This window comes from Giraffa tippelskirchi, chromosome 12, assembly GCF_054371585.1.
Source record: "Giraffa tippelskirchi isolate mGirTip1 chromosome 12, T2T-mGirTip1v1.2.pri, whole genome shotgun sequence".
Classification (NCBI taxonomy): domain Eukaryota; kingdom Metazoa; phylum Chordata; class Mammalia; order Artiodactyla; family Giraffidae; genus Giraffa; species Giraffa tippelskirchi.
Window position 1 is genome coordinate 86271840 of NC_137286.1, and position 288358 is coordinate 86560197.

The window sequence follows — 288358 nt, forward strand, 5'->3', positions numbered from 1 at the left end:
TAGGATCGCAGAATTGGACGCGACTGAGCACACACACACGCAGTCTGCACAGGAAATGTAACTTAAACCAGCTGCGGAGAAGAAAGCAACCTCTTGGGATATAGACTTGTCTTCAGATCTAGTTGAACGCAGGGTTCAAATGAGGTCCCAAAGATTCACATGTTGGCCCAGCGCTCTTTAAGCTGCCTCTCATCTGGATCTGTATAGTGGCTCCTGCCGGTGTCCAGAGCTTTCCACTCAGGGCTGTGGCACTTTTGAGCGTTTCATTTTCAAATGGCCAATCCCAGCAGAGAGAGGCCAGGGCAAGATTCTGAGTCCTTTGAGGGCTAAAGTCCACTCTGACTTACTAGATTAGATCACGGTGACCAGGGGAAGGCGGATGTGGAGTGGAGGGGGCAGATGTCAAACAAGACCATTTCTGTGACCACCTTGGGGCTTCCCAAAGGAAGGATGAAGAATGAAATGCTGTGGGCAGCCAACAGCAGACAGTATTCCAACACCTCTTCCCAAAACAAGCATGGAGTGAGACCAAAATATCCTCTGCAAACTTGTGTCTCTTCCCTCCCTCACTCACCTCCCAGACAAAATTTGTTCTCCCCACAGATTTGTTCCACAAGGCTTCTGAATACATCGGTATTGAAGGAGATAGTCTTTCGTGTTATAATAATTCTTAATATGATCTGTCTTTGTCACCGGACTGAAGCATCTCCAAAGCAGAAGTGTTTTCATTGTTGTACCCACAGGACGGGGAACATTGGCACATTGTGGGTGCTTAATAAATGGGGTGGGTTTTAGGAGTGAATGAATAGTAGCATCCTCTATAGGATCATTTCATTGTCCAGTGATGGCTTTTCTGGGTCAAGAGGTGGTGACGTTGGTGTGGGAAAGGTAGCTGTCTCATCTATGCTGTGGATCGTCTGGTGCCATGCTGGACAGGAGGAAGGGGCATCTACCTTCTTTTGTACTGTACATGCAGCTGTGTGTGTGTGTGTGTGTGCTAAGTCACTTCAGTTGCGACCAGTGACCAACTCTCTGTGATCCTACGGACTGTAGCCTGCCAGGCTCCTCTGTCCATGGGGATTCTCCAGGCAAGAATCCTGAAGTGGGTTGCCGTGCCCTCCTCCAAGGGATCTCCCGACCCAGGGATCGAACCAGGTCTCTTAATGGTCTCCTGCATTGGCAGGTGGGTTCTTCATCACTAGTGCCACCTGGGAAGCCCACATTCACCTATGAATCCTCAATTCATACCTGCTCTTCCCTTTGCAGCATAAAATTCCCTTCCAAGGACACAGAATTCCACTGGACCTTACTAGCCAAGCAGCTTGTCAGGGTGGGAAGTTTGGGGCAGTGTGTTGTGTATGATTGTTTTCTGGAGGAAACAGGATTCATAGGCCAGCCCTGATTGTGCCACCGGCACACTCCTCTTTGGGGTACACACTGAGGGAAGGACAGACTGCTAGCACTGGGGCACTCAGGGGGCCCAGACATGCTCAACAGGAGGGGGCTGCCCATCTTTGGAAGCAGCCAACATGGCGGCCAAGAGCACTGACCTTAGGATCAGACCGCCCCTGGTTTGCCTGACGCTTATCGCCTCTTTTACACTTGGCCATTTATTTCTGCTCTCTTCTGTAATGTGGGATGATACCTTCCTCACAGAGCTGGCACAACGAAAAAATGAGATACCATATTTCAAGTGCTGAGCACACAGTTGGCTCAATACCATGTAGTAATAATAATAACAAATGGGTTCCATTTTCCTTTCCCCAAAAGGAGGCTGAAGGCTTTCATGCTGTGGCCCAGTTCAATCATTTCACATCTGTAAAGGAAGAAGCTCTGCTCCTTTCCGACAGCTTGGATTTCTATGAAGCAAAATAAAATCCAAGAGAGAATAGAACAAGTTCTATTTCTTTTCTTCTTTAAGAGTTAACATGATATGAAGTTTAAAAACAGGGTTAAGTAAATGGGCTTCCCTGGTGGCTCAGACGGTAAAGAATCCACCTGCAATGCAGGAGACTCAGGTTTGATCCCTGGGTCAGAAGATCCCCTAGAGAAGGGAATGGCTACCCATTCTAGTATTCTTGCCTGGAGAATTCCATGGACGGGGGACCCTGGAGGATTACAGTCCATGGGGTTGCAAAGAGCTGGACACGACGGAGCGACTGAACCCTTTGACTTTGACGTTCCCAATTTCTGTACCTTTTCTTCCCTTTCCTTTTTATTGAAAACTGGACTCATTCTTTCCTGAGCCCATCTTTTTCTTGAAAGCCTTCATCAAACATAGCAAAGAACCACAGGTTACTAACTTTCTGACCCTTCAGAAATACAGGCTCCCTGGGCACCTGGGTGGCTATGGGCACCAATTTTACAAAACACGTTGCCACTTCCAGTATGGGTCTCAACCTCTCAAACCTCCAATGGTTTTATCACCAGCCACCGTCAATGCCACAGTCAACATTTCTGTTCTGATGGCAACACCCCAGTTCAGCGTCATTTCTATGTTAGCCTTGGGTCAGCCCCTGAGACAAGCAGATTCTCAGATGTCTGAAGGCTGACACTCTCCAGCTTATGGAACTGTGCTGGCTGGCTCCAGATTAGTGGGAGAGGACACTCGGTCTTTCACACACCCAGGCTGACAGAGGCTCTGTCACACCCAAGGGCCCCAGGTCTTCCCCACTGGGTCAGTGGAATAAGCATGGCAGATTGTGTGTGTGTCTGTGTGTTTGATTTTATTTTATGGCGAATCGCGCAGGATCTTAGCGCCCCGACCAGGGATCGGACCTGTACTCCCTGCTGTGGAAGTGCTGAATCTTAACCACTGGACCACCAGGGAAGTCCTCAGATTGGTTTTCTTGTGGCCGAGTGTTCATCACTTCAGCTCTCAATCCGTTGGCTAAAACTGAGTTCCAGGTTGCACCGAATTTCAGAGGGCTGGGAGGTATAATTCAGCTGTGTGTCCAAGTAGAAGAGGAAATGGTTTCTAGGGAGACCAACTTCTCCCAGCTTGCCTGGGACTTTCCTGGTTGTAGCACTGAAAGTCCCACTTCCAGGAATCGCCTTCAATTCCCCAGCAAACCAGGACAGTGGGTCAGTCTGTCTCCATCTCTCTCTCCCCTTAAGGAGAGAAATTCAGACTTCTGTGTTCTTGGTCCCCTAGCCTGCACTGACTACAGACCACTATCCGGACATGCTTGAGTATACCTGACACAATAGGGCAGATTGTTTTATTGAAATACAAGTTATTCCTGGAACTTTGAAGCCTGTGTGATATAACCCTGTAGTACACACATCCGCAAACACCTTTGTCCCTAAATGAGTCAGTTGTAAACTGTAGTGTGTGTGTGTGTGTGGGGGGGGGGGGTCATACTCCCCTGAGGAATCGCTACCGATTTAACAGCAGTTCCTAAAAGAACTCCCAGAAATATTTTTGCTGAAGGATTCATCTGAAAAGGAACAGAGAAGGAATGATTCAGATATTATGTCACATAAGGTAAATTTCGCCAGAAAACAAAGTACCTCATTTCTCTAACAGGCAATACTTGGGCTGCCCTTTAGGGCTGAGACTCTGCACTCCTTTCTAGTATAAAGAACAAGCCACGGGGGACTTCCCTGGCAGTACAGCGGCTGAGACTTAATCCCTTAATGCAGGGGGTGAGGGTTTGATCCCTGGTCAGGGAGCTAAGACCCCACATGTCTCATGGCCAAAACACCAGAACATAAAACAGAAGCGATATTAACAAATTCAATAAAGACGTTCAAAAATGGTCCACATTGAAAAAAAAAAAACAAACGCCATGGAGGGTACTCAGGAAAGGATCTTTGAAGAAATTCACACATAGCTTCCCAGACAGCCTGTGCCCATTTTCTCTACTCAAAAGAGACGTTTTCTGTTTTGTTCTGTGCTGAAGGGATGAGCTGCCATTTAGGGTAGGAGTCTGGTTCTTGCAGATCTAGAAAGTAGGGAGCAGAAACTCACAGCCTGTGGGCCACATCAGCAGAGTAGCTGTGCTTTTGTTTGGTCTGCACGATGTCTAAAATCAGGAGTTTTTAGACAGAGCCTAGGTTTCTAGATCTTGAAAAATGTGAAGATCTGGCAACACAGAGCTTGAGTTCCCACACAGCAACGATCGCACGGGAGTTAAGGCGCACAGGCTCCATGCGTGTGTGGATGGAGCTTACTCTTGAGGCCATGGTCATCACCACTTCCTATTGTCTGGCCTCACTTCACTCAAGAGACTTCTCTGTCATATCCTACAGACATCTGGGTCCAAAACACCTGGATTAAAGCACAGATTTATGTTGTAATAGTGCAGTAATTTTTGCACACTTTAAAATGGCCACTAAACTTTTAAAATAGCTGTTGATAAAGCCGGATTACCGACCCCACTGACTCTGGCCTGCCTGGCCATCCATAGCACTGTTTTACCTAGAAATTCATTCCATAAAGAAATCAATCATGTAAGATAAACATTCCACCTGTAATTGTGTATTTATTTCTACCAATATGACTTTCAAACAATTCCTGATAAATTCTTTCTAATCAAATAGCTGCCTTAAGTATAATTTCTTAGATATAGAAGGAATGGTATATTTCTGTCCATATTCCAAGAAAAGGCATTTTTTAGTGCATTTTTGTAATAAAATTTTAACAGCCACCACTACTATCCCAATGCTAAATAACAGCTATTAGAAAATAAAGTGGAAGTCACTCAGTCGTGTCCAACTCTTTGTGACCTCATGGACTAGACAGTCCATGGAATTCTCCAGACCAGAATACTGGAGTAGGTAGCCTTTCCCTTCTCCAGCCCTTCTCTTCTTCCCAACCCAGGAATCAAACCGGGTTCTCCTGCCTTGCAGGCAGATTCTTTACCAACTGAGCTATCAGGGAAGCTCAGAAAATAAAACTGCCACATCTTTATTCCTGCAAAAAAATACAAAATTAAATATACAAATAAACATAAACAAGAGGATGAATGACTCAAAAATAAGAGAGAAGCTAATATTTCTTGAACCGTTGCTTTGAACCAATCTGTTTACAGCGTTCCCTTACCAAAAAAAAAAACCTATGGAGATAGCACGTCCCCATTTTAGCATGAGGAAACAGACCAGTATGTAAAGGAACCTGCCCGACATCACCTTGCTAATAACTGGCAAAGTTAGGATTAACACCAAGTTAATTTAGCCCATGAAGTTAAACAAATAAAAAAAACAGCACACTCTCCTCCCAAAAGTTTCAATGAAATAAAGTCACTGGAATAAGCAGAGGACTGTAGCATCTTGCGGCAGGACAGCATTTTCATAATCTGATCCAGCTCCATATTTTACTGATGAGAAAGTGGGTCAAAGGTTCCATTCAAAAGGTCGAAGAGCTAGTTTCTGCAGGGCCAGGACTGGCAGGCGCAACTCTTTATCTCTGCTCCGTGGCAGGCGCTCTTATCTAAGAGGGAGGAAACTTCATTTTCTCGGCCTCTATTTCTAATCTTTGGGCCATGATTACTGTTGGAATGGTTGTGAAGTTGATGGGTAAAGGCTGCGAGGCCCCTGGTAGCTTCAGCTACTCATTTTACATAAAAGTAAGGGCAGAGCAGTGTTTGTGGAAATTAAGTTTTCATTTCTAATCTGTTATGTGCGTGTTAGTCGCTCAGTCGTTGTCTGACTCTCTGCAATCCCAAAGACTGCAGCTTGCCAGGGTTCCTCTGTGCACAGAATTCTCCAGGCAAGAATACTGGATTGGGTAGTCAGTCCCTTCTCCAGGGATCTTCCCAAACCAGGGATCAAACCCAGGTCTCCTGCATTGCAGGCAAATTCTTTACCCATTTCGGTTATAATGAATATTTATACATTTCTTGCATCAATTTAAAATTGATCCTGGCATTATGTATTTATCACATAACAAAAAATAAATTTTTGTTTTTAAACTATGCAAAAAAAGAGGCACAGAATTAATGAGTTATAAGCATTGTGAATTTGAAACAGAAAGCAGACATTCATTAAAATCACGTAAAATTCCTTGTCTCTCCTTCCCTGAATGGTGGTTTCTCCTGCTGCAATTGATGATGTCGGGCACACCCAAGGCTGGACAGCATTCTGTCCCCCTTAAAAATCTCTACAGCTCCAGAGAAACTAAGTATGATATAATCAATTATATAACAACCCACAGGCCAACAAAGGCCTAATCAGGTCTGTAAGCAGATAGTAAAAATGCTCTTTAAAATTACTTAAAACATTTTTAGTAGTAACTAAAATGAACATGCATGAAATAACATCTTTTGATTTTAATAATTCATTCTTATTTCATGTACAATATTCAACTCCCAAAACATCACGGGAGTCTTGCATTTTTAATAAAAAAGGCCCCCAATTCCATTAAATAATGAAGAAAGTTCTGCCTTAATGATACATTGACATGAATTTTTTTCAAATTTCCCACAATTACGACCTTTGCCATTGAAGAGCTTCATTAAAAATATAAAAGATGAAATGGTTAAGGATGTAGAATCAGCGTAGCTTTCTTTTTAAAGGAAATGGGATTACTACATGAGTATCCCTTTGTCAAAGTTATTAATATATATAACCTTCACGTGAGTATGACAAAGATTGTTTAAGCCCTCTCCCAAATTTCCCCAAACCATCCTCATGGCCACCGCCACCTTCCATGGCAGTCGGCAGTTCAGTGCTTCAATAGGAGCTAGGTCGCCCAGTGGGTCACTTTGAGCCCCGTCACGCATGCACCCAGTCCAGTTCTTTCCGGGGAACTCTGATGTTCCCTCCATCTACCCATCAACCTCCCATCAGTTCTAAATTAGAGAAGGATTCAGACAAGTTGAGTCCTGTCCTGCAAGGGCCTGAGAAAACCTTGGAGCTGAGGAATGCTGCTTCTCTCTAGTGGAGGGGTAGTTACTGAGGTGCTGGGGCAGACTGCAGGGCTGAAAACTCACCCTGTTCATCTCTGCTCACTGGCATGGCTCCTATAATGGAACGGGACCCCGCAGGCTCACTTCTCAGGTGCCCACTTGCTTTAGCACTCCATGTTTAGAACTTTGACTTATTTTAGTCTTAAGGTAACAACTAGGAGGGGACTCCCTCATTCATCTGGTCCTTCCTCAAACTCAGTATAAAAGAAACCACTGGGATTATCCTGTCTTTTGTTTGGGCATCCCTAGGAGCTGGGAACTCAATCCACACTAGGAGAGGCATCCATTCTCAGAGTTCTTCAAGCGGAAATCAGATTCTCTCTCTAAGCCTCATCTTCTGATCCTAGAGCTGCTTGTTGGGATTATACACAGAGTAAGGTTCATTCCCCTCAGTTGGTAAACACTAGAAGATTAAGACTTCCATGGACTCCTAGAGTTTTAAAGCCACAGAGGCACTCAAGAGATTCTTTCTTTCAGTACCCTCCCATCAGCTGTGAGTGGAGAAAGCCACTTGTCCAGGTCATACAACCAGTCTGAAGAACCAAGCTCTTGCCTCTTTGTCTCTTCCCTTACTACCTGAAAGAATGCAATGTCAGATTCCTTATACTTCTCCAATCAAACCAGGAGCATCACTACTTTGCCCAACCCTTTCACTCCTCTTCAGAATTTCACCAAATTGTTTTAACTTTGCCTGGAAATAGTTGTGGAAATGACTACCATTACATTAACACTAACATAGAAACACCTGTTTATCAACATTTTGTATGCTTTATTGAAAGTTGACAAGTGCAACAGTTAAATACAGTGACACCTTACAACTGTGTAGAGAACATGCACAGAAACATATGCAGATAACTACTATACAGGTAATATGCAGAAACCCCTACTGGGAAATCCATTTCATTAGCTAGAACTCCGCATTTTTCAAAGTATTCAACCAGTTCAATCAAAGGATTTCAGTGAACAGGGAGTGACTTCAAGATACTCAGCAGCTAGAAGATTGCAGATTACACAAAGTGACTAACTGTGCCAAATTCTTAAAATCTCTTTAGGGAGGTGTGTTTTGCTTCATGGGTTTTTCACGGAGATTGCTATATAAAAGACAATCCACACCTCTTCAGACAGCCAATGAAACATCTAAATTGCAATCTGTACAACCTAAATAGTAGTTACAGTCCTCTATTGTACAAAATAGTTACACTACATACACAAATATACAATAAGCAAAACAACCTTCATGGTAAGAGAGCTTAGGTCCCAGCTACCTGTCACCATTTAGTCACTCTAATAGTTTTGTGTCATCCACTGTTTTGGAAAGAGGCACAGTACAATTTGTTTTTTTAATGTTGTCTGGTGACAGTCGTCGTTTGTACAATGAACTATATTTTCCCCTCATCTTAGGTGAGACTAAGCTTCCCTCTTGACCTTCACCTCCCTTTCCAGTTCCTCTCGGGGGAGGAGAGGCAAGTCCAGTGGCAAGCTCCTCTGCGTCGGAACCCCATGGAGTACACTACCTTGCAAGCAGGAAGAACTCTTGGAGGTGGGGGGTGGGGTGGGGGTGGGGGCGGGGGTGGCGGGTGGAAAGGCACAACAGCTCCTCAGAATGAATGAAACCATTTCTCGTGGTTCTGCCAAGCTGCATGAGGTCCCAGTATATCCATGCTAATTCTCTGATTAACATTTAACTCACCCAACTAAGAAATTTCTTCAAGCCGAAAGCATATGAGTGTTTAATACTGGAAAAAAGAGAAAATGGCATGTGTCAGTCTCGCGTCTCTTTTGCAGCGAGCAATGAAATGGGTGACGGTGGGGGCGGACCCCTCCCCTAGTACATCTTCTCGGGTCTGTTCAGTTCAGACCACAACAGCCAGTTCTTCGGGGGCCGGGATGGCTACGCGGTTGGTCCTGAGCCCTGGGACGCTGGCTGGGCTGGGGGCTGTGTGGTCCCCTGTGGCTGTGTGGTGGCAGGGGGCGAGCCAGTCTGCAGCTGGGCTTGGAACTGGGCAAGCTGCTCGGGACTGGCCAGTGTCTTCAGCAGATTGTTCTCCTGCTCCAGCTGGGAATTTTTCTCTATGAGTTCCTTGATCTGTTCCTTGAGGACCTCCACTTCCTCTCTAACCGCATACATCAAATGGCTTTTCACCAGATCCTGAAAGGGAGAGAAGGAAGGGGTTGGGGGTGGGGGGGGAAGGTTTAACGTTCTATTGACTGGTTCCAAGACTCTGAATTGTTAAAACATTTTGCACGTCTCTCCTTAACCACTGACATATCCTGCCTTTAGAGGTTCGTTTAACAGGCTCCAGAGGAAAAAGAATACAACCCTAACTGTACAATACTTCAGTTTAACGTATAAGTGATCAAGGCTTTGCTTTCCTTGCAGCCGTTGGCCAGGAATGCCTACGCTCAGGTTTCTTACTCGAGATGGCAAAATGCACCCCGGCTCCAGCTCGGTGCAGAAAGAAGCCCGGCTCAAAGATGTCCAGCCCCGGAGCAACGGGAGCCACGACCCCGCCCCAAGCCCCTCCCTCCGCCCGGCGGACCGCCTCCCTCAGCACCGGCTGCAGCCAGTTCCTACAGAGCGTGCTGCCGCATTTTCCTCCCCCCCACCCCCCCTTTTCGTGATTAAGCTGACATCACAGAAACCTGGGCAGCCGTCGCAGCCAATGGGCGCTCGAGTTATTTATAGCTCCGAATTAAAGGTTCGGAGTTTGCCTAGCAACAGTGGGCAGAGAATCCCGTGAGAAGAGCCACAGGCGCTGCTCCAATAACAAAGAACGGCCAAGGCGGAAATAAAAAATAGGAGAAATCCAGGCACAGGCTGAGACGGCGAAACTTTTCTCCGGCTCTTCTTCATTGTGCAGGAGTCTCCACCACTGGGGATCCGTTTGGCCCCGTGTAGAAGGCTCCTTCGCGAGACCCCCACTTCTGGGGCCCTCCCCACTCCCGGCTCCGCGGTAAACCTTTCCCTAGGAAAGCCACATCACTAGCTACGTGCCCGAGACCGAAGGACACGCTGGGCCAGCGCTTTCCCAGCAAAAAAGGGGCAGGCGCCTCCGCCAAAATCTTGACGGTTGTTTGAAATCGGTCCTGGAAAGAACATCGAATACCCGCAGGGTCCCTTTCTCCCTTCTTAGCAGCCCTGGTATGTGGCTTCATGCTGGCAGAATGGAGACAGTGCCGGCATTTCTAAATGTATGGAGAGCAGTCATCATCTTTTACGGATGCGCTCCTTTCATCCCAAGCAAGATACCCTGCATTTTGTACTGTGCCCACCTTTAGTGCAAACGATTTTTAAAATAGTACATACCATAGCTTGCTCGATTTTGTTGTCAATAGCTACCACACTTGCACCAGATGAGCTGAAAAAGAGAAGGAAAAAAAAAAATCAATAAATGGGATCTTTTTTTTTCTATCCCAGACAAAAAGAATTTCCCAATTCTGTGGTGTTACTAACATCATTTTCTGAACATTCTTTAATGCTATGTAATATATCACCCTCCAGAAAACACCAGCCACTCTCTTCCTAACGAATATCCAGACATTTCCCTATTTTAGTGAGCCACAAAGGCTAAATTACATAATGTGGTAAAATCCTGTGCTCTGGCCAGACCTGCAAAAACAAGGCTATTCGGAACATTTCAGAAAGCAACATCCATGTCACCGTAGCCTCTCAGCAATGGACAAAGGAATTCGCCGGGCTATCTTTCACCTGCATTATTACAAGGATCTCACGAGTACATTTAAAAAAGTATCCCAGCCGACATTTACCTATTGTCAAGTCTCACAGAGGCGTTTTCGGTCCCGAGCAAGGATGACAAGAAAGAAATTGAAAAATGTCTCAGTTGGTAAACTCCTAGATCCATCGCCACTGGTCTACACCATTGGGATTTCATGCAATTGCAGCCAAAAACACTCTCGCAGAAAAAAAAAGGGGGGGAATACTAGCCGCCTTGTTGGAGCTAGATAAAAATCTTCTAGCTTTACGCAGCTCAGGGAGAAACAGAAAACGGCAGCACTAATTGAAAGAAGCCCGGCTTCTGGGGCTGGGAGATTCCGGGAAGACGCAGATCCCACTGCTGTGCGAAGGCTCCCGGGTCAGCAGCCGGGATCCACTAGGCTCTAGTCTAGGGCTCCCCGTCTCTGTGCAAAATATATTCAGGGAAGAGCCGCGCCGATTGGCCAGCAGGCCACTGGATCCGCCCCCTCCTCCCTTCCCCGCCCTCCTCCAGCTGCCCCGCCCCCTCCCAACCCCCACCCCGCCCCCAGCCTCCCGACCAGCTCCTCGGGTGGGCTGGCCCAGGCCGCGGCCTCAGGGGCCGGGAAGCGGGCCGCTGAGGCCTGCAAGATCAAGGAAAGACCGAGCAGTGCTCCGGCGGAAAACGCCGAGGGGTCCTGAAAATGCGATTAGGGCTCCGCACGTGCTTACGTTTAAGGGAGTCAGACCCCGTCCCTGGAGCTGCCTGTCCCCGTGGCTGCCGAACGGCGAAAGCTGCTTATTTGCAACCAGAACCGTCTGAGCTACTGGGCATGCCCAGTCCCAGCACTTAAAAGACTCGCAAGACCTGGAGTATCTCGATTTCAATTATCTCGTGCTAACAGGCAGCAGTAATCGGAGGACTTTAAGGGTGGTTTCATTTATAAAGATAACTATACTGTAATAATACTTTTTTTAGCTAGTGAATTTTAGAGGAAAAAAATCATATTTCCTTTTTGAGAGCTTCTACCTTTCCATGAATTTCTCAATTATGTGTAGAAACAAAAAACAGTACATAGTCTTTGGTAGGCATATATAAATTGAAGCCAAAAGGAATCTACCAGATGAAATGAGATCTCAAAAGTTCCCATTGCCATAACCCTTAAAATTGCATTTCCTTCTGTGTATAGCTAGGGGGAAAAAAAATCCACAGGTTGAATCCTTCCTACATAGATCTATTTTCACTTTAAGTCCCTAAGGCAAGTTTTTATATGTTAAGTGCAATTTCTATAAGAGTCAGTCCTTTGAGCCTTCTTACATCAGTGGAATTGAGATACTGTCAAGTCTGTATGTCAACCTTATAGCCACACTGACCAAATAATTCCCTTCTCTAAACCAAAATTAAAAGATCTGAGTGTAAAATAGCTTAACCCGTTACATAATTTTCTTCTATTAATTTAAAATATTTGCAAGAATGTACCAACTGAGTTTACAGTTTAATATACTATAAGTCTAAGGCCTTAGGGTCACTTGATTATTATAGGTTATAAACAGCTTGCAATTCAGTATGTTTAAGAAGGTACGTTTAAGCCTCTACAATACTGCCCTCTAATGGCGTAATCCTATAAAAACAGAAACAAAAAACTAAAGACTTTCAAATGAGCCAATTTTATCATCACAAATAATTCCAACCTAAAACTTGACCACCGAACAAATATAGGTACCTATTCTATTTACATACATAGACACACAAACCCACATATGGTCTTTCCTCTCTCAAGCATTCTCCCTTAAGCAGAATCCTTTAATTTAGGAAATTTTAAGTTGCTAATGGAGCCTCTTAATAGCCTTTGAAGTTGACCCAATGTTGGCAGAGTGTGTTTGGTTTTAGAAACTGTCCAAAATGGTTAGGTACCAAATCTGGTCAATGTGGAAGCTGATGAAAGGGCAATTAATTCTCTTTGGGGTTAAAAAACCAAGGCAGTATCATTCTTTGTTATTGTAAGGTTTATATTGTTCTCTAAACTTTAAGGCTTTGCTTTTGAATAACAAATGATAATCAAGTGATATTCAAATATGTGTTGGCATATTTATAATTTATAAAAATTATATATTATCTCATGATACAAACTTATTTTCAAAAGGAAAACAGTCAGTGGAAGCTCAAAAATCACAATTTGGCAAGCAGACATATGGTCTGTATGTCTATGAATCTAGGTACAATTATCTACTACATTATAGTTTCTATATATTTTGCAAGTTGCAGTTATCATTATGTGATTAAGTCATTTACAGATTTAAATGGAATGTCAACTGCATAGGAAAAAGTAAAGCATCACTTAGGTTGTAAAAAGAGCTTAAAAAACCAAAACTCTAAGATCATATATAGAAAAGAATTTTAAATTCCCACTGGTTTAAGAAGATTAATAAACTAACTGAATTTTATTTATTCGTGATGTTCTTGAAAATAGAAAGTTACAAGTTGGTCATCTTTTCATTTCATTCATTCCAACTGATCATCCAAGTATTAAGCTATAGAAGCCAATATCCAAATTGCAGTCTGTTTACCCCATATCTCTGAAGTGGGACGTTATGGTCATCACCAACACTTTGCTATCTTAGATACACTTACAAGAAACATCCTTGCACATATACCCTTGAACATCTATAATCTGTAATTTATTTCTGGAGCATCTGCTGGGTAAAAAGATAATTAGAAATCTATTTCTTTTCCTATCTTTCCCATAAATGTGCTAGGTTCCTTTAAGATAGATTTTTTTTTTTTTAACTAGAGAAAAAATTTTAATCTCTATGAATGTTATAGCCTTTGTTAGTTTTGTTAAGTTTGACTTTCATTTCTTTTTTTAAACTTTTTTATTTTGTACACATACATGTCTGATTAATGATGGTGTGATAGTTTCAGGTGAATAGCAAAGGGACTCAGCCATACACAGACGAGTATCCACTCACCCTGGGGGAAAGGATGGGGGGAAGGGATAGTTAGGGAGTTTGGGATGGACATGTACACACAGATATATTTAAAATGTATAACCTACAAGGACCTACTGTATAGAGCATGGAACTCTGCTCAATGTTATGTGGTAGCTTGGATAAGATAGATTTTAAATTGAAAACTGAAAAGACATAATTTCAAAAAGAAGGCAACGAGATTAGAGATCTCTACAGAGGAGAGTCCATGGGTCAGAAATGTCTGAGGCCCAAATGACTAAAATTACTTTCCAGCCATTACAGAAAGGTTCTTCCATTTGCAAAATAGAACATCTGTGAGTTTAGTGCCCAGAGTTTAACCAAGACCAGCTGACAGGACAGTATAAATACTCGCATGTCTCCAGGAGAGACCCCTGAAGGCATGGATAATACTAGTCCCCTTCAGACACTGGGCAGAGGTCAAGAGGTCTCACTCCAGTGGGGAATCTGGATCACAGGAAAAAGCCCGGACCTTTAAGACTGGGTGGTTATTTGTTGTTGATTTTATTGTTCTGTTCTGTTTTGCCTAAGTGCCTTTTTACCTGGATTCCAATTCAATCACTTCTGCATATTAGTAGCACATATGCTAATTCAGTGACATGTGCTCTTCTTCCCAACTTGATAGGTACAATATAGGTAAAGACTCTGAGGCTGGGAAAGATTGAGGGCAAGAGGAGAAGGGGGAGGGAGAGGATGAGATGGTTGGACAGCATCACTGACACGATGGACATGAGTTTGAGCAAGCTCTGGGAGATGATGAAGGACAGGGGAGCCTGGCGTGCTGCAGTCCATGGGGTCACAAAGAGTCGCACAGGACTTAGTGACTGGACAACAGCAACAACAATATAGGTACAGTTGGTGACCCACCACTCAAACAGGATAACCCTGTTTGTCCCTCTGTCCAAACTCCTTGCAAATCTAAACTGACTGCCACCGAAGAGGCTAAAGCTCAGAACTCCAAGTGTGACCGAACAGCTGTTGTCAGGGACTGCTCGCCACCTTCCCGTCCTAGTCCACTCTCGCTGGGTGCTGGAGGTCATTTTACCAGGTTTAGTAATTGAAGCTACAGGACTCCAAGGTAAAGCTGAATTGCAGATAGACCACGAATAATGTTTTAGTGTTTGGGTCCTGCACACTGTTGGAACAAGAATGAATGTCAAAAAAAATTAAGAAAAATTCAACCATACTTTAAATTTCCTTGATTTCCACTGAAAAGATGGAAGATAAAGTTGAGAAAATCTTCCCCAAAATAACAGAACAAAAGAAAAAGAGATGGAAACATGAGATACAAGACACTAAACGGATCCATCTAGGAGGAGGTCCAAGAGCAAAATAGAATGAATTCCAAAAACAGAGAACAGAGGGATGGCAATTACCAAAGAAATAATTTAAGAATATGTCCAGAACTGAAGGGCGCAAGTCTCCTGATTATATGAGATGACCAAATGGCAACCACCACCAATGGAACAGCCCTACACCAAAGCATGTCATGACAAAACTAAAGATCACTTGGGACAGAGAAAATCCTAAAAGCTCCCAAACAAAAAAAAACAAGGTACAAACACAGGTACCAGTATCAGAATGACTATTTGGGGCGCTGGGAAACAATGGAGAAATTGGTTTTAAAACTCTAAGAGAGAAAGGTTTTTCACTTGGTCAAATCATTTAAATGTAAATGTATCACGAGAACATTTTCAGACATTTTAGACACCAAAATGGAGGAGCAAATCAGGGAAAGGGGTTTAAAGCAAGAGGAATAAGTTCTAGAGATCGGCGGTACAACCTTGCACCTGAAATCAATAATACAATGTTGAAAATGTAAAACTTTGAGAGGGTGGGTCTCAGGTTAAGTCTTCTTACCACAATAAAATAAAAATTAAAAAAAAAATAAGAAATATATTCCCCCAGAAAGAAAAGATGTCATGAGAAACATGAACCAGGGACTCAAATGCTGGAGAGAAGGAAGGGAATCAACAGGATAATGAGGGACGTTCCAACCACTGTAGTGGTTAGGATTTCACGCTTCTACTGCAGGGGGCATGGGTTCGATTCATGGTGCAGGAACTAAGATGCTGCATGGTGCAGTGAAAAAAACCCAAAAGAAGATGATGGGGAAGGAAATCTGGGGAAATCTGGCAGGTGCTAATAAGCAAACCTTAGCAGCAACAGGTATGTAATCGTTCAGGGACGTGAGAGCCTTTGGGAGGCAGCGCTTTGGTACAAATAAACAGAGACATGATCTAACACATCTGAGCATTTGTGGGGGGAGGCGGCTAAAGCCAGGTATGAACCAGAGCTAATGGAACAACTAACTAGGTAAGTTGAAAGACAGTTTTACAGTTTTGCAGAAATCAAAAGTCAAGGAAAAGAAAAGAATGTTCTTAGATAAAACTTGACTATAATAATTCTTAAAATTGCTTTACTGGTTTAACTTTAAAAAGTTAAGGTTACTGGGAAGGTTGTGGGAAGAAGAAATGCATGGTGGGAAAAAAACAATGTCTGTTAAGAACCGTGTAAAAGTGCTAAATTCTCCTCTACTGTGGCTTGATTATATAACACCTACAATTGACAGAACAAGAAATAACATATAAATATATTATTACATGGACATGTGTGGGTAAATATGAGAAATTAACAGTGGCTGCCTGCTGAGGCATCAATTCATGGACTGAAAAAAGGAAATTGCTAACTTTTTTTTCTATTCACTCTATTTTTAGGGATGTACAGTTACTGCTTTGATTAAAAAATATTTTCAAGAGGGAGAATGGGGTCTTCAAGGGGCTCCTCTGCTCCCAGATTTCAGTCAAGTACTTAGCACACGTGAGGAAACTGCCTGAGGCTTGGCGAAGAGCCACCCAAAAGCAGCAGCAGAACAATTTTTGGAAATCACACAGGGTTGGTGTTACCACCAGCCTGGGTAAAAAAGAAAAAAAACACAAAACTTGTAAAGACAGGATGCCAGATATTTAGAAGGACAGTGCAAAGTCATGATGAAAAGTTAGTTCTAGACTGACTTGTGTTTGGTCTTGTGTAAAGCAGTTTAAAAGGAAGCCTTGACATATATCCAAATAAAACTATAATTCAAAAAGATACAGGCACCCTACATTCACTGCAGCACTATTCACGAGAGCCAACCTCCGTGTCCATCAAAAGATGAATGGATAAAGACAGTGTGGTACATGCACACAATGGAATACTACTCCGCTATAAAAAAGAATGGGGTAATGCCATCTGCAGCAACATGGATGCAACTAGAGATTACCATTCTAAGAGAAGTCAGTCAGAAAGAGAAGGACAGATACCATGTGATATCACTTATATGTGGAATCTAAAATACGAGATAAATGACTTCTATTTCTGTGGTGGTTGTCAAGGGGAAAGGGGGTGGGAGAGGGTAGGGGTAGGAATTTGGGGTTTGCAGATGCAAACTATTATATATAGAAAGGGTAAACAACAAGGTCCGACTGGACAGCACAGGGAACTATATTCAATATCCTGTGATAAGCCATAATGGGGAAGAATATGAAAAAGAATGTGTATGTGTATAACTGAGTAACTTTGCTGTATAGCAATAATTAACACAGCACTGTAATTCAACTATACTTCAATAAAAAATAAAATAATATAAAAAGAAGCTTTGAAAAGATCAAACTGGGTCCAAGTAACTTAATTTTTTCTCGAAATAAGGCTCAGGGATATTAAGTAAAATACAGCTAGCAACCAATAATTCACAATGTCTGGCATCCAGTGAAAAGTACCAGGCATACAAACAAGCAGGGAGATATGGCTCATGATGGGGAGGAAAATCGATCAATCAAAATGACCCATATATGACAAAGATGATAAAATTTGTAGACCAGGACACTGAAATTACTATAACCATGTTTTATATGTTGAAGAAAGTACAGGTAAACATTAGCATATTAAGTGCAGAAAACCCAATTTATGAGGATAAAACATATGATTTGAGAAAAAAGATAGGCTGATGGGATTAACAGCAGATTAAACAGGGCAGAAGAAATATTAGTGATATATTAGCAATAGAAACTAACCAAAACAAAACAGAGAAAAAAAAATTATTATTGCTCCATATCATTGAACCGTGGAGCAATTTCAAACAGCCAAATAAATCTCTAGTAAAGTCCCTGAAGAAGAGAAGAAGGGAAGGGAGGGGAAAAATATTTGAGGCAATTATGGCAATTTTCTCCAGATTTTATTAAAAAAAAAATAGATCCAAGAAGTTAAACAAATCTCAAGCAAGAGAATTATGAAGAAAACTGCAGCAAGGTATATCATCATCAAATAGCTTAAAATCAGGGATAAAGAGATCATCCTAAAAGCTGCCCAGAGACAAGAACTAGATTATACACAGAGCAACCAAGATGAGACTGGAAGCGGACTTCTGGCTGACAGAAGAGTGTGGCAGTATCTTTCAAGCGCTGACAGGAAATTCTGAAAAGTCTATCAACTTACAAGTCTGTCTCCAGTGAAAATATCTGTCAAAAATAAAGATGAGGGACTTCCCTGGTGGGTCCAGTGGCTGAGACTCTGTGGCCCCAATGCAGGGGCCTGGGTTCGATCCCTAGTCAGGGAACCAGATCTTACATGCTGCAACGAAAGATCCTGCATGCTGCAAATGAGACCTGGCACAGCCAAATAAATAAATATTTTAAAAAAGAAAAAAAAAAATGAGGATGAAATTCTTTTTCAGAAAGCTGGAAGGATTCAATCACTGGCAGTGATAAGAAATTTATCACTATAAGAAATTTTGCACAAAAGAATGAAGAGCGTCAGAAATAGGAACTATGTAGTTAAACACAAAAATATTTCCCTTAATGATTATTTCTCTTTAAAAAAACTACTATATCTCATTAAAAAATAACTGACCGTTTGAAGCAAAATTAATAACAGTATATGAGTGAAGAGGGGCTATTTCATACAGAGAAGTAAAATGTATGACAAAGTAGAACACAAGCCAGGAGGGGAGAAGGAGTGGATCTTAGACTAACAAGTAGATGTGATAAGTTAAAGATGGATTCTACAAACTCTAAAGTAATACCTGAAATAACAACACAAAGAGTTATAGCTATTAATAATAAGCCAATAAAGAAGATAAAATGGAATCATTAGAGAAAATACAATCTAAAAGAAGCAGAAAGAAAGAAAAGAGGGATAAAGAACAAAAAGCAAACAATAAGACAGAACTCTTAAACCAACTGTAAGCAATAATCACATTAAATGTAAATGTTCTCAATTAAACACCTTAATTAAAAGGCAGAGATTGTTAGATTAGACAAAAAAGCAAGACACAACTACTGCTGCCTTTAAGAAATAATTCTTTAAATATAAAGACATAAATGGGCAAAATAAGAGGATGGAAGAAGATCCTCTATGTTAAAATAATCAAATGCTGAATGCTGAAGAGGCTATATTTTTCAGACCAAGTAGACTGCAAAGCTAAATCATTTCCTAATGAATAAAAGGATCAATTTATCAAGAGGTCATAAAAATCCTAAGTGTTTATACACTGATAACAGAGCTTCAAACTACATTAAGCAAAAACTGATAGAACTGTAAGGAGAAATAAAAAAAATCCAAAACTGTAGTTTTCAACAATCCTCAGTAACTGAAAGACTGTAAACAGAAAATAAGAAGAGTGAACACTTGAATAACTCTGTCAAGCACTTGACCGAATTGGCTTTTGTAGAACATTCCATCCAGTAGCAGCAGAATACACATTCACTTCAAGCACACATGGCATTTTTACCAGGAGAGACCATACTCTGAGCCACAAAACAAGTCTCAATAAATTTAAAAGAATTCAAATCACACAAATGCACATTGGAATTGAAATAGAAATCAAAGACAGAAAATTATTTGGAAAATCTCCAAATATCTGGAAATAACATGTACCTAAATAACCTATGGAGGTCAAATAAAAAGGAAATTGGGAAATATTTTGAACTGAGAAAAAAATAAAATAAAACATAGCATATTACATTTATTTTAATAAATATAACAACTTAGATATAATGAACAAATTCCTAGAAAAACAAAAACTACCAAAACTCATTCTAGGAGAAACAGGTAACCTAAATGGTCTTTTTAACAAATTAATTTGTAATTTAAAATCTTCCCATGCCAAAACCCTCGGACCCAGATAGTTTCACTGGTAAACATTTAAGGAAGAAATAATACCAATTTTATACAAACTCTCTTCTAGAAAACTAAAGAGGAGAAAATACTTCCCAACTCATTCTACAAGGCCAGCATGACCCTAATACTAAAATCAGGCAATGACATTATTAAACAAACAAAAAAAAAGATAACTACAAACCAATAGCCCTACTGAACAGAGATACTAAAATTCTTTAAAAAGTTTTGGCAACTTGAAACCAGTTATATAATCAGGACCAAATGGCATTTATTCTGAGACGGCAAGGTAAACATATGAAAATCAATATGATTCACTGTATGATTTAGTCAACAGACTAAAGAAAAATTGCAGGGTCATCTCAATAGAGGCAGGAAAAAGCAATCTGACAAAATTCAACACCCATTCATAATAAAAAAAACTCTCAGCAAAATAGGAATTGAAGTTCTTCAACCCAATAAAGGGCATCTACAAAAACCATTCAGTTCACATCACAGTTAACAATATAAGAATGAATGCTTTCCTAAGATTGGAAAAAAAGGCAAGAATATCCAATCTCAGCAATACTGTTCAATATCACACTGGAAGTAACGGTAATAGGCAGGCAATAAGGCAAAAAAAAAAAAAAAAGGAAGAACAAAAGAATGGATATCCAGATTAAAAAGAAAAAAATAAAACTATCCTATTAACAGATAATATGATTGTCTATGGGGCTTCTCAGGTGGTGCTAGTGGTGAAGAACCTGCCTGGCAATGCAGGAGACATAGAGACTCGAGTTTGAACCCTGGGTCAGGAAGATCCCCTGGAAGAGGGCATGGCAACCCACTCCAGTATTCTTGACTGGAGAATCTCATGGACAGAGGAGTCTGGTGGGCTACACAGTCCACAGGGTACCAAAGAGTCGGAAATGACTGAGGCAACTTACCACAAGATTGCCTATACAGAAAATCCCTAAGAATGCACAAAAAAAACTACAGGGACTAACAATAAGTGTATTTACCTAAGTCATGGGATATAAGTTCAATCAGAAAAATCAACTGTATTCCTACATATTAGCGTAAAACAGTTAAACGCTGATATTTTTAAAATTCCATTTACAATATCATAAAAACACGTGAAATAGGTGTAAAATCTAACAAAATATGTATAAAATCTGTATGCTGAAAACTAAGAAATGCTGACGAAAGAAATCCAACAGAATCAAATAAATGGTGAGATAAACTGTGTTCACCAACTGAAAGACTTAACATGGCCAACATGTCAATTACCTCTCCCCACAATAATGTATAGATTCGATGTAATCCCAATCAAAATTCCAGCAAGACTTCTTATAAAAAAAATGATAAAGTGATTCTAAAATTTATATGTAAAAGTAAAAGAACTAGAATGAGCCAAACAATATTAAGAAAAGTGCTGAAGGACTCTCACTCAAGACTTTCTGTAAAGTTACTCTCATCAGGATAGTATGGTATTGGTAAAAGGACAGATTTTCAGAGCAATTGAATAGAACAGAGAGGTTAAGAGACAGTCCCATGCATATACAGAAACTGATTTGACAAAGATGTAAAACCGACTCCCTGCAGAAAGACAATATTTTCAACAAACAGTACTGAAACAACTAGATGGCATATAAATAAACAAAACCCAATTTGACCCATTCCTCCCCACCATATGAAATATCAACTTAAAATGGATCATAGACTTAAATGTAAAATCCCAAACTATAATTCCTTGGGACCTTGGGTTAGGCAAAGATTTCTTACATATGGTACAAAAAGCACCATCCATAAAAGAGAAAAAAAAAATCAATAAACTAAACTTCATTAAAATGAAGAATTTTGGTTCTTTGAAAGACACTGTTACAAGAATGAAAATACAAACTACAGACTGTAATTAAATAGTGCCAGTCACACGTCTGACAAAGGACCTATATATCCAGATATATGAAGAATTCTTAAAACTCAATAGCAAAGAAACAAACCAATTATTTAAAAAATGGACAACACTTAATCAAAGAAGATAAAGAAGACTGGCAAATAGCACATGAAAAAATGTTAAACATAATTAATCATTACAGAAATGCAAACTAAAACCATAATGAGATACAGCAACATAATTCCCTTCTCCAGGGGATCTTCCTGACCCAGGGATCAAACCCAGGTCTCCTGCATTGCAGGCAGATTCTTTATCATCTGAGCCACCACGGAAGCCCCAATGAGATACCAGAGCAGGGAAATCTTTTAAAAATTTAACCTAAAAATATCAACTGCTGATGAGGCTGCAGAGCAGTTGGTATGCTCATGTATTGATGGCAGGAATGCAAAATGGTATAACCGCTTTGCAAAACAGTTCAGGAGTTGCTTATAAAGTTAGACTCACTCGCCATAAAACCCGATAATCCCAGTCTAAGTTAGTGTGCACGTGCTAAGTCACGTCTGACTTCAGTCATGTCTGACTCTTTGTGACCATATGGACAGAGAAGCCTGCCGGGCTACAGTCTGCCAGGCTTCTCTGTCCATGGGATTCTCCAGGCAAGAATACTGCAGTGGGTTGCCATGCCCTCCTCCAGGGGATCTTCCCAACCCAGGGATCAAACCTGCATCTCCTGCGGCTCTTTGCATTGCAGGCAGATTCTTGACTGCTAAGCTACCAGGGAAGTCCTTTATCATAATCACTCAAAAGTGGAAACAACCCAAATGTCATTCAATTGCAGAATGGATAAACAAATCATGGTACACCTATACCATGGACTACTACTCAGCCATAACAAGAAATTAAGTACTGATACACATAGGAACACGAATGAATCTCAAATATATTATGGTTAAGTGAAAGAAGCCAGAAAAGGCAAACCTATACGGACAACAAACAAACAAACAAACAAACCAGATCAGAAGTTGCCAGAGCCTTGGAGTGAGAGAGGAGAGGTTTTTGTAGAAGATGGAATTGTTTCATTTCTTGATTGTGGTGATGGTATAACCACTGTTTGTGTTTGTCAAAACTTGTAGAATTGTGTACTAAAAAGAGAAACTTGACTGTATGTAAATCACACCTTTAAAAAATGAAAGAAAAGAGTGGCTGTCTAGGTAGCAAGTGAGAGGATAAAAAAAGGAACAGCTAATTTTTTTTCTATTAATTCTACCTGATCTTTATAAATGCATGTGTATTTTTTATTGTGGTAAAACACATATAACCTAAAATTTATCAACTTAACCATCTTAAGTGTACAGTTCGGTAGTGTTAAGAGTATATACCTTGCTGTAAAACAGATCTCTACAACTTTTTCTTCTAGCAAGTCTGAAACCATGCATATTAAATAATTCCCCACACTCATCCCCCACCCTGGCACCAGTAATCGTCATGCTACTGTCTGTTTCTATGAATTTACTTCTCTAGTTACCTATGCATGTATTTTGATTAAAAATATTTTAAAGTAAAAGCAAAGAGTAAAATAAAAGCTATTAAGAAGTTATAATACAAGAACTTGAATACTTTCATTGACCAGACCCCAAAAAAATGTCTATTTCAGAACTAACTGCTCTCTAATTATTTGAAATGTATTATTGGGTTTGAATTTTAAACTAAAATTTTGCTTTGTCTTAAAGCTATCAAATTTGTTGGTAATTAACCTGCAGAAGAACAAAGGTATATTGATACTACAGGTTTCCTAAATCCCATATGAGGATTAGAAGACTCAACAAATTACTTGCTCAGAGGAAGAATTTCAAAAATCCTAACAAAATACTAGCAAATTTAAATTAACCTTTCATTTATTTATACACACACATATAAGGCTCTCTATAAATATATTTTTCCTGTATCTTTCTGTATATTTTCTCTCTAAATATATACAATTACATTTAAATTATTTTAAAGTTCTAGAAGCAATCTCTGGTTCTTCCATACCTGTCTGCACATGCCTATTTTTTTTTTACTTTATTTAATGTAACTATCTTTGTAAGATTTTTTGATGTGGATCATTCTTAAAGTTTTTATTGAATTTGTTACAACATTGCTTCTGTTCTACGCCTTGGTTTTTGGCCCTAAGGCACGTGGGATCTTGGCTCCCTGAACAGGAACTGAACCTGCGCCCTCTGCATGGGAAGGCCTGTAGTAGAAGGTGAAGTCATTACCACTGGACCACCAAGGAAGTCCCTAACATAACTATTAATTCCAAAATAATGCCCTTATGCTAAAAGAGTCAACAGGATTCAAATGATTAACATTCTCTTTTCTCCTTTTTATCATCATGAAAATAAGCTCCTCAAAGCCAAATTTCTTCATAAAACACTGCTTTTGCTAAATTGTGGTAGATTATGAAAATCAGAAGCCATGGGCAAAATAGGCATCACAGATTTGAAGTCAAAAAATATAAAACATCTGAAGAAGTGAAAAGTTACCCTGATCATGATTTGCTATTTCAAGAACTTTGTGCCAGTCTATCAGAAATGAATACTATTTCTATTGTACCTTTGCACAGCCATGGAAAACAGATACTTCAGGCTCTTCTTTAACTTTTTAAAAGTAACTTGTTACTTTAAGCTATTTTTTTGTGTTAATTTCCCTAAGATAACAACAATGATAAGCAGTAGAGAAAGAGGAGCCAGTGGGGAGTATATTAACCACTATTCTGTACACAGGGAACCACGTAGGGCCATTAGAATCAGTCCTTGGTGATCTTGAAACAAGTAGATGTCAATTGAGCAGTTTTATTTACAAAGGTGAAGATAAATACTAGAGGATGACATAGGTCCTGAATTTCAAATGCAGTACAGACTTAGGTAAACATTAGTGATTGGAAAAGATAATTCTGTGCTAGGGACACTATGTGTTTAATAAATACCTTCTGCTTTGATCAAGGGATGCATTTCCATATTATGGTCTCTCAGACTCCAGCTCTGTGACTTCATTAGGCCTGAGGGTTTCTTTTACTGGTCTCTGCAGAATTTTAGAGCTGAAATGGCCCTTAGAGATCATCTAGTTCTAATTTCCTTCTTCTGTAGGTTTAGAAAGTGAGGTTCAAAGATACTCTGTGCTTTGTACAGCGTTTATCTCATCTACTGTAGGATGGGGCAGAGAACCACCTTCTGATTCAATATGCTGTCCTCTAGATCAGGAATCCCAGATCTACATATAGAGATCTAAACCAAGGCATATTCACCTAGAGGGGTGGGGGTGGGGGTGGGAGGGAGGCACAAGAGGGTGGGAATAGATGTATACACATAGCCAATTCACTTTGTTGTACAGCAGAAACTAACACAACACTGTAAAGCAATTATACTTTAATAAAAATAAATAAATTTTTTAAAGCTAAACAAGACAAACATGCAAATATATAGTATCGGAGATAGTGATAATACTGAGGAGAAAAAGAATGGAGGCGGGAATATCCAAGATCAGAGAGGATAAATTTCAGATAAAGTCATCAAGAAAGCCCTCCATGAGAAAGTGACTCTTGAGTAAAAACCTGAAAGAAATGAAGGAATCAGTCATGGAAGAGTGTATCAAAGAGACAGAATAGGAAGAGGCAATGCTCATCTGATATTCATGAGTCCATGCAAAGTCAAGCTGTCATGAAGCATCATGGAGATGTGTGGTGAGCAGTATGCAATGCAAGAGATGGCCCTGGCTTTCTTGGTACTCTGAAAGACTCCTTCTCTGGCAGAACGGTGACTGAAATCAGCATTATGATACACAGTGCATTTAAGAGGCACTGCTGAGCATTTCATAGCAATACAGCCATAGGTATTACATACCATTTGGTATGCTCCTAAACTAGTTTCTTCAAAGATTATTTAGGGGCGCTTTTCACCTTTCAATAAAAACTCAAAAACTTTTCCTGCCTGGAACTACACACAAGTGATGTCCTTTTGTAGAATCATCTGCCTACAAAGTTCCAGCACTAGAAATACAATGACAGCTGTCTTCTCTGAATCTTAGTTTGGGTAGTTTCATGAAGCCATGAAAATCTCACAGGGTTTATTTTCTTCAGCTACAAAGCTGTTCAAAGCTACTTCCAAGTGAATATGGTAGACTGAATACAGTCAATTATATTATCCCTGTTGCTGCCAACAAACCACTAAAGAGATAGACAATTTGGTTTTAAACACAGAAGGATAGAGTAAATGTGAGAGATGTCAATTTCAACAGCCTGGAAAAAAGATGGTAATTCATCAAGCTGAAACCAAAGCAAGACATACAAAAAGTCCAGAAGATAGCTGATATGCATTGAAGAATCCAACACTTCTAAAGCACAGGCTTCTCAAAGTACAAGGTACAGGTGAAATCAGAGTCTGTAGAGAAAAACAGACCCTTACCTATCCTTACCAACTGAATAACTGAGCAAGGCCTACTACCCTCTAACAGAACCACCACCAAAAGAAAAAGGAACCTGGGGGAAACAGAGGGAATGAAGAAACTTTAAAGATCCAAAGAGATTACATGGATAAAATAATGGAGATGGAGAGGGGCGGAGTAGAAAACAACAAAACACTGCAAAAACTCATGGAAACTGAAAAACTGCTATTATAAAAGCACAAGTGAAAATTCCCTAGAATGAATGAAAAGTAAAGCTGAAGAAATATCTCAGAACCAAATACCAAAAAGGGAAAAATAGGAAAGAAGAGAAAAAACAGCAGTGTATTATTTTTTTAAAATCTGGATTGCTTTCTGTTCTATTTTTATGTTTTGGCCACGCCACGCAGTATGTGGGATTATCGTTCCATAACCAGGGATCAAACTTGTGCCACCCTCCCCACCCCCCGTCGGAAGTGAGGAGTCTTAACCACTGGACCACCAGGGAAGTCCCAGGACAGCAGGTTTATAAGGACTAACATCTGCAGCAAATGTTCAATAAAAACTCAAAAGTTTTGCAAACAGAACAGAGGATATGGAGGAGAAGAAACTATCATAAAATAATGCAAGAAAATTTCCTAGAGCTACAGATCATGCTTTTTTAAATTAAAAGAGACTATCAAGCACAATCTGTTCTGTTATAAAGCATACTGGGAAAATACAAATTGTTCCAACATAGTCTATACATTAGAGAACAACTTGAGCATAATCCATATTTTGCATTTTGCTTAGGCTTATGTGTTCCAGCAATGTTAGCTGAACACAAGAAACTGCATCCAGCTGGATCAGGCTGCCTGGAAAAACAAACACACACACACACATCTCAAGCATAGTATCAGCTACTCATAGTTTGATATCCTACAAGATTGCCTGCTATTCTTTTGCAAATCTTAACTTTTCTAACTTTTCTATATTAAAGAAAAAAAAGCACTCATACAAATCCCAAACACGTCTAATGACCCTGGTTCAAAAATACCAAGCAGTAGGTTGGGATTAACTGATACACACCACTATATACAAAGTAGATAAACAACAAGGACCTACTGCATAGCACAGGCAACTATATTCAATATCCTATAATAAGCTATACTGGAAAAGAATCTGAAAAAGACTATAGTGTATGTGTGTGTGTGTGTGTGTGTGTGTGTGTACATAACTGAACCACTTTGCTGTACACCTGAAACTAACACAACTTTGTAAATCAGCTATACTTCAATTTTAAAAAAATACCAAGCAGTGCATGAAAAAGGAAAAATTTTTAACTAATGAGGAAGAAGCTAAGAATAGGGTATTTTGAAAGACATGAGAGAGTACGTGATATCTCCAGAGCAACAAGCATAAAGGAATCCACACTGTGGACCACCAAAGAACACCTGAACATAAAAGGATACATCTACAGCTACAGCAACTTCAAGTGATGTGAAGCCAGTAAGAACAAGCTCTTAATAAACAGAAGAAACGGAAATCTTCCTGACTTCCAAACAAAATGAAACAAAAAAACCAAGAATAACCTTTTTCACAATCAAAGAGAAAGCACTATCTCTACACAAAGATCTTAAATGGAAATCACTAGATGCTGCAGAAGTTACTTCTTTTATTAACAGTGCTACTAATGACTAGTAGTCTCAAAAATTTCTATACTTTTATAGTTTCCAGCTGTCATTCTCTGTGAAGCAGAGAATGAAGAGGAGAAAACTGCTAAAGAATTTCCAGCAATGATATACAAGTTAATAGAATATATATATGTATGTGTGTGTGTGTATATAATCAAATTTCCAATTCTGATGAAATAGGTATTTATTATAAATGCATACATTTGATCTAAGTCTAAGAACTATGGCTACTGACACTGTTTTTTATTATTGGATGGACTTAGAAAACTAAGTTTCCAAGGATGTCCAAGTCTGTTTATACCAAAATAAAGAATTCTAGGATCCATTTCCAATTCTCAAATGGATTAGTGAAGACTGATTATTCCCAAGTCACTAGATTCTATCAAATATGAGCCTCCTAATGTTTCTAAGGTTCTGATATCAATGAAAATTCTCCTCATTCTCTTAATAGCATACACAATTCTATTCTTTTTAATTAACATTTTTTTATTGAAGGATAATTGCTTTACAGAATTTTGCTGTTTTCTGTCATGAAACATGAATCAGCCAGAGGTATACATATATCCCCTTCCTTTTGAACCTCCCTCCCATCTCCCTCCCCATCTCACCCCTCTAGGTTGATACAGAGCCCCTGTTTGAGTTCCCTGAGCCATACAGCAAACTCCCATTGGCTATCTATTTTACATATGGTAATGTAAGTTTCCATGTTACTCTTTCCATACATCTCACACTCTCCTCTTATGGCCTAAGAGAGAGATGCCAAAATGATGCTGACTTAGCCTTTTTAATTCCAATTAAAATTATCACCTTCAAAAAACCCTTAAAAGCAACTATGATGCTATTTTAGTCCTTTGACTTCAGATATGTTATTGTAAAATTTCAAATCTATTTATTCCTTGATCAGTAATGACTTTTTAATTCTGCTTTAAAGATTTTATACTTTGGAATTTGTTGTTGTTGAGTTGCTAAGTTGTCTGATTCTTTGTGACCTCATGGACTGTAGCACACCAGGCTCCTCTGTCCTCCACTATCTCTTGGAGTTTGCTTAAGTTCATATCCATTGAAACAGTGATGCTATCTAACCCTGCTTTGCAATTCAGTTAAGTTCAGTTCAGTCACTCAGTTGTGTAAGACTCTTTATGACCCCATGGACTGCCGCCAGGCTTCCCTGTCCATCACCAACTCCTGGAGCTTGCTCAAACTCATGTCCACTGAGTCAGTGATGCCATCCAACCATCTCATCCTCTGTTGTCCCCTTCTCTTCCTGCCTTCAATCTTGCCCAGCATCAGGGTCTTTTCCAATGAGTCAATTCTTCACATCAGGTGGCCAAAGTATTGGGAGTTTCAGCTTCAGCATCAGTCCTTCCAATGAATGTTCAGGACTGATTTCCTTCAGGATGCACTGGTTGGATCTCCTTGCTGATCAGTCCTTCCAATGAATATTCAGGACTGATTTCCTTCAGGATGCACTGGTTGGATCTCCTTGCTGGCCAAGGGACTCTCAAGAGTCTTCTCCAACACCACAGTTCAAAAGCATCAATTCTTCAGCGCTCAGCTTTCTTTATAGTCCAACTCTCACATCCATACATGACTACTGGAAAAACTATAGCTTTGACTAGACAGACCTTTGTCGGCAAAGCAATGTCTCTACTTTTTAATATGTTGTCTTGGTTGGTCATAGCTTTTCTTCCAAGGAGCAAGTGTCTTTTAATTTCATGGCTGCAGTTACCATCTGCAGTGATTCTGGAGCCCAAGAAAATTCAAATTTCCAAAAATCATTTCTTTTTATATACAATGGGGAGATAACACAAGGAAAGAACCTAGCATTTCTCACATCAATCAGGTTAACTAAACAATTAAAGTCATGACCTCGTGCTCTCAACTACCTGGTTTCAGACATAACTAGAATTAATCGAAAGGCTAGTAAATTTCTCCACTTACTTCTCAATAGAGAAAGTTGCCTGAGAATAGCCTAATTAATAAATAGTATTGTTATAAATTATACCCAAAAGAAATTTTTTCAACTATGAGAATTCTTACCACATAAAAATTATCCCAAGCACCAATTCATAATAGTCATCCTAAAAAAGATTTCATTAAGTTGTTTAAAAGACAGATAAAGTTTTGCTTTAATCTCTGTAATATGATGAAGCACTTCCAAGGTGGCTCAGTAGTAAAGAATCTGCCTACCAATGCAGGAGATACGCAAGATGTGGGTTTGATCCCTGGGTCAGGAAGATCCCCTGGAGGTGGGAACGGCAACCCACTCCAGTATTCTTGCCTGGAAAATCCCATGGACAGAGGAGCCTGGCAGGCTACAGTCCATGGGGTTGCAAAGAGTTGGACGTGACTGAGCATGCACATATGATGAATTAGTTCAGAGAGTGATTCCCAATATTTTTGCTTAATATCTTTAGAGAATCCTCTTTTTTTTCCCCTCACCTATTTACTTGATGTCCCAAACTATGTTCCAGTCCTAACAGCCTCTTTCATAGAGCCCAGAAATAAACCCACACATATGTAGTCAGTTACTCTATAATAAAGGAGGTAAGAATATACAATGGGGATAAGACAGCAGCCTCTTCAGTAAGTGGTGTTGGGAAAACTGGACAACTACATGTGACCATTTTCTCATACTACATACAAAAATAAATCCAAAATGGATTAAAGACCTAAATATATAAGATCTGAAGCCATAAAACTCCTAGAAGAAAATATCAGTAGTACAATCTTTGAAATCAGTCTTAGTAATATTATTTTGGAACTATCTCCTTAGGCAAGGGCAACAAAAGCAAAACTAAACAGATGGAGCTACATCAAACTAAAAAGCTTTTGCACAGCAAAGAAACTATCAGCAAACAAAAAGGCAACTTGAGACAACATGTGTAAATGACACACCCAATAAGGGTTAATATCCAAACCATATCAAGAGCTCATACAGTTCAGTATCAAAAAACAACTCAATTGAAAGATGGGCAGAGGGCCTGAATAGGCATTTTTCCAAAGCAAGCATACAGCTGGACAACAGGCATATGGAAAGATGCTCAACATCACTAAACACCAGAAAAAATGCAAATCAAAACGACAAGGGGATATCACCTCACACCTGTCAAAATGCTCTCATCAAAAAGACAAGAAATTAACAAGTGGCAAAGATGTGGAGAAACAGAAAGCCTTGTGCACTGTTGGCGGGAATGTAAATGGGTACAGTCACTATGGAAAATATCATGAAGGTTTCTCAAAAAATTAAAAATAGAACTATCAAACAATCCAGAGTACTATCTGAGTATTTATCTGAAGAAAGTGAAAATACTAACTCAAAAAGAAATATGTACCTGTGTTCACAGCAACATCATCTACAATAGCCAAGATACGGAAGCAGTCTTAGTGCCCAGTGACCGATGAACAGATAAAGAAGATGCGATATACACACGGCGGGGAGGGGGGTATTACTCAGCCATAAAAAAGAAAAAAAATCTTGCCATCTGCAACAACATGGATAGATCTGGAGGTTATTAAGCTTAGTGAAATAAGACAGAGAAGTACTGTATGTTTTCTCTTATATGTAGAATCTAAAAACCAAAACAAATGAACAAATATAACAAAATAAATTCACATATACAGAAAACAAACTAGTGGTTGTAGGCGGCTAGAGAGTGGTGAAGGGGTGGGGATGGGAAAAATAGGAGAAGGGGTTTTAAAAGGTACAAAATACCAGTTTAAAAATAAATAAGTCACAGGAATGTAATGTATAGCACAAGGAATATAGTCAACAATATTTAACTTTGTACGGTGTAAAAATGCCAAATTACTATGTGTATACTAAAAACTAATATTATAAGTCAACTATATTTCAATTAAAAAAAGATGGCGAATGTGTCAGGAAATATTTAAATACTGTTTACTTATTTGTGAAAAGTAAAGCTTATATTAAAATATATAATGTATAAAAATTAAGTTAATGTACATAACTATAAATAAGATTTCAGATGTATGTTATATACATTGAACACTTAAGAAATTTGAAAAATAATTCAAATTATGTCACTCTTTTCAATAAAAAAGATCCACTTAATAATTTTAGTCCATATCCCTGCTAATCTTAATTCTGAAAAAACAAAATAAAATTGATTCTATAATTCTCAAGCGTTGATCAAAGGGTTCAATTTTACTTGACAAAGTAACAAAACTAGATATCATCTGTGTATAAACATAAGGAAGAAAGTATAAATAACTATAAAAATTATGTATGATTTCCTAACATTATGAAATTTCAGTTTAAAAGTCCATGGAAATTTCTTTGAAGTGCAGGAACTTCCCTGTAGCTCAGTGGTAAAGAATCTGCCTGCCAATGCAGGAGACAAGGGTTGGATTCCTGCGTCAGGAAGATCCCCTGGAGAAGGAAATGGCAACCCACTCCAGCATTCTCATCTGGGAAATCCCATGGACAAAGGAGCCCGGTAGGCTATAGTCCATGGAGTCACAAAAGAGCTGGACACTTCATAGCAATGAAACAACAACAACAACAGTAACCTAACATCTGTAAATCACATTCAACTATTTGACATACTCACAGACTTCTCACGTACCTGTATTAATCTTCATTCTACCCAGAATTACACAAACAGTATTTTTGGCTAAACGGCAGCACTCTTGACTCTGAACTAGGAGTTCAGGTGGGTGACCAGCCCAAGGGTTTAACACTACACCCTTGAACTCAGAGATGGGTCAGTGGGAGTTCAGATTAACTACTGAATTTCATATGTAAGTTGATATAAAGAGACTGCTTCTTTCTTTGAAAATGGCCTTTCGAAAGAAATGTCTAAATCCTTAAATGTGTGGCATTTCATTCAAGGATTTCATTTAAAAAATTATATTTGCAAATTTACATTCATTTGTTCTTAAGATTATAATAAAAGAGAAAAAGTTTAAAAGAATCCTTACCTGCAGTCCAATCACAGTAATTGTCAAAGAGCAATGCCAGGAAAGTAGATCAATTCATGAAAGAAAAATGAAAAGAAAAATCAGTCATTTTCTGTACTGTTGACTGTACCCATAATTGAGTTATTTTTACATGTATGTACATGGCTTACATTTTCATATATTCAGGTATGTAGTGGCAAATTTTAAATGCTTAACTATGTACATAGAAAGTACTCAATGTCTGCTGAATTGAATTTTAGAGAAAACTATGTGTAACTATTACATTTTATAATCTCGTGTTTAGAAACCAAAGAAACTGAGGAGTTACAGTCACCACAAATAGTAGAAACTAAGCAATTCATGGGGTCACAAAGAGTTGGACACGACTGACCGACTGAACTGAACTGAACTGAAGCAACATGAAAGGACTTCTAAGTTAAGTGAACAAAGATACAAACTACCTATTTTACAATGACAACTATCAACACGAATGCATATATGTGGTACCCAACCTTCAAGACGGCCCCCAGTGATCATCCCATCTTGGTATTCACACCCTTGTTCAGCTCCCTTCCACAGTGAAGAGTGCTGACCTGGGAAAAATACTGTACAAACGATGGTGTGTGATTTCTAAGACTCTTTGATCACTCTCTCTGGGAAAAGCCAGCTGTCATGCCATGAAGACCCTCATGTAGCCCTGTGTAGAAAAGGTCCACACGGCAGGGAACTAAGAGACACCCGGCTAACACCCAACATCAACCATCTGAGTGCGCCATCTTGACAGTGGATCCTCCAGGCCAGTGTTAAACCTTCAGATGACTGTAGCCTTGACTGATATCTTGACCATAACCTCCTGAGAGACCCAGAGCCAGAACCATCCAGCTAAGCTATCCCTGACCCTCAGAAACTGAGCAGATAATAAATATTTATTGTTGGTTTAAGCCACTAAATTTTAGGGTAATTTGTTACAGCAATAGAAAACTGATAGAATGCATATTTCAGAAGGTCATGCAATAATAATACAACAACAGTAATAAGCGTACTAGAGTATGATTGCAGTACAAGAGGATCAAGGATGATGTCTTCCTCAGCTTCCTAAACTTTCCATAAGGTTGTCACTTTTACTGTTCCATCTTCTCAAAGTATATACGCAATGCTCCCATCTCTGACTGCTCCCATCACTTTCATTAGACAAGTTCTAAGTCATTCATCCATTCAGCAAATGTCTCCCAGGATGGGAAGTCCAAACAGCCAACATAGTCAGTCAATTACAACCTTTAGCAAGAAAACGAAGAGCTCCAGGGACTTCCCAGGTGGCCCAGTGGTAAAGAATACACCTGCTAATGCAGGAGACTTGGGTTTGATCCCTGGAAGATCTCCTGGAGGAAGAAATAGCAATGCACTCCAGTGTTCCTGCCTGAAGAACCCCACAGACAGAGGAGCCTGGCGGGCTGCAGTCCACGGTGTTGCAGAGGCAAACACGACCAAGCGACTGAGCAGGCACACAAAGAGCCCCAGGCCCTGCTGCTGCATTTAACAAAACTTCAAAGCAAGTGCTTCCCCAGGAGAGCCAACGCCCAGCTCTGTGCAGCTTTCAGCTTCTGCCAAGGAAGCTGCCTCCTGCACCCCACCCCACCACAGCCTGCCTAGCTTAGAGGTCCATTTCCTTCTGTGTTATCTTAACACCCACTGCCTCTGCGCTAATTAAAATGTTGCTGGCATTTCACCCTACTTATGTGTGTTTTTAATATCTACCATCAGAAGTTTCAGCTCTTGAGCTGGTACCACATTTTTCTTTTCTCAGTGCTCTAGTTACAAAAGTTGCCTAAGTGTTGAGTGATAGGCTTGACTCGGTTTTCTCCAGAAGCCCGCCTTATTTTTGGCAGGCAATTTTGCGAAGTGGGGTCTTTAGAAACATCCATGTCATAGTATAGAAGAAATGCCTGCACCATTAAGGACAGTTCTTACAGCTCTAGAGGACTTGGCTCTAATATGGGAATAGCAAGTGTGAACGCCTGTAGCACAGAGACAGGAAAACAAGCACAGCCCACCAGGAAAAACTCAGGCTTCAGGAAGTTTTCTCTTTACCATCTCAAATTCTCTGCCAGACAGGAGAGCTGTCTTCACTTCACATGGCTGAGGCATTCCTTTGTCTAACAGAACTGTGCCAGGCAGGGTAGGGTGGGGTCTGTCTGATGAGACAGACTAATTCAATGCTTTTCAACCTTGGCTGAACCTTAGACTCAAGTGGGAAGATATTCACAAATACAGAGCCTCAGGTCCATCCTGATTTAATTGGCCCTGTATGAATCCTGAGCATCGATAGGTTTTAAAAGTTCCTTGCCAACTCATGGACTGTAGCCTACCAGGTTTCTCCATCTATGGGATTCTCCAGGCAAGGATACTGGAGTGGGTTGCCATTTCCTTCTCCAGGAGATTTTCCCGAGCCAGGGATTGAACCCTGGTCTCCCGCATTGTAGGCAGATGCTTTACTGTCTGAGCCACCAGGGAAGTCCTAAAAGTTCCCCAGGTAGTATGAACCAGAGTAAGACACCAGCAACAATCAGAGAATTGGAGAAAAGGTATTAGGAGTTTTTATTTTACAAAAAACAAACCTGATATTATGTGATATAATTCAAAAAACTCTGAAGTTATTAAGTGGGTTTCCCTGGTGGCTCAGATGGTAAAGAGTCCACCTGCAATGCAGGAGACCCGGGTTTGATCCCTGGGTCGGGAAGATCCCCTGGAGGAGGGAATGGCAAGCTGCTCCAGTGTTCTTACTAAGATTCTATGTTCATTTTCTCCAACAAAGTGTACAAGGATTTCCCTGGTGGGCCAGTGGTTAAGACTCCATGCTTCCACTGCAGAGGGTGCGGTTCAATCCCTGATTGGGGAACTAGGATCCCACATACTACACGGCACAGCCAAAAAAAGGGGGGGGGGAGGACAAAGGAATTTCTGAGGGCACAGATATGGCTGGAAACAGGCAGAGCTGGAGCGTGAGCTGAGACCAGGGAGCCCTAATCTTGGGATCCTCAATTCCACCGAGAGACCAAGGGGTGAGGAATAGTGGCGGGGGTGCTCGGAGGAATTTTCAGAGGGATTTAGATAAGCTATTCAACAGGAGTTCCTGATGGAGCACATGGACACTGTCTCACACTCCATTTAAAAACATGGCCATCTTTGGAATGTCAAAAGAAAAAGAAGAAAATGGATAGAGACATTTAAATACAGTCCTATTACATGGAGGTAGAAAAGCAGATGGCAACAAGTTTTCAAACTTGGAGATCAGAGCTGCAGGAAGATTTAAAAACACAGATTCTTGAGCCCAAAGTCAAAGGTATGAATTAGAATTTTCAGAGGTCGGAAATGATAAATTAAAAACAGCCACAGCTGCTACCATTTATTCAGTATTTACAATGTCCCAGGCAATCTAAGCATTTTGCATGCATCATTGGATTTAGTACCTGTAACAACCCTAAATAGTTACCTGGGACATAGAGAAGTTAAGTAACTTGCCCATGAAAAGTGAAACTGAAAGTCACTCAGTCGTGTCTGACTCTTTATGACCCCATGGACTATACAGTCCATGGAATTCTCCAGGCCAGAATATGAGAGTGGGTAGCCTTTCCCTTCTCCAGGGGATCTTCCCAACCCAGGGATCGAATCCAGGTCTCCCACACTACAGCCTAATTCTTTACCAGTTGAGCCACCAGGGAAGTCGAAGAATACTGGAGTGGGTACCCTATCCCTTCTCCAGGGGATCTTCCTGACCCAGGAATCGAACGGGGGTGTCCTGCACCGCAGGTGGATTCTTTACCAGCTGAGCCACCAGGGAAGCCTAACTTGCCCATGGTCAAGGGCGGATCCAGGCTTCACACCTGTAGGGATGCATAGAGCCTATGCTTATAACCATGACATTCTGTATCCTTTAAAACATCCTCTCCGTCTCCAATAAACCAGTGGTTTTGAGGTTGCTCGATTTTTGAGAACCACTGTACTAGACAATCTTTTAGTGTCACTTTTGCATATCATTCTGTGAAATCAGGTTCAACATCAACAGTCTTCCATTACGGGACTTTAAATCAAGTAGCATTATCTTCTTTACGATGAAGAATTTGTAATACGTTACTGTACAGAAATAGTTCTCCCACAGAAAGATGGGCTTGTGTCTAAGACAGAATTCTGTCTAACAAAAATAGAAATTTTATACAACATAAGGAGCTTGCTGTCTTCTCCATTCCTCCCTGCTAATGTCTCTGCCTTTAATTCTTTTTCTATTACCAACACCCTAATCTAGACCAATATCATAAGATTTCTGGATTATTGCCATATTATCCCCACTGGTCAATCTGGCTCTAATCTCCATCTACTTGGATCCAGGCAAATCCATCCTGTATACTGCCTCCAGGCTAATATTCTTAATTTTAACTTCCTTGCCTGTCACTCATTCAATTACAGGTCCTTTAATGATTACACACTGCATATAGGATAAAATCCCAATCTTTAGCTTGGCATTCAAAGTCTGTAGGTAACTGCTCTAACTCATCACTAACTTTTTTTTTAAACACAATATTATAAAGCAATTATCTTCCAATTAATAAATAAAAAATAAAATGTTCTCTATCTAATAGACTTCAAAAAAGATTTTAAAAATTCAGCTGCAGTGCATTTTTAGTCCAAAATTCCTTCACCAAAACAAAAATTAAATATATCTTAAAACTACATTTAAAAGGAGAAAAATACATAAACTGTGGGCTAATACTTTTAGAGATTGTACCTTGGAGTTAAATGTTCAAACTTGGTACCATTTCAAACATGCTGCTTTTGCTCACAGTTCAATTTTTGGCAGAATGTGTAGCAGGATGTTCTTAACACAGCTAACCTCTTGCATCTTTCGGGTAATCTCAAAATTAAGAGTTAATTCCGCTCCAGCCTGTACAGTACATACAAAAACTGCCCTTGGGTAACAGGGAGGGTTCTGGCTATTTCTTAGAGCATGAATCTTTTATGTAATTCACAAAATCAGTTTGCAAATCTTGAAGATCACTTTTACTTAAAAATATATGATACCTTACCAGGAGGAAAGCATGTACAAGCTTAAACTACAAGCTAGGGAAGTTTATCCATATATTTAGTCATGAAACTCCTACTTTCTCATCTACTATAGGTTAAAAACAGTCGTGTCATTGAGGACAACTGAGAAGAAAGGATCCAGTGTCTAAGCCCTGGTATCTATTTCAGGTAGAGCTAACTTAATGGTCATTTCCAGGGGCTTCTCTGCAGCCCTTTCAAAGTTCTCTCATTAACCCAGAAGGCAGGTCAAGGAACATTCCAGAAAGCCAGAGAAATAAATGGGTGCTGAAGGAAGCCACATCCGCTTCTTCAATGAGCTTCATCACCACAGCTCAACAGTGCTTTCTCCAGGCTTATGGAAGGTTAAATGGATTTGTTCTGAAATTTGGTCCCATGAATTGCACCCATATCTTTTCAAAGATTACAAAAAAATATGCAAATAATTAGTGAAGGAAACAAATCCAAAAGAAAACCCATTTTTAGTCCAAACCTCTGCTGTAATAGATTCACGGAACGAATGGAAGTGTGTGGGAGGGGAGAAAAAGGTTCTGGCAAAAAATGCAGCCTCCAAGATACTGAAGATTTTACCCAACAGTTGTTGTATCACCAGTAATGGCACAAATGGCCTTGAAACAGCTCTAGGACCAGAGCAGGAAAACAGTCATCATGGAAATACATCCGTCTCTAAGTATATAATTAGAGATATCTTTTATAATCAGTATTATCTCTTTCATACAAATTATGTACAACTCAGAATCTAAAATATTATCACAGGAAATACTTCAGAAAGCTGCCCCACAAGCAGCTGTATTAGTTTCTAATGTCCCTCATAACTATAGAATCCTAGTCCTCACGGTCTGGGGTTGCTTTACTAGAGTGGTCTTTGATGAAGACTTTTTAAGGCTCATAGTTTATTTTCTTCCCTCCACTCCACTCTCCGCCCTACTCCTGGGGAAAAGGCAACAGCTGTCTTCATTGCTGTTTAATTTTGCAGAAAGCAATTATGTTCTACTACACCAGAATCTGGCACTCGACATGACTGACTTCACTTCGCTAGGAAAAAATGTAGATATGCAGAAAAGCAAGCTAACGCAAACAGCATAAGTTTTTACAGCACGAGTTCTAGCGTTTCTGCAGGGCCAAGTCCTCATTCCTCACACACCACCTTTATCTCGCACTTCATCTTAATCGCAATCCAATAACTGGTATTCAAATGGCTTATTGATAAAGGCTAAGTTATATTTTTCTGCTTAAGAATTCAGGAAAACAGGGAGTATACTTTAAAGGTTTTCCATTAGAAAAGTTAAAATTTAAAAGTTCTGGTATATAAAATGCTTAACAGTTAACCACATGGAAAACACTAATCTCAGATAACCAAGAATATGCAGGCCATCAAAGCAAAAAGAATCTACGAAAACACAATCCTGCCACCTTGTGGTACCTATTCAAAAGACCTTCACCACTTCACACTTGAAAACAAACTGTGACTTCTAAAAATGTGCTTATTTAGAAAAATATTCATCAAGATACCGTAAGACTTATTTTAAAATCTTAAATACTGATATTAATGTTCATAAAATTTGTGAAAATGTATTAAATTGTCAATGTCTGATTTAATTAAGTTGTTTCTAAGGTCAAAACTAAATCGTTCTCTTCAAATACAAGATGTAGAAATTCAACTGTGAGCCCCTGGAGCTCCCAACAAATTCATCACATTAATTAGTGATCACACTTGCCTTTCTGGTAATCAAATAACCATCCTGTTAAATACACGGAACTACAAACTTTTATTGCTCATTAGATAGCATTGTTTGATCAACTTGAAACAATGAAGTAGGCATAAATTAAGTATGGTAAATTTCTATAGTACCTTAACTACATACATTTTCTAATTCTTACATTATTCAAACTCCTTAATGAGCCTAAATAATTATGAAGTTTCTTAACATCACGTTGACATACAAAGACTAGTTTTAAAATAGTGGATAAAAATACAGAACCCCTGACATTTTCAGAGCACCATCTGTATTAATTCCCTTTAAGAAAATTATTCAGTGAAGATTAAGTCACTTTTGAAATGTAAAGGATTGGAAGTTTATGCTATGAAAATATGACCATCAATTACAATCAGGTTGCAGTAAATGAATTCTATTTATGGAGGTCAAAATATTAAATTCATAAAAATTATTATTTTTTAAATAATAAATTATTTAAATTTAAATAATTTAAATTCATAAAATTAAAACTATTTTTAATAATTTTAAAAATATTATTAAAGTGATAGCTCAACTGTAATTTAGTCTACTGCAGTAAGTAACATTTATTGAGAGTTTCCGATAAATCTGTGCTATGTACTTCACCTTACCTCTCTAATAATCCTCATGTTAACTTTGTGAAGGAGGTAACCATTTTTATCCCCCTAAGATACTAAGAAGGTCATTGAGGCTTAGAGGTCAAATAACCTGTCCCAAGTGACAGAGCCTGTCTGCTTCCAGTTTCCAAGTGCCATATCCAATAGAAGAGATACTTACATAGTTAAAGTAGAATATCTGCTTCAAATGTTTCTGAAAAGATAATGAGTATCCTTTTGGTTTTTGTTTTTCTGTTAATGATGACTTTAAATAGTATTTATGTTTCCTTTTAACTATTAAAACTTCCAGGAGAGAAGGCAAACAGACTGTTGCATTTTTCAGTTCTGCAGCATCATTTGAATTTACTTCTTTAACAACCAACTGGTCATCTCTTTTATCCTCACAGCCCTGGAACTGTGCCTTCTCTTTTTTTCATATAAACTAGCAGTTTCTACTTTGCATGCTGGTATCAGTGCCTCAGAAATTTAAAGCCACTGGCATCTGATTTCTCTCTCCATCCAACAAATATCTGAGACCCTGCTGTGTGTGCCAGGTACTGAGGAGGAGACAAGAAAGTGCACTCTTTGCCATCAAAAAATTACCATTTAGTAGGAGAGGCAAGGAGACAGTGTTAATGATAAGTATTTCAAGACCAGTGTGTAGAGAGAATAATGGAATTTAGGAAGAATGGCAGCTAATTTTGTTTTGAGGTATCTACTTTTGTCCACTCCTCCCATCCTCAAAGTCATTCTCCAGATAAACTTCACATTTAATTGCACAGCTTTGCTAAGTGTTTCTTTTTATAACAGAAAGTTTTGTAGTATGTTAACAGAAAAAAGTACAAAACAACAAGTTGTACCAGGGATAGTGATTATGCAGATAAATGTTTTCACGATCTTTTTATCTCTTCTGTTAAAGTTAAAATGTCCAAACAACCCACTGAATGGCTACAGGATACCAGTATTACATATAAATTCCACAAGCAAATTCAGAAAAATAGAAGACTAAAGAAAATTAAAGAAAGGTTTTTTAAATTTGCTTCAAATTCCTTTTAACCAAGCGCCACTTTTTAAAGTTCTATCAGTCTTTTTTTCATTCTGTTTTCTCTGTTAGTTTTCTGGATAAAATAAATAACTTTTCTTAATTTTTCTCCCTAAATTTTCCTAAAATTGGACATAAATTCCTCTAGAAATGCTTCTTCACTGACACCAGGTCAACTATCAGATTTTAAATTGCCAATGAAGCATGATATCAGTTAAATACATATATGTATATAAGTGTATATACCATACTATACACTATAATTATGTATTTTTAATGTTTATATAGATATAGAATTATATTTTTATGTTATAATCACATACAAATAACATGTGAGATAATTTTTTTATCTTTCATCAAATGTACTGTAGATGAATTTGAAGATGACTTTTCCCTTCTAATTTCTTATATCATCCAAATTTCTTATTAAATAAATTTCCAATTAAATCATGAATAAGTCTATTACTTTATAATAAAAATTATTTATGCTAACTCATTCAACAAATATTTATCAGGCATACTTTATCTGTACTACATACATATAAAAAGTACAAACTCAGCAGCTGAAAGACTAGGACTGGGTCTGACTCACTGGTAACGATCTCGTGACTTCAACTTGTAAAATAAGGATAAGAGTATTTGTTTTACCTCGCTCATTAAGTTATTCTAAGGATCCAAAAGAGACAATATATGCAGAAACATTTATAAAGTATTAAGTTATTTCTAAAGCCAAATCAGAGAAGCAAGTGATATGACAAAACAAGTAGGCAAATAAGATCACTTAATGTTATAATTGAGATGAAATTCATCCTATATATCTAAAATATTTTCAATTAACCATTAATTTCAGTGAGCTATTCATTTGTAAATCATTAGTGCTATTTGGTTTAACAAAAGTATGCTTTTTTAAAAATCATCATAAGCCAAAAAAAATTACATCATAAACAACTCTTAGTCATCTGTTTAATCAATAACTAAAATCTAAGTTATTTCAGTGATTTTAAAAAAAATCGGCTTTCCATCTGTATCTATATTGTTATGAAAACAAATATTATTTGACCATTAGCAGTCAGATCATGACTCTATTATAAAGTTTACACACACCTCAGGAGTCTATAAATCAAACAGAAGTTAGAATTTTAAAAACTGGATTCATACGTTTTTCACTAAAAATAACTAGAAAAAATTGCCATCATATGTAAGAGTTAATTCAGGCAAAAAGATTGTTTCTCCTTTAAGATTCAAGGATTTTCATTTATGCTATGCAGAAAATTTCCCTTTGCAATTTCAGCTCCGATGTATAACTTTTCTTCAAACTTAGTACTGATGAAATCTACAGATTTAATTTTAAAAGATTTTTAAGTTTCTTTGTCCATTATCTTTTTGGTTCGCCTCTCTTTAAATAAAATTAACCATAATCTGTGTCTTTCTTTAGTAAAGTAGTAGAAGTGAAAGTGTTAGTCACTCAGTTGCGTCCGACTCTTGCGATCCCATGGACTTGCCCACCAGGCTCCTCTGTCTATGGAATTCTTCAGACAAGAATACTGGAGTGGGTAGCCATTCCCTTCTCCAGGAGATCTTCCCAACCCAGGGATCGAACCCAGCTCTCCTTCATCGCAGGCAGATTCTTTACCATCTGAGTCACCTAAGCCAACTGCAAAATTCCTATAATTATTTTCTCTAATTTGAAGCTAGTGAATAACTTTTTTTTTGAAACTAACTTGTAAAATTAGAATTCTAAATTTTAAAAGTTAATACCAACTACTCTGAAATACTTTAAATTTATGTAGAACTATACAATTGGATGAGGACTTTTGCAAGCATTCAAATCAGTTTAAGTTACAGAAACAGTAGACAGTGTGTATATATATATATACACACACACATATACTCATAAAAATATACATAATATACTCATAAAATATACATAATATACAACATATATTTAAATCAAGCCAGAATTCACCAGCTCTAAGAAGCATTCACAACAATTCTGAGCAACTCAAAAGAACCATGCAACTGACTTACATATAAATCTAAAGATCTTTAATTTCAAAACATACTATAAAGTACAGCTAACATCATTTTTAAGTAGCTAAATGAACGGATATTGACATTTTCTGATAGAAAAGCTCAATATAAAGTCCTAAATCATCTACAATTTTAAGTCAATTCATTAGCGCTTCACCTGGGGAATTAAACAAATTAGAAAGTTGTTATGCGACTAAGCTTTTAAAGATCTTAAACTAAAAAATGGACATTACAGAATTCATCTCAGTTAACAAGAGAAGGAAAAAATTATTTCCTTCATATACTCATAAAATATACATAATATACAACATATATTTAAATCAAGCCAGAATTCACCAGCTCTAAGAAGCATTCACAACAATTCTGAGCAACTCAAAAGAACCATGCAACTGACTTACATATAAATCTAAAGATCTTTAATTTCAAAACATACTATAAAGTACAGCTAACATCATTTTTAAGTAGCTAAATGAAGGGATACTGACATTTTCTGATAGAAAAGCTCAATATAAAGTCCTAAATCATCTACAATTTTAAGTCAATTCATTAGCGCTTCACCTGGGGAATTAAACAAATTAGAAAGTTGTTATGCGACTAAGCTTTTAAAGATCTTAAACTAAAAAATGGACATTACAGAATTCATCTCAGTTAACGAGAAGGAAAAAATTATTTCCTTGATAATCTCCAAATAATCTTCCAAGTGGTTTTAAATATATATATACATATCTTTTTAAATGTTCCAACCAGGACGTAAAAATGGCTGAACTGAACCTTATTTCACCCTCCAATTACGGGTATTTAGAAGTCAACTCTCTTTCAAGGTAATAAACAAAGAATAGGACCACTGGGGGCGCAATTCTTTACACAGTTACTTGCCGACAGTTGAGTACTCACAGCAGGTCTACCTAGACTACAGAAAGTTTCACAGCACACACACCACGGGGGTTCCCAGGGCCTCTCTTTCCTCTCACGCCCAACCGACGAGGCTCCGAGGCTCCCGGCGGTGGACCCAGCGCTTCAGGAAGTGTCCCGAGTTCCACCCCTCCCTCAAGGCAGTTTCTATTTAAAGGGGCAGTGACCCAATTTCTTTAGGAGGACTCCGCTTCCCAGAGAACAGTAACACTATGCACACAGTGACTTGCTCTGTTTCAAGGATTTGAAAGGGCATAGATTTTCTTTAGGTTTTCCTAGAGTGTGGAGAAGGCAATGGCATCCCACTCCAGTACTCTAGCCTGGAAAATCCCATGGACGGAGGAGCCTGGTGGGCTGCAGTCCATGGGGTCGCTAAGAGTCGGACACGACTGAGCGACTTCACTTTCACTTTTCACTTTCATGCATTGGAGAAGGAAATGGGAACCCACTCCAGTGTTCTTGCCTGGAGAATCCCAGGAACAGGGGAGCCTGGTGGGCTGCCGTCTATGGGGTCGCACAGAGTCGAACACGACTGAAGCGACTTAGCAGCAGCAGTAGCAGTAGAGTGTAACAAGTCAATGCCATATAGCTCCTGTGGGTCTTCTAGATCCAAAAATCAGGAGAATCTAGTGGGGGGGCTTTCCAACTTTTGAAACATGTTGGGTGGTAGGGGCCGCAATAAAGACTCAAGAATAGAAGAAAGATTTGAGGAAGAAAAAAGATGAAGGGAGGGATGAAGATAGGAGAGAACAATTCGGGGAGGGAGGGAGGAAGAGAAAAAAGTGGGGAGGAAGGGAGAGAGAGAAGGATCAGAGGAGGGAAGGAAGAAGGTGAGGGACAAGAGGAACATTCAAGAGGCTTCGCAAAGCAAAACTGAAACAAGCGGACACGGAGGGCTCAGGGAGAGAGGGAAACTTCCTGCCCAGCAGCTTCTCAATCCCCACGAGGGCCCACAGTCCTTCCTACAACTTACATCCGAGATATTCCACTCTAGTCTTACAAATATACCACTTTACTGGAGCAGACATGGGGATGCGGTGGGAAATAAAGAGAAACACATAGTTCTTCATTTGTTTTTCTCCTACACAATGCTACTTCAGAAGGTAGAAAAGGACTGAGAAAATCAAAATGAAAGGATATGATCATCAGCAAAAGCTGGATGGCATCAATTATAAAACACAAAATAACCAGTAAATGTCCAAGTTGGAGATTTCAAAAAATAGATTAAACTTTAGAAAATTCAGGAACATTTTTAATAAAAAATACAAAGCAAAGGGATCAACATCACAGATTTCCTATTAAATTATGAGATTAAAATGAATATAGTATATCTCAAAACTCGTAGGATGTAACCAAAGTAACAGTTTTGAACATTAGAATAAAGACTAAAGTGATATGAGGCTTTATCACAGAGGAGAAAACTTGGCCAAATCAACCCAAAGAAAATAAAAGAAAGGAGGTAACAAAGGTAATACCAAAAGCGATTAAACCAGGAAACATATGAAGATCAACACGGCCAAAAATTGGCCCTGTGAAAAAGACTCTAAAATGTCAAACCCCAGTATGATTAAGGAAAAAAGAGAAGGCAGAAATAAGCAATATCAAGAAAGAAAAAGGAATACAGCCCTCATTTTTAAAATATAGAATAGGCAAATTGCTAGAAAAACATTATTTACTGGAACAGACTGATGAAGAGATATGAAATCTGAACAGCCCAATATTGCCACTAAATAAAATTAAATCAACAGTGAAAAACTTTTTTATAAATAAAACTCCCAGGCTAGACAGCTTCACCATCAAGTCCTAGATATCATTCAGTGACCCAGCCCTGGGCGGTTCCTGCAACTGCCAAGAAAGGATCAGCAACAAAAACCACCAAAAGAGCCCCCACCCTCCACACGCAACAGAACAGAATCTTAGTGGGTAGCCAAAACAGATGGAGAAAATTAAAATTAATGCCATGTGGTTGACACTAGATAAGCCAAAGGAGTCCATGTGAGAAACTCTGTTGGAGAAGGGGGCATCAGAGGATGAAGGCATAGATTATACAATCATCACTAACTATGATTCTAACAAGACATGTTGAAATTCTAAGGGATATGGAGTCGCTAAAAACAGTTGAAATGTCACTGCTGACAGAATACATAAATTAGGTATACTTCAAGATCTATTCAATTTTCTACTTCAGCAGTTACATAAACTATAAACAAACTACAGAACTTGTGCAGTTTATTTCTAGGAATACAAGTACAGAAAAAAAATACACTAGAAATATTATAAAACAGAATGGTTAGTTCTAAATCAGTCCAAAACACACATTATTTGTCACTTGAAATAAACTTTGAATAACTGATGAAATGATCTTCCTTTTTTTGGTTACCAAGTAATAAACGGCACAATTTACAAAAACAGGGAGAAAGTGAAGTGAAAGTCGCTCAGTTGCTCTCTGCAACCCCATGGACTACACAGCTGATGGAATTCTCCAGGGCAGAATACTGGAGTGGGTAGCCTCTCCCTTCTCCAGGGGATCTTCCCAACCTAGGGATTGAATCCAGGTCTCCCACAATGCAGACACATTCTTTACCAGCTGAGTCACCAGGGAAGCCCCCCCAAAACAGGGATGATGTGCTCTATTGTTAAAAATGAAGGTGATGAAAATTATTCATTAGCCACATGATCTGACCCCTGACATAACCAAGAATAAATTATCTTAAAATAATCTTTAATATTGAAAGCACAGCTTATTGAATCAAATTTTATGACTATTTTCAATATTTAGTAGTTACAATTTACCTTAAAAACCATTTCTTTTTACATTTTCTTAAACAAAGATTTTATTAAGAAAAGACTAGACTGTCGCAGTTATTGATTAAAAATTTGAAGAGTGTTATAATACTTAGATCTTCCTAGACAGAATATATTTAACATAAAGTACCATAACTGCAAAAAAATAAGAATTCATTACATTTTTTTAAGAACACGCCTTTTTATAATGGCTCCCTTCCATCTCAAGCACATTGTGTCTGTGTAAAATGCACCCCCTGCCCTGTTCACCCTGTTTCTAGTTAACGATACTGATCAATCTCTGGACTTCATCTCAAGTTCCTTCCTGAAGTGAGTCTTTTCCTGAACACTTAGACCAGGTGAGGTATCCCTGTGAAATGCTCTCATAGACCTGAATCAGTTCAGTTCAGTCGCTCAGTCGTGTCCGACTCTTTGCGACCCCATGAACCGCAGCACGCCAGGCCTCCCTGTCCATCACCAACTCCTGGAGTTTACCCAAACTCATGTCCATCGAGTCGGTGATGCCATCCAACCATCTCATCCTCTGTCGTCCCCTTCTCCTCCTGCCCTCAATCTTTCCCAGCAACAGACATGAATACCGCTGCTTTATAGAATTTAATCACCTGTATAACTGAAGATAGGACAGCGTGACACACCTGTATGCTCCACGCATAGACGACAGGAACACAGGTGCTTTTCTCACTGTTGTATCTCCAGCATCTAGCACTGGCAGGAGTCAGATGTGTATGAAGCAGAGGAAAGAGGGAACTATGGAGAACACAGCAAGTATCATTCCTATTTTTAAATAAAGTCCTTATATAAAAGGTAAAAGAATTTCAACAGGTTCTTTGTGTAAGCTGGAACAGAACTTAAGATTGGAATTACTTTAAGTTGCTTAAATAGTTAAATCACAACATTCCCTCAGAGATGCCCGAAGTTTCCAGAAGTCTTAAGTTTGAGGAAATTTTAAAATTTACATTTTAAATTTACATGAAAAATTACATTTCACATGTCTGCCACAGGAAAAACAATATAAAAAATAATGTATTACAAGCTGGATTTAGATAAGGCAGAGGAACCAGAGATCAAATTACCAATATCCACTGGATCATACAGAAAGTTAGGGAATTCCAGAAAAACATCTACTTCTGCTTCATAGACTAAGCGAAAGCCTTAGACTGTGTGGATCACAACAAACAGTGGAAAATTTGTAAAGAGATGGGAATACCTGACCACCTTACCTGCCTCCTGAGAAATCTGTATGCAGGTCAAGAAACAACAATTAGAATTGGACATGGAACAACAGACCGGTTCCAAATTGGGAAAGGAGTATATTAAGGCTGTATACTGTCACCTTGCTTATTTAACTTATATGCGGAGTACATCATGCAAAATGCCAGGCTGGATAAATCACAAGCTGAAATCAAGACTGCTGGGAGAAATTTACAAACCTCAGATATGCAGATAATGCCACCATTATGGCAGAAGGCAAAGAGGAACTAAAGAGCCTCTTGATGAAAGTGAAAGAGGAAAGTGAAAAAGCTGGCCTGAAACTCAACATTCAAAAAACGAAGATCATGACATCTGGTCCATCACTTTATGGTGAATAGAAGGGGAAAAAGTGGAAACAGTGACAGATTTTCTTTTCTTGGTCTCCAAAATCACCGTGGACGGTCACTGCAGCCATGAAATTAAAAGACACCTACTACTTGGAAGAAAAGCTATTACAAACCTAGTGTATTAAAAAGCAGAAACATTTTTGCCTACAAAGATTTGTATAGTCAAAGCTGTATTTCCAGTAGTCACATATGAATATAAGAAGAATTGGACCATAAAGAGCAGAGCACCAAAGAATTGATGCTTTCTAATTGTGGTGCTGGAGAAGACTTGAGAGTCCCTTGGACGGCAAGGAGATCCAACCAGTCCATCCTAAAGGAAATCAGTCCTGAATATTCATTGGAAGGACTGATGCTGAAGCTGAAGCTCCAGTACTTTGGCCACCTGATGCAAAGAGCTGACTCATTGGAAAAGACTCTAATACTGGGAAAGATTGAGGGCAGGAGGAGAAGGGGACAACAGAGGATGAGATGGTTAGATGGCATCATCAATTCAATGGACATGAGTTTGAGCAAACTCCAGGAGATAGTGAAGGACAAGGAAGCCTGGTGTGCTGCAGTCCATGGAGTCACAAAGAGTCGGACGCAACTTAGCGACTGAAAAACAACAACAAAAGAAAATAATAAAAATAATACAAAGACAGTAATATTACCACTACCGAGGAACTAGTATCCACACACTATTTTCAGTACTTTATATATATAGTATCTCACGTAATCCCCATAAGAACTCTGTGCTGTGCGAAGTTGCTTCAGTCGTGTCCGACTCTTTGTGACCCCATGGACTGTAGCCCACCAGGCTCCTCTGTCCATGGGATTCTACAAGCAAGAGTACTGGAGTGGGTTGTCTTTTCCTCCTCCAGGGGATCTTCCCGACCCAAGGATCAAATCTGCATCTCTTATGTCTCCTGCAATGGCAGGTGGGTTCTTTACCACCAGCTCCACCTGGGAAGCCCCTAAGAACTTTACCATTTTATAGGCAGGAAAACTGAGGCACAGAAAGACCAGAAAACATGCCCAAATTCATAGGTCTAAACAGATAATTTTTTGAGTAAGGTTTAGCATCTGACTCAAAAAGCCACTACTCCTAGGAAATAGGCTCTGTTCCTTAGATCTCGGGCTTCCCAGATGGTGCAGTGGTAAAGAATATGCCTGCCAATACAGGAAACCAGGAGACGTGGGTTCAATCCCTGGGTTGGGAAGATCCCCTGCAAGAGGAAATGACAACCCACTCCAGCATTCTTGCCTGGAAAAATCCCATGGATACAGGAGCCTGACAGGCTACAGTCCATGGGCTCGCAACTAAACATGGCTACAGTCCATGGGCTCGCGACTAAACAACAACCACCTTAGATCTTGTTTGAGAATTACTGACTCTTTTATCATATAGTTCTTAAAATCTGATTATCAGGCTTTCTGGGCTTCAGGAGATTAAAAAAATTAAATGAAAAGAGCAAATGGTTACCAGTTATACACAGTATCAAGAAGAGGTAACTTTTCTGTCTTGTTAGGCTGAGAGGTAAGTAGTTGCATCCATAAAGACAAGTCATGGCCCTGGATCTGAGCCTGAGTCATCATCAAACAGTAACCATCTCAGAAGGTTAAAATAAGATTAGGCATCTAAAAGTTTTTTTTCAGTTAGCCCAATACTTCTCTTACGTCAAACACTAGAACCATTGGAAAACCTACAAGAATAAGTTGTAACCGTTTAGAATTTGGAACATGCCATCTTCTCATGCTATTTACTTAGAACGGAAATGGGAAAAGTTTACACCTCCAAGGCTGGCCCTGAAAGGATAATGGAGACAGTTTACTTTAAAAATGACAACAAATGGGAAGTACAGTATACATTTCACAAAAATGTTACTGAACCACCACTGGAGAGCATCTAAAGAACAAAAACAATACTGAGAAATATTAAATGAGAAGAATTGAATAATAACATAAGACTCATAGGGAGTTTGAACTTCATTTTTTTAAACTGAAGGAATTAGAAGTGTGCAAGTTCTAGAAGGTATCGCTAATATATAAACAACTTTTAAATTGAGAAACTACCCAAAAAAACAATCTTAAGTATTTCACTTTAATATAATCTTAATATTCTTTAATATAACATTTGATCAAATCAAGATTAGAAGACCTATTGTTTTATGGTATGTTAGTTTTCTTTAGTGGGGCTTCCCTGGTGGCTCAGCTGCTAAAGAATCCGCCTGCAATGCAGGAGACCCGGGTTTGATTCCTGGGTCAGGAAGAATCCCTGGAGAAGGGATAGGCTACCTACTCCAATATTCTTGGGCTTCCCTCCCCTGCTGGCTTAGCTGACAAAGAATTCGCCTGCAATGCAGGAGACCTGGGTTCTTTGGTACAGTAGGCTGACGCTATTAAATATTCCTTGGGGTTTAGGGATTGTTGCTAAATGTATTTCTACATATAAAAATATTATCATGTAAAAATATGATAGGGACTTGGGACATAAAGATTCTAGTGAAATAAATAGACATTGATCAAATAACTATAAATATAACAAAGTAAATTCCACTGTAGATACTAAGGAAAGTTACTAAAGCAGTAGTTATCCCAGGGCTGGCTGGTTACATATGATAAGAGAAGCAGCAGCTGAGTTTAGGATGATTAGGGGTTTGGCTCATACACGGAGTGTATCTTGGTCCTGTTAACACGCAGAATATAGGAGGGGCAGACCGTCTGAAATGGGTGATAACTGAGGAGTGCAGCCTGGATGGGACACGCAAGGAGACGTGTTTACAGGGAAACTGAGGCCCCTCGAGCGCAGCTCCAGAATTTCTACAGAGGAGTACATCAGCAGCAGAAACAGCTAGAGACACTTTTGAGGTTGAGTTTCCACACCAAACACACTACTTGTCCATGTTTCCGTGGTTTTCAGTTGCTAGTCTCACACAGATTGTATGTTTACGCAGGGAAGCTTTTGTGTGTTAACAGGTGGTGGAGGGTCTCATGGGCTAAAGCCCACCACCCTCTGCCCCCTGCACTACCAGAGGTTGACCTAGGATCCCACAGATAAAGCTCAAGTGGAGGCAGCCGATCATCACATCTGGGCAGGGTCCCCGCAGTGCAAAGAAAATCTGCCGAGTAAGAGGAAGAGAAGGGCAACGACAGAACCTAAGGAAACACCAACAGTTAAGAGGGCTGGGCGAGGAAAAATTTTAAATAAATAAATGAGACTCAAAAAGAGAAGTCAAGAGAGGAGAACCAAGGAATTATGAACCAAGGGAGGAGAACATCAGACAATGATGACAAAGACAAGAGACGGAAGGAGGTAAGACTGAAAAGTGTTTCTCAGACTTGAGACTGGACAGTTAGGAAGTCACTGGTCATGTGTGCAAAACGACAGTCTCAGGAACCTGGGTTGCAAGGGGGTGAGGAAGAGGGAAGAGTCAGCCCACAGCCACATCGATGAATGGGGATTAGGAAGACACGGTCTGGGGTTGGGGGGCTGGCAGGGGGTGGCTTGCTGATCCACACAAGTTGCCAGTAAAGAGGAAAAGATGCAAGATAACAAGGGGTGATGTACTGATAGCATCATTATGAAGCAAAGACGCAGAGGACACAGGAGGGAATTAGCTGTTTATAATTATGCACAGAAATTTAAACTAGAGTGTGATAAGAAGACTGGTTTCAGCTGACGTTACTGTCATGATGCAGAGGCTTTCATTCATTTGTTCACGTATTTACAAGCATGTACCACATATGCCTGAACACACACGCACGCTCAACACACTCACTACGTTTTCCGTGTTCATCAGTTACCACCACATACAACCCCTGCCCTACCTTGAAGACTTGGTCCATAATGCTGCTAAATAATATACAATTGGTTAAGTATTTCTATTAATCCATGAGTGGATTTTATCTTCTTTATGTCCTCTTAGAATTTCCAAGGAGTGACAATTACTAAAACAATGATGGTGATTGATGATGGTGATACTGATGATAATGGTGACAATGATAACAATGGGAAGGGCTCAGGTAAGCTGGGTCCAGCAGAAAAAGTCTTCCTCCTTTGAATTCCCTCCAAATATTTCCTGTATCATTTAACAATCACGTACACATATTACATTATTCAAAGTAAAAAGAAAACCTTTGTATATTTAGATCCTATCTCAATCAGACACCTCAAAGATGTCACAATTTCTTTGCATCCCCTCAAACTCATGTCTCTCAAACATAAACATGCTTAATCTCTTATTTTAGCATAAATAATGCAAAGCAAAATTAGAGAAATAGGTGCATGTTAGCAAACTTGTAGGTTGCAGGAAACTAGTAGGTTGTTTTTGAAAGGGAGAATGAACATTTATGGTCTGTTAGTCCACAGAAAGGAAACGAATAACGGCTCCATATATACACTGTATCATTTAACCCTCATAACCAACCCCTCCCCCCATTTTTCAGATGAAGAAACTGAGTTTTTTAGAGAGGTTAAATAGTTTACTGCAGGTTACACTGCTAGTAACTGACAGGTCCAGGACCAGAGATACAAAAGGCCTTGTTACTTTCCATCCAATCACACATCATCCTCCACTATAAATGATGTGCAGAAACAGTAAACATTTTGAACATTTGTATTCTTAAGTGGCAAGTTTTATTCAAACGTTATAGGTTTTTTTAAAGGTATTAGTTACTAAGATAAAAAATATATTTGTTGAAACATTATATTTACTTTAAATATATAATCAATGATAAAAATATTAATGACAAATAATGATAACAACTAGTATTTATTATTATAAAGTGCCAGAAGCTATGCTTAGTGTTTTAGAAGGTATATCTTATTTATGCTCTACAATAATCTCAAGAGATAGGTACTGTTACTGTTATTCTCATTTACAAATGAGAAAACTGCAGCTCAGAGAAGTTCAGGTTAACAGTCTCAAGATCATAAGTGGCGAAGTAAATAGTATTACAGGAACGTATTTTTGTAATGTCCTTTCCAGTAACAAATTAAACTCCAAGAAAATTAATATATTATTTAAACACAGCTTTTCCTCTAAATGACAAATACACTCAATACTGTGCTATGCAGATTTGGACATTCATTATAAAACAAGCAACATATGGAAACATAGTTTTCCATGGATAGTCCTTCAACTACAAATGGCGCGTTCAATTTAAAATCTGAGTTTTAATCCTCCAGTTTTTTTATGGCAATGGCCAATCAATCAGTAAACTTTAAAACAAAGATGCTATATGGAAAGCTAGCATAACCAGCTAGCTTCCTTTTAAAATCCTTAACTGTTAAGAATGTTATAGGAAATTTGCTACTGCTACTTTGATGAGAATTATGAGCAATATCTCCAAAAACTGGTCAACTCTGAACAGAGAATATCATCTAAATATTCCCAAACACCCAGAGTTTACAGAGTGGTCAACCAAGTGAGGATACCCACAGTAATAGGCAGGACTTAATAGGCAGGGGCTGGGAAAAATCCAAGTATACACAAAGAGATTATTCTTACTCAACAGTAGATGGCGCTAACACATCATATTCTATTTTTTTGTTTTTAAATAGCTGTCCATTCCCTTCTAGGAGAATATTTTTATATAGACAACCCAGGCTATCTTAAATTAAGTATGATTCTATATAATTTAATTTCTAATCTAATTATTTAAACCTGAACACATAGGCATCTTATACAGAAATCTGGACAATTTTTTAAAATGTATTGCTTTAATATACGATTAAAATTTACAAAATTTGTTAACAAATTTAACAGATACACTATCACAAAATTCGAAAAGCTGAGAAAAAAATAACAGATAAAAGAAACTCAAAAATAGTATGTGAATGTTTTGAGGTTAGAGTAGCCAGAAAGTTTGAAATTATTTTTACAGTCAACCAACCATAGGAATGTTCAAACAGCCCTCTAAAACCTCTAGTATTTACAATCATTAGTTTTCCTATCTCTTCACGAAATCCTTTAAAACTTTGCGGAATATTCTAATTTCCTTGACAGGAAAGGGAATATACTTCTTCCCCACCCCTTCACATACTAGCTTACTTTTTATACATAATAATAGACAATAGAGGATGAGATGGTTGGATGGCATCTCTGACTCAATGGACATGAGTTTGAGCAAACTCTAGAAGATAGTGAAGGAAAAGGAAGCCTGGAATGCTGCAGTCCAAGGGGTCACAAAGAGTCGGACACGACTGAGCAACTGAACAATAATAGTGCCAACCCAATGGTAAATAATGTCTCTGAATGTTGGGCATAATAGGTATGTAAAGTTATTTTAATTAGCCTGGAAGAGATAAAATGCACAGTTACTTATTATTACCTGTCATGTTAGTCTAGAATGGGAGCTGGGATAGGGGAAGACAGGGAATGACGGAAATTATTATAAGTACAAATGATGCTCATGATAAATATATTACATGATTTGTGGCATAAGATAGCAGTCTCAAATCCTACAAGAAAATCTAGTTATACACCTTGATGCAACACAAAACAGTACAGCACTATTTTTAGTTGAGGGGCTCTGGCACATGCAACATCAAGCTACACAGGATTCAGTCTACCTACTGATTTGCATTAAGACTGATTATCGTAGGATATCTTAAGTGAGACCAGAATGTAGACAATACCTGAGTGCTTGTGTCTTGACTCCTAGTCCCAACATTTACATACTATGATACCCTAGGAAGTCACTTAAATAATTTTCAAACTCAATTTCCTCATTTATAAGATGGAAGTATATAAATCCCATTTATAATGGAAGTATAAAATGGGATTATAATGAGAACTAAAAAAATAAAAGCTATGTAGAATATACAGCATAAGTGACATACAAAGATCCAGAGAATGTAAGACTACATTTCCCTTTTATCATATTAGAGAAACAGTAAAGAGCAGACAGAAATAACAGTAAAATCACTTCATCAAGGCAACAGTCAGAAAATAAGGTTTTAAAACATTGAAATGCAGACAATCTGCCCTCTTATCAGCAAAAACTAATAAAGTATGACTTTCTGAAAAATGGGCACATAGTATAAGCAAATAAAACCTCAAAGTCATAAATAATATAATTAGTGACTCCAGCTACAAACCTAAGGGCAGTCACCATACATATGTGTACAGAAATTCTATTAGTCATATTTCAATCTTTAAATGTATAGCAATCCTGTATATAGCCTAATGCCAACTGTGTATATAGTTATTAAGAGGCTTTTTAGTAAGATTATTTTTATTGAACCCACACATATTAAATATTAGATTTTTTATTACATTTTTCATTAGAAAGACATTTCAAAAATGTCCTACAATTTCAGAAAGAACAAATGACTAGGATAACTCTCAACCTAGAACTGGGTACCCAAGACCTTTCAAGAATTAGAGTTAAATAAAGTCCATTTCAGATAAACATAAAATAAAAATTTGTCACCATTTAACATTCACTAAAGAAACTCCCCAAAAATATTCCTTTAGGAAAAAGAAAAATGCTCCCTTTAAAAGGTCTAAGTTACAAGAAGGAACAGTAAGCAAAGAAGCTGGTAGACATGTACATAATACTAAACAAACACTGTCTACCATAATAATAAATAACATTTATTTATTACATATGTAATAAATAAATAATAGTATCAATGTCTACATAAATAATAACGTCAAATTTATGGAACTTTAAAAAAATGAAGTTAAAATGGTCGATAACAATGTCTGACTAATATAAACTAAAAGAATGTAAGTAGAATATATAGCTCTCAAACCAGAATAGGGGGGAAAAAAATCTCTCCCCACACGCATCAAAATCCTACCATACAGTATTTACAAGAGACACAGTAAAATATAAGGGCATGGAAATACTAAAAGACGGAAAGTGGAAAAAAGAGATCATTGGCAATATCAACTCAAGAAAGCTGGAATGACCTTATTAAAATAAGACAAAATAGATCTAAGCAAAAAGCATCATTAGGGATAAAAAGAATCAAGACATAACAGCTTCAATGCACCAGAAATGCATAAGAATTCTCATCTTGTATTCACTGAATACATATAAATCTATAAAGCAAAAGTTGATAGAATCATAAGGGAGAATGTGTCAAATCCCCCCTCTTTACAATATTTAGATCAAGCAGACAAAATTAGTTAAAGTATTAAACATCTAAAAAAGCAATTAAATAACTTGACTCAATGGACACAAAGAGAATTCCCAATTTCACAGTTAAAGAATACACATCCTCTACAAGCATCCATGGAATATCCACATAAACTGCTTCATGTGCTAAACCATAAGGCATAACTAAACAAATTTCAAAGAATCTGTATCACACAACCAAGTTTATAGATCACTATGCATAATTCATTTATACATAATTTGCTAACAAAAATGATAAAAATGTAAAAACACCTACATTTTAAAGCACTCCTAGATCATTTCTGCATCAAAAATAAAATATAGTGATGATTTCAAACACTTAAAATGGGTACTTCCCTGGTGGTCCAGTGGTTAAGACTCCATGCCCCCAATGCAGGAGGCCTGGGTTCGATCTTTGGTCAGGAAACTAGATCCCACATGCCACGACTAAGACCCAGCGTGGCCAAATAAATAAAAACAATTCAAATGAAAAGAAAATGTAGACTTGTAAGATATGCTGCCAAAGTAATGACCTGGAAGAAATTTATAGCCTTAAATGCTTACAACGTTAAAGAAGAAAACTTGAAAATTAAGAGCTAAAATTTCAACTTAATAGAATAGGAACTAGAATAAGCCTAAAGGCAGAGAGAAACAGACAATGAATATAAAACAAAAATTCATAAAACTTTAAAACAAGATACAATTCTTACACGCTTGGTTCTTTGAAAAGGCTAATAAAACAGGTCCATGGACAAAGGAGCCTGGCAGCCTACAGTCCATGGGGTTGCAGAGTCAGACACAACTGAGTGACTATCACTCACTCACTGAAAACATTAATGAAGAAAATGGGATACAAATATAAATAGCATGAGGAATTAAAGGATATAATCAAAAATTAAGATAACATCTAACCTAGAACCTTTTCCATGTAAATTTGTATCAAACAGCCAAGGTACAGAAGATGATACTCTTACAAAATAAATCTAGCAGTGAATAAAAAGATATCATGACCAAGTTGGGCTTATTGCAGCAATAAAAGACTGGATAATCATTAGAAAATCTTAAAATTTTACTTATCACTTTAAAAAATTAAAAGAAAAAGGAAAGATTATCTCAAGAGATTAAAAAGGTTGACAAAATTTAATAAAACTTAGTAACTAAAAATGTAAGAAAGCTTCTTTAACCACATATATCTGTTCAGACCTACAGACCATATCCTTCTTAACAGTGAAATGTCAGCATTTGTTTCTAAGTTAGGAACAAGTCTGCCAGTATTAGCACTCTACCAGAAATTCTAGTCCTATATTCACCAATACAGTAGCCACTAGCCACATGCAACTATGAGCACTTGAAATATTGCTAGTCCAAATTGAGACATGCTGTAAATGTTAAACATATCCTAGCTTTTGAAGATTTAGTAACTCCAAAAAGTTAAATATCTCATTAATAATTTTTATACTGATTACATTTTGAAATAACAATATTGGATTAAATAAAGCATATTATTCAAGTTAGTTGCACCTGTTTCTTTACATTTTTAATGTGACTACTACAAAACCTACATACCTTATCTCTATTAGAATGGCTATCAGCAAAAAAGACAAGATACAACATGTTGGCAAAGATGTCTAGAAAAGGGAATGCTTGTGCACTTTGGTAGGAATGTAAATTGGTGTAGCCACTGTGGCAAATAATATAGAGATTACTCAAAAAATTAAAAATACAGCTACCATATGACCCAGCCATTCTACTTCTAGGTATTTAAAAACACGAAATCAAAAAGATACCTGCACCCCTGTGTTATTTGGATTTATGACAAAGACAGATTTGCAAGGAAGAAAAAGGATGGCCTTTTCAAATATTAGTGCTGAACTAATTAGCTGCCCCATATGGAAAAACTTGCTCTTAATCTTTATCACAAGCCATATTTTTTTAAAAAATCAAATAAGATGGACTATAGCTCTAAGTGTTTCTAGAAAATAACACAGGAGAATATCTTGGTGATAAGCAAAAATTTCTTAAACAGAACACAAAAGCATTAACTATAAAGGAAAAAATAAACAAACTGAACTACATCAAAATTGGGAAAGACATCAATAAAAGAATGAATAGACACACTGCATTGTGAAAGGAGATATTTGTAATCCATCAAAGAGCTTATTTCAGGAATATTTAAAGAGCTTCTAAAATCAATAAGAAAAAGACAGCTTAATAGAAAAAATAGACAAGAGACTTGAACAGATATTTTACAAAATAATATATCCCAATAGCATGTCTGTCTGCTTTTCTATCTATGCTCAATCTCATTGTTCATAAGGGAAATGCAATTTAAAACCACAACGAGGTAACACCACATACCCACCAAGGTGGCTAAAATTAGAAAGACTGATGAACAGATTTAAATGGGATGGATGGAGTTGGAAGCAAATAGAGCACTCATACATAGCTGGCAGATGTGCAAACAGGAAACCTGGTAATATCTACTAGAGATGAACATACACAAACCAACCAGCAATTTTATTCCTAGGACTATCCCCAAAAGAAACGAAAACATATATGCACCAAAAGGATATACATGGGAATGTTTATAGCTGAATAGTCATGAAAGTCTCCAAATGAAAACTATCTAAAGTCTATCAATAGAAAAACACAATGTCATATACTCATACAATGAAATACTACATAGTTACGACAATCAGCAAATTTCTGTTAAACTCAACAAGGATGAATCTCACAAATATAACCAGAAGTAAATGCATATATTGCATACAATTTCACTTATATAAAGTTTGAAATGGACAAAAGTAACTGACACTAGACTAGTATCTTTACCTAGATGAATGAGGGTAGTAATTAGGAGGTAGTTTGAAAGGGGATTCTAGAATGCTGGTAATGTACTCAACTTCAAACCACAATGAACTAATATTTTCATGCATTGTATTAGAAAAACTGAAAAGGTCTGTAATATCAAATTACAATCGGTGAGCTTTTTATGCACAGCTGGTGGAAGGGCAAATTGGAACAATAGTTGTGGAAAGTCCCTTTACAAATTGAACACGTGTCTCTTCCATGATTGGGCCACTCCACTCCAGCTGGAAATACTACACAGGTCTGGGCACGTGTGTAAAAAAATGTTCACAGCAACCCTGTCCAAGCTGACAAAAAAACAAAGACAAAAACAAAACACAACTGGAAACAACCGTAAATGCTGAGCAAGAGAAGACTATATAAACTGTAGGCTTTCACACATCTAAGTTTCATGTATTCATGAAAATGAACAATGCACAGTTATACACAGAAGATGGATACTCTTAAAACAACACTGAGTGAAACATATAATCCAGACAAGACTCCCTACAGGATTCCATTTTTATAAGGCTCCTAAACAAACAAAACTAACAACACATTGTTTAGGGATAGTACCTATCTAGGTAAGCTGATGTGGGATCTATTTTGATGTAAAACACAGGGGGAAGTGGATGGGGGGTGGGGGTGGATAAAAAATAGTTTCAAAGATACTCTAATGTTTTATTCCCTGGTGGCTCAGCAGTCAAGAATCTGCCTACAATGCAGGAGAAGCAGGTTCAATCCCTGGGTCAGGAAGATCCCCTGGCAACCCATTCCAGTCTTCTTGCCTGGAGAATCCCATGGACAGAGGAGCCTGGCGGGCTACAGTCTGTGGGGTTGTAAAGAGTCGGATACAACTTAGTAACTAAACAACAACAATAAAGTAGATTCACAGCTGTTTATTTTATTTCATAATTAGCTTAAATGTTATGTAATTCTTTTACATGACTCCCAGATCCAATGACCAAAAGAACTCCTTAAAATATGAAAATATGAGTTCTATTTCATTTCCCTTGAAAACTGCTCAAGAGATATACTCTCACCGGGTAGCTATCTACATCCAATAACTCTCAGGTACTCTTCACCTCTCCCATCAAATATATTCCTCAAAAGGCCACCTGTGGTTGTAACAGCAGCAAATATAGCAAAGTAGGTGGCCCCAAAGGCACGTCCCTCCAAGAACCACGCTCCAAAATGAGCAAAACGAATAGAATAAACTTTGTAGGAGTTCTGGAAAGTAGTCAAAGGTTTATAAGCAACCAGGCAAATAGTGAATCATAAGGGGAAACACAAAAATGGTAGATAAGCTTGGCAGCATTTCTGCTTGCCCACCAACTCCCTGGCTCTGCCGCAGTCTTGACGACAGTAGCCTTCACTCACAGTGCGGGACACCGGTCCCTGGTTGCACTGGGAGCAGAGCAGACCTTGTTCTCAAAGAATCGTGTCTGTGTTGACCTATCTGGGGACAACCTGAAAGACTGAGATTCACTCACTCTAGGTGGAAAAGTAGCTAAGTAGAGGGCATGCCTAGAAAACACTAAAGGCAAATGAACAACCCTCTGTCACCTGAGGCCAAAAGATTACAGGGAAGGTGCACAAAAGATACAATGACAGCTTGGGAAGAGAGATTCTATGGAAAATTAGTACACTGGAAAGTTACCATATATACTGGGAAGTTAGAAAGCCAACATGCACACCTGGGACAGGATGTGAGAAGACCCTGAAATGTTACCCCTGGCTGATCTTCAGGTTCAGTGAATGAGGAAGTGAAGGCTGAGGGAGAACTATAAATAGCCTAGCTCAGCTTTAAAGGCTGTCCCAATGCAGGGCCAATCTACAAAGACGGGGAGAGCTGGGGTTATTTGGCAGGGGAGGAGGTGGGGGGTAGGGTCCAGACATTCAAGGCAATCTCTGCCAAAACACTAGCTGACCTCAAACGAATGGAACAGACACGTCAGAGATCACCTACAGCAAAGATACAGAAATAAACCCATACAACTCTCGCCAACTGATTTTAGAAAGGGGTGCCTTCTTCAAGAGTGGAAGAATAGTCTTCAACAAACGGTGCTGGTACATTGAATACTGGCATGCAAATAAATGAAGCTAGACTTCTACTCATCCTATTGACAAATTCAGAATAGACCAATGATCAAAATACAAGAGCTGAAACTAAAAAATTTCTGGAGCAAAACACAGAATAAAATGTCATGACCTTGGGTTTGGCGATGGATTCTTAGAAAAAACACACCGAAAAGCACAACCAACAACACTAACAAAAATAGATAAGTTGGACTTGGTCAAAATTAAAATCTTTGTGGATCAAAGGACATTATCAAGAGTGTGAAATGACAGCCTACAGAATGGGAGAAAATACTTGTGACTAGTACTATCTGATAGGGGTCTAGTACATACTGAACAGACCTTTGAGGTATATAATTAAAAGTGGAATTAAGAAGACATACTGATGGCTAATAAGCACATGAAAGATGTTTAATGTCTTTTAGTCACTAGGAAGATGCAAATCAAAACCACAGTAAAGTACCACTTCACACCCACTAGGATGGCTATAATTAAAAGTATAGAAAATAAGTCTTGGTGAAGATGTGGAGAAATTAGAATACGTGTACCTTGCTGGTGGGAATGTGAAGTGGAGTAGCAACTGTGGAAAATGGTTGGGTCATTTCTCAAAAACTTAAAGAAAAACCACACGACCCAGCAATTCCACTCTTAGGTACACCTCCAAAAAACTTGAAGATGTACCCAAATACTTACACACCAATGTTCACTAATGTGCACTATTCACAAGAGCCAAAAGGTAGAAACAATCAAACGTACAGGAACAGATGAATAGACAAAATGTGGCACAGATACCCAAGGGACACAGTTCAGCCATAAAAATAGTACAGATTCATGCTATAACATGGGTGAACTTGGGAATCATCATACCAAGTGAAAGTAGCCAGACAAAAGAGGTCACATGTTGTCTGATGCCATTCATATGAAATACTCACAACAGGTAAATCCACAGAAACAGAAAGTAGATTGGTGGTTGCTGGGGCCTGGGAGCAGAGGCCAATGGCAAGCATTGCTCACTAGGTATGAAGTTTTCTTTTGGGGTGACAAAAATGTTTTGGAATTTGACCAACTATACAACACTGTGAATGTACTTAATATCACATTTCAGCGGTAAATAGTTTGTTTTAAAATAGTTAAAGCACTGTTCACCACAACTCACTTCTTCTCTAAACTGCTGCCAGGTCCATCTTTCCAAAATGCAAATCTAATCATGTAATTTTTCTACCCAAAATCCTCCCAGTTTCCCTATAGCTTTTAGGCTAAAGTGAAGGTCCTTATCTTAGCACAACAGGTATTCCCTATTGTAGCCCCCTCCTAGTCCAACACGACTGAGTGACTGAACAACAGCCTAGCCCTCTGGCCTCATCTCCTGCTGTTCCTTGCCTTTTGTTGGTGGTGGTGGTGTTTAGTTGCTAGTCACTAGTCCTATCCAATTCTTTGACACCCTATAGACTACAGCATGCAAGGCTTCCCTGTCCTTCACTATCTCTTGGAGTTTGCGCAGATTCATGTCCATTGAGTCGGTGATGTTATCTAACCATCTTATCCTCTGTCGTCCCCTTCTCCTTTTGCCTTCAATCTTTCCCAGCATCAGGGTCTCTTCCAGTGAGTCAGCTCTTTTTATCAGGTGGCCAAAGTACAGGAGCTTCAGCTTCAGCATCAGTTCTTGCCTTTCCCAACTACACTCTTCCTGTTTTAAAGACCTGTGCTGCTGAAGGGGTCTGTCCTTTTCTAACTGGGAAATCCTTTCCCAAGTAACTTCCCTCAAAATTCAACTAAATGTCTCATCCTCTAGAAAGGGTTATTTCACTGTTTCACAGCGTATTTTTCAAGCATTTATCAAAGCACTTACCACTTACCTACTTTCCTATAGACCAGATAACCCTCGACCTGATGCTGAGGGCAGGGGCCATGACTTTATCACATTTATATCACAGGTACCTCGCTTAGCGAATGTTCGTGCATTTAGTCCTTTACTTGGTCAGTCAAACAGAAAATAATTCACAGCTTTGCTCACCCTTTGCTACTTGGTCGTTAGGTCTTCATGGCTGGCCAGTATCTGAGGGAATAATTAGCAACTTGTTTGTGCAATGTTTCTGCCTCATAATCCATCCTCAAACTAATTAAAACAAGAGCTTCTGACTTGATTAATGTGTTTAATACATGAAGAAATATTTTCTAATCCTCCTTATTAAAAAAAAAAATTGCTCTAAGTCAATCTAAGGAAATGTAAATCTTTTTCTTATTAAATAAGGCCATAGTCAAGATAAAATCCCTTAATTAGTTCTGAGATGAAAAACCTAAATATAAAAATCTAACTAATGGAACGGTTCTCTCCCTCACTGGAAATACAGTTCGGCTTGGGCCTGTGGAGTTGGACGTCAGTTTCACTCACTCTGGCATCACTAGCTAGCAGCTCCCTGGGCACACTGCCACGCTCTTAGCCTCAGCAAATCATCTGGATGCCATTAGATACTATGCTAGAAACTAAATGCTTGCATAGTATTTTTCAAAGAATGTATTTTCTTTTTACTTGTTTCTGCTGAAAACACTTTTGATATCTAAGACTGTTTCAACAATCTGAATTTGAAGGTACCCAGGTAAGCCCAAGGTGAGCAGGACTGTACCTCTAGACTGCCTTGATAATTAGGTATAAACTGATATTTTGAAATATCTATAATTTACAAATACTTCCCCCAAAATTGTACTTGCATGACAAACTACAGTTCTGTGTTTTCATTGGTAACGGGGTTAGTTTTACTCTAACTGTTCCAATTCAGTTGAACTCTGTCCACCTAACATCTATAGATTTCCAACCTTGGAAAGAATGAAACACTGCCATTAACTAACTTACTTTCTTTTGATCAAGACTGATTTTTACCTACAGCTATTTCTGCTGACCCAAAACATGTTCCCTGTTTTCATCATTTTATAAAATCCCAGAAAAGACTTCGGGCAAATATTTTCTCAATACCAACAAGTCTTGTGTTTTGCCTAATTAACTCATTTGTTTTATGTCGTACAGAGTTGGAATTAGCAGTTACTATTTCCATCTTTAGATGGGCAGCTAGAAAGCCCTCAGTTAATTTATGCCCCACTTCTAGACTTCTGTGTATATTGTCTGGGTCATATTTTCATTCTGAACCCCATCTTATCCTTTTTTAATGTATACTTTTATAATTCTGTCATGCTGGATATATTTTTGTAAGCTTCCTTTAACTCCTTATGGAATATACTGTTAGAAAAACTTTACATACACACTTGACTAATTATCAGCCAGTCTGCTTCTGAGCTTCCAAATGTTATAGGAGCCAGACTTAATCATACTTATTTCACAGCTTTTCGGCAACCCACATACACATTCTTGTTTGATTATACATCCATACTCCACATAAACCATTCTATATTTGTTTTTTCATTCTTTTGGAGCCACTGCAATTTATCTCACCATCAACAAGCAACATCTCTACCTAAATTTCAGAGGTGATAGAGACAATCAACTAAATTCCCTTACTGTCCTCCTCAGACTGCATCTTAAAATGTCTAAATTATAATCTCAACCAAAAGAAAGACGAGGCTTCCCTCTGGGTTCTTAATGCTAAAACCTGCTCAGTATTTCCCTATGGCCTTACTTTATCTCATATACTTAAAGGCATCTCCTCTGCTGGCTTCTTCCTTTGCCAGAAAAGTTTTATTAAACAACATCTCACCCTCTGCCACTGTTGTGTTTTAGGCAGTACCAGTGGTTCCTGCAGTGAGAACCTGGAAGGGATAAGGATATGGAACTAGAAGCAGCGGGATGGGGACCCAACCATGGGGAGCAATGGAAAATTTAGAAGAAGGAAAACAGATAAAACCCTGACAGGCAACAGGTAATAATAAGGCAGGAGGTTAGTCTCAGGGAGTTTCAATATCATTTAAGAGATGCCTCAGCAGATGGGACAGTGAAAATGTCACACATCAGAGAGAGTCAGCCTCTGAGTTTCACAAAGAGGCCTAGAGTTATCAAACTACTCTGCAAAGAGAAATAAAAGTACCCCAGATACACAAAGTGGGGTGAAGGCGGGGAACTGATTACTGGAACAAAGCAGTACACTGATTATACATACTACTACATGATAAAGAGTTAAAACAGCAACAGCCATCCCAACTGCTGAATCCTCCAGTGTTGAGCTGGACCTCTTTAAATCCTCCCTAAGGTCAGACTTGTTCCCAGAGGCTCAGGTGGGGAAGGGGTGCGCATATTAGAGGGAGTCAAGTGGAACAGATGAAAGAAAATGATCAGAGGTGTGACATGCCAGATGAAATACAAGAAGAGGGGCTCAGAATGTGGGATGACCAGTCTAGTGTAGTAAAAACAACAAACTCCTGAACACGCATATTAACTGTATCAAAGCCAGATGAATTTACAAACATACTGAAACTCTGTGTGTTGGGGGGGGGTTAGTGAGTGGCACACACGCGTGGTGGGGAGAACTCCATTGAAATGACTCTCTCCCAGGGTTATCAATGATCTTTATGCTCAACAGTACTTAACCTACCTAAAGTTGTGCTCCAACAGCCCTCTAGCAGATCAAATGAAAATCTCTCTCCGATTTGTCTTTATATGCAACAAAAAATATATGTAACCACCCCCAAAAAAGGTGTGTCGATTTACCTTTTTGGTATATGGTTATTTTCCGCTTGCCATCTCTTGCTCACTAAAAACTTTTCTCTCTCTCATAGTTTCAATATGATACTTATAAATTTAGATGACTGATTCAACTAAATGCTTATTAAGAAGCATTTTTTTTTTTTTTTTAATACACAATCCTCCTTTCAAATGCTCCATGCTTTTCTGACTGATAACTAAGTTGCTGATTTTTCCAAGTCCCATCTTGGTTCCAAAGACACAAGTAATTGGATACTTATTTGAGATGGAAAACACTTTCAGATAACTTTTAACTTCTCTCAGCCTGAAAAACCCTTTACCTCTAATTAAATCCTCTCTTTTTCTTTTCAGAGTCTAACAACAAGGATAATTAACACTTTCAAGCCCTGTTCCATATGATTGATTGCTCATTTAATCCTCAACCAGGGTTCCTTACTGGAAGCACTGTACACAGAAAATTATCTGATGCCTGTTTTCTCAAATCTCCCAACAGTGGTTCAAAACTAGTGCCATTTCAGATGTGTAGGAGGCAAATCAATACATAAATAGATGACTGAGGTCATTATTGCTGAATTTTCTCAAGAAATTCCTCTTTAGAACGCCCATAAGTCAATAATCCCAGTAGGTAAGCTATATTATTATCCCCATTTGACAGATGAGGAAACTGAGGCAGAAGTTGCATTACCTGACCAAGGTCACATTGCTAGTGAAGTGGAGGAACCAGGATTCAAATCCAGAGTCCTTACTACTTCATTAACTCCAAATCTACAGCTCTGAATCCGCTGAGCTCTCTCTCCATATATGTTGTTGTTTAGTCACTAAGTCATGTCTGACTCTTTGTGACCCCATGGACTGTAGCCCACCAGGCTTCTCTGTCCATGGGATTTTCCAGGCAAGAATACCGGAGTGGGTTGCCATCTCATCCTCCAGGGGATCTTCCCGACTCAGAGATTAAGCCTGCATCCCTGCATTGGTAGATAAGTTGTTTACCACTGAGCCACCAGGGAAGCTCTCCCTTCATATGTAAGCAATACCTTATCAACTAATCCTTAATGATGTACTATTTTTATAGTTATTTTACAAACATACATACTTATCACAACAAAACTGCAAGCTGTTTAAAACAAGGACCACAACAAACTTCCCTTGTATTCCTATAGCCCCAGGCTCCTGAAAAAAGTCAACTAAGAGTAGGCTTATTAAGCCTCACTCGAGCCAAAATACAGTCATCAGTCATTAGAGATACACTAATATGTACATACTGAACATAATGAAATCTGAAGATAAAAATATGGGGAAAATGCACACAACACAGATATATCCATAATCAATCATTTTTAAGTTATCATATAATTACTAATATGAACGTTGCTTTTTCAGCAATTTTACTTTCTAGTTCCTTCGGACAGCTTCTAATGTACCCACACAAATACCCTGAAGTACACAGGAAAAATAGAGGGCAGCCAGGTGATGTAGTACATGAACAAAGATTTCTAGAAATCTGCCGGGGCTCTTTTTAGGAATATATAAATCTAGAATAAAGTTAACACGGCAGAAGAGAAAGGAAAATAAATGATTCCCACCAAACTCCAGGATGCCAACACAAATAACTTTGAATTTTCAAACTGCCATTGCTACTAAGTTTGTAAATGAGCTAATACTTTCCCAAGAATTTTCATCAGTTTTTTTTGGTGGGGGAGGAGAAGGTATAATCTAGAATATAAAGTTCAGTATTTTCAACTCTAAAGCAGAGAGAGAGAGAGAGACTTTACAGCATAAACCCTCCGGGTTTCAACAGAAAGGTTATAAAGACAAAGGAAGCAGAAACACAGGGTAAGACTTGGCTGTGGGTGGGTAAGGCTTTCTACAGCTGATGAATGTTTCATCACAGTTACCTGATACCTGTCCTCCTTTTACTTCAACGCTGATCCATTACAAAACCCAGTTTTACAGATTCTTGAGTATATTTATGTTTTAATTTAGACTAGAAATACTTAGAACACTTAAACATTAAAAATTATTTCAAATAAATCCATGACAAAATTAGGAGACATTAACTGAATCCATCTTAAGAGCATATTAACATAAAAAGATGGAAATTTAATCTTTTACTCTGTTAAATATGCAAGATAATATACCTAGATTTGACTATAAAATGATGATTAGTTCATGTGAATTTGAGATCCAGGGTTACATGGCATTTCAAATGGTTCTTTCGCTGTTGCTTCAAGACCCTTGTTAAACCACAGAAAAAAAGCTACTTTATCACCAAATGGAATGAAATGTTTTAATCTGGGGCAAATAATTTTACTTTCTTGTGGTATTTAGACAGGTTTCTATTTACTGGTGAAAATTCAACTTTTCTTATCTTGGAGCCAGAAAAAATTAAGCCCATAGTTAATGGTTATTTTTTCCCTTTCTCCCATCACAACCAAACATTACTCTGAGTTTTACCTACAGTCTAGTCTTAGAGCTTTTTAAATTCCTATTAAAAGTCTCAAGCTGATTGATAAAAGCAACTTCAAAGAAATGTTCAATGATAATGTTTACTTAAAACCATATAAATAAAACTACTACATGATACACCTTCACATATTTAAGCCTGAAACATCATTACCCCAATTTATAATCAATATACAAGACCAACAGCAAATATTAGCCCTGGCCATCTCAATCAATTCAGTACTCAAAAACACTATTAAATATATGTTGGAAAAGCCAAATGCATACATAAAAAAATGCCAGGATGGAGTTTAAAATTATATGTAACCAGCCAAGTTCTACTCTGGGGTGTTTTCACTTAAAAGCTTGTCTCTGTTGCATGCTAATTGTTGTCCAAAATGATTCTTAGTTGCTGTTACTGCTTTTTAATTTAAAACACCAAAGTTTATGTCTTAAGAGTTTTAGTGTTCAGTGGTTCACTAGTTCATCATCTTTGTATGATTTTGTTTAAAATCTATTTTTTAAAAGTACATAGTTGGTTTACTTTCCAAACCATGTAATTAAACAAGGAAACCATATACTTTGCTGCTAAACCGTCCCAGAAAAACTCTGTGACCTCACACTATGACTGTTGAAACTCCCCTGGCACAAGTTTAAAGAACCTTATTTCAAAAAAAAAAAAGTAGCTGTTATTGGACAACTAGATCTTTCAGTAAATTTAAATTTCATTCCATAAGTAATTTACTGAATGCCTACTAAATATAAGGTACCTTGATAGTTTCCATAGGGCATTCCAAATAAGAATAAGACATCCCCAACCCTTAGGGAGCTGATGGAATAGGATAAATCATTTGGAAACACGTAATAATAGAAAATATCTATATGGTACTAGGCCGTGTTTTAAACATGTATTAAGTTGCTTATTAATCACATCAGCCCTGTGAGCCAGGTACTATGACTGCTCCCAATTTACAAATGAGAAAAATGAAGCTCAGAGAGGTTAGGTAATCAGCTCAAGGTATAGAATTAGTGAGAGGTGGAACTGGGATGAGAATGCAGGCAGTGCAGCTCCAGAGTCCATTCTTTTAACCACTCTGCCCATGATGACTCAAAAAAATAATTAAGACAGGTTGTGGATGAGTGATAATTTTTTTAAAAGTACAAAACACACATATATGGATTGAGCTTCCAAAAGATCACATCCAAATGGGTAGAACTCAAAATGTGGTCCCAGGACATGTAAGCCTCAGGGGAAGAGTGGAGTGGGAATTCTTGGTAAAAAGGATGCATATGAATAAGCATATGCATTGATGCTTTTGAATTGTGGTGCTGGAGAAGACTCTTGAGAGTCTCTTGGACAGCAAGAAGATCAAACCAGTCAATCCTAAAGAAAATCAACCCTGAATAGTCATTGGAAGGACTGATGCTGAAGCTCTAATACTCTGGCCACCTGATGCAAAGAACTGACTCACTGGAAAAGACCCTGACGCTGTTGAAGGCAAGAGGAGAAAGGAGCGACAAAGGATGAAATGGTTGGATAACATCACCAACTCAATGCGCATGAAGTTGAGCAAACTCCGGGAGACAGTGAAGGACAGCGAAGCCTGCAGTGCTGCAGTCCATGGGGTTGCAGAGAGTTGGACACGACTTAGTGATTGAACAACAACGAATAAGCAAGGGGTTATGTTAAGGTGATATTTTAAAAGTATGAGTGAGTAGTCAGCTAGAAGAAAACAACAGGAAGCCACTAAAGATGTCTGAACTGGGTATTGGGAGGGGATGTTTCAGTGAGATTAATCCTATAACTGGGGAGGATTGGAGAAGGGGAAGGAGGTGGGGAGGTTTGGAGGCTGGGTAATCAGCAAGGTGTCTCCCACAAATAGTTCAAAAAAGTGATAACAGCCAAGAGTTTGGGGGTGATAATAGCAGTGGGAAGAAAAAGAACAAAAAGCAAGATGTTACAGAATAAGAAATTCCAAAACCAGATAACACGGAGTGTCCATTATGAACCAGGCACTGGGGATTCAGGAGCAGGCTCAAGGGAGGCAGGAGAAAGTGGAGTCAAGGTGATTAAGCTTTGGAGTCTAGCTGATGGGAACTTCAGGGTGATGGTTAATAGAAGCTCCAAGCTCATGAGAAGGAAGACATACAGGATACAAGGCAATTGGTCAGCAACATAGGACAGGGCAATGGGAAAGAGATCAAGGTCGAAGACAAGGATTTGGAGTCATCTGCAGTATTTAGAGTTTAAGAACTGTCACTGATTTTCCAGGAATAAGTTGACAGAAAGGAATAGAACTAAGGAGAAAACTTTTACATATCTCTACATAGCTTATGAGAGGGAAGGTAAATAGCCAAGAAATGAGATTTAAAAAGTAAGGAGTAAACTAGAGAAGTGCAGTGTCAAAATAAGAAAGATTCAAAAGAAGTGGAAGACCAAGTTTAGAGAAGTCCAAAAAGGCAAGGAGTCAGAGGAATATTGTACTGAAAAACTAAGCATCTGAAGTCCTTTCAAAATTTTACAAAGTAAATACCTTACAAAGGGACAGGGGATTAAGAGGCTCAAACTACTATGTATAAAATAAACTACTAGCATATATTGTACAACACAGGGGATATAGTCAATATTTTACAGCAACTAAAAACGGAACATAAGCTTAAAAAATGTGAATCACTATATTGTACACCCGAAGCTTATATAATATTATACATCAACTATACTTCAAAAAAAAGTAAAAATACATTACTTTTTAAAGCCTACAAGGTCTAATCAGGTATGTATTGATGTTATTGGGCTTCCCTGGTGGCTCAGTGGTAAAGAATCTGCCTGCTAATGCAGGAGACATGGGTTTGATGTCTGGGTTGGGAAGATCCCTGGAGGAGGAAATGGCAATCCACTCCAGTATTCTTGCCTGGAGAATCCCATGGACAGAGGAGCCTGGCGGACTACACTCCATGGGGTCGCACAGAGTTGGACATGACAGAGCAACTAAACTACAGCAATTGATGTTATCCCTCTAAAGCCAACATAAGAAACTTATAAGTTCACAAAATACTATAGAACTATAATTCCTCACACTAGAGGAGACAACAGTCTGCTGAAAACAGATAAAGCCACAGTGTAAACAATACATATCTTCTTGTCATGTCAATCTCACTCAATGTTTGCTAATCTGAAATACAGTTTCATATAACAAAGCTGTAGTATGGAATGAAACTGAATATTCACAAGACTTCACAGAAATTTCACACTTGCCTCAAGTTCCTTCAAGTTTGTTTCTCCAATTTCCTCATTTGTCTTCATTCTCCCCAATCTTGACCTTTGTTATCAAAGAGCCTTATAATTAAGTAGAATAAATGCTTAAAATAGGGGAAGGTATCAGTTCAGTTCAGCTCAGTCGCTCAGTCCTGTCCGAATCTTTGCAACCCCATGAATCGCAGCACGCCAGACCTCCCTGTCCATCACCAACTCCCGGAGTTTACTCAAACTCATGTCCATCGAGTCGGTGATGCCATCCAGCCATCTCATCCTCTGTCGTCCCCTTCTCCTCCTGCCCCCAATCCTTCCCAGCATCAGGGTCCTTTCCAAAAAGTCAACGCTTCGCATGAGGTGGCCAAAGTATTGGAGTTTCAGCTTCAACATCAGTCCTTCCAGTGAACACCCAGGAATGATCTCCTTTAGGATGGACTGGTTGGATCTCCTTGCAGTCCAGGGGATTCTCAAGAGTTTTCTCCAACACTACAGTTCAAAAGCATCAATTTTTCGGCGCTCAGCTTTCTTTATAGTCCAACTCTCACATCCATACATGACCACTGGGAAAACCATAGCCTTGACTAGATGGACCTTTGTTGGCAAAGAAATGTCTCTGCTTTTTAATATGCTATCTAGGTTGGTCATAACCTTCCTTCTAAGAGGTAAGCGTATGTTAATTTCATGGCTGCAATCACCATCTGCAGTGATTTTGGAGCCCCCCAAAATAAAATCTGACACTGTTCCCATTGATTGCCCATTTATTTCTCATGAAGTGATGGGACCGGATGCCACGATCTTAGTTTTCTGAATGTTGAGCTTTAAGCCAACTTTTTCACTCTCCTCTCTCACTTTCATCAAGAGGCTTTTTAGTTCCTCTTCACTTTTTGCCATAAGATAATCTGCATATCTGAGGTTATTGATATTTCTCCTGGCAATCTTGATTCCAGCTTGTGCTTCTTTCAGCCCAGTGTTTCTCATGATGTACTCTGCATATAAGTTAACTAAGTAGGGTGACAATATACAGCCTTGACGTACTCCTTTTCCTATTTGGAACCAGTCTGTTGTTCCATGTCCAGTTCTAACTGTTGCTTCCTGACCTGCATACAGGTTTCTCAAGAGACAGGTCAGGTGGTCTGGTATTCCCATCTCTTGAAGAATTCTCCACAGTTTATTGTGATCCACACAGTCAAAGGCTTTGGCATAGTCAATAAAGCAGAAATAGATGTTTTTCTGGAACTTTCTTGCTTTTTCGATGATCCAGCGGATGTTGGCAATTTGATCTCTGGTTCCTCTGCCTTTTCTAAAACCAGCTTCAACATCTGGAAGTTCACGGTTCACGTATTGCTGAAGCCTGGCTTGGAGAATTTTGAGCATTACTTTACTAGCATGTGAGATGAGTGCAATTGTGCGGTAGTTCGAGCATTCTTTGGCATTGCCTTTCTTAGAGACTGGAATGAAAACTGACCTTTTCCAGTCCTGTGGCCACTGCTGAGTTTTCCAAATTTGCTGGCATATTGAGTGAACCACTTTCACAGCATCACCTTTGAGGATCTGAAATAGCTCAACTGGAATTCCTTCACCTCCACTAGCTTTGTTCGTAGTGATGCTTTCTAAGGCCCACTTGACTTCACATTCCAGGATGTCTGGCTCTAGGTGAGTGATCACACCGTCGTGATTATCTGGGTCATGAAGATCTTTTTTGTACAGTTCTTCTGTGTATTCTTGCCACCTCTTCTTAGTATCTTCAGCTTCTGTTAGGTTCATACCATTTCTGTCCTTTATCGAGCCCATCTTTGCATGAAATGTTCCCTTGGTATCTCTAATTTTCTTGAAGCGATCTCTAGTCTTTCCTATTCTGTTGTTTTCCTCTATTTCTTTGCATTGATCGTTGAGGAAGGCTTTCTTATCTCTCCTTGCTATTCTCTGGAACTCTCCATTCAAATGGGAATATCTTTCCTTTTCTCCTTTGCTTTTCGCTTCTCTTCTTTTCACAGCTATTTGTAAGGCCTTCTTAAGTTGCTATAAAAGTGCATAAGAGGGGCCTTTTCCCAGTCTTAGGAATTAGAAGCAAATACACAGAGGAATTACATGACCTTTTACCTGAGACATCAAAATAATAAATGTCAAAAATGTGCATAAAACTCAAATTTCATCCATACTCTGAGGTTATAATGGATTTGGAAGGAATTAAACTGAAAGCATGATGTTGACAAAATGTTGCTTGCAGTTAGGAGAAAGTGACAAATGTTTTGGTTTTTAGTACTACTAATGACTATAAGTCCTACGTCCTGTTCTTCATGTATAAAGTAGGCACATGAATTACTGTTCTGAATTCACTAACTCCTACATAATTTAAGTTCATTTAACCTCACCGGGATGTTCAAAGATAGCTGATAGCAAACTTCTGAGATTCACAGGCAAACTATATTTGCCTGGGGTTAGTTAGCTTGATTAGTATGATACTAATGAACCCACTGTTCTGATGTTTATAATACATTCTGATAAGCCTCACTTTTCCATGGACTAAACCTGGCAAGTTGTCTTCAGATGTGCTGTAGATGGTCACTAAACTAAAACGTGGATTTAGTTTTAAAGAGAGAGAGATTGAAAGAAGGTAAGTAAGTCAGGGTAAGACTGCCACCTGGACTATACATCCCACATCCCAACACAATCTCCCTGCTTCTACTCTTCTTCTAGAATCCATTTTTTTCCCCACCCAGTAGCCAGTATGATCTTTCATAAAACACACACAAAGACTATGTTGCTCACTCCACTCCAGCTTCACTTAGACTCCTTCAGCAGAGTTCTATTCACAGTGCAACAGGAACCTAACTCCTATGGGGCCCACAGTATCTGGCCCCTGCATCTCACACCAATGTCCTTGGGCTCCTCACGCCCAGCCACCAAGCTGCCCTTCTGTCCGCTAAGAGCATCAAGTTCCTTCCCCATCTGAGCCTTTGTACTTCCTGTACCTTTTGCCAAAACACAGAGAAAGAGAGACACGCAGCCCCAAATGTCTAGCTGAAAAGAACAAACCATAGAATTACCTCATGAGGTTCCATGTGATAAGCAGAAAGTGGCAGATTGAGCATCAGTCTAACTAGAACAGAGTAAGTTGAGGGAAAATTGAAATCCATGTTAATCAGCCATATTCACTGAGTGATGGACTATAAATTACTAGTAGTAACCAAGACTCAATATACACTAGAAATCTCAGCTTCTGTACCAAGACAGTATGCTTCCACACCCAGAGAAGTCAACGAATCTCCACAACATTTTGATAAAAACAGTAACCAAAAGGATGGTTCACTAACAATAAAAATGCTACAGGCAACACCAGTTAGATTTTTAAGCCAACGTTACTATGCTAGCAGAGTAATCAAAATGACCAAGAGGGCAGGAAGTGATTCACAATATAAGTGTACTCAGTGCTACTCAACTGAACACTTAAAAATCGTTAAGATAGTCAATTTCATATAATGTGTAGTGATGTAATTGTATAATGTATGTAATATGTAATGAAATACTACAATTTCAAAGGGGGGTGGTCAGGAGTAGGAAAGTATCAACACATCTTTAAGGCCAAAAAGTCTGGAACTCCTTTCTCTGAGAAGTCATAAAAGTTAAGAAGGTTATAATCTAAGTATTAAATCACAACAGATCAACAAAGAATATGCAATTGCTCACTGAATTAATTACCAGAACTAAAAGGGGGGAAAAAAGAAGATAATTGAAAAAAAGAGATGTAACTGTACTTTTAACATGTTTATCTTCATTAGTCAAAGTTCACATTAAAACAAATCAAATTAGAAAATTAACAAAAAAATTAAAACAAGAGTAATCTGTGCAAGGGGAATGAATACGCTCATACATTGCTAGTCAAAGTATAGTAGAGGCTCTTTTGGCTCCAACAATCTAAAAACTCAACCCAGAATTAGACTGTCTGACTACTATGCTTCCTTCTGGTCAGGGATAAATGAACTGTTTATACACACAAATATACATGTGTGTGCATGTGTTTGTATGCTTACACACATACATATATATTAATACAATCCAGAATGTATGTAAAACACACACCTTTTAGTCACTGGAGGTGAGAACTGAAATGGAAGCAAATTTTCAAAACTTAATTCATCCTATGCCATGGCCCATTTCACTAATATTTATTTTCTTAAACAGTGTGCACTGATCTACAAGCATTACATTCAAAAAAATCAAGAGCAATGGTCACATCATTATTACAGAAAAAAATTAAATTACTGCCTACTCACTAGGGTGTCAAGTAAAAACTGGAGAAAATGAACAGTGAGCATAAATTAGAAAATTTTCCAGAAGAATTGATTATCCCTTATAATTTCTAAGACAGATCAATAACAGAAAATAAGCACTGAATTTCACTGAAAATGTGCAGGAACGTTAAAATCTATCTTAAATGTGCAGGATCTATCAGAACCTAAGCGTATTCTCCATCCTAATGCTGTTATTTTCTTTAAATATCTACCAGTTAAATCAATCTCAAGAATATGTTAGCACCTTCAAAAATAATTTTCACAAAAAATGAAGTTAAATACCCCAAAGAAAGGGATTCCCAGGTAGTTCAGTGGTAAAGAATCTGCCTGCAATGCAGGAGACAAGGGTTTGATTCCTGAGTCGGGAAGATCTCCTGGATGAGGAAACGGCAATCCACTCCAGTACTCCTGCCTGGGAAATCCCATGGACAGATGAGCCTGGTGGGCTACAGTTCATGGGGTCGCAAAGAGCCAGACACGACTGAGCTTCCCAAAAGAAAACAAATATCCTCCTTCAAAGTGGAGGTAAACAAATTATGTTAATTCACAGAGAGTATTTCTAAACAAATTGTCTCACCCTGTCCCAAGGACAAAGTTAAAACAGACTGCTTATTTAATTCACGGACAGTCCTAATTATAACATCTAACTAACTATCAACATAGCATGGACATAATATTATCACTTTCATCAAACTTTGCTTTAATATTTATCTAAGACTGTACAATGGTCTAATTAGAAAGATTTCAATCACCTTGGAAATGAAAAGCTAAGGTGATGGGAATAATCGTGGACTGTCAAATAAGGGCAAAAATTATTTTAATGGACATGCAAACTATCTGAATTTTAAAGGACTATGAGAAAGAAAATCCCAATTTTTAAAACCATACTTTAAACCAGTAAACTCCAGAAGAGAGTATAAAAGATGATCTATTTGGTGCAGGAAGAAAAAAGGTTTTAATTTTAGAAGTCAGACATTAAGCTGTGCTGATATTTCAAATATAGATTGACACTGGTGACCCCGGTCTATCCTTTGGTTAGATGGTCTCATCAACTAGTGTTCAAGTTGTGTTCCCATTAAGGTTTCCTCAGTGGTATTAATAGTTCCACAAAGGTATAGGAATTTTCAGTAGCACTTTTACTTGATCACTTTCAATGCTTTAAATTTTACTGCAGTTTATGGGCATTTGATTAAGTGAGTTATATTAACTAAGTAATCCACACAAAATAAAGAAATTGCTTTAAAATATTCCTGCAAAGGAATATAGGATGAGGATGATAACTAATAACATGTGCATACGTGCTAACTCACTTCAGTCATGTCCAACTCTTTGTGACCCAATGGACTGTAGCCCACCTGGCTCCTCTGTCCATGGGATTCTCCAGGCAAGAATACTAGAGTGGGGCTGTGACCTCTTCCAGGGGATCTTCCCAACCCAGGAACTGAACCCATCTCTTACATCTCTGGCACTGGCAGGTATATTCTTTACCACCTGTGCCACCTGGGAAGCCCCCTGATAACACAAACAGGTAAATAAAAGGAAAATGGCAGAGCTGAATAACTCTCTAAGCACAAACATGCTATTAACCACAACAGTTGACAAATGCATCATGCTAATCAGATCTACAAAAAAAGAACCCTGTAAAACTATTTATTTGAAATATAGATTTATGTCCCTTACCAAATAATCACAGTCCTAAATATATATTGTGCTTAGATAATTAATGAGAATATGAAGCCATCACTGTTCACAAGACATCTAAAATTTTAAAAATCCAGAACCAAGACAAATGTCTATATTTTTTCAAGATACGTTTAAAGCCATGCAATACTCAATCCAGTTGCCTCAACATTTTACAACACTCACTAAATATCCCTAAGAAACAATTATGTTACATTAGGAAAATACTTTGCTCTATGGTAAAACTGACTGAATTTTAAAAATAAAAGTCTAGCGGCCAATTAAAATGCAATCCTCAATCAATAAATATTGTCAGAAGGGTTATAAGAAAGATTGCATAATGTCCGAAGAAAGAAGCACTGGTGCAAATGATGTAGTCCAAAAAGGTCGGACAGAAGATAAAAAGAAGACACATTTCTTACATGGCTCAGCCTGTGGTGTTTGCTAGATTCTGTTTCCAAAATAAAACACTGTGTTTGTGTATATGATGAATTAAAGAAAAATTTTACTGGCGAAGATGTAATCTCAACCGCAAATTTCTTCTTTTATAATTGCAACTTCCGATGGAGCAGCTGCTTTAGCTAGAAAAGGGATTTGCAGATAAATCAGAGACATCAACTCATGTGAAAATCAATGAGTCATCTAGTCACAGGCAAGTTACTGCAGCAAAGAAGTTGAAATTATAAGTTTGCACTAAATGCTCCAGGATATCAACGTCATTAATTCCATTAAAAAAAATTATTTAAAGTAGAAAGATCATTTGCTGTTGTTTAGTCACTAAGTGGTGTCTGACTCTTTTGCGAGCCCATGGACTGTAGCCCGCCAGGCTCCTCTGTCCATGGGATTTCCCAGGCAAAAATACTGGAGTGGGTTGCCATTTCCTACTCGAGGGGTTTCTTCCCAACCCAAGGACTAAACCCATGTCTCCTGCATTGGCAGGCAGATTCTTTACCACTGAGCCACCAGTGAAGCCCAGAAGAATCATAAGGGTATTTTCAATGAGACAGAGAACAGAAAAAAATCCTTTTTCCTCTGTTTGGCTTGCTAGCTATCTATTGTAAAAAACTTAGAAGAATTGTCGAAATTAAAAGATGGGCTATGAATTTTTCTTTTATGAAAAGAAAAACATTCACAATTGCTGAGCTTTCCTGTGATGACAAGAGATTAATAAGCCACCAAGCAGAAATCTTCAGTACACACACACTGAACCTGTACCTTTGATGTGAAAATGTTTCAACAGTTCATGACAGAATGATTGCTTTCAAGGAATAACTTCTATGGGAATTTTAAAGATGCATGTCTCAAAACAGCTCTATCATTGTGTGATTGGTACTAAAAATGTTGAGAGAGAGAATTTTTTAAAAACCTCCCATTTAAAAGCTTGGAACCATAATCTGTAACAACTTTCAAAACCTTCCAGAAGAACATCAGGTTTCTAATCGATTTCTTAAAATGATGAAAATTAAAATCCATCCCATCAGGTGCAAGGTCCGACTACCAGGGACCAGCCAAGTATCACCAAAACCTTTGCATAACTGCTGGATGATATTAAAATCCTAGTATCATGATTTAGGAATTACTGTCAATTCAATCGATGTATCTCTGTGAACCATCTCTGACAGCCATTTTATAAGTGTCAAAATAATGACCATCGAATCTGATTCATATTGCTGTCAAAGTAACCAAGATTTTTTAAAAAATTATGAAGCATGTTATAGATGGATGTTCAGAAACATCCTCACCATTTTGTGATTCATACTGAAATGTTCAGAGAGATCTTAAAAATCTCTCATATCTGCACATTGAAAATATGTACTTAAATTAAGCCTGAAAAAAAAATTAAGAGGTTAAAAGAACTTTTGATTTATAGAGGTGAAGAATAAAACTCTAATTTATATGACAAATTTCATCCCCCTTTTCCTATCTTAGAAGCCAAACTCAAATAGAAGATATAGGCCAAAAGTATAGCCAAAAAATAGTATCCAATTTTTCACTAAGAAATTACGAAACAGAGTTTACATATAAATATCTCCATTCCTAGTGGAGTTTTCATGTCACAACAATTCACTACATTTCCCAAGAATGTAAGAGGTGTTAAATCCTTTAGGATAACCCCCTCTTCATTATAGTATCCCGACTTATTTATTAGATTGAGAAATGTTATCTAAATTTGCGAACACTGATACAGGCCTACTAGAAACTCTATTATAGGGAGATAAATATATTTAAACAAAGGTTTCAGAATTTAGAGTACTTAATCAGAAAACATACACAAAATATGTCTTCAAATAGTCCTACATCCACCACCAACACAAAGTGTTCAGAGAACAAAGATGACTGCTAGGAGATGATTATTGGTTTGTTTTTGTGTTTAATGCACTGAACTGTGCAACTAAAATATCAAAGCTCTGGTTCGTGTGAAAAGTGGAAACAAAGCTGCTCATTTTTAAAACCCTGATAGCCATCACAGGATTGCTTTTGATGACTTTTTAAAAGACAATATTGAAAAACACAAGAGTTCATTATTAAGTGTCATTTTCCATTAATAAAAGGCTTTATATTTAGAAAAGTAGAATGTCCCAATTAAAAACAGTAATACTTAAAATGTTTTAATTTATTCATGAAAAAATGACTAGGTCCTTATCATTAAAACTAGAAATTTTAGAAAGCATTTAATAAGCTACTTTATACAGATATATTTTGATTAATACGATAGTAGTAACTGATTTTAACTCTTAAATATGAAGATTATTCTATGCTTTCAAAGAACTACTGTAAACAATTTTGAAAATAAAGAAATGCAGTTCCATTCTTGGCAAAGAAACATGTTTATAAATTTTTAAGATGCCAGTATTGGTGTTAGTCGTTCAGTCATGTCACACTTTGTGACCTCATGGACTGTAGCCCTCCGGGCTCCTCTGTCCATGGAATTCTCCAGGCAAGAATACTGGAGGGGGTAGCCATCCCTTCTCCAGGGGATCTTCCTGACCCAGGAATTGAACCCAGGTCTCCAGAATCATAGGCAGATTCTTTACCATCTGAGCCACCAGGGAAGCCGAGAGGTAATTAGTTCCCTATTAATTCAGACATATATACTTTCTTATAAGTATTTCAGTAAGAAAAAAAAAAAAGTTCTGTACTTTGCTGTACCTTTTGCTCTACAAAAGAACATCTTACTACCAACTTGATGTTAAAGGAATAAATTGTTGTCCTGCAACATATTTTGGCACCACTCGATTTTCAGAATAAAACTGTATGCTAAGCTCATGACACAAAGCTGTTCTTAACATTAAGTTAGGCAATTCAAGCAAGAAAAACAAAAAGAATATAATGTACATTATTTCAAAACAATGACTCACAGTTAATGAGTATTTCAAGTGATTGCAAAAGCCTGAAGTGATTAGTTTATTCCAACTACCAAATGCCAGGCTACCAGGAGTGCTGATTATTCAGCATCTAGCAAAGCAAGGCCCCGAAAATTACAAAAAGTTTTTTTGGATAGATTTTTAAATTTAAAACTTAAAGTTTTTTAGATTTTTAAATTTAAACTCCTTTGAGAAATAATACAATGTTAAATGACAAACTGAATTTTTTCATTATAAATTTCTCTAATACAAAGCATAAATTGAGTCAAGACAAAAATTAAGTCTGTTGTAGAAATTATCCTCTTGGACCCCCTAATAGAACGACCCTCTTGGACCCCCTAATAGAACGGTGCAGAGAACCTCATGAACTAAGGAATGGAGACAGAAATGCTGACAGTTGGTACCTTCCTGTAAGAAACAAAAGTATGAGAGAAAAAGAAAGGGTAAATTAATGAAATGAAGAGCTAGACAAAGACTCATTTCACATCACCCTAAAGTTAAAAGTAATTCTTGTTCTTGAACTCAAATTATGACTAAGTATCCCTTCCCAGAGATGATCACAAGGCAGCATCATTTGGGAGTTCAGGAAGTCACCAAACCTGCACTTAAAAGACAAATCAAAACCAGCTTGAATATTTTATTTCCAAAGTTAGAAACAAATCTAATTTCTCTATTTCGGAAGGTCTGAAGAATGGAACTATGATTAAGTGCCAATTATTTTCGTATAGAATCAAGAATCTAGAAATAAACTCAAGGATATTTTTCTTAAATAACATTCTTTTATTATCTAAGAAAGGCAGGGGGCTGGGAGAAAATGTAATAGTTTAAGCTAATTTTATAGAAAATTCTTTCAATAACATTATTGTGAGCTCATCTTTCATTATTTTCCTTCCTTTTTTAAATTTTTTATTCCTTAGTGAAAGAAAAATAAAGGTAGCATCTCAAGATCTGATGAGCTGAAGGGTATAAGCCAGTTACTGGGTTAAGTACCCACAAATGGTAAGCAAAACCAAACATAATCCTTGGTCTCTTAGGGGTTTTTAGCTGGAGGGAGAGGTGGGACACAGAAATGTAAGACTGTGACCACTGATACCATATGAACATGACATTATGAAAGCAAAGAGGATGGTAATCTAACCTGGTCAAAAACATCAGAGGTATTCCTGAGGCAAGGTAACGACCACGGAGTGAAGGCAAAAAAAGATGAGGGAGAGGCAGAGTATAAAAAAAATGAATAAATAAAAAGTGGCCAAGCATGAGTGGAAAGGTAAACAGGAACTTGGTCTGTTGGGGTTTCACAAATTATAATAAGGATTTTGTCTCTAACCTACCCAAGGATTCAAACTAAAAATAGAAAGCTGATTGTTTTAATGAAAGATGTAATATCAATAAAACTTGTATCTTGAGAAACATCATTCTAGCTGCACTGTGGAAAATGAATTCAATTAGCACAAGGCTGTATACAAGGAGCCCAGTTAGAACTGTTATAGCACAAGCTAGGAAATAATAGACTGAGGAGACTGATAACAGAGAAATAGGTTGCTGAAATTTCAGACACAAAAGTCAACAAGCGAGGATGACAGATGGGGTAAAGGAGGTGTGAGGAATACACACACACAGAACATCATCTAGGTTTCCGGCTTGCGTAAGTGGATGCACGGGGGTGCTAGTCACTAAGAGGAGGAATCCTAAGGAAGATCACATTTGAGGGGAGACAGATCAAAAATTCACAAAGTGTGTTTGAAGTGCCCTTGGGGCACAAAGAAAGGGAAAGAGATGCCAAGTAGGTCATTCTGTCTCTAAAGCTGCACCAGTGTTACTGAACTTGAATCATCAGTAGAAAGGTAATTAAATGACCAAGAATCCAGCCTCAGAAACTCGCACTATGTAAAATAAAGCCTGGGAAGGAATGGGTCTGCAAATCAGATTCAGAACCAGCCAGAAAGACAGGAGGAATTCAGAGTGAAGACTCTCAGATTCCAAATGTTAGAAGAGGGACATGCCATCAATTGTGCTGAATGCGGAGAGCACACGTGGCAAGGGATGGAAAAGGTCCAGTTCATCTAGTGATAAGGTCACCGATCACCTCAGTGGTATTATTTCAATGAAGAGGTAGAAACAAGCTTGGAATAGACCGAGAAGTGAGTGGCATTGAAAGAAATGGAGAGAATGTTATAGAGAGTTAAGTTTGTATACACAGAGGAAGAGGTGGGGTAGGGTCTGCAGTTACTTATTTTTTTAATTGGAGACTTGAATGTGCTTGTACGCATATGAGAAAGATTTGGTTGAAAGGAAGAAATGTGAGAGGGAATGTATGTCTTAAGACATCTGAGAAAGCAGAGGTGACTGGATGCTGAGCATAGGTGGAGGAGAAAAGATGGGAGCTGAGAAGGTTGATTGATGTTTGGCATCAAAATGAAGCCTAAAGAAAAAGTGGCAATGGAAGTGTCCGTTGAGAAAGCTGCGTATTACTCAGGATACTCTAACATCATAAAACGTTAATGACAGAATAAGCACTTTTTCTTTACCTGGCACATGAAAAAATGCTTTACGTATTAGTCTATTCAACCCTCATCATAACCCCATGCATAGCTCCTTCACAAATGAGACTGAGGCACATGGAGGTTAAACAACTTGCCCAGGGTGAATGGCTGCACTAGGCACTCAAAACCAACACTCACCCTACAGGCCATGCTCAGTCAGTAGGCTGAACAATCTCTCAGTGGGCTTGAGACTGTCCCTACAGCACCCATACTGTCAGTACCAATGATGATTTCTGCAACATTTTAGATCCTAAGTCTCGTACTGCTAGGATGAAAGTTATGTTGACCCCACATTATCAAATATTTAACTCACTTATGGCCAAGGCAATAAGGATTCATAAATAAGCCTGGGCAGTAAGACTTCAGAAACTCATTTCTGTAATCACCTGTTCACATTACTGAGAAAGAATCCCAAAGATTTTTGTTTTTAGTCTTCTATTGCTTATTTTCCAGAACTATAACAATTGTCCAACAGCACCGAAGTGGCCCTGTGATTCACCTACTTCTGTATGGATCTCCCTCACTAGATGTGGACATTTCTAAAGTTGCCTACGTCTCCCTCACTGAAGTATCTGTTCAGTGCCTACTGTGATAGCTACTCTGCCAAGTGCTAAGAAACAGTATGAACAACAGACATGACCTCTGGAAGCCAGGCAATATATAAACAAACAATATATTTTAAATTGAGAAAAATACTAGGAAGGAATTGATATCAAAGAACAAAAGTCAAGATGCAGAATGGGATGTTTAGATCTAGTGACTAGAGACAGCATCTCTGAAAAGGAAACACTGAAGCTGAAACCTACAATCAGAGGAAGGGGCATTCCGGTCACTGGGAAACCCCTAAAATAGAGGATAAGCAATTTAGAGACTTCATGAAATAAACTCAAGGTTGGCTGGAGAGCAGGAATCAGGGTAAAGCTGGAGGCAAGATCACAGGCCATGATAAAAAAATTTGGATTTTATAGTTTTAATGAAGAAAAGCAACTGAGTGTTCAACAGGAAACCGATACGGATGGGTGTAATAAATCCTATTTTATGACGAACACAGAAGTCAAGGAGACCAGAGAGGGCTACTGCAAGAGTCCAGGCAAGGGACAGCCTGGAGCAGAGGTTGGTAGATGGAATTGGTGAGAAGCTGGACAGGCTTGAGACAGATTTAGGAGGGAAATCTGATCTTTGAAAGGTGAAAGGACAGTCTTCTCAAAAGCTGGTGCTAGAACAAATAAACATCCACATTGGGAAAAAATAGATCAATCTAAAAACACTGGCCTTATCTAAATACCAAAGAGGATACAGAGATGGAAAATAAGCATGTGAAAAGATGCTCAATATCATGCCATTAGGGAACTGCAAATTAAAACAATGAGATACCACCACACATCTATCAAAGTGGTTATAATTTAAAACACTGATGACCTTTTTCACTTAGTCTACTAAATAAGTCAGGATACCTATAATGAAGAGGAGGTTGTCTATCCTAAAGGATTTAACACCTCTTACATTCTTGGGAAATATAGTCAATTGTTGTGACATGAAAACTCCACTAGAAGTGGAGCTATTTATATGTAAATTGTTTCATAATTCCTCTGTGAAAAATTGGATACTATTTTTTGGCTCTGCTTTTGGGCTATACTTTATTTTCTACTTGACAAGGACGTAAAACAACAGCAATCCTCCTTTACTGCTGGTAGGAATGCCAAACGGTAAAGCTACTCTGGAATAGCGTGGTGGTTTCTTACAAACCTAAACAGAGGCTTACCGTTTAAGATCCAGCAGTTGCACTACTAGGTATTTTTCCTAGTGTGTTGCAAATGTATGTCCTCAGAACACCTGCACACAAATGTTTAAAGTAGCTTTCTTTACTCTTAAGTCCCCAAAACTGGAAGCAACCAAGATGTCCTTCAAAAGGCGAAGAACAAACAAACTGTGGCAGATCTATACAGTAATAAAAAGAAATGTGCTATCAAGCCACAAAAAGTTAAGGATGAACCTTAACTGCATATTGCTGAGTTAAAGAAACCAGCGGGAAATGCTACAACATTCCAACTGTATGACGTCCTGGGAAAGATAAACCTTGAGAGACAGTAAAAATATCAGTGGGTGCCAGGGACTGAGGTGGTGATGATACCCTAACGATGGATAGGTGAAATTACACGTTTAGCAAAACCCATAGCACTCCTGACACAAAGAGGAAATCCTTATGTAAACTCTGGACTTCAATGTATCAAAACTGGTTCAACTACAACAAATATACCAAACTAATGCAAGATGGTAGCAAAGGAAACTAGGGAGGGGAAATTAATATAGAAGCTCTGTATTTTCTGGTCAATTTTTCTATAAATGTGAAACTGCTGTAAAAAGAAAAAAAACAAAGTTTTTAAAAATTCCCAAAACAAACAACTGGACTAACAAATAACCGATTGCATGTGGGAGGTAAGGGAGACCACTCCATTGTTTTTGATGTGAGATGAACATCATTCTTGACTGAAATGAAGAAGACACAGAGAAAAAATAGTCCGGAGTTGGACTTTTCTTTTTTTTAAGTAGTTTAATCCACTTGATATCCAAGTGGGTATCAAGACCAGAGCTTTGAGGAGGTGGCTGGGCAAGAGATAACCATTAGGGGAGTTAAAAAAAGAAAAATCATTAAGTCATGGGAATGGATGAAGTCATCTAAGTGCAAAGGAAGAAGAGGCTAAAAGAAAAACTCCAGGACTGAGAAGGGCATTTCAGAAGATAGGTTCAACTACAGTGAATTCTGTTAAAAAGTAAGAAGGTACAGCTAAGCATCAAGTAGACCTGCTGTTGCCACAGAACCCAAGAGACTTTGATAAGAGCAGTCACATGGTGTTAGATGCAAAAGCCACAATGGGATAGACTAAGAAATCAATAAAATTTGAGAAATTATAACAATATGAGTAGATAATTCTTGGTTATAAAAGTGAGTAGAGACTGTTAGAAGTCAAGAGGTTGAGGGGAAAGGTCAAGGTGGTTTCCTTAAGATGATATATGAAAGCATAATTAGATGGTGATGGGAATGATCCAGTAGAGAGGGAGACTGGCTCACAGAGAAAATAATAAAGCTATAAAGTCTTTGATAAGATACAATAGATAGATCCAGGCTCCAGAGAACAAGGGGGAAAAGCCTTTAGAGACGCATGAAATTTAGTAAGTGGATGCTCAAAAGAATTAAATGAATCAAATTGAAGAAGTGAAATGATTTAGAAGGCTCCTGGCAAAGCAACTATAAATGTTAGGACCCTAGGCTAGAATTATATCAGAGAAGTCAGAAATAGAGTGTAAGGCAAAATACATTTTAGAAGGACAAAGGCAATAAACAGAAAGGTTACAAACAAGACAGATATAAATCCAACTAAAAAAACATTGCTTTAAATGTAAATGGTTGAAATATATCAAATAAAAGACAGAGACTGTCAAATGGATTGAAAAAAAAAAAAAAGACCCAACTGTATGTATGTTGTAAGAAAAGCTCACAGTAAATATAAAGATAGAGGAGATTTAAAGTAAGAGGATAGAAAGACATACCATAACATTAATTAAAAGAATGCTAGAATAACACATAAATTTCAGGAAAACCAGACTTCAGAACAAGGAAAAGTTACCAGGGATAAAGGAGGACATTACACGATGATGAAGGGGTCAACTCTCTATGAAGACAGGACAACCCTTAGTATGTGTTTAACAACAGAGCATCAATATATGTGAGTCAAAAACTGAGAGAACTGAAATGAGAAACTGATGAACAGACTAATGCACTGAGAGCCTTCAATGCTGCTCTACCGGTAACTGACAGATCAGCAGGCTGAAAATCAGTCAAGACAGCTGAACTGAGCCGCACCATCAATCAGCTGGATCCAGCTGACATCTCAAGACTACTTCATCTAACAACAGCGAAATATACCTTCTCAAGCTCACATGGAGAATTCGCCAAGATTAAAGGCCATAATACACACCACAAAATTTTAAAAGAATAGAAAGCATACTGAGTATGCTCTCGGATCACAATAGAACTAAACTAAAAATTAGTAAGATACCAAATATTTAAAGATAGATGAAAACCCCCAAAATGGAGATTAAACAACACTTCTAAAAATACAGTGGTTTTAAGAGTCTCAAGAGAAATCTTTAAATATTTCAAACTGAAGAAAGTGAAAATACAATTTATCAAAATTCTGGAATACAGCAAAAACAGTGCTGAGAAAGAAGAGGAATATAAACCTAAGGCAAGTAGAAGAGAAATAAAAATTAGAGAAGTCAATGAAACTGAAAACAACAAAACAGAGAAAAATCCACAAAACCCAGGTTTGGTAATTGTGTCAATATTGATAAATCTCTAGCCAGGCTAACAAGTAAAAAGAAAGAAGACACAAATCACTAATAACACAAATGAAAGAGGAGCCATTACTACTGATCCCATGGACATTAAAAGGATAGTAAGGAATATTATGAACTCTTATCTCCACACATTTGATAACTTAGATTAAATGAACTTAAAAGATATAATCCACCAAAACTTACAAGAAACAAACTGGAAAGGTTTATATCTATTGAAAGAAACTGAATTAACAATTAATAACCCTCCCAAGCAGAAAGCACAAAGCCCAGATGGTTTCACTGATGAATTCTACCAAATGTTTAATAAAATGACACGAATTCTCTACAATTTCTTTCAGAAAGTAGAAACAAAGAGAACAATTCCTTACTCATTCTAAGAAGCAAGTCAAATGTCAAAGTCAAAGACATTACAAAAAAGGAAAATTACAGACCAGTGTTTCATTAACCTTGATACAAGAATACTTGACAAAATATTAACAAACTGAATGCAATAAACATGTAAAAAGAATTATACACCATGGCCAAGCTCCATTTAACCACATATGTAAGGCTGATTTAGTATTCAAAAATCAATTATAAACACTAGAGAAAAATCATATGATCATATTAATAAATGCAGACAAAGCATTTGACACAAGGCAACATCAACTCATGATTTTAAAAAAACACACAACACTTAAACAAAAAACCTCTGAGGAACCAGAACTAGAGGGGAACTTCCATAATGTGAAAAATATGTACAAAAAACCTACACCTAACATCATGCTTATTGGTAAGAAACCAGACGCCTTCCACCCAATATCATGAATAAGACAAGGAAGTCCCCTCTCACCATCCTTATTCAACTTCGTACTGGCAAGTCATAGCCAGTGCAATAAGCAAATGAAATAAAAGGTATAAAGACTAAGAAGGAAAACATAAAACTGCCTTTGTTTGCAGCTGACATACTGTATACTGAAAGCCCCTAAAGAAAGAAAGAAAAAGCACCTGTAACTAGTAAGCAACTATAGAAAGGTTGCAAGATAAAGGTAAAGTTAACTGTTTTCCTATAAATCAGGAATGAACAACTAGAGTTAAAAATACACCATTTGCATCAGCACCAAAAAAAAAAAAAAGAAAGAAATATTTAGGTTTAATTTAACAAGATATATAAAAGATCTATGTGAGGAAAAAACTACAAAATGTTGATGAAAAATCAAAGATCTAAATAAATGGAGACTAATTACATGATCATAGATGGTTAGACATCAGGTCTTCCCAACTTAATCTTTAGATCCAATATAATCCCAATAAAAACCCTAGTTAAGTCATTTTGTGGACAAATTGATTCTAAAATCTATATGAAAGACCTAGTTTCAGTTTCACTGAAAGACCTAGAAAAGTAGAGGACTGACAACCAATTTTGAGATGTATCAAAAAGCCTGCAGTATTCAACACAGTGTAATATCAGCAGAAAAGACAGGTCAATGAAATGGGATAAAGAGCTCAGGAGCAGACCCATACAAATATAGTCAAGTGATCTTTGAAAAAGGAGCAAAGAAAATACAAAGGAAAAAGGACAGTCTTTTCTTAAACTTTTGCCTTACACCTTTCACAAAAGTTAACTGTGATCCAAAATGGATCACAGGCCTAAATGTAAAATTCAAAACTGTAAAACTTCCTGAAGGTAACATAGGAAAAAATGTAGGTGACCGTGGGTTTAACAGTGAGTTTTTAAAAGATGCGACATCAAAAGCACAATCTATTAGAGGAAAAAAAATTGACCTGGAATTGATTAAAGTTTAAAACTTTTGCTCCAGGAGACACAGATAAGATAATGTCTACAAGTCACAGACTAGGAGAAAATACTTGCAAAACACTTCCCTGGTAAAGGAGTGCTATCTAAAACATACAAAGGACTTTTAAAACTCAACAAAAGGAAGAAAACTTTTTAAATGGGCAAAAGATCTGAAAGGAGACCTCACAGAAAAGGATATATAGATGGTAAATAGTATCATTAGAGAATTGCAAAATAAAACAGTAAGAAGCCATCATACACCTACTGGAGGGACTACAATCCAAAACACAGCCCCACCACACGCTGGCAAGGATGCAGAACAGGAACTCGGGTTCATCGCTGGTGGGAAGGCAAAATGGTACAGCCACTTTGGAAGAAAGACAGCTGGGCAGTTTCTTACAACGCTAAGCACAGTCTTACCATAAAATCCAGCAATTGCACTGCTGGGTGTTTTTCCAAATGAGCTGAAATCTTCTGTCCTCATAAAACCTACACACCAACGTTTACAGCAGTTTTGTTCCTAAGTGCCAAAAACTGGAGGCAATCAGGATGTCCTTCAAAGATGAGTGGATAAACACACAGTGGTAGATTTATATGATGGTATACCATTCAGTAATAAAAAGAAGTACATTAACAAGTCACAAAGAGATATTGTACACTGCTAACTGAAAGAAGCCAGTCTGAGGCGGCTAGAGGTAAAACTACAGAAACAAGAAAAACATCTGTGAGTGCCAGGGGTGGGGAGGGAAGAGAGGGATGAATATAGGAGGATCATGTAGGTTGGTGAAACTTTTCTGTATGACACTATGTTACGTGACATTATGTATATGAGGAAACTGGCAGAACTGTATGACAGGAATGAGCCCTAAACTATGCATTTCACTCAATAATGAGGTACCGGTATCAGTTCATGAATTATAAAATACACCACACAAGATGTCAACAGAGCAAACTATGATAAGCAAAATTGTATATGGGGAGGAGGGAGGGATTCTGAACTTTCTGGTGAATTTTTCTGTAAAGACTAAAACTACTCTCGATTTAAAAATGCATACTAAGTAAAATATCCCTTTTTATATGAAATTTTCCTAAGAATATCCATTCTTTCTGGCAAAGATGTTTGACAATCAACAGTATGATAGAATTCTTTAGATTTTGACAAGTTTTCTTTTAAATGCTACTTTTGTTGTTTATGATTATGTGCCCTTGAGCAGATTTTGTGATTTCTGAGTTTTGGCATCTTTGGGTGTAAAATAAAAAATTACCTGAAAGGTCAACTGGATTTAATCACATAAATATATGTAATTCACCTAGCAAAAGTTGCACAAAGTAGGCACGTAAATCGTTCTTTTCTTTTTCGCTCATCTGTCCCCAGACTCTTTTTAACTCAGGTAAGGCAGAGCACACCCTGAGTGTTTCTCAAAAACAGGTAACACACACCCTAAAGGTACATGCAACCAACCATTAAACAAACCATTGGGCTACTCATACCTTAAAGGTGTTAAATACACGTCTTCTTGGAGCTCAATTTAAAATCTGGAGGGGAGGGGGGAAGCTGTTTAACTGGTAACTTAAAACAGTTATACCAAAACAACGTTGAAGTATTTGCACGATCTTTTAAGAGGCAACAGGAAACTCTGCACAACAGTTTTGGCCACACAGGCTTCCAGGGCACTTCTCCACGATCTTCAGCTGTTTGGGGTATGTCTCAAATTTTTCCACTGAAGCACTGCCTTTCACTTCCAGTTTTAATTATGTTACTAAACACAAGTTCATTTTTGTCTCAATGTCAGTCCTGTGTCAACAATTTAGCTCCAAAGGGCCTGCTTCCCCTTAACTTACTAAAGAACAACCTGAAAAATAACACTTTGCATTAAGAATTAATGCTTTTGAATTGTGGTGCTGGAGAAGACTCTTGAGAGTTCCTTGGACCGCAAGGAGATCAAACCAGTCAATCCTAAAGGAAATCAACCCTGAATATCCACTGGAAGGACTGATGCTGAAGCTCCAATACTTTGATCACCTGGTGCAAAAAGCAAGGAAAAGATGTTGATGTTGGGAAAAACTGAGGGCAAAAGGAGAAGGGGGTGGCAGAGGATGAGATGGCTAGATAGCATAACTGACTCAATGGACTTGAATTTGAGCAAACTCTGGGAGATAGTGGAGGAGAGGTGGGGGGTGCTCAGAGCCTGGGGGTGCTCAGTCCATGTGGTTGCAAAGAGTTAGACATGACTTAGTGACTGAACAAAAACAATAAAAACTATTTAATACAGAATTTATAGCTCTGTGAGTCAGAATTAAGCAAGCAATAACTGAAATGAAGATTACACTTTTTTGATCACTTTCTCAAGGTCTTGGCTTGACTTTTGAGTCATTTTCTTTTCCACTGAACTGCGTATGTCAGTCTGTAAGAGACTACTGCCCTGATTTTTTTTTAACAAAATTTGCATATCAATATGAAACTCTTTTGTACAAGAGAATCTCATAAAATTAAGCACCTGACTGGATAAATATGTAAGGGTAAACAAAGCAGTATGAGCATCACAAGGTCAAAGAGAAGCCAAGCACACCTGTACTGTGCTGTGTCACACATTAAGAAAAATAATATACTGAGGCATGTTCAGAGATCTACAAAACCCTTAAGGATTTCAAAACCATGCTACATAAGAGCAAGAAATGAAGGTATGCTTAACCGGCAGGAAAAAAACAAACAAACAAACTGCATTTGAAATTGATGCAGTGTAAGAGCCATCTTAAATCACCTGGACTATGGTATTTGAAGTGAATCAGACTTGCTCCATGTTCCCAGAACTGGGATTAACATGAGGCAGCAATAAAGTACAGGATAAGTATAGATCTCGGAGCCTTCAAGAGACTCAAATCCTACAGTAGACCTTTAATCAACTGTGATATTAGAAATACACGTGATATTCTCAGACATCAATTAATCTTGTACGTAAGATGAAGGTTCTACCTCGGCTAATTCCTAAGGAAATCTTCAAATAAAAAATGACATGGAAGCACATTCTGGATCAGCTTCTTACCATCAGAGCATCCTGAACATGGAATGAGCTATCTCACTGAAGTTATGAGTGCTATCACTAGTTCATAGCAACACGATCATGTTCTCTGTATAAAGGAAAAAGCACAACAGATAGCACAGTATTTTAAGTAAAAGTCAAATGTCCACAAGCTAGTATTCTTATAAAAAGATAGGTTGGAAGATTACTGTTTATGTTGCCATCTATTGAGTAAATTATAATAATGTAATTTTAGAAAAAAAATCCCAAATCATATTTCTAGCTCATCTGTACTGAATATTATTACATTTTCCTTTGTTTCTAGATATATTAAATAGTATGCTAAAATTTGATTCTTTGAACCCACTTAACATACCTTATGGAATAACCTTATAAATATCTTGTCTGAACAATTTTATATATACTAGCCAACAATATTATTTCTTAAAGATTCTCCTGAGTTAAAGTGAATGTTTATAAAACTCAAATTAATTTCTCAAACCAAAGTTAAAATTACTCAGTACAGCTACAGTTTTCTACATTTTAGGTTTCATTTAATAAAAATAGGCATACACAACCAACAACCAGGGAATAACCTCATGGAATATGTACTCAACTTTCCATGTAAAGTACAGTATTTTAACAGTGCTCAGCACAGAAGAAATACTAAATTAAGTATGGATCATAACATTAAGAGAACAAGGGTTAAAAAAATAAAGAGCAAGGGTAGGAGATGCCTGGAATACAGTAGGCCAGGTACAGAGAGTACAATGTAGCTAGATGTATGTTCCTAAATGCACTCCAAACAAATTTGTGGTTTATCCATTGCTCTTCTCTGGGACAAATTTGAAGAAAAATTCTTTCCCTAATTCTACATCTGTCTGAAAATCCAAGGATATCTGTTGTAGGTCACTTTATCATCTGATGTTACACTGAAAATATTTTGAACATTTTCTACCTCCGTGTCATACCTTACCTCTTGAGTAGAGATCACTTTGATCACAATTCCTGAAAACTCCGATGCGCACTTCAAAGTTCCCTAGCATTTGTTTTTTTTTTTTTTACTGCAGTAATCTGATTACCTTAGATGTACATTTAAGTGAGAAAAACCTTTAAAGAGCACCTATGTGCTTATTTTGGAAATACAAATCTTTCACATTTCAAGACTAAGTTAATGTGAACTTTTTAAAATGGGAAATAAAAATATCTGTATTTTAAAAAATCAAGAAATTGCTTAGGACATCTAGGCACTGACATTTTGCTCAAATGTTTCAATACAGCAAAATCAAGTAAGATTTATGGATATATTTACAATAAGCTACAAGGTCAGTACTTGTAGTCACACTTCTTATTGATATTTATCTTCTTTAAAACAGAAGTTATTAAAAAAAAACTTTCTTTACTCAAATAAAAAAACTATTTTATTCTATAGCTAGTCCTAAGAATCATAGTGAAACAATAAGCCTAGTTCTTATACCTCAAACATAAATCCATGTTCAATATTCATAAATGTTTTTATTTTGAAGCTACTGATGGTGTAGGGAAGAGTTTATGTAATGAAAATTATTTTTAAAACTCTCATTTCACCACTATTTTTACAATATGTTTGAAATTTCCAGTGCAATGCTTTTATTTAACACTCTCTGCCCTACATCTTTTAAATACATATAGCTAAGGCTTCTAAATTCTTTTGTACTCAAGGAAATACAGCCTCCCATCTTTCACAGAAATACATTTTGTCTGTGAATCTTTTAACAGGCTTAATTCTAAAAACAAAATTTTATCCACAGTATTTCTACTCATCTTTTCCAAACTTACTAGGCTAATAAAGCCAAGAATTTTAGCTCTTCTCCCACACCCTAAATACAATAGCCATTCTAAATCATAATTTCCTTTTATAACTCTTTTTTTCAGAGTATAATTTCTTTAGAGAGCCAAATTAGGTCATTTTAATCCACAAATTGTCATTAACTAAACTTCTTATTTGTCACCTAGGACTCCACCATAAAGTTTTTTAATTTTAGTAGTCTGCTTCTTACAAATTCTCATCAAATCAAAAGGGAAATCTCCTCATTTCCAGCAGACTCTGCATAGAAAGGTAAATTGTTCTAATGCCTCTAATTAAGTTTATGTAGATATAAAGACAAGAATCATGAAAAACAAATTTTATCCTTTCCCATGTTCTCTTGATAAGGTTAAAAGAAAGAGACTCTGTAAGTTAAGATTTCCCCTTCTACAATTACTTGTTCAAGCAGAACATCAAAACATAAAATACTTTCTTCTCCTATTAACAGTACCCACTAACTGAACAGTTCTCCAATAAGTCGTTATTCTCAAATATTCTTTTTCTGACTAGAGGAAATGTCTTCTGTATGCAATTCTGTAAGCGTCTATGTTTATCAAGATCTCACTTTAAAAGACTTGAGCGTATTACTCCTGATATTTGCAATATTAACTCAAGAGTTTTAATGGTTTGCAAAATTGACATATGAAAATGGCATCTAAAAAAATCCAATTCTGGAAACAAAGCTATGTATGAAAGTCGCTCAGTCGTGTCCGACTCTGTGCGACCCCATGGACTGTAGCCCGACAGAGTCCTTTGTCCATGGGATTCTCCAGGCAAGAATCCTGGAGTGGATTGCCATTCCCTTCTCCAGGGGATCTTCCCAACCCAGGGGTTGAACCTGGGTCTCCTGCATTGCAGGCGGCTTCTTTACCATCTGAGCTACCAGGGAAGCCAGTAAAGTGAAAAAACAAGACTAAATACATCACCTATTTCCTTAATTTGGCACTGTGTGACCCAATGAAAAGTCATTTCAATTCGACAGTTTAAATAATTTTTTTTCTCAAAAAAGTTTAACACATACAAGGATAGAATATATATTCAGAAATACTTAGAGGAAGACACATAAAATTAAAATACATTTAAAAATACTGTTATAGTTTCCATTTTCTACTCCTGAAAGAAAAATAAGCCATTTATCAGTAAGTGCATTTTTTTCATGGAGAAAATATTTATTAGTTTTTCAAATGATCACATAATACAAATGTTACACAATTAGTCATTCTAGAAAAAATTAGCTTATATTAATATTCATAAAATAAACACTGAAAAATATAGGATTGCATATTGTGACATGAAATATTTAAAAATCTGAAAGAAAATGAATCAAAATAAAAGTTTAAACAAATCAATTCACATTAATATACATGAAGTTTCACTTTTAAATAGCTTTCAGTGGCATGAGATGAATAGAAATGCACTTACATTTCTTTTGCACACTTTAAGGAACAAAGCTAAAATTTAATCAAAGCATGAGATGAATGGGATTAAGAGACTAAATCATTTCTCTTCAAAACTGAAACAAAAGGCCATAAACTGGCCTTCAGTTCCGAGTTCCTTCTAAAATGTTGAGTAGTTGTTTTTTAATTTATATGTGTTTGTAAAAACTATCTTATTAACCTTTAACAAAAGCAAATCAAGAGTAAAAAGTTGTAATCGTTTATGGGAATTCAGAGCTCTCCAGGGAAATTTTAGCTCAAATTGATCTTCTAAACTCACTTTTAAGTACCATACATACAAAAGTTTATGTATAATTAATGAGGGGAAAACGGGTCCCACACATAGCCAACAAAGACTAAAGGCCAGGTTATAACCTGGCAAGTGTGGTTTCTAAAACCTCTTAAGATTCCTAAAACATTTAGATGCTTCCAGTGATATCTCTAGAATTTCTATTCTTAAAATTTAAACCAAATAAAACAAACTGGCAGCATCCGTGTAACTTTAAAAAACTTTTTAGTAGCTTTCAACTGCCTAGTTTAATAGATACTAAAAAGAGAAATAAAACATTTTGATAGCTACTTCCATCAATTTATCAAATCCATAGTTTGGATAACTTTCTTGCAACACTTAATTCACACACAGAGGCTTATTCTACTACTACTACTTGACCTTTGCTCTATAAAATACCTCTTTGTTTCAGGATCATTCAACTTTAGAATGTCTGCAAACGCAGAACAATACCTCAGGTTTAACAGGTATTTACTTTAAAAGACTTAACTTAAAACGTGCCTCTACTTCTATACTGGAATCTGTTGATTCGACAAGAATAAGGCTCAAGACTAGAAAAAGATAAACCAAAAAAGTACATCCTAATATTAAAAGTAATTTAGGAATAATTAAGATTTTCACCCTTTACTTCCTAGTTCTTTTCAGTGTTGGGCAACAAAAGACAAATTTCATTAAGTTTTCTGGGTCTCCGAGACTACCAAAACGTCTGCCTGCTTCATTATGGTGACTTTCAATACCACAAATCTTTTAAGTGAAACAGATAGAGAGCTGCTGTTTTAAAGAAAGGAGTCTCTCACGCTTCCTCTAGTTCAGTCTTCTGAATAGAAAGGAATAGTTTCATGGTCATGTAAAGTTCCAATCGGAAAAAATTATGTCATTATTTGAGCCTTTCCATTTCCAGATCAAGAGTACACCAGAGAAAATCTTAAAGTTTATCAATGACAAGATCAGGTGGCTCTCTCATCCTTGTGTCTTCTAGACATAGTGCATGGCTCCGTTCACCACTGCCTTCCAAACTGCAGTTGCTGCATGTGTGACAGATATCATCCATGAAGGCTCTGCTAGAGGAGTTCCTTTGGCTGAAGGAGGATGTTTACCAGTTGAAAGAAATCTGGGCAATTAGAGAACAAATAAACCGGTCTCCCATTATCAAGATACCTGGAGTCACAGAAGGAATCCACCAAGGAAAAAATGAAAACTTGCCAAAGGCACCAAAGTTCACGTTCTACCCACTGGAGATGATAAGAACTTCCTGAAATCAAATCTTACCCTTGGCATCAAAGATACTAACAGAAAACCGTATTAATGCCATGGGGAAAATCTAGGACAAGGTTCTTTTGCCACAAATAACATTATTCCTAGGGACTGGAAAACTACTTGTGAGTATATTTAACAAAGCTTTCAGGGATAGTATCTCCTGAAACATATTCATTCGTATGTATTGTATTAAAGAATGAAGCCTAGATTTGACAGTAAAACCGTAATGGTACTATCATTGCATCTTGTTAAAGATCTACCTGATATGAAGTCCTGAAGTTCAACATAGGAAAAGAGACCAAAAAGTTCTCACTAATAGGGTAGGATAACACCTGGACATCAGATGGTGTAAATTAGGAAAATTCAGATGTCCAGTTTGCCCAGAGACAAAATACAGAAACTTCTTAAATACTGGAATATAAAAGAGCACTGAGAAGTACACTAGTACCAGTAAAGGTTAAAATGGGCAAATATTTCCTTTTAAAAATTCCTGTGGACTACACAGGCATTCACCAAATCAGTGCCCCCAAATCAGCCACTGCTTTAATTATCTGGAGAGAAAATTAAATACATCTTAAGTCTCTTTTCTGAAAGGGCACTAGTTAGCATTCTTAGAAAAACAAACAGATTGCAGCCCCACTTGGTTCTTCTATGAACCCAAGGAGTAAACAACAGAATTACATGGGCAATGGAAGGACACTCCAGTCTATAAACAAACCCAAGTAAATAATGGAAAGCACCCACTTGTTTATTACCCTTTCCCAACTCTCTCCAGAAGCTGGATATTCTGCCTCCAAAGGTTCAGTGGAGAAAGTGGACCCCTGACGTCAAAAGCTCTCCGTGGTCTTGGCTGTATCTGTGGTTCTAGGATCACTCCTTGCACCTCTGGTAGGAGAGAAGCACTGAAATAGAGAGCTGAATATAGATTTAAGAAAAAACTCTTATTAAGAAATTACATTCTCTGGTCATTTGAGCTTGTAATGACTTATCCTCAGGACAAAAAGGAGCTATCTCTGGGCACACATTCTTCAGTGCCTTCTTAATTTGAATTTTAGAAGTCTTTCACCACGAATGATTAATTCCTCAGTAACTATTAAGAAGGGAACTAGCTTGGTCTAAGTCATAACACAGTGTGTGACAAACCACTCAACTTCAAGTGGAAGACCAAATACAAAAATGATAAATTAAGACTGGTAAACAAGATCATAAGTGTCTTAAAGGGACAGGCAAAGGCACTTGACCTCAGATATATTAAAGGAGGAGTCCCAATTAATTCTTCTGTCAAAGAGAAGACGATGGATTGAAAAGCAGAAATAGAATAATCAAGCACATTAACAGGAATATCACTAAACCTTGGGAATTGCCTTAAGAAGTGAAATTTGTTCTCAGTTTTTTAATTCTTCAGTAATTTAAAGAATTAATCAGACTACAGTCCCTTATTATAGCAGTATAAAAGTAAACCTGAATTTTATCAAGCTATGTCTACTGTCACTGAAAAAGATTTATTCTTCAAGCATTCATCTTTAAAAGTGGGAGGGCAGAATAGTGGACCTAGGCAATACAGACTAAAAATCCTTTTCAAACATATGATCATTTGGTTTGGGGTCAAGAAGGACCAGGAAATAATCATTAATGGCTTCAATGCAGAAATTAAAGCAGTTAAGATATACCCAAATAATAGATGATGACAAAGATACTGGAAAATAGTTCACTTTATTATAGAAATAATGTGAACAAGAGAAGGAAGTTCAAAGCACATAGTATCTGATCAAGGAAAAGCTGAAAGGAGAATAAGATAGGCAGATATATAATATTTAAAGTTAGAGGGACTGCAGGATAAATTTTAACAGTGGAAAACAGATCAATTGTATTTTGTGGTACAGAGTGATACATTCCTATTAAATTTCAGATCTTATTCTAAATAGAAAGGTGCTGTATGCTCCTGCTGTATGGAACATGGGCAGTCACTGTCTGACTTCAGGGATATGTTGTATTTGGGGATAAATTAAGAAAAAATGCTATTAAATAATTTCTCTCTCTCTCACCCCAACTGGTCATCACAAGGGTTCCTTACCTGTTAGTGGAACGAGGACTGCGCTCTCTTGTTCTCTATCAATCAACCCACAAAGGTTATAGGTTCAGCACTAAGAAGGTAGCAACCAACCAAAGTTAGTTTTAATGCCTTCACTTCCTCCTGGCTCTGCCGGCCAGTTTGGAAAAATGCCAACAGCTGAAAAGGAATGGTTATTCCATTACCTAATAACAATAAGAGTAAAAAAATTTTTTTTAAGCCTGAAGATGAAGGAATGAGGTAAAAACCCTTTGGTACCTTAGGAATATATTCAATTCTGTACAAGTGAGAAATGAAAATGGTTTGGACTTAGAAAACCTATAAATTTAACCATAAAATCTATAATTTTCAAAATTTAAAGAAATGAGAAAAGAAGTAAAGGGAAGTCAATGGGGTGAAACTGTCATCTAACAAGAGATATCACAAATAGATTAGCAAAGTATTCCACAGCTGGAATTCTTAAGGAGTGGCTCTTTAACAGATGAGAAAGGCTTAAAACTGATACATCAGAACCATCTCATTTGTTTTCAGTGGACCTATACCGTGGAAACAGGTATGACAAAAGCACTTTTAAAATTATTAAACAATCAACCTCTACCCTTTTCTAATCAACTTTCTTGACAAATTCTTTTTCATATCTAATAATATTTCAATATAAATCATGAAAATTTAAAGACTCCCAAATGAAAAGAGCTGAGTAAAACTTAACTAAGATACAGTTTAAAATATTCAGAAACTAGAAAGATATGATTTTCCAAATTTCCTAGTTTTTCTTCATTTCATAAATACTAATCAGTAGTATAGCAATATATCTGATTGAAAATACAGGCAACAAGGGAGCATTCCATTATGGAACAAAATTACTCAGTAATTTAAATTTAGAAGCCCACTTCACTTTGAAAATGAGAAACAACTCCCAAGAAATCATTATCTTGCTCAAATTAATAATGGTCTAAATTTACAGTTTCACCTTAAGTAGGAGCTCCAAATCCTTAATTTACTAGGCCCCACAGAATATATAAATTAAAAAGGCAACAAACTTAGATTTAAAAAAACCCAGTGTCCTTAGGTTAAGTTATAGAGTAAGTTAAGTAAGAGAGCTGGCTGGAGAAATAGACCCACTTATGAAATTCTCCCCAGTCAGATTACTTTCAAGATATCACTTCTCTATTTTGCCTAAAGTATGCAAAAACTTGTGGATTCAACATATTCATACTCAAAAATGAACTAAACAGATTTCCTTAAATAGGAATTATTTGAATCACTGAGGAGAACTGTATCTCCCTTGCTTCAGGAGTTAATTTATGAAGACTATGGATTGATAATCACTTACACAGAAAAATGTAAAGGCACTTTCAAAATGAGACCGTTATTCAAACAAGAAAGAATAGCCTTTGCAAGACTACTACTGATTGAGGCTCGCAGGAAAGACACAGTAGGACCTAACCGAACTCTGTTTTAATAGACAGCATTCTTCGATGTGATGTTTCAAGAGGGAAAAAAGAAATTACTCCGCTTCAGGATTTACAGTTCAACCGGTAAAGAAGAAATTCCAAAACAAAGCTAAGAAAATCAGCAATGCTGAAATGCCACACAAGAACTTAAACAAGGAGGTAGAAGGTCTATTCATCTATCATTTTAGTATTTTCCATTATTAAAGTTTAAAGATTCTTACTGAATATTACGTTACATTCAAATTGGAAACAATCTAAGTATTTTATATATAAATACCACTCTTAAGAGCTCTCCTGAAATGTACAGACTAGACTATTTGCAATATTTGTTCTCAATGCTAAATTACTAAATAAGCATATAACATTTATTAGGTCTAAGCATTTCTAATATCAACGAAAAGAGAGAAAGATTCACTGAATCATTTTTAAGCAATGAAATGGAAGGTAACACATTTCTACGAAGAATATGATTTCTATTCACTTGTGTTATAGAAGACTAATCTGAAGTCTAAATTATAAATTTATACATAATTCATAAAACAAAACATCTAAGAGTCACATGGTGGCTCAGATGGTAAAGCATCTACCTACAATGCAGGAGACCCGAGTTGGATCCCTGGGGTGGGAAGATACCCTGGAGAAGGAAATAGCAACCCACTCCAGTACTCTTGCCTGGAAAATCCCATGGACAGAGGAGCCTGGTACGCTACAGTCCACGGGGTCGCAAAGAGTCAGACACGACTGAGCAACTTCACTTTCACTCTAAACTGGAAAGGTGACACAGTAATAACTTCTTCTTATCTTTTATCATTTATTCTTACTAGTTCTAAGGCACTTCTGCAAAGAATAAGAATTTCCCACAAATCCCTTCAAATGTCCAGATCAGTCCCAACTGGCATTAAGAAGAAAATGAAAGAACATCCTTAAGAGAAGCAGTGAGTCTTTGCAACTCCAGCCCACACTTTAACACACTTTAGTTAAATAAATTCAATAAAGGTTTTATAAAAGAATGAAGCCCACTGGTCAAAACATAAAAAGTTAAGGAGAACTTTGTCAAGCAGCTGATGTCTAAAGTTAAGCTTTCTTATCCTAAAGGAAATAAAAATCATCATAAGTACTAGTTGCATGGATTCTCTTTTTTGGGGGAAGGGGGTCCATCAGCATCTAGGGTTAATTTCTACATATGATCGATCACCTGAAACTTCAAAGGTATTATCCTGAGGTGATGCAAATTTTAGCTAAATTACAAGACCCATTATAAACTTTCTAATGTTTTTTTACAGAACTTAGTATGAAAATTAGTAAGAAAACAAACTGGATATTGCCAAAACATCCAATTTCACTTTTAAATTTTAAAAAGTGAGAGATCTTGTCGAAAAAGCAAACAGACAAAGCCCAGCTTCTTAGAATTAGTTAGCCACAGTATTGTGTTGTATCTGGAGGAAAAGGCTGTATCCCCCATCCAAGTACTAACGATGCCTGACCCTGCTTAGCTTCTGAGAAGAGGTTATAGCTAAACCACAACCCTGTATATATTATCAAACGGGATACACCTTATAAATACTAAAATAAGGAAGAAAGCCTGGAAATTAAGGAACATGGAAAGCAATAACCTAACAGAGAAGAAAATATAATGAGAGTGAAAGAAATCTATTTGATTATTTTAAGAATCTAACCAAATTCCAAGATCTATCGATATACTTTTTTCTTCATCCTTTTGGAAAAGATACTAATCCCAAAATTTGGGGCTCAAGTTACTCTATTAGGTTCAAATATTAAGTATTTGTTAAAAGAGAGAAAAGCAATAGCTAATCCAATTGTGTCTTCAAGTTCTACTAGCTATAAGATAGGGAAGTAAAAAAGGTAAAAAAAAAAAAAAAAGAAAAAAGAAAACGTGCAATACATTTTTAGAGCAGTTAATGCACTATAGAATGAAAGATAAAAGGCAATCCTAAAAATATATATAAACTATAAAAAAGTCAAATTCAGAGTCAAGCTGCATTTAAAAAGGCAACTTCAGGGTCACAACAACTAAACACAGAAACATTTAATGAAAAAGGCTTCTATATTTCAAAAAAAGAAAACCTTAGTGAAATTAACTTTATGTTAAAATTAATGGAAATATGATGAGAAACAATATTGATACAGTATTAAAATATCTCCCACAAGACACTTATTATTTACACAGGAAAAAAGTAAATTAATAGTATAGAAACCTGACAGACACTTCCTTAACCAAATTAACTTTTATCACCACCAATAACAGGACAAATCAGTACCATGTACCTCCTGATACAATGTACTGATAAGGATATAACATCACTTCAGTGGAATCTTTTCCAAAAATGTTTAATTTTCAATCTGATTATGAAAGAACATCCGACACACAAGTTAAAGAATAGTCTAACTAGCTAGTACTCTTCAAAAATGTCACGGTTACAAAAGGCAAAGAGAATGAAGAACCAGCCCAGACTGAAGAAGACTAAATAGAATGACAATTAAATACACTGTGAAATTCTAGATAGGATCCTGGACCAAAACAAGGTCATTTAATGGACTATGATCAAAATGCAAATAAACTTACAGATGGTTAGTATTAATATTAACTCCTGATTTCTACATTTGTTCCACAAATATTAGCAAAAGCTGGGTGAATTCTATGTACTATTTCTGCAACTTTTGGTAGACCTAAGTTTGTTTTAAAATAAAATTAAAAATATAAAATAAAACAAAAGGTTCTGAATAATTTGACATAAAGTGCACTCCAATCTTTCTTTAAAAACTAACTCTAGTAGAAATAACAGCATTATGTTCTGTACTAACATCAGAAAACTAATCAGATGGTGATAGTCTTGCTTATGCTTTTTAATTTTTTTGATAAATAGTTCTATACACAGAACTCTGATTTGGAAGAAATCAGAGATAAAAAAATCTTCTCTTCTACAAACAGAGAAACTGAATTGCTGCTGCTGCTGCTAAGTCGCTTCAGTCGTGTCCGACTCTGTGCGACCCCATAGACGACCCCATAGACGGCAGCCCATCAGGCTCCGCCGTCCCTGGGATTCTCCAGGCAAGAATACTGGAGTGGGTTGCCATTTCCTTCCCCAGTGCATGAAAGGGAAAAGTGAAAGTGAAGTCACTCAGTCGTGTCCGACTCTTAGCGACCCCATGGACTGTAGCCTACCAGGCTCCTCCATCCATGGGATTTTCCAGGCAAGAGTACTGGAGTGGGGTGCCATTGCCTTCTCCGAGAAACTGAATTATGTTTATGTTAAACTAGCATGGAAATGAACTTTGGACTAAAGCAAGCATACAGGAGTAATTGGCTAAAAAACAAAGTCTTCAGATTTTAAATTACCATGTGTGAATTTTTATTCCTGCATAATAAAAAATGCAAGGAACGAAAATTAGTGCTCATTTTCTTAAAAATTTCCATAAGAAAGTATAGTGCCATAAATATCCCTCTTACAATTTTTTTCCTAAAAATCAAATTATAAAATTCTCAATTAATAAACCTTCACTTAAAAAATCAGTTACAAGTAAATATTCATAACCTGTTTATTTTTTTTTAACACAGAGAGCTTAGTATATAGCAATATAGTACAAATTTTATATATATGGCCTCACTTGACCTCACAACTCAATGACATACAATACAATCATCACAAGATTACTGAGAATAAACTAAGGCAAAAGCAGTAAAGTTAACTCATCTAAGATCACAAATCTAGTAAGTTGTAGACCAGGAAACAGAAAACCAATTTGTCTCCAAGATCCTGAGTTTTAACTAATTTTATACTTTTCCAAATTATATTATTTTGATTAGCAATATTTGTTTTTAAAATACTTATAATGTGATAAAATGGTAGAATAAATGCTTTAAGTAGAACTGAAATTTTCTCCTTCTATTTGTTTTGCCATTTCTACCAACCCAGGCAAGTCTGGCAAGGCAAAAAGACTTAGAAATAAAGTATAGCAAAACTCAGTATCAGCACCATAAATAACCTAGGAACAGATGTTTCTACAGAACGTGAAAGGCCTATATCTAAAAGTCTGTTGAAATGATAATTCGAAATTCTTCTCATCTTGAAAGGATCTCCAAAAAAGCAAGATGCAGAATTTTAATTTCTAGTTTACATGTCACATGTATCTATTAACCTGCCTAACAAATATATAGGACAGTCTCTTAAATGTATAAAAATCTCATAAAAAGTTCAATGAGTTCAATTATCTTAATGTACTTAAAACATTATATTTAAGTCATTAAATATAAACATTAAATTAATAAACATATTAATTTAAGTCATCACCTCTGTTATGAGCAGTGTAAGAATAATGATCTGGCAGTAACAATTGGATTTTATTCTCCATTAATTCAGAGCTCAATTCTGCTACTTAGAGAACAGTCTTTAGTTTCTTAGCATATATAATATTTTTCATGGCTGTTGTAGCTGTCCTAAATTTTAATGTATTCTTTAAATTATTTACAGATGGCTTACACTATTTCTACTCAAATTCTTCTGTATATAAAAACAAGATCAAAGGAAGGTCATTCCCTTCCTCATTCCAATGAAATCTAATAAAAATCAATATAATATCTCATTGTGAGTATGATATGAGAAGCACTCAGTAGTTTATACAAGAACAAGATGCTTTCAGATTCCTTATCAACAAAGCAATGAAGGTTTTTTAAAAGACTGGAGAATTATTTAATTATAAATAACACCTTTAATCTACTCTAGTCTTATATAACTTGTCTGGCCATTGAGCCTGCAGTGACAAAAAGAAGTCACAGATGGCATCCTGAACTTCAGGGCTCATGTCAGTCAGTAAACCATCAGAAATTAAGAAAGCCCAAGTTTGCCAAATACTCATGAGATATTTAACACCTACACAGTAATGAAACAACAAACCAGAAAAATAAAGAACACCCAACCTGATATGCTATACTAAATTTACATTCTGGAAAAAAAAAAAAAAAACATTAATCCTGATATTTTACCAACCATTTACAGCTTTCACAGACAATCCTACTTTCCAAACATTTTGGAAATAAGATTTATAGTCACAATCCAGGTCGTGAAAATGAAAATACTGCCAAAAAGAAAATGGTGAAATGGTATGAAAGGAAAAGAACATCATCACCATCAAATCAACTTTAGAAATATGATTTGACATAAAAAGAGATACATGAAGTTTAGTTAATACTATGTGGGCTATCCATACAACTTTCTAAAGGCCATCATAGATCTTGGATTAAGGCCTTGTAAGTGCCACAATTACCAGAACTCAAGTTTTCAATTTAGTCAGTGAGAAAACAACAAATGTGGATATAACTTCTTCAAGAAATAAAATTCTTGTATACTCCTTCACATGTTTAAATAAGGCACTTCTTTAAGTTTTATTCAGAATACCAGATGATAGTGTTTGAGTTGGAAAATCTTTTTCCATTCTTCCTTCAAAACTTGAATCAAATCTCTGATAAATACAGCTAGTACTCGAAAAATTTTGACTTCCTGCTGTTTTATGGTGATCTATCATCAAAGTTATTCCCAAAAAAGCCAGAAATACCTTAATCTACCAATACATCTTCAGGAACATCTCCAATATCCATTTTTTTCACCTCTTTTATAAATCTTTTAGTCGCCAAAAGACTTCCATTATTCTCAGAATTTGACATCCTTTTTGGTACCACTTTCTTATTCCATTGCTGAAATAAATGTTTAACACATGAAATAGATAAAACGGGAGTGCAAATGTTTAATTGGGTCCTTTACTTTGTTAGCAATGTCAAGTTTTAACTCTAAAACATAAGAAAAACAAAGGAAAGTAAGTAAAATGTCCTATGTTTTACTAACTGAAGCACAGAACAAATTCTGATTAGCATCCCTATCTCTGAGTTTATGGAGTTAACTACTTCTTTCTCTCCTATTTACAGATTTCCCCTAGGAATATGCTAACTCATATGAGGCCCATCCCTAAGGTCTGCAAACCATTTACAATGACAGGGCCAATTAAATGAGGCTGCAAATATGTCAGTGCTGTACTTCTCACAATATGTTCTTAAACTTCTGCCAGATGGTATATATACTTGGTATATACTTTCACATGACAACAATTATACTTTTATTTCTAATATAAATCAAATACTTAAGAGAAAACAGGGTGGTATAGCAGAAAAAGAACCGCTCACATAGAATAATAAATGAAGGGACGGGATGCACTTGAAGCCTGCCATCACTTAGCTATACGACCCAGAATATTCCTCACATGTAAAATGAAACAGATCAATATTTCCCAAAGTATGTTCCAAAACACACTGGGTCTACAAGACACTAATAGGTGCTATACGTTCAAATGAGTTGGAGTCAAGAAATAAAACTGTCTTCCTTCTGCACAATTTCTCAGTCTTCAATAAATTAAAATACAATGTCAGTCTCCAAGATGTATATAACAAAAAGCATTCTCCTCCAAATTCCAGGGCTCTAAAACATTTTTCTTTTTACTTGAAGAACCAGCATTCCCAAAACATTAGTTTTGAAACTTTTAAACTAGATTTCAAAATCCAGTTCAATGCATCTCTGAAACTTAGAACCAGGTACTGACTCACTATTTTATTTAAAATAAACTGATTAATTCCATTCATTCTAAGCAGATAAGTCTTCAGTTCCATATGGGACTGAGTATGGAACAGATGGTCTTCAGGGCATTACGCCTGTCTAAAACAATCTTTACAGCGAAAAAGTTTCAGAACCATTTGATTAGGGAAATGATTTCATTTTGGAGTATCAACGATCTGCTACATGACACTACATTCCTTCTACATATTCCCTGCCCCCATTAAGAAAGAGGGAAGTATGCTTTTAACAACTTTTATTTCCATGAGTTCCAGAATTCTGAAGCACTTCTCCAATAGTCAAGCTACAGTCCAAGCATCCTGGGATTCAGCAGAAGAATTAATCACGATGCTTTCATTATATGTAATAAATTCACTTTTCTCTTATGTATCTGGAATGGTGATACTAGATATACATCGTTCTTAAGAGAATTGAGAAGGTATTCACTCCTCCTGCATGCCTTAATTCTCTAATGGAGCTCCAGGTGAGAAAGGCTACCACCAAAAATGTCACAAAGGTGAGGCATCACTTGTTTCTAAGGCTGTAATATGGAGAAAGTCTCTAAACACTTAGAAAAGTTTGTAATTTCAATTTATAGTGGGTAAGAAAGGAATCATTATTATTTGGCACAGTAAGAGCAGCAGCTCTTACCAAAGAAGTGAACTTGCTGCACTACATTATCTCCTTTAATCCTCCCATTAACAGTGCAAGGGTAGCTAGTACTCCCATTTAACAGGTAAAGAAATTGGGCTTACAGGTACATTTACAAAGGTCAGACAATGAAGAGATAGCATAAACAAGATTAGACACCTGATCTGAGGCCAAGGCTAATGCTCATTAAACTCCACCTCATTATGCTCCATGCTCATTAGTCTACAGCCTAGATTAATCAACCTGTGTGAACAGAAAAGCTGTCATGTACATAACACACAGAATAACTAAGCATAATTTAACGTGGAATAATTCAGAAGACGTACAAGATTTTAGGATATTTCTTCAGGGTACAAGACAAAACTCTTTTAAGACCAAAATCATGTCTTTTTCCCTTCACATCCTTAGTATGTTTGCTCAGTGTGAACTATGTGTATAACAAGCATTTAATAAATATTCCTTAAATAAATAAATCATCACAAATATCAAGAAAGAACAGAAAGATGATAAATATAAAAAGCCTTTTGGGCAAACAATTGCTTAAATTGCTCAGAAAATTTTTCTAAAATACTTTATACAGCTAAAAACTATCACCAGATCCTCCTCTTTCCTGACCATCCCTTTTACTGGCCTTTCTGTTTTCCCCCCCCTTTTCATATTTTGAACCTCTAACGCAACCATTCATATTAATTGCATTTGTATTAATTGCATTTAAGCCACGTATTCATAGCACAACCAGGTTTTTGTTAAGCTGATGTGTTCACTTTTTTTTTTTTTGCATATGGATCAATTTCTTAATAAGCTAACTGAAGCTACTGGCAGATTCTCATGAGCTAAGAGTCTGAATGTAACTAGAGACACACCTAAACTTTTATATAAAGAAAAAACAAAGTGAGTCTGTTAGCCTACCCATTTCAGAAGGGTAACCTCACTGATAATTTTCTCTTTTTCAATGTGATTGCCTCAAGGATTGGGAAGAGTGGCAAATTTAGGCTCTTGAAAGCATATCAATAAGCAAAATGTCTAGAAATGCAATCAAGTGTATAAGATGTGAAAATTACTGACTTTTAGCAGCTTTGGCTATTTCATATTACCAAAGTGAATTTATGGAACATGTGAATAAGATTTGTACTATGTTACTATTAAATGATAAATTACTACTATATCCTTTAAGATATATCTTTACTGTTAACTATGATTTTAAAAAATTCCAATTGTTTTCTATAGTTCCACTGTTTATAAGTGAATCAGGAAAATATAAAACTTAAGGAAAGCAGCTTTACTATAAGACCTTCGAATTAAAAGAATAACTAATGCAATTGTCTAAGATTTAAAAATAATACTCTACTAGGTTAATGAGCAAAAAAGACTAGGTAAATCTTGTTTTTCAACTTAATATAAAAATGTTCATGTAAATTAGTAATTTTTTATTCCAATAATAATCATGCAATGTGAACACAAGCTGTCACTGTACAAAATTAAAGATCTGAGTCACAATGTACTATTATGATTGAATTGATTAAAGAGAGTTTTCTATTTTGAAAAGTACTGTAATTTGACCACGTGAAACAAACAAAAAATAACCCGAAGTATCAAGAGCTTATAAGCTTGTATTTAAAGCTCACTGAGATCAAGGCTACCAATCTGATCTATTAAAATGTTTGTCATAAAACTATATCAGTTTATTTTTCAGAAACTGGATTCCACTTAAGCAGATTTTCTAATTAAAGGCTTATTCTTTAGCAAAAGCTTGAAAAACTTAAAATAATTTTGAGTAGAAAATGCGTTCAAATGTATTAAGAAAAAAAGAACGAAATTAAGATTGAGAGGACCATCATTTGGAACACCAGTCACTGTACCTCTCTATAATGAAGAACCAACAAGAAGTGTGTAGGGCCAAAGAGCTCCATACTTAGGCTAAAGAGTGCTTTTTTTGTGGCCTGCATTTGTGCTTTTTTTCAAATTTTAAACTTTTTATTAGTGAAAGTGAAGTCACTCAATCTGTCCAACTCTTTGCAACCCATAAACTGTAGCCCACCAGGCTCCTCTGTCCATGGGATTCTTCAGGCAAGGATACTGGAGTGGGTTGCTATTTCCTTCTCCAGGGGATCTTCCCAACCCAGGGATCGAACTGCACTCGCTGCAGGCAGACTCTCTATCATCTAAGCCACCAGGGAAGCCCTTTTATTGGTATAGCTAGTTAACAATGTTGTGGTGGTTTCCGGTGAACAGCAAAGGGATTCAGCCATACATATACACGTATCCATTCTCTTTCAAACACCCCTCCCATCCAGGCTGGCACATCACATTGAGTAGAGTTCCATGTGCTATACAATAGGTCCTTGTTGGTTATCCATTTTAAATACAGCAGTGTGTACACAACCTTCCCAAACTCCCTAACTATCTCTTCCCCCAGGCAATAAGCTCCTTTTCTAAGTCTGAGTCTCTTTCTGTTTTGTAAATAAGTTCATTTGTATCAATTCTTTTTAGATTCCATGTATAAGGGATGTCATATGATATTTCTTCTTCTCTGACTTACTTCACTCATTATGACACTCTCTAGGTCCAAAGTAGTATCAAGTATCAATACTACTGGCCCTCCCCATCTGTGGATCCCGCATCCTTGGATTCAACCAACCAGAGAATGGCTGAATCCACGGACGTGGAACCCACAAATACAGAGAGCCAGAGTGGTACAAGCTCTGGAATCAAATCACCTAATGGAATACTAGCTCCATCGCTTAGCAGGTACGTGATCAACTTCCTTGACAATATTTTACCTGTAGTAGTATGTCAGCCAATAATATAGTGAAAGAAATTTTAGAATCATCCGTCATACAATCCTCAGATCCCCTATGAATTTATCATCAACCTTCTACAAATTTACCAAAAAAAAAAAGTTAAAGAAGTTGCTACTTCAAATATTATTTACCCTCAGTAAATATTAAATATACTTGTTTCTGGGGCTTCCTAGGTGGTTCTAGTGCTAATGCTCCCACCTGCCGATGCCAGAGACATGAGACATGGGTTTGATCCCCGGGTGGGGAGATCCCCTGGAGAGGGAAATGGCAACCCACTGCAGTAATTCTTGCCTAGAGAATCCCGTGGACAGAGGAGCCTGGCAGGCTACAGTCCACAGGGTCGCCGAGTTGGACAAGACTGAAGCAACTGAGCACACACACAAGTATGCTTGTTCCTGAAACGACTGGGATGAGGGGATATACGTATACTTATGGCTCATTCACACTGCTGTACGGCAGAAACCAACACAACCTAGTAAAGCAATATCCTCCATTAAAAACAAATGTCAAAAAAGGACTGGGATGCAGTTTAATATTTGGTTTACTACTATGGGATTCAAGAATGGGGGCAGAAAACTAGTTAAGATACCTAGCTTGGACTCACCCTACTCCTTCTCATTCTAGATCTACCCTTCCTCCCTGGAATCTCAAAACAGGTAAATTCCTAATAAGATATATATCCAATTGTACAAACATAAATCCTGATGTCACATCAGAGAATAACTGGTAAATAATGTTTGGTAGATCCCGAAAGAAGAAAATAACACAATGAAAATGAAGAACAGCTTAGGTGAAATCCCTTTTTTCAAGATTGTATAATATGATGGAATATCCACCAAAGACAAAAGATAAGGCTCCGTGCTTGACTCTGGAAGAGAAGTTAAGATCAACTGTAAGTGATCAAGCCTTTTAAAACAGGACAAGGAAAGACTCAGACATGTGATGGCTCATTAGCACCTGATCAGCAGACAGCACTGGAGCCAAAACCAGAGATTTACTCAATTCACCTCATCACCTTGCACCCCAAACAATACAGTTGAAGAAACAAATATCAAGCAAAAAAGGTTAACTACAAAGTAGCATTTTTTCCAAAATAAATTTAAGAAGTTTCATTGAATCAGTTCACTGAATCAGTTCCGTTCAGTCACTCAGTTGTGTCTGACTCTTTGTGACCCCATGGACTGCAGCACGCCAGGCTTCCCTGTCCCTCACCAACTCCTGGAGCTTACTCAAACTCATGTCCATTGAGTCAGTGATGCCATCCAATCATCTGAACCTCTGCTGTCCCCTTCTCCTCCCGCCTTCAATCTTTCCAAGCATCAGGGTCTTTTCCAAACAGTCCGTTCTTCGCATCAGGTGGCCAAAGTATTGGGAGTTTCAGATTGAGCATCAGTCCTTCCAATACCATCTCTCAAAAGTAAATTTTAAAACAGGAGAGTATTTCCCTCAATAAAGAATCCTAGTCATTGTTGAAAATATCACAACAAAAAGGATACAATGAAGAAAACAAAACTACATTAAAAGCATAAGCAAATACTTCCTTATAAAAGAAAGTGGCTAGAGTATCCATTTCTAAAAAAGAGATTTAAAACATCTAAAATGAGAAATCAGCTTTGATACAATTATTTGATTCACTGCATTGAAAAGATAATAAACATATTTCAAAGAAAAAACTGAGGGGGGAATATTATAACAAAATATCCAAAGAAGTAGGTTTGGATACCTTAAACTGATAGGTAACTGACATGTCATTTATTCATCAGTAACTGACATGCCGTTTATTCATCAATAATTTCACTAATATAAATATAAAATTATATAAAAATATATACAGTATATAATATATATTTTATAAAATTAATATAAAATATAAAAATCATTGATAATTACTTAAATCTTAGCATGTATTAGGGACTTTTTAGTACTGAAAATATTCTCTGCAATATCTGTCTGTAGAGGCCTAACATTTACTTATAACACATTATGCATTTCTTACAGAAGACTCTTACTAGGAAAATGTGAAGCACTTTCACATTATGTATTTCTTACAGAAGACTCTTACTAGGAAAATGTGAAGCACTTTCCTTATTTGAGAATGGGGAAAAAAGCAACACAGAGCAGTACATGAATTAGTCCATGGTTAAATGATACAATGGTGGCAGATGCAACTAAGAATACCATCTCTTTATACTTATCCATAGCTCAGTAATTAACACCATTTGGAATTTATTCAGGTTCATGCTTCCTTAAAATAATATACAAAACATAACCTAACTTTCAACTAGTGAACATTCAATATCGTATCAAATTTCTTTGGGGTTTTCTTAAAATTTCCAACTCCGACTTTGCTGTCAGGTTATGTATGAACTGCTACTTTCTTACTGTCATCCTACATGCCTAAGAATCCCATTTTCCCCTTCCCCTCCCTTCATCTCCTTTAAGATGATACAGCTAGTAAAAGTCCAAAAAAGGACCTAGTAAAAGTCCAAAAAAGGACCCGAGATACTATGCAAAAAGAGGAAACAAACAAAACAAAAAACCCCACATAGCTTTATTTTGTGATGGCAATTTCAAGCAGTTTCGGAAGCCAGAGCTGTGTTCTGAAGGGTTAAGTTACTCACTCTGGGTCCTTACCTTCTTAGCTTTCCTAATGAGGCCAAGGTCACTGGTTCAAACCATTATCTCAGATTGCAACCACAAAGAGAATGTGCCTCCATCTTCACCAGTGATGGAAAGGGAATTACTGAACTTCTCATACCCCATTAAGAAAGGAAGCAACAAGACATCCAAAGTAAGAATGTGTTTCCTAAAACACAGCACTGATCAGGCCACTACACAAATCCAAGAAGGGCCCTCCATTCCAAGTCCAGTTAAGTCCAAACTTGACAATCCTGCCTTTAAGGCTTTTCAAAGTTAGCCTCATCTGCCATGTTCTTGTATACAGACACCATCTCCTAACAACTTAGACTATGTCCTCTGTTCTTTTCTATAAACACTCTCCATACCTTGAATGTTTTTGAGATGTTTTCTCTGCTAATGTGACTTATATTACAATCCACATAGCTATCAAACTTCTCTCAAAAGCATGTGATCTTTACCTTCTATCTCTCACCACTGCTTTAATAGTATCTCTCATGATACACCATATTCTACCTTGTCATACTTTTTCCCATTTACTGGCTTTCTATCTCAAGTCATTCCCTAAAATGTTTCCAGAAGCTTGCAAAAATAGATGTAAATATTACAAGATAAAATAAATTATCAATAAGTGAAAAAACTGACACAAAGGACCAAAAATAGGAGAAGAGTAATATATACTCAATCTGCTACCTGTTATCTCTTCCTTTCGTGTGTGTGTGTGTGTGTGTGTGTGTATGTGTGTGTGTGTGTACTTACTCTTAAATTCAGCTGCAGGCTTTCCTTAAGGATATAAATAGTGCTGTTATCTCTTCCTTTCGTGTGTGTGTGTGTGTGTGTGTGTGTGTGTGTACTTACTCTTAAATTCAGCTGCAGGCTCTCCTTAAGGATATAAATAGTGCTATGTATATACACAGTAAATAAATTACATCCTTTCAAATATCCAGAAGATTCTGTAATCTAAGGACAATTTCAAAGCATCCTTTTAAAAAAGCATATTCCTTTGTATGTGTACCCACACGTATATGCGTATATTCTCAAATTTTTGAAATGGCAAACAAAAATGAAAAAGGCACCAACATATAAAGGAATAAGTTTTGTGGCACTTTAGATGTCAATAAAATAATCAAATTACATTCACTGTCAATGATAGCCTTAATGTTTTTCTCATTTTAAATAAATCTATACCATTTCCTTTTTGGTAGAGACCTAGGAGTGCTCAGGGGATAGGAAGAAATAATTCCATCTCTTTCCAGTGCCTGGAAGAAACTGGCAATGGACTCTGGTTAGTACGCAAAGAAAGCCTATGATCAATAATGTAAAGAACCCAACCTAAATATTTAGTTCACAGTTACTTGGATTTCCTTTCACTACTAAATATATTTAGGACACATTTGCTTTGGATTACAGACACAGATAAAACCTATGGAGACATTAAACTGCCAAAATCGTACCTGAAGGTTAGAACCACTTATCCTTCAGACCTTTAAAACTGCAGCTATAAATCAATAACTTTTCTGGAAAATCAGGCTTGTCTTTTTCCTTTTTAACGAAAGAGAAATGAAACATTGCTTTGAGGGAGGAGAAGCTAGAAAAGTGAATACAGTATTTTTATAACTTTGGAAATTTGCTAACCAAAGGGTTCCTGTACTGAATCATCTTACAATGAAAACCACAATCCCCCCAATTTCCTCCATTCATTAAATAATAATAGAAAGACATAACTTCCTAACTTGTCCTTCCTATTCCAAGTATATCCCCACTCCAATCCAAATTACAAATTCCTTTTATACTAATTTTCCTTGAACATCAGTTAACAAGTGTTGAGGGCAAAATCACTCCCTAATTTAATCTTCAGTCACTTCCTATCACCACCTTAGACATCTATTAAGACCAACTGTTGCCTAACTGGTTCCCAGAATATTTTCCTTATTTCCTGCCATTTTTATTAACATTCTCCTGCCTGAAACATTCTCCTTCAACTGAAGATTTCTGAAAAGTCAGTTCAAACAACAATTGCTTTCCTAACCTACCAAAGGTCAATTATATACTCTGAATGCAGTATCTTTTGCCAGCTTGGAGGCTGGCATTCCAGTTATAGCCTAAGAAACATTTTGTAGCATTGTGTCAGGACTTCACATAGCCTCTCTGAACTTGTTCCTCTACCTATATGCCAAAAGCTGAATGTGATCAAGATTTCCAGCTCAAAATTTCTGATTCTTTTGATTTCATATTTCATTCTATTTAAAACTGTTATTTCCGTTCAGTTCAGTTCAATCAGTTGTGTCTGACTCGCGACCCCATGGACTGCAGCACACCAGGCCTCCCTGTCCATCACCAACTCCTGGAGCTTACTCAAAACTCATGGTCTCTCGAGTCTATGATGCTATCCAACCATCCCATCCTCTGTCGTCCCCTTCTCCTCCTGCCTACAATCCTTCCCAGCATCAGGGTCTTTTCCAATGAGTCAGTTCTTCACATCAGGTGGCCAAAGTATTGGAGTTTCAGCTTCAGCATCAGTCCTTCCAATGAATATTCAAGACAGATTTCCTCTAGGATGGACTGGTTGGATCTCCTTGCAGTCCAAGGGACTCTCAAGAGTCTTCTCCAACACCACAGTTCAAAGGCATCAATTTTTTGGCACTCAGCTTTCTTTATAGTCCAACTCTCACATCCATACATGACTACTGGAAAAACCATAGCTTTGACTAGACAGACCTTTGTTGGCAAAATAATGTCTCTGCTTTTTAATATGCTATCTAGGTTCGTCATAGCTTTCCTTCCAAGGAGCAAGTGTTTTTAATTTCATGGCTGCAGTCACCATCTGCAGTGATTTTGGAGTCCAAAAAAATAAAGTCTCTCACTGTTTCCATTGTTTCCCCATCTATTTGCCATAGAGTGATGGGACCGGATGCCATGATCTTAGTTTTTTGAATGCTGAGTTTTAAGCCAGCTTTTTCACTCTCTCTCACTTTCATCAAGAGGCTCTTAAGTTCCTCTTCACTTTCTGCCAAAAGGATGGTATCATCTGCGTATCTGAGGTTATTTCTCCTAGCAATCTTGACTCCAGCTTGTGCTTCACCCAGCCCTGCATTTTACATGATGTAATCTACACAGAAGTTAAATAAGCAGGGTGACAATATACAGCCTTGTAGTACTCCATTCCCAATTTGGAGCCAGTCTGTTGTTCCATGTCTGGTTCTAACTGTTGCTTCTTGACCTGCATACAGGTTTCCCAGGAGGCAGGTAAGGTGGTCTGGTATTCCCATCTCTTGAAGAACTTTCCACAGTTTGTTGTGATCTACACAGTCAAAGGCTTTGGTGTAATCAATAAAGCAGAAGTAGATGTTTTTCTGGAATTCTCTTGCTTTTTTGATGATCCAACAGATGCTGGCAATTTGATCTCTGGTTCCTCTTCCTTTTCTAAATCCAGCTTGAACATCTGGAAGTTCATGGTTCACGTACTACTGAAGCCTGGCTTGGAGAATTTTGAGCATTACTTTGCTAGCGTGTGAGATGAGTGCAATTGTGCAGTAGTTTGAACATTCTTTGGCATTGCCCTTCTTTGGGATTGAAATGGAAACTGACCCCATGTATAATTTCCCCATGTATATGTAGCATACGCTGCTTGAGAACAAGAAAAGATGTAATCTACATCTTTGCCTACAAGATTACATCTTTGCCTACACCATTACTAGATATAATGATTTACACCTAGTGTGTGTTTAGTCACTCAGTCGAGTCCATCTCTTTGCGACCCCATGGACTGCAGCCCACCAGGCTCCCTCTGTCCGTGGGATTCTCCAGGCAAAAATACTGCAATGGGTAGCCATTCCCTTCTCCAGGGGATCTTCCCAACCCAGGGATCAAACCTGGATTTCCTGCATTGCAGGCAGATTCTTTACCGTCCAAGCCACCAGGGAAACCCTTATACCGAGTACCTACTCAATAAATATAGCCATCTGGTAGCCAGTAAGGGGGAAACCATTTACTATAACAGGTACAGTAACATATCTGAGAAGAACTGAGCCTTACTCCTATCTATCAAAACAGCTATACAATCATGATAACAGGATAGCGAAGTATTTGGCAGTAATTATATGGCTTTCCTGGACAATTGTGGGGATGTGTTTCTGCCACATGTCTGCACTCACGTATTCAACAAATATTTCAGAACACATGATGAGCCAGGTTCTACTGTAGAGCAGTAGAAATACAGAGGTAAAAACAGATGGGTAACATCTTTGCTCTCAAGGTGCTCACATTCTAGGGCACAACCACAGGAGTAGCAGCCCCACCCAAACTTCCAAGATCAAAAGGAGTACCTGCGGCTGTGAGGAAATAAGGAGTATCTACAGTTCTCAGTGCCTTCCTCTGCATGTAAGCTGACTGAGGAAACAACAACCAGAACACCTTGGTTTTGATCATATGCTACACAGACAGTGGAGCACATAAGTCATTAAGAGCACCAACTCCAGACTCAGTCTGACTGGAGCTAGGTCCCAGCTCCCACTTACTAGCCAGGTGACCTTGATTAAATTATTTAATCATTCTATCCCTCAATTTCCTTATCTGCAAAATGTGGGTAAAGGTTGTTCTGAGAATTCACAAGTTGATAACATGGAAAGTGCTTAGAATTTGCATAAAACAAGTACAATAATTTTTGCCTACTCCTACTATGACTATTACTACTACTACTATTATTAAATTGTTGCAATCTGTCCATGAACAAGCTAAAAACATCATATATGATACATGGTAGGAACTCAGTATTTTATTACTTACTGAAGGAATAAATGAACCCAATATTCAGTGTCTTCTTCTGTGAAAACTGAACAACTTTAAGACTGCTATGACTCAAGAGCACATAATCTATCTCAAATGGTTTTATTAAACCCTTGCCCCACAAAAATAATACAAGAGTAAGGTTTTATTACTATCACCACTAGAAATATATCATACCCATATAATAGCAAAAATGTAATGCTAGATATTATTTCAACTGTATGTCTATATGTTGTTTGACTAACTAGTCAATATGCAGCTTGTTGACGTGGAGCTATATACTAACCCTAATAACCAAAGAAATTAGGTAACTAGGAGAGCTGAGAATGAAGTCTCATCAACAGTGAGCAATTTTATAATCAATCCATCCATCTACAATTACTCAAAAAAAGAATACTCAGACACGTACACTGAGTACCAGGAGCTCCTCGTCTAGGTAGTGAACCAGTATTATAAAAATAATCTGGGTTGCCTGGAAAAATAAGATGCTATCACATCTATCTTATCCCCAGGAAGCTCAGAGTACCCTTTAGTCTATGGCTCCATGGATGAGAAAAGGCAATTCCATTCACCACGATCTAATCCTTAATAAAATCAAGCCACAGTCAATCTTCTCCCCAGTCAACACAAATACAGTTTTAAGCCACGCAGCCAGGTTTAACACTGGTATGTCCACAAAAGGATATGGAAACCTTTAAAGACTCTCAGAACTAGCCTCTGATGACCACTGAACTACAACAGATTCTGTATTTTCCCTTCTGTTTTTAATAACCCCAACCTTAAAAGGCCTCATCTCTTAACTCTTTTTTACTCCCATTTAATATCCATATATAATCAATTAAATTTATTGCTAATTCTAATCATTGCCACATTTTTTTCATGGTTCTTCGCCCTTAACAGAAACCATAACTTACTAGTTTAGTAACAAGTAACTACAATGACCATAAGCAAAACAGAGCGGTTAGGAATTTTAAACAAGCAATTAACTCAATGCTTACTACACTAACAAAGGAAACTCTTAATACAAACAAGTGGCATTTTGCCAGTTAAATGTTTATATTTTAAACAGCTGAAACTGCAAAGAACTTTCAAGGTAATCTTAGATATTCGAAAATCATTTGTGCTAAAGAGCTGTACCAGTCAAAAGGAGATAAAGAAAAATACTGACACAATTTAGAAATAGATGGGTTTTTTTAAGTTGGAGAACTCGTCATAAACATACATAAACAAAACATATGTGCAAAAATAAACAGAGATGCTTGTTAAAAGCAGCAAGTAATCATTGCTTTTTTTTCTCATTAACACAGCAAAAAGTAATCAATTAATTCTCAATCAACTCTACTAAAGGAGAAAATAGTGTTATCACATGATGTATAAAGAATTTATTCACCTTTCAAGTATGTCATAATAGTGTTTTTAAAAAGAAGTTGTCTTTATGCCAACATTAAATTTTTTTTCTTCACTTACTCATTAAGCAGATTTTTACTGAGTACCTACTGTCAGATACCGACATATACTTTGTGTATATAGTAGCAAACCAAAAACCTGTTTGTGAAGCTTAAAATCAAACAGATAATCACACACACACAAACTAATTACAAGCTGTACTAAGCACTATAAAATAACAAAGTGATCTTAAATAGTGTTAACCAAGAACCTAAGTTCTTGGTGTATGAGAGAAGGCCTCTTAAGGTGACAGTGAGGCTTTAGGGAGGAAAGATGACATAGAACGCGCTCTGGCTAAAGAACAACCCAAGCCAAAGCCTGGAGGAGAGGGCAAGAAAGGATGACAACCTGAGGATCTGAAAGGAGGCACATGGGACTCAAAAAGTGAGGGGAAGCAGCACATGAAGCCAGAAGGGAGCAAAAGCAAAATGGAATCACCTTAAAAGAAATGGAAAGGCTTTAGGGATTTGGGACAAGTGAGTGACTGAAACAGATTTCCATTTTAAGAATGTCATTCTGACTACAAGACACAAAATCAGAGAAAGGCAAGAATGTATGCAGAAAGTTGGTGAAGAAGCAACTGTAGTATTTTTAAGAGTTGAGTATGTTATCTTAGGCTAGAGTTGTGGCAACAGAGATAGCAAAAGAAAAGAATAATTCAAGATATATTTAGAAAGTAATGGTCAGAATGTAGAGGGTGAGGAAAAGGACGCTATCAAGAAATGACTCAGGCTCCTAAAGTGAACTAGAATGAGAAGTAACATTTATTAAAATGAGGATGACTAATAAAGAAATTTGAGAGGTCAAGTAATGAGGAGGTTAAGGTTATGAGCTGTTGAGACTGAGAGACTGTGAGAACACAAGCAGAGATAACAGGAAGGCAGAGGACCACATCAGTCTAGAGCTAAGAAGAGAAGCGTGGTCTAGGGATATCCATTCAGCAGTTGAGAGCATACAGATCGTATCTGAAGCCACAGAACAGCCAACTACCCAGGGAAAAGGCAGGAAATGGGAAGAGAACACAAATCCAAAGAACTCCAACTATGAGTCTGATAGAAGAGCTGAACTGAAAGTAAAAGAGAGTGGGTGCTTCAAGGAAGGAAAACAAAGCTCAACTAGACCTAATGAGGCTGAAAGGTCCAGTAAGATTTTCAGGTCAAGCTGATAGCTAAGAAGTGAAGGGTTGGGGAGAGTGGGCCCTTTGAATATATGCGAGCCTAGGAAAAATGTCAACCTGGAATCCAAAACTCGATATTAGATAGATCATTCTTTTAAAACAATATAAACATCCTTTATCATTCTTCCCCTCATGTCATTTCTTTTAATAAGCCACTAAAGCATATTCTTACCATGACATAGTCAAGCCTAAAGACACAGTGACACAGCAAAAATCAACCACCATGGTTCAGATAATGCCATACCAGAACAGGGCATGCTCTGCAGTTTCATATTTTTAAATTGAAGTTTCTAAACAAGAAATAAAATCTATCTGCTTTGCAATACTGAAGCCAATGTTACAAAGAATTTAGATTAGAAAATTAAAATGGTTTTCCTGAAAAGATAATTTTCACACAACTGTCCCCCAAAAATGTTAAAACTAATTCATCTGACATTTGTCTGTCTACTGTGTTTTCCAGGTACATCACTCTTATGACTCTGCCCACTTTTTTCCTCATCAAAGGGTCATAGGTCAATGTTGGTATGTTCTAGGGCAATCCCGTTTATTTGTACTAAGACACAAATTAACAAAGCCTGCCTTCTTTCAGGTTTCCAGCCACTCTAATATTCCTTAGGGGCTTACCTCACGTTGGCTTTATGAGCAGTAGAAACGGCACCAGGTTCTGAATTGGAAAAATGACTTTTAATCCTTACTCTGCTTTACTGTTATGTGTGTAACCTTACACAACTCACTCAGTTTCTCTAATAAACCAAATAAGGTTCAGTTTATGCACCAGTAAATTAGAAAAAACTTAATTTACAAGGTTGTTTAGTAATTAAATGTGACAGTAAGTATTAACTGAATCTAATCCTAACATTTAAAATCACTTCTGTGAACTGAAATACCAAGTTATATGCCATTCTTATTTCTGCTGAATATAAGCCAAGCAATTCCACTCAAAATTTATGTACTAATTACAGATCAAATCTTGGAGCATGAATCATTAAAATTAGCATCCTTCTTCATACTTAATAGCATAGCATTCTACAACTGAAATAGATGTGTAATGTTAAACACATTTATTTTACACTCCTTTCCTAAAAACCTCACAAAAATGACAAAAAAGGAATTTTTAAGATATAAAAAGCCATGAGCCCATAAAAATTGAGAGAATGGGTGAAAAGACAATAGCAACAAAAATTTGGAAGCTGGAAAGCAGATGGTTGAGTGACAAATGACTTAGCAAACACTAGGAAATCAAATCTTTAGCAAACAGTGGGGAAAGCCAAGAACAAACCCAATTTAAACTGTAAAATCCCCAAAAGACTCAGGAATTGGCAGTACCACATACATCTGAAGTGGGATGTGGGGGAGAGAGAGTGCTAAAATAAGAAAGATTGTTTAAAAGTCTGTTTAAGAAGCAACCAGCCCCACAGATACCAACCACCCCTCCCCAACCCCAACAAAAAACTGAAAATATATTGTCTAGTGAATATAAAACACAAGATCCTGGGACTGAGAAAACGAGGCACAGCAATACGCAGGAGAACATACCGGAAACAAGCCAACTGGGTGAAGAAACACATACGGGGATGCCCGGACAGGTTACCACAGAGTGAAGCTAACAAAACCTCTCAGAATTCCAAATCAGCATTTTACTTCCCTACTCTCACACACAACTACCATCCAAGGAAAGGCTGTAACACAAAAGAAAACAAATAAAAACTAAGAGAGTAAAAACTGGAGGACACAGATCACACATGGAGAAGAAACCTTAATGAATAAGAGAAAAACTAACATTTTTATACTCAGGTAAAAGAAAGTATGATTGCTACTAGAGCAGGATAGACAGTATTCAAAAGGACCAAAGACAAAAGTTCTTGGAAATTAAATATATGATAATAGACGGAAATTCAACAGCAGTAGAGCAAAAAGAAAAAGCTGGAAAATAGGAAAGAAAATATGAGAAAATTAGAAGATTGGTCAAGAAGGTCTATTATCCCAATAAAAGGAATTTGAGTAAGAAAAGAGAAATCGGAAGAAATAATCAACAACCTTATTCAAGAAAAAGTCCCAAAACTAAAAGGCATTTCCAGACTGAAGGGCACACCAAGTATTCAGCACCCTGAATGAAAAGAAATCCACATAAGGAACCCTCACTGTTAAATTTCAGAACACTAAAAACAGATACATTCTTAAAAGCTTTCAGAGATTTAAAAAATGAGAGGGGGAAGAAAAGAGAATAAATAAGAAAACGGGGGTAAAAAGGAAAAACAAAACACACACAGGTCACATGCAATATCTGTAAGATATCAGAATGGTTTTAAACTTCTCAAAAGCAATATGGAAGCTAGAAAGCTATGGAGCAAAATTATAAAATAATACAATTCCCAATCCAATATCCTTTACCAAACTGTGTAAGGGTAATATAAAGCCATTTTAAAATATCAAGCAAACCAAGAAAGAATATGACATGGGTCACTGGAAAATAGAGATCCAACCATAGAAGACACTGAAAGGAACCCCACAATATTAGTAAGTCTAAAAGGCAATTAGTCCAGAATGAAGATCAGGGAAATATGAGAGACTTCCTCAGAAAGATAGAAGTGGTAACAATACCTGATATGTCTGAACATCTCCAGGGACATTTGATGAGAAACGCTGAGTCAGTGATTACTACAGAGAAAACTAAAGCGGCAGGGGGGCGTGGAGACAATGAATTCTAGCCAGATCAGCCTATGGAAAAGCTAACAGTCAACAAGTCACACTGAGAACTGCTTATCGGCTCTTTAGTCTCCTACATGTAAGTATACCCAGAAGATCAAGAATTGCCAGACATCCGAGGAGAGGCTCTATCACAAAAGGTTAAGCCCAAAACCCACAAAAATGGGAAGAAAGGCAACTTGGAGGAAACAGATGATGATGGATGAAAACCTGGGTTAAGGTAACCCACTACTAACATTTGTATATGTTAAACAATATACAGAAATATATATACAAGTATACCATGCATACTAGATGGCTGGGATAGGAGGAGGAAGGCAAGTGCAGGATATTAGACATGCTAGGAAAAGTTATATTTTACAAGAAAACTGAATAATCAACAGTGATACAATCATAACTATTAAGATGAAGGGGGGACCCAGAGGAAGGAGGACCAGCTGAGTAGATCATGACAAAGTTAATCTTCATTTTCTACTCAGGAAGTTACTAAAGCCAAAATCAAAAGCAAGGAGTATTTTTATCTAACACATACAAAGCAAACCTAAAGGAAATCAACTTTGAATATTCATTGGAAGGACTGATGCTGAAGCTCCAAGATTTTGGCCACCTGATGTGAAGAGCCGACTCATTGGACAAGACCCTGATGCTGAGAAAAATCGAAGACAAAAGGAAAAGAGGGCAGCAGAGGATGAGATGGTTAGACAGCATCACTAACTCAACGGACCTTAATTTGAGCAAACTCTGGGAGACAGTGAAGGACAGGAAGTCTGACATGCTCCAGTCCATGGGGTCGCAGAGAGCTGGAGACGACTTAGCAACTGACAGTATACAGAGCATATGAGTTAGAGACATTTCAAAGGACTTTCCAAATTTGTTTCATTCTTACAAAATCCTATGCAGTAGACATTATTCTCCCCACTTTTTAAAGTGAGCAAACTAAGGCACAGAGAGGTTAAGCAGCTGGTGAACAACAGAGGGTGGCTCAAACCTAAGCAGTCTAATTCCAGGGTCCGTGCTCCTAACCACCTGGCTGCGTTGTACGTCGAGTAGTAATACAGGCAGTTATTTAGAGACTAGGAGGTAAATATCACAATCATCATCTACAAGAGGTGAAAGTGATTGCTTCCAGGGAAATAAAAAGGGCAGGAAGCTTTTGTTTGTTTTGATAAGCACGTAAACTATTTGGCTCTTTAAACTGGGCAGGCACAACATAAATTAAAATTAGATCTTATAATTTAGTATTTCATAGTTAAAGTATTTTATCTGATGCAACCATCCTAAGAAGTTGGCAAAAATGAGTATTACTCCTATTTGATAAGAAAACTCGAATTCCTCATTAATAAATATTTGAGGACCTACTCTATATACAGATACTGTATTTAAAAGATAAATATCAATTTACCTCAAGGTATGAAAAGGTGGTGGCTCAGACAGTAAAGCGTCTGCCTGCAATAGTGTCTGCCCGCAACGCAGGAGACCGGGGTTTGATCCCTGGTTTGGGAAGATACCCTGGAGAAGGAAATGGCAACCCACTCCAGTACTCTTGCCTGGAAAATTCCATGGATGGCGGAGCCTGGTAGGCTACAGTCCGTAGGGTCGCAAAGAGTCAGACACAACTTCGCAACTTCACTTTCACGAAAAGGTAAAAGAGGTACACAAAGTATTTTCATTCATTTCTTTTCATTTTGTTACATTAAATTATATGATCCTGCATCTCCAACAGTTATGCTTAAGGCGAGAGACAATACAAATTTTAAATCATACAAAAAGCAGAGAAAGGTCTGCTCATTAATTCTTTCAAAAAACATTTAGCTCTTGCCCTTGAAGAATTCACGGTCTTGTGGGGAAAATGGGTAAACATAATTTAATTGAATGTGCACAGTGCCTTGAATAGAGGAACACTAAAAAGGGCTAAGGAAAACAACATTTCTTGAAGAGAATGCTACAGAGGGAACATCTGAGCTGAGTCTTGAAGGATGAATGGAAGTTTGACCAATTTCACAGAAGAGGCTGTATTAACAATCACAAAACACTGAAAACATCAGTGTGAAATACCTGTATCTTCCCTGTGCTGTAACAGTAAGTTCACATTAAAGGCTAACCTAAGACATTATGTGTTTTGTTTGTTAGCCACCCAGTCGTATCCAACTCTTTGCAACCCCGTGGATTGTAGACCGCCAGGCTCCTCTGTCCATGGAATTATCTAGGCAAGAATATGGGAGTGGGTAGCAATTCACTTCTCCAGGGGATCTTCCCAACCCAGGGATCAAACTCAGGACTCCTGCACTGCAGGCAGATTCTTTACCATCTGAGCCACCAGGGAAGCCCAACATAAGACATTAAGACCTTTTTAATGAGAATGATTTTTTTTTAAAGATCGTACATCATCTTAAGGCCTGATCCGTGTTTCTAATCTTTATAGTCTCTGCCAGGAGCCAACACCAGTAGGCACATGTGTTACCGACATTTTAAAATTTACAGTGTTGCAATATTATTTCAAAAGATGACTGAAGCACAGCCAATCTTCATTTATCCTACCACCTAAAAGTTTTATTGTAATGTGTTCTCTAAGTCATAATACTGACATTACAATGTACTCCTTTTCTCCCATTAGGTGGATAGCTGAAGCCCAGAAGACACAAACGACACAGAAACTAACATGGAAAGAAAAAAGTAAAAACAATTTTTTAAATCATTATCACTTAAAAATTTTTTTCCAAACTACAGTGATAATCTGCAGTAAAATGCCAAGAAGATAATATACAAATTTACCAGATCTGACCTTTACAGCTATTTTAGGGGTCATTTTGATATTATAGAATTTAAAGGATGTTAACAAAAGCTCAAATATGTGGTTAATTCAAAACAGGTACAGTCAACTCAAGTTACTGTATGCCAATATTTAATCATATTTCTCAGTATCTGTTTTGCCTGTTTAATTTCAAACTTTTCTACATAATTTGCCCCTAATTAGTCCTCATCTCAGTTGCTATATGGAAAAATTGATTTTGTTCTAATATCTTAAACTGGGACTCTAGCTCTACAGTTAAAAACCAAGTTGTAAGTAGCAACATCTGACTTTAATCGTCTGGAACACCATGTTATGGAAAGCTCTATCATGCCCTACCACCAGGAGGAGAAAACAAAAAGGAGAGAGTCATGCCAGGAGACCACAATGGTAATTAGTAAAAATTATGGCAGGTTTGAATTCAAAGTATGTGGTTTTCATTTGTGTATCCACCCATCTTTTACTTCTCTAAATTTAGCATCCACATAATATACCTGTTCTTATAGGGGTTTTACTCAGATCACACTCATCTGAGGTAAGTTAATTATTTAAAATTATAGATGTGTATTAGCATGATTTGATAAATTTAAAGGTTTAGCAATAATTATAATACAATTATTAAGGAAACCACCTCCTAGAAGAGGTCTCTCTTTTAAAGTATAGCCTTGTATACATGATACAGAATACATGTGGCTAGATAACAAGATTCTATATATGACTTAGAAAAGTAAGAATCTTGATAGGCAAGAATTTAAATTATTTCAATTAACCATGCCTTTACCTTGTATCTTTCAAGTAATTAAAAAAAAACAACATGAAAACCTCACTGAAACATTTGGCCTTTGTTTTGAAATATGGCAGTTCTTTTGAAATATGCTCAATTTTTCCAAAGTGAAAACCACAGATATACATTTAGAATGTAAATGTTCCAACTGGCCTAATAAGAGTTCAATCACAAAAATCTCCAATACTAAAATATTTAAGTATCTTTCACATTTACTCAAAGTTCCACAGTGAAAATGAATAGCCTCTGTCAAAATTCCTTGATCAAAACTATTACTTTGATCAAGGTTAGTAAGACTGGCAACTCTGTGAAAAGAACATTCCTTTAAAAATCGACTCAATTTAAAGCCGTGTAGTATCATGAGATATTTCACAACTCTTCTAGCTAGCCAGCTTCAAAGACACAATTTGATTCAATAAATGTGATCACCATATTATTACCAATCCTATTAAGAAAACAATGATTTAGTAATGGGTTTTAGGCTTTCTGTATTTCTCTGGTCAGAGAACAAGTGGAGTAGATTAGCAGGAGAACAAAGTCAGTTTCATGTCTCTATAAATTCAACCCTCCAAGACATTCTCTTTCTTTACTCTTTAAAACAGCTACCATCTTGATCTACTATGCAAAAGGAAAAACATACTGCATACTACTGTCAAAGATAAGTTGGGCTGTTTTTAAGAGTGTATGCCCCTCCTCTCCCACAAAACACTTTTTACCATTCCCATTTCTTTACTGTTCAGATAAAACGACCATTAAATAAGTACACAAAAGTTGGCCAATTAGTTTGAAGGCAACCTGTATAACCCAGCTTAGGTCACCTTTCCTGTAATATCTGACTAGGAAAAGGAGTAACATGATCTTTCTCGGAATAATAGCAAACACAGTAGAACTTTGGGTCATCCAGTCCAGTGAAGGAGAAACAAATGTGGCAACCACAACCTCCCCTCCTGCCCCCAAGAGATGATCATAACAATTTTAGTAAGTCAAAAGAAGAGATGAACTATTAAGCTGGGTTAGCAAAAATTAAGTTTCTGTTCATAATTAATAATTCTAAAAAACCATCTCGAAAATAACAAAACCTCTTGGGGCTCCCATACCTACTCTTAATGTTCAAAAACTATTCTGTCAAGTATTGTTTACGTTTTACTTAGACCACTTCCTAAGCAGTTTGAAACCATTCCATCACACTCCTGCTCTAGAAAACTTACCAGAAAAATGCTCCTTCACCTCTCAAGAGGAAAAAGTAGATAATGCTTTTAGACTAACCCTGTGCATATGCAGTGACTAAACAGAGGAACTCTGAATCTGTTGAATGCCTGCAGAAACATGGCATGAGCTTACCTCTCGTCCTCGCCATCCACCAGGGGTGTCGTCAGCGGTAGCACCTTCAACGGGAAAAGAGAAGCAGAGGCTGCAAGGCTGCTGCTACTGCCATCTGAAACTGCTGACACTCCCCCACTGTCACCACTGATGGTCTGAGGTAAGCCAACTAAGGAGGGTTCCGCTGGGCGCCTGGCATCTTCGATTTGGCTTCCAATTGCCTGAGCTAATGATTGTGCGGAGAATTGAACAGAACTGAGTGGTAGCTGTTGTGCCAAAGGCAAATTTATATTAGATGCTAGCAAGGGAGGCTGACTGACACTTTGAACCAAATTACCATTCTGAGTGGCGGGGGCTTGTGCTATATTCTGTGAGGGAACCAAGTTTGTCGGGGCAGAAGGCAGTCCAGAAGGACCAGCTGAACTAACCTGATTCGTAACAGAAATACTACTAGCAGAGGGTAAAGGACTAACTGCAGGCAACTGCTTCGAAACCACTCCTGGAGCTACCGACTCGACCCCCTGTGGCTGTGGAGGCACAGGTAACAGGGTACTCTGGGGTGCAATGACCAGTTGTTGAGGAAGGCTTGAAGCGCTGGGCTGAACTCCCTGATGAAGGATCACAGCTGGAGCAGGCGGCACTATCTGTGAAGACGGAGGAGCACCTTGCTGGATAACTGAAGGTGTGACTTGGGTGGAGGGCTGCTGCAGTGCTGATGGTAGGCTTGTCGGTTGACCAATATTTGCGATCTGACTGCCGGGAGGTACAGCAGCTACTGCCGTGTGAGCCTTGCCAACAGGTTGGCCAGCTGCCCCTGCAGGTTGTGCTTGGACTGCCGCGGGCTGCACTGGGAGCTGGATGCTCTGTGGCTGAGCCATCGGAATCACCGTGGCTCCCACGGCCACCCCTGCAGAAGTGGGCTGTCCGGAGGACACCGCTGTTTGGAGAAGCGGTGAGGGCTGAACATACTCGGAGGCTGGGTTCAGAGTCACTGATGTACCGTGGCTTGGGGCCATCGGAGGGGCCACAGCCGGCGCTGGCTGGCCATATTGTACCTGTTGGGGTGGTGCGCCTGGCAGAGGAGCTTGTACTGGGGGGGCCGCCTGGGAATACGGCAGTTGAGGTTGAGCCAGGCTGGCGATGGAAGGCTGCTGCCCTAAAGCCGAAGTGACACCCACCACGCCAACAGGTGACGGCTGGATACCGGCTTGCAGAGGTACTGGTTGAAGACCGGATTTCGGCTGAAAGCCCAGTTCTTGAGACGGTAACTGTACCTGCGAGATCTGCGACTGAGAAATACTCTGAGGGATGCTAACTGCTGAAATGCCCGGTGGAGCGGCGCTACTGAAGTCCATCAGCGGAAGAGCCACCCCTGGAAGGGTCGGGGGCGGCTGTGGCTGCACCGGCGGGGCCGCCGGGGTGCCCATCTCTCCGCTGCCCACACTCTCCGTGTAGTGACTCAGTGTGCTGACGCTGCTGCTCACGGAGCTCCCACTCGTGCTCTCCCTCTCGGAAGTCGCTTCAGTCGGGTTTTGTCTTACACTTTCCACAGCCTTATTTACCACCACCGCTTCGGTGGCGGGTACGGCGGCGTTTTCTTTTTCATAGAACTCAGTACAAGTCCATCGACCTTTTTTGAAAGGCTCAGAAGTAGAATCTAACTTCACGACTCTGAACCTGGACGTGTTAACGGTTGGCTGTTGCTGCTGACTCGAAACGGACCCCACAGTCATGCCCGCAGCTGCACTGGCAGCGCTGTTAAGGGCCGCGGAGGTAGCAATCGTACCATTGCCCATGCCACTCAAGATACTCACATTAACCCCGCTGCTCACTGCAGGCCCGACACTCACACTACCAGCACTGGCGATACTGCTCGCACTTATGTTAGCGTTACCAAGCATGCTGCTGGTCACAGCAGGATTAAAACTACCCACAGCGGTGATGTTAACGTTATTCATCGTATTAGTGCCCGTAACAGAATTTATACCTAGGCTGCCGGCAGTACTCGGAGCACGGATACTAGTCATGACAGATCCCGGCGAGCCACTCGATGATACAGCAGAAGTTGGTGCAACTGGCATAACACTGTCAGAGCTTCCCGCGGCCGAGAGTTTTCTGGACACTGGGCTTGAGGGCGGCCCTCCAGGGATGGCTGTACCGGCCACACCGGCATGGGATGGATGGTGGTGCCCGTGGTGCAGGTGGTGGCCATGAATGGGATGGTGGTGATGGAGGGGGTGTGGATGAGCATTCCCATTGATCACAATGTTCTGTTGTGGAAGGTGAGGCAAATGAGGCTGAGGAAGGTGGGGCTGGTTGGGAGAGACCGCCCCAGGTGTCTCGGCTTCCTGGAAGTTATTGAGAGTCTCTTCTGAGGAGCTGCGTTCAGGCTCCCCTAAGTCCGTCGCCCTGGAAAGAGACACATCAAGGATCTCGGAAGACGACAGATCTTCCGTGTGAGACTCATCCAGGTCGTCGTAGCTCTCCGTGTCCTCTGCGATGCTGTTGTTCGAGCTGATGCTGGCAGAGATCTGAGCCGGGGTCACGCTCGTTATCTGGAAGCCACTTTTCTTTTTCATCTGCGTTCCGCCTGGCGCAAGAGGCTGTGCCTGCAGCTGAGCCTGCGAAAGGAGATTCAGGCTTTGTGGAGGCGGAGGCTGTGGTCCCGACAGAGAAGATGCTGCAGGAGGCGGCGGCTGGAGCAGCGACGGAGGCGGAAAATCCTCGGCAGATGGGGCACTACTACCGACGCCGGTACCTGCTGCACCGAGAGTGGAGGCGCTGCCCCCGCCGCTGCCCCTTCGAGGGAACATTACCGGGTGCGCCATCTTCCTAGCACTCATGTCTGCAGCGGCCGCGGCCGCCGTGGACTCGGGCGGCTGGTGCATTGTGTTGGGTACCGGGGCGGGGGGGCGGAGAAGGCGAGTGCAATTTCCTTCTGCACCGTAATCTTTGTATTCAAGACGCCGAGGAGGAAAACGAGACCTGACGCTCCGCCCGGCGCGATTCCCCCACCTCCTCCTCCTCCTCAGCCGCAGGCGCCGGCCGTTCCTGCCTTCGAGGGCGAGCTCCGGGAAGGGAGGATGGACGAGGGTGAACGGGGCGGCCGGGGACCCGAAGGGGGGGACCCCTTCAGTCCTTCGCCATCCACTTTCCCCTCTGGCCTCACACCCCCTTTATACTCCGCTTCACGTGGGGTGCGGGGCGGGAGGGAGGGGGTAGACAGGGGAGCGGGGAGGCGAGGGGAGGGGGGTGGGAAAAGCCAAGAAATGCCCACCTCCTCCGGACAACTCCGGAGCCACCTCCGCCCCTCCTCCCGCCGGCGGCGGCGGCGGCCGCTGCAAAAAGCCTCCTGGTCGCCCTGCACGAAGGCGGCGCCGAGCGAGTGTCGCCTTCCCCTCGCCGCCCCCCAGCGCCGCCGCGGCTGCCAGCGGCGAGCCCCGAGCTCAGTGAGTGTCGCTCAAACCTCCGCTCCTGGCCCCGCCGGCCCGGCTCGGGCCTCCTCCCCCCACGGCCCCGCGGACCCTTTCAAACCCCCTGGGCTCGCGGCGGCTGCTGCTCCGTGAGGAAACGCTGGCCGCGGCGGGGGCCGGCGCGGCGAGGCTCGGGCGGCGGGGCGCCCGGTACGGTGAGCCCAGCAACGGGGCGCGGGCGAGCGCGCAGAGACGCCGGGTCCTCGCGAAGCACGGCCGGGGCGCGGCGGCAGCGGTGGCAGCGGGAGCCCAGGGACCGCTCCATCACTGGCAGCCATGGAGCCCGAGCATTTTCCTCCCTCCAGGCAGGCGCCTCGGCTCGGCACACGTCCTCGGGGAGGAAGGGGCCGGCGCCCGAGCCTCCCCGGAGAGCGGCGGGACGTGCGCTGAGGAGCGCCGGCGGTGGTGCGAGCCGCTTCGTCCTCGTCCTCCGCAGCCGGTTGGTCCTCTCACCCCCGCTGCTCCCGCGGCCGGGCGGGAGGGGGCCGCAGGCGGCGGCGACTCCTCTCTCGGCGGCGTTGGTGGCCAGACGGGGCTGGTGCAGCGACTGCAGCCGACGCCGTTCAAAGGAACGAGAGGTGGGGTTTGGTCGGTGTCGGCGAACGGGGCGGGTGAGTGGGTGGGTGCCGAGGGAGGGCGGCGGGCGAGGAGGGGGCTGTGGTGGTTGTTACTAGTGCTCTTCTCCGGCTCCGCCGTATCCCCCGGTCTCTCGCGGCATCGGGAGAGGAGGGACCAGCGCCCGAGCGCAGGAGGAGAAGGAGGGGCGACCGCGGGCGAGAGGAGGCGGAGGCGGCGGCGGCGGCGGCAGCGGGGGGAGGGGGCCGGCTGAGGAGAAGGAGGGAAGATGGCGTCTGCGCATGCGCCCCGGCGCCGCGGACATAAAGCCGGGTCTGGCGGTAGAAGGAGGCGGCGGCGGCGGGTCTTCGGGCCTCGCCGAGCGCCGGGTGCCCCGGCGGAAATTGCCGAAGGCTGACTGAGGCGCCGGCGGTGGTGGGGTGGGGAATTTCGGCCGCGGGGGAGCGAATCCGGGTCGGCCCGATGGGGGGTGGGGCGGGGCGCGGGGCGCGCGCCGGTTAGGCGTGTCCGCTCCTTTTTCCACACGCGGCCGGCGCGCGCGCGCGGGCACGCGGCGGGCGGAGGGGCCCGTGGAGGGCGCCGGGGCGCCGGAACCCCGGGGCTCGGGTGTCCGCGCCCCGGGTGGTGTGTGCCCCCCAACCCCCGCCTGCGGAATGGTTAATGAGGCTTTTCTCCGCAGTAGCAGCATCACGAGTTTCAGTTCCCAGGAGTCCGCCGCCGCCACGACATGAGTCAGGCGTTCCTCCTCGGCGCGCGGCGGGGCCCTTCTCCCCGCCTCGCCGCACCTGGGCTCGCCCCCCCGGCCCGCGCCGCCCTCGTTGACTCCGAGGGTACCCCCGAGACGCGGGGTCCGCGGAAAGCCGGTGGCTCCTCGCGAGCGGCGCCCGCTTTTGTGCGGCGCGGTGGCAGCTGCCATGCGGCCTCCTCGCCCCCTTCGACGGGCAGGGGCGAGCGAGCCGGCAGATGTTGCTGCTGTTTGCAGTCAACGGCCGGAGGGAGCTCTTCTACAGAAAGGGAGCGCTTGCAATCCGTCCTTACCTGGAATGAAGCAGCCCGGCCCAGTAAAAAAAAAAGACAAAACTGACCTCAACAGGTGGAGCTGATCGCCCACAGGGATAGCTTTCCCTGTAATTGTCCAGGCGATAGGCCGCATAGGTTTTGACTTAAAAGACAAAGTGGCCTGGTCATGGTGGCAACGCGAGGACAATGATCAATGAAGACCACCTTTGGGGATTAGAAAAAGAACGATCTGCAGTTCCAGTTTGGAAAAAAGAAAGAAAAAAAACACATGCATAGTTATACAGAAGCAGGGTTAGGTTTGATTGGAGGCAAGTTAACTGGAAGTTGCTCTGGAATTACACGTCAAAACATTCTAGCCCTAAGCATTTTTGACCACTGAACAAGAATTTACTTCTCACCCAGGAACCAAGAAAACAAAAACGCAGTATAGGAAAGTTCCTAAATGTTTCTTTTTTTCACCTTAGTGTTGAGGGACTATTTACGTTTATGGTCAGACCTCTGATTCACTAAATCGCACAGACCAGATCTACAGTCCTGTTTTAGGAGCTTGTTAAAACATAAATGGCAGGTTTTGAAAGATGCGTAATAGTAGTTTCAGCATGTTACCTTTTAGGTTTCTCTAAACTTTTCCCCTCTTTCCTCCCCTAAAAGGTTAGGAACCTCACCATTCTATTACAGTATGGAGAAACACAGGCTCAACATCCCTGTATAGCCTGTATCAGTTTTGATATATTATTGCTTTTTCTGTGCTCTCCTTCACTAAACTCAAAAAGTAGGACTACGTGTTTTTAACCTGGAGTTCTGGGCCCCATACGAAGTGCGTGCCTGGTCAGAGGCAGCAGACTCTTTGGGATCCCGTGGACTGTAGCCTGTCAGGCTTCTCTGTCCATGGAATTTTCCAGGCAAGACTACTGGAGTGGTTGCCATTTCCTTCTCCAGGGGTCTTCCCCACGCAGGGATCAAACCCCAAGTCTCTTGCATTGGCAGGCAGATTCTTTACCACTGTGCCACCTAGAGGACCTAGGTACAAAGTAGGTGCCCACAAATACTGAAAGGGAGATGGTAGTAAAAATCAAATTCACTTGAAAACATCAGACTTGTTTTATGAAATTCATGAATTGATAGGCGAATAATTGGATTTTTTACATAACTGTGGCCATTTTTTTACATAACTATGGCCATTGAAGACGGAAGGAGAAGGGGATGACAGAGGATGAAATGGTTGGATGGCATCACCGACTCAATGGACGTGAGTTTGAGTAAACTCCGGTAGTTGGTGATGGACAGGGAGGCCTGGCCTGCTGCAGTCCATGGGGTCAAAAAGAGTCGGACAGGAGTGAGCGACTGAACTGACTCACTGACTGACTGATGGCCATTTATAAAAATATTTCTGTTTTAAGGCTACAACAGCCTTTCTGTAAGAGATACACCCAATTAATGGCTGCCATTCATTGCTGAAATGCAACTGTGACATGCTTTTTAAATAGTTTTTGAACAGAAAATAGGAAGTAAGTATCCTAAAAAATTGAAAGTGCAGTGGAATGTAGTGGGGTCAAACGTGTCTCTGAGCTACTATGTGAAAGAAAATACTCACAGTCCCTCAAATGTTGGCTTTTAGGTCAAAGTTTTAAATTACCCCCAAACAACTTAACATGCCTGGGGCCACCTAGATACCCGCCATGATTGTGCTGATAGGGTTTGAAGCAGAAGAAACACATATTATCAAGTCTTCCAAAGTTGGCAGAATGACTCATTGAGATAACCCTATAAAAGCAGATACTTCTGCTGCTGCTAAGTCGCTTCAGTCATGTCTAACTCTGTGCGACCCCATAGACGGCAGCCCACCAGGCTCCGCCGTCCCTGGGATTCTCCAGGCAAGAACACTGGAGTGGGTTACCATTTGCTTCTCCAATGCATGAAAGTGAAAAGTGAAAGTGAAGTTGCTCAGTCGTGTCTGACTCTTCACGACCCCATGGACTGCAGCCTACCAGGCTCCTCCGTCCATGGGATTTTCCATGCAAGAGTACTGGAGTGGGTTGCGATTGCCTTCTCCAGCAGATACTTCTAATAACCAGTAATGAATATTGCTATTTTTGTGCTGTTTTGATGTTGGGGGTGGGTGGGTGTATTTTTTCTTTTAAAAGAAACTTGTTTTCATTTTTCCAGGATAACAGTAAGACGTAAGAAAATATGGTCTTTTGAAACATGTTTCACTTTTATCTGCCTTTTCACCTTCAAATTCCTGGTAAGGCAGCCTCAAGTCCCACTGAGATATGATGAGCAAGTCTGCAAATATGGAAAACCTGAGTTTGAGAAATGTCTCTCTCTCTCTCTTTCTCCAGTTGCCAGCATTTCTTTGACCAGTGATACATAAATATGAGTCCCTAAGAACAAACAAAAGCCCTTGAACCAATCTGATGGTGTTATCATGTTCCCACCTTTCAATTTGAAACGTCTGGATGTTTTTTGCATTAATATCAAATGCCCCCTGCTGTGTGGAATGAAGTCATTAACTCCTTTGAATCCAGTACTTGGACTTATCCTTTGTCTTTTGAAAGCCTACATTTCACCTATTTACATTCTGAAGATATAGTTCTGAATTACTCTATTGTCCATATTAGTCTCTGGTGCAGTGTTCACCTAAATCTCGTTATCATGACATTGCAAACCAGCATGTAAATTTCACTATGTCAGGAGTTTTTAGTGGGCTTCCCAGGTGGCGCTAGTGGTAAAGAAACTGCCTGCCAACGCAGGAGATTGGATTCAATACCTGGGTTGGGAAGATCCCCTGGAGGAGGGCATGGTAACCTACTCCAGTATTCTTGCCTGGAGAATCCCAGAATTTTTCTACCATAAAATAGAAAATTTCCTGACCATTATAACTTAATTTACCTATTTATGAAAACTGTGGAATAGATGGACATTTAAAACCAAATAAGGGACTTCCTTTTCATACTGTTCATGGGGTTCTCAAGGCAAGAATACTGAAGTGGTTTGCCATGGCCTTCTCCAGTGGACCACATTCTGTCAGACCTCTCCACCATAACCCGTCCGTCTTGGGTGGCCCCACATGGCATGGCTTAGTTTCATTGAGTTAGACAAGGCTGTGGTCCGTGTAATCAGATTGGCTAGTTTTCTGTGATGATAGTTTCAGTGTGCCTGCCCTCTGAAGCCCTCTTGCAACACCTACCATCTTATTTGGGTTTCTCTTACCTTGGACGTGGGGTATCTCTTCAGAGCTGCTCCAGCAAAGCGCAGCCGCTGCTCCTTACCTTGGACAAGGGGTGTCTCCTCACGGCCGCCCATCCTGACCTTGAATGCAGAAGATATTAAGAAGAGGTGGCGAGAATACACAGAAGAACTGTACAAAAAAGATCTTCATGACCCAGATAATCATGATGGTGTGATCACTCACCTAGAGCCAGACATCCTGGAATGTGAAGTCAAGTGGGCCTTAGAAAGCATCACTATGAACAAAGCTAGTGGAGGTGATGGAATTCCAGTTGAGCTATTTCAAATCCTGAAAGATGATGCTGTGAAAGTGCTGCACTCAATATGCCAGCAAATATGGAAAACTCAGCAGTGGCCATAGGACTGGAAAAGGTCAGTTTTCATTCCAATGCCAAAGAAAGGCAATGCCAAAGAATGCTCGAACTACTGCACAATTGCACTCATCTCACACGCTAGTAAAGTAATGCTCAAAATTCTCCAAGCCAGGCTTCAGCAATACGTGAACCGTGAACTTCCAGATGTTGAAGCTGGTTTTAGAAAAGGCAGAGGAACCAGAGATCAAATTGCCAACATGCGCTGGGTCATCGAAAAAGCAAGAGAGTTCCAGAAAAACATCTATTTCTGCTTTATTGACTATGCCAAAGCCTTTGACTCTGGACCACAACAAACTGTGGAAAATTCTGAAAGAGATGGGAATACCAGACCATCTGACCTGTCTCTTGAAAAACCTGTATGCAGGTCAGGAAGCAACAGTTAGAACTGGACATGGAACAACAGACTGGTTCCAAATAGGAAAAGGAGTATGTCAAGGCTGTATATTGTCACCCTACTTATTTAACTTATATGCAGAGTACATCATGAGAAACGCTGGGCTGGAAGAAACACAAGCTGGAATCAAGATTGCCAGGAGAAATATATATAACCTCAGATATGCAGATGACACCACCCGTTATGGCAGAAAGTGAAGAAGAACTAAAGAGCCTGTTGATGAAAGTGAAAGAGGAGAGTGAAAAAGTTGGCTTAAAGCTCAACATTCAGAAAACTAAGATCGTGGCATCCGGTCCCATCACTTCATGGGAAATAGATGGGGAAACAGTGGAAACAGTGTCAGACTTTATTTTTGGGGGCTCCAAAATCACTGCAGATGGCGATTGCAGCCATGAAATTAAATGACGCTTACTCGTTGGAAGGAAGGTTATGGCCAACCTAGATAGCATATTTAAAAGCAGAGACATTACTTTGCCAACAAAGGTCCATCTAGTCAAGGCTATGGTTTTTCCAGTAGTCATGTATGGATGTGAGAGTTGGACGGTGAAGAAAGCTGAGCATCGAAGAATTGATGCTTTTGAACTGTGGTGTTGGAGAAGACTCTTGAGAGTCCCTTGGACTGCAAGAAGATCCAACCAGTCCATCCTAAAGGAGATCAGTCCTGGGTGTTCATTGAAAGGACTGATGCTGAAGCTGAAACTCCAATACTTTGGCCACCTCATGCGAAGAGTTGACTCATTGGAAAAGACCCTGATGCTGGGAAGGATTGGGGGCATGAGGAGAAGGGGATGACAGAGGATGAGATGGTTGGATGGCATCACCGACTCAACGGACATGGGTTTGGGTGGACTCGGGGAGTTGGTGATGGACAGGGAGGCCTGGCATGCTGCGATTCATGGGGTCGCAAAGAGTTGGACATGACTGAGCAACTGAACTGAACTGAACTGAAGGGACTTCCTTGTTCTGAAACTGTGAAGCCCTCACGCCCTAGAGCCCGTGCTCCTCAGTAAGAGAAGCCACCACAATGAGAAGCCTGCACACCACAAGAAAGAGTAGCCCCCTCTCACAACTAGAGAAAGCCCCCATAAAGCAAAGAAGACCCAGCGCAGCTAAAAACAAATACATTAAAATAAATTAAGTTAAAAAATAAAACCAAGCAGAGACTTCCCTGGCAGTCCAGTGGTTGAGACTTCGCCTTCCAATGCAGGGGGTGCAGGTTCAATTCCTGTCAGGGAACTAAGAGCCCACATGCAGGGTAACTATACGCTTCATGCACAGCCAAGAAAAGTGTTTTTAATAAAATGAAACCAAGTAATTCTCCAAAAGCAGTGCCCTTGCGGAACAGGAAGAGAATACTTGCATGCAGAATGGCTGTGAGTGCAAAGATAAATACTAAAGAGAAATGGGTGCAGAAAATACACCACTGATCCACTCCAGTAATTATTCTGGCTAACCAGGGCTTCGATCACGCTGTAGTTATGTGTAACTTTTAAATGTCATCTTAAAAAAGTCAAATTTTTTAATAATGAGTTATAAACATGAAAAAAGTCATACATTTTTACATATGAAATTTAGGCATGGGGATATTACAGCATGTTTATTAAATCAGTTTGCTCTCTGGAAAATTGTTAAAATGAGACCAGGAGTCATATGTGCTCTTTGACTTTTGTAAATTACACAAAATACTTATTTTGAAACTTTTCATTCACATTTCACCGAGTATAGCTTAACTTATAACTGATTCAGTTTTGTAGCACTTGTTCAACTTTTAATATAAATATGTTTCTGGTCAGCTAAACAATTTTATATCCTCAAAGGAGACATTATTTTAAAAAAAATATATAGAAATTTGAATTTATGGTTCAGCAGGCACACTGATATACATTAACTCGTTAAATTCTACCCTTTGAGGGAGAAGGCTTTATCATTCTCATTTTAGAAGTAAGTGATCAGAGCGATTAAATAACTTGTCCAAGGTTTATGCCTAAATCTGGGTACTCAGGTCCCTCTTCATTGCAGATTCCAAGCCTCTGTGCTAAGGTTTTTCCTGCAAACGCAGTATGACCTCTAGAGACTAGTATTTTTCAAAGCTCTTTTGGAAATTAATGAGTGTTCTTTTAATGCTTTTGAATGCCAAGGAAGATAATTCAGCACACACACTAATTGCACACAGCATTTCTTCTACATGAAGGGGATGAAAGACTTCTTCCCTGTTTGAAGCAACATAAATGTTACAGACGCTTCCACAGTCAGTCTTCTCTGAGGAATGTGTTAATTTGGAGAATTTCCTCACAATTAAAAAGAAAAAATCATTTCTAACTTCTGCTACAGAACTAAATAACAGTAAAAAAAGAAATAATTTGTTAACTTAGTTTTTTTTTTTTTTTTCCTAAGTTTATAATCAAATAACCCTCCGGATCTCCCCAGATGATAGCTAATATTTATTTAATGCCTACTCTCTACCACACATTTTCTAACTGCTTTAAGTGTTTTATCTCTAATTCTCACAACTGTATAATGTACGAGCTGTAATTACCCCATTTTGCAAATGAGGAAAACGGGGTGCAGAGAGTTTGTGGTCTTAAAATTTAGCAAGTAGTGGGGCTAAGATACAAATCCCTGCAGTGTAACCTTCTCTTCCTTCAGGGCTGCATCTGAGACACATTGTTAAATCAAGTTTCTGCCAATTCTAGCTCCCAAGTTAAATTTCCACAGAATACTCATGTTTTAATTTGTCCAAAGACTTTGGGAACACCATTTTCTCCTGATGCAGAAACATTCTAGGAAAGAGTGTACATTTTAGAGTCTCTACTATGGCTGCGTAGGAATTGGACATAAATGAACAGAACCACGGCTTGATAAGTTGGATGATCCTTCACTGATCAAAAACAGATGTCAAATGCTTGGGGGGAAAAAAGGCATTAATCATACATAATTGGGGAACACTGTCTATGCAGGACAAGATAAATGTTTTTCCATTCTAGCAATTAGTGTTCATTGAACATGAGAGCCTGTAAAATAGAGACAATAATAACCTAGTCTTTCCAACACGTTCTAAGGACCAATTTGTATTTGTACATGTTTTTGAATACTTAAGTTATTGAAATAAGCAAATTCATTATTTTTCTTTGTGTTATAATTCTGAGAAGACCTCTGTCCTTCTGTCATATGTGAACCAAAACCAGGTCAAGAAGTACAAACAGATCATGGCAGCCAATATTTCTTTGTATTTAAAGATTAGGTCCACAAACACAGGTCTATTTCAAGTCTCAGAGCTCAAGAAAAAAAGAATCGCTGTTGAAGTCATTCCTCAGTGTGGAATTTTCCTTTGGTCATTCATTTTCTACTACTCTGAGTTCTCTTTCTGGAGAAGAAAAATGATAAAATAGTTTTCAGTAACTTATACTTAAATTGACTTTCCCAGTTAATTCCATTGTGGAAGAAAACAGGAAATCAGTAGTCATAAAGGCCAAAATCTTTTCTGATTTTTATACCTTTGATGGAAAATAAAAGAAAATCTTGGATATGTGCAAGCTAAATTAGAATCAGAACCACAAGATAAAATCCTTTTAAGTGTATGACCACTGACTGTTAAATGCAACTGTTTGCATAAGGTATTTACAAAACCTTCCTGTGTGAGTGATATAATTAGAACAATTAAAGGGGAAAGGTTGGAATTTCAGAGAAAAGCATGAGATGGGATTTAGAGAAAAGAGCCTAACAAAACTGATTTAATACATGCAGTGTATACACACTTGTCAAAGTCAAGAAAATTAAATGTATAGCTGACTCAGCCCCTTCACGGAGTTAAACATAAAGTTAATTGCCAGGATGCCAACAAAGCTTTCCATAAAAAACTAGAAGTGAAGGTTCAGGTGCTTTCTTGCTCCAGTTATTTATAGACAGGAATAGGATCGTGCCGTAATGCCAACTCAGTGGTTTAACTTTGATGTTTTAAAGAGTTTCTAAACACCCCCTTTATCCAAGGCATAAGCAACACACAAAAAATAGTTGTTGGATTACACTTATATCAATATACATTTTGATTAAAATGGGAGAATACTGTTTTACCCCAGTGTTGATCCTAAATTACTTAATAAAAGAAAAACAGCATTTTGAAAAGAATACTTCCAGTGAAAAACACCTTGAAAAAGGATGTAAGTTCTCTTTATTCTGTCAAGCATATGATAGGAACTCAGTAAGTACTTGTAAAGAATTTCTTAGATCCCACATTTTGCAATAATATTGTCAACATAATTTATCACATGAACTTTCACTACTGAACTTTTCACAGGATGTTTCTGCAGAACATCAGGTTCAGAAATTATGACAGTAAGAAACAAGCTCACTATTAAAATTTCAGTCAAGGGCATCCAATGGTATTACATTTCCTTCTCTGTTCTTTACTTGATCTCTGTAAAATTCTCCTTGCCTAAACTAAACTTATGACAAGTTGCTGACTACTCTTTTTCATGGAACATCATGCCCAAAGTTTTTTTTTTTCTGTAAGAAGCAAAGTTCAGTGAAAATGGTAAGAAGATACAAGTTGAATCTGCATCTCCTTTTCTGATAGCTTTGCATTTGTTTAGGGACAGAGCATCGTGTTAAATACTGTTGAGAACTGACATCCTTAGCCTCTGTGGATTCTGGAAATTCATTCCTTATATCCCGGCTTCAGGATATGGAGAATTCAGGTGCTTCTTCCTTTCAGATGAGCTCCAGAGCTACTAAGAAACTTAACTTGGTATGACTCATCACAGAGCTCACACAAAGACTACAATGAATAATTTCAGATAAAATGATTAATTTTTCAAGCTTAGTTAACACATCTAAAAAACTTATTACCTGTTCATTGGTCAAAACTTCCGTTTTGAGGACTTCCCTGGTGGTCTAGTGGTTAAGAATCTGCCTTGTAATGCCGCAGACTTGGATTCATCCCTGGTAGGGGAAACTAAGATCCCACATGCCACAGAACAACTAAACTCGTGCAATTACTGAGGCCATGCACCACAACTAGAGAGTCCATTTGCTGCAACGAAATATCCAGCACGATGCAATGAAGATCCTGTGTGCCGCAACTGACCCAATGCAGCCAAATAAATAAATAATTAAAATAGTTTAAAAAAAAAGGAAAACCTTCCATTTTGAAGTATTAATACCAAATGAGGGTTCTGCTGTTATTTTTGCATTTGTCCCCATATGAAACACTTTTTCCTTTTATTTATGATTGTGAAGGGCAGCATGGCATAGCACTCCCAAAATATGCTGCTTTGATATATTACTATTTTGTGATGTAGGCACTTAAAAAACAGCAAGTGCAGGGAGAGGCTTTCTCTGAACTCCCCTTATCTGCCTAAAGACAGATCCTCCAGAAAGGAATTCCATTGTCAAAAATCCCCTCCCCGGGAGTTTCTTTAATTCATTAACCAGGGAAGATGGACTCATCACAGGAGGAGAGTGAAAGTCAGCACCACACTCAAAGTTCTTCACTAACTATCATACCTCCAATGTGTTCTTCTAAGGGTCCACTCATCTTTCCTAGAAGTCACTGACTCTGCCTTAAGAGATCTCTATCCCCCCACCCATTTCTATTCAGATGATATTTAGTCCTGAATTTTAAGCCACCTGGGAGAGAAAAAGAAAGCTCTCCTTAGAACTAGAAATAGGAAATAATAAGATTGACTGAAGTTCAGTATCATTAATTGAATATCTACTACCTGTTTTTTAAGGAGACAAAGTTGCCTAGGCAGTGGTCTTTTATGTATCGATGAGGGCACCAAAGAAGGCCAACCTTACCTTGGACCCTCCAGCTCAAAGGTGTATTTATATAACTAATTGTAAACAAAGAGCAAATGGAAAGCAGGAGAACAATTTGGTTCATATTTCACCAAAGATATTTGTCCTCCAGGTTGAAGGTAACCAGAGACTTCTAAGTCATTGCAAGCGTGTCTTAATCCAGCAATTACATGTAGGTACCATATGAATCTTTGGAAATTAGATAAAAAGAATTCTAATGTAAAACAATAGCAACATTATAGCTTAGAAACCATGACGCCTCACTGATGCATACATCTGCTGGGGAATGAGCATATGGTAGTGCCCGGTACAGATGTAAAAAAACCCTGCAATTATGATAATTGATTCTGAGTAAATGTATGAGTTTTGTTGCTTGTCTTAATTTTCAGTTGTTGAGTTTTTGCCTTTGTTCATTTTTTTAATGGCAGACATTCGGGAAGCAAAAAGCCTCTGTGTTCCTAGTGTAACTAAATCTAGCAATATTACTAGTAAGACCAGGAAAATATACTAAACTTAGCAGAAAGCAGGAACAATAACAACATCCAAAAGGATTCTCTGAGGCTGCTTAGCCTCTGATAAATGTCATAATAGCCAACAGCCAAGCATAGAAGAAAACTATGTCCGTATCTCATATGTTTAACATTCATCAATTTTATTCTATGGCAGCCCATTATCTCTATGGTGTCAGATGGAACATTCCATAAGTAGAAAAACTAGAAAGGGGGATTATGTTTAAAAATAAATAAAAGCAACGTTACCAGCCTCACCTTTAGAGCATTGAAGTTTTTCGTTCCTTTTTATGGCTAATATTCCATTGTGCATAAGTACCATATCTTCCTTATCCATTCATCTGTCAATGGACATGTAGGTTGCTTAAATGAAATTTTTAAAACATAAACTGAGTCCCATTTTCAACAGGGAAACAGAACAAAAGCAGAACCTGAAGTCTATCGCACAGATTAAAGTGCATTTTAATCAGTATTTCAGGGACAGCCACTGCTTGATTATCTGCATATGCTTGTCCCATGGAAAGCATTTGCATGGGCTGTTTGCATTCCTCAACCATCTCAAACCTCTCAGTCAACCCCACTGGGTTCCCGCATCCCCACACTACAATGTGTGCATGAGGGAAGGCAAATCATTTACAGTTTTGTCTAGACCAAAAGAGAAAAAGTCTAGGCATGTAACTCTGTTGAGGTGTATGTCTAAGTCTACTATACTTTATCTACTATTTTGGAAGAATTCCATCATTGCTTTCTTTTAATAGCAAAGATAATAAAAAGCTGACTGCTATTGTTTCAATGAGGTCTCTCAGCCCACAAACATTTATTAAGGACTTGCCTAAATTTTAAGTTATTTTTAGTGTGGAACAGAAAAGGCAGTTTGTGCCTACATACCTCATAACAGAATATTCTAGAATGATTATAATATACATTTCAGTCGACTCTATCACACTTATACAACCAGCAGAAATATGACATAATCAGGTCATCAAAAAGTAATAGGGGGAAAAAGAAGAAAAAAAGTAATGAGTGAGTCGTGGAGCAAGAACTCAGTTAAAGGTACAGAGATCACATACAAAATTCTTCAAAGGCTGCATGAAGATAGAATTAACACAGAATTCTTTGGTGCCTATGGGTGGTTGGAAAGCACCTGGGAGAGGTCTCTGGAAAAGTAAGCAGATCTCTTTGTCTCTAAGGGACCCCACCTTTGTCTCTGACTTGGCTGCCTAATTTTTATTTATTTGGGACAAGGAGAGTAGGTGGACAGGAAGTCACGTCTTCTTCAGAGAAAGAGGAAGCCCAGACATACAGAACCTAGACTCCTGAACATCATTTTCTATCATTACTGTCTTATGCTGAAACCTACGCTGATTTCCTTATGGCAATAACCCTGATACAAAGTTGAGTGGTCTGAATGACAGATACAGTCAGAACTATACTATGGAGAGTCTGCCATCAAAAAAAGTACATTAGAGGGACTTCCCTGGTGGTCCAGTGGTTAAGAATCTGCGTTCCAATGCAGGGGACAAAAGTTCAATCCCTGGTCCAGGAAGATTCCACATGCCTCAGGGCAACTAAGCCCACACGCTTCAACTACTGAAGCCCACACATGCTAGAGCCCAGGCTCCAAAACAAGAGAAGCCACCGCAGTAAGGGGTCCGCGTGCCGCAGCTAGAGAAAGCCCAAGTGCGGCAGCAAAGACCTAGAGCAGCCAGAAAAAAAGAGTCTGTTGTGTGTAATTATTCACTTTTCTTTATCCACTTATCTGTTTATGGACATTTAAGTTACTTACACCTCTTGGCCATTGTGAATAGTGCTGTAATGAACATGAGTATGCAAATATATCTTTGAGATCCTGCTTTGAATTCTTTTGGATATATGACCAGAAATGGGGTTGCTGGATCATATGACAATTCTGTTTAATTTGTGGAGGAACTGCCATTGTTTTCCATAGTAGCTCTACCTCTGATCACAATGTATTTTTCATACATTTTTGCACATGCTTTGTTAGTATTCAATTCAGAAAGTATGCATCTGAATTCGTAAATGAGATTGGCCCATTATTTTCTTTCCATAAATTGCCTTGTCTGGATTATTCCAAAAACCAGCCTTTGGTATTATTGATCATCTGTATTTCTATTCTTTTCTACTGTTTCCTTAATTTCCATAGTTAACGTCATAATTTTCCTTTTCTACTTTGTTTAACCCTAGTTTTATGAATTGAACATGTAACTCAAGCTGTCTTATATTTTAAATAAATTCATTTACACATATGCATTTCATTCTAATTACTATTACCTTTCTAATTACCCCCAGGTTTGGATATGTTGTTGTACATATAAAAATGTTATCATTTCCATTGTGATTTCCCCTTGAGTCCATGAGTTCTGTAAAAAAATTTTTTTTTTCAGTTTGTAACCTCCAAATTCTGTTTTATAAGTAAAGAAACTAAAGTCCTGAAAAATTAAATGTCTTGCTCAAAATTGTATCACTAATGCCTGGGCTGAAAACAAAATCTCCTGATTAATACTCCACTTTGCTTTTCCAGTTTCTTAATTCATATTCTTTACTCTATCAGAAAGCTTCTTGAAATTAAGCCAACGTCTTTAACTCATATTACAACTAGAATTCTACTTTTTTATTAGCCTCATCCATTATACATTTTTAAAATATTTGCCTAAGCCTTTTTCTAAATATATTTAAACAATTTTCTTACCGTCTCATCCAGCCAGGATTTATTAATTTCTAGCCACATCATTTGGCATAGTGCTTAGCACAATGTTAGACTTTCAATAAAAAGTTTATTTAGGGAACTTTTGTTTAATGAATGTTTAAAGAGTAGTATTAGTGCCATATATGAGCTTTATTAAACATCAAATGACAAGGATGGAAGGATACTTTCCAGCTTACCATAACACAAGTCCAGTGAATTTATAATAAAGCCGAAACAAAAAACAAGAAGCCAGAATCACTGTTGAAATGAACTACAATTCCATGGGCAAAAAAGGGACAGTAGAAATATGTGAAAACATAAAAAATAAAGTATAAAGTATAAATGACAGTAACCAACTTTCATGAAACATCTGTGAGAAATAGATTTTATTACCTCTACTATATAAATGGGGAAATGGAGCTGCAGACAGTTTGGGTAACTTGCCCAGGTGACATAGCTACAAGTGACAAGTTCACATTGGAATACAGTTGTCTCCACAGCCCATCCTCTTAGCAGTAAACTACAATCTTCTCCAAGTCCTTTATCTGAGCTCTTTCCTCCCAGCTGTAGCCCAGGTCCAGCCCACCCCCTTGGCTGTAATTGGGAAGTGAGAGATAGCTCTGAAGCAAAGGGAAAGGCTGGTAGTATCAGGATCAATCTCCAGTGAACACAAAATATTTTGCGAGAGGTTAAATATTACCACTTTTTTTGTCCTTAAGAATACTCTTTGGTGAGGGCCAGGGGGAGGAATTGGACAGTTCTGCTGTTAACATCAATTCAATTCACTTCAGTCCCTCAATCGTGTCTGACTCTTTGAGACCCCACGGCCTGCAGCACGCCAAGCTTCCCTGTCCATCACCAACTCCCAGAGCTTGCTCAAACTCATGTCCATTGAGTCGGTGATGCCATCCAACCATCTCATCCTCTATCGTCCCCTTCTTCTTCTGCCTTCAACCTTTCCCAGCTTCAGGGTCTTTTCCAATGAGTCAGTTCTTCACATCAGGTAACCTAAGTATTAGTTTCAGCTTCAGCATCAGTCCTTCCAAAGAATATTCAGTACTGATTTCCTTTAGAATGGACTGGTTTGATCTCCTTGCAGTCCAAGGGACTCTCAAGAGTCTTCAACACCACAGTTCAAAAGCATCAATTCTTTGGCATTCAGCTTTCCTTATGGTCCAACTCTCACATCTGTACCTGACTACTGGAAAAACAATAGCTTTGACTAGACAGACATTTGTTGACAAAGTAATGTCTCTGCTTTTTAATATGCTGTCTAGGTTGGTCATAGATTTTCTTCCAAGGAGCAAATGTCTTTTAATTTCATGGCTGCAGTCACCATCTGCAGTGATTTTGGAGCCCGAGAAAATAAAGTCACTGTTTCCATTATTTTCCCATCTATTTGTCATGAAGTGATGGGACTGGGTGCCATGATCTTAGTTTTTTGAATGTTGAGTTTTAAGCCAACTTTTTCACTCTCCTCTTTCACCTTCATCAAGAGGCTCTTCAGTTTCTCTTCACTTTCTGCCATAAGGGTGGCGTCATCTGCATATCTGAGGTTGTTGATATTTCTCCTGGCAATCTTGATTCCAGCTTATGAGTCTTCCAGCCCAGCATTTTGCATGATGTACTCTGCATAGAAGTTAAATAAGCAGGGTGACAATATACAGCTTTGACGTACTGTTTTCCCAATTTGGAACCAGTCTGTTGTTCCACGTCTGGTTCTAACTGTTGCTTCTTGACCTGCATACAGATTTCTCAGGAGACAGGTAAGGTGGTCTGATATTCCCATCTCTTTAAGAACTTTCTATTAACATACTGCTATTAACACACTGTCCACCTTTTTTTCCTAAGTCCTCATAAAGCTCACATAGGGAATCTCATGTCAGAAGTTGCAGTGCTCTGCTAAAAACAGCATACTCAGGACTTCCCTGGTGGTCCAGTGATTAAGAATCTACCTGCCAGTGCAGGAGACACGGGTTTGATGCCTAGTCCCTGAAGAGACCACAGGCGTGGAGCTACTAAGCCTGTGCACCACAACTATTGAAGCCCATGAGCCTACAGCCAGTGCTCCACAACAAGAAAAGCCACTGCAATGAGAAGTCTGTGCACTGCAATGTGAGTGGCCCCTGCCCACCACAACGTGAGAAAGCCCACGCAGCAGCGAAGACCCAGCACAGCCAAAAATAAACAAGTATACTAGTCAATTAAAAAAAAAAAAAGAATACCATACTCACAAATAATGAGATCCTTTTTGCATATTTTCTCTAGGCATCTTTTTAAAATGTAGGCATTTCTCTTTCATTATTTAATGTGTGCATGCTAAGGCACTTCAGTTCTGTCCAACTCTTTGTGACCCTGTGGCCTATAGCCCACCAGGCTCCTCTGTCCTTGGGATTCTCCAGGCAAGAATCCTGGAGTGGATGCCATGCCCTCCTCCAGGAGATCTTCCCAACCCAGGGATCGAACCCACGTCTCTTATGTCTCTCCATTGGTAGGCAGGTTCTTTACCACTAGTGTTATAGCCACACATTCCGGGAAACAAGCTCACTCAGAAGGACGATGCAGATAGTGAAGTGCAGTTTATTACACCGGTGGGCCCAAGGCAGAGTCTCCTCTTAGCCAAGGACCCCGACCAGCATTTGTGGAAATCTTTTATACCCCATGTGTACGTGTCTGAACCCACCACCCAATTTCCTTGTGACTTACATAAACAAAGGAAAGGTAAATACAATCACAATAACCATATCATTCATGTGTTACGTGTTCAAACAATCAATAATCAATAAGCCCGAGGTTACAGAAAAAAACCTTCTATTGTCGTTTCCACAGGCACTAAGCACAGAGTTCAGAGTCCATTAGAGAGGTGGCCGAACATGATTAGCACGAACAGGCCTAAGATGGAGTCCAGGCCCTATGAATTCCTTTTTCACTAGCACCACCTGGAAAGCTCTTATTATTTAATAAAACTACCTTAATTAACCTTACCAATATAATTTGGTCCTACACAGTAACAATTCTTTTCTTGATAGTGTTGCAGGAAGGGGGACACCTTCCAGGGCCTGAAAGTGGGCTCTTGTCTAACACTCGGAAGTATATTGTCCGAGGAGACACATGTGCTGATGAAGCAGGAGATTTTATTGGGAAGGGGCTCCCAGGTGGAGAGCAGTAGGGTAAGGGAACCCAGGAGGACTGCTCTGCCACATGGCTTGCAGTCTCGGGTTTTATGGTGATAGGATTAATTTCCAGGTTGTCTTTAGCCAATCATTCTGACTCAGAGTCCTTCCTGGTGGGGCATGCATCACTCAGCCAAGATGGATGCCAGAGAGAAAGATTCTGGGAGGTAATTGGACACATGATGTCTCCTTTTGACCTTTCCTGAACTCTCCCTATGACCAGTGCATTCTCTTGGCAAAACTCTGTTAGCCTTTGCCCTGCTTCTTTCGGTACTCCAAGGCCAAATTTGCCTGTTACTCCAGGTATTTCTTGACTTCCTACTTTTGCGTTCCAGTCCCCTGTAATAAAAAGGACATCTTCTTTGGGTGTTAGTTCTAGAAGGTCTTGTAGGTCTTCATAGAACCATTCAAGTTCAGCTTCTTCAGCGTTACTGGTCAGGGCATAGACTTGGATTACCGTGATACTGAATGGTTTGCCTTGGAAACGAACAGAGATTATTCTGTCGTTCTTGAGATTGCATCCAAGTACTGCATTTTGGACTCTTGTTGACTACGATGACTACTCCATTTCTTCTAAAGGATTCTTGCCCACAGTAGTAGACGTAATGGTCATCTGAGTTAAATTCACCCATTCCAGTCCATTTTAGTTCTCTGATTCCTAAAATGTCGATGTTCACTCTTAACATCTCCTGTCTGAACACTTTCGATTTGCCTTGATTCATGGACCTAACTAACACTCCAGGTTCCTATGCAATATTGCTCTTTACAGAATCAGACTTTACTTCCATCACCAGTCACATCCACAACTAGGTGTTGTTGCTTTGGCTCTGTCTCTTCATTCTTTCTGGAGTTACTTCTTCACTGATCTCCAGTAGCATATTGGGCACCCACCAACCTGGGGAGTTCATCTTTCAGTGTCCTATCTTTTTGCCTTTTCATACTGTTCATGGGGTTCTCAAGGCAGGAATACTGAAGTGGTTTGCCATTCCCTTCTCCAGTGGACCACGTTTTGTCAGAACTCTCCACCATGACCCGTCCGTCTTGGGTTGCCCTACATGGCATGGCTCATAGTTTCATTGAGGTAGACAAGGCTGTGGTCCATGTGATCAGATTGGTTAGTTTTCTATGATTGTGGTTTTCAGTCAGTCTCCCCTCTGATGGGGAAGGATAAGAGGCTTATGGAAGCTTCCTGATGGGAGAGACTGACTGAGGGGGAAAATGGGTCTTGTTCTGATGGGTGAGGCCATACTCAGTACATCTGGAATCCAATTTTCTGTTGATGAGTGGGGCTGTGTTCTCTCCCTGTTATTTACCTGAGGCCAAACTATGGTGGAAGTAATGAAGATAATGGCGACCCCCTTCGAAAGGTCCCATGCATGCACTGCTACATTCAGTGCCCCCAACCCTGCAGCAGGCCACCGCCAACCCACGCCTCTGCCAGAGACTCCTGGACACTCCCGAGCAAGTCTGGGTCAGTCTCTTGTGGGGTCACTGCTCCTTTCTCCTGGGTCCTGGTGCACAAGGTTCTGTTTGTGCTCTCCAAGAGTCTGTCTCCCCAGGCCTGTGTAAGTTCTGGCAGCTCTATGGTGGGGTTAATGGCAACCTCCTCCAAGAGTGCTTATGCCATACCCAGGTCCACTGCACCCAAAGCCCCTACCCCTGCAGCAGTCTACTGCTGACCTGTACCTCTGCAGGAGACACTCAAACACAGTTCTGTCTCAGTCTCTGTGGGGTCTCTGGGTCCTGGTGCACACAAGGTTTGTCTGAGCCCTCTGAGTATCTCTGAGCGCTTGCTCCTTGGAAGGAAAGTTATGACCAACCTAGACAGCATATTAAAAAGCAGAGACATTACTTTGCCAACAAAGGTCCATCTAGTCAAGGCTATGGTTTTTCCAGTGGTCATGTATGGATTTGAGAGTTGGATTATAAAGAAAGCTGAGCACCAAAGAATTGATGCTTTTGAACTGTGGTGTTGGAGAAGACTCTTGAGAGTCCCTTGGACAGCAAGGAGATCCAACCAGTCCATCCTAAAGGAGATCAGTCCTGAATATTCATTGGAAGGACTGATGTTGAAGCTGAAACTCCAATCCTTTGGCCACTTGATGTGAAGAACTGACTCATTGGAAAAAGACCCTGATGCTGGGAAAGATTGAAGGTGGGAGGAGAAGGGGACCACAGAGGATGAGATGATTGGATGGCATCACCGACTCAATGGACATGAGTTTGAGTAGGCTCTGGGAGTTAGTGACGGACAGTGAGGCCTGGCGTACTGCAGTCCATGGGGTCGCAAAGAGTCAGACACGACTAAGCGACTGACTGAACTGAGGTGAACTCTTCCTGTTGGTGATGGCTTATTATTTCCATGTTCCTTACCAGGACTTCCTGTCATAAAACGACTCATGCAAATGGTTATTAGAATGCCTGGCCAGGGTGGGCAGTTTCAGCCAATGTGCTTCCCCTGACAATAGTATTACTGAAAGCTTGGCTTCTTTGTACATCAGAGCAAATCAAATCCTGGAGACAGAGTTTTGGGTGAAGTAGAAGAGAATAGCTTTACAACTTTGCCAGGCAAAGGGAGACACATCAGGCTTCTGCCTCAAAAAATTATGTGTCCCAACCTGGGAGTATTTGAGGATGGGTTTTATAAGGATGATTCATAAATGGGACCTCTGACAAGATTAGTGTGTGAGCAAGGCTAAAGCTGAAGCTCCAATACTTTGGCCTCTTGTTACGAAGAACCGACTCATTGGAAAAGACCCTGATGCTGGAAAAGATTGAAGGCAGGAGGAGAAGAGAACGACAGAGGTTGAAAGGGTTGGATGGCATCACTGACTCAGAGGACATGAATTTGAGCAAGCTCCGGGAGATGGTGAAGGACAGGGAAGCCTGTTGTGCTGCATGCAGTCCACTATTACCTGAGCAACTGAACAACAAGGACTTGCACTCCCTTAATCTTGTCTCAGGTGGTGGGTCTCCCAATCTTGATGAACTTCTCTAGTCCCTTTAATCTTGCCTCAGGTGGTTTCTTGGCTGCTCCTGCCCTGGTTAGCAACTGTTAGAATCCGCCCTTTGGAACTTAGGGAAAGCCATGGAGGCTGGAGTCTTGCCCACAAGAAATGGGAGATGGAAACCCTTCGGTGCCTGGGAGCCCCACAGGGCCCTGCTCAGTTTCCATATTTATATATTATGCCTTTGCTATCTTTTCATATTTTATATGTTGATCAAAGTAACGTCATTCTTATTTTACTAGTTTCTAATTTTTCTCTTGAACATTTTCCCGTTTAGGATTTGAAAATTAGTAATAGGAACGATCATTCTTTCATCTTTTATCTTTCATTCTTTCATCTTTTAGATTATTTACTTTTTCCCCCTTTGGCTTTGTGATCTCCTTGATCTCTATAATCGTTATTTTTTATGCACTAGATGTGTGTGGTGATTACAAAGAATGCTTTATGACACAGAGAAATGTTCACAATATAGTTTTTTAAAAAATAAGATAAAATAAAGCAGGACTCAAGATTGCAAGTACAGGGACTTCCTGGTTAAGAATACGCCTTGCAAGGCAGGGCCACGTGGTTTCAGTCTCTGGTCGGGAACTAAGATCTCACATGGCTGCAGAGAAACTGAGCCTGGGTGCCACAGCCAGTGAGCTCGAGCCACAAGGAAGATCCTGTGTGCAGCAACTAAGTCCCAATGCAGCCAAATACATAAGTAAAATATTAAGAAGAATTCCAAGTACAGTGGGAACCCAAATGACTATTTAAACATTTTTTGTTTTACACGATCCCAAAATATTGACAGACATCACTCTGGGTAGTGAGATTATGAATAATTTTTTTTAAAACAAGATTTCTGTGTATTTTTTATGTTTTCTGCAAAACATAGATGTTTTATGTATTTATCTGAATCAGAGCCAAAAGTTGGAAGTGAAGCCAAAGGGATGATTTTGTTGAAGGGTTCCTATGGCTGCTGAGGGTTGTCCAGCCACAGGAAGACTTCCCTTACAGCCCTGTCTTGAGGCACCTGTTTCTGGTTTTCTGGTGGGCAGCTGTTAGGTCTGTGTAGAGAGCATGAGTGTGGGAGCTTGTGTGTGTAGGGCTGCACCGGGGGGCGCACCGTAATCCGAGGGAGAGGTCTGACAGTCTGATTTCTCCGGGGAGAGACCAGAGCTCTCTTAATCTACGGTTAAAAGCAGTGCTATTTAGAATAGAATGGAAATAACATCTGGATCCACATGGAAGCTATCTGGTCCAAGTCACTCTCCACCTTAGGTTCACCCAAACAAGGTTATTTGAGCAAGTTCTGGTCTTTTAAATCAGATTGGTAGTGTAATATTAGATATATTTTTCAGCTTCACTTTGCACAATTTTCCCAATCATTAAGGGCTAAATAATAATATTATTATTTAGCAGAATATCTCCTGCTATCTCATTAAAGTGTCCTGAGGATTTAGGAATAAATGTCTTCTGTACACTTTTTATTTTTGGACACTTCATAGGCCACAGTAGCTCTTTGCAACAAGTTAAGTTGCAAAGACATATAGGTTAGAAAGAAGTGTGTGTGCGTGTAATACACTTTCCTTTTTCTTTTACCTCTCCAGGCTTTATTCCATTATTCTTCCTTCTGGGAAATGAGACAGAATGACTGAAGTCCTGTCATGTCGAAAGGTTTGTTTAATGACTGTCCCAAGTGAAAATATGCGGTGTTACCCGAGAAGCATGACTGATGTGACTGTGGAGGCCCATCAGACTGACTCATTTATCAAATACTAAAGAGTCGTTTCATAGATTGGCTTTTCTAGTCATTTTTCAATAAAATTAAAGCCTGAGCAATTATAAGAAAAACAAAGAACTCTTAGGGTTATTTTTTTTGTTTTTTGGATAGGGTCGTCTAACCATTTAGGAGCTCTGACATAATAACCTGTGATTTTTTCCCCCAAGCTCATTTTTGTCACACAGAGCAAAAGTGTGTAAGCGAACATAAAACAACAACAAATTCCCAAGTCAAATAAACATAAAGGAAAGACATTTTCAAGGGACTATTTTATGAGAGTTAATATATAGAGTGCAATTCTTGTTGATTGATCATATTCCGTTTTATTCAGCCTCAGGCTTCTGGTGAGATTTTGGGTAAACAGAAAGAAAATGAGATGATACAGTTCTGATAATATATCATTCTTGTATGAACCCCCTCATCATCATGTCTAAACTGACAATCTCTTTAGTTGAGTTGGGCACAACTTATGGCTCCACACACCAATTACAAGGATATAAAATTAATGTAATGGTCCCTCCCTGGTGGTCCAGTGGCTAAGACTCTGTGCTTCCAATGCAGGGGGCCTGGGTACAATTCCTGGTCAGGAAACCAGATCCCGCAAGTTGGAACTAAGAGTTTTCATGCCACAACTAAAGATCCCACATGCCACAAGGAAGATCAAAGACCCGGTGCAGCCAAATACATAAATATATATATTTTTTTAATAAAAAATAAAATTAATGGAAGATATTTTCATATGTGAGGTGGAGAGAGTAAAAAAAAGTGAAAGTGTTAGTAGCTCAGTTGTGTCTGACTCTGTGACCCCATGGACTATAGCTCACCAGGCTCCTCTGTCCATGGGATTTCCCAGTAAAGAATACTGGAGTGGGTTGCCGTTTTCCTTCTCCAGGGAATCTTCCCAACTCAGGGATCAAACCCTGGTCTCCTGCACTTCAGACAGATTCTTTACCTTCTGAGCCACCGGGGAGAGAGTAAGGACTGATAAAATAACAAGGTAACAGTTCAGCGCTGCAATGTGTACTGGTGGTCCTTTTTGTTTGTACTCATCACATCTGATGTTTCCACATTGCTAGGCGCACTGTGCCTTTCACGTGTGTAGTCTGAGGAGGGAGCAGTGGATCTGTGCTACTGTAGGCAGGGGAGGTTGTGTTCTGATCACAAGCTATGACCCGATAAAACCAGCATCTCAGGCAGGATCGGGACAGAGTTCTAATTCAGCCTTCTGTCTTGAATCGCTCACCCATCAACACAGAGCTGCTGTATCTGGGCTGTTTTGAAAGTCTGGTGTGCTCACCAGAAACTGGCAGCAAGCCATTTTCTTTGGAGATGTTTGTTTGGTGTTTAAAACATGCAAAACTTAGCATCTTTGGTAAAGTAGAAGAATAACAGTTTTTTATTAATCAATAATGATACTTTTCTGGACAAAAAAAGTCGATAAAAAACTCGGTTTGAAACTAGACTCTTTTCTAGTATGAATGAGAGTTCGATTATTTTTCTCACTCAAGCTTTGGGCTTGAGTCTCTCTTTTCGGACAGTTTTGTGTCTCATTTCTCGTATAGATTTCTGTTGCCTTCATGGCTTTCACAGAGAATTTAATCCTTGGCAGTGAAAAGAAAGAATCCCAGGGGGCAAGTAGGGGGAGGTGGGAAGGACTAGCTAAGTTGAAGGAGTTCGATTTGAATTGAAAAATCCTTTAGTCATGCCAAAGATGTGAAATCATCAAAGACACAGAGATCTTACACAGTAAAAACAGAGGTAAACCTCTGCCTTGCAGGAATCACATTCTCTTTTCATTGCTCAAAACTGTGATGTCAATCTTGCAGTAGGTTATTCTTGAAAGAGAATATTACCCTCACCTTTTAGAAACCCTTTGCTACTTTACAGTACGATTATATGTGCTTCTAGAGAGCTGTAATGATTGAATACAAATTTGCACATCTTTTTCAGGCTTAAGCTAAAACTGTTTTCCCCAATACCTACTGATTCAGGATGTGAAAATACATTCTCAGTGGATCTCACTCAGGTCTTATTTTCCACATGTATTTTCACTTATCTTCTTCCTCAACTGTACCAGGTAGAGTTCTTGGGTTGCAAGCAACAGTAATTGCCTCTGGTAAACCTAAGCGAGAAAGGAATTTATTGGGATTTCCCTGGTGGTCCAGTGGTTAAGACTCCATGCTTCCAATGCAGGGGGAATGGGTTCGATCCCTGGGCAGGGAAGTTCCGTATGCTGAGTAGCAATGTCAAAAAAAAATTAAGAAAGAAAATTATTGGGCAAAGTCAGGAAGCTCAAAGGGTTGAAGAGAGAAGACTGAAGATCCAGTGTTGGAAAGGATTGAACCAAGCAGCTCACATGAGTCTCCACAGCATGAAAGTCTCAACAGCTGCATCTAGAAGCAATGATTCCGATTCCAAAAGGAGAGGGTTTGACTGGTTTAACTAGGGTCAACTCTTCTTTCCTTGGTTGGGGGAAGGAAACCCCCTTCTGAACAATAGTCCCACCAGATGGTGTCCGCATGGGAGGATGGGTAAATGGAGGATGCTATTATTGAAAGAACGTGGACTGAAAGCTAAAAGAAATAAACCCAAAATAACAACAACAACAACAGAACAAATGAGTACCATTCCCTCCCCTTTCCATTCTATTCTTTTTCTTCTCCTTTTGTATGTTTTCCTCTCTTCATTTCTCCTTTATCTTCTCTGTCTTTCTTATCTCTTCCTTTCCCTTGCCCTTTAAAACTTGTTATCTTGGCTGGAACTTTTGCCATTGTTCTTGCTTCTTTACCAGAGACCCTAACATAAAAATTGTATCACCCCCCTAAATGGGAAGGAAATCCAATATACACATACATGTATATGTATATATCCCCTCTTTTTCTGGTTTCTTAAATGAACAATGCAAAGAAGTAGAGTGAAAAGAATGGGAAGACTAGAGATCTCTTCAAGAAACTTGGACATATCAAGGGAACATTAAAAGGATGGGCATGATAGAGGACAGAGACAGTAAGGACCTAACAGAAGCAGAAGAAATTAAGAATACACAGAAGAACTCTACAAAAAAAAAAAAAGAATCCTAATGACTTGGATAACCTTGATGGTGTGGTCACTCACCTAGAGCCAGACATCCTGGAGCATGAAGTCAAATGGACCTTAGGAAGCATTACTACAAACAAAGCTAGTGGAGGTGATGGAATTCCAGCTGAGCTATTTCAAATCCTAAAAGATGATGCCGTTAAAGTACTTCACTCGATATGCCAGCAAATTAGGAACACTCAGCAGTGGCCACAGGACTAGAAAAGGTCAATTTTCATTCCAATCCCAAAGAAGGGCAGTGCCAGAGAATGTTCAAACTACTGAACAACTGTGCTCATTTCACATGCTAGTAAGGTTATGCTCAAAATCCTTCAATCTAGGTTTCAGAAGTGCATGAACTGAGTACTTCCAGGTGTACAAGCTGGATTTAGAAAAGGCAGAAGAACCAGAGATCAAACAGCCAACATTCATTGGATCATAGAGGAAGCAAGGAAATTGACAGTGTGGATCACAACAAACTAGAAAATTCTTAAAGAGATGGGAATACCAGACCACCTTACCTGTCTCCTGAGAAATCTGTATGCAGGCCAAGAAGCAACAGTTATAACCAGACGTGGAACAATGGACTGGTTCAAAATTGGGAAAGGAGTACATCAAGGCTGTATATTGTCACCATGCTTATTTAACTTATATGCAGAGTACATCATGCAAAATGCTAGGCTGGAAGACTCATAAGCTGGACTCAAGATTGCCAGGAGAACTATCAACAACCTCATATATGCAGATGACGCTACTCTAATGGCCGAAATTATAGAGCAACTACAGAGCCTCTGAAAGAGGTGAAAGAGGAGAGTGAAAAAACTGGCTTAAAACTAAGCCATCATTCAAAAAATAAGATGATGGCACCCAATCCCATCACTTCACAGCAAATAGAAGAAGAAAAAGTGGGAGCAGTGACAGATTTTATTTTCTTGGGCTCCAAAATCATGGTGGACATTGACTGGAGCCATGAAATTAGAAGACTCCTTGGAAGAAAAGCTTTGACAAACCTAGATACTGCGTTACAAAACAGAGACATCACTTTGTCAACAAAGGTCTGCACAGTCAAAGCTATGTTTTTTCCACTGGTCATGTACAGATATTGAGAGCTGGACCATAAAGAAGGCTGGGTACTAAAGAATAGATGCTTTTGAATTGTGGTGCTGGAGAAGACTCTTGAGAGTCCCTTGGACTGCAAGAAAATCAAAAGAGTCAATCCTAAAGGGAATCAGTCCTGAATTTTCATTGGAAGAACTGATGCTGATGTTCCAATGCTTTGGCCACCTGATGCAAAGAGCCAAATCATTAGAAAAGACCCTGATGCTGGGAAAGATTGAGGACAAGAGAAGGGGACAACAGAGGATGAGATGATTAGATTGCCTGATCGACTCAATGAGCATGTAGTTGAGCAAACTCTGAGAGATAGTGAAGGACAAGGACGCCAGGCATGCTGCAGTCCGTGGGGTTGTAAAGAGTCAGACACAACGTAGTGACTGAACAACAATAACAACACCTCAAGGAGGGGAACTCTTTAGCATTTTTTGTAAAAAAAAAGTCTACAGCATCTGGCTTTAAAAATAAACTTCTCTTTACCTTGCTGTGGAATTTGGAAGAAAGGATAAGTGTTTCTTCATGATCTAGTTTATTATTCTTCCAAAAGTTTTCCAAGATTTTTTTTTTGTATATGCTGATTGCAAATGTTCTCTTTGGCCTCAGTGAATGCAGTCAAAACTGAGTGGCTGCATTTAAAGACAAACTGGTTATACACACACACACACACGTATATATATGTGTATATGTATATGTAAAGTACAACATTAAAAAATTTATTTATTTATTTGATGTGTCGGGTCTTATTTGCAGCACATGGAATCTTGAGTTGCACATGCAGTCTCAGTTGCAGCATGTGATCATCTACTTCCCTGATGAGGGATTGAACCCAGGCCCCCTGCACTGGGAGTGCACAGTATTAGCCACTGGATAACCAGGAAGTTCCCAAAATGATTATATTTTAAATTGTCTCAATAAATTTTTCTAACTATACAAATTATCAAATTAAATGACTTAAAGGACAGTATGTAAAATTGTAATTATTTTTAGCCTAATTATGAATGAATTTTGCCTAAAACTGAAAAATAATGATTTGATTGCTTCGTAATAAATAATAAAAATAATTTTTGTCTAAGCAAATAAGCTGAAGGGAGACATATGTTTTTATTTTACTTTATATGTGATGTTACACCTATAAAAAGTTAAGTAAGTGGTATTTTCCCTCATATTATGAAATAGAATATAATACCTATCAACCTCTTCAAGGAATCAGATTTCCCTAAAAGGCATAATAGTATGAATTGAGCTCTGAGGAAACACTCAGGAGAGTTTCTTTTTTATTATCTCTGTCCACTTTTACTGTCTGAAGTCATTATTCCTTTTCCTTTGTCCGTTTCTGGAAAGCAGAAAAAAAACAGTGCTTCCTAGTAGCCCCTTAGGGAAACTTGGTTTAATTAAAGTCTGAAAAGCACATTTGAAAATGAGAAATATTAAACCAGAAATAATTTGTGAAGTGTTTTACCCTAGTCTGTGTATGACATGTAGTTGGAAAAAGGGGGGGGGGGGAGTAGAGTAAGAAAAGTAAAGAAATTGGGAAAATAATAAACCTAGTGGTCAGTTATCAACCACAATCAGGAATAGGGGTTCCCTGGGTAGCACTCAGTGGGAAAGGGTGTGAGGCCTTGTTAGCCATTAGACTGTTGTTATGGAAAATTCAAATTAAACATTCTACTAGCCATTGCTATGGAAAAAGCACATGGCCATCATGTGTAACTGACTGAGTCCTGCAGGGACAGCAGTAAAACCATCATGAACGAAAAGCTCTGGCACCCAAGTCATGTGCACGTGCGGGGTGACATTCCATGCCAGTCCAGGCAAACTGATGAGGTCGTCCTCTTATGTCACCCGCTACATTTCTGGAAATACCTATTTCTTCTCATCCTCTTCTGTAGGAGAGGCTACAAACTATTTCTTTGAAATCTGTATCTTGTGCTATTGTCATTTCATTTTTGTTTTCTCTTTGATTTTCTCATTGTTTTCCATTCCACACTGGAAATTAAGCCTCAGAATTAATTTATCAAGCATAATATTCATTAGTGAGATTACCACTTGAGAGCAGCCCAGTTTTTCAATATACCCATCAATCTATTAATTGAAAAGTTGGCAACCATAGTGTTTGAAGCCATTGTAGGTTTGAATCCAAGGAAGATGTCATTATCTGATGAAATTTTGGAAGCATAACGGGTTGCTATTACTTTCATGTTTAATCGCTGGTATCCAGCGTATACTAGAGGGTCCCAGAGACTTGGTTCATGGATATTTTTCTGGACTTGACCTTCTTGTGTTAAGAACAGTCCCACCCTGTAGTTGGCAACTTTGCCTTGGCAACATATCTTGTCCATCGTCTAAGACTCTGTTTCCATGAGATTTAGCAGGCATGTATGTTTATTTTTATTTGTTTATTGTTGGCTGTGCTGGATCTTCGTTGCAGCATGCAGGCTCAGTAGTTATGGTGCTCAGGCTTAGTCGCCTTATGGCATGTAGGATCTTAGTTTCCTGACCAGAGATCGAACCCGCATCCCCTAGATTGAAAGGCAGATTCTTAACCACAGGAACACCAGGGAAGTCCCCACCTATGTTTAAATTAACGCAGATACTAATAAGCAAGAATGTATTTAGAATGTAAGGGCGGTCATGAGTTAAAACTCAGTTTATAAGCAATTATCGCAAGTAGAGATTCAGTGGTGCTCTAATTGTTCCTCAGGTGTCCTAAGCAATAGTATTTAGCTTGGAAGAGTAGGCATAGGAATGATACAGAGAAGGTGAAACTAAAGTGTACATTTTGGAAATCCTTGGCTCGTCTAAATGTCTTCTACTTTATCCTTCCTTCAAGCTAAGGGAATCAGAGTTTTCAAAACCTAACCTGAGAGTTTCAGATTTTCTATTTTACATGAAAATGTTCTCATCTCTCACTTTCTTACCTAAAAACCTAATACAGCTGGCAAGAAACAACCTTTCACGAATTATTTACCCTTTAAGAACAGAGAATATTCCTAGTCCATACAAATGTACACCTGATTTATCCTCATATGCCTTAGGGACATTGATAAAGTGTCAGCAAATATCAACAAAATAATGTTGGTGAAGATAATAAATGATGAAATGTTGGTTAATTTGCATAAGCTTCTGGATGGTCTATCTGAATTCAACTTAGAATGATGGTTAGAAAGAAGATAATATTATGCATATTCTTACTTTAAATCTGCAAAAGAAAGTTTCATAAAATGATCTATGCAGTCATAAAATATGAAATCTTGTGACCATTTAAAGCAATGAAGAACAATGAACAGTATCCCCATATTATAATACTATTTACTTCCTGTATACAGCAACGACCAAAAGTCTCTGAGAAAGTACTTAAATGTCATCAGAGATGACTTGTTGTGTTAGACTTAGTTGCTCAGTCATGTCCAACTCATTGCCGACCCCATGGAGCCTGCCAGGCTCCTCTGTCTATGGGATTCTCCAGGCAAGAGTACTGGAGTGGGTTGCCATTTCTTAGTGAGTCTCATAAAAACACGATTTTCATTTCTGTTTGAGGAACAGTTCTGTCTATGACTGTGAATTTGAAAATGATTGTGAAGTGGACAGAAGAGTATGATTTACCAAAGTCAAATAGCTTTATTTTCATTGGTTTAATCTTTATTTTTTTAATGAAGTCTCACTCTCTCTAATGAAATAATTAACTCTAATATTAATAAATTAGACAACTAGTTTAGAAAACTAGAAGCAAATGGTTACTTTTTTTTTCCATTTAAATTGTGCCACAGGGAAGGGAAAAGAATCTCTCTGGTTTACAAAATAAATCGCTCCTTGATTCCCTGGAAAACATGAAGCTAGAAATAGGCAGTGTAGGGGGCAGCCAGGATCGGTTAGTCACAGAAACACAAAAATCCTGACTTATATTTCTAGTTATAGCATTGACTTATCTCCCAAGAATCTCACCCTGCCTGACTCTCTGTCTCAATCGAATAGGGGTATTTCCACTTGTTCAGATGTGGTGGTTTAAGCTTAAGTCCTGGAAGCACCAAAACAGGAACCATGGCAACCTTGAGCAATGACAAGATTAACACATCTCAAACAAAAACTGGAGCTCCTTCTTAAAGCTTTTAGCCCCTAGAGGAAATATTTACATCTTGGATTTCCACCCTATGAGTGCAAATATTGTCCAGTTATTTACAGGGTGTAACGCATTTCTTTTCCATTGTTATTTCAACCAAAATAGGTTGTGGAATAGGAAAAGACACAGCTGCGAGAGCAAGAGCAAGGAGGCAGAAAGGAGTGTGGTGTATTTCCCAAAGGATGAACACTGCAGGCCACACTTAGAGTTTGCATAGAGTTTGTCTTGAAGGGTGATAGAATTTGAGGTTGGAAAAGCAGATGGGAGAGATTATTCATACGAAGAGCCTTTGAATATCAGCCTGATAATGGCTAAAAAATTAGCCAAAGTTTATGCAACACACTAAGTGGAGCAATCGTAGTGATTAGACTTCACATGGGTTATTTCATTCATAGTTCACAAGCAGGGCTGTGAATCAGTAAGTATGTACCGTTACCATGAGAACCATTGTTGTTGCGTAGTCTCTAAGCCATGTCCAGCTCTTTTGCAACCCCATGGACTGTAGCCCACCAGGCTCCCCTGTCCATGGGATTTCCCAGGCAAGAATATTGGAGCAGATTGCCATTTCCTTTTCCAGGGGATCTTCCTGACCCAGGGCTCAAACCCACGTCTCCTTCATTGGCAGATGGATTCTTTACCACAGAGCCACCTGGGAAGCCCATGAGAACTATTACCATCCCCTTTTCACAGAGTTTGGAGAACTTAGAAAACTTGCCCAAGGTTGCATAGCTAGTGAGTGGCAAAACTGGTAAGGGGAACCCAGGACTCTGACTCCATAGCCAGGAGTTTGGGTTTTATGCTATTCTGGAAAATTTTTTCCTAAGTTTTTGTTTTTGTTAAAACTGTGTGTGTGTGACAAGGATCAAACAGTTCTACAAAGCTAATTATGAAAAACAATAATCTTTTCCTTGTTTCCACCATTAATTTTTTCCTCCCAGAGACAAGCCTTTTAACTTTTTTTTGTTTTTTAATGTATTTATCTCTAAATCTTTAAAAAACCTTACTGGGATGCTATGGAAATAAATACCGTTACTTGATTTTCCAGTATTGCTTATTATCCATTTCTATTTATTATATAAGATAAGGGTTTAGCTCTTTCCCCACTTCTTGGCCTGTACTGCAAATATAAATCCTCCAAACAAATATGTCATTTGGTTAAACAATGTTTAATATTTACTTTATTCTAACTAGATAAATACTGTTTATAATTGAGCCAAGTATTTCTAAGTGCCATGATTACTTTTACTTTCTTCAATAACTTTTTGGTTTTCCTGGATTTGATAATTTCTTGGTTTGTTTTTGATTTTATTGCTTAGTTTTCTGTCTTCAAATCATTCCAAGAGGTGTAACTTCCTTTAATATGTTCAAACATGCCAGGTGCCCAATCAATTTCTTTTTATTTTAATTAAAAAAAATTTTTTTGCCATGCTGGGTCTTCATTGCATTGAGCGGGCTTCTGTTGCAGAGCACAGGCTCTAGAGTGCTAGGGCTCAGTCATTGCTGTGTGAGGGCTTAGTTGCCCCATGGTTGCAAAGAGCTGGACACGACTAAGCGCACACATACATGTGTGGGACCTTAATTTCCAGACCAGGGATCAAACCTGTATCCCCTGTGTTGGAAGGTAGGTTCTTAAACACTGGACCACCAGGGAAGTCCCGCCAATCAATTTCTTATTCTTGGAGTCATTTCTCCCAGAGCCCTTTGATCTTATTCAGTTTGGACTTACTCTCTCTGTGTTCTGAGATCTCCCCTCGCCATGTCCCTGAGTATTCTTTTCCCCTCTCTCTTTCCTTACATCCCTTGATTCCTAAATTTCATTTCCTCCTCTTTATTTACTCCTTTATTTGGGAGGAATATATCCTTCACTCTTTGCTGAGAAAAACTGGTTGGGAAGTGAATTTTTGGAGAACTTTCATTTCTGAAAATATCATCCTTGCACCCTTCAGTTCGCTAGGTTTGGTTGGGATTAGAATACCAGGTTAAAATATTATTTTCCTGTTAGAACTTTGAAGGCATTGTTCCACTGCTTTCTGCTGATGCTGTTGAGAAGTCTGAAGTCAGCCTGATTTTTGATCACGTGTATGTAATCTGTTCCTCCTTCTCACACAGGCTTTACTCCCTGTTTTCTTCAGTTTCATGATGGGGTAGCTTCGTGTAGATATAGATTTAACCCTGAGCTGAAATGGGTAAACCTTTTCAATCTGGAAACTCATGACCTTTAATGCTTGGAAACTCTTTTGAACTGTTTCTCTGATATTTTCCCCTCCTCCATTTTCTCTGTTCTCTCTTTCTGAAAACCTCATTTAGATATCGTTCCCCTAAACTGATCTTTCTCTCTTTTTTCCTTATCTGTTTTCCATCTTTTTGTCATTTTATTTTACCTTCTTGGAGATTTCCTTATCTTTTTCTTATAACTCTCTTATCAAGTTTTTCATTTATGATATAATTTTTGTAATTTCTAAGAGCTTCTTTTTGATCTCTGAAGTCATTTTTTCTCCAATATCTTGTTTCTTATTTCATGATCGACTTGTCTTCAGTTATCTCCCCAAAGATGTTCATGATAGTTTTTCAGTTTTTCCCTTCTGCCTGAATTGTTTTTATTTCCACAAATGACTTTGCTCAGATGTCTACTGATTCTTGGTTGACTGTTCTTTTTTAGCATGGGGCATTTAGAAAGGGGGACTAAGAGGCCTGTTCCATAGTGGGCCTTGATGATGGTAGGCTTTGGTGTTGGGCCCATCCAGATGGGAAGTTGCTTTGGGGAATGTGAGAACTGAGTTTTATGTGTCAATTTGCCTAGCCTATAGTGCCCAGTTGTATGATCAAACACTATTCTAGACATGATGTGAAGGTATTTTGTAGGTGTGAGTAACATCTACAGTTAGTTGACTTTAAAGGAGATTACTCTCAATCATGTGGATGGACCTCATCCAATCAGTTGAAGCCCTTAAGAGCAAAAAACAGGTTTCCCAAGAAAAGTGATTCTTCTTCAAGACTGTAACAAAGAAATCCTGCCTCATTTTCTAGCCTGTTGACCTGCCCTATAGATGTTGGATTTTCTGGTCCCCATAATTGCATGAGCCAATTCCTTAAAATAAATCTCTTAATGCAAATATACCTATATCCTATTGATTCTATGTTTCCCTGGAGATCTTTGACTGGCACGGAAGCCCCTGTTGTCTGTATATTTAGACTATTCCTCTTGGCTTAATCAGATTTCTTTTATTAAAAAAAAATTTTTTTTTTTAATTTATTTGGCTGCACTGGGTCTTAGTTGCAGCCCTCTTGATCTTCAGTCTTCATTGCAGCATAGGGGATCTAATTCCCTGACCAGGGATCAAACCCAGGACCCTTGCAGTGAGAGCAGGGAGTCTTAGCCACTACACCACCAGGGAGGTCCCCAGATTTCTTTAAATAGCCTCTTGTGGTCTCTTGACTAAAAAAGACAGCCTGGCTACCAGTGGGGTAAGAAGGCTGCAGAATTTTTCTTATTCCCCTAAAATAACTTTGTAGTACCCCCAAACTTACACTATGCATGTGTGTGCCTAGTCGCTCAGTCATGTCTGACTCTTGCGACCCCATAGACTGTAGCCTGCCAGGCTCCATGGGATTCTCCAGGCAAGAATACTGGAGTGGGTTGCCATTTCCTTCTCCAGGGAAACTATGCCTAGTAACTCCCAAATCAGAACCCTTCTGATTTACTCCCTCCAGAGAATAAAAACCCTTTTCCTAAAAAGATGTAACCTTCCAATGGAGAGAGAGAGGGGACATCACCTCCTGAACCTCTGAGGCCATTCACTTCCAATGTTACATTTAGAAGTTCTTGAATATCTATTCCAAATATCTTTAAACAGTCTATAATTTAAGGACTTCCCTGGTGGTCCAGTGGTTAAGAATTTGAATGCCAGTGCAGGCAATACAGGTTTGACCCCTGATCCGGAAAGATTCGGGACAACTAAGTCCATGTGCCACAACTACTAGAGAGTAGCCTCCTCTGGCCACAACTAGAGAAACTCTGCACACAGGAACAAAGACCCAGCACAGCACCAAATAAATTAACTAATTAATTTAACAAGTTTGATGACTTTTGGCAGAATTTCTGTGACATTTTATTTGCTCTGAGAAAACACACTTTCTCCTCATTCTCAACACTTAGACCATTATAAAAACAGAAGCCAGGAACTGCCCCTCAAACTTCTTCCATGCTTCTTCCTATTCCTTCTCATAAATTCCATGGATTCTTTCAGCCATCCTCTCCCAAGTACATGGACTCCTCTTTCTCTCTTGTAGTCAATTGGTCAACAAATTCCTTTCTCTTTTTTCAAAGGTTTTGCTCTTTCTTTTCATTCTCCTTGCCACAACCACATTTTAGGCCTTTAACTTTCTCCCTTTGGGATTTTTGTGGGCCCTCCCAACTCCGTGACTTAAGTTTCTGCCCGTCTAATTTGTCTTGCACTTTACAGATGATCTGAGCTTCCTTAAAATAATGTTTTTACCATTTTGCTCTCCTTGGCAAATACTCTCATACTAACTGCTGGCTTAAGAAGATGAATTAAGGGCATTTTACTTCAATCACTTGCCCCAACCCCAAAACTTACAGTAAAAGGTTAAAAATAAATAAATTTAAAAGATAGACATTACATCCACAAAGACAAACATCATCAACATTTTGGAAACTGTTAAGCAGGTGGGTGAGCCATAACTGACTCAGGAAATTCATGAAAACTGAATCTGAAACCAGCAGTGAAGGAAGTCTAGAAGTGACCTGACTTACAGCATGATATCTCTGAAATGCCTAGGAACTGGAATCACAGCACCTTGGGCTTTGACAATGAACATGCAGCTGAAAAACGAGTCAGTTGCTTTCAAGTCCATGTAAGAAGCCGCTAGAACCTCAGATCCTCTCCCCAACTCTCCCCTCTATATCCATCCCAGCAGTCTTTCAATCTTGCCAGGACACTGAAAGTCTTTGTTCCCCTCTCTTTTATACACAACAGCATCAAAACATAGGATGCATTCCCATCTTAGAACATGGCTTCTGGTAATAAATGTAGTATCTTTCGCCAGAGCTTCGGAAGGGTTTTAGGAATATCAGGAAGAATGCTTCAAGGGAACAACTCACCAAGACAGAGCAGGACCCTGGTCAACTCCGGCCTGGAAGAGAAGTTCCACAGACAAGCCATCGTACATAAACTGGCACTGGCTTGACCTTCATGCGGGCACGAGCTGCTTCCAAGGTTCACAGTCAGGCAAGTGGAGTGAGTGGACCAAATGGCCACGGGTGCATGTGGGGTCGGTTCTTTGGGGGCCAGAACTCTAACCTGTCAGGAGCCACATGACACCTCGAGCTACTTTAGCACCTAGAGTTGGTTGTCATAATGCCCTGTTAACAGGAGTCATCTGGCCACCAACAAAGGAGACCCGGGTTTGATCCCTGGCCTGGGAAGATCCCACATGCCACAGAACAACTAATCCCGTGTGTCTAGAGCCTGTGCTCTGTAACAAGAGAAGCCACTGCAATAAGAAGCCCGTGCTCCGCATCTAGAGAGTGGCCCCCACTCGCCACAACTAGAGAAAGCCCACAGGCAACAACGAAGAGCCGGTGCAGCCAAAAATAAATAAATAATTAAAAAACCCAAAAATCCAGAAGCCACACTCAGGTGACTAATCTCTAAGGCTCTTCTTTGGCTTCCATTGCAATCTTCCTTTTTGGCTCTTGCATCCGGACTTGGCCTTTCTCGGTGAACATGCCTTCCTGGTCTGTTACATTTTGCCTTCCCAGCTTCTGTTTCCTAAGCTTGCCAACTGTCCATCCCAAAGTAACCGTGGCTTGCTTCCTTTCTCTTTGCCCCTCTTCATCTTTTTTTTTTTTTGATGCATGGGCCATGACAGAAGTCTGCCGAGGTGAAGGGAAGTTGAGGAGGGACTCACTCTTTGCAGCCAAGTGGGTAGAGCTTGAGGAAGACTGGAAAGATGTCAATTAACCCAGTGTAGTAGAAAGGAAATGCAACAGATTTTAAAACATTGCCAAGCAGTGTAAGCATCCAGGCAAAGTCTGACAACTACATTTGTAGTGGGCTCTAATGCTGCTGCTGCTGCTAAGTCGCTTCAGTCGTGTCCAACCCTGTGCGACCCCATAGACGGCAGCCCACCAGGCTCCGCCGTCCCTGGGATTCTCCAGGCAAGAATACTGGAGTGGGTTGCCATTTCCTTCTCCAGTGCATGAAAGGGAAAGTGAAAGTGAAGACGCTCAGTCGTGGCCGACTCGTAGCGACCCCATGGACTGTAGCCTACCAGGCTCCTCCGTCCATGGGATTTTCCAAGCGAGAGTACTGGAGTGGGGTGCCATTGCCTTCTCCGGGGCTCTAATGAGATGGTTCTTAATTTATCATGTGGGGAAAAGACTGGAGGAAGCAGACAAAATGATCCAGAAAATCCCTTGTATATACAAACATGAAAAAAAAGTCACCAAAATGTTAATGTTATCCCAGAAATGAGATTTCAGGCATTTTGCTTTCTCTTTTATACTTTTTTTTTTTCTCTTTTATACTTTTATGTATAGTTTAATTTTTTTAATAGGCAATTATTGTATATAATGAGGAAAATAAGCTAGTTCTGTTGAGAGATAGGAAAGAAGAGTCTATTAAAAGAGGAAGAGGGGGAAAAGTGCCCCAAGACTTGGATTAGGCACAATTGAGTATTTTAAGGCATCAAAGATGGAAAAAAAAGATGAAAATGGGGTGAAGGTAGCATTGTACACTGAATATGCAATGAAATATCAGCAAAGAGAGCTGATAGACTGAAAAATTTGAGAGACTGACTGTCTCAGGCAGGACAGCCAGTAGGCTAATAAAACATTAATGTAAACTTTAAAAAAGACTTATTTTTCAGCCATCACTCAACTTTTTGGCCTGACACCTTTGTGCAGTGCACAACCTCCACCAAAAAAGTCTTCATCCATCACCCTGGCTTGGGACATGACTGGAATAAAACTGGAATTCCATGCACAAGGAAGAAGGGAAGAGATACCAGGTAGGTAATTAAGAATTTGCCTTATCTTCAGCACTGGAGTTGCTCATCTCACTCCTGACCTGTTCAAGGACAGAGGAAGGAGTTTGAAGGTCTGCATTGTTCCAGCAATAAATGATTATCACATAGGACTATTTTCCTGCGCAACTCTAGGTGCTAGGTTCTGGGAGAAACAACTGCTCTTCCCTATCGGAACTGAAATGGTACAATTACACAATGCCTAGCAAAGTGCAAATATTTGTTTGAAAATGAAAGAATATAGCAACTCTGATGCTACCATTATATAAAACAAGGCAAAAGTATAATAAGAAGAACTCCTTATTTTTCCCCTTTTTCTTTTAAAAAATAATTTTACATCCTCATCACAATCTATCCTTTGCCAGAGTCTAGAGCAGCCGTGTTCAGCAGACCTTTCTGCAAAGAGGAACTTGTCCTATGTTTGCACTGTCCAAAATGGCAGCCGATCACCATGTATGGCTGTTGAGTATGTCAGAGGTGGTTACTGCAACTGAGAAACTGAATTTTAGTTTCTAATGAATTAAAATTCAAATAGTCACATCTAGTGGATACTGACTATTGAAACAGAGTTTTAAAGGACCTGACTACATATCATGAATTCTGTGGATTAATAAAGATAAGTATCTGTTGTTAAGCCATTTCCTTCACTTCAGTTGATATTGGGGCTAATTGAGATTACCCTAAATCTTTTTCCTCTGATAGTCTTACCATCTATACATTTTAGCTTTTCAAATGAAGCTGGTTTATCAAAGCTTTTCACACTTAGAATTATTTACAGGTGCCAAAAGTAGGTATCACAGATCTGATAAGAAACATGGATTTGATTTACTCATTTTTCGTTTGTTTGAAGTTAACAATAGTTTTTATATGATTACATCAGATTCCACATACAGGCTGTTAGTCCTTGTGTGGGAAAGATTATTTTCCACTTGTAATAAACATACACTCTGCTTCTCCATCAAGAGTGATATGTTCCTCCTGAGTGATGCTTGCTGTTTGCCTTGCATATTAGACATTTAACCATCTACTATCCCGTAATATTTTCTAAATCCCTATTTTGCATTGCTGTCTAAATCTTATTTGTTTTTTTCCTTTTAAATGTATGGATACCTCCTCTCCCAGACTTGAGATCTAAAGGCAAGGTACAAGGGTAAGATACAGTTCATGTTTTGGTGGAAAAAATCCTGAACTTGGAGTCAGGTTATGGACATTTGGGCAATCATTTTTAGCCTAAGACTTGTCATTGGTAAAAAGGGAATGATAATACTGATTTCCACGAACTCTTGTGGGCCTCAAGTAGTGTGTGTAAAGCTCTTGCCGAATGCTGAAGAACTAAGTCGCTGCTGGATATTCTGTTTCATTGTGTCCTTCACCACAAGACCATAGTAAAAGGTAACAGAACAGTCATTGAATGAGACAATGAATGGATATAGAAAACAGATTATGGCTTTCAATAATTTTGAAAATTCAGATTAAAAAAAAATGTTATATATTTATTTATTTATTATTTGTTTTATTTATTTTTATTTTGGGCTGCTCTGGGTGCCCTGGCTGGGGCACTAATATCCCACATGCCACAGGGCATGGCCAAAAATAAAAAAATAAGTAAATAAATAAAATGAAAACTAAACTTCATTTTCTAACCTCTAGTGTACCTTACTCCCCTTATTTCTTATTTAATTACCCCTTGGCCTTGGGGAGGGGAGAATATAACTTACTAAAGAAAATATTGGTCATATATGCCAAATTAAACTTTCAGATTTAGCCATTTTGAATTATTTGCATAAGTCATTTTTATAATTTGCACAATTATATAAGAATAACATTCATAGGCTTGGAGGAGTCCCTTTTGTACTACATGCAAGTAATAAATCCTTAATAAAATAAATGGTAAAATTAAAGAATATTTCTCACTGGGAGTCAGTCTCTTTTGGTATAGCCATCTTCAATGTAATTATGTATTACATAAAATTTTCTAATGAGTTTTCACTCCTAGAGTTACATGTACCACAAATAGAATGGAATTAGATCCCCCCCAAAAAAATGGAATTAAAAATCATGAAAATCTATGCAATATGAAGTATTCTACTATTCTTTTCTCTAACAAGCCAAGTAGAGATTTATCTCTTATTTTTAAAGATTTTTCTTATCAGGGCTTAAAATACCTTGAGACCAAATCACACCTTTATACAAAGCTGTTTACTTTGACACAGCCTGGGTCCTTGGACTTAAAAATACACACACCTGGATGTGTATTTTCATCTGTTCCTCACTGCTGTTATTTAGTCACTCAGTCATGTCCGCCTCTTTGCGACCCCATGGACTGTAGCCCGTCAGGCTCCTCTGTCCATGGGGATTCTCCAGGCAAGAATACTGGGGTGGGTTGCCATTTCCTCCTCCAGGGGATCTTCCCTTACCCGGGGACTGAACCTGTGTCTCCCGAATTGCAGGCAAATTCTCTATCATCTGAGCCACCAGGGAAGCCCCTGGTCCTCATTAAGTGATTGTAATTTCTGCCTTGACTCTATAATCCCTCTCCCACATCCCTTGCCTCATTTTGACCATCTCTCAGACACCACCTTCAAAATTGGGAAAGTGAGTGAGTGAGAGTGAGTGAAAGTCACTCAGTCATGTCCAACTCTTTGTGACCCCAAGGACTATACAGTCCATGGAATTCTCCAGGCCAGAATACTGGAGTAAGTAGCCTTTCCCTTCTCCAGGGGATCTTCCCAACCCAGAGATCGAACCCAGGTCTCCCGCATTGCAGGCGGATTCTTCACCAGCTGAGCCACAAGGGAAGCCCTCATCTGGGAAAGGAATATATCAAAGCTGCATATTGTCACTCTGCTTATTTGACTTATATGCAGAGTACATTGTGCAAAATGCCAAGCTGGATGAAGCACAAGCTGGAATCAAGATTGCCAGGAAAAATATCAGCAATCTCAGATATGCAGATGACACCACCCTTATGACAGAAAGCAAAGGAGAACTAAAGAGCCTCTTGATGAAGGTGAAAGAGGAGAGTGAAATTGCTGGCTTAAAACTCAACATTCGAAAAACTAAGATCATGGCATCTGGTTCCATCACTTCATGACAAATAGATGGGGAAACAATGGAAACAGTGAGAGACTTTATTTTCTTAGCCTCCAAAATCACTGCAGTTGGTGACTGCAGCCATGAAATTAAAAGACGTTCCTTGGAAGAAAAGCTGTGACAAACCTAGAGAGCATATTAAAAAACAGAGACATTACTTTGCTGACAAAGGTCCATCTAGTCAAATCTATGGTTTTTCCAGTAGTCATGTATGGATGTGAGAGTTGGACCATAAAGAAGGCTGAGCACCAAAGAACTGATGCTTTTGAACTGTGGTGTTGGAGAAGATTCTTGAGAGTCCCTTGGACTGCAAGGAGGTCCAACCAGTACATCCTAAAGGAAATTAATCCTGAATATTCATTGGAAGAACTGATGCTGAAACTGAAGCACCAATACTTTGGCCACCTGATGCAAAGAGCCAAATCATTGGAAAAGACCCTGATGCTGGGAAAGATTGAAGGCAAGAGGAGAAGGGGATGACAGAGGGCAAGACAGTTGGATGGCATCACCGACTCAATGGACATGAGTTTGAGCAAGCTCCGGGAGTTGGTGATGGACAGGGAGGCCTGGAGTGCTGCAGTCCATGGGTGGCAAAGAGTTGGACAGGACTGAACGACTGAACAACAACAGACACCAGGAGCAAAAACTTCAGAAGGAAGATGATTTTTATTCAGATTGAGTCTTCTTGTGCTGAGGATCAAGAAGAGGCTGTTCCCATGTGGAGGCAGGAACCCGTCATCTGTATTTGTGGTCTAAGAGTGGGGAGTGGGGACTTCTTTTCTCCCCTTAAGGGAAGCAGAGCCCTTCTTTTCATTGCTGCCTTCGCTGTTAGGGTTTCTATGGTACCTCCTCAGTGCCCAGAAGGGAGCCATTGACCCCCAAGTGTGATGATGTTTCTTTTGTTTAATGTCTCTGAACTCTGAAAGATTCACCTCTCCCGTAACATCACCTAGATAGCACCCTGTGTCTTTAAATGCAGGAATCCAACATGTGCCTCAATAGCGTAAAGATTATTTTAAGCTAAAAACATCTGAACAAATAGCAGCCACAGAAAGCAACCTTCTCTAAACTTCTTTTGGGGACTTAGCTGGCACTCTTGAAAAATACAGCCATCATCAATTCCCTGTCCAGGAGACTTACAGCCGGAAAGGAGACTAATCATTATCACTGGGATGAGTAACTGCTTAACAAACTTTATCTGAAACTGTCAGGCCTTCCCTTTGTTCTTCCACAGAACCTCTTTCTTTTCCCTCCCTCTCCCATTTAGTTCGTATATACACCCCTATCTCTCCCTGCTCTGGGAGTCATTTCATTTAAAACCTCCACTGAATGTAAGTAAGCTTTGTATTTTCCCCTGACAAGCTGAACTCAAGTTGGAAGAGGAAGTTTTTCCTCCAAATAGCATCATCTCAACTTAATACTTACAACAACCCTACTGTGTTCACATTTTCCAGATGAGAAAACTGGGCCTTGGAGAGGTTAAAAAAACTTTCCAAGGTCACACAGAAATTAAACAGCAGAGGTGGGCTTAAATGCCGATGACTTGAAAAAAAGAAAAACACAACCAATTTTCTTGGTGTGCTATGTACCCAAGACTGGTGGATTTTTAACAGATGGGTGTGTGATGGAGTCTGTTTCCCCATTCCTCCTTGGATGCTTGGAGCTGTGATGGCAGAGCTGGACAAGCTGGAGGCAGCAGTTTGGTCCATGACAACTCGACGAAAGGTTTCAGAGGAAGCCCATGTGACATGTAAGAACCAACCAACCACTGTGTTGTGTTAGTACCTGGGGTTGAACTACAAGGTGAGAAGGAAGAGGGGAGAAAGATTCCACATGCAAGCACAGTCATGCACCAACTTAGAGGCCCGGAGGTCTCCCTGAGAGAAGGTTCTGGGACCAGTATTTCTCAGCCTCATCTAGTCATGGCACCGAACACAAAGGAGGCCCTTGGGCACGAACCACTGGAGCTGCCGTAGAGTGATCCCTGTGAGTCATTAGTAACTCATTAGTAATCTCCCTCCCTCAGCTTCTCCCCCAGGAAAACTCACTAGAATGGACCTGAGTGAGGAAGACATTTTTTAAAGGCTAACCCTTAATCCACTCACACTTCTTGAACAGTAATAACCATTGCTGCTTAGAAAACTCTGCCACTTTATTATTAGTAATGTGTGTGTGACACACATTTCACGACTGATCCTGACACCCAGGATCATATTGAATTGACCAAAAACTCTGTTCAGGTGTTCCTGTAACGTCTTATGGAAAAGCCCAAATGAACTTTTGGGCCAACCCAATAGAAAACCGAGAGTTTGCTTTAACCAGGAAAGTGCCCCTTTGTACTAGGGTTAATCCAGTACTTCAAAAGGTGATGAGTGGCACCAAAGGAGGCAGTTACGTCTCCTCTCCTCTCCGTGGTCTGAGCTCTCTGGGGATCCTTTCCCAGCTCTTGTTCTTTCCACCTTAACTCGCGAAAACACACAAAACCCAGCAGAAAGAGGAAACCCTGGCATAGAGCTATTACCTGCTTCTCTAGTTTTGAATACGGGAGGAAAATTACAATCAGCAAATTAAAGTTATCAAGCTACTGATATATGACTATGAAACAAAGATCGGATTTCAACAATCAAGAGGGAAACAGGGAAAGTCTTAAATTGAGTCAGGGCTTTTGTAGCCCTCAGGGCTGCCTCTGCAGAGGCAGTTAATCATCCGCCCGAACCAACGGACCCATTTCTACAACCTTTTCCTTCAGTTGTCTTTCTCCTACTGCCCTTTCTCTCCTACAGGCAAAAGGATGGCAATGGGATCATTTCCTTTAGAAAGTAAACACTCATACAAAGCAAGTATAAAACTGTTACTAAAATGACATCCTTGGGGACTTCCCTGGTTGTCCGGTGGCTAAGACTTCCCACTCCTGATGCAGGGAGCCTGGGTTCGGTCCTTGCTCGGGGGAACTGGATCCCACATGCTGCAGCTAAGAGTTCACATGCACAACTAAATATATAAATATATATTATATTTTAGCCAAATATATATAATACATATGTATATTTCAGCCAGATATATAAATAAATAATTTTTAAAAATAAGTAAAATGATATCTTCCAGGGAAATGATATTTAGGTATCACAATTAAAAGGTTGATATTTGGTATCATCTGTAGCTGACAGCATCTTCTTGTGGATCAGTTTATCTGATCTACTATAGTTTCTCTTACATTGTCTCACAGAGCATGCAGAGTAAATTTCTTCTGAAAGAAGGAAAGTGTTCATTTCTACATCCTGGATGGGCTGAGATGGGGGAAGGATAAATTAGCTGATTAAACTTTCATAAGTCAGTTTACTGAGCAAAATATCTACTGTCCTTCAGAGCATTTTGTAGTTATATCTCTATTGCCATGTCCAGAAATTGAACTCAAAATACCCCAAATTTGGGTGCTTTCCTCAAGTTCTTTGATATCCTTGAAAACTGAAATCGACTCCGCTGTTTCTCAGACTCATCTAGAATTCACTGTACCTGCAGGAGAGGCCCACACTGTTGGCCTTCTCGAGTTTCTCTTTGAAGAGACAAGAAACAATCCCTCCCTGAAGAGAAGTGAGAATGCCTCTGCCTCTCAAGTTAAAAGGAGATGGGAGGTGTGAGGCGAGGTCAGGGGGCACCAGGGCAAAGGCCGTGGCTGAACTTGAAGGCCAGCCAACAGATATGTGTCAATGTCAACTGTACTTGAAAGACAGAAATCCCAAACCTTAAGATCCTCACATTTCAGGGAAAATGAAGAGTTCCTTCTTTGTCTTCAACAAATCACTGTTTTCATAGCAGCATGAAACTTCTTTCCGACTAAACTTTTCTTGGCCAAGAGCAGCCATGGCTGAGTGAATAATTAGCTAGTTAAACAGGGGCTGGTGAGGACTTCCTTGGTGGTCCAGTGGTTGAGAATCCGCCTTGTAGTATGGAGGACATGGGTTCAATCCCTAGTCAGGGAAGAAAGATCCCACATACCCCAGGGCAACTAAGCCTGCACACCACAGCTAGTCTGTGGACACAAGGAAAGATTCCACATGGTGCAGTGAAGATCCTGGGTGCCACAAAGAAGACCTGACACAGCTAAATAAATAAATATTAAAAAAACAAAACCAGGGACTGGTCATCTACTCTGTGATTTTTTTTTTCAGGTAACTTCGTCTAGAAAGGCTTCCTTGCGTTTCCAGCAGAGGCCCATCATCGCCTGTCTGAACTCTTATAGTACTCAGAGCTCAGCTTTAAACTGCACTGTGTCACGTGGAGATGATCAGGTCATGAGGTCAGTTATTTTCTCTTAATTTTTTATTGGAGGGTAATTGCTTTGCAGTATTGTGCTGGTTTCTGCCACACATCAGCATGAATCAGCCACAGGTCCCCTCCCTCGTGAACCCCCCTCCCACCTTCCACCCCATCACACCCCTCTAGGTTGTCACAGAGCACTGGGTTGAGCTCCCTGTCCCACGGCAAATTCTCACGGCTATTTATTTTACACGCGGGCATGTATTTGTCTCCATGCCACTCTCTTGATTCGTTCCACCCTCTCCTTTCCCCGTGAGGTCAGTTTCGTGGAGGAAGCTTGCTCTGTTGGCAGTGTCATGGGAAGATGGTGGCAACAAGGAGACCAGAGAGACATAAAGTTCTTATAACAGAGAGGGTTGAGGGTCTGAGCAAAGGCAGCAGTAGTAGACAGGAGTAGTAGTAGGAGAGGAACTGACCCACCAATTTAACAGAAATTTTGGACCCAAAATGCACAGAACTTGGTTACTGGTTGTACATGCAGATGTGAGGGAAAGGAAGGGGGTGACTTGGATGATGAGTGGATGGTAGGACCACACTGAGGCAGCGGGTGCAGAGAACATGAAAAGGAGGAGGCCCTCAGAGGAGTTTAGTGTTGGATGGGCTCAGTCTGAGGTTCCGTGGGGGGAAGGATGGACACGGAAGGCAAGCAGGTGGGGTGAAGACTGGAGTTCAAATGCAGGTTAGGGGACTTCTCTAACCTCCTTCTAGGGGAGGTTAGGTTAAGACTCCACACTTCCAATGCAGGGGGCACAGGTTTGATCCCTGGTCTGGGAACTAAGATCCCACATGCCGCATGGTGCGGCCAAAAATAGAATAAAAACAAAAAGAAACAAGAATAGGACAGAAAATGGGGTCTGGAGCTTGGCAGTGATCTGGAAATCTGTACTGCTCAGATTTCCCATCAAGAGAGTGGGAACCTAGGCTGGCAGACTGTCCTCTGCTCCTTCACCTTTAGGCGGGACGGTGTTCACATCCTCCACTCTCCTGGGGCTGCTCGCAGCTATGAGTGAAGGAACCTGGCCATGGCCTGCAGGCTTCTCTAACACAGGCTTCCTCGGGGCTGTACAGGGAGCTTAGGCTCTTCCTACCCAACCTCCTTCCTTCTTATTCTTTCATTGAAGTCCATCAGCACAAAGGCCCAAGGCTCTCCCTCTCTCCTTTATCCCTTACAGGCATTTCTTCCAACAGATTTATTGCACATCTAATTTCATCTGAATGTGTGCTTCTTGGAGACCATGCAGCAACCTGGGAGTCATCAATATATGTGCGTGCTAAGTCGCTTCAGTTGTGTCCGACTGTTTATGACCCCATATATAGCCCGCTAGGCTCCTCTGTCCATGGAATTCTCCAGGCAAGAATACTGGAGTGGGTTGCCATTTCCTTCTCTAATATATAAGTAAGTAATTATTAAAAGAATGGGAGTGAATTACACATATCTGAGAGAACCTACAGAATGAGGGGTAAAAAAAATCATTGAAATGTTAAAATGAAGGAAAGGGTTACGGAGAATACTAACATTTAGGTAGTGATAAGAGGGGCTCTGGGGCTAGGCTGCCTGGGTTTGAATAAGGCTAGGAAATGGCAGCCCACTCTAGTATTCTCGCCTGGGAAATCCCATGGACAGAGGAGCCTAGCAGGCTACAGTCCATGGGGTCGCAAAGAGTAGGACATGACTTAGTGACTAAACGAGAACAACAGGGACCACTTATTATTAGCATGACCCTCTAGGCAGGTTGCTTAGCCTTTCTAAGCTCCTCTTTCCTTGTGTGTAAAAGGAGAGGGGGGATATTCATACTTGTTAAAGGTTTGTTGTGAAAGTAGTTAGAAAACTACCTTTATATATTGAGGTCTCTATAAAAGTTGTTATCTTATATTGGAAAAGAATCTGAATAAAAATGAAAATGTATGTAACTTAATGACTATGCTGTGATTTTGCACCTGAAACTAACACAACATTGTAAATCAACTACACTTCAATAAAAGTAAAAAAAAACAAAACGAAGTTATTATCATCAGGCATAAAGGATGAGGAGCCCCTAGAGTGGCTAGCAGCATCCAGGAAAAGGAGGACCAGAATCTCGCACCACAAAGCCAGGGGAGCAGCAGTTTCAAGAAGGAAAACAGTTTCAAAAGTCATAAAGAGCCATGAAGAACAAAGTGAAAAAAAAAAAAAATACTGGACGTCCCTGGTGGTCCATTAGTAAGGAATCTACCTGCCAATGCAGAGGATGCGGGTTTGGTCTCCGGTCTGGGAAGCTTCCACGTGCCACGGGGCAGCTAAGCCTGCGTTCCACAACTAGAACAGCTGCTGCAATGAGGCGGGCTCTTACTACAGCTGGAGAGGAGCCCCCCTCGTCTCAACTAGAGAAAGCCTGCGTGCAGCCAAAGATAAATACTTTTTTAAAGAAACTGTGGAAAAAAAGATGAAAAAATACTCAATAGGCTTGGAAATGACTGATGACTTTGACAAGAGCAGTCTCCATGATGTGGGGAAGACAGAAATCAGAGGAGGAGGGCTTGAGAACTGAATGATGGTTGAGAAAGTGAATAGAGCGAGCCATCTTCCATCCTTGGCTTGGTTTTGAGGTCAAAGAGAGAGAGACCCATGGACAGAGGGGGCTCAAGAGGCCAAGAAGAAAGTCAAGTTTGTTTATATGCAGAAAGTACAATGCCCGAGGACAGGAAGAGAAAGTTTTGGATAGCAAGATGTCTTTAGGAACTGTCAAGTAATGGGCTGAGTGATTTTGGAGTTAACTCACAGAAGAGTGAGTTAATCAACAGAAAGGATGGTGATACTCTGCGACCACTGAAGTAAGGATGAGGATACTTCAAGGAGTGGTCACAAGACAGGAATGTGAAGGCAGTCCCAAGCAATGCCCTCTGTTTTCTCTCTAACGAAGACTCCAAGGTTGCAGCTATTCATGAAGAGGGCAGCGGTGAAGTAGGCAACTTGAAGAAAACATACATTTTCCTCTTCTCCCCTAGCAGTGAAGGAAATCCAAATTTACTGAGCACCTCCCCTGGGTGGGCCCTGGGCTGTGAACTTTCACTTGGTTGCTGTCCTGAATCCCACCACCATCCTTTGAGGTAGATATCATTATTCCCATTTCAAGATGAGAAAAACTGAGGCTCAAAGAGATGGAGTCATTAGTCTAAGATGCAGGTCTAGCAGAGTACTCATTATTTGTTAAATGAATGGACAGCCCTTACCATGCTCTTTTTGATCTCCAATGGGTTGTGTACTTGTGTGATGTTTTTGCCAAACAGCCTTTTCACTGTTGAGACTATCCTTATGTCGTTAAGTCATGGGTCAGTCATAACCCCCAAAAATGTCACACTACTGAAAAATGCAAGAAGTGGCTGGGACAAGGACATGCATATGCTTTATTTATCCTCAAACAGAAAAGCTACTTAAAAGATTATGACTGATTGGGAAATGAGATTTCGTGGGGCAGGAACATTTGAAGCTGCAGTTGCTAACATTCCCATCAGGGACCTCCCTGGGAGACAGAATTGATGCGTGGATTGTTTTTGTTTTGTTGTTAATAATATCTGGATGAAAATGCCTGCCAAAACATTTCACTGGAGGATTTAGGATCTGCTTTCCAAGTCTACAACTGAAGGGCAGCCGCTAATGTCACTGTGCTGGCATTCGCTGCTTCATCTGGTTGAATGAAAAATAACCAGTTGTGTCTTCAAGAACACTGTGTGTTCTTGATACTTTTCAGTTAAAAGTCTAATTTGTGTTCTTCTTGTAATTTTGCTAGTCAGAAAGAGAAGGGTACAAATAATCATTTAAAGCAATAAATGAATAAACCACTCGACTCAAAGTTCCTGTGGGAAGTGGGTCTTATTTCAATTCCCCAATATTCATTTAGAGGATGAACACCATGCTTGGCACAGAGTGTGTGCTGAATAAATTCTTACTGAAATAAACTTAACTACATCCACACACTGCAGATAGCAGAGTGGGAGGGGGTCAGCAAACCATTTCAATCTGTCTCCGTTTTCTTCTAGAGCAGGGCACAAAACTGTCTCACAAAGATGTGTGAGTGAACGCTTGGATTCGTTGTTGAGGTTTGAAAAGAATTATTAATCCCTACAAATAATCCAGAGCGAGGGTTGTCTGTCACTGTAGCCAGAGGAGAAAGGGTCATCTTCCTAAATTATATCCTTTTCCCCGCCTCTTTAAGTCTTTGTTTTTGTAGCTCTTTGGAGCTGTGGTTCTAATTCCCGGTCTATCCCAGATTTACTGTTTGACCTCAAAATGAGTCACTTAATCTCAGTTAATAGCTTAAGTTTCCCCTTCAGTGAGAGCCAAAGGGCCTTGGCTATAGTTATAGTTAGCAAATATCAAGCCTCAAAAATTGGATATATTTAGCGCAATCCATCATCTATGTAAGGCTAACGGATATGAATTATGAGTACAAAGCCCCATTTAAACACTCTCAACTCCTCCCAAATTCCCCCTTGGAGGTTGTTAAGTCACTGTGTCATGCAGGAAGAGGGGAAAGACAAGGAAGCTGGGGATGGTTGCCCCAAACCCAAAGGAGATATCCTGGCAACAGAGGGCAACAGGAAGAAAGCTGAGCTCACTTGTCAGGGTGACTGTCATCTCCTGATCAAAACTTGCTGTCCTGGGAAAGAATGAACTAGTCTCTGCTTTTGAAAAATAAATGAAAAAGACAGCTGTTCACTCCAGCCTCATGTTAAGTGAAATAAGATGCAAGTTTACAGAATAAGTCAATAATGTTGTAATTATTCATGTTTTTCCAGGGCTTGCCACTTGCTTTCTGCAAATCCTAAGTATTCCCCAGGGATTTTAAATAAGCTAAACTTTAAAGATTAGATTTGTGCACTGTCTTCAATAACAATCTGAAAGAGAGAGGAGTGTGTATCTTATCAAAGAGAGTGATGGGTTGAGAAGTGAAGCAGATCTCTACACATGACTGAATTTCATTCCATTTTATATTCCTCTGTATATATGTACCACATCCATTCATTGAGATGTGGATGGACCTAGAGTCTGTCATACAGAGTGAAGTAAGTCAGAAAGAGAAAGACAAATATCGTCTATTAATGCATATATGTGGAATCTAGAAAAATGGTACTGATGAACCTTTTTGCCAGGCAAGTATAGAGACACAGATATATAGAACAGACATTTGGGCATAGAGAAGGTAAGTGTGGGCGGGATGAATTGGGAGATTAAGATTGACATATATACACTACCATGTGTAAAATAGATCACCAGTGGGAACCTGCTGTATAGCACAGGGAGCTTGGCTTGGCGCTCTGTGACGATTTTAGAGAGGTAGGATGGGGAGGTGGGTTGAGAGGAGGCTCAAGAGGGAAGGGATATATGTATACATATAACTGAATCACTTCATTGTATTGCAGAAACTAACACAACATTTTCAAGCAACTATACTCCCCCCCAACCTCCTGCTCCTTGGAAGAAAAGCCATGACCAACCTAGACAGCATATTAAAAAGCAGAGACATTACTTTGCCAACAAAGGTCTGTCTAGTCAAAGCTATGGTTTTTCTAGTAGTCATGTATGGATGTGAGACTTGGACTATAAAGAAAGCTAAGCACCAAAGAACTGATGCTTTTGAACTGTGGTGTTGGAGAAGACTCTTGAGAATCCCTTGGACTACAAGGAGATCCAACTAGTCAATCCTAAGGGAAATCAATCCTGAATATTCATTTCCCAGGGAGGAAACAGATGCACAGAGCTGAAAGCCCATATTTCTGTGGGAAAGATTTAGAAGAGCCCTGGTGGATGACCCACCTCTGCTACAAGAGAACTTAGAACGCTTTACCTAATGCGTGGGCTCAGTTACAGTGGTCATGGTCACAGTGCAGCTAATGTTCTTGTAGGGGCACTGATCAGTCTAAAACCTTGAAGATAGTGTATTGCCAAGCTCCTCTGTTGAACAGGATCCATGCTGATTGAAGGGTCAGACCTCAAATTTGGCTGCATTCTCTTCTCCTACTCTGTTCACATGTTGGCCTCTGCAGACACCAGGAGAGTGCCTTTGGGTCCCCACTCACCTTGCCACTCAGCCAACAGCATCATCTGTGCACTTACTGAGTAACAGCTATAATGGATGGACACTTTAGTCACATATGAAAACCTCTAAAGCTCCATTTTCAAGGGCTGTAAATCTTATATATAACATTCCTGAGTGACTGATGAGATGGGTTCTCCACACAGCAGAACGCTCCAGGAATCTCTGTGATAACATGAGTTTATAAATTTGTTTTCTTGTGACAGTATTTACAAGCTCCATGATTTATTGTAGAACTCAATAAATATTCAACATGATAAAGTGCTGAAATTGGAAGTAACAACTCGCACATGGATAGAATAGAAGTTGCTATTTCTTAATGTGTAGAGGGAAAAATCAACCGTTAATGAGTCTATTTGAAAATAACAATATACTATTTAGAAGAACATGGTAGTGTGTATACGTCAATGCTACTCTGTCAATTTGTCCCACTCTCTTATTCAAAATGTTATATTCCATTTGCTTTTTTATACTTTATTTGTGTGTTCTGTGCTTAATGAATGTATTCAGGAAACCCTGAAGTTAATTCCTATGGTATTTTGACCTCAACCCCATTAGAGTTTGAATATTTCTTTGCTTTATGGAACTACTAGATGTTCCATGTCTACCTTAAACTTCTGTTGTACAGACTTGAAATGAGCCATTTCTCAAGAAACCCTGGTTCTTTTTATTGAAGAATGGTAATTAGAAAAAAAAAAATCCGAGTGTTAGATTTGCTCATTTCTACCAAGAAGTCATTGTTTTTAGCCCCTTTCAGTGGACAGGGCAAATTAGGAAGTCTCTTTCAAAAAAAGAGAGGGAGAGAGACATTATTAGTAGCCATTTTAATTAATTTCTAGTTCATTCCTCCATGTTTCATTATGGGAAAAACATTTAAAATCTTTCTTCCTTTTAGAGACAAAAGCGAGCACATATATACTTTTGTCCCTTGCTTCCCTTTTTCTCTTAATATTATATTGGAAATCACTTCACTCAACCTGTAATGATCTTCCTCAGTCTTTTTAGGTTGATAATCTATTCTACCAGTCTTCTAAGCGTGAATTGTTACATTGTTTCCTAATTTTTCTACTACAGAATTGCCACATTGAAAAACGTTGTATATATGTTGTTTCATATACATGGAGATCCATTTTTAGGGTGAATTCCTAGAATTGGCATTGCTGGGTCAGGGGGTAAGGGTATTGTTCGGTTCAGTTCAGTTCAGTCGCTCAGTCATGTCCGACTCTCTGCGACCCCATGAATCGCAGCACGCCAGGCCTCCCTGTCCATCACCAACTCCCTGAGTCCACCCAAACCCATGTCCATCGAGTCGATGATGCCATCCAGCCATCTCATCCTCTGTCATCCCCTTCTCCTCCTGCCCCCAATCCTTCCCAGCATTAGGGTCTTTTCCAATGAGTCAGCTGTTCGCATCAGGTGGCCAAAGTATTGGAGTTTCAGCTTCAACATCAGTCCTTCCAATGAACACCCAGGACTGATCTCCTTTAGGATGGACTGGTTGGATCTCCTTGCAGTCCAAGGGTCTTGCAGTCAAGAGTCTTTTCCAACACCACAGTTCAAAAACATCAATTCTTCGGCGCTCAGCTTTCTTTATAGCCCAACTCTCCCAACCATACGTGACTATTGGAAAAACCATAGCCTTGACTAGACGGACCTTTGTTGGCAAAGTAATGTCTCTGCTTTTAAATATGCTATCTAGGTTGGTCATAACTTTCCTTCCAAGGAGTAAGTGTCTTTTAATTTCATGGCTGCAGTCACCATCTGCAGTGATTTTGGAGCCCAGAAAAATAAAGTCAGCCACTGTTTCCACTGTTTCCCCATCTATCTGCCATGAAGTGATGGGACCAGATGCCATGATCTTAGTTTTCTGAATGTTGAGCTTTAAGCCAAAGGGTATTGTTAGATGTTCTCAAATTCCTTTCCACAAGGACTGGTAAAATGTTTGACATGCAATAGTCTACTTTGTCTTTTAGAAATTTTATTCTTATTCCCCACACTTTTTTGAATACCCTCAAGGCAAAATCTATTTATTTACCTTCATGTGCTCCACAATACCTAACACAGTTCATAGAAGGTTCTCAATTAAGTGTCGAATGAGTGAGTAAATGAATGAATAAATGAATTAATGGGCTATTCTTTTCCACCATATCAACATTGTTGACCCACTTGACAAGAACCTGGGACCTGACTAAGGTAACAGCATTTTTCAATGCCACTCTACATGTTAGCATAGAGGATGAGAAGGATTGATGAAAATGCAAGCAAGCAAGAAGAGGTGGGATGCTAACCTTGAACCTCTGAAATAGCGAGCAAAATACATTTGATTAACATCTATAGTGTGCTAGGCAAGGTAGATACAAAGTTATGAAGATATGGCAATGATGTCATGGAACTCAAGTTGTTTACAACTTAGTTATGTCTACAGGGATAAGGAATATACACATATACACACAAACAAGAAAGGGAAGCAGGTCATAAAGATCAAATGGATGGTGCAGACATTTTAATGCAGTAGGAGTTAAGAGGATGGAAAACAAAATCTACAGCTTGGAATAAGGAAATTGGGACTCTGTGGACACATTTCATTGCAGCCTTGAGACCTGATTCCCATGAAGCAGGATTCAAATTGAAAGGGCTGAGAAACAATGGGAATTTATGGTGTGTTCTTCCTTGGTGGCTCAGATGGTAAAGAGTCTCCCTGCAGTGCGGGAGACCCAGGTTCGACCCCTGGGTTGGGAAGATCCCCTGGAGAAGGAAATGGCAACCCACTCCAGTATTCTTGCCTGGAAAATCCCATGGATGGAGGAGGCTGGTAGGTTACAGTCCGTGGGGTCACAGAGAGTCAGACACAACTGAGCGACTTCACTTCTTCTTCAAAAAAAAACAGTAAGTAAATCAGTCTGTCTGAATCAGGGAGGTTATATAGGAGAACAGTGGGTATTGGAACTTATTGTTTTAGGCCAAATTTGGGGGAAGCCATGAATACCCAGTAGAGAAATATGATAGATTATGGTAGCTATAGTTTTAGACGGTAGTAAATTTTCATGCTTTTTTATGACCTTCTATCTTATTTCTTCCCTAAACTCTGGGGAAATATGTCCTGGTGAGTCTGTGAAAATAGGGTCAGTACCCTCCCCACCTCCCAAGGGCTGAGCAGTGTCAATCTAAGGACCTCAGTGAATAATCCGATATTGTTTAGGGATGGGACGCTCTACCTTAGGCAGAAGCACTTAGAATCATCATGGGGTTGGGATATGAACTTGGGGAGAGAAGTCCCTACTTCACTGGAATTGCTGAGCTGGGAGGATGTGGTGGGGGGCAGTCAGTAGGGGTACTGCCCACCCCATGGTGAGAGCCAGCATGCAGAATAAAGCTTAGCTGTGACAGACAGAGTGGAATGTTGAAGGCACAGACAGAGATCTCACATCCTGAGAGTTCCTGCGTCCATCCTTGCCTGAATCAAAAGCCTCTTTCTGACTCACAAATTACGTGAAAGCCAAAATTTCTCCTTTCATTTAGCTTGAGATTGGTTTCTGACACTCATTTGAAAGAAGTTTGACTGATAGAAGAGGTTTGGATTTTATCCCACCAATCAAAGCCACCCATTTGGTTTCCTTTGATCACTGGTCCTAGGAAGCCTTCAAAAATGGAATTTTGTGATAAAGCTAGTTTAGGAATATTGCCTTCCAAAGCCTCTTTGTAGGGTCATTAACACATTAACATATTAAGTATTCAAAGAAGCCCTCTTGCAAAGTAACTGTGCAGGAAACCTCCCATTTGCCCCACCTTGTCTCTCCCTGCCTCCTGTATTGTCCCCACCCTGCTGTGTGCCCTGGGAGGAAGACTTGACTTTCTCTATCGATGAACTCCCTTGCCTTTGGCCTTAGCTGGAATTGAACTGGAAGTTGGGAGGCAGGAGAATGAGGTGGGAGTCTTTATCTGCTGCTTTCTCCCTGGTGACCATGGGCTGCTGTATTCCTCAATTCAAGGACACAAGTCCTGTCCAGTGTCCCTCTCCTAGTACAGTAACCTTCCTCTCTCCCTCTCTTCAAGCTTATGGATAGTTTTTATTTTATTTATGTATTTTTGAAATACTTATTTGGCTACTTCGGGTCTCAGTTGCTGCACCTGAGATCTTCACTGCAGCTCACAGGCTCTTTGTTGTACAGGCTTCTCTATTTGTGGTGTGGGCTCTAGAGAACCCGGCCTCAGCAGTGATGGTGTGCAGGCTTAGTTGCCCTGAGGCACGTGGGATCTTAGTTCCCGGGCCAGGGATCGAACCTGTGTCCCCTGCATTGGACAGCAGATTCTTAACCACTGGGCCACCAGGGAAGTCACCAAGCCTAGGGATAGTTAATGACTTCCTACTGGTACCAGCCCTGGACTACTCACCTCTCCTTTATGGCTTCCTCAAACACTGCTCAGTCATTTACTAAACCTGCCTTAATTTTGAGTGTGTCATCTGTTTCCCACCAGTACCTGAGGACTTGACTGAAGTATTAATGTTAATTATTCATTACCTCCTAATTTACTAAACCCGTAACTTTTTCTCTAAGTTGAGGAACACCTACAAGACTGACGAAGCACAGATTTTGACCGTATACTTTGGTAGATGCCTTCCTAGGCAAGGGCTTTGGTACAGGATTCCAGAAAGATAAAGGTAGGCTAGGGACTTCCCTGGTGGTCCAGTGGTTAAGAGTCTGCTTTCCAATGCGGGGGACTTGGGTTCAATCCCTGGTCAGGGAACGAGGATCCCACATGCTGAGGAGCAGCTAAGCCTGAGAACCATGACTACTGAGCCTTCGCATACAGCGGAAGAGCCCGTGTGCCACAACTAAGACCTGACACAGCTAAATAAATAAATATTTTTAGAAAATTAATAATGGGAGACCGATAGGGTGAATTTACACGTTGAATTGCAAATTCAGAGAAGCAGCTTCAATTCTGCTGGGGCTTCTCCCGCCTTTTCCACTCTTACCCTAGAGCATTCCTGTATAAGAATGTGATTTTTCCACCCAATTGGCATGGTCTGATGGCTTTTAGTTAGGTCTCAGGCTTTAAGACCTTGTTGTACAGCCCCTTCTCTCCCTGGAAACCCCTCTCCCTGCTCTTCTATCCAAAGCCCGTTCTTAAAAAAAAAACAAAAAACAACTCATATCACCATACACCCATGAACATTCCCAAAAGTGCTGGAGCTCATTTTGTCACTCACGTGACCATTGCAGCTTGCTGTGTTGCATGACTATTCACATATGTGTTGGTGAAGGTCAAGTTTTAAACTTTTTCTTTGATAGTTAACTTCTCACAAGTTTGATCTGTGCTTCCAGAGCTAGATTGTAAGCTCCTTGACAACAGGGACAAGATCCCTACACAAAAACACACCCCTCCTCCTTCTTGTCTCTACTGACCCCAGGGATACATCATTTTTTCACAGCCAGTTAAAATCCCATCATGGTATAAAACATTCCCTGGTCATCCATATGAAAGGGGATTTCCTTAGGCTTCTGAAGGGCTAGCACTCATTACCTACCAGAGAAAACACTCCTGCACTCTGACATCTAGTGTCACCTGGAACTATTACTCATGACCGATTATTAATTACTTCTTCGTGTACTTCTTTCTTGGAGCTTTAACAAGTTAAAAAACCCAACCAGAAGGAGGGGACATGCGTGTACCTATGACTGATTTACATTGATGTATGGCAGAAACCAACACACCATTGTAAAGCTATGATCCTCCAATTAAAAATAAATACATTAAATTTAAAACCCCAACTGTTATGGGTTGAACTGCATCCCCCAACCAAGTTCATATGGTGAAGTCCTAGTCCCCAGTCCCTCTAAATATGACTTTACTCGGAAATAAGGTTGTTGCAGGTGAAATTAATGAAGAGGAAGTCATACTGCAACAGAGCCAGCCCCTGTGGTCCTTGCTCCCCATGTCCTCGGCCTGCCTTTGTCTGTGGAAAAACTTTAGCCAAAGAATAAGTTCAATGAGAGAAGTAAGAAACCGCAGAAACAAGGGAAAACAGTCCCACAAGACTCAACGATAGTTTAGTCATTAGGCAAAGTCAAGGGCGTTTTAGTTCCTCTTCAAGGGCTCTAGATAAGATTCTGAGCCACATCTTGTGAGCCATATTGTAGGTACTGAAACCCCACCAGTACCTACATGCTGACCAGACCGTAGTTATGACATCAGCTGCCACAATTCTAAGAACTGACCTCAAAGAAATGGGAACATACTGACACTGGAACGAAAGACTAACCATATTCAAAACAACCAAGATGACTCTGATCAGGCCACCAATGACTAATTTCGAGATGATGGTCAGAGCTGACAGTGCTGTTTCTGCATGTAACCCTCTATCTCCGTCTAGAAAAGCCCTTACCCACTGGCTGTCAGTGGGGGGAGTCAGCCTTTGGACAGGAGTCCACCCTCCTCCCTGGTTGCTGATGCCCAAAACAAAGCAAACTTTCCTTTCCACCAACCTTGCATTTTTTATTGGCTTCTGAGAGGTGAGCACCAGGACCCCACTTTCAGTAACAGTCCTAGAGTTAGAGTGGACCCCAAATCCAATACAACTAGTATCTTTATTAAAAAAATGTGTGTGTGGGGGGGAGAATTTAGACCCAGATACCCATGCAGGAAGGATGCTGCATGAAGACCCTAGTTATCCTGGGCTTCCCTGGTGGCTCAGTGGTAAAGAATCCTCCTGCCAGTGTAGGAGACATGGGTTCAATCCCTGGTCTGGGAAGATCCCACATGGCATGGAGCAACTAAGCCCATGAGCCACAACTCCTGAACCTGTGCCCTAGAGCCCAGGAGCCACTACTGCTGGAGCCCGCATGCCCTAGAGCTTGTGCCCCACAGCAAGAGAGGCCATCGCAGTAAGAAGCCAACGCACCACCACTAGAGAGTAGCCCCTGCTCACTGCAACTAGAGAAAAGCTTGTACAGCAACAAAGACCCAACACAGTCAAAATAAATAAAAGCATTTGAGAAAAGATTATAGCTATCCTGCCATAAGCCAAGAAATGTCAAAGATGGACAGAAACCACCAGGAGGTAGGAGAGAGGAATGGAACCGTCTCTCTCATCGTTTCAGAAGAAACCAACCCTGCCAGCACATTGATCGAGCACAGACTTCTGGCTTCCAGAACGGTGAGACGATCGATTCCTGTCATGTAAGCCAGTCCAGCTGTGATGCTTTCTGTGGCCGGCCCTAAATAAATGGGTACAAGCACCTTAGGGACAAGAACCCTATCTTGGAGCCTCTTGAAGTAGAGTTCCAAATACAAACCGTCGCTGGTTACTAATGTCACTTCTGAAAAGTTAATTTACCTTTCTGAGCTTCAACTTTCTCCTCAGTGATATGGATACAGTGACATTTGTTTTGGAAAGTTGCTTGAAGAATTAAAGATGATATATTAAAATGTCAGGCGCAGTGATTGACACTGTGTTCAATAAGCATTAGGTCCTATAATCATAAACCTCTCCTTTTCCAAGTGGGGAACTTGGATCCAGACATGACAAGTGCCTGTCTAAACCCACATAGGTAAATAGCAACAACTTTCCCCCCAAAACCCAGATAGGTTCACATCTAGTCCTAGGTATACAACGCCTTGCCTGCCATTGCCTAGGAGAACAGTTAGTGTGCTGGCCTTAATTCACTGGCGCTTTGTTTCTCTTTGTTTGTTTTGCTTACTGCTGTTCTCTAGGTAGAGCCTTTGAATTTCAGGAGTGGGACCTCTGAAGTTTTTTCCATCCACGGGTAACTAAGCCATATCTTAAAGTAAACCATCTCTCCTCTTATTATTTTTTTGGTACAGAATTAAATTTCTTTGCTTAAGAATGGTATAATTATTTGTTAATGACATTATAATTAAGAGCACTAATTGTTGAGCAGAATATATATGAAGAGGCAACTGGAACATCTCTGCTTTGTGTGCACAGATATTCTCTGTATACTATTATTAGACGATGCTTGGATTAATTTTAAATCCATATTCCTCCCAAATGCAGAATCCTCAGCTTATGTACATCTCTTGATGCCTGTGATTCTTATTGCAACTTGTTTCCCTCACGTTTTGAAATGATAATGTGAATTCTGCATCAGAATGCTCGGTTTCTTCCCAGGTTTATCAGATGAAATGCTTTCTCTTCCTGCCCCATAGTTATACTTATTCTGGTGGCGTAAGTCAAAATTGATGATGTCTGTTAAACCATGATTTTATTATGTAATTGATCATCAATGGTTGTGCTTTGTATGCAATGACATCCTGCTCATCCAACTCAATGTCTCTCAACACGTTGAGAAATCAGTCATGAGCTGAACAGGTGGAGCCCAGGAAAGGTTACTCCACTCTATAAAGAGACCGAGGATCTTGTTTCAAATCTTGGGGAAACCATCACTTTAAAATGGCAGATTACCCATGAAGAGTGAAAAGAAAAAGCATGAAAGGGTGAGTGAGTTCTGAGATCTCAACAGATTTTTCTGTCGTCTTCCATCATGCCATGACAACCTGCATCAGAGAAATCTCTTATTTCAGAATTGCAAAGGATATTGAAATCTCTTGAAACAGAAACTTGCACGCCCTTATTTCTGGGATAAAGCTGCCAGGAAATTAAACTAGAATCAACCTTTGACAGATTCTTTTCTTTTTTTTTAATTTTTGAGGACCTAATCACCCTTCTCCTAGCAAAGTTTCCAAGGTGTCAGATCCACATATGAGTTTGAAGCTGAAAGAACAGGGAAAGGAATCTTCAAGGAAGAAAGGGCTCCTCAGGCTCAACAGCACCCCTTGCTATCAACAGATACTCCAAGAACAGTTAGGAACTCCCAGGGGCCAACGGTGTTGAATGGAAGTAACCCTGTGTCTTCTCTTTCATCAGCTGGCAATTTCAAGAGCACTTGTCTATTTCTCCTGGCTTCAAGAGTGCCCATCCAGTCAATTCATGCTCATCTTCCATAATCCCAGGATAAAGACCCTTGTTGACAAGAGCACAGAAAATATGGTGCCCTGCCTCCTGAGTGTTTTCTGTTTTCAGTCTCAAAATGGGTATTGATGGACTGGTCATCTGCGTTCCTAAGGACTAGGTAACAGGGCTGGGGACAGAAGTGAGAGGGAGGAATAGGGTGGAATCTTGGGTCTGACTCTTTGCAATCCCATGGACTGTAACCCACGAGGTTCCTCCATCTCTGTTCGTGGGATTCTCCAGGCAAGACTACTGGACTGGGTTTCCATTCCCTTCTCCAGGGGATCTTCTTGACTCAAGGATTGAACCCAGGTCTCCCACATTGCAGGCAGATTCTTTGCCATCTGAGCTACCAGGGAAGCCTCTCTCTTAGCTGCAAAAAACCTTTATTCTTCTCTAGCAGAAATTCCAGGCTTGACTTCCATCAATATTAGGGGTCTCCTAGGGGCTTCAGGGAATTCCTAAATCCCTTGAAATCATATTGTGCACGCATGCATATGTGCATTTGTGGGGAAGAGGTTCAGTAGCTCTCATAGAGTCTGCTACTAAAAAAAAAAATGAAGAATCACTGCTTCATAAAAAGCTCTCTTTAAAAGTGTGAATTTAACCTTAAATTTATAAATCTGATGTAATAATTAATGCGAAAGTTTCTATGAGATAGAATTTATGAGGACATTTTAGTCGAGTGTAACTCTTGGGTATCTGATTATTAAAGAACAATATGGAAAGGAAGATATTGCTTTAATTGTTCAGGGACTCCCCCAGTGGTCCAGTGGTTGGGATTCTGCCTGCCAGTGCAGGAGCCACGGGTTCGATCCCTGGTCTGGGAGGATTCCACATGCCGTGGGGCAACTAAGCCTGTGTGTTGCAACTACTGAGCCTGAGTGCCACAACTACTGAAGCCACAGCTACTGAAGCCACAGCTACTGAAGCCACAACTACTGAAGCCTGCGCCCACAGCCTGTGTTCCACAAGAGAAGCCGCTACAGTGAGAAGCCTACACACTGCAACTAGAGAGTAGCCCCCTCTCGCCACAATTAGAGAAAGCCCATGTCTGTCAGCGAAGACTCAGCGCAGCCAAAAAACAAAATATGTATTTGTCTTAAATGTTCAGGACTTGACATACGACTATAATGATTCACTTCGACAAATATTTCTTGACAGCTAGATATTTTGGACATGGAACACTTGGTAGGGCACCATTTCTAACCATCTCGAGGGACTTACTTTCCTTGATAGAACAGAATAAGCAAATAACTAACCAACAAACAAGAGGACTAAAACTGCTGCAGTCTAAAATATGAATTGAAATTGGGAAAGAGTGGCGAATTGGGGAGTCCTTTTGGTTTGCTTGAGAAATAATGAGAATATGAACTTGTAGAGTGGCAAAGAAAATGAAGAGAATAGATAAATTACAATTAGACTTGTTTTATTCATTCATTCATTTGTTCTTTCTTGCTTTAATTCATCTCTTTCATTGCATCAGACACTAGTTAGAGATACTCAGCAGAAAGGTGAGTAATGTAGAGTGTCTGCCCTCACAAAGCTCTCTGACCAGTCCTGAGTAGCTCCTCTAATCTAGCAACCCAAAAATTCGTCCCACCCCTATGAGTGATGGGCTTCCCTAGTGGTTCAGGCTGTAAAGAATCTGCCTGCAATGGAGGAGACCCTGGGTTTGATCCCTGGGTTGGGAAGATCCCCTGGAGAAGAGAATGTCTACCCACTCCAGTATTCTTGCCTGGAGAATTCCATGGACAGAGGAGTCTGGTGGGCTACAATCCATGGGGCACAGAGTATGTCATGACTAAGTGACTAAAACTTTCCACTTCCTATGAGTGATGACAGCCGTCAGCCAGAACCATTCACTTGACATCCTTTCAAATTCTGTTTCCTAAGCCTACCAATTTCTGACCACATCTCATTTTCTTGACTATGGTTCCACCTCACTCCCTTGACAGAACTCCAGCTTTCATCTCTGGCTTCACTTCTTACATTTACTTCCTACTTCTTGTTTGGCATTAGGCTGATTTCATGTACTTTGGGGAAAGCCTTGCCTAGTCCAGCCAAGCCCTTCAGTCTCAGAAACTTGGCACAATCTTCATGGCTGCCTCCCTTCCACCCAAAGGGTCCAGACCCAGACGTTCAGAGTCCAGCCATAAAGACAAGTGGGTGTAAACTGATGAAGATGCAGCATCATTGACCTAATCTTATGGGTCGAGTAATATGCTCTTGGGACCACAGAAAAGGATGAACTCAACAGAACCTGGTGAATTCAACAGGGTTTCACATTAATAGGACTACCTCCCAAAAGGAGCATCCATTGGTTTAAACCAGTACGGATCCCTCCAGATGATTAAATGACTAACTCTTAGAATCATAAAGAATGAAAGCAGGAAGAGGCTTTGGAGATCATCAAATTCAACCTTGGCATTTTTCACTGTGAAGAAAATGGAGGCACATGATCTTAAGACCCACAGGGAGTTTTTGACAGATTCCTACCTGCCCAACACATTTTTCCAAACAATGCACAGCTGCATGACAGTTCAATTATAAAAGGAAAGGAAAAATAGATGTGTGTCATTTTGTTTATAAACTGCCCGGAGGGACCACATGATGAACGTATTCCTTGTGTGATCTATCAGAGTCCTAGACCCTGATGCTGGGAAAGACTGAAGGCAGGAGGAGAAGGGGAGGACAGAGGATGAGATGGTTGGATGGCATCACTGCCTCAATGGACATGAGTTTGAGCAAGCTCCGGGAGATGGTGAGGGACAGGGAAGCCTGGCATTCTGCAGTCCATGAGATTGTAAAAAGTCAGACACGACTGAGCGACTAACAACAACAACAGACACTGATGTGTGTCCTTAAGGATTCCCGAGGAAATAGCCACAAGAGCAAGGATAAGTGTGGGTTTGAATAGAGGTGAAGCAGACAAGGTAAATCTGAGCTGTGCCTACTGTATGAAGCAGATAAGATGGAGATGAACTTGCATAGCAAACCTGAAGAGGTAAATTCACAACAGGAAGAGTGAGGATCTAATAGTCTAGACATGGGGTCCCCAACCTCCGGGGTTCTAATGCTTGATGATCTGAGGAGGAGCTGATGTAATGATAATAGAAATAAAGTGCACAATAAATGTGATGCACTTGAATCATCCTGAAACCATCCCCACTCTCTCCCAGCCCCCACCCTGGTCCATGGAAAAATTGTCTTCCATGAAACCAGTCCCTGGTACCAAAAAGTTGGAGACCGCTGGTCTAGATTCTTCTTACTCAAATTGTGGTCTGGAACTAGCAGCCTCAGAACATCTGGGAGCTTTCTGGAAATGCAGCTTCCTGGTCACCTCCTCAGACCCACCGAATCAGAACCCGCATTCTGACGAGGTCCCCTGGCGATTTATCCGCAGGCTGAAGTTTGAGAGGCAATGGATCACTTACTCCGGTTCTTTTCCCTGACTAGTTTAAATTACACTGAATATTAGCATAAATTAACAAGCAGGACAAATAAAATTTCATAGGTACAGGGAAGGGGTGGGGAGATATAAGGAAGCACAAGAGAGAGTCAAAGCTACATCGCAGCAAGAGTTTTATTTGTTGAGTATATACCTTTAAACAGCTACTTTCCTCCTAGCTTTAATTAATTGTTTTGCATTGGTTCGCTGTGTTGCAAGAGGGCCTGTGTTTGCAATTAAGTGGCTGTGACAGATGGGACAGAATGATTAGGTGTTTTTGCCCAAGAGACAAGAAAGTTACCTGTGCCCAAGAGTATATTTCTCCCATATGAGATGTGAACCCATTTTTGTTTTGTTTTTTAAAGAACATAACAGTGTACTTTTCTTCCTGATGAAATTCCTGGCAAACTGTTCAAATCTTCTTGAAAAAAAATCATTTTAAGGAATAAATGTAAAAATGGATCATGAACAAACAAACAAAAGTTGGATGTTAGCCACCATCATTCAAATTGTATTTTCCATTGGTAGTTTACACATTTACAGATTCCAGGGAGGGCATGGAGACAGAAGTTCCAATCCTGGATGTCCCTTTGTAAACCCGTACAGTTTAAAACTTCTAAATCCCAATTAGGCTGCTTGAACCGACTGAGATGCCACAAATGCAACCTAGTGGCTTTTCCCATGGGAAGTCAGAGAAGTGGAAAATATTTCAAGCAATTTGGGCATGCTTGCATAACCCTTTTGTGGAAATTCCTGCACTAACAATTTGCAATTAAAGTGAAAGTGAGTAAAAATAGAATGACCTCTCATTTCAACAATGACTGTATTTTGTAGACTCTGGTCTATGAATGTGCTTTACATCTGACCCAAATGTAATGATCAAAAAACCCCCATATCACCCACATTCTACACCCCTCACTGTATAGTATACCTATCAGGGAGCAAGTTGCTGGTGTCACCTTAATGATCATTTTTCATTTAGACATAAGATGTGACTGTAGAAAAGAAGTAAATCAACAGTCAAGTGGGGACAGAAAGACACATTCTCCATCCAAATTATAGTTGTAAACTTATCTGCAACTAAAGTGGTTCTCCCAGTTAGCTTGATGCTTGAAATTCCTGTACTTTTGAGTCACTCCCCAATTTAGCATTAACTGCCTGATATCCAAGATTAGGAATTAATTTTTTATTCACCCAACTTTAACAAAAGCTTCCTTAGAAAAGTCACTCTGCAACTTGGGGAAAAACATAACATATACAACAAAATAGGTGTATATCTATACTTGATGCTGTAAGTTATTTGTGCTATATTCTTCCCTTAGCCTGGAAAAAAAAAGAGCTCAATGTTAACTGGAAAAAGTGTTCAGAATCGCTCTGCTAATATCATTATGCCATGATCCTTTCAAATATTTCTGAGATGCCATCAGATAGTTACAAGTTTGCTCTACAATTTTGTAAACTCTATGACTAATGTGTAGAGTATTTATATCTTTTTTTAAAATGTGACCAACAACATAGTCTTTAATTTCAAGTTAGGTGCATTGAATGATGCTCATAATTCTTATTTCTCTCTTTGTTGAAGACAGAGGCAAAGAGTATCAAGGGCAGGAACAAAGAGATGAGAAACTGTTGAGTTATGTGCCTTAGAAACACAGCATTGATCTGGCATTTGTGTCTTTACAGAAAACAGTAAACAGTGGGTATATTTGCAAGTCAGACCACTTGAAGCCATCCATCTAAAAAAATACATTACATGTATTAGGGAGAGTGTGTGTGTGTGTGTGTGTGTGCTTAATTGTGTACAATTCATTTTCGACCCCATGGACTGTAGCCCACTAGGCTCCTCTGTCCATGGGATTTCCCAGGCAAGAATACTGGAGTGAGTTGCCATTTCCTACTCCAGTATTTATATCATTTGATGACTAAAAATATCCACCAAAAAAAATTTCCTGGGATTGAATCACCTACATATGCTAGACAATTCAAGTAAAGCTGGGCTATTTGGAGGAAGAGAGACCATGTGAGTGAAAGTGATCAGTTGACGAACTGAACTGCAAACTAAAAAGAAGCCATATCACCCCTCATCCGAGTCCCAGGGACATTCAGCAAGGGGTGAACATCAAAGGACAGATTAGGTGAGAGTTTAAACTAAGCATAGTGAAAAAACAGGGAAGAAGTAAAATGGATACAATGTAGAGTCAGATGGAGTGAGAGCTGGGAGGGGAGCCGGAGACAGCAGGGTCGTGGTAAATGAATTTTCTGTTTTGGGTGTCCCTGGTGGGGTGGTGGTCCCATTCTCAGAGCTGGGGAACACACAAGGAAGGGAGGGAGCAAGAAGGACTTCCCTGGTGGTCCGGTGGTTAAGACTCCACACTTCCATCGCAGGGGGCACAGATTCGATCCCTGGTCCAGGGACTAAGATCCTGCATGCCAGAGAAGTTACCACTAACAACAGTAATGTGCTTTTTATGTGGTTTCGTAGCATTATCTTTTTTTCATCTTTTGGACACCTTTGCAAGGTACCGCTTGACGATGAGGAAACTGAGGCTCAGAAAGGTCATGTGCCTGTCCGGAGCCAGCAGAATGTCAGAGTAGATTTGAACCTACACTTGTGGAGCCTCAAAGACCTTGTTCTTTCTTCCATCATATTCCACCTTACGTCAGGGATCTGTCCTCAGGCAGCAGGCCTTTGCCTATGGAATTAAACAGAAGCGGGGGCCAGGTCTAGGGAGAAAGTCCAAAAAAGGCATGTGAGGCCACAAGGCATCCAACCCCAGCATCAGCTGCTTCCCAGAGACATGGGGACCTAGGTCTGATCAGCAGCAGTGACAGGTAGGGGCAAGTGGCAGTGGCCATGAAAAGGTGGCGTGTTCTATTTAGGGCTGGTGGAAATGCGTGTAGTGTGTACATGGATTAGAGAAATGCCAGCAAGAGAGAGAAGCGGAGAGAGAAGAGGTGAGTTATAAGTGAAGGATCAAGACCACGGGGAGATGGATTGGCCTGGAAGGAGTTAAAGATGTAACCTCCTCCAAGACAAGGAGGAGGGACGGATAGGTAAAGACATCATTCATTTTAACGATGAAGGGGAAGGAAATTGATAAAGTTTTGACAAAATAGCCTGTGTTTTGTTTTTTTCTTATGGAGGGGAGGCAGTGAGATGTAGAACACTTAAGGAAAATGATAAAAAATGCAAACCAAAGTGTCAGGGAATGTGAAAACAGGGCAGGAGAACATGCATCGAGGAGCCAGCAGAGTCAAGAAATGAGTCTCCAGGGAAGAGGTAGCACAATTTCAGCATCTCCCTTCACCTCCCAGCAGCTCAGGGGGGACACAGGGCAGTAACCAAGCCTTAGGTAAGAGAGCTCGTAGGGAAACAGGTTATAATACGAAACCATTAGCTGGGTTAAAAGCATCCAAATTACTCCATTGACTTTACAGACAATGAAACAGATTGCAGGGAAGTTAAGAGCTTTCCCCAAGGCCGCCCAAGATCATCCAAGGTCATCAAGGCAGCAGCTGGACTTGAACACAGATCTTCTGGCCCCTGCCTCCACTTCTGCACAATGCATCAATCAGTAAATGAAATTTGTGGCTCCAGGGTAAAGAACCTGCCTGCCTGCAGGAGGCATAAGAGACGCAGGTTCCATCGCTGGGTGGGGAAGATCCCCTGGAAGAGGAAATGATAACTCACTCCAGTCTTCTTGCCTGAAGAATCCCATGGACAGAGGAGCCTGAAGGGCTTCAGTCCATAGGGTCGCAAAGAGTCAGACACGACTGAAGCGACTTAGCACACACACACACACAAGGTGAAAAAAACCCAAAACAAACAACCCCCCTTTTCTTCCTTTTAATTATTGTTCACAGAAAAATAAAATCATATCTATTTCCTACCTTCAACATTTAAATTTTTCCCTTTCTGGAGTGGTCCCCAGTAACCTGGAGGACAAGTGGGCTGTTACAACAGGGTGAAATGAAAAATGGTAGAAAGGGACAATGACTTGATTTAGAAGTAGTATCGTCACAATGTCAATTTCAAATGTTAAAATTTAACAAATCAAAAAGAACGCTAACTCAGAAATAGTCCATGGAACCAAATACATTTAGCTTGGAGAAGAGACAGCTCAGAGAATGTAGCAGCACTTTCTATAGTTTTTGAAGGGCTGTGTATGGAAGAGGGACAAGGTTTGTCTGCATGACCTAAGGAAGTATGGAGTTGGCCAAAAAGTGTGCTTGTGTTTTGGTAAGATCTTACGGCAAAACCTGAACAAACATTTTGGCCAACCCAATAGTTAGAAACAAGTAAGTAGTAAGAATCTGAGTTCAAGGTAATGAAGTCTAATCATCTAATAGCCTTGATTCGAAGACAGGATGAGATACTTTTTCAAGTAGTGAGTTCAAAGCTGAGAGCCAAAGAGTTGATGTTTTTGAACTGTGGTGTTGGAGAAGACTCTTGAGAGTCCCTTGGACTGCAAGGAGATCCAACCAGTCCATCCTAAAGGAAATCAGTCCTGGGTGTTCATTGGAAGGACTGATGTTGAAGCTGAAACTCCAATACTTCGGCCCCCTGATGTGAAGAGCTGACTCATTGGAAAAGACCCTGATGCTGGGAAAGATTGAGGGCAGGAGGAGAAGGGGATGACAGAGGATGAGATGGCTGATGGCATCACTGACTCGATGGACATGAGTTTGGGTAAACTCTGGGAGTTGGTGATGTACAGGGAGGCCTGGCGTGCTGTGATTCATGGGGTCGCAGAGAGTCGGACAAGACTGAGTGAGCTGAACTGAACTGAACTGAAGGGTGTCAAGTACAGGCTGGACAATAACTGGCTGTGGCAAGACTGTTGTAGAGCATCAGCAGGGTGATTTTCTTGTAGCTGGATTTCCCAGTTTGTGAACAAAAGGCCTCCAGGGAGAGGCTGGTGAGCAGTGGAGTTATTACAAGAGTCTGAAGCCACAGAGACAAGTTTTGCTTTAGATGGAATGAAAAATATGTAGATATACTTCTTTTTCAAATTTTGCAGATGATCTTATGATCAGTGGTGGGTTGTTGCTATTTAGTCACTAAGTCATGTAAATAGAGTACCAACTGATTATGAATTGTCAATCAATCTATAAAGTCTTTTGCCACTTGCATTTTCTCAAAGAACAGATATTAAAAGTACAACCACTAGTACATGAAGGTCCTTGAAGCTTTTTTATTTTTATTTTTTAAGGTTGAAAGGGGTCCTGTTTCTCAAAAAAGGTCAGGAAATACTTCACTGGAGAAATTTAAAAGTCTTTTCCAGTGCAAAGAGTGTGATTTCACAACTCCTAGGAGTTCTGAGGGGCACAGTTGGATTTCGGGGGAAAATTCCCCAAGCCCTAACAGGTGGTTACATTCAGCTCCCAACACTTTAGCACACACACGCACACACACATAAAAATACTCTGAGATACTATCCACAGAACAGAGTCACCAACCAGCTGTGTCTCATCAAAGAAGTGTTTAGAGACCCATCATTTCCTTGTTCCATAAGCTGACATATCTTCGCTGCTCCAAAGAACAAGGGTATATTTTTGCCACTGTATGTATTTAGGCAGTCATCCCATTTTTCTCATTTCCAAATATCCTGACACTACCCTTTCTATGCTTCTTTCAATCTTTAAATATCTGGTTCATACTCTTTTCAATTGCTTTCCAAGTGAAATGTTTCTTTGTTTAGAAAGAAGTACTCATGTCTTCACCGCTATCACTATCATAAGCATTTACTAAATGGGGACACTTTCTGTTGCTAAGTAAAGCAGAAAGGTTGAGCCCCAAATCTGCTCTTTTTGAAAAACTATTACATCAAGTAATTGAGAGAAAATCTGATTTTCTTACACATTTTTCTTTTTTTATTGAAATAGAGTTGACAAAACAGGAAAATCTGATTTTTGATTCATAATTTAATTTCTTTCCACAGAAAGAGTCTTTACTCTCTGAAAGTATCTTTTTAGTATTTATTTTTATTTTTTATTTACTTTATTTAGCTGTATCAGGTCTTAGTTAGGGCATGCGGGATCTAGTTTCTTGACCAGGGATTAAGCCCAGACCCCCGCATTGGGAGTGCAGAGTCTTAGCCACTGGACCATCAGGGAAGTCCTCCTCTGAAAGTATTTAGTGATAGAAGATATCGGGGTTCCTTCCAAGGAAAACAGAGGGGCAGATACAGTTTTTCTGGGAGGTCCTCACCTCCTCCTTCCATGCTATTCCCTTGTCTCCGTACCCTCCTCCCCTACCCCAGACACTTGTGGTATTTCAAGCTATTCCATGGTAGGGTCCCTCAGGCAGCATTTTTTTCGCTCATCCTACGTGGGTGGGGCCATGTCTTGTAAAAAGCTGGTGAAGTAGGCAGACTCAGCTCCATCCACACTCTATGCTTTAAGTGGCCCAGATCAGACTCCCTGCCTGCAACTCTTTCAATACAGATGCTCCAAGATCAGAGCCCTTCACAGACAGGGTCCTAAGTCTGGATTCTTTTCCCTTGTCTTCTTTGAAATATTCCCAAAAGAACAACTCACTGGACTTGCCTGGTGGTCCAGTGGTGATGAATCCACCTGCCAACGCAGGGGACATGGGGACAGGGGTCTGATTCCTGGTTCAGGAATGTGCCTCAGGGCAACTAAACCCACGCACCGCAGCTACTGAAGGCTGCACGCTCCAGAGGCTGTGCTCCGCAAGCAGGGAAGCCACCACAGTGAAGCCTGAACACCGCAGCTAGAGCGCAGACCCCACTCGCCACGGCTGGAGAAAGCCCTCACACAGCAACAGAGACCCAGTGCGGCCAAAAATACCAAATCAAGAGACATTTCAAAAGAACTTAGTCAAATAAATCTCAAAAATATGTTATATGTTTGTAGTTGCTTAGTCGCTCAGTTGTGTCCAACTCCTTTCAACCTCATGGGCTGTGTAGCCCACCAGGCTCCTCTGTCCATGAGATTTCCTGGGCAAGAATACTGGAGTGGGTAGCTATTTCCTGTATTCCTCCCAACAAAGACCCAGTACAGCCAAAAATAGTAAATAAATCTTAAAAAAGAATAACTCATTCAAATAAATCTCAAAAATATGTTTTATAGTAAATATATTAAAATAATATATACTAAATGTATAATATAGTTAATAAATATTATGTGAATTATTTATTATTAATTAATATATATTGATACTAACATATTAATGTATTTCTTTTCTTAAAATTGCAATTTTGCATGATGATAGTCCAGTACTTCTTCAGTAAAAGAGGTCCTAGAGACAATGAAAACAAGGTTGGAAATATGGTTACCTATTTCTCATCCTGTTTGAGGCTGACATCTGGAGGTGGTGGGCACCAGGCTAAAAATTATAATCCAGAGCATCAGTATCCTGTATGGCACCACCTGAAGTACTGATACAAGTAAACTAAGAAATTCATCAGTAGTTCAGCCTCAAATCATAAGAGCAGCCATTCAACATCTCAGTTCTGCAAAAAAAAAGATAGGAATTGCAGAATTCCTAGTAAAACTGGAAAACAGAAGTCTCCCCGATACACAAATGCATAGCACCCAAATTGCTCCTTCCTTAGAAAAAGTCACTAAGAACCCTGGTGTTTAAAAACAGAATTTGAAATTAAGGATAGTTAAAGCCAAGAATCTCTGGCTAGTTCAAAACAAATTAATCAAATATGCAAAGTTTAATGTCAAGAACTATTGTATCATATCAACGCATAGAAACAAAGAGGAGGTAAAGTAAAGACTGAACAGGTCCTGGAATCTTTGCAATGTTCTTTCTTGGTTGCATAATAATATGGGCAAGCAGGAAGACGGGAAGCCACTGCACTGAGGTCTCTCCAGCAGTAGGTGAACCCTCTGGGAGCAGGGACTTGCTGTGATAAGACCAGGGAAGGACAGTGCAGCCAGAGACGGGAGCTCTATACTGTTGCATTCCACTTTTTCTAGAAGTTCTCATTCTAGAAGCTCCAACACTGCTCTAAATAAGAAAAAGAAAATCTTCTTTGCTAAATTCTGCAATCTTGGTGAAAGATTTAGGGGGATGAAAGCATAAGAATGTTTTGAATTTGATGATGACCCAATGAACTTTCACCTTCGGGGTTGGTCCCACGTTCTTAGAAGGTGTGTCAAACAAGGGAATTCTTTTATGTTCCACTTTTCTTATTCATCAGAAATCTCTGGACTCTGTGGTTCCTTTCAGGAAATTCATGTATCTGTCATACTTTTTAAATCATCACAGCCTCTGCCAACAGAGAGGTACCCTAAAAAAGAGATAAACAGCATTTTGCTTTTCAGAATACTGCTTCATCACTGGGAGCTGGGGAGGGAGAGGTCTCATGACATAGTTTTGGCCAATGATGTGTCAGCAAAAGTCTGCAGGGGGCTTTTGAGAAATGTTTGGCTTTTGTGGTTTAATCAATGTATAAGGCTGATGCTTTTAGATCTTCCTTCTTCCTTCCTTAAATGCAGATTTGATGTCTAAAACAGAGGCAGTCATCTTGTGATGAGGAGGAAAAGACCAGGAGGATCGCCAAGACAGGACCCTGACATCACTGAGTTGCTCAACTGATGCTAAGCCACTTACATCCAGGCTTCTTGGCATGTGAGAAAAGTAATCTACCATCTGCTAACCACAGTAAGCTACCATCCAAATCACAATGGGTTGGATTGTCTGTCACTCACAGCCAACTAACATTTATAACTGACACAGGAGATTTTCATAGACTTCACAGAAGGGAGATAACTTGTCATGAGTTTCTTCTAATACTGTAGAACAGTTAATTAAAAATAAGAATACTTCTTAACCATGAATATCAGTCTGGGAGCAGGCTGATATAATAGTACATGAAGGCTACCCAGCAGTCACTGAAATCCAACAAGAAAGGAAAATAAAATCACTCAATTCACTTCTAAATTGTTCCAATTATTGATTTACCACCGAGTAGAATTAAAATTAATTCAGAGTTTCTAGAATTATCTATATTGACTAATTAATCTTCTCATAACTTCATACCAACTAGTGGTATGAAAAATCCCTATAATAGCAAGATTCTTTGGGTGAGCTGAAACGTTCTTTCTCTCAGTTGAAATGAGACTGTTGTAATCTGTGTAATCTGCTTAGCAAGTCTCTGCTCCATTTATAGAAGCCAAAATGCCATAGTCCCAGCAAAAACATAGGCTTAAGACAACTTTCCGTAACTTAGGGTCAATGATGGAAAGTTTACATCTTCTAAGGGCCGGCAGGCCTTGGACTCAGGCTTCTTGAAGTCTGGGCCGCAAGTCAGGAGCGCTGGAGGGATCCTGGGAGCTTGTGAGAACTGCAGTTTCAGGGGACTTCCCTGTTGATCTAGCGGTTAAGAATCTGCCTGCCAATGCAGGGGACACGGGTTCAATCCCTGATTGGGGAGCTAGGATCCCTCATGCCCTGGGGCAACTAAGCCCAGGAGCTGCAACTAGAGAAACCTGTGTCCTGCAACAAAGACTCAGCGTAGCCAAAAAAAGAAGAAATGCAATTTCGGGCCCCACTCCAGACCTATGGAGTCAGAATCTGCATTTGAGCATGAGCTACAGCATCTGCATGCATGTTAAATCATGAGCAACGCTGCCTGAGGGTTCCTCAGCCCTCTCTTGTCAGATCCTCTGGGAAAGGTGGACAAGGAGCCCTCTGCATCCGGGGCAGGAGCTGATGGGCTGTGGGTGATCCATCCACACACGGGGACAAATGGTGAAGAGGGAGAGAAGGGAAGAAGCCTGGATTTGGCGCTCGGAATAGCTTCTCTGCCCAACCCAGGGATGCTGTTATTCTGCCTCCCAGGGGTCAGTCTGATGTAGAAGCATTCTGCAAGGCAGTATCTCTCAAGCTGTAGGCTGCCCGTGTTTCTTTAGGGTCTGGAGGTTTTTTTTTTTTAATATTACATTTTAATTTCATTGATAATCTTAAAAAAAAAATCACTATTATCAGAATCACGTGGAACTCCGAACATCTCCATGCAGCATGTCTACTTCTAATGAGGATGCTATGCGGACAAAAATTCTGCAAGAGTTTGAAAAGAGGAAAGTGCTGAGAGAGTCAATTCATTAATCCCATGGTCAAAGTTTTACATTCAAAAGAATCTGCTCCACTGCAGTCAGTATATATTCCTCTTGTAAGCAGATCCCCTCATTCTATGTACCAACTTGCAAAAATTCATTAGTAGCCAGCACAATACTAAATATATAGTGAAGCATTTTCCTGTGCCGTAGTCAAGTAGTAACTGGTTTTGTTACCCGTTTAACACATATTCCAATTTTTCTGTGAGTAGTTTTATCTTCAAGAGACGTGGATTGTTTTACAGAACTGCTTTTTTAAAAAATTAATTATTTTAACTGGAAGATAATTACTTTACAATATTGTGTAAAGCATACTTTACAATATGGTTTTTGCCATACATCGACATAAATCAGTCACGGTTGCACATGAAATTTGAAATCCATGGGATTCTCACTGACAGTTTTGCTTCTGTATGAGATAAGATTTTATTGAAGTAAAAACTAAAGTTTTGAAAATGTTAATACTGTCTTGAAAAATATACTTAGGTGAAAAGTTATTAACAGTAGTATTATTAAAGCCACATTAGTACTATGGAAGTCACAGGAAGGAAACCAAAAAAATACATAAATTAGATATAAAACTGCACTTGAAATTTAATTTCTGCAAATGGCATTCTTCAATCACATTAAGATTGTTAATATTTGAGGTGTGTAACTTTGCTTATATTTAATTAATACATATGTTCAGGCTTTATTGTTATATACTAACTATATAACTAAGAGCTTTTATCTCATTGTATGACTTTACATATTTAGGTAATATTATAATTAAAATGTCAGTAAAAGTTTATGATAATTATTTCCCTTCAAAAGAGAGGCATCTATTACTTAAATTTGAAAAGCATTCCTATAAGAGACTGTTTATCTGATTTTCCTATTCTGGGATCTAGAATCTAACATCCAGAATGAAGAGTGAGGCAGGTTCTACCTGATGTGTGTATCTACCTACAAGTTTCCTTCAGAGAGTTCTTTCATGGGCATTTCATTAAGAGAGCAAAATGCATTGGCTAAAATAGCTGAACTCATCCTGTAAAATAAGAACTGTTCTTTCATTTATGTTCTGTCTTCTTCCAAAGGGATTTAGGTAGTTTTCAAATGTAGGTAAAACATTGCAAGATAAAAGTAAAATAGCTGAGAAGAGTAAAGCAAAAGAAAAAAAAAAAAATGAGAGTGTAAGAGCCAGAGGGAGCTTGACTGAGGTTGGTTGAGTCCTCCCTCAGTGTCCTGGGGGATGCTTCCAGGACCCCGCGGATAAGAAATTCTGTGGATGCTCAAGTCCTTTATGTACAATGATGTAGATTTGCATATAATCTACAGCATTCTCCTGTATAGTTTAAGTCATCTCTGTATTACTAATAGTACTTAATATAATGTAAATGCTATAAAAATAGTTGCCAACAAAGGGGAAATTTTCAGTTTGCTTTTGGTACTTTCTGAAATTTTCTTTTTCTTTTTTTAGAATATTTTCAATGTGTAGTTAGTTGAATCTGTAGATGTGGAACCTGTGGCTAGAAGGCAACTGCACACAAATCATGCCCTGAGGTCCTAATACATGCCTAGAATAGCTTGTTACGGTGTGGCTTTCTTGATAGGATATGTATGAACTATGTGGTCTCTACCCACCTATCCCTAGCATCTTTCACAGAGCCTTTTATTCAATAAGTTAATGAATGAATCAATGAATAAGAGGGGTGGGTCACAAAAGAAAGATGAGTTAAGCTGTCAAGATAGAAATATATCTATTGTATGTAGCAGATGTATGTCTGAAATTGAGCTGGAACATTTTTTCCACGGATGACAATCAATTCAGTTCAGTTGCTCAGTCATGTCCGACTCTTTGCAAACCCATGGACTGCAGCATACCAGGCCTCCCTGTCCAACACCAACTCACGGAGCTTGCTCAGACTCACATGCATCAAGTCGATGATGTCATCCAACCTTCTCATCCTCTGTCGTCCCCTTCTCCTCTTGCTTTCTGTCTTCCCCATTATCAGGGTCTTCTCCAGTGAGTTGGCTCTTCGCATCAGGTAGCCAAAATACTGGAGCTTCAGCTTCAGCATCAGTCCTTCCAATGAATATTCAGGATTGATTTCCTGGTTGGATCTCCTTGCAGTCCAAGTGACTCTTAGTAGTCTTCTCCAACACCACAGTTCAAAAGCATCAGTTCTTGGGCCTCAGGCTTTTTTTAATGGTCTAACTCTCACATCCATACATGACTACTAGAAAAACCATAGCTTTGACTAGACAGGCAAGTTAAGTAACGTCTCTGCTTTTTAATATGCTGTCTAGGTTGGTTATAGCTTTTCTTCCAAGGGGCAAGCATCTTTTAATTTCATGGCTGCAATCACCATCTCCAGTGATTTTGGAGCCCAAGAAAATAAAGTCTGTCACTGTTTCCATTGTTTCCCCATCTATTTGTTATGAAGTGATGGGACCGGATGCCATGATGTAGTCTGCGTATAAGTTAAATAATCAGGGTGACAATATACAGCCTTGATGTACTCCTTTCCTGATTTGGAACCATTCTGTTGTTCCATGTCCAGTCCTAACTGTTGTTTCTTGACCTGCATACAGATTTCTCAGGAGACAGGTAAAGTGGTCCGGTATTCCCATCTCTTTAAGAATTTCCCACAGTTGATTGTGATCCACAGTCAAAGACTTTAGCGTAGTCCGTGAAGCAGAAGTAGATGTTTTTCTGGAATTCTCTTACTTTTTCTTTGATCCAACAGATACTGGTAATTTGATCTCTGGTTCCTCTGCCTTTTCTCAATCCAGCTTGAACATCTGGACGTTCTTGGTTCATGTACTATTGAAGCCTGGCTTGGAGAATTTTGAGCATTACTTTGCTGGTGTGTGAGACGAGTGCAATTGTGTGGTAGTTTGAACATTCTTTGGCATTGCCTTTCTTTGCAAATGGAATAAAAACTGACCTTTTCCAATCCTGTGGCCACTGCTGAGTTTTTAAAAACCATCAATCTCTATATCATTTTTAAACAGAGATCAATAGCTAAATTTAAACGACTTTCCAGATATACCAATATTTATAGCTAGTGAGATAAGAACATGTAATTTACACTATAGCCCAAATTATATCCACTTGTTGAAACTTGAGGATTCTATTTTTTAATGTTTTATTTTTATTTTTTGGCTGTATCTTGAAGCATATGGGATCTTAGTTCCCCAACCAGGGATGGAAGCCCTGCCCCCTGCAGTGAAGCATGGAGTCTTAACCACTGGACGAGCAGGGAAGAATCAACCTGGGGATTCTTGACTAAAGAATCAATACAAATACAATACAAATAATTTTTTCTAATTTGAGAAAGGGATCTATTATTGTCAAGCTTTCCTTTTGGGATGAGTTTAGGTGGTGAGCAGTATATGGGTTATAGATTCTATAATTGCAGCACATGTTCTTCCTCCTTACTTAAAGATGTGCTCTTCCTTGCCTATTCCTTACCACCTATCTCCTCTTACCCTACAACCTTAGCCACATATACCTTTCCCCAAAATGTGACCTGTGCACAGGATGGAAATTTACATAGCGCCAGCCCATGTACAGGATGGCTTAGTATGTCCTGATGATCATGTGCTCAGTGGGTAATATGACAGAACAGTTACAAAGTACTTGCAATTCCCCTTTGCCATTCCATGAGGTTCTGCTGGGACTGTCAGTCACAGTAGTGGGCATTTCTGGGTTCAGGGATTGTCCTGGGATAACAGCATTACTAATCACAGTCTTTCTTCGAGATTGGTCTGGGTACTAGGAGAAAGGGGAACACATGTAAACCCATGGCTGATTCTTGTCAATGTATGGCAAAAACTATTACAATATTGTAAAGTAATTAGCCCCCAAGTAAAATAAATAAATTTATAAAAAAAAAAAAAAAAAAAAAAAAAGAAGATGCTTTATCTGCCTGAATTGCTGATTTGGAATGCTAAGAATTGTTGGAAGCCACCTGTGATGGTTAATTTTAGGTGCTAATTTGGCGGGACCACAGTGAGCAAATATATGGTCAAATATTACTCTGGAAGTTTCTGTGAGGGTATTTCCAGGTGATATTAACATTTAAGTAGGTGGACTTGAGTAAAGCAGATTACCCCCATAATGTAGGTGGTACTCGTCCAATTAGTTGAGAAGCTGAATAGAAAGAAGACTGACCTCCTCCAAGAAAGAGAAATTTGAACTTCAACATTGGCTGCCAGCCCATCCTTCAGATTTTGAACACACATTTCATTAGTTCTGTTTCTCTGGAAACCATCTAGCACACCATCTTTTCTATCTCTTGAAGAAAGAGCATTGGTAGTGGAAAAGAAGGTCAACAGAGAGAGAGGGGCCAAATGATACGTGACTGTGTCCATGCATGGGTCTAGCCCTCCTGGACTTTCACTTTTACATGAGCCAATAAATTCCCCTTTTGCTTGAGTTAGTTGGAGTTGAATTTCTGTTATCTGCAAACAGAGTCCCAACTAATACAAATTTTAATTTATTTTCTCCTCTCACTCTTTTTCTTCTAACTCAATGGTAAAGGATAAATGTGCTGGTTATTTTCATTTAGAATAAATATCCCTGGAATTTTCATCTAAAAATTAATCCCAAGCTCAGGCTGTATGTTCTCATTCTCCTTATATTTGATATAACATAATACTTTCTTGCATTTTTAACATTCAAAGTATTTTTCACTTGTGTTTTGTTATTTAACTTTGGAGTTCATTTTTAATGGGCTTTGACCTATATAAAGTAATGCTACCCAGATCTTCCACTAGCTAAAGATGTTGATGAGTAATCCTAACATTGATTGCATCTACTCAGTAAAGTCTGTTACATCTGTGCACTCAGAATGCCTTCCTTAGAAACTCCATTTTCCAAAAGTTTAGAAAATTACCGTGAAGGTGAGGCTCAGTAAAATGATCCACTTTACATTTCAGGTTGTAGAATTAACCATAGCTCTTTTCCTTTAATAGTTGAGTTCCTTGTTTTGCACTAGAAAGAGATCTCATCCTTTTTCTCCCATGGTTGTTCATTTATTATTATGAAAGGGTTTATCTTCTTTGTTGCTATGTTCCTGATTTTTGCTCTTAAGAAGAACAGATTTCCCTGTACAACATTTCAAGCCACTTGTGTTCATTAATGATGTAGATAATCTTGACAGTCAGTTTTGAAGCAAAACACACTCGAGAGAGGCCACTGTTTTCCCATAGAAATAAAAAAAAAAAAAAGGAAAAAATTTGAATTGCTTATGACTAGTGATTAGAAGCAAACTCTCAAGGACAGTAACGCAGAGCAACAAGAATTACTCTATTTTTGTATGGAGAAGGAAAAAGACATATGAATCATGTGGTTGTATTCAGAAAGAAGAAACTCAGCTTTGAAAACCCTCTTGGTTCCTTCACAACTTAAAACTTCTTATGTCTTATACATACTTGCGACCCCATGGACTATAGCCCACCGGGTTTCTCTGTTCATGGGATTTCTCAGGCTACTGAGAAATACTGGAGTGGGTAGCCATTCTCTTCTCTAGGGGATCTTCCTGGCCCAGGAATCAAGTCTGTGTCTCCTGCATGCAGGCAGATCCTTTACTGTCTGGGCCACCAGGGAGGTGTATATGTGTGTATATATATATATATATATATATATATATATATATATATGTACACACTGTAATACAATTACTTCTGATGTATTTAGCATTAGCTGTAAAATAAATGAATTTTCCCAACATATTAGTGTTTACAGTAGAGCAAAAGAGTTTTGCCAGACTTCCCATGTTGCAAATTTTTATTTTTTTTAATTCTGGTGATCAATTTTAAGGAGTTTGCTTTTCCACACCCTGAAAGGATACTCTATGACAAAATCTGTTGGGAAAGTTACAGTAATATTTTTAACTGCATCGTGGTTGACCTTGTAGTTTAGTAATCTGAATTACTTTGAGGTATTTTTGTTTCCAACCTGAAATCTATGCTGCCCTGATTCACTTTTTCCCTAAGAGTTTAGACAGAGGCATTTGAATTACATATATATGTGTAGGGAGTTTGGCTGAAATGGGGTTTTGGTAAAGTATGTTTTATATATATATATATATATATATATATATATAGTAGTGGTTTTGCCATACATTGACATGAATCAGCCATGGATGTACATGTGTCCCCCATCCTGAACCCCCCTCCCACCTCCCTCCCCATCCCATCCCTCTGGGTCATCCCAGTGCACCAGCCCCGAGTACGCTGCCTCATGCATCGACCCTGGACTGGTGATCTGTTTCACATATGAAATATACATATTTCAATGCCATTCTCCCAAATCATCCCATCCTTGCCTTCTCCCACCGAGTCCAAAAGACTGTTCTATACATCTGTGTCTCTTTTGCTGTCTCACATATAGAGTTATTGTTACCATCTTTCTAAATTCCATATATATGAGTTAGTATACTGTGTTGGTGTTTTCCTTTCTGGCTTTTACGGAGCAGAAAATAGTCATATAGTTCCAAATTATTAGAGTCAGTAGACAGGAAGGACATTACCCATCTCCACCCGCCCATCTTTCCTAACCTCATCCTCTCTTTCTTACCCATCAATCAGTTTTCTGTGGTGGTAGTTGAGTCACTAAGTCATGTTTGTCTCTTTTGCAACTCCGTGGACTGTAGCCCGCCAGGCTCCTCTGTCCATGGGATTCCCAGGCAAAAATACTGGAGTGGGTTGCCATTTCCTTCTCCAGGGGATCTTCCCAACCAAGGGATTGAATCCAACGTCTGCTTCACTGCCAGCAGATTCTTTACAGCTGAGCCACCAGGGATTCAATCAGTAATGTATATGTGTACAAAGCCCTCTCCCACTTAAAAGCATGAGTAGTTGATGAGAATAACATCCACATAATAATTTGATGTTCTTTTTATCCTACATGGGGTTCTCTCCATTCTAACCTTTAAAATCGATACTTCCAGGAATTCCCTGGAAGTCCAGTGGTTAGGACTTGGTGCTTTCACTACAGAAGCTCAGTTCCTGGCTGGGGAACTAATATCCCGCAAGCCACACAGCGTGGCCAAATAAATAAACAATAAAATCTACGTTAGACCCAAGCAATTTCTACAGTGGCAGAGCCCTCACTTTTGTTCAGGGGGATTGGTGTCCCAGCTGTCATGAATTCTGACTACTGTGCTTTAGACGTCATGCCACACGTGGTCATAAACTTTTCTTTTTGTCATGTCCTAACGCAAAGCGTAACATAATTTTGTATTAAAAGTGAGAACTGTGACACCATTTTATAGATGAAAGGACTGAAATTTGACCTGAAACTTAATCAACATCTGATTTCTATGTAGAGTCAGATATCTTATGCAGACAGCCCACAAAAGAATAAATGAATTAACACATGAGTTTCATTAACCCTAATACAAGTTTCTGAATATGGGTGAAAATAAAGAGTCAGTGATGTTCACATTTAAGAATTCTGTTAACTCAGCAATAGGGCTTTTCTGAACCACGGTGGGTAGTCAGAATGACTTCTCATTCCAAGCCAAATGCTACCCTGGAATGCCTCCACAGAGCAGAGAGAAGAGATGCAAAGTTTAATTAAAAAGAGCTCCAAGATCAACCCTGTTGTTTAATTAAGTTGTAGATATTTCAGAGAACTGAATATTCAAGTGATCTATCTTATCTCTCAGGCACGCTTTGTCTGATCTTGGACTCTCCAAAGTCCAAAGCCAGTGAGATGATAGATGTCTTCTCTTCCACCTTCCATTTGAAAGAGTGGGAGTGGGGAGAGGTTTTCCTCCTCATTCTCCTCCATGGGGCTTCTCTCTAGACCACATGCACATTTGGAAATGACACCACAATCCAGCCTGAAAAAGGCCACAGGAGTCATCCTGTGCCAAGGAGAGACAGTGAGAAGGATCGTGGTGGGACTTACAACTCCTTGCTTTTGATATGTTTCCTCTTACGTCATGATGCTGAGGCCGGCAGCCTCTGAAGAGCTAAGATATCCCTCTGGATTTCGCAGAGACCAGAGGATTTTTCTGCCCTCTGGGAGCTAGAATACAGGTGCGATGTCTGGAATGACTTTCCAATTACCTTGACTCTGCACCCTCATCCATGGGAGAGGACCCTAAGATGGTTATTCTTAGGCCAGTGGAGCAGGGGGCTCACAGTCAGTTAATTGCAGTCTTTGATTTTTCCATCAACTGGTCCCCATCTGGAATGAGACGTAGCCTATGCGCCTGAAGAATGATGCTACTTTAGTGAATCGTTCTCACTGATCCATCCCCAAATCCCTTCCATTCAAATGACTGGTCCTCACAGTCAGGAGTGTGATGGATGCAAATGAAGAAGGTGGCTTGAGGACCACTAAAGGCTGAACCACCTGAGATAATATACTCCCGCAGACCTGCCTCAACATTTATGTACAATCGATATTGAAATAAACCTTTTGGAATAAAGGAAGACAAAATTCCTCGGGGCACCCCAGGTAAAGTTCAAAAATGTGACCTGGAAGAGGAAATGTGTTAGCCCTGTTAATGCCCACTAACATTTTTTTCACACAGGTTCCATCCCTGGGTCAGGAAGGTCCCTGGAGAAGGAAATGACAACCCACTCCAGTATTCTTGCCTGGGAAATCCCACTGAACCTGGGAAGCTACAGTCTATGGGGTCACAAAGAATCAAATACTACTACTACTAATGCTTATATGTGGACTATAGAAAAATAGTACAGATGAACTTATTTGTGAAGCAGAAATAGAGACACAGATGTAGAGAACAAACTTATGGATACCAAGAGGGAAGGAAGGGGTGAGATGAATTGGGAGACTGCTATGGACATACATAAGCTACTATGTATAAAATAGATAACTATTGAAAACCTACTGTATAGCATGGGGAACTCTACCCAATGCTCTGGGGTGACCTAAATGGGAAGGATATCCAGAAAAGAAGGGGGCATATAGGTATACGTATAGCTGATTCACTGTGCTATACAGCAGAAACTAACACAACGTTGTAAAGCAACTATACTCCAATAAAAACTGAGAAGAAAAAAAGACATAAAGGAGCTCATAATCAACGATTCTCCCACATTTTTGTCTAGAAGGGGGCCTATTTAAGTCATATAATAAAGACTCAGACTGATGCCCGCCGATCTGAGTAAGAGCCATTCTGAACCCAGAACCGGGTATGTTTTGATGTGTTAACATACGATGCTGAACACCTGAAAATGGTAAAGCAAAGTGTGGGCCATTGGCTCTTCTGTGAGATTTTTCACACAATCTTCCTGTGAAATAAGTCAGAAGTATGGATTTCAATTTATAGACAGAAAAAGAGAGAGAGAGAGAAAACAGTGGCTAAACAACTTGCCCAAGAACATGAAATGCTTGAAAGCCTGCCATGGTCTGTACTTCAAGCCCTTAAATCCAGACCTTCGTCCATGGCTGAACCATAGCGTCATCTCGAGGGGAGCTCTGGGGGTTGTAGGAGACTCTGCTCTTCCGTTATTGTGTCACAAAATTAGGTTTTTTAAAGCACAGTAAAGCACATTTTTTCATTAAAATTCTTTTTTTTTAATTATTGAAGGATAGTTGATTTACAATGTTGTGTTAGTTCTTGCTGTACAACGAAGTGATTCAGTTTTATATATTAATATATATATATTCTTTTTCATGTTATTTTCCATTACAATTCATTACAAGATACTGCATATAGTTTCTTGTACTATATAGTAGGACCTTTTTATTTATATATTTTATATATAATGGTTTGTATCTGATAACCCCAAACTCCTAATTTATTCCTCCCCTGCCTTTTCCTCTTTCCCCTTTGGTAACCTTAATTTTTTTTGCTATGTCTGTGAGTCTGTTTCTGTTTTATAAATAAGTTCATTTGAAAAGATTGTAGATTCCACACATAAGTGATGTTATAGGATATTTGTATTTCTCTGTCTGACTTACTTGACTTCATATGATAACCTCTAGGTCCATCCATGTTGTTGCAAATGGCATTATTCCATACTTTTTTATGGCTGAGTAATATTCCATTATATATATTTATACCACATCTTCTTTATCAGTTCACCTGTGGATGGGCATTTAGGTGACTTCTATGTCTTGGCTATTGTAAATAGTGCTGCTATGAACACCGGGTTGCATTTATCTTTCCAATAAAATGTTTTCTTTCTTTCTCAATATTTCTTTAAACATCATCCTATCTTCCTGCCTCACAAGCTGCTGCTTCACAGTCAGCTTTACCAGCCCCTTCCTTCTCTTCAGACATCAAAGCCTTGCCCTCCAGAGCACTAGCCATGTTCTCTTTTGGGTGATCTGGTCCTGTCCTGTGACTTTATGGACCTACTGTGTATTCAGGACCCCTAAATGTAGTTCTCCAGCCCTTATTCCCTTTCCAAGTTCCACACTCATATCCAACTCTCCACTCAGTCGCCCCATGCGAATGGCTAACAGGCATTTCAAACTCAACATGTTCAAAAACACCTCTTGGTTTCCCAGTCACCTACTCCCCACTCCCACACCTATCCCTCCCCAGCCTTCTCCATACTGATGAGTGTCACCGTTTTTCACCCATTTGCTCTAAACCCAAGAGTCTTGACCCTCACACACCCACATCCCACCAAATTCTGTCGGTACTACCTTCAAGATACTTCACTCATTGGACTTCCTTTGTGGTCCAGTGGTTAAGACTTCGCCTTCCAATGTAGGGGGTGTGAGTTCGATCCCTAGTCAGGGAAACTAAGGTCCCATATGCCTCATGGCCAAAAAACTGAAACATAATACACAAGCAACGTTGTAACGAATTCAATATAGATTTTAAAAATGGTCCGCATTAAAAAATCTAAAAATTAAAAATAAAAAAAATACATTCATCATAGCGACTTCTTTGACCACCTCCACCTCAACCATCATCTCCCAGCTGCCCAGCCTGTTAGGATCTACATCCAGGAGGCCACTCTTCACCTCCATAATCTCTTTCCCACTCAGCATCCAGAGTGACCTAATACTTAGATATGTTGCCTCTCGGCTCAGACGCCTCTGATAACTTCCTGTTGCCTTTATCTTAGAACCTCGACTCTCCCCTGTGGCCTGTGCAGCCCTCGTGATGTGGTCCTCAGCCGCCCGATCCAGCTCCACTTCTAAGTCGTGACTTCGCTTTGGCCATACTGGCCTCCTTGCTTTCTGTTAACCGCTGAGTTCTCCCCCTTTTCCATGCCATGGACCCCTTCAGCAGTCTGATAAAGCCTACGGATTTGCCCCTCAGAAGAAAGTTTCTCATTGCATAAAAGAAACTTCAGAAGATTACAAAAGATAATATTACACTGAAATATGGTTGTCAGAATATTAAAGATCAACTTTGTGATATGGAATATTAAAGATCAAATCTGTTTTTCCTCATCCACCTGTTAAATAACAGGATCCAGCAGCAGCTCTGAAAATGATCATAATTTCAAAGTTGTGATGAGCACAAGGGACATACGCAAACCTCGGTAAGAGCTGTAACGTGATGTGAAAATGTCCACAATTTCTCCGGTGACAGGGTCACAGGTGCTGCTTGTACTACTGCAGTTCGTTCGTCTGTATTCATTAGTGGAGGAAGTGCTACATTTCAGTTAGAAGTTAGTGAAAACAGTGATATAATTTTTCTCCTCCCATTCGAGTCAGGGATTCCTGATTCTGTCCATGGGCCCTCCTCAATGAAGAACCCCTGCTTAACATGTCAAGCTCCCTTATGCCTCTGGAACTTTATTAACTTATTTATTTTTTTAAGGTAATGTTCTGTATGTGTGTGTGTGTGTGTGTTTTGAGGTTTTTTTGTTTTTTTGTTTTTAATTTTGGCCACGCAACTTGTGGGAAACTTACTTAGTTCCCTGACTAGGGATCGAACTCATGGCCCCTGCAGTAGGAGTGTGGAGACTTCACCACTGGACCGCCAAGGAAGTCCCTGCCTCTGGGACTTTATACTTACTATTTCCTTCCCTGGAATGCTCTCCCCCCAGATCTCTGCATAGCTCACTCTCACCTCATCCAAGAGTCAGTCCAAAGGCAGCTTTCTCAGAGAGCACTGGCCTCACCCCCTAGGGAAGACAGCACCCCCAATCCACTAGTCACACCCCTTCCCCCTGTTCTGCTCCATCTTTTCTCACCTTACCTACCACTCTTTGAGGCATGTTGCTTATGCGTTTCTTTGCTTGTTCACTGACTTCCTACAGGTAATGTGGAACTTGTTTCTCCAAGGTCCCTCAGCATCTAGAACTGTGCCTGGTACAAGAGTCGTTGGTTTTTAGTCTCTCAGTAGTGTCTGCCTCTTTGGGACCCCTTGCGCTGTAGCCCGCCAGGCTCCTCTGTCTATGGGATTCTCTAGACAAGAATACTGGAGTGGATTGCTATTCCCTTCTCCAGGGGATCTTCCTGACCCAGGGACTGTACCCACATTTTGTGCATTGCAGGTGGTTTCTTTACCACTGAGCCAATGGGGAAGCCCCCTTTTTTAAGAGAGCACTTAGCAACTCTCTGTGGGATGAGTAAATGGTCATCAAGGGATGAACATGGCCTAGACTTTGATTTTATTTTAAAATACTTATTGATTTTTATTTATTTGATTGCACCAGGTCTTAGTTGTAGCACATGGAATCTTTGTTCAGCATGTGGGATCATTTTTTTTTTTTTTAGTTGCTGCCTACAGACTCTATTTCGCTGACTGGGGATGGAACCCTGGCCCCCTACATTGGGAGTATGGAGTCTTAACCACTGGGCCATCAAGGAAATCCCACAGTCTAGACTTCCAGACACAGAAAAGTATATCTCTCAGACAGACAGGTTTGTTCCAAACTCCAATCAAAATAAACATATCTCTACAGGTTTTCAATCTTTTTTTTTTCCCCCAAAATCAGGTTTCTAATAGAAAATTATGTTCCTTATTTTATAGTCTCATAAATACGGTTCATGACACAGCTTGGGCATGTGGCTGGATCCTTAACCAGAGGATTGACTGTTAGACTACCAGAAGGTTGGAAAACCTTCATCACAATGAGTAATGACTTGGTTTGACTACCTCAATTCAAGTATAACTGCTTACTTCTAATAATAGCTATTTTCTTTTACACTTGCTCTTACCATTTTGAATTTGGCTGACCTTGAAAAGGAAATTTCATGGACTTGGTATTATGCTTCACTCAAAAGAAAGTAATGTTACAGAGCAAACACGATGGTTTTTCACATTTTGTGGAGGCAAATTAATCCTTTATCACAAGAAGAGGCTTAATATTAGACATATGTTTGAGGCTCTGGAGGACTTTGTGGTGGTAGCTTATGAGCCATTAAAAATATGGATCTCAAGGAACTTCCCTGGCAGTTCAGTGGCTAAGACTACCCTGCCATTGCAGGGGGCCTGGATTTGATCCCTTGTCAGAGAACTAGATCCCACATGCTGCAATGCATGCTGCAATTAAGGCCCCCATGCAGACAGGTCTTTAGTTAAATTGTTTGGTTTTTTGTTTGTTCAGTCACTAAGTTGTGTTTAACTCTTTGCAAACCCATGAACTGTAACATGCCACGTTTCCCTGTCCTTCACTATCTCCTGGAGTTTGCTCAAACCCATGTCCATTGAATTAGTGATGCCATCCAACCATCTCATCCTCTGTCATCCCATTCTCCTCCTGCCTTCAATCTTTCCCAGCATCAGGGTCTTTTCCAATGCATCAGCTCTTCGCATCAGGTGGCCAAAGTATTGTAGCTTCAGCTTTAGCTGAAGCTTTTGAGATCCATATTTTTTAATGGCTCATAAGCTACCACCACAAAGTCCTTCCAATGAGTGGTCAGGGTTGATTTCCTTTAAGATTGACTGGTTGGATCTCCTTGCAGTCCAAGGGACTCTCAAGAGTCGTCTCCAACACCACAGTTCAAAAGCATCAGTTCTTCAGCGCTCAGCCTTCTTTATGGCCCAACTCTCATATCCGTACATGTCTATTTAAATGAACAATTTTAAAAAATAGATCTTGAACTCAGGAAAGTAGACACAGCCTTAGAGATCAACAGATGTCATCCTCAAGCTATGATACTGGATCAATGGTTGTAGGTAGGATTTCCCAGGTAGGAAAGGTAGAATAAGAGAAGGAACTCAAATTAGCTCCCAAGGAGTCCACAGAAGAGAAAAAAAACAAAAACAGGAAAGAAAACTTGGGATCAGAAATACCAAGTTGTTCAGGTATCTATCTGCTCATTCAAGTCTAAATTGACTTACTAATTGCCCGAGGCATGTAATTCCTGATTAGTTCTTGAAGATAAGAAAGAAGAAAAAGAGAAAGGTAATACAGGTACTATGGCCTTTATAAAAATAGAGTATAAGATATAGCATAAAAGTAACAAACAATATCTCAAAAATGCTTATCATTACTCATTCGCAAATTATCTTCCAAAAGCAAACACCTAAATGGGAGAGTTGGCAGAACGCAGAGTTTGATAAAGAAATCCAGAGGAAAATACTAGGGCAAACCTCAAATGAATACAAGAATAACTCTGAGAGCTAAAAAGGAAAGTTAAAAAAAAAAATGCTTATTAAATGCCAGCCAGTGGATGTGTCCCCGCTGTACCAAGAAATTGCTGGTGTTCCCAGAGAATTTGCGTTAAATAACTGAAAAAAAATGTTTTCTATTCAACCAATTGCCTTTTAAATGGAAAACTGAAAGCAAGGCAGAAATAATGCAATCCTGAAAGGAACTGACATACATATTACATGAACATGTAATAGTGAAACACAGAGCAGAAAAAAAAATTAGTTAACTGTATTTATGTAAGGGTTTTGACTAGCAATCATTGGCAAAGCAGCTGATGGTATTTCTAAATGGCAAATACAAATCGGGGATGTATAAGATTGTTCCTGATAAAAATAAGCTGATTGGAAAACATTTCAAACTTTTCTTTTAAGCAGAATGTTTTCATTGAATGGAAATCTCTCATAGAGCCTCAGTACATAAAACAGTTGATTCTGATGGAATTGGTTGGGTTTGGAGGGGGACAGAGCCCTTCTCATAAAGCCTCCACACCCTCCCTGAGTATTTCACCACCTTCCCCTCCTCCCAACTCTAGGTGGCCCCTAAGGAACTCTGTGAAAACTGAGGGGTCTGTGTTTGAAAACCGCTCATTCAAGGAGAGTGACGTGGTGAGCCTGACACCGCAGGAACTTTCATTCATTCCTAACATTTGCTTAGTGACTTGATCCAACATAAACGTGTCCACTTATTAACTGGAAATGCTGCAAGCATCACAGAGAAGTCAGTTGGGACCCCGAGTCCAGTTTTTAAAATCTCTCCACAGTAGCCATGCACCCTCACACTCTAGGTTCTAGTTTTATCTGAGCAACAGTTGGCCTAGTGGAGGGAGGGGTGGGAAGGAAAGGGGGGATTTGGTGAGTGAGCAACTTTCTACTCATTTCCCAGAGAAACCAGGGTTGCAGGGACAGGAGGCGTAAGCTTCAGGACACTTTACTTGCATGGAACCCTCCCAGGACCCTTCCAGCCCAGCTGTCTCTTGGACATTTTTGGTAGATTATTCAATAAAGAGGAAATAAATGTCATCAAGTAACAAAAGTCGAAGTCTCTCTCATGGGCCCACACAGATAGGCCCTGCCATGGGTATCCATCAATATAATAAAGATCCGATTCTTTTTCATCCGGACTTACCATTCATTGCAGCATCTAGAAGTTTGAAGAAGTATCTACCTGTGACCAAAGACAAGATCTATGAGACAGTGGCACATGGGCTTACCATTCATTGCAGCATCTAGAAGTTTGAAGAAGCATCTAACTGTGACCAGTTAAAGATGAGATCTATGAGACAGTGGTACATTGAAACCCACCCTCCCCCACCCCACCTCCACCCGACCCCAGGAGAACAAACCTATATGTACAGAGACTGCTGATTTCTGAAGACAAAGACAATCCTGATTTACAGCTTATGAGTTCTGGTGAGAGAGAGGAATAGCTTAAATGACCATATTTTATTAAAAATTTATTTTGTTCAAGTATAGTTGATTTACAGTGTGGTGTTATTTTCTGCTGTATAGCAAATGACTCAGTTATACATATGTATACACTTCTTCATATTCTTTTCCATTGTGATTTATCACAGGATATTGAATATAATTCCCTGTGCTGTATTGAGTAAGGCCTTGTTATTTATCCATCCCATACATAATAGTTTGCATCTGCTAATCCCAAACTCCCAATCCTTCTCTCCCCCAATCTACCACCCTCCTTGGCAACCAGAAGTCTGTTCTCTATGTTAAATGACCACATTTAATTGTGGATATTTAGATGATCATAAAGAGCTGAGCATGGCTGCTCTTTGAATGATATAAGGAGATGTATTATAATGGAGGTTTCTTCCATTTCTGAGGGGCTTCCCTGATAGATCAGTTGGTAAAGAATCCGCCTGCAACGCAAGAGACCCTGGTTCGATTCCTGGGTTGGGAAGATCCACTGGAGAAGGGACAGGCTATCCACTACAGTATTCTGGCCTAGAAAATTCCATGGACTGTAGAGTCCATGGGTCACAAAGAGTCGGACATGACTGAGCGACTTTCACTTTTCCACTTCTGAGAGATACTGGATCTTCATTTGAATAAACTGGGACATGGCTTCAAGGGATTATCAGATGGTCAAAACAGAGGGCCAGAGGGAAGAATCCAGCCTCAGATCTGGCTATTGACATCTTCAAATTAATGTTCTCTTTATTCTACCAGCAAGATTATACACAAATTGTTTCAGGCATACAAATAGCTGGGCTCCCACACACTGCGTCATTTGGTGGCTCAGATGGGAAAGAATGTGCCTGTAATGTAGGAGACCCTAGTTCGATCCCAGGAAGATCCCTGGCAAAGGGAATGACTAGCCACTCCAATATTCTTGTCTGGAGAATTTCATGGACAGAGGAACCCGGCAGGCCACAGTCCATGGGGTCAGGGAGAGTGAGACAGGACTGAGTGACTAACACTTTGGCTTTCACATGCCAAGAGAAAGTGACATTTGAAATCACGCTGACACCTGGAAAGCACCTATCAATTTCTAAATGAGCGAAGTGAAGGCTAGAGAAAGCAAGGGACTTCTCTGATGCTGCATGTCTCAGAAGCACAAGTGCCATCAGAATCTGGAGCTGCTGAAGAGCTGAAATTCAAAGAATAGTGCTTCTGCCAGAGGGGCTGAGTGGGGCAATGGAAGGAGGTGGCTGTAGTCACTGTGAGCAAAGAAAGAGTGCCAGTGGCTCACCTAGTCTTGTGCTGCGTGTCACCTGCCCAATCGTACATGGCAGCCCTGCCTGTCCCCCTTCTCCTGCTCAGAGTCATTCAGTTCCGAGTCCTGTGACCAGCAGTCCCTGGAGAAGGACGGGCGGAGGCACTGGAGTGAAACTCTGCCCTTCCCACTGCCTTTTCCTCTCCTAGGAATGCTTTTTTTTTTTTCCAAGTTGCTTACAGAGTGGAGTTGATCGTTTTCCCAGATGTCCTGCAATCAGACAAGGCTGCAAACACCCAGAAAACTCCAGTGGATTTTAATGCCTGTCAGCAAGGTTAGAAATAACAGCAGGAAGTTAGGGAATCATGAGGAAAATGGAAAAATCCTCAGCTTATTTAGGAAGAGAACAGGCTGGGATTCTCCAGTCTCCAGCTTCTCAGCTAAACCTAGCTGCTGCTAAGGAGAATGTGGACCAAAAATCGCTCAGCTTCTTTCAAGATGGTGGCCTTCAGACAGCAGGGCACTCAGGTGGAGGGTAGGAGGAGCAACCCAAAAAATCACTCAGAGAAGACAAGGAGTCAGATTTCTTGTAGAAAAGCATGCAACAGACCAATCCAAGCTCACTGACTTCTTTGGCTTCTATTGAAGTTACTCTAAGATAGAAAATGGCTCGAAGATTGTACATCTCAATCCATCCCACCCACATGGTCTCCCTGCTGATGCCGCGGGGCTTGCTCTCATGTTTAGGCTCCTGCTCTTTCTCTGGGAAACCTCATCCCTATGGACCTTTTCTTCAAATTTTCTTCTGTGTTCCCCTCTGTAAAATGTCTTGTCCAAGGACTAGTGGATACCAAAAACTCAGTCAAGTGAATGCTTAGACCATTGAATCTCAACTCTCGACTGCACAGCGGAATCATCTGGGGAGCTTTGTAAAGATGCCCATGCCCCACTCCCCCTCCAGACCAGATAAATCCTCATCCTGGGCTGGAAACAGAGCACAGACAGGTGTTAAAAGCTGGCACAGTTCGAGGCATCCTGCAACTCTGAGTGAAATCTGCTAAGCTGCTAAGTCACTTCAGTCGTGTCCGACTCTGTGCGACCCCACAGACGGCAGCCCACCAGGCTCCCCCGTCCCTGGGATTCTCCAGGCAAGAACACTGGAGTGGGTTGCCATTTCCTTCTCCAATGCATGAAAGTGAAAAGTGAAAGTGAAGTCGCTCAGTCGTGTCTGACCCTTAGCGATCCCATGGACTGCAGCCTACCAGGCTCCTCTGTCCATGGGATTTTTCCAGGCAAGAGTACTGGTGTGGGGTGCCATTGCCTTCTCCGTGAGTGAAATCAGTGATTCTCAAATTTGGCTCAATTTCAAAGCTCTTTTCTTTGAATTTCAACTCTTTAGGAGCCCCAGATTCAGTTGCCTAGCTTAGGGAGGTTTAGCAAAACCCATTGCCCGTAACTGAAAAAGACACATGTACCCCAATGTTCAGGCTTCCCTTGTAGCTCAGTTGGTAAAGAATTGCCTGCAATGCAGGAGACCCATGTTTGATCGCTGGGTAGGGAAGATTCCCTGGGGAAAGGAAATGGCAACCCACTCCAGTATTCTTGCCTGGAAAATCCCATGGACAGAGGAGCCTGGCAGGCTACAGTCCATGGGGTCACAAGAGTCGGACATGACTTAGCGAGTAAACCACCACCACCCCAATGTTCATTGCAGCACTATTTACAGTAAATATGGACATGGGAGCAACCTAGACGTCCATTGACAGATAAATGGATAAAGAAGTTGTGTAACATATGTACAATGGAATACTACTCAGCCATAAAAGGGAATGAGTTTGAGTCAGTTCTAGTGAGGTGGGTGACCCTAGAGCTTGTTATACAGAGTGAAGTAAGTCAGAAAGAGAAACAGAAAAATCGTACATTAATGCATTTACATGGGATCCAGAAAAATGGTACTGATAATCCTGTTTACAGAGCAGACATAGAGAACAGACTTGTGGACCCAGTGGGGGAAGGAGTTTGGGGTGGGGGATGAATCGAGAGAGTAGAACTGAAATATATACATTACTATGTGTAAAATAGATAGCTGATGGGAAGTTGCTGTACAGCTCGGAGAGCTCAGGCTGGTGCTCTGTGACAACCTAGAGGGGTGGGATGGGGTCGGAGGCGGGAAGGAGGTTCAGGAGGGAGGGCACACGTGTATACCTATGGCTAATGCGTACTGATGTATGAAAGAAACCAACACAACATTGTAAAGCAATTATCCTCCAATTAAAAACTGAAAAAAACAAACACTGCCCAACTGCACCCTGTATCCACTAAATTAGAATTTTGGGAAGAGGGAACCAGGCACCAGTATTTTTCAGATTTCCCAGATGCTTCCCGAGCCAAATCTGAGAACCAATAAATTAGATGATAACGATCCAACCCAAACACCAAGGATCTGTGTAGGGCACCCGAAAGGTAGAATGCCTTCCAAGCCAGGGCCAGGAAAGCAGCAGAGTCTGGCTGGAGCTTTCTGGGCGGTATTAACAAATCTAAAGATAGAACGTGTCAACCAGAGGGGGCTGTCTGCACGGAGAGAGGAACTGGGAGGCAAGGGGGAGGACTCGCCAAGGGGAGAGGGCATGGGTGAGCTGACAGGAACATCCAGTCCTTTCCGTTTGGCAGCTCCTTCTCCAAAGAGTGAGTGAACGCATGAGCTTAAGAACATTTGACACCTTTGACATGACAACCATCCCTCTAATATCCCTGCTCAGGCCGTGTTCTCAAGCTGTGTTCTCATTACCACTCGCCTTCCTATTTAGTTTCCTGCTGGGAGGGAATGTGTTAGTCAAGGTGACACAAATGTCCACGCTGCTTAGATGTGCTTGTTTCTCACTGCAAAGTAATAAATTGTGACTTGGGTTCATATGGCTGTCTCTCAAAGATTTGATTTATGTGTATCTGTCCCTGAGATCCACTCTCGCTGGTTAATAAGTCTGCAAATGAATGCACCAAAATGACACCATCTCAAAATTCCTGTTGCTTAGCAGAGAACTTAAAATATATATATATATATATATAGAGCTGCTTCAGGTCTTAGTTGCAGCACAAGGGCTCTTTCTTTGCAATGCATAAGCGTCCCTCTATTTGTGGCACAGCGGCTCCAGAGCTCAAAATCTCGGTAGTTGTAGTACACACACTTAATTGCCCCTAGGCCTCTGGGATCTTACTTGTCTGACCAGGGATCAAACCTGTGTCCCCTGAGTTGGAAGCCAGATTCTTAACTACTAGACCACCAGGGAAGTCCCTAGAACCTTTTTCATGATAATTCTCCACCAGGTGATCCTGGAAGACAGAGATCAATATTGTCTTCTTCTGTGTATCCCCTATACTCAGCTCAGTGCTGGGACATTCTAGTGAAAAGTGAAAGTGTTAGTCACTCAGTTGTGTCCCACTCTTTGCAACCCTAGGGACTGTAGCCCACCAGGCTCCTCTGTCCACGGCATTCTCCAGGCTGCTGGAGGGGGTAGCCGTTTTCTTCTCCAGGGGTTCTTCCCGACCCAGGGATTGAACCTGGGTCTCCTGCATTGCAGGCAGATTCTTTACCATCTGAGCCACCAAGGAAGTCCTGGGACATTACAGGCAAGGGTGACAGTCTAAATATTTACACCCATGTCAGTGGCACTGTCCTTTCCACATAATATGAATCTTGATGCTGGAGCAGAGTCCTGAAAGTGCCTGTGGGGCCAGGTGTGAATCTCATAGGTCCTTGATCTTACAGAATCCTGGGGGTGGTTGGTCTTAGGGAATTCAGAAGGTACAGGGGTCTTGGCATGTCTAGGGCAGAAGGGGACACTGGAGAGGTTTAGGGGGGTGACATTTTACCAATCAATATGGAAGTACTTTGATATTTTGAAAACTGGTACGTGCAGCCATACTGGTGTTGAACAGCTAAATAGCAGCCGTGTTTGTAGATAACAAATATTTGCTGATGAAACGAATGCCTCTCACTAAAGCATTCTTCTCATGGTGGTTGGTACTCCATTATCCACTCCCCCCAACCCCCCAGCAAATGCCAAAGACTTTGCTTCCCAGAGCTCCTTGACATTGGACCCACGCAGAGTGAGTGAGCATGGTCTTAGCCTCGGGTCACGTAATCTCAGGAGCTGATTGGTCTGGTGACAGGGACAGGAGGGGGCAGAAGTCGAAGGAGTATAGCCTTTTCAAGGGATTCATAGTACAAAGCCCAGCCCTGCTCTCCCTTTAATTTAAAAAGAAGTTATAGGGGCCTCCCCTGGAGGTCCAGTGGTTGAGAATGCACCTGCCAAAGCAGGGGACACAGGTTCAGTCCCTGCTCTGGTTTACTTTTGGATGTATTTACTTATTAGGTGCACCGAGCAGCTTACAGGGTCTTAGTCCCCTAACCAGGAACTGAACCTAGACCTCTGCAGTGAGAGCACAGAGTCCTAACCACTGGGAAGCCAGGGGATTCCCAGCCCCCTGCTCTCAGAAGATCCCGCGTGCCATGGGCAACTAAGCCTGCAGTTCACAACTACTGAAGCCACCACAATGAGAGGCCCAATCGTCGCAACTCGAGAGCAGGCCCTGCTTGCCACAACTCAAGAAAGCTCACGCAGCAGTGAAGACCCAGCATAGCCAAAAATAAATAAAGAAATTTCAAAAAAGAAATTATAGGGACTTCCCTGAGAGTCCAGTGATTAAGACTTTGCCTTCCAATGCAGGAGGTGAGGGTTTGATCCCTGGTCAGGGAGCTAAGACTCCATTAAAAAGCAGAACATAAAAACAGAAGCAATATTGTAACAAATTCAATAAAGATTTTTAAAATGCTCCACATCAAAACAAAGCTTATAAAAAAATAAGTTACAGAAGCTCGTGTCTTTTGCAGCTGTAAAACTCCCTGGCAAAACCCCGGTTTTTTGTGTGATATTCAAAAGCTATGCTCTAATACAAAAGCAAAAAAGCCCATTAGTCTAACATATATGGCCAAATCAGATGTCAACAAAACTTCTGATCCCCTTGAAAACAGAATCTACTGTGATTTCCCGACAAAGCAGCTAAGAACTTTCTCTTTAGCTTTCTGCTCTTTTTTCCTACATTTGATCTTCTACAAGTGATTGTTGGTTGGGGGGTGGGGGGTGTCACTGGGTGAGAACCCTGGAAAACGCTTGTTTACCATGTCATTCTTGCTTTGTCATCCTCCTGGGGACTAGTCCACTTCCCACCTTGGGTCACCTTAAAGGGACCTGAGCAACCAACAAAATAGAAAGATCTAGAGATTTTCTTTTAAAGATTTTTAAAACTTGAAGTAAAATTGATTTACAATGTTGTGTCTGCTTATTTATTTATTATTTTTTGGCCACACCCTGCAGCATGTGGGATCTCGGTTCCCTGATCAGGGGTTAAACAGGTATCTCCTGCACTGGAAGGCAAAGTCTTAATTAACCATTGGACGGCAAAGGAAATCCCAGATCTAGAGTTCTTTCTGGTGAACAGTGTTGTCATTGCTCAATATAAAAATATGTCCCTTCATGGACATGTACACACCACTATGTTTAAAACGGATAACCAACAAGGACCTACTGTGTAGTACATGGAACTCTGCTCAACGGCATGTGAATGGGAGAGGAGTCTGGGGAAGAATGCATATGGGTGTATGTATGACAGAGTCCCTTTACTGTCCACCTGAAACTATCACAACATTGTTAATCAGCTATACTCCAATACAAAATAAAAAGTTTTTTAAAAAATTTATTTAAAAAAAGAAAAAATGTATATGTCCCTTCATAGTTTATCATTCTATCCAAAGTTTTGGCTTTTCAGATCATTTCCTCAGCTATTTTACTTTGCCTCTGCTCCGCAACTGCCTAAATTTTAGTGAACTGTGTCTGGTCATGCTATTGAGAAATGTAGCCTAGAAATGTATTTAGAGAAGTTGAGTACTCCTCCTGAAATAGCTCATACTGTCACTCACACACAAATTATTTCCTACCTTCTGAGTGTCCACGATTGGAATGTGGGTTCTTTGGTGCCCATTAATGATGGTTTTAAAAAACAGAGATGTCTAAACAGATGGATACCTATCAAATTACAGCAGCAAAATTTATCTAGAACAATTCTGAAGATGGGCCCCAACAACAAGACATTTTTTCCCCAAGTTGCTATTTTGGTGTCATCTCAGAAAGCTCTCGCCTGAGAAAGGAAAAGGACAGGTTTTGTTATCCAAAAGGAAATATCTATTCTATTTTATAAGCCCCGAATGAAACCAGCCCATGAACTTGGGGCTGCCAGCGTAGCCTCATGCCAGCTGGTTCAGTGGGCAGAAGTGAGAATGTTAATAAACACTCTAATGAAAGGAAGTTGTTGGATAGTAATTAACATATGCCATTAGTATCTGTCCCTTTGGCCAGACTCTGCAGACAGGCTGAACCCATACATACAAATGAGTGTCTGCTAGGGCTCCACGGGGAAGAAAAGGGGGACCCGGGCATTGTGAGCGGCTGGTGTTGTCAGCAGCTTTAAATCACAGGCCACTTAGTAACAAAAACAGAGAAGGCTTTTGTGTTCTGGAACAATCATGAGACTGAAAATTTTTTTAATGTTAATAAACATTTTTTTTATTCTTGTTTACTTTTTTTTCACTTCAAAACATGCTGTTTATACTCTTTTTTGAAAATGAAAATACTGACAGCTTTTTTCTTTGGCAAATCAATGAGAGCAGGACTGCAACTTAGGGCTTTTTGGTTTTCAAGCACAATTTCCTAATCTCTCCGGGAAAAGACGTGATTACAAGAGTCTCATGGGCACCCTGGTAGTTGTACTTCTCAAGATTTACGTGATCTCTTTCTGATTGACCTAAAACAGCTTATAAATCATACCAACTACTTCCAAATGCTGCCTCTTGCAACACAGTGGAAAGTCAGAACTGAAAGCAAGGTGACCAGTCAGCTTCAATGGCCTTTTTTTTTTTGCCAATGGGAAAGTGAGACTTGGAAAGGTGAATCCATGTCCTTAAAGCACAGGCCTGGAACTTTCCTGGTGGTCCAGTGATTGGAACTCTGCAATACTGCAGGGGGCATGCATTCGATCCCCAGTCAGGGAACTAAGATCCCACAGTCCATAACGCAGCAACAACAAAAAAAAGCATAGGCCTGCTCTAGTGACCATTGGTCAAGCTTGTTCCCCCTCTAGGCTATACTACCTTGTTGCTCGGTTCTTTCTCACTTTGACCATGACCCAGAGAGACATTCAAAAGAGACCAAACTACATTTGATCCTTCTTAATGTGTCTTGATTTTCTGGGAGCACACAAATGTAGTGAGGAGGGAGGATTCAATGTTTCAGAAATACCAGGAGCATAGAAGCTTGGTGCCACTTGCCAATGAAATATTAGGAGTTAAAACTAGAAAATCTAGCAAGAACAAGGATCAGCAGAAAAAGAAAAGAAATTGAAATCAGAGAGTTTCCAGTAAAATATGAGTTGACACAGACTGATGTCACAAATCAGTAGGAGCTTCTGGAAGAATCAAATGTGAAAGCTAATAATGATTCTAACAGGTTTATTTGAATGACTGAATTTAAGGGTTTGTGATAATAAAAGTTGGCAGAACTATTTACAACAGACAAGACACGGAAGCTACCTAGGTGTCCATCAGCAGATGAATGGATAAAGAAGATGCGATACGTCTATGCAATGGAATATTAATCATAATAAGGATTAAATTTGCAGCAAAATGGATGGATCTGGAGATTATCATACTAAGTGAAGTATTAGACAAAGACAAATATCACGTGTTATCACTTATGTGTGGAATCTAAAAAAGTGATACAAATGAACTTATTTATAAAATAGAAATAGACTCACAGACATAGAAAACAATTTTATGGTTACCAAAGGGGGAAAGAAGAAGGAATATATTAGGAGTATGGGATTAAAAAGACTTCCCTGTAGCTCAAATGGTAAAGAATCTGTCTGCAATGCGTGAGACCAGGGTTTGATCCCTGGGTCAGGAAGATCCCCTGAAGAAAGGAATGGCAATCCATTCCAGTGTTCTTGCCTGGAGAATCCCATAGACAGAGGAGCCTGATAGGCTACAGTCCATGGGGATGCAAAAAGTCTGACATGACTGAGAAAGTAACACACGCACAGTAATAGAATACATATCATTGTTGATATGTATTCAAGGTTGTTGCTCTTTCTCCACAAACTTCAATGTTTATGGGCTTCCCTGGCAGCCCAGTCAGTAAAGCTTCTCTCTGCCTGCAACAAGGGAGACCTGGGTTCAATCCCTGGGTCGGGAAGATGCCCTGGAGAAGGAAACGGCAACCCACTCCAGTATTCTTGCCTGAAATTCCATGGACGGAGGAGTCTGGTAGGCTACAGCCCATGGGGTCACAAAGAGTTAGATATGACTAAGCAATTTCACTTCACTTAAGGGATTAAAATATACACACTATTGTATTTAAAATAGATAACCAAAGGACCTACTATATAGCACAGGAAACTATATTCTGTATCTTGTAATAACCTACAATGGAAAAGAATTTGAAAAGGGATATACTATTTGTATATATGTAAAGTATATATAGATTGATATATATGAATCATTTTATTGTACACCAGAAACTAACATAGCATTGTAAACCAACTATCAGTTCAGTTCAGTCGCTCAGTCGTGTCCAACTCTTAGCGACCCCATGAGCCGCACGGAGCATGCCAGGCCTCCCTGTCTGTCACTAACTCCCAGAGTCTACCCAAGCTCATGTCCATTGAGTCAGTGATGCCATCCAACCATCTCATCCTCTGTCGTCCCCTTTTTCTTCTTCCCTCAATCTTTCCCAGCATCAGGGTGTTTTCAAATGGGTCAGCTCTTCACATCAGGTGGCCAAAGTATTGGAGTTTCAGTTTCAACATCAGTCCTAACAGTGAACTCCCAGGACTGATCTCCTTGAGGATGGACTGGTTGGATCTCCTTGCAGTCCAAGGGACTCTCAAGAGTCTTCTCCAACACCACAGTTCAAAAGCATCAATTCTTCAGTGCTCAGCTTTCTTTATAGTCCAACTCTCACATCCATACATGACCACTGGAAAAACCACAGCATTGACTCGACGGACCTTTGTTGACAAAGCAATGTCTCTGCTTTTTAATATGCTGTCTAGGTTGGCTATAACTTTCCTTCCAAGGGGTAAAGTGTTAGTCTCTCAGTTGTGCCCGACTCTTTGTGATCCCATGGACTGCAGCCCACCAGGCTCCTCTGTCCATGAGATTTTCCAGGCAAGGACACTGGAGTGGGTTGCCATTTCCTTCTCCAGGGGATCTTCCCAACCCAGGGATCGAACCCAGGTTTCCTGCACTGCAGGCAGATTCTTTACCAAGTGAGCTAAAAGGGAAGCCCAACTCCAAGGAGTAAGAGTCTTTTAATTTCATGGCTGTAATCACCATCTGCAGTGATTTTGGAGCCCAAGAAAATAAAGCCAGCCACTGTTTCCACTGTTTCCCCATCTATTTGCCTTGAAGTGATGGGTCCAGATGCCATGATCTTAGTTTTCTGAATGTTGAGCTTTAAGCCAACTTTTTCATTCTCCTCTTTCACTTTCATCAAGAGGCTCTTTAGTTCTTCACTTTCTGCCATAAGGGTGGCGTCATCTGCATAGCTGAGATTATTGATATTTCTCCCGGCAATCTTGATTCCAGCTTGTGCTTCTTCCAGCCCAGCGTTTCTCATGATGTATTCTGCATATAAGTTAAATAAGCAGGTTGACAATATTCAGCCTTGACATATTCCTTTTCCTATTATACTTCAATTTAAAAAAATATACGTTGGCTGAAGTTTATCTTTGTGTTGTCTTTGAAGAGAGAACTTATTAAACCAACTAAAGGATAAACAAAATACAGACAAATTAGTTTAACCTACTTAAAGCTAACAGAATAACTTTCAAGTATTGTTCAAGCTTTTGTAAAATGCAATGTACTACCTTTAAACAAGTAACAGCTACTTGCTAAAATAGACCCAGAAAAACCTTCATTTGCATCTTTTCAGTAGTGTACCTCACCTCCCAACCATAATTAAGAAATAAAGGGCTCTATTTCAGGGTGGGTTAAAACTGCCTCTCTTAGAGAACATTCTATAGAGGGGTATAGCCAACTCAGAGGATGGCAAGTGTTCTTTTTTTTTTTACTTCATGGGCCTTAGAAAACTCTCAGTCAATCTGGGAGAACTTCTAGGAGGAGAAGGCAATTCGAAGCCATCAGAGAGCTGTGGGCTTCAAGAGAGCCTTGGAGACAGCCCACAAAGTCCATCAGGCAGCTAGCCTTTTCTCTAATTACATTGGCCTGTTGTCTCTCAGGTAGTGATGTAATTTATGCACTAATATGTGCGCAAGTGTGCATGCTCAGTCATGTCCGGCTCTGTGACTACATGGAGTGTTGCCCACTAGGCTCCTCTGTCCATGGAATTCTCCAGGAAAGAATACAGGAGTGGGTTGTCATTCCCTTCTCCTGGGGATCTTCCCCACCCAGGGATCAAACCCAGGTCTCCTACATTGCAGCAGATTCTTTACTGCAAGGGAGCAATCAAAAGAAAAAGAGTTTAAAGTTCATTTATCCTATAAATTTATGGGTTCATGGTGTCCCACACAGTCTGGCAGTGGGTATATGTTCACTCAAAGGTTCATAGGCTGGAATATAAATGTCGGCTCTTACAGAGACGCTGGAAATCACCCAGTACAGCTCTTTCATGTAACAGAAAGGAACTGAAGGCCAGAGAAGAAAACAGCTCTGTTCATGGTTGTCCAGAAGACTCTGGGCACAGTCAGCCTCCAGGGCTCAGGCTCCTGCACCAACTTTACACAATACAACTGACAAACTTTTGCTTTGAGCAGAAACAGTTTGAGAGTCAATATATGTGTGTTAGAAGGAAAGATGAATCAAGACAGCTTTATCTAAAACACAGAAGACCAAACAGTAACTTAAGGATATCTTTCTCAATTGTTTATGAATGCTTCTTTTGAAAAGTCTTGGTTAGATGTCCCTTCTCGAGGCTTCAGTGTGAACTGAACACACTGAAATCCAGGCAAAGTGACCTGGATTAGACAAGGGGAGGAATGGTGGGTGAACTCCAGCCTGCCTCCCAAGTGGACCCTCAGATTCTCTCCTGAAAATGTTTCCAACAGGAGAGAAAACCATTCGCCCCCAATTTAGGAACAAAGGTGACCGGCAGGTGAACACTCAGGCTCCTTCCTAGGACTGCATTACCGTGGGGTCACTGGTGACGAGCTCACCTCCCCGGGCAGGAGGGAGAGATTCTGAGGACAGTGGCTTCAGCTGTCCGTGTGTCCACTGACCCCTCCTCTCTCCAGGCTTCAAAACCTGCAATTTCAGTTTGGGGTAGTTATCTGACAGAAATTAAAGTATATGAAAAATATATATATTCTTTCGAGAAAAAAACACCCAATTGTATGTATATGTGTGTGTGTCTCTGTATACCCAATTGATACTTTTAATTTACATTTATATGTACATATACAGAAGTTTTTTTCCCAACATAAATTGTATCACATCATGTTTTCTTTTGTATCTTGCCCTTTTCACTAAACTACTTATTTTGCAGACTTCCCATGATGGTACCATGTGTCACAAGGTATGGATATATTCCAGTTTATTTAATCAGTACCCAGTTGGTGAACATTTAGGTTGTTTCCAATTCTTTATTTTTATAAAGAACATCCTATTAGCATTAGGTAACTTGCTTTTTTTTTTAATATTTTCCTTTTTTATTTATCTTTTATTTGCATGTATTTATTTATCTTTTATTTGCATGTATTTATTTATTTGGCTGTGTTGGGTCTTCGGGCTTCCGAGCACAGGAGCTCAGAAGTTGTGGTCCATGAGGTTAGCTGCTCCCTGGCATGTGGGATCTTAGTTTTAGGGCCAGGGGGCTACTCTCTCTTGTGCTGTGGTGCACGCGCTGCTCACTGCGGTGGCCTCTCTTGTGGCCGAGCACAGGCTCCAGGCGTGCACAGGCTCAGTAGCTGTGGCTCACAGGCTTAGTCGACCCGAGGCATGCGGAATCTTCTCAGACCAGGGATCCAGCCTGTGCCCCCTGCATCGGCAGGTGGATTCTTAACCGCTGGACCACCAGGGAACTCGCCAGGTAGCTTTCTTAATTATTCTTTCTCCTACCCCCTGCTTTGAGCTCAGTTATATAAATTCACTTCCATATCTCAGTCCTGATATAAAGGATTACATCTCCATTCTGGACTAGTTAAGTAGCTTGCTGTACCAAGTGAAGAGAGGAGTATAAAGCAGAGGAAGGGGATGAAGGGGAGACAGCAGAACAATGGGGGAAGGTGGGCTGGGAAGGACCCTCTGAACTGATCCTGGATGAATGAAGAAATGAACCATACCTTCCTCACAGAGGTAACACCTATGGCCTTCGTGCATGCTGTGCGTGCTAAGTCGCTGCAGTCGTGTCCTACTCTTTGTGACCCCATGGACTGTAGCCCACCAGCTCCTCTGTCCATGGAATTCTCCAGGCAACAGTACTGGGGTGGGTTGCCATGCCCTCCTCCAGGGGATCTTCCCAACCCAGGGATCAAACCCATGTCTGTTAGTCTCCTGCACAAGACCACCTGAATAGTACTTTTCTAACCTGTCTACCAAGGTGAGACTTCCAAGACTGCCTACCAAGGGTAGGAGGAAAAGCAAGGAGGCTGGCATGGCTGGAACAATGTGAGCAAGAAGTAGGATGAGAGGGTGGGAAGGACCCAGGGGCCAGTCATATGGGGGTCTTAGAGTTTTTAGAGATTTTTTTCTGGGTGTGATCAGACATCTAAAGTGAGTTTGGGGTAGAGGAGTGACTGTATGGCTCACAATTATGATCTTGGTGTTACAGATGGGAAATCTGAGGCTCAGAGAGGTAAGGAAGTTGCCCCATGTCACACAACTGGAAATCTCAGACCCTAGGCTCCATTATGTCAACGTGAGCGCAGCTCTATGCTCCTGACTATCCGCCTTCCTGCCTCCTTGCTTACACAACTACAGGTCAGCATAGCTCACACTCACATCCACCAGCAGAAAAAACTCGCACCCTCCTGCTGCAGGAAAAAAAGTCGCTGGAGAACGTGTTCCCTGCCTGAAGAGAAGACCCATTTCTGCACCCTGCCACTGGAGTCATTCTCTCTCTCTCTCTTATTTTTTCAAATTTTAAAATATTTATTTGTTTGGCTGCACTAGGTTTTAGTTGTGGAATGCAAACTCTTAGTTGCAGCATGCAGGATCTAGTTCCCTGATCAGGATAGAACCCAGAACCCCTGTATTGGAAGTGCAGAGTCTTAGCCACTGGACCACCAGGGAAGCCCCTGGAGTCGTTCTCTTGACCTCTGAGCTCCAGGACCTCTGCCAGCCTTGCCTCTTCCCGTCTCATCTGACTTCTGATCCTTGCCTTACTTCTGAACCTAATGGCCAGACACTCACTCAGCTTCTAGAATGACTTTCTAGTTTCTGGCCTTAGATTATTTAATCATCTGCATGGCCTCTTGCAGGACTTGAGGAAAAGTGGTGATGATGTTCATTGTGACTTGACACTGTTTGGTCTTAAGACCTGGCTCTGTTGCTCATAGCTGTGTGGCCCTGGGCAAGTCACTTAGCTCTTCTGAGTGCTGAGTCACTTCAGCCATGCCCTACTCTTTGCAACCCTATGGACTCTAGCCCACCAGCCTCCTCTGTCCACGGCATTTCTCAGGCAAGAATACTGGAGCAGGTTGCCATGCTCTCTTTCAGGGGATCTTCCAGACCCAGGGATCAAAGCCAAGTCTCTAAAGTCTCCTGCATTGGCAGGCAGGTTCTTTACCACTAGTCCCACCTGGGAAGCAGTTTCTTATCTACCAAACTGGGACAATACTGACAGCACCTCCTGGGCTGTTATGAGGAACATTTTTATTTTATTTTACTTTTAGGCCATACCACATGGCACATGGGATCTTAGTTCCCCGACCAGGGGTTGAACCTGAACTTGCTGCATTGGGAGCAAGGAGTCTTAGCCACTGGCCCACCAGGTAAGTCCCCATTGTGAGGAATAAGGGTGAAATGGCCACAGAGCTCCCTGTGCAGTGTGTGGCCAGGTGGACACTCAGCAGCAGTGAACTGAGAGGAGAGCTGTCCTTCTGCCCAGTCTTCCACTCCTGTCTGTGACGGAAGGTCCAACCCTCTTCCCTGCTCATCTGCTGGTTCCAGGTCCCCCCTCAACGTGTCCTCTTGCAATGTTGCCTATTTCCGGTAGACCATGTGAAAACCTGATGAAAAATACAGGAGGAGAAGGAGAAGTGGGTTTACCAGGAGAAAGAACCACGTTGTCCATCTTTCATTTTCACTCAAAATGAGTCTATCCACACCTTTGGTGCCACATCCTCTTTTTGAGGTTATATCAAGCTCCCAGTTTATAGGAAAATTATGGTATGCTTTATAGATCTATAAGAAATAAGATGGAACATTCAATTCCTTAGGAGTAATTGACACCAAAGAATATAGGGTGCACAGGGTTTCCCAGAGTCACTTAGCTATTTCCATGGACCTTTGGTAGCTGTTTCTAGAAGATTTACACATTTTCAGGGCTAGTGAATAGCATGTAGAATGTAATTTAGGTGTTGTGATTGAACTGATGGTATCATGCGGAGGAATACTTGCAAGATTCTCATCTTTTAAAAAGCTTATTCTTTCTGTATAATTTTAGACTGACAAAAAATGTTGCCAAAAGTCCATCCAGCAAGTTCCCGTTACAAACTTCAGTTAGCTTCCTCTAATATTAACACTTTACATAATCAAGATGTGACTAACAATGTTGTCTAAACATTGATATAATTATAATCCTGTTAACTTAGCTGTAGACTTTATTCCCAAGTGGCTCAGGTAGTAAAGCATCTGCCTGCCATGCAGGAGACCTGGGTTCAATCCTTGGATCGGGAAGATCCCCTGGAGAAGGGAATGGCAACCCAGTACAGTAATCTTGCCTGGGAAATCCCAGGGACGGAGGTGTTCATGGGATCACAGAGTTGGGCGGGACTGAGTGACTAACACGCAGACTTGAATCAGATTTCCCCAATATTTCCATTTACATCCTTTTTCTAGTCTCAGATGCCAGATCACATTTAGTTGTCATGGCTCCTCCGTCTCTTCCAATCTGTTACAATTTCTTGACGTTTCCTTATCTTTTGTGATCTTAACAGTTTTGAACTATACTAGTCAAGTATGTTGTAAAATGCCCTTTAATTTGGGTTTTTCTGATGTCTCCTGGGTAGCTTAAGGTTATGAATTTTGGGGAACAACACACGATGAGCTGTGCCCTTCTCACTGTATCATGTCAGGGACCAGCTATTATTGGCATGTCTTAGTGCCCGGTGATGTTACCCCTTATCATTTGTCTGCCAGGGTTCTCTACTATCTGTTTCTCCTCAAACTTTCACTCACTAATTTTAGCATCCATAAGTGGTTTGTGCCTGTTGCAGTTATTTCTGTGGTGTTCAAATGATCCTATCTGAAGTAGCCTTAACCAGAAAAGTGAAAATCTAAAACTGACAAAATGATATTTTAAAGACTTCAAAATGATAAATAATTGTTTTGAACTTTTAATTTTGCATTGAGGTATAGCCCATTAACAATGCTGTGATAGTTTCAGATGAACAGCGAAGGGACTCAGCCATACATATGCATGTATCCATTCTTCCCCAAACTCCACTTCCCTCCAGGATGCCACATAATATTGAGCAGAGTTCCCTGTGCTATACTGTAGGTCCTTGTTGGTTACCCATTTTGAAATATAGAAGTGTGTACATGACCTTCCCAAACTCCATAGCTATCCCTTCCATCCAGCCACCATATGTTTGTTTTCTAAGTCTGTGAGTCTCTCTCTGATAAATACTTTTTAACAAACAAAACTGGTCTCAAACTAATAAAATCTATGAGCAAATAAAAATAAACATTAGTTTAACAACAAAAATTAAGTATTTATTATTAGAAGCTACCTCCCTTCATTGGTGGTTTATCTTTAATTATAAAATTTCCGGCAGATCTTTGCTTCAAGCCCTCGATATTTGAAATAGTTGGATACTTGATGAGGAAATTATACTTGCTTCTAGAATTATTAAAATCTCAGCTTTATAAAAATGCATCTCTTAATGGTCATCTCTCTATTGGTGATCAACATGTAAAATTTAATATGGTACTAATATCTTACTGGAGTGTATACATGTTTCTGAGTAAGTTTTAAAAATAAAACTTACAGATTCATAGGCAGGAAAAATTTTGGATTTATAAATTTAAATTCTTCTGGAAGGAAGAGTTACCCTTTCTCTTTCCTTTATTCATTTACAACACTATAAACTCATGGATATTTACTTTGTTCTTTGCATTATAATCCCATGCTATTGTTATTTATTTTGTTGTTCAATTTGTTTCAGCTTTGGCCATTGGAAGTGCTTTCAGGTTTCAACAAGCCCCCAACCCTGGTGTTTGAGCACTTCCTTATTTTATAGTACCACGAGATGTTTCAGGCTCATTTTGTATCATCGCTGCCCCACTCCTGAAATCAATGGGATGCCTAGGGCCACCTGGGATGCCCATGTGGTAACCTGGACGAGTGGATTGGGAGGGTGGGAGAGAGGCTCAAGAGGGAGGGGATACATGTATACATATGGCTGATTCACTTCCTTGTACAGCAGAAACTAACAAAGTGGTAAAGCAATTATATTCCAATAAAAATAATAAAAAGATTCATCCATGTTCTTATATGAACCACTAGTTTGTTCCTTTTAACTACTGAGTAGTATCCCACATACGGATATATCACAGTTCATTTGTCTATTCACCAGTTGAAGAACATCAATCAGATGTTTCATTTAGGGAAATTATGAGTAAAACTGCTGTGTAAATGTCCACATATAGGTTTTGTGGAAGCATTAAGGTTTCAGTCATGAGTAAATGTCTAGGAGTTGGGTTGCTGGGTTGTATGCTAAGTATATATTTAACTTTATAAGAAACTGGCAAACTATCTTCCAAAGTGGCTGCACCATTGTGAATTTCTACCAATGAAGTATGAGTTCATCCTTATCAGCACATAATGGTGTCAGTTTTTTTCTTGTTCTTTTTAAAACCATTCTAAAAGTGTGTAGTAATTCTCATTGTGATTTTAATTTGCCCATCTCTAATGACTAATGACATTGAGCATATTTCAACAATCATGTTTATTAGCGGGCTTCCCCGGTGGCTCAGCAGTAAAGAATCCGCCTGCAATGCAGGAGACACGGGTTCGATCCCTGGATTAGGAAGATGCCCTGGAGGAGGGCATGGCAATCCACTCCAGCATTCTTGCCCAGAGAATCCCATGGACCGAGGAGCCTGGTGGGCTACAGTCCACGGAGTCGCAAAGAGTCAGACACAACAGAAGAAATTGAGCATGCACACACAGGCTATTTGCCACCTCAATGTCTTTTTGGTGAAATGTCTGTTCAAATCTTTTGTCTGTCCATTTCCTCATCACCTTATGGGCCTGAAACTCTCACCCCCGCTTCTGTCTCTCTTCATCCGCACCCATGGGGGCTGCCCTCACTCTACCCTGCCCCCATTATAATCACAGATTCTTTTTAGGTGTCCCCCCATCAGCCAAGATGGTTTGGTGGATTTTACTCTTTGTGGTGTGTATTATGCAAGCATTTTAAATTTGTAGCTGTAAAATTATACTTTGTCTACTTTGTCAAACCACCACTCCTAAGATTCTGACATGAGTCCCTCAGGGATATTGTTCCAGCATCTGTCTGCCAGTGACATGGCCCATTAGTGTTGCCAAGAGACTTAATGGAAATTGGACATGCCCTTCAGCAGAGTGAAGCATCTTCAAGGGACTTAATGTTGGGTGCTGGAAGGATTTCCGTACAGGCTCCTCAGGTAGAGCAGATGATAAATGTGTAAGCATGTTTAGGATGAAGGGAATGATTTATTTCCACAGGTTTCCTGACTTAAAAAAGTATTTGGGGACTTCCCTGGTGGTCTAGTGGGTAAGACTCTGAGCTCCCAATGCAGGGTGCCTGAGTTTGATCCCTGGTCAGGGAACTAGATCCCATATGCTGCAACTTTAAGATCCCACGAGCCACAATGTAGATTGAAGACCCGGCATGCCACAGCTAAGATATGGTGCAGTCAAATAAATATATTTTTTTAAATGTTTGGATCAACCTCATACTCTACAGTGAAATGTCATGAATTATAATTAACATAAAATGAAGGAGGGAAGGGAAGATCCCTTGTGCCAGGACTTGGTGTTCATTTATTCATTTAATCCTCACAATTCTGGGAGGTCATTTACCCCCAGGTGACAAATGAGAAGACTGAAATTCCAGGGCCTGGCCGCATCCCCGGGCTCAGACTCCAGAGTTTCCACTCTCTCCACAGTTTTATTTTACTGCCTCAGGGATCTAATATTAGACATATTTTTTTTAGAAATTAGTATTAGAAATAATATCAGAAATCAGTAATATTAAAAATAGTATTTTAAGAAGGTGGCAGTTTGGAGAATCACAGAGACCCTGAGAGGTGGGAGCTGGCTGTAGTGGGGACAGAACTTATTTCTGGCTTTTACTCATTTGCTGTGTGAATTTGGAGAAGTAATCCAACATTATTTTGCTTTAGTTTGCCTCTCTTGAACTGTGGTCTCCAAACTGTTTTTATTGCACATCCCATTGGTTAAAAAAAAATGTTATGGCATGCTTGCTTATGAAGTGTTTATCTATTTATAAAATTACATACATATAAAGATCCACTAACATTTATGTATGTTTTTAAAACATTTATTAAAATAGAAATTTCAAAAAGATGAGAGAGATAAAATAACTACAACTCTGCTCTCAGTAGTATTTTTACTTGGGACCATGTGATGTTCTTGTTTTTACCTCATGTGACAAATGAGTAATAGAGGTGCCTGCTCTGCCATATTCCTGCTGTTTACTTTGCATCTCTTATTAGCTTTACTCTCTGATTCCATTAGAGAAATAATTTTAAGCCATTAGCCTATTTTTATCAGGGTTAGTTTTATCAAAACTAGCTTAGAAATCTATAAATCCATGCAAACTACCACACATAAACTTCAGTGTGTCCGACAATAAAAACAAATATGATATGGGGATGCTATTAACGTCTCCAAATTATGGGATTCCCTCAGGTTTTCTCCTCATCCAGAACACCTGACCTTCTGACAGGAGGGCTGAGAGAGGAGACCTGTGTCAACTCATTTAGTAAGTGCTAGTTAAAGCTTAATTTGTGTTTGTTTTTGATAAAAATAAATCTAAGCTGGAATATTTTCTTATTCTGCTCGAAAGCATTGTCTTGCACGTCTACCAGGTACAAAGACTTCATTTTAGGGACCACTGATCTAAAAAATGAGTCTGTGTTCCCTCCAAGTAGAGGAAATCGAGGGGTCAATGGTATGAGTTCCATTAAACATTGTTGAATTATTCAGAGAACAGGCTAAAATGCCTTTAAGAAAAATATTATCGCACCTCTAAACTAATTTTGCTGCAGGAATTGAGGACATCTAAGAGGGAGGATGATGTTGACCGAAACTGGGGCTCACATTAAATGTGTTTCCTGCACTTCCAAAGGTGGCCTGTTTCCTGCTGTACCTTTGACACTGTGGTTGATCCTAGAAAGATGGAGGAAGCTACTTTGTTGACGTTTCTTCTGGTCAGGGAACTCAGATGAACCTATGACCCGTTCAGAGTCTCCTTTTCTGAATTCTCTTTCCCATCTCAGAATATCTAAGCCTTTTAAAAATCAACCTGGCCTAGGACAAGCTGGACTCAGGTCCCCAAGGTAGAGAAAAACTCCAGACTGGTCGAGGTAAGATAACTTAAGGCCAGCTTACAGGAGCAGCCCCTTGGAGAGTCTGAGCTGAGTTCTAACTCTAACCCAAGGGCTTGGGATGAAAGTGAGTCAACTTTAGGAATGCAGTGAATTCTACATTTAGCTCAAAATTAGTCATCATGGCAAATAGCGGTAGAGCCATGGCTTTTGTTTGACCTCCTTTTCAACTGCAACAAAGTGACTGGTGAAAACAGGGGTCTGGAGAAGGAGCAGGCTAGCATGAGTTAATTGGGGAGCCCTGGGACCAGGCAAGCCCCCAACACTGAGGCAAAATGCTGTATGGCCTTATTGGGTGTCTCTCTCAGCTGTTGCTTAAAAAAAAATAGTCTTGCAATAGGAGAAGTAAAAGAAATATATGATGAAAGGACTTGCAATTTAAAGTACTCCAAGAAATCCACAATTCAATGGCAAGAATATAATTTAAACGACCTGGAGGAAAGGACATTTTTAGTTTCTAAAGTAGAGTTCATGTCCACTAGAACTTCTACAGCTAAGGTGAGTCAGTCAGCAAAAATATACACATATTCTACTAAAAAAAATTTTTAATGGGGCTTAATATTTGGAATGAGAAATTCTTGTACACATTTTCATTTAAATTCACAACTTGCAACAGAGCCTAATAAAAGTCTCCCTTCTGACAACCTATCCTCCCAGCCACTTAATGCCTCTCCAATTCAGAGAGATGCTGAGACAGTTCATCTTTTGTTGTTGTTGTTGTTCAGTCGCTAAGTTGTGTCTGACACTTTGCAACCCCACAGACCGAAGCACGCCAGGCTTGTTCAAACTCCTGTCCATTGAGTCGGTGATGCTATCTAACCATCTCATCCCGTCATCCCTTTTCATCTTTATTGGCCAACAAATGTGTGACTTATGATGAGCTGGTCTGGCTTATGAGGACAGGCAGTAATCCAAGAACAAATCCTAGTAGAAAGGAAAAGTTATTAAAGAAGCACTTTTTTAAAGGATTATTTCATGTATGCACAATATAACAACATCAGTAGCATCATCCCCTGATAGGAAGCACAAGGAAAAACCGTAGAGTTACCAGTACTTACGAAGAAAATATTTTGACAGAATGGGAAGAGATAACATAACTCCCCTTCTTTTGATTATCTACTGAATGTTTGGCGGCTTTTGACATTGAGGATCTTTATGTAAGTACTTGAGTTAGAGTTTGGCATCTGGTTTGAGCTGAATTGCCCAGGCACAGCTCGCCCTAATTATTATGAGGTCACGTGTGACAAGAAGGATTGTTCTTGGCTCTGGAATGTTTCAAGCCAACAGATATAAAGTCTAGCCATTTCTCATTAAATTTTTCTTTCTTTGGATATGGTTCTAGATTCTCCCAGCCATTAGATTCTGCTTTATGGAAGAAGTTCCTCACATCCCAACCATTCTCTGGTCCCAGATTCCAGGAACCCAAGGAGTGATGTGTCATAATTCAAGTGGTTGCCAGCTAATGTCATTTCCCAGGGGGTGAGCGGTGAGAGAGAAAGAGGGTAGCAAAAGTTCTTTCAGTAGCTGATATTTCACATACTTTATCTCATTTAATAATAGATGCCCACCCACCCCTCTTATATTTCCAATGTAACAAATGTCATGAAATGAAACTGTTAAAGACTTGCAGCTACGGTGTATATATCCTGGTCCTCACCATTCCAGAAATCATCACTAGCTTCAAGGCCTGGGGAAGAAATGGGATGTGAAATAATATTTACTAGGCAAAAATGTGGGCTTCCCGGGTGGCTCAGTGGTAAAGACTCCGCCTGCAATGCAGGAGATGTAGGAGACTCAAGTTGGATCCCTGGGTTGGGAATATCCCCTGGAGTAGAAAATGGCAACCCACTTAGGTATTCTTGTCTGGAAAATTCCATGGATACAGGAGCCTGACAGGTACAGTCCACGAGGTCGCAAAAGACACGACTGAGCAACTGAGCGCACAAACGCACAGGCACAAATGTGTAAATACACCGTAACCAACGACCACTGAAGGGTTTTCAAAGGTCCCAGCTATCTTTCAGCCCTGGTTTATGAAACTCGGTAATGTCTCCAGATTATAATCCTCTATACTACGATCGCTAAAAAAATTCACCATAATTTAAATGACAAATGCATGTGGCAAGCTGTCTGAGTACTATGACAACACACATGGCGACAGAGTGTTTATTCACTGTTTCTTTAGATCAGTTCACAGACGGTTGGAACTTAGGTCTTCCAGGCTAATATTGTTCAAAGTTCAGTTATTTGCATGAATCTTCATACCTTTTTAAATGGAATTTTGAAAATGTATCAAAATGATATTGCAAACAGTGAAAGATTTCTATATTTGTCATGTCTGACTAATTCTATATATCTAGAAATTATTACTTTTAGCACTTCTAAATTATTTTCCTGTTTACCTTCATTTCTTTATTTTTTACAAGTCCTGATATTTCTCCTTGATTTTTTTTTAATGTTAGCATTATTTATCGACTGACTTCTGTGGCAGATTCAGCCCAAGCTTAATTTCAATATCCTTTACCCAACTGCCACCCCCACTTTCCAACCTTCCCCATTCTTTCAATAGAAGCATTTGGATAAAATCAATATTCAGCTGACATTACTTTAAAGGTGAAAACACTATTGACATCTGAACCATATAGTAAAGTGTGGTTCCTTTTCCTTTTCTGAGCAAATTTTTGTTTTCCTTGGGAAACCTTTTGCAGTGTTGATAACAGTACCATAGTCAGATAAGATTTTTTATACAGTTTTCCCTAATACACCTCCAAACTTTTCCTTAGTTGCATAAATCTTCTCTCTGCACTCATATTCTTGGTATCACAACAGTTTGATCTTTTTGAAGACTTCTCTTCTGGAGTCTTCTGAACAGCTGGGTGTGGAGGGGGGGCAGATTTCTAGCCCTTTCGAGTGCTATTCCTTCCTAAACAAATTTGTTTTTCTTTTGTTTAAAACTAATTAATTAAAAACATTTTTAATTATGAAACTATGATAACACATTTACAGGAGACTTGGAAAATACAGAACAAGATTACACATAGTTACACTATATATCACGATTATTTTTTAAGTAGATAAATTAAGCTTTTTAGTTAGAGTTTTGATATCAAGCTCTTAAAAATTTATCGAATGAATGTACAGAGAAGTAGATGGATATGGTAGACCTGAAAAGCACTAAGAAACAATCCAAGATAATTAAGATTGATACAATTTTCACAGGACAGTAGGGTACAAATTCTATTCAAGTTCCCATAGACTATAAACTAGGAGACACTGGAACATAAAAAGAAGGTACAAAAATTTCATGGCCTAAAGGTATTGAAATCACACAAAGTCTGTTCTCCTATCACTGTGGAATTATGTTAGAAATCAATATCAAAAGATACTTAAAAATAACCCACATATTTTCAAGTGCAATGTGACATTTACCAAGAGAGAGCTAAGCAGACTTTTAATTGCTTTTCATCTTACCTCCACACCTCTGCTTCCAGAGGTAATTGATGGTGCAAATCCCTAGGCCTTTCAGAGGTTCTGAGATGCAAATCAGGTTGCCTGTCAACTTCACCCACTGCTGGCTTAGAATTCAACTTTCCCAGACTGACTCATCAATTACCCCATGTCCATCTTAGATGTCTAGTTTCTAAGATTTTGTTGCCGTAACATCTCTCTCATTTTATTTGTATCATTAGGTGCAAATTTTGTGCTACTGTGTATGCTTTAAAAAAATCCTTTTTACACTGTTGGTAGGAATGTAAATTGGTACAGCCATTATGGAGAACAGTATAGAAGTTCCTTAAAAAACTGAAAATAGTTACGATATGATCCAGCGACTTGGGTTCGATCCCTGGATTGGGAAGATCCCCTGGAAAAGGGAATGCCAACCCACTCCAGTATTCTTGCCTGGAGAATTCCATGGATAGAGGAGCCTGGCAGGCTACAGTCCATGGGGTCACAGAGTCAGACACCACTTTGCCTGTGTGTATATGATCCAGCAGTCCCACTCCTGGGCCTGTATCTGGAGAAAACCAAAGTTCAAAAACATATGCACCCCAGTGTTCATAGTAGCATTATTTACAGTATGCAAGACATGAAAGCAACCTGTGTCCACTGACAGATGAATGGATAAAGAAGATGCAGTGTGTGAGCACACACACACACACTGGATTATTACTCAGCCAGAAAAAGGAATGAAATAATGCCATTTGCAGCAACATAGATGGATCTAGTGGTTATCATACTAAGTTAAGTAAATCAGAGAAACACATATATCATATGCTATCACCTATATGTGGAATCTAAAGTGTAATACAAATGAACTTATTTACAAAATGGAACAGACTCACAACCACAGAAAACAAAATTATGGTTAGCCAGTGGGGAAAGGGAGGGAGGGATAAATTAGGAGCTTGGGATTAACATATACACACTACTATATATAAAATAGATAACCAACGAGGACCTACTATATAGCACAAGGAACTATACTTAACGTCTTGTAATAACCATTAATGAAACAGAATGTAAACAAGAATATACATAACTGAATCACTTTACACCTGAAATAAAAATTTTAAAAACTAAATCCTTCTAAGCATGTCATTTTACTTTATTTTACCTTTTTCTAAGCATTAAAAAACATTTTTACGGGAGTATAGTTGATTTACAATGTTGTGTTAGTTTCTGCTGTACAGCAAAATGAGTCGGTTATACATATTATCTACTTTTTTCAAAGGTGATTTTCCCATATAGGTCATTACAGAGTATTGAGTAGAGTTCCTATGCTATACAGTAGGTCCTTATTAGTTATTTAGTTAGTCATTAGTTATTTATTTATAGAATAGAATAAATACATCATTTTAAACTGAAAAGTCTTTTCAATTTTTTCCCAATGGAAATTGTTTGGACAATTGCTTCCCTAGGAGTTTTCTTTACATTGACTTGATTTCTGTATTTTAATTCATCCTATTGAATAATATTCATGAAATTATGATTGCATATAATTATATTTTCTAAAATAGATTTCCTAAAATACACTTACATATATTAAAAAAAAAATCTGGTATACCACCAGTGGTGTTCACTCCACATATGGAAGCATCACTCTGGTCTAAAGCAGAAACTAAGGTCCAGGGAGGTTATGTGCCTTAGGTCAAACAAGAGGCAGAGCTAGGACATCCTTCAGCTCCTGAATCCCTTATTTGTTCTTATCACTAAGTCAGGCTGCCTGGGCCTCTATCTAGATGCACTTGTTAACTATATACCTTACTTCTCTAAGCTCTTCACTAGCATTTACCATGTCATGCCATTATCAAATTATCCGGCCACTAAGTAATAGTCTTTGTTTAAAGCTCATAGTTCCAAATATGAACCACCTGTAGCCCTGAATAGGGAGACGCATTGGTGGAAAAAATCAATGAGGTCAGTATTGCCTTCTACTCATCTGACAAGAATGGTTATTTATTAAGTAATCAAGTTTTCCATCATGGTGTGCAAAAGTCTTATTCATTTCACAATGAATAAAAGAAGGGCACCAGAGTCGTGTATGTTCTTTTCTCAGCTATGTGCGATACATAGGACCTCCAAGTCACAGAGAGTTTACATATTTTCCCCAACAGAAGGTAGTGCAGTTTGTAAATGGCAGAATCTGTTTGAAAACACACTTTTTTTTCCCCTCAAGTCCATCATTTAAATAGAAATGGCCCAAAGCCAGTATTACTTCAAGCATAGGAATTCTTACATAGTTTATCCTCACCAATAAATTCTGCAATACCAAATTTAGCTTGGTGAGACCAGCACAATGCTGAAAATACTTCCTCTGCTGCTGCTTGGCAATGTTTAATAAAAGCAGAGCAGATGTTGAACTACTGCTGCTGCTGCTAAATCACTTCAGTCGTGTCCGACTCTGTGCGACCCCATAGACGGTAGCCCACCAGGCTCCCCCGTCCCTGGGATTCTCCAGGCAAGAACACTGGAGTGGGTTGCCATTGCCTTCTCCAATGCGTGCAAGTGAAAAGTGAAAGTGAAGTCGCTCAGTCGTGTGTGACTCCTAGCGACCCCATGGACTGCAGCCCACCAGGCTCCTCTGTCCATGGGATTTTCCAGGCAAGAGTACTGGAGTGGGTTGCCTACAGAGGCAGGTTAAATTTTGAAATTACACATGTTATTATAACTAATTAAATCCAAATGAAAGACACCAATTTGAGAATGACAAAGTCATTGAAATAGCACTTTGGAGTTTAACAGGACTCAATCTGTGTAATATGATTTGGTCCCCTATAGTTATACTTTTTAACTGTCACAGTCTAACTTCAAAGAATATCATTACACTTTAAGTATAATATAAAAGTCTGGTACAAACATATAATAACATATAATAACAGTATGTTTCTATTTCTTCCTTCTTGCCTTTGTGCTGTTTTCATATATTTTGCCTCAACATATGTTATGAATTCTATATACACTCTGACTATTTTTGCTTTAAATAGCCAATCACTGTTTAAAGAAATTACATATCTATTTACCGTTTCTGGACTCTATCATCATTCTAGACTCTTGTATGGTAACCTACCTGAAAAACTTCCATTAATATTTCATGCAGCGAAGAACTTCTAGTGATGAATTTTTTCACCTTTGAGAAGTTTTTATCTCACTTCTATTTTTGAAAGATGTTCACTAGATATTATATCCAAGATTGACAGTTTTTCTTTCATCACTTTAAAGATGTTGCTCCCCGACAGCTTGCTGCTACACTCATCTGAGAGACAGCAAGTGGACCTGAGCCTCAGATGGTGAGGACCTGGCAAAATTCAAGCCAGAACAGTGGTGGGCCACAGCTGGACAACCATACCTACAGGCTTCTATCATTTCCATGAGCTGCCAAATGTATGTCAGTGGAGGCAGGGGAATGGGTAGAGGTACTTCATGCTGGCCTAAACACAAACCAAAATCTCCTTTTCTGTGCCTTGGTGGCAAGTACCTCCAGGGCTCCAAGGTGCTGTAGAAAACGCAGAGCGGTGGCTTCACATTTCACAGTGTTTCCATTCCTCCAGTCCTTGTGGAAGTTTCACTGTGTTCTACCAGTTTATCAGTTCAAGCCCTGGGTAACTACCAGCAGGTATATACAGAGATTGGTTGCGGCATGGGAGCACCCCACAGCCTCAAGCTGCTGCTGGGTTAATTAGGAAAAACTGTTGCTGCCTTCATTTCCCCTGGCTGGCTTTGGACTCTCTCTCCCACTTGTACTTTGGCAGAGATGCTGAATGCTGATGAGGTAGCACTTGGACTCCTGCCAGAAGAGTCTCTAATTAAGGCAATTAGGTGAGAGCTGGAGCACAGTGCAGTGAGCCCTGCAGTGGTGCCAAGGGTCTTCTGGGTCAAGAGACCACGCTGTAGCTCTGCAGCTGATGGACCCCTAGGGGGAGTCTCCATGAAACCAAAACAAGAAGAAATCACCTTTCCTTTTGTGAAACACTCCAGGGTGTCCCAAACAATGCAAAGTGACAGTGACAGGTCGATACAGAGCAAGGATAATATATTTTGCAATATCAACTTTATTTCCTGGTTGATGAATTTGGCAAGAGCCACATCACTGACAGACAAATCATGGTAAAACTGTTTCAATGTAAAATATTTAAAAATGAATATTATAGAGAGACCAATAATAGTGACTCTTTTTGTGGGAAATCACTACATGGCAAATTCTTTCATAGAATACTTCTTTATTTCTGCAAAAAAAAAAAAATCTATTATTCCCATTTTACAGATACAACGTGAGGCTCAAAGAGGTTGAATAACCACAAAACTAGCACTTAGGATGCCCAGGAAGAATCTTTGTTCATCATCACAGTGCACGCTACCTTCCATCACTATACCATGCTGCCTTTCAGAGGCTAATGACCACCCCACTCCAGCCACTCACACACGTGTGCTTAAGGAGAGCAACTGAGACGCCTTTGCTGTAGGAACTTGGCCTTCTGACTCTAATTGTCTTTAAAACTCTGAACAAAGGGCCTCTTCCTCTCCATATTAGGTTGTGGTATCTGGCACTGTTTCACCAAAACCAAACCAGTGGAAACTACCATAGAGGCACATTCATGACAATGAGATAAGCTGGCTAATAACCACTTTTCTTTCAGTATCACAGGGCCCTTTAATCGCCAATGTAGTTTACTTAATTTTTTTATTGTGATAAAATATATGTAACATAAAAAATTTTCCCTTTTAGGGCTTCCCTGGTGGCTCAGTGGTAGAGAATCTGCCTGCCAATGCAAGAAACATGGGTTCGATCCTTGGTCTGGGAAGATCCCACATGCTTCGAAACAACTAAGTCCATGTGCCACAATTACCAACCCTGTGCTCTAGAGCCTGGGAACTGCAACTACTGAAGCCCAAGAGCCCTAGAGCCCGTCCTCCACAGCGAGAGAAGACACTGCAGTGAGAAGCTTGCGCCCCGCATCTAGACAGTAGCCCCCACTTGCAGCACTTAGAGAAAAACCCGTGACCCAACCGAGACCCAGCACAGCCAGTTAAAAAAGACAAACTTCCCTTTAACCGTTTTCCAAGTGTACCATCCAGTGTACTGAGCATGTCGACACTGTTGTGCAGCCATCTTCACCATTTATCCACAGAGCTTTTTCATCTTCCCAAACTGATGTTTTGTCTTATTTTTAAATTATTCTTGGAGTATAGTTCATTTACAGTGCTGTGTTAGTTTCTGCTATAGAGCAAAGTGAACCAGTTATACATATACATATACATATACATATACATATACCCTCTCTTTATTAGATTCTTTTCACACATGGACCATTACAGAATATTGAGTAGAGTTCCCTGTGCTATACGGTAAGTCCTTATTAGTGATCTATTTTATATATAGTAGTGTGTGTATCAATCCCCGTCTCCCAATTTATGCCCTCCCATAAGGCTGCCCAAACTGAAGCTTTACTGTACTCGTTGAACAGTATCAGCCCATTCCCCAAACCCCCTAAGCCCGAAAAGCCACCATCCTACTTTCTGTCTCTATGATTCTGATTACTTCAGGCACCTCATTTGAGTGGAAATGATCTGTGACTTATTTCACTTGCATGACGTCACAAGGTTAATCCACATTAAAGCATGTGTCAGAATTCCCTTCCTTTTTAAGACTGAGTCATATTCTGTTATATGTACACACTTTTTAAATTCATTCATCTGTGCATGGACCCAACCCACTTTTGAACAACTCTACGGGTTAGGAGAAGGCAATGGCACCCCACTCCAGTACTCTTGCCTGGAAAATCCCATGGATGGAGGGGCCTGGTGGGCTGCAGTCCATGGGGTCGAGAAGAGTCGGACACGACTGAGCGACTTCACTTTCACTTTTCACTTTCCTGCATTGGAGAAGGAAATGGCAACCCACTCCAGTGTTCTTGCCTGGAGAATCCCAGGGACGGCAGAGCCTGGTGGGCTGCCGTCTATGGGGTCGCACAGAGTCGGACACGACTGAGGTGACTTAGCAGCAGCAGCAGCAGCAGCACAGGTTAGAAAAGCCTTCCTCCTTTCGAATCCAATTCTGTTTCCTTCTAACCTGTGTTCACAGGTCCTAGCTCTGGCTCTCAAACTTACACAAAATAAGGTGAACCCCTTCTCTGTGTCAGTCCTCTATTATCTTAAAACAAAGCCAAGTTGATCCTATGACCTACGAGGTAAGGCCTGAGAACAAACATCCAGTGCTGGAGGAGCTGCTTCGGAGGCAGACACCTCCACCCTTTCATTCTCTGCCTCAAGGATGGGGGATCTTCAGCCCATCACCCCACATCACGGGCCCCCTACCTGGGGAGCTGCTCAAGGGAGTGACTCATTTCACAGTGTCCTGTCTACCGCACTCAGCCCAAAGCACAGAGGGTCAGCAGAATCTCGCAGATACCCACTCCACCACCCCCCAGCCAGGTAGAACTTCTGCCTGTCTCCCCAACCAGTGGTAACCCAGCTGGGCACCCACCACCCACTGGCCCTACGAAAGGTTTCTGAACATCCATTCATGCCTCCGCAAATTATCTCCAAGAATGCAGTGAGGATGCAGAGACGTACAGGAGAGACGCCAGAGTGAGAAACTGCACGGGTTATTTCCGGGATGGCCGGGGCCAGTGGCTTGCCCCTGGTAGAAAGAGGAGACGTCACCACACGCTGCTCCCCAGGGGAGGAGGTGGCCGATCAGGTTGCTTCCCCCTCCTGCTCCACCCCAAGGAATGGACTCAGTGACACTGAGGGCCTTTCTCTTCTCTGCTATCTTGGAGTCCAGGCGCCGTGGTGACCAAATGGGTCAGGTGCAGGGCTGCAAAAGCATTGTCCCAACTGCCTAGGGAGGATGTGGCCAACATTCCTAGGTTTGTTTGCAAATGTGGCCCAGAGAATAGGTGTCAAGGCAGCGATGCTGGCAGAGCACGCCCATATCCGGAGCCCAGTCCTTCCCTCCTGCCACAGGTACTTCTGATGTATCCTTCCAACCCAGATGGACACGCATTTCACACTCCAGGGCGAAAGGGGATCCTACACTCCAAACTCTTTCAGGGTGGGCTCTCTAACAGGATATTGTCCGTTACAACAGAATTCTGCTTTTCCAGAACTTAGAAAGCCATCAATGGACAAATTTCCCTGATAGGTATTTTTTCAGATTCTAGAAAATTCAACTCATGTACCTATTACTTGGGCTTCCCAAGTGGCTCAGTGGTAAAGAATCCGCCTGCCAATGCAGGAGACACAGAAGAGGCAGGTTTGATCCCTGGGTTGGGAAAGTCCCTGGAGGAGGAAATGGCAACCCACTCCAGTGTTCTTGCCTGGATAATCCCACAGACAGAGGAGTCTGGCGGGCTACAGTCCATAAGGGTCACAAAGAGTCAGACACGACTGAGCACGCATGCAGACACATCTATTACTTACTCATTATTCACTTTTGAAACCATCAAAACTTACATTGGACAAATAGCCATGAGATTATTACATCAAGGATCTAGATATAGAAGTCAAGTAATAAAATGGGTTGAAAGAAGAAAGCAATTATACTAGGAGATTTAAGCTAAGGAAGTAATGAAATTAAAAATAAAGTTTAGCTCTGAGCTTCCTGGCAATGAAAGAGAAAAGAAAAAAAAAAAGATGTTAGGCTGTGTCAGTTCCATTATTTAATTAAAGAGAACATATACACTCATTAGGAGATGTTGTCATGATAAATTTTAAGTAAGGGGTTATTTGCAAAAAGTGAATTTAAATGTGGCTTTTTAGGAATTCATCTACTATGTGTTTGAGACCTATCTGCATGTGCAAGCGTCTCTGTGTGTGTATGGATGTATATATCTATCTGTCCATCACCCCTCAGCTCTTTGTGTATCTGTGTATTTAGTTGATTTAAAAAAAAAATCTGTCAGGAGCCTTTGCAAGGCTTCATCTGTTTCAATTTGTAGAAATGGCTGCCTCTCATGAGAAAGAGACTGGTGGGAAGGATGGGGGCAATGGTGTCCTGTAGCCCTGGACACAGGCACACTTCCTCTGTCCAGTTAGGTGGTTGAGCTGATCCTACACAAGCCTGAGTGCTTGCTAAGTCGCATCAGTCATGTCTGACCCTTTATGACCCCATGAACTGTAGCCCACCAGGCTTCTCTGTCCGTAGGATTCTCCAGGCAAGAATACCAGAGTGGGTTGCCATTCCCTTCTCCAGGGGATCTTCCCAACCCAGAGATGGAAGCTGTGTCTCCAGCGGCTCCTGAATTGCAGGCAGATTCTTTACCACTGAGCCACTCGGGAAGCTCCTACACAAGCCTACTGTTTCATAATCCGGGACCTTTGGCCACTAGTGGGGGAAGGGGCAGTGGTCAGCCTTGCTGCCCTACAGCCAGGATCCAGGTGCCTCAGGGAAGCTCGTTGGCACCCAGGTGCCCTGAAGCCAGAGCATCTGTGTCTGAACTCACCCCGTGGGCCAAGCCTGGCATATGACTGGGCGCCTGCTCGGCTCCCACTTGGCACCGCCGCTGCCTGCCGGCCCTGGAACCCTGCCCCAAACCACAGCTGCCTGGCGTGGGGCCTGACAGTCTGCCCACTCCTTTCCAGAGTACTCTCTCTCTCTCCGCCGGGCTGGAGTTGTCATCACACCCTTTCCTCCACTGCTCCCACGGGTCCTGCTTCTACCCTCGTGGCCCAGACATTCTTCCCCCATCAAGCCACTTGCCTGTCACAAATGTTCCTCAGCCGGGAAACCCTAACCATCCCATGCCTCCACTTCTTTGATCAAATACCCTGGAAGTTTAGACCCTCTTTCACCAAACCCCTTGGGGAGTCAGATGTCGATTTCAGCCCGTCCCCCTAAGAAGTCAGCCCAGCTCAACCCCTGGCTCCTCCCCTCTCCCCCCTGAGTCATTTCTTAAACAGATTATGACAGCAGGGTGGCCCAGCGGCCCCATGCTCCCGGTGCAGGGGGCCCAGGTTCGATCCCTGGTCAGGGAACTAGAGCCTTCATGCCGCAACTAAGATTTTGCCTGCCTCAACTAAAGACACCGTGTGCGGCAACAAAGATCGACAATCCTGGGTGCTGCAACTAGGACCTGGTGCAGTCAAATACATAAATAAATATATTTTTAGAAAAGATTATGATGGCTGATGGAGGTCTCATCTTTCTTAGAGAGTAGCCCACAGAGAGGGTGTGTCCAGGCCTCCAGACAAGCGGGGTGTTTATGGGGGGCTGTTATTCAACCCGACGAGCGGGTAGGAGGGATTGAAAAGGCTCCAAAATTACACATTGCATTGGAGTGAACACGGTTTGTTGTCTTCACCTGGCCAGGCTGCCATGGAGAGACTGAGGCTGTGTGCCTGGGACCACTCTTTGGAGGGAAATACAGGGAAAAAATGCACCCTTTAGGGTAAGGAACAGCCAGAGGAAGAGATGAGATATTTCTGGACCCTGAGGGGCTTTCTGTAAGAGGAAAACACTTTGTGGTGGTTTATTAGCTAAATCCAAAGCTGAGGGAAGGGGAACTATAGGGGCTGTAAGGGCCAATTATGTTCTGAAGTAGAGGCTACAGGTGCCCCCAGCCATGAACATGACCAGAAGGAGATGTGATCTTTGGGATCCCACCGGGGAATCCTGCCAAGCCCAGGTGGGGAGCTGTGTGCTCCCTGGGGCTGAAGCATCCCAGAGAACCAAACAACCAACCAACCACCAAGACAGACACAGCCAAGCCCCACTTGCTTGAAAGAAAGAGATGTCTATAACTGATCAAAGCAAGTCTACAGCACCTGGTCCATTTTGCTGTTGTGGAGTCACTCAGTCATGTCTGACTCTGTGCGACACCATGGACTGACTCTGTGTGACCCCATTCTTCTCCAGGCAAGAATACTGGAGTGGGATGCCATACCCTCCTCCAGGGGATTTTCCCGACCCAGGGATCGAACCTGAATCTCCTGCATTGGCAGGAGGATTCTTCACCACTAAGCCACCAGGGAAGCCTCGCTCAGTCTACATAGGGCATTCAATAAACATTCACAGCTACCACCCACCAGAAGTAGAGGGGCTGCAGTGGAAAGAGGGAAACGCCCCCTGAGTTTGCATACGCAGCATATGGCACCCAGGGCTCCTCTGGGTGAGGTGGAACTCTGCCCCTCTATACCCCTGCTGAGGCCATGGGTCTGGGAGAGACTTTGAAAAGCCATCGCCATGTGGAATAGTTTTCTCTGGGTTCCTACTTCTCCCCAGCTCTGCCTTCCAGGAAAACATTCCTATGGACCACAAAAGGGGAAGCGAGCTGACAGAGGCCGAGGCAAATGGTGAGAGAATAAAACAGTGACGGTCACTGCAGTCTTGCTTTTTCAAAGCGTCTAAATGGCATGAGCCGGGCCCTTTTGTAACCTCAGGTCAAGTGTATGGGAATTTATTTCCACATCGTGATGGAAAAGCAGATAAAATTCATCAATGGTGTGCTGCGTGCCTCCCTTCCAGTGGAGCAGTAAGAAAAAGTCATTACGTAAAGGACTCCATTTGAATTTAGATGTGCTGGAACACTAAACAAAATAGAAAGGAAATCCATTTTTCGGCAAAATAAGACAGGGAGTGATTATGGACAGGCGAGTTATTTTTGTTAAAAGAAGGATGACAGACAGCTGGAGTCATAACCTGCTGTTTGGCTGGAGGGCTTTAGGATGGGAGGACACCCAAACCTGCCTTTCCCGTCCCCTTTCCCCTGTGGTGACCAAAACAACTCAAGCACTGACTCTTACGGGCTGAGGTTTCTGCTGTGAAAAAGTGACTGCAGGGTAGGTGATGCTGGGCTGAGGCTAGCGAGGCCTGGGCGCCAGGGCCAGCCCTGTGGGTTACAGTCCTGCTGCCTGGAAACCACAGAGGGAAGGGCTGAGGCCACGCAGACAGTGACCACGGGAGAGACGTGCTGCAAGACAGAAGCAAAAGGGACAAGGTAATTATGAAACAGCAGAGATAGTTTCAAAGCAAAGTTTGCGAATGCTGTCCAGATGAGAAAAGATGACCGCTCAAACAATAGCTTTTCAAACATCGATATCCGCTTTTAAAAAATAATTTTATTTATTTATTTATGGGTGTGTTGGGTCTTCATTGCTGCTCGGGCTTTTCTCTCATTGCGGCGAGCAGGGGCTACTCTCTCTTTGTGGTGCATGGGTTTCTCACTGCTGTGGTTTTGTTGTAGCCATGTGTTCTGGGAAACAAACTCACTCAGAAGGACAATGCAGATAGCAGAGTGTGGTTTATTACTAGGGAGGGCCCAAGGGAGAGTCTCCTCTTAGCCAAGGACCCTGATCAGTTTTTGTGAAAAGCTTGTATAGCCTAAGTGTACGTGCCCAAATCCACCTGCCCAAATTCCCTGAAACTAGTCTGAACAAAGGAAAAGAAAGATACAGTCCAAGTTAACCCGTGATTCATGTGCCTTAAGCCTAGGTAGCTAACAGCGGCCTATTATCAATAGGCCTGTGGTCCTACCCCAATAAGTATAATAGAATGTATGATAGGGTATTCTCTTAGGCAGCGGGTGGAGAGTCTAGGTTCGAGCCCTGGGGCTCTTCCTTCCCGGGGGCCTGGGTTTCCAGCTGGTAAGTCGTTTCCATAGATACTGGGCCTATAGCTCAAAGTCCACAGTCTGGCCCAAGATGGAGTCCTGCTTTCAAGATGGAGCCTGTTCTGTCTGTTTCCTCCTTCAGTTTCTTTTGTTATGGAGCACGGGCTCCGGGGCTCTCTGACTTTACCAGATGGGGCACGTGGGCTCAGTAGCTGCGGCTCCAGGGCTCTAAAGCATAGGCACAGGGTTTGGCTGCTCCACAGCACGTGGGAACTTCCCGTGTCAGGGATGAAACCCGTGTCTCCTGCGTTGGCAGGCGGATTCTTTACCACTGAGCCACCAGGGAAGCCTGATATCCACTTTCAAATCATCAAAACAGGTACTTGGAGAACAATTGCCCAGGTTCAATGTCGCCTGCATGTGGGAATTGAGAAAACAAACAGAGACCCACAGCCGTGCTGGTTTTCAAAGTGTGGTCCACAGAGCTTTGCCCTTGACTCAAGGGTACCACAGAGTTCTGGGCCCTGCTCAGAACTACTGAGTCAGAATCTCTGAGGCCAAGGCCCAGGAATCTGTATTTTTTAAGTTTGTTTAAGTAATTTTGAAAACCATTAACCCAAAAGGGTGAAAAAAGATATTCTTAACATGTATCACTCCCCCACCCCCACACACAATTTGCAGTCGGTCATAGCTCAGCTTGTAAAGAATCCGCCTGCAATGCAGGATACCCTGGTTCAATTCCTGGGATGGAAAGATCTGCTACAGAAGGGATAGGTTACTCACTCCAGTATTCTTGGGCTTCCCTGGTGGCTCATCTGGTAAAGAATCCGCCCACAATGTGGGAGACCTGAGTTTGATCCCTGGGTCGGGAAGATCTCCTGGAGAAGGGAAAGGCTACCCACTCCAGTATTCTGTCCTGAAGAATCCCATGGACAGGGTAGCCTGGCAGGCTATAGTCCATGGGGTCGCAAAGAGTCAGACACAGTTGAGCGACTTTCACTTCACTTCACTATAAAGCACATCAGATTTGGATTCAAAATGCTTGAGTTAAAGTTATGCTACTTAGCCTTGAGCAATTCACTTAATTTCTTACAGCTCCAATTTTCCTCATTTACAAAATGAAAATTCTACCCAGAGTTGTAAACATTAATAGACAAAGAATATGAAAGCATTTGCAATGTAAACTGTACAAGATTGGTACAAATGTTTTTTATTATTATCATTGAGTTTCCCAGGTGACACAGTGGTAAAGAATCCATCTGCCAAGCCAGGAGACACAGGTTCGATCCTCAGGTCAGGAGGATCCCCTGCAGGAAAAAATGGCTACCCAATCCAGTATTCTTGCCTAAAAAATCCCACAGACAGAGGAACCTGGCAGGCTACAGTCCATGGCAAAGAGTCAGACATGACTGAGCATGCAAGAAAGCTACAAGAATTATTAGCTGTCATGGTATTAATATCACAAGTCCCTACCCATGGTGCCAGCACCATAGTCTAAGTGACTGTATCTCTTGTCTGGATGACTCTAATAACTTCCTCCTAAACAAGCTCTTCTTTCCCTCCCCTTCCATCTCATACTCTGCTGATAATGCAACCCTCTCACTTAAAACCTTCAAAATCTTCCTGTTGCTCTTAGAATACAGTCAAAGATCCTTAACAGAACTAGCTCTTTTCCTTACCAAGACCTTGATTGACTCTGAGAGAAGGTAGATTGAAATGCAAAACATCCAGAGTATCATTGCTTGTCCAGTAAAAATCCACCCAGGCTTAACTCTAGCCCTTGGGAGTCAAGGCAGCAAAGATGCTGAACAGAAGTTATCAACTGGTTGTAGGGCAGGATTAAAAACAAAGCCTTGATCGCACAGGCATGCCTGAGGCAACTCTATTGGAAAAGGATAAAAATATAGTATTAAAAATGTAGGCTCTAGACTATGTAGGCCTAAAGAAATGATTCTAATTTGTAATGTTTATAACACCATGATTAAATATCATCTAAAGGCCTAAAAGTATTTTTTTAATATGTAAAGATATTTGCTGATAGGCATTTTTATTGATGGAAACATTTTTCATTCTTTTAAATAAACTTTTATTTTATGATAGTTTTATATTTACAGAAAAGTTAAAAAAACAGTCCAGAAGGTTCCTGTAGACCCCTGACCTGCTTGCCCTTAATATCATTCTTACTAAACTTGGCTACATTTATCAAATGTAAGAAACCAATGTTGGCTCAATACTGAACTCCAGACTTTATTCGGATTCCACCAGTTTTTCCATGAATGTCCTTTTTCTGCTCCAGACCTAATTCAGGATTCCACGTTGTGTTTAGACGTCACATCGCTTTGGTCTCTTCTTATCCGTGACTATTTTTCAGATTTTCCTTGTTTTTGACAACTTTAATAGTTTTGGGGAGGACTGGTCAGGTGTTTCATAGTAAGCCCCTCAGGTGGGGTTTGTCTGATGTTTTCTCATGGTTAGACTGGATTATAGGAATCTATAATCTAATGAGGGTGGCTGGGGAGGAAGACCACAGATGTTAAGTACTATTTGCATCACATCTGTCAAGGGTACATGCTATCAACATGAGTTCTCACTGTTTGTTTGCTTTTAAATATTTATTTATTTGGCTGCACTGGGTCTTAGTTGCAGCATGTGGGATCTAGCTCCCTGTCCAGGGATCGAACCCGGCCCTCTGCATTGGGAGCACAGAGTCTTAGCCACTGGGCCATCAGGGAAGTCCCAACTCATCATTGTTTATGCCAATCAACCCTGGTTGCCTTCTGGGGGTAGTACTTGCTAGACTTCTCCACCATAAAGTTACTTTTCTTCCCTTTCTGTGCTATATATTTTGGAATCAAGTCCCTAAGGACAGCTCTCTCTCCACACTGAAAGTGTAGTGTGTGTTAGGGGTTGGGGTGGGGTTTAAGCTCCACCCCCTGGAGTGGGGAGTAGCTGTGTGAATTATTTGGAATTCATCTGTAAGGGGGCATTGCCTCTTCTCCCTCTTCCTCATTTGTTTATTTCTTCAGCCATTTATTTATAGTAAAATAGATCCATGGATATTTATTTTACAGTTTGGATTATAATCCAATGCTATCTATTTTGTCACTCATATTATTACAGCTTTGGTCACTGGAAGTTCTTTAAGATGGGAATGTGTGTCACTTTGACATGCCCTATTCTTTAAAAAAAAAAAAAGTTCATATATTTTGTTCTATATGTTTTATTTATATAGACAAATACATATGCACACAAATACAGATAAATAATAGATATCTAGCTATCAGACACACATATGATATATGCTCAGTTGCTCAGTCGTGTCCAACTCTTTGTGATCCAGTGGACTGTAGCCTGCCAGGCTCCTCTATCCACGGAATTTTTCAGGCAAGAATACTGGAGTGGGTTGCCACTTCCTCCTCCAAGGAATCTTCCGGAACCAGGGGTAGAACCCACAGCTCCTGTGGCTCCTGTCTTGGTGGGCAGATTTCTTATCGCTGAGCCGCCAGGGAAGCCCTTGCCCTATCCTTTTGTTTTTTGAACTTTTTCTTATTTTCTAGCATCACAAGATACTCCAGGCTCATCTAGAATTTTCCTTGCCCCAGGCCTAGAATTGGCTATTTTCCCAAGGATCTCTGGTTCCTTTTGTAGGAGAATGGTATTAGAAACCAAGGTCTGGTCATTGAATGAAAATTGTTTAGAATTTTAAGACACACTTTAAGGAATTCCTTGGCAATCCACGGGTTAGGACTCCTCACTTTCACTGCCAAGGGCATGGCTTCGGTCTCTGGTTGGGGTACTAAGATTCTGCAAGCCGCAAGCCAAGACTAAAATAAATAAATAAATAAGAACACTTTTTAGTGTTTTTCATTATAAAATTAATATACATTGCTGGAAAAATTTTCAAGCAGTACAGAAATGTATCAAGTAAGACATAAAAAAGTCCCACCTATGTTTTCCCTAATTTACTTTTCAAAACTATAGTATGGAGTATGTTCCTGGTTTTTAAAAATTTATAAATTAGTGTACATTTGTAGGACAAGATTTGAAAACTACTAAAATATCTAAATTAATAGGATATTTTAATATTTGTATTTATAATGAGGAAAATTAGAAGTGTCATACTTCACCAACAAATGGGGGATTTAGTTAAAAATACTGCAGTCCTTCCATAAAACATAATCCTAAGAACACAATAAAAACCATGTAAACTCCTATCTGCAGGGAAGGAATGGAGATGCAGATGTGGAGAACGAACTTGTGGACACAGCGGAGGAAGGAGAGAGTGGGACGGATTGAGAAAGTAGCATTGATATACATACACCACCATGTGTAAAACAGAAAGAATGGGACGCTACTGTATCACACAGGGAGTCCAGCCTGGCGCTCGGTGATAATTTAGAGGGGTGGGAAGGAGGGACGCTCAAGAGGGAGGATATATATATATACACACACACACACATATATATAGTTATGACTGATTCATGTTTGTTGTATGGCAAAAACCAACAAAACATTGTAAAGCAATTATCCTCCAATTAAACAAAAAAATAGAAAAAAGAAAGAAACCATGTAAAAGAAAAATGTTTAATTACATAAGGAAATGTCTCAAGACATCTATTAATAAAAAACAGCAAATAACAAAACAGTATGTTCAGTATTTGGAGAAGGAAATGGCAACCCACTCCAGTACTCTTGCCTGGAAAATCCCATGGACGGAGGAGCCTGGTAGGCTACAGTCCATGGGGTCGCTAAGAGTCAGACACGACTGAGCAACTTCACTTTCACTTTTCCCTTTCATGCATTGGAGAAGGAAATGGCAACCCACTCCAGTATTCTTGCCTGGAGAGTCCCAGGGACGGGGGAGCCTGGTGGGCTGCCGTCTATGGGGTCGCACAGAGTTGGACACGACTAAAGCGACTTAGCAGCAGCAGCAGCAGCAGCAGCAACATGTTCAGTATTATTCCACCTTTTTGTTAAGAAAATTCAAAGCATGTATTTGCACAGAAAAAAGACTAATGGGATGTATATCAAAATGTCAACTCTGACTTGTGTTGTAGTTACAGGTAATTTTACCTTTCTTTCTTTCTTCATATGTGCTTCCCAAATCCTCTGCAGTCAACATGCATTGCTTTTGAACTCAGGAAACGAAGCAGTCTTTGCCTTGCACAGCATCATGTTAACTGAGACTCTGCACACTGGAACTGTGACCTTGATTTTTAATAACTGCAGTCATTAAAAACATAATACAGAGTATGAAAACAAATGCTAGTGCTCGGAACAGAAATTGTATGGACACGTCCACTCAATCACTCAACGAATCTTTTATTGAGCATGTACCAAGTGCCAGAAACTGTCATAGGTGTCAGGGATACAACAGTATATAGACTCCACTGAATTATTTATGCTGGTGAAACATTAAAAAAACAACCTAAATGTCGGAACTACATCTGAAAATTGCGTTATAGCCATAAGCTGGATTAATAAATAACCATTAAAAAGCATGTTCTAACTCAGACTTATTGGCACTGAAAATGCTTAAAATACATTTATAATGGAAAAAGAGTAGGCCATAAAAAGTATATAGCATAGTGTCATTGTTTTTAACTAACAATCTATATACATATATTAGTTTGTGTAAAAACATGTTTTTATTTATACCCATAGTCTATCTATATCTAAGTAAAACCATCTCTCTCCCCAGTAGAGACTAGAGAAGAGATAGCCCTTAATCAGAATGCTAAGAAATTAGTAGACTCTAAAGTGAAACCCCAAAGCATCTGTAAATCCTTGGATGTGGTATTGCTTTGCATAAGAAAAAATGGAAGACATCTGAGGATGTTCTGAGTGGGCAGAGAAAAAATGGTGGCGGTTGATGCTATCTGCCTCTCCTTGCTTTCAGTCAAGCCATCATGCAAAGAACGTGACCTTTATTGTGTGAATGTCTATGTGTAAATCAAGAAAAATAGGACTTCCCTGGCCATCCAGTGGCTAACACTCCTTGCTCCCAATGCAGGGGGCACGAGTTCAATCCCTGGTCGGGGAACTCAGATCCCACACGCCAGGAGGCACCTAAGCCCGTGTGCTGCAACCACTGAGCCCAGGCACTCCAGAGCCCACATGCCACAGACAGAGAGTCCAAGCACTGCAACAGAAAATCCTGCCCGACACAACCAACCTCCTGAGTGCTGCAACTAAGACCCAATGCAGCCAAATCAGTGTTTTTTAAAAAATAAGCACTGCTACTTCCTAGCTGTGGGACCTTGGGCAACTAATTTAAATGTACCTCAGCCTTCTCTACTGTATTATTTAGGAACATTTGGATTTCATGTAACAGAAAACCCAACTCAAAGTGACTTCAACAAAAAGAGAGTTTTGTGGTTCATTTAATCAGGCCAAGTATGTCCAGTTAGATCCCAGAGCTCATCGTGCTGCTGCTTCTGTTTCTTGGGGCTGGTTTCCTCCACATTGGAGTTCCACTCTTACATAGGTTTCCTCCTTGTGGTGGCCAGGTCTCTTCTGCAGGCCCAGTGTTGCGTTGTCCTTGCGTGCGCACTTAGTTGTTCAGTCGTGTCCAACTCTTTGCGACCCCATGGACTGTAGCCCGCCAGGCCCCTCTGTCCATGGGATTTCCCAGGCAAGAATACTGGAGTGAGTTGCCATTTCCTTCTCCAGGGGATCTTCCTGACCCAGAGATTGAACCTGCCTCTCCTGCATGTCCTGGGTTTCCTGCATCGCAGCCAGATTCTTTACCCTCTGAACCATCAGGGAAGCCGTCTGGCATCCTATGCTAGCCACTACCCTAGAAGAAAGAGAACTCTTATCTCATTTTTTTTCTGGCAAAATCTCAGGATCACTGGATATGATTGGGCAGGACCTCTTTCATGGCCACTCTTAAACCTAGGGATGGAATCAATCCCACCCAATCATATGGAAGAAGAGTGGGAGGGGATTAATCAATAAAAACTTAGGTGTTCTTTCCAGGAAAAAAATGGGTACTAGCCTTTCGAAACAGCAGCTGTCTGATATAGACAGACACACACTTTCACATACATGTAAAACATATATGTCGGTTTCCCTGTATCTTGTCTGGTTGCTCTTTGGCAATTTCCCACCATTTTATTGGAAAGAGCTCTCTAAAATGCAAGTCCAGTTATCATAACAGATAAGCTTCAAGAGCAGCAATCAACTCTTGCCCATCTTCAGGGCTCAAGTCCTAACCCAGTGCCTGGCACAAGGTTGATGCTCTGGAATCTATTGAATGAATGATCTCATTTGAGCCTCAGAAGTGCCAGGAGCTGCCTGGGCAAATGTGATAACCATGTTTCATATGGCAAAATAAATAAGCCAGGAGATAATAAATATAAAGTGAATCTACTGGACACTGAGATAAATCAGACAGAGGTGGGGCTTTGACTATATCATGAAAGGTAGAGAACATGTGCATGGGTATAATAGAGTGTCCCAGCTGAGCCAGGAGAATGCTAGGTTGGAAAGCCCCATTACCAGCAAGGACAAGGACAAGGTAGTAGTCCTTCCTGCAGTCAGTGTGTAAGAGAACAAGGGTTTTGCTCAGATTCTAGCAGAGAAAACAGGCCCACAGGATGACTCAGTAATGTGATAAGCTCATACCCTCCACAGGGCCTTTGCCCATGTTGGCCCCTATGCAGGAATGTTCTTTACATCATCAGTCTCCTTTTTAAAAATTATTTTATTTAATTGCTTTCAGCTGCACACGGGCTTTCTCTAGTTGTAGAGCACAGGCTCTAGGGTACAGGGGCTCAGTAGTTGTGGTACACAGACTTAGTTGCTCCAGAGCATGTGGGATATGGGATCTTTCTAGAGCATGGGTCGAACCTGTGTCTTCTGCGTTGCAAGGCAGATTCTTAACCTCTGGACCACTAGGGGAGCCCCGTCAGGGGCTCATTCTGGTTCCAGCATTAATGTCACCTCTTAGAGAGGTTTTCCCTGATCTTGAGACTTCAAGCAGTACTCACAGCACCATGACCCAGTTGTCATTCCTTCAGAATGAAGTCACTACCTGAAATTCCCTTGCTCACTTGCTTACTGTCTCTCTCTTGCCATAGGAATGTAAGGTCTGTTGGAGCAGTCATCGTCCCCGTCCTCTTCATTAGATATTTTTCAAACAAATGAATAAGCAAAGAGAATGACTCTTCTGGCTTGAGGCTAGGTAAATAAATCACAGGCTTTAAACATGTCCAGCTCAGCCAATCCTTCATAAAGAACAGTTATTATAATGACTATTATTTATAGATGTCATGAAATATCAGAAGCCCTGACTTCAATGGTTTTGACTCTTCTTAAAAGCAGGGCCCAGAGGCCAGGGCAGTAGAGACTGAGCAGGCAGCAGAGGCTGCCGCTGCTTGCCTGGAAAATGATCTGAGGGGGAGTAAGGGGGCATCTGGGGAAGGTGAGACAGGGGTGGGGACCCCAGGGACTTCCAAAGGAAGCTGGGAGTTGGGTCGTGGGGGTGAGGTTGGAAAGGAGCAAATCCTAATCTGAGTCTTGTTTTAATCATCAACTGATGATGGCAAGGACTGGTTCCATTCGGCTTCAAAATTCCAGAGTGTATGTGTTGAGTGTATATGTTCTAAGCACTTGCTGGCCTCTGAGCAGGGGAGGTGAGCCAGGTATGACTCAGGCCCCTTAGGACCCCTTGGTGGAGACAGGGAGGTGGATCTGACCAATCTATGAAAGTATAATAACCCTCTACTAGGTATACCAAGTGAAGGTTGGGGTGGTCTTATAAAGGTTGCCTTGGAAAGAGACAGTGGGGCTAGCAAAAAAGTTAAAGGGGATCTTTTATGGGGTTCTTTGTTTTTTTAAACAAACAGCTCTTTTTCACATTTTATCTTATTTTATTTTTTATTTTCTTGGCTCAGCCACATGATCATGTGAAATCTTAATTATCCAACTAAGGGGAATTTGAACCCATGCCTCTTGGAAGCATGGAGTCTTAACCACTGGGCCCCCAGGGAAGTCCCAAAGGGGATCTTTTTGAACGGGATCAAAACCCACGTTGGTGATGGAAAACAGGAAACTCGGGGAAAATATCTGTTTCTTGGTTATTGTGATTTTTTTTTCACTGACCTTATGTCAACAAGTTCAGGGTCACCTTTAACTGGCAATGGTGGGAAAAGACCATTTCACTAAGATAGAGCGGGCTTCAGATGGTGAAGAATCTGCCTGCAGTGCAGGAGACCCAGGTTTGATTCCTGGGTCGGGAAGATACGCTGGAGAAGGGAATGGTAATCCACTCCAGTATTTTTGCCTGGGGAATTCCATGGACAGAGGAGCCTGGAAGTCCATGAGGTTGCAAAGGCAGTCCATGGGGTCGCAAAGAGTCAGACACGACTGAGTGACTACACTTTCACTTTCAGCAAGACAGACCACGCATCTGAGGTCAGCAGAGCTATCAGTAATTGGTTTTTGTCTTTTCAAAAGCAGAAGAAGCTGAAACCCAAGAACGGGGACTGATGACTATCTGTGAGACTCACCAAAGCTGAGCCGAGCTCAGCTGGTCACATGACGCCCTTGAGTCTTGAGACAGTGTCCTGACCTACTTCACAGGAAAAACACAAGAAGAACTTGTCACCTCTCAACCGCCTGACCACACTCTGGGTTTCTTCTGACTCTGCAAAAAACAATCAAATAAAAATTTTCTCTTCCCATGATCACAAAATGTTCTCCATGAGGACTTGTCTTGGGACCTTAAATTTTAATTGTTGAAATTCTTTATACCTGCTACCCTTGTCTCCAGCCTTTTTGAAATGGAGAATTCATTTTTAAGGAAAATCTGCGCTCTATTATATGAATGGTGGACGCCAAGCCTTTAGTTAACACTCAGAAACCCCAAACATTTTTGCCTTGTACTCTGTATAGAGCAGCAAGTGCATTTTAAGAAAAGGAAGACTTAAGACGCACCGACGTATGGATAGTGCCCCTTTAAAGATGTCTCTGTTGGTAAGATTCTGAGTGTCAAACACTGAAGTTGGTTGCAAATGAGTTACATAAAAAGAAAACAAATGAAACAATATGAGTAAGCTTTAATAGAATAAGAAACCTATCAAGTATAAAGTGGTCATTAAGCACTTACCGTATGTTCAAAACCACTCTCTGTTTACCTAAGCACAGTACAAGTTATCTCCAGCTTTGCACAGAAGGTGTGTGCCCAAGTTCACTGGTAGGTTGTATTTTGTTTTTTTAACTCAGAATAAATTTCTTATAGGCATGCATCTTTGTTTCCTGTTTTATGTGTTATTAATGAGAGGTTTCGTGAGCTAGCTTAGGGCATAGGCAGCATGTTGTGTACATGGAAAGTGTCGCCATGTTTCACTTTATAGCTCAGATGCTGGGACTCACCACCCCGCTCCCTTTCCCCGACTGTAGAAAAAAACAGAACAATGATGGGAAGGGCAGCTCACCCCTGTGGCTTCCAACGTCTTTTTTGAACTTGGCTTCTCCTTGGGGGCTCAGCCATTCTGTCAGCTCTTAAAGAAAAAATTTTGTGTTTGTGTTTGTCTTTGGGTTTGGGCCTTCATAGGACTTCTGGTTTGGGACTAAACATCTTCTATTGCAGGTTGAGTTGGACATTCTGCACTTCTTTCTTGAAGAAGTCCTCTCCATTGGCCCTTTGATGTGCAAGAGCTCCACAAGTTGGTCCTGATTGGGAAAGGAGATGATGGCAGGCCATCAGGAAGGAAGAAAGTCTTGGCTGGCTCAGTGGTCTGGGCTGAGTGGTTTGCCCAGGCCTCCTCAGGATAAGTAGACAGGGTCTGGGATACCTGTAATATCTGTCTTCAGCTTCCTACCTTCAAGCAGGGCACCCATCACTCAGGCCTTCAGATGTCAGGGAGACTCCTGCACCAACTTGAGAGTGAGAAGAGGGGTCCCACCAAAGAATTCAGATGCCCTGGCTTTACTAACAATCATCAAAGTTCTCTTGGTCAGCACCTGATACTCACTTCTAGGACAAGTTCAGAGGCAATTCCAGGAGTGGAACATCAAGTCATTCCTGTGTCACTGGGCATGCTCTACTGTTTCAGCTTCTGCAGGGCCAGAATGAGGACGTGCTGAATGACTCTAGGCAGGCCTTGTCTTGTTGGAGTCAAGTATTCTCCAACCGCCCTTCCATAAATGGGATGGGACCAATCTGAAGCAGAGATTCCCTTTGGCTGGTTTCCAAAGTAGAGTTTGTTCAGAGAACTCCAGAGTGATTACAGAGATGTGGATGGGGGAGAGGCACTGGGTACCTGGAAAATTGAGAACCTCATTTAGTTTTACAAAATGTATTTCCAAGGTCTTGATATAGACTCAGGATATTCAGAAGTTTATATATGAAATTGTTTTTACCACTCCCAAAGAATGGTAGAAAGGTAAATAAGAATTGCCAAAGTAGGAGGGATAAATTGAGAGATTCAGTTCAGTTCAGTCACTCAGTCGTGTCCGACTCTCTGCGACCCTGTGAATCGCAGCACACCAGGCCTCCCTGTCCATCACCAACTCCCGGAGTCCACCCAAACCCATGTCCATCAAGTCGGTGATGCCATCCAGCCATCTCATCCTCTGTCTCCCCGTCTCCTCCTGCCCCCAATCCTTCCCAGCATTAGGGTCTTTTCCAACGAGTCAACTCTTCGCATGGGGTGGCCAAAGTATTGGAGTTTCAGTTTTGACATCAGTCCTTCCAATGAACACCCAGGATTTATCTCCTTTAGGATGGACTGGTTGGATCTTCTTGTAGTCCAAGGGACTCTCAAGAGTCTTCTCCAACACCACAGTTCAAAACCATCAATTCTTTGGCACTCAGCTTTCTTCACCGTCCAACTCTCACATCCATACATGACTACTGGAAAAACCATAGCCTCGACTAGACGGACCTTTGTTGGCAAAGTAATGTCTCTGCTTTTTAATATGCTGTCTAGGTTGGTCATAACCTTTCTTCCAAGGAGTAAGCATCTTTTAATTTCATGGCTGCAATCACCATCTGCAGTGATTTTGGAGCCCCCAAAATAAAGTCTGACACTGTTTCCACTGTTTCCCCATCTATTTGCCATGAAGTGATGGGACCAGATGCCGTGATCTTAGTTTTCTGAATGTTGAGTTTTAAGCCAACTTTTTCACTCTCCTCTTTCACTTTCATCAAGAGGCTCTTTAGTTCTTCTTCGCTTTCTGCCATAAGGGTGGTGTCGTCTGCATATCTGAGGTTATTGATATTTCTCCCAGCAATCTTGATTCCAGCTTGTGTTTCTTCCAGCCCAGCGTTTCTCATGATGTACTCTGCATATAAGTGAAATAAGCAGGGTGACAATATACAGCCTTGATGTACTCCTTTTCCTATTTGGAACCAGTCTGTTGTTCTATGTCCAGTTCTAACTGTTGCTTCCTGACCTGAATACAGGTTTCTCAAGAGACAGGTCGGATGGTCTGGTATTCCCATCTCTTTCAGAATTTTCCACAGTTTATTGTGAACCACACAGTCAGAGGCTTTGGCATAGTCAATAAAGCAGAAATAGATGTTTTTCTGGAGCTCTCTTGCTTTTTATTGACATATTCACCCTACTATATATAAAATAGATAACTAACAAGAACCTATTGGATAGCACAGGGAGCTCTATTCAATACTCTATAATGGCCTGTATGGGAAAAGAATCTAAAGGAAAGAGTTAATACATGTATATGTATAACTGATTCAGATTGATGTATAACTGATTCAGATTGCTGTATACCTGAAACTAACACAACATTGTGCATCAACTATATTCCAGTAAAAATTACACACAAAAAAAGAATTGCCTAAGTAGGAACCAGGAAAAACTGAGAAAGGCTAGATCCTATTCAGAGTATAGGAGAATGATGGTCAGGAATTTAAGTTCAATGTTATACTCAGGAGTTATTCAAAACAAGCTCAAATCCAGTCTTGACAGATACTAAAGTCCAAGATAGACAAGCTGGTCGGAGTGCCAAATCTGGGCAATATTTAAGTTTCTGCAATCAATAAGAAATCTTGAATAGATCAAGGAGGAGTTGACACATCAGAAAAGATTCTATGAGTATTTATTAGAAGCTTATCCTAGCCCTAGGGTTAAAAGCTGGCATCTACAACGTTTGAGGCAGATGTTTCCTTAGATACACTTTTTTAAAAAGCTGAAATCAACCTGACAAAAGAGCAGACTCACCTGTTGGCTGGATTGATTTAGGGATTTATCCAGGCTCAAGGTCTATTTGTCAGGCTAATCGCACACAGAAAGGTGGGATGAGGACACCACACAGCCCTACCACTTGCAGTTAGATCTGTTTCCATCAATGCAAGCATAAGTCACAGCCTAGCCTTATAGAACACTTCTTTCATAGTAAGAAGTTAAGTCTATTAGTCGAGACTGCTCTCATTGCAAAGGACAGAAACTAAACTCCAAAGTCTAAAGTAGACAACCAAAAGGTACGTTAGTAAAACTTTAGGAATGACTGGCTCCAAGGACTCACATGATGTAATCTAGGATATGACCTTCTCCATCTCCTCTTTCCGCTGTGTTAGTTTCAATAGTTAGCTTAGAGTTAGCTTCAACAGTTCAGATGGATAAGATGACCATTAACACTCCCAAGCTTACTTCTTAACTTACTTACACCCTCTTTTAGTGGAAACAGAGGCCCTAGTAAATTCCAGAATCCAGTTTTTATTGCCTGGTTTGATCTTCGAATCTTTCCTGAACCAACCATTATGTTCAGAATGATACTGTGATTGGCTACACTTAACTACATTAGGCAAGCTCTAGCGAATCACATGGATTTAGAGTTAGAAAAGAGGCAGGACATTCCTTGACATAAATCACAGCAAGGTCCTCTATGACCCATCTCCTAAAGAAATGGAAATAACAAAAATGAACAAGTAGGACCTAATTAAGCTTCAAAGATTTTGCACAGCAAAGGAAACTATAAACAAGATGAAAAGACAACCCTCAGAATGAGAGAAAATAATAACAAATGAAACAACTGACAAAGCATTAATCTCCAAAATATACAAGCAGCTCATGCAGCTCACAACCAGAAAAAACAAACAAGCCAATCCAAAAGTGGGAAGAAGATCTAAACAGACATTTCTCCAAAGACTTATAGGTGGCTAGTAAGCACATGAAAAGATGCTCAACATCGCTCATTATTAGAGAAATGCAAATCAAAACTACAGTGAGGTATTACCTCACACTGGTCAGAATGGGCTTCATCAAAAAATCTACAAACAATAAATGCTGGAGAGGATGTGGAGAAAGGGAACCCTCCTACACTGTTGGTAGGAATGCAAATTGATACAGCCAGTATGGAGAACAGTATGGAGGTTCCTTAAAAAACTAGGAATAAAACTACCATGTGACTCTACAACCTCACTACTGGCATATACCCCGAGGAAACCATAATTGAAAAAGACACATGTACCCCAATGTTTATCACAGCACTATTTACAACAGCTAGGACATAGAAGCAACCTACATGTCCATCGACAGACAGATGGATAAAGAAGTTGTGGTTCATATATTCAATGGAATATTACTCAGCTATAAAAAGGAATGCATATGGAATTCATGTCAGTTCTAATAGGTGGATGAACCTAGAGCCTATTATACAGTGAAGTAAGTCAAAAAGAGAAAAACAGATATCATACATTGATATTAACGCATATATGTGGAATCTAGAAAGATGGTACTGATGAATCTATTTTCAGGGCAGCAATGGAGATACAGACATAGACAACAGACTTGTGGACGCAGTTGGGGAAGGAGAGGGTGGGACAAATTTGAAAAATGTACATTACCGTATGTAAAATAAAAAGCCAGTGGGAATTTTCTGTGTGACATAGGGAGCTCAAACCCGGTGCTCTGTGACAACCTACAGGGGTAGGATGGGGTGGGAGGTCGGAGGGCAGGGGACATATGTCTATGGCTGATTCATGCTGATGTATGGCAGAAACCAACACAATGTTGTAAAGCAATTATCCTCCAATTAAAAATAAATAAATTTTAAAAAGAAGTAGAAAGAAGTGGTTCACTATGGAAATTCGGCATACTGTTGTCAGAAGATCTGGTTGGGGGAAAGACGAAACCAAAAGATGTCCACTACAATGAGTGATTAACTAATATTCTATTAGTCAGGGTCTCTCTGACCTGGTTTTGGGCAGAGCTGAGCCTGCAAGTGACCAGTGACCATTAATGTTTGGGCTTTGTTAGAATGCTGCTGCTGCTAAGTCGCTTCAGTCATGTCTGACTCTGTGCGACCCTATGGACAGCAGCCCATCAGGCTCCTCAGTCCACGGGATTCTCTGGCAAGAATACTAGAGTGGGTTGCCATTTCCTTCTCCATTATTTGAATAGAGAGAGACTAATAAATTCATGGTATAACAGAGTGCAACAGCAGGTCTTATAATAAAATGTTTAAGTCTTTACCAAGTGCTTTTCGCAAAGATTTTATTACTAAATATCATTTAATTAAATGAACTATGTAATAAGAATTACATCTCCCTTACAGGGACAGCAAAATTGAGGCTCTGAAAACTTAAACAAAAAGCTCTCTTATTAACAGGTAATCTAGTTAAAGCATAAAACCAGCCTCCAAATTCATTGTTTATTTACTCCACTACAATTGCATCCGGGGAAAATATATTTTCCAAATGTTGAAGGAGGTTTGGGCTCTTTCTCCGTGAGGTGATAGGGACGATCATCTAGCGAGACAATATCCTTGAAGGAACGGATCAAGGATAACCTCGCCAATCAAGACAAACACATGGATGTGTATATGCATGATGTTAAGCCTGCGTTTAAAATCTGATTTATAAAAAAATAAAAATAGTAGGAGTATCTTACAAACCATTAACTGTTAATACTTTTATCTCTGTGTGCGTTTATAAGTTATGTAGAAAAATACTTATTTGCTAAAAACTCCCTCGTGAAATTATTGACAGAGAAAAAGCAAGCATTTATATGAAGTAGCTTTGAGGGAAATGGGAATTTTAAAGTCATCTAATTAATTGTTAAGGCAAATAACAAAAATAGTAGATGATATGCTTATATTGATAATGGGATGTCAGGCAAAAATATAACTGTGCATATTTAACACATGCCGGGTTCCGTGGTTTATTAAGGTGGCTATGTCACCATGCCTCTGTGTCTATAGACAAGTGTTTCAAATACTTTCCACAACTTGAGATGAGTTTCAGGGATTTGTAGTTAATTCATCAGGAAGAGAGCTTCTTGAGAAAGCCTAGCCTGTACCAACTTGGCATCTATGCCAAGAACAAAAATAATATCATAGACAGTTCTATCTTTCTACTAGGACCTAGGAGCCATGAGGACTCCTATTAGTCAGGGAGGTGTTTAGACTTCTCTTGTCAATTCCAATAATGCAGTTACTTAAACTAAGCTCTCATTTTATTGTAGTCATTTAATATTGCATTAAAAATTCTACGATTACGCTCAAATTTTTCCGATCTACTATAACCCAGCAGGTACCCAAACTTAATGACTACTTTTACATTCAGGTAGTATTAAAGCTAGAGAATATTATTTAAATTATTGAGTCTCCTTGACCATACAACAGCAAGTTGAATCCTCACTAATGAATGAGTTCATTTTTCTTCTTTGGGCATTAGCCCCTGTCAAACAAGGGGCTTCAGATGTTAGAATTTCCTAGAACAGACCTCCTCATAAGGTTGTTCTACAACATTCAAATTATATTCTTCTTGAGGCAACTGTTCACTTAGGTACCTTACAGCACCTCCAGGCCCTCTCTACCCACAATGCTTCTGCTCTGAATTCTGCCTTTACTGTGGGTGGTTTGAGTGTTTGTGACTTTATAATGATATACAGATTTCCCCTTGGTATCAGGGGGAGTTGGTACCAGGATACCAAAATCTGAAGATATTTGAGTCCCTTATATAAAATGGCACATACAATAAGCCCACAGATGCAGAACCCAGGGATAAGAGTGTCTTAGTAAACGTCACACTCTTCGCTTTGTACAAAGACAGGGTTTTCAGGCACAGGAAATATCATTTCTGGTTTTCTGTTTGGTAAAGAACATTTCTGTATGACAACTGCCACCCTGGCCTATGTTCTCCCTAAGCTGAGAGCACATATATAGTAGGTGTAGGCTCTTATCTATATCACTTAACTTTTCAGGGCCCTGGAAACAAACGGCAAAACAAAAAATGTGAAAATTCCTCACCCCCCCCAAAAAAAACTATTGTTCACTATCCAGTTCCTGAAATTGCAGCCTTGGCTTAAACCACAATGAATAGTTTTCAACATAACTGCCAGCTTTGACTGATAATGACAGATGGATTCTAGGACCAAATCCAGGTTTAGCAGGAAAAGTGCTGTTGGGAGGATATTGAACCCTGCTGTAATGCAAGTACCCCAGGAAGAAAACGCTTCTGAACCACTGACAGCTACCTACACCTTAGTGAGGATGAAACTCTAAAATTAGGTGAAAACTGAAGGGAGGGGGGATCAACAGACGAGGCAGGCACTTGGAGGAGGAGAGCCGGGCGTGCAGCTGAGGGGACACCGGAGACCTTCACAGCTGTGGCTAGCTAACAACAAAATAAAGCAGTGTTGGCAGAACAGAATTATTAAAGAGGACTTCAAGACTGGACTTGAGGGACTCCCCTGACAGTCCAGTGGTTAGAACTTCGTGTGTCCACCGCAGGAGGCATGGGTTTGATCCCTGGTGGGGGAATTAAGACCCCGAATGCCATGCTGCCAAAAAAAAAAGTTCTTGAATTGAATAAAAATGAAAATACAACATATCAATTAAAAAAAATTGTATGGGAACAGTCACAAGTTAAAAAAAAAAAGGTCTGGACTTGAGTGGACTTGAGGTTATTAAGGCACAGTGTCCATTCTTGCTGGCACCAGCGCTTACTACAGTGTTTGGGATATAATGACAGCTCAATGAACACTGGTGTTTTTAATGAATTTTTTTGAATGAATATCTTTTTTAAAACAATTAAGGGAAGCCTCTTTTCACTGATGATAGACAATTCCTCTGACCAATGATTTTAGGAGTGTACTCCTTTGAATCAAAGGTGAGGACAAGAGAACACTGGTTTCATGTTCTCCCTTGACTGAGAAGCCAGGATCCAGAGTAACCTTTCCTTGCTTGAACAAGCAGAATGCATGTGGATGGCCTAAGGGGTAGAAGGTGAAAATATTGGCAACTGGAGCTCATCTTAGGAGATTTTCTCACTGGCTCCAACTTCAAAAGAAAGCTTCCAATCACCTCCCTTACAGAACACCCCACCACACAAAGACATAAACATGCATATACCAGTCTTTGGTTTTCTTCTGTTAATATTGTTTTACAGTTTACAAAGAGATGATCTATGTTAGGAGCCTGAGGCTGAGGGACTATGGTCCCATCTAGAATGCGGCAATGTTGCCTGAAGCCAAAGCCAGTGTTCTTCCTAATACGCAAACAATGAAATTAGAAATACAACTCAGATGTATAACCCCAATCTACCTAGATCTCTGTACATGTCATAATAGCAATAATGTTGGAGATGCTTGAAAAGAGAATATATAAATGGAATTAGAATGCAGGACCCTTCATTTAAGGGGTGTAACGGGAGGTCACTGGGAATTTCAAACCATCCACCATATTTTATTCTCTTTTCAAGTTATTGCTTCCCTCTGCTCAGTGACTGGGTCAGGGTTCTTTCATCACCCTGTAACACATTAAACTCCCTTTCACCCTAGAGTTACCCACCTTTCCCACATTTGCTATGTGGTCCTTATCTATTAGGGCTTCCAAGGTGACTCAGCGGTAAAGAATCTGCTTGCCAATGCCGGAGATACAGGAGACTTGGGTTCTATCCCTGGGTCGGGAAGATCCCCTGGAGGAGGAAACAGCAACTTACTCCAGTATTCTTGCTGGAAAAATCCACCGGACAGAGGAGCCTGATGCGCTGCAGTCCGTGGGGTCGCAAAGAGTCAGACACAACTTAACGACTGAGCACACAGCACAGCCTTATCTATTAATACTAGACTCTGGGACAATATAAGAAGATCCTAACCATCTCCATGGTACTGAGATGTGGGAATCCACACAAGGACTTCTCCAGCACTAAGGGATGCATACCATGAACCATCAGATGCCAAGAACCAGCAATAAGGGCATAAAGCTAGTGACAAATTTGTAAACATGAAACTTCTTTTTCTTACTGATGGTGGAAATTTTACATGTACTAAAAAGTACAAATTTTTAGTTCAGTGAGTTTTGGCAATTAAACATATCCTTTATTAAACATACATAACTTCTTGTAAAGCTTAATTTGTATATGTGTGCAAGAGATTATAGGTTGTATTTGAGACAGAAAGGAACAGAGACGCAAAAAGATAGACCTGGAAAGACAACATGAAGACAGATGTGTGAAAAGGACCAGAACTGCTCACCAATTCTTACATGGTAAGTGGTCAAAGAAATAACAAAATAAATGCCAAAGCGAGATTCAGGGCCACTGAGTGCTCCCGAGATGTGTGGGCAGAAAGGAAAAGCTGAAGTTTCTAAGATCAAAAGTTAAATTCCTCTCTTTGACAACCTCGTACACATTTTGTTGTTGTTCAGTCACTAAGTTGTGTCCTACTCTTTTCGACCCCATGGACTGTAGCACGCCAGGCTCCTCGGTTCTCCACTGTCTCTCAGGGTTTGCTCAAATTCATGTCCATTGAATACACAAAGAGAAGATCATTCTTATGAAGGAAAAAGCAAACTGGACTTCCATGGTGGTCCAGTGGTTAAGACTCTGGGTTCCCAATGTAGGCGGCATGGGTTCAGTCCCTGGTCGGGGAAAAGATCCTGCAAGCTTCGTGGCAGAACAAAAAACAAAAAAGCAAAACAAAACAAACAAACAAAACATTGCCTTGTATGACAAACACTCCTGAAACTGATTGATTAGGATAAAAATGTCAAAATGGCTCCAGCAGCAAGTGTTTTATCCCAGAAACTGAAATAATATCTACCCAGATAAACAAGGAGATACGGGAAGAGGCAAGTCCTCAAGACTGAATTTGTTGTCTAACACTGGGACCGATGGGGTAGAGAAGTTTTATTTTCTTTACTCCAAGCTCTTAATTTTTTAAACACACAGCAACAACAAACTTTGAGTTTTTAATTCAAGTGAACAAGTCAAGAGTAATTCATGCTTCCATATTTCATGTGGAACCAGACTGGCAACCAGACCAAGTTACTAAGAAGTCAGTGGTAAGGAATATTCCAGGAACTCTGGGTACAGATTAAATTATAGGATCTGAAAGTGTTTTATGACTCAGGACTTTCTTATCTTATCTGGATTGCAAATTCCCTGGGTTGGCACAGGCTTCTTATAACCGAGATAGTCCTTTATACCAGTTGCTCAATGATACATGTTTCATAAAAACCAGTAGTCCACTAGTGTCTTGAACTTACATACTGAATTGGATTACCTTTCTGAGGTCTTTAAACAGAATGCCATTTAACTAAAGAAAAGCTGTAAGTCAAATTGATGTACTCTCTCCACAGCTGTTTCTATTTTGTGGCTATTCCCGTTGTACAAACCTCCGGTCTCAGACCTCCTGGGTTTGGATCCTGATTTTACCACCCTGCTGGCTGTGTGACCTCAGGTACGTTGTTTAACCTCCCTGTGCCAGTTGTGCTCATCTCCAAAGTGGGAGAAAATGGCACCTATTTCATAGAGATACTGTAAAGACTAAATGAATACTCTCCATTCATTTATTTAACAAATACCATTGGCTCTTCAAATCCATGAGTTCCACGCCTGAGGATTCCACCAGCTACATATCAAAAATGTTAAAAAAAAAAAAATTACTGGGGACTTCCCTGGTGGTCTAGTGGTTAAGACTTTGCCTTCCAATGCAGGGAGTGCAGGTTCAATATCTGGTCAGGGAGCTAAACTCCCACATGCCTCGCAGCTGAAAAACCCAAAACATAAAGCAGAAGCAATATTATAAGAAACTCAATAAAGACCTTAGAAATGGTCTACATAAAAAAAAAAAAAACTTTTAAAAAAATACCAGGAAGTTCTAAAACGCAAGATTTAAATATTCTGAGAACTAGTTATTGAACTATTTACATAGCACTTGCACTGTATTAGGTATTATCAATAATCTAGAAATCAAGTATATAGGAGGATGTGCACAGTTTACATGCAAATACTAGGACTTTGTTATAAAGGACTTGAGCATCCATGGATTTTGGTGTTCACGGGAGTCCTGAAACCAGACCCCTGCAGATACCTGGGGACCTCTGAATGCTTTTCCTGAGCACCAAGCATGTGTCAGGCACTGGGTTAAGTTCTGGGGAAGTCAGAAATGAACAAAATAGGCAGAAGTACCTGCCCTCATGAAGATTGCATTCCAGCCAGAAAGACAGACAACAAACTAGTCAGCAAGGGCGTATACAATGTCAGATGATGGTGAGTATTGTAAGAGGAAAGAAAACAGTAAAGGAAATAGGATTGGGGGCTGCTCTCTAGGGTGCCCGGGGACAGCCTCACTGAGGTGACCTTTGACACTGAGAATAATATCTGTTGCATAAATAAGCATTTAATAATTGTTAGTGCTGTCAGTATTATCACTATTAATTAGACCCACATTTAACCAAATTGGCTTATGACAAAGTCCCAAGAGAACTAAAAAAAAGGTCGAAATTCTGCCAGGGAGATTATAAATGCTACAGACTGCAACACCGATGGTCACTATTCGCTTTGGCCACCTATCGGCGGTCCTCACTCTTCCTCCTACCCCCTTCCTGCCATCTCCCCCACACCCTTGACATCGGTGCTCAAACACCATATTCCCACGTGCTTCAGCCTGGGAATGTGTTGTATACCAGCAGAGCACTTCACAATTTTTCTTTGTAGCATTTACCTCTCCTATCATGAGTCTTGTGCTGTTTATTCTTATTGGTCTGCCTCCCCTCTAGACTGTACTCTCCACGAGGGCAGGGACAGTGTCTGCTTTATTTATTTCTATCCTCACCCCCTCTATATCTGGCCTGGGAGATGGATGAATGTATGGTTATATATCCCTAGAGACTTCCCTGGTGATCCAGTGGCTAAGCCTTCGTGCTCCCAATACAGGGGGCCTGGGTTCCATCCCTGGTCAGGGAACTAGATCCCACGTGCACCAACTAAGAGGTCTCCTGCCGCAACTAAAGATCCCGCATGCCGCAACAAAGATTGAAGATCTTGTGTGTCGCAACTAAGATCCAGCACAGCCAAATAAATACATAAATATTAAAAAAATAAAAAGAGAGAAAGATCTCCACTTAACTGTGCCCAGAATTAGGCAAATAACTGGTAGGGTACCTGCATTTTGGGCATCTGGATTGTGTACCTCTTCTTGCACTTTCATTTAACATAGTTTGAACTTCCCATCATTTTAACTGTAGACAAAGAACAAAGCTCATCTATAAGACAGTCTGTGAAGAAACGGACAATAACTGTGCAGATGAAACAACCAAGAAGCAAGATTACTATTCTAGGAAAACGAAAGGTCCCCCAAGGAGTAACAGTCGTCTCATTTGTTTAGCCTGGTATTTGGATCTTCGTGGCATGATCTTATTTTTATTTTTTGGCCGTGCCACGTGGCTTGTGGGATCTTAGTTCCCTGACTAGGGATTGAACTCTCATCCCCCTCATTGGAGTTGTAGAGTCTTAACCGCTGGACTGCCAAGGAAGTCCTGACATAATCGTTATTTGTTGTCATTTTTCTCAAACAGCCATAAGCATCTTGACAAGACAAACCATCACAAATTCTTAATTCATGACGTATGGAAAAAGATCATCCCATCCAGATTTTAAGTGATTACCCTTCCAGAGATCGTCAGTGTGCACACATAGAACAGGAATGGGGCAAATCAAAGCTGGTCTGAATTGGTCAGATGAAGGAGCAAACTTGTGTGTTCTGATTTTTCTCTCCAAAGCAGGGTTGCTAGGGAACAGTAATAACCATATCGTTAACTCCCAGGGTATCACAACACACACATCCCAGAGGTGATAAGAAGGGGAGAACCAATGCCAAAGAGGACAGAGGCAAGGAATGATTTTCAGAACATGGTCTGACTCACCCGGAGCAGCAGTGAAACTATTTAGCCAGGCCAGAAAATTTGCAAAACTTAATACGGCTAGGACTGTCTGTCTGGTTTATAGATTATCCACTCTCTTCACCTTCCTTCCCCCACCCTACATTTTCTAAATATAAGCCTTGATCATTCTCCATCAGTAGATAAGCAGCAAGTAGAAATAAACTGCAACCTTTAGCTGCCAACCCTTATTCCAAGATAGAATGTCATTAGCATCTTAATTAGATACAGGTTTCATTTTACCAATCTGATTTTCAAATTTTATTTATTTAAACTTTTGCTTTTGGGGTATAGCCAATTCACAAACAGTTCTGTGATAGTTTCAGGTGGACAGCAAAGGGACTCAGCCATACAAACACATGTATCCATTCTCCCCCAAACTCCCCTCCCACCCAGGCTGCCACATAACATGGAGCAGAGTTCCTCGAAGATATTTTTGCTTTACTTCTGGGCCCACTCTCTCATGGAATAGCGTTTCAAGAACAGATTGTCAAAAGTTTCCCCCTTTTCCACATCTATGATGAGGTTTCCCAGAGGTGAAGCAGAGTGTAGCTGCGGGAAAGAGAGTGTGGGTCTGCATGGAGTCTGGGCCATCCTAAGGAGGAGGGAAGCATCTCAAGGGCGAAAAGTTGAAGGGGAGGGTAAAGAAAATGGCCAGGGTTCAGAAAGTGACTCACACCGAGAACTGAGCCAGAGGGAATGTCACTGCCTTTGTCTGAAGTAGGGGCCAAGGCTAAGGGACAGGTTGACATCAGGGAGAAGAGTGGACGCTTAACCGTTTGCTCATGGCTTCTTTATACAAAGCAAATGAGAATCACAGAGCAAGCTGCCAGATCCAAAGAGGAAGCTCACTGGAGAGGAGCCAGCGGGGAAGTTGTGGGGTGAAGGGCTGGGGTGGGTGGGGGGTCAGGCAGGGAGGGGATCAAGTCATTGGCTGTGTTTCCAGGGTAAGCCGAGATGGCGGTCTCCCTGGGGTCATAGGGGACCAGCCACGACATGATTGATTTCACACCCTGGGAGGGAGCGTTCACAAAGAAGCCTGGCTGGTTTTGAAATATGAGGCCATGGTGTGACTGACTGTACATCTTTGGCTATTTTTTTCCTGCAAGGCAATTACATTAAGTGCTTAACATCAATCCAGAGAGGAAAAATGAGGGCACCGTGTTTGGGTGGGAAGGCTGAGGAAGGAGGTCTGAGCTGTGTCCCTGCCATAAACAAACGTGCACATTCAGAAGATGAATCCTTTCAGACCCTGAGTTCTGATGACAGGGGCAAGGGAACACATCAAGACCCGAGAGCTTGAGGGAGTGTTAGTTGTGTCAACAATTGCATGTTACACACACTGAAGGGGAGTGCAACCTGCCAAGTGTTAATGGATCTGCTGGAAGTGGAGAGAACTGGGCACCTGCCGCAAGCCGCCTGACCTGGCTCTCCCCACCTGAGCGGCAGCCAAACGAGTTGTTTCTCTATTTTCTTCTTACCCATTGGGTCAAAAGAAAGGTTGCTCCTAAGTGTTTTTCAGAACCTGGCCTGACCCCAGAGTCATCGACTGATGTGTGAAGGTCTGCTGGGTATTGGATGCCAGGGAAGAAATGTCACTTGCGAGCGAAATGCCCCAGGGGGATCCTGAAACCCTCACTCTGATCATTCCTCAGACTGGTGGCTCCATCACAGAGGGACAGCCCAGTGACCGTAGAAATGGGGGTCCCCAGGACGTTTTACGGAATGTGTGCAAAGGGCTGCTATCATGTGAAGGAAATACACGAACTGCCAGGGTTATTGGGCTTCCCAGGTGGCTCAGTGGTATCACGGGGTCACCAAGAATCGGACACGACCGAGAAACTGAGCTCACTCACCAGTGCGGGCTATTAGCTCACCTGGAAGCAGGAGACACTGCCTAAGCCATAGGCAGCCCTCAAAGCGTGCACTGCACCTGTAAAATTGATGGAGCAATTCTGCCCTTCAAGAAACACCAGACAATGCAGGAGACCGGGCAAATAGAGAATCACTAAAAATAATCTATACAGAAAAAAATATATTCGTTTCAAAAGGTCCAAGGGAGGAGCATAATGATACAGAATATTCTCTTTGTATTTTTTAACTTTTTAAATAGACATTTTCAAAAATAGAGAAAAGTAGAATAGTAGAATGAGCCCCCCACGCACCTACCCCTCAGCTTCTTCAAGCAATATCGGGGTATGTCCTTCTTATTTTCTTATTTTTCCTGGTCCCATTCTTCTTTTTTCTTGCAGCTTTTTTGTTGTTGCTTTTTTTTTTTTTGGCCACATAGCATGTGGAATCTTAGTTCCCTGACCAGGGATTGAACCCATGCCCACTGCAATGGAAGCACAGAATCTTAACCAATGGACTACCAGGGAAGTCCTTTCAGGAGTATTTTAAAGAAAAATCCTTCACTCATAAACATGTCTGAATATATTTACAAATGATTCTTTCACTGAATTTTTTTTTAACAGAAATTTCTATCTGAATTATTGAGAATGTAAAGAAAAAAATTAGGAGATAAGGGTCTTAGAGAGGCAGTAGGTTCTTGGTCTTCCCACAGCTTGGGATGGACTAATGTTTGCTTAGATTCCGTGAAACATCCATAATCTTTCTAATAAATCCCATTTTCGTGTGTTAGCTAGCCAGCACATGACTTTTACTGTTGCAGCCAAAAGAACTTTACTAGAACTATCTCAGGAAGGATCCCACAGCCTAGAGATGCCAGCAGCACAAAACTAACATAGTGATAAGGATGCTATGAAACAAACCCTGACTGTCATGTTCACTGCTGCTTCCCCAGCACCCAGCACAGGGCTCAACACAGAGCGATTGTTCAACCTATTTGTTGACTAAATTGAATATTAAGCATCCTAGTAGAAAAGATTGGGGAATCATGGAACAAGTCTTAGCATCTTACTAGAAACGTGGGTTTGACACTGACTCTGCTACTTCCTTTCTATGTGAGTGAGTCACTTAATGTCTTTGGACCTCAGTTTCCGCATCTGTAAACTGGGGATAAGAAACTCAGCCAACCTTACAGAGAGGCTCGAATGAGGTCATGCTATATGAAAGTGCTTTGTAAATTAAACTGTTTGCGAATGAAAGCTGTTATTATCTTTTCCAGCTGGGGATTCCATTCTGCCTATCTCAGTCTCTTGGCCTGAGAAGCCTTTAGGGTAAAAGTGGATGATAAACTGCCTCCTTCATAATTTTTTTTTTCCTTCTCCCATTCTGGGCACTTCTTTTTAGCTTGGTGTCTGCTTGGAGGACCCTGTTTCTAGATTAAACGGTGAGAAGCCCAAGAATTCTGTCAAGATTCTGTTTCCAGAAACCTATTGCTTCTTCATTTAGTTCATTAGGTCCTCAACTCTTGACCACGCTGACTGGTCCACATGGCCCTCTGATGGTCAGTGGTGTAAAAGCTGTGGCTTGACCCATTGCTATCACCCTTGGGAGACACACTCACTCATCTTACTGGGAGGAGGTCCCTTTGGAAAAACAGGGAGGCAGAGAAGCAGGGAAAATAAATAAGTGTCAATCTCAAGGCTTCCAGGCTCAGCTCCTCTGTCTGGGAAGCCACAAGGTTGGCAAGAAGCAGGTGGGTTGTCCTCATGCCTGAGTCAAGGAACAGCTTGAACTTTCTCATCACCTGAACAGCCCAACACTTAGAGAACATTGCTGCATTGTTCTGTGCCCGCAGGTTCCCGGTGGCAGGCCAACCCCGGGGCCATGCCAGCAAGCCCATAGCTGTGCTGATCTGTCTCTACCTATGGCCGTTCATCTAATTGAGTCCACGGGGACGTCATCTCATGATGCTGCTACCCAAGGAAGCGGGTGTGGGGCTGTGGGGGAAGGGGATTACATCATCATTATTATTGTTATTCACTTATCAGATGATTATTAATTACACTTCAATTAAAGGCTTGCACTCTTTACAAGCATGAGCTCACCAGCCTTTACAATGCCCAAAGGAGGTCAAGAACCGGGAGAGTGCTGATTTGCTCATGAATGCAGCTGACCTGAGTTTCAGAGATCCTGTGATCTTTTTTTTCCTCTATGTCTAGCTACTGGCCTCTTCCCTTTGAAGCCCCCAATTTCCCTAATGTATAGGAGTCAGATATGTGGCCCGCACTGCCACTGGCTACTATAAAAGTAGCAAGGATTGAATTTTTCTTTCACAACCTTTGCATGGATTTGAAAAAAAAAAAGGCAAAAGTTAACCAGGCGCTCCAATGTAGCCTGCTCGCCCTCAAGATAAACCTTGAAGTAACCTCAGGGAGGTAACCTCACAGTTGAATCGACACCTGAATTTCAATGAAGAGGGAGCAGTTTGGGGCTGGGGTCTTGGCTGGAGAGTTAGACAGGGCCTGAAGTGTGTGCACATGTGTGTGTGCTCAGTCGTGTCTGACCCAACCCCATGGACTGTAGCCCACCAGGCTCATCTGTCCGTGTGGTTTCCCAGACAAGAATACTGAGTGGGTTGCCATTTCCTCCTCCAGGGACTCTTTCCAACCCAAGGATCGAACTCTCACCTCTTGCATCTCCTGCACTGGCAGGCAGATTCATTACTACCAGCATTGGTGATCAGAAAATCATTTTGTTACTGAGGTCAAAGGGCAGAGCTGGAGGGTGGAGGGACAGTGAGTGGTGAGCAGATTCAGAGCCTTTCAGAAGGCACAGGGAGGCGATCAGTCAAAGCCAGGCAGCCACAGTGCCTGCAGACTTTGTGGGATGAAGGTCCCCCTAACAGCACCCCTGGGGACCACCACTCTCCATCCCGAGGGAATACCCAGGCAAACCGAAAGCCTGAGGAAAGCTTTCCCTTTAATGTATGGGTATGCTCAGTCCCTCAGTCACGTCAGACTCTTTGTGACTCTGTGAACCATACCCAGCCAGGCTCCTTTGTCCCTGGGATTCTCCAGGCAGGAATTCTGAGTGGGTTGCCATTTCCTGCCCCAGGGGATCTTCCTGACCCAGGGATCGAACCCCAGTCTCTTGCATCCACTGCCTCTGCAAGCGGATTCTTTCTCTTTTTCCTATTTTTTTTTTAAAGAAGAGAATGGAGTAGGGGGTGGGGTGGAATCTCTTCGCAGCCAGGGGTAGGTACCAGTTTGCTTAGTGAGCCAGGTACCCTATCCTGCAGCTGCCACCCCCAGCCTGGCAACAGAGTTAATAAGACCTGAAAGAAATGGAAAAGAGAGATATGTAGAAACCTGAGGCCAAAAGTGCCTTATCTTGAAAGAGATCAGCATTTTAGTTAAAGGAAAGGTTTACCAATTAAAAGGTCCTGGAAAGAAGTAAATAATTACACACACATCCCACACCACCCTCCCTCCCCCAACTTGAGTTGTCCAAGCTGGTTTGCGGGGAGGGGAGGTGGGGGTTGGTGAAGTGCTGGGGCTTTGTCCACAAGGGGTAGGGGCTTTGCAGAAGCATTTTCTGTAAAAAGAATAAGGGCTTTACTCAGCTCCTGCCACTAACCTTAACCAATGAGGCCTGTAGCGATCTAATCTGAAAGAGATAAAGCCCAATTTCCTCAGCTCTGGAGCTGATAAACACCAGCAATGACCAGCTCTGTTCACAGAGGGATAATTGAAGCTCTCAGGAATCCAACCAGTGGTCAAAAGGACAAGGACAAACTCATATTTCTCAATGCCATTCTGGGCAGCTGTGAGCACCTGTCCTCTCGTTGGAATTTAACCCAGTGGAATTAGCATTGCCATCACCCACGTCTTTACGGGTTCAGCGGGAACTTAGTGGTGCATGAGCGGTCCAGCTAGCATCTAGCTCGCTGACCACAGGCACCAACTGTGCCACTAACTTAGCGCTCCTTGGGGAGGCAAGATTCAGCAAAAATAAACTCTAACACGCTTTCTTACTGATCAAGGAAAAGTCTAAAATTCCAGAAATCATATCATCCCACATGGAGGTATGGTGATTTCTTTATTGAAAAAAACATGTGTGGTAAGATATTTCTGACACTGTTGCAGTTCATGAGTTCTGCAGAGCAAGTCCTGTTACTTGGAGTGTTTGGATCCAGTACAAATGTGTGTGCATCATGAGATGTGAGGTCAGAGAAAGCACAGCAAAAGGAAATAACATGTGTGTCCATGCTCTCAACACCCAGAGGTTTCTCAAAGGGAGAAGCCTGTGAGAAGCAGGAGGTGAGAGGAGACAGGAACATCCTACCAGGAAGTCAACGTAACTTAGTATGTTCCCCTGAGAACATACATGCCAAAGGGAAAGGGACAGTTCTCCATTGGAATCAGAGCTGATCCTAGGGACTTCCCTGCTGACCTCAGCGGCTACAGATCCTCAGGACTTCTCTGCTGATCCCAGTGGCTACAGATCCTAAGGACTTCCCTGTTGATCCCAGTGACTACAGATCCTAAGGACTTTCCTGGTGATCCAGTGGCTATGACTCCCAAGCTCCCAGTCCCACAGGTTCAATCCCTGGTCAGAGAACTACATCCCACATGCAATTTAGAGTTCAAATGCTGCAACTAAAGATCCCCAGGGAGGCAATAAAGATCTAAGACTTCTCATGCTACAACTAAGACCCGGTGCAGCCAAATAAATAATTAAATTTTTTTAACAAGCTGATCCTGGGCTGGGACAGAAAATGTGGACATGGGCACTGAGTGGTCCTTTTCTCTTCCCCATCAAGGGGGACACACCATGAATGCCTTCCTAGGACTAAGGCAGAGACAGAGGCTGAGCTAAGACCTCAAAAG

At 40.3% G+C, this 288358-nt stretch overlaps 2 protein-coding genes and 2 long non-coding RNA genes across 22 annotated transcripts; 3 read left to right on the top strand and 1 right to left on the bottom strand.

Moving 5' to 3' along the window:
- Positions 1-7659: 7659 nt before the first annotated feature.
- Positions 7660-133197, bottom strand: TSC22D1 (TSC22 domain family member 1). Of its 19 annotated transcripts, none has more exons than XR_014071437.1 (4): positions 129359-133178; positions 128952-129156; positions 10219-10270; positions 7660-9060 (listed from the first exon to the last, which is right to left on the bottom strand). XR_014071437.1 is itself a non-coding variant. In XM_081550869.1 (4 exons), exons 1-4 carry the CDS (start codon positions 131816-131818, stop codon positions 8803-8805), a joined length of 2814 nt encoding a protein of 937 aa, XP_081406995.1. In that variant the 5' UTR covers positions 131819-133174; the 3' UTR covers positions 7660-8802. The 19 variants fall into 19 exon arrangements, 12 of the variants coding, with proteins under 12 accessions (XP_081406995.1, XP_081406990.1, XP_081407000.1 ...); XM_081550869.1 differs by having other exon boundaries at positions 128952-128995; positions 129359-133174; XM_081550870.1 differs by lacking the exons at positions 7660-9060; positions 10219-10270 and adding exons at positions 93911-97547; positions 98449-98595 and having other exon boundaries at positions 128952-128995; positions 129359-132964.
- LOC145530044 (uncharacterized) lies at positions 80744-87693 on the top strand. The gene is made up of 3 exons (XR_014071439.1): positions 80744-80863; positions 82084-82165; positions 84163-87693. It is a non-coding gene; the product is annotated as an uncharacterized LOC145530044 (long non-coding RNA).
- On the top strand, positions 132014-205137 carry LOC145528630 (uncharacterized). Its single transcript, XM_081547283.1, has 4 exons — positions 132014-132127; positions 132193-132981; positions 177571-177698; positions 204693-205137. The coding sequence occupies exons 1-4, from the start codon at positions 132014-132016 to the stop codon at positions 204703-204705; spliced, it is 1044 nt and encodes a 347-aa protein (XP_081403409.1). The 3' UTR covers positions 204706-205137.
- LOC145530045 (uncharacterized) lies at positions 184088-189544 on the top strand. Its single transcript, XR_014071440.1, has 2 exons — positions 184088-187798; positions 188482-189544. It is a non-coding gene; the product is annotated as an uncharacterized LOC145530045 (long non-coding RNA).
- Positions 205138-288358: the final 83221 nt, after the last annotated feature.

What these genes read in the sequence shown, in the direction of transcription:
- LOC145528630 (XM_081547283.1), top strand. Translation starts at nt 132,014, where the DNA reads ATGGACGAGGGTGAACGGGGCGGCCGGGGACCCGAAGGGGGGGACCCC. An exon ending in TATACTCCGCTTCACGTGGG is followed by an intron (nt 132,128 to 132,192) that starts GTGCGGGGCGGG and finishes GGGTGGGAAAAG; the next exon opens with CCAAGAAATGCCCACCTCCT. An exon ending in GCCGTTCAAAGGAACGAGAG is followed by an intron (nt 132,982 to 177,570) that starts GTGGGGTTTGGT and finishes TTTTTTTTTCAG; the next exon opens with GTAACTTCGTCTAGAAAGGC.
- TSC22D1 (XM_081550864.1), bottom strand. Translation starts at nt 131,818, where the DNA reads ATGCACCAGCCGCCCGAGTCCACGGCGGCCGCGGCCGCTGCAGACATG. An exon ending in GTGGATGGCGAGGACGAGAG is followed by an intron (nt 10,271 to 128,951) that starts GTAAGCTCATGC and finishes TCTCTTTTTCAG; the next exon opens with CTCATCTGGTGCAAGTGTGG. An exon ending in ACAAAATCGAGCAAGCTATG is followed by an intron (nt 9,061 to 10,218) that starts GTATGTACTATT and finishes TCTCCCTTTCAG; the next exon opens with GATCTGGTGAAAAGCCATTT.